Source organism: Eumetopias jubatus, unplaced genomic scaffold (assembly GCF_037043125.1).
Source record: "Eumetopias jubatus isolate StellerSeaLion01/CBP00866 unplaced genomic scaffold, mEumJub1_p1.0 scaffold_3, whole genome shotgun sequence".
Taxonomy (NCBI): Eukaryota; Metazoa; Chordata; class Mammalia; order Carnivora; family Otariidae; genus Eumetopias; species Eumetopias jubatus.
In genome coordinates, this window is record NW_028274809.1 from 141,755,010 (window position 1) to 141,988,963 (window position 233,954).

The following is a 233,954-nucleotide window of genomic DNA, read 5'->3' on the forward strand; positions in this document are numbered from 1 at the left end:
AGGCCGTCGATTGAGCAGTGATGATGACAAATGAGTCTAGGTTCTAGGGTGCTAATGGGGGAGGAGGGGAGAAAGAAAAAATGTCCGTGGGCGTCAAGCTCAATGCAAAGAAAATACAGTAAATGATGTGATGGTGATTGTGATTGGGTGGCTGCTTGAGGGGCGGTCCTTTGGGGGAGACGCTTAAGCAGTGATTTGCATAACAGGCGTGCAAACATCAGAGGAAAGAGCATTCCAGGCAAAGGAAACAGCTAATTCGGAGGCCTTAAGTTGGGTTTGAGGGGGAAAATATGAGAAAGTATGAAGAAATAAGCTTGGAGAAGTAGACAAACATGGGCCACATCCTGCAAGACTTTGTAAGCTAAGACAGTAATTGAGAATTTAAATGCAATGGAAATCATTGGAGAATTCTAAAGAGGGGAGAAACACCTGTGCTTTACCCTTTTTTGTCTTTAAAGCTCTTCCCTGTAGAGATTGATTTTAAGGAGGTCACTGAGGAAGCAGGGAGATTGAGACTTGTAGTCCAAGACAGACACAATCCTGAAAGGCTTAATTTCCAATGACCTTGACATTACTTTTCTAGACTCCATTAGGTCAGAGCCCTGGTGTTGTTTGCTGCCTTTTGTGAAAAACATCTGGATACATCTTCATTTACTGCTATTTAATTACAATAAAAGAAATTAATGGAAATTTTTTTGTAACTTGGGAAAATGAATATCCCAAAAGGAAAGTCACATTTGATTTTTTTCCCTCCACGTACACCACACAGATAACCACCTCTTCTGTCTATTCCTAAAGTCAGTTCTAAGAAAAAAACAACATAAAGTGATGTTCAGTCCTGATATTTATTCCTAAGTATAAGATTTGAAAAGACAGAGGTTAAAGGCTAGAAAATGAAAATGTTTCACTAAAAGAAACAGACATCAGGGGACAAATTCCAACCGGAAGACCTCTCATTAACCGGTAAAGCAACTAAATCAAGGTTCCTTATCATTCCTGAGTGTCAGCTTCCTCCTACATAAAACAAGACAATTTAGCCTACGCACAGAGTGGTTAAGCCTGAATTACACTCTGGCATGCATGCACCAGTAAGACGGAAGCTGGAAAGGGAAATGAAATTTTTGTAAACTCTACGAGTCAGCAGCACAAGCCAAATGAAATTGGATGCGCCTGCGCTTCCACACACACACACACACACACACACACAGGCACACACACACAGCTGAGGAAGTATGAAACTGGTTAATACAGATACCAGGAATGCTTCCCTAAGAAACCTTGACCTTCTCAGAGTGTGAAAACGGAAGCATTGCCACCTGCTCAACCTCGTATTCCCTGTAGCTATTTTGAACTTGAGTAGTATTTAATAAATAATGGTTCACATGTTCCTGATCAAGATTTAAGAAATAGAAAATATTTAAAAGATTAGGAGCAACATTTTAAAGTTAAGCTAAGACTTTAATTTTAATGAAAATAAGATTTCAAGAAACATTTTGGGGTTACTTTTTTAAAAGGAGAACTGCTAAAAAGAGAAAAGGCTTTATTTTAGCAATTTAAGACCATTCTTTTAAAATGCTGAAAAAAATGGAGTGCTGTTTTGAGTGCTGTTTGCTGTCCTCATAATGATTAACTGAAACAGCTGCTTGGTACTGCTAATTTAGATGAACAATGGGCTCAACTCCATCATTCAAATATGTATTAATAGAGCCATAGATCCTCCCAACTCACCCTAGCAAGACAGTCATTGTGGTCTCTTTTGCTCTACAATTATTTGGAATACAACGAATATGAAGTGAGAAGAAATTTAAGATTGAGATCCATTTCTTTTTTTTTTTTTTTTTGTAAAGATTTTATTTATTTCACAGAGACACAGCAAGAGAGGGAACACAAGCAGGGGGAGTGGGGGAGGGAGAAGCAGGCCTCCAGCGGAGCAGGACCCTGGGATCATGACCCGAGCCAAAGGCAGAGGCTCAACGACTGAGCCACCCAGGCGCCCCAAAGATTTTATTTATTTATTTATTTGAGAGAGAGAGAGAATGAGAGAGAGCACGAGAGGGAAGAGGGTCAGAGGGAGAAGCAGACTCCCTGCCGAGCAGGGAGCCCGATGCGGGACTCGATCCCAGGACTCCAGGATCATGACCTGAGCCACAGGCAGTCGCTCAACCAACTGAGCCACCCAGGCGAGATCCATTTCTTTAGATATCCCTAGTTCCTGGATTCTTTTTAAAATTATTTTCTGTTTTAACAGCTTTATTGAGATATAATCCACATACCATACAATTCACCCTTTTTAAAGTGTACAATTCAGTATGTTTTGGTATATTCCCGGAGTTGTGCAATCATCACCAAAATTTAATTTTAGAACAGTTCTGTTCCCCCTCAAAGAAACTCTGTAGCCATTGGCAGTCAAACCCCACCTCACCCCAGCCCTAAGCAACCACTAATCTACTTTATGTCTGTATATTCGCCTATTGTAGACATCTCATATAAATGGAATTATACAATACGTGGTCATTGGTGTCTCCATTCACTTAGCATGATGTTTTCAAGGGTCATCCATGTAGCTTATGTCAGTATTTCATTTCTTTTTATTGCCAAATGATGATTCCATCGTATAGATATAGCACATTTTATTTATCCTTTTATCCTTTAATAGACATGTGGATTGTGTCCACTTTTTGGCTATTATGAATAATGCTGCGTTAAGCATTTGTATACCAGCTTTGTGTGGATGTTGATCATTCTTTTTTAATACTTGAAAAATAAAATGTATCCAGTTTACAAAGTCCATATTTCCTTTCCTAGCACAGTTACTTCGCTCCTAGCTTGGTCTCTCTTGCCTGCTATTTGAAGTATGTGCTCTCTCCCCACAGGACTGGCATTTCTACTCGGGCAGCTCCTATCTGACGGTGTCACTCCTGCTTAAAAGCCTTCAGTGGCCTCTTATGATTCCACCCATGATCTACCTTACTCCCTTCTGCTATTATTTCTCCCTCTCAGAAAGTCTTTCTTTCAGTTCCTCACAATAGGGCCAGACCCTCCCTGCTTTGGAGGCTTCCCAGGAGGTTTTCCTTCAGTATCAGGTGTCTTCCTCTGTTCACTCCTGAGCCTCTGAATGCCTGCGAATCCCTCAGCATTCAGCTGTATTCTCATTTCCTTAAGAACTCTTGTCCTAACTACCCAGACTAGGTAAGCTCCTCCCTATCTGGACTCTACTTTTTCTTCAATGCATTTATCAACTTACAATGATTATTATTTGATTGATTATTTTTTGGTCTTTCTCCTGTACTAGACTGTAGGATTCATGAGCAGGAACCACAACTGTTTTTACTTACACATGCCTGGCACATAGTGTTAATTACTCAATATCTATTCATAGAAAGGAAGGAAGAAGGAAGGAAGGAAGGAAGGAAAGGGAAGGGAGGGAGGGAAGGAAAGAAAGGAAAGGAAAGGAAAAAGAGGAAAGGAAAGGAAAAAAGGAAGAAGGGGAGCAAGGAAGGGAGGTATGTTCACAGCTTATTATGTGCTCTATTTTTCTCTCCCATGCTAGTGTTCAAGTAAATCTCTAGGCCCAAGATGGCACTGCTCCTGCCCAGGGTACCACCTCAGCAAACCAAAACTTAACTTTCCTGTCTATGTAAATGCTCTACTAAACCAAAATTACAGTATATCTAGTCAGCCAATCCCCCAAAACCAAGCCAACTCTGGGCTCTATGCTCTTTCTTTGTTCATTCTCAACTCTGAACAAAGTTGACTGTGTGGCCCCAGCCAATAAGATATTTTCTTTTTCTTTTCCTTGTTCTTTTTTCTTTATTCTATAAAAGCTTCCTGACTTCTGCCCCATTTTGCTGTTCTCCGAAAAAGACTGTCCATTTAATGAAGTATGAAATAAAGTTTCTTTGTTATCACCTAAATTGTTTTTTTTTAATTTAAAGATTTTATTTATTTATTTGACAGAGAGAGAAAAACACACACAGTGAGAGAGGGAACACAAGCAGGGAGAGTGAGAGAGGGAGAAGCAGGCTTCCCACCGAGCAGGGAGCCCGATGCGGGACTCGATCCCAGGAACCTGGGATCACAACCTGAGCCGAAGGCAACCGTTTAACGACTGAGCCACTCAGGCGCCCTAAATTGTTTTCTTTAATCATTTTTTTTAACCCTAGGAATCTTCAGTAAAGTCTTGATAAATGTTATAAACCAAATCTGCCCTGTGGTCAGGGGAATTAATGGAAGGCCTGTTCTATGCCTGGGATGGTGTAGAAGGGTACACAAGTATCGCCTGCCCGTGCTCCCTATTGAAGGGGGTGTGGAGACGGAAAGACCAATGGTGTCCTAAGGAGCCAAGGCAGCAGTGTGACAAGTCAGAGAACACAGGCTCTGTCTAAGTGCACCTAAAATTGCACTGGGGAATGTCTCACATGTCCCCAGGGAACATTTTAGCGAGCTAATTTCTAGTAATCAAGTTGGTAGTGTCTCCTCCAAAGTAATTTTGCTATTTAATGGAAATGTTACTTTCATTGGAGGAACATTTGGAGCCAAGACATTTGGGTTATATGCACATGAAAGAATTATGGCCCAGCAAGTTTGAATGATTCGTTCTAGATCACATAGGGGCACTAAATGTCATAGTTTAGACTAAAATTAGCTGGTTGTCTGGTTCTATTGGAGTAACATAATGGAGCCAAGACATTTGGGTTATATGCACATGAAAGAATTATGGCCCAGCAAGTTTGAATGATTCGTTCTAGATCACATAGGGGCACTAAATGTCATAGTTTAGACTAAAATTAGCTGGTTGTCTGGTTCTATCAGTGGAACTAAGCAGACTACACAAAGCCAGCCTCTGGGCTTAATCCCCCTAATGACCTTTCGAGTACAAAAGCAGGCATCATCTTTCCCCAGGAGCTTTACACTAGCAATCCCTGACAGCCAGAAGCGGATTCCATGTCGCTTCCTGTTGGAAAACTTGAGGCTCCCTTTGGCCCACTCGCTGAATTCCTGTTTCCTGCCTGAGTGATGGCTCCAGCTGGCGGTTCTTGTAAGAGAGGGAAGTCCAGTCCTTTTTTTCACAATGCTCAGTTTTTGGATTTTGTTTTCTTTTTTGTGAGGATAAATTCATACACACTCATTATGTAGAACACTGGAAAATACGGGAGAAGACAATGGAGCAGACCACCTTTTTTGGAGGATGCTTTACATTCATTATTTAATAAACCAATGTAAAACATTCTGGAAGTGGAAAAATGTGGACATTATCATTTAATTAGCCATTTAAACATGTAAAAATGCTTTTTAAATTTAAAAGATAAAGTATCTCAGGGCGCCTGGGTGGCTCAGTCCTTAAGCGTCTGCCTTGGCTCGGGTCATGATCCCAGGATCCTGGGATTGAGCCCCTGTATCAGGCTCCCTTCTTGCCGGGAGGTCTGCTTCTCCCTCTCCCACTCCCCCTGCTTGTGTTCCCTCTCTCTCTGTGTCTCTCTCTGTCAAATAAATAAATAAAATCTTTCAAAAAAAAGATAAAATATCTTATCATGTCTTTGTCTCAAAATATGTATATTATACCTCGGTCTGATGTACTTCCTAACTTACATACTTTACCAAATTCTTTTGTAGTGAATTTCTTGAAGGACAGAAACATATCTCAGCCATTATAACATGATACCAAGTGATGGCTTCATATATTGCAGGTCTTAATTAAATGCTCAGTGACTTCTAAAATCACAACTATAATTATTAGCAAATAGCACAGATGATAATTCAAAAACACCACTCCAAATTAAAGACTTCTGAATTAGCAAAATAAATTTGAGTGCTATTATATCTCATACTCAAATAGAATGAGCCTTCTGATTTAAATCATCATAGTCATAGCTAAAATTATTGACTTAACTTCCAATAAGTAAAATACAGATGTACTGTCTTTTAGTAAAATATAATATATTATTTCTGAAATTCAAAAACAATCATGCATAAATGTAATTACTTCGTTAAGAGAGTCTTACTGATATTGACCTACTGATTTTAAATGGTTGGTACAGAGTTAATTATAAAATAGAAGTAAAAAGTTTTATAAAAAGCTTATGTTATAGGGGTGCCTGGCTGGGTCAGCTGGAGGGGCATGTGACGCTTGATCTCTAGGTCATGAGTTCAAGCCCCACACTGAGTGTAGAGATCACTTAAATAAACAAAAAAAAACTTATGTTACAGACATTTCTAATTCAATGAAGCACAAATGTAATTGAACATTTCAAAAGCATTTAGTATAACTAAATGGAAAATGCTTTAGTTTACAAAAAAAATACATAACTTCACAGAAATGTCTTTTGCAAAGGTGAAATATACTTCCTTTTTGTGTGAGCCAATGGCATACATGCTTACTACTTTAAAAAAGATATTAGATAACTTCCCCTGGATTAGGTATCTAAAGGGCAAGGGAAGTCCTTTGAATATTGTCATAAACTTATGACAAGATAAGACAGATCCTAGAACATGTTGTTCCCAGGCCTATCATTCCTCATTGCTTGGCTGCTTTGCTTTTCAAATGAATCATTAACATGAAGATAAGAACATCTTTATTTATAAGTTAACTCACATGAAATTCAACAGAAAGGTCCTTCTGTGTTTAGATCTTTAAAAGGAGGTAATATTCAACGCCTATGAAGCATGAATATTGCATGCCTACTTATGGTCCAGGAAGCATTAAACACTGAGGTAAAAATCTAGGCTGCAAAGTAGCAGAACTTTTAAGATACCTTGAATTCTTCCTAGGCTTTAGGGAATCCGTCTTCTATTCAGGCTTTTAAGCCCTTAAACTATGCTAGAGATGTCTAGTTTAGCCCCATACTAATGTAGATTCCTATTTGTTTTGTATTTCCTGGGATCATCCTGGAACAAATTGGCTCCCCTTGGCCACAGTGGAACTTGTGACATCAGCACACAACCTTCTGCACGACAGACTCAGTTTCCTCAGAGCCAATCCTCATGAGCTCAGAAGTAGCTGACTAGCTCTGGTTGCTGCTTCACTGGCCTACATCATTTCATGGTTGGGACAATCTCCTTCCTCCGAAGGATGTGGCTACCAAAGTAGAGTAAACGCAACCTGAGGCCACATGAAAGCTAGGATGCTGTGCAGAACAGAAGAGGCAGCGGCCCCTCCCCTAAGCCTGTTGGGTACACATCTGCATTCATCGACTGAAATGTGACCCAAGGGGAGGGGACTAGAAAATACAATAGGTAAAATTTAACCTGTCCAGATTTCACCTGGAGAAGGAAAAACTTACAAGGATATAATAAACTCAAGTTGAAAGGCTACAAAAAATGTCTTAGGCTTCTGCTATTCCAGAGGGAAGGGTGTGAATTTGGGTTCAAGTATCAAGGGGGGAAATAATCAGCACTGCCTTAAAATGGAAAAAGTTATCTTTATAAACAGTGGGTATCAAATTTCTTAGCATCTATACAATATTTTTAAGAACTTGAATCTTTTTTTTTTTAAGATTTTATTTATTCATTTGACAGAGACACAGCGAAAGAGGGAACACAAGCAGGGGGAGTGGGAGAGGGAGAAGCAGGCTTCCCGCCAAGCAGGGAGCCCGATGCGGGGCTCGATCCCAGGACCCTGGGATCATGACCTGAGCCGAAGGCAGATGCTTAACAACTGAGCCACCCAGGCACCCCTATGCAATTTATTTTTTAAAATACCCTTTTGAGAGCCCAAATGTATAAGGTCCTAATCTCTTACTTTTTCATATTCTGCTCCTACACCTAAATTGATTTTAAATTCTTTCTTTTGAAAGTGTGTCCTTATCTCACATTTGATTATACGAGGTTGCTATCCTTATCAGTTGCTGTAATAAGATTCTTACAAAGATCTTGTTATCTTGAAACATCATGCCTATGGGCAGGGTATGATGGGTGTAGCAAGATTCCTACAGAACTCCTGTTTAACAGTTTAATGGCCTATAATTTTCTCTTTCAGCTGCTCAGCAGCTATTTTGAAATTGCCATATAAACTCTCGATGAAAATAGGTGTGCAATAAAATAAAGTCTGATAAATTTTTGTGTCTGGTTTGAGGAAATGTCATTCTTTTATGGGAAACAGAAGTCAACATTTTACAAGGCGCTGCTTGGGTTTTAGTTTCAAATCCGGTGCCATTCAAACTTTAATATTTGCCTACATTTTTTCATAACTTTTAAAATTATCATGAACGTTTCTTGTTCCATTGTACTCTTTATGTAATTCTAAGAATTCTCAATTAAGTTCCAGAAGGAACTAAAGACCTCAATTGAAGGCTGCTGAAATGTACATTGTGTTATCTGATTTTTTCAGTTTAGTTAGTGATAGCAGCAGTGGTAGTAGTAGTCTCTGCAGCCAACATGGGACTCAAACTCATGACCTCAAGATCAAGAGTTCCATGCTCTTCCAACTGAGCCAGGCAGGCGCCCCTATCCTATCTGATTCTTAATCATTATTACCTCTCCACACCAGATCCACTGAAATGCCTGAAATTTGCCTGGTCTCTATAAGGTCAATGCTGCTTCCTACTACAGCATCCTCTCATTAAAACATGACTGGACAAGGCCATTTTGCAAACAGACAACACTTTCTGCAGAAATAACACTTGCTTCTTAGATACTGTACAGAATCCATATATCAATCCCTTCTGCCAGAACATCGCAAATGCTACCCCTCCATGTATTCAATAACCTGATTGCCCACCTCCCTTGGGGACAGGGTTCTGTGATACCACAGTGTTCCATCCTCTGTTCCGGTTTGTATTGGACCTCTTGTCCCTCATATGAAAAGACCAAGTAAACCCTCTACTTGTCCTCAGAGAGAGGTCTCTCTCAAATCACCTGCATTTCATAGAACATTATCTTGAATTTTGCCCTCTGTTCACTTGTTCACTTTGACCAACTTAAGAGTCTATTTTCCTTGACTCATGACTTTTTTTTTAAGATTTAATTATTTATTTTAGAGAGAGAAAGAGAGAGAGAGAGTGAGAGCGTGGGTGGGGGAAGAGGCAAAGGGAGAGAGAGAATCCCAAGCAAATGCCCCACTGAGCATGGAGGCCCACATGGGGCTTGATCCTTCAACCCCGAGACCATGACCTGAGCTGAAATCAAGAGTCGGAGGTTCAACCAGCTGAACCACCGAGGTGTCCTATTCCTTGACTCATGACTTTTGATAACTGCAGGTCAAAATTGAAAGTAATAGAGTGTAATGATGTACAACTATACGCAAGAACAAATACCGGCTGGGAGACCCTCTGTGCCCCCTGCCAAGCATTCAGTTTCCCTGGGCCACTTTCATAATGGATTTCTTCACTAAGCTCCCTGCCCTTCAGTAATACAAAACCAACTTTACGGCAGTTCCAACAAGTGGCTGGCTTTTACTTCCACCTATGCCAGGAGCCACTGGGATATTCATGTTGGTCATCTTTTGCCTCCAAAATGGCATCAACAAGATTCCTCTGGTCGGGAGACTCCCCTGTATTTATATTCAGGATGACTTTATATCCTATTTTTACCTGGTATAATCACACGCAATCCGGTATACTACGGTTTTTGCCCATTGTTAGCACCTCTTTTCTTTATCAAAAATATCTGTTTGGAAAATAAGTTATAACGACATTTATATCCTGCCTTAGACAGAATCTCTTCTTTACCTGCCAGGTCAAAATAGGCCTGGGCTGGGATACCACCCAGATGCTAGCTGGACAGAAAAAAACCAGCCAAACCCTAAAGCTATATCTTCAGCTCCACTCTTCCCACTACCAAGATAACTGGTTGTTTCTCCTTCCTAACTCATTTCTTTAAATGTCACCCACCTCTATCTCAGAATACCAAATGTGCATGAGCTACATTTTCTAAGGAACTTCTTGAGCTTTCTTCTCTTCATCAGTGTTTGTGGTCATAGAATATGTGAAGAAATTCTAAGCCACAAAGGATAGCTGACGGGCTTTCTCAAGGAAGCCAGAGTGACCTCGAAAGGATATGTCAGCAGTGGACCCTGGCAACCCTATAGACTGTTACTAGTCTCAGTAACGTCTTAGGAACTTCTCCCCCTACAGACTTTCCCCAAGCTGCAGAGCACCCTTCTTACCTTCTCAGCATTAGGGCTATTGTACCGGTGACCTAGAACTTTAGCTCTTACATGCTCTCAGATTCTACAGCTCTCAGATTCATCAGCCTCTCCTTCATTTTGCCCAATTCTCAATTCAATTCAATCTCCTACTAACAAAGGATATTTAGAAATATATAATTCATGTCATACTAAAGTCATGGATGCACTGGAAAAAAGCCAGCAACAGTACTTCAGAAAATGAAATACAATCAGAAGAGCCTGCCACCTCATCTCCACCTGACATCTGGAGACCATGGCCACTGCCCTGCAGAGATGATGCAGAGACTTGTAATGCTGGGATTTCTACTGCCATCTGGTCCCCTAGAAGAGTTCAGTCCCCTTAAAGGAGGTGGCATCACCTCCTATCCCCAAGGATCTGACTCCCCCTGAGCATTCTTGAAAAAACATGTGGCAGGAAACCTTCATGGGATAAATTTCTCTAGACTGACTCTGCCTGGCTTCACCTATCATTTTGGCTTCTATACAGTCAATTTGACAGCTGTGCCCCTTGAAGGCAGGCAGGGACTATGTCTTGTATATCGCTGATTTTTCCTGTCTGTCACAGATTTGGGCAATTAGCATCAATTGGGCAACAAACACATCTCTGCTGCTCCACTCTATCTTTTAATCCTCTTTTCATTTTCTTGCCTGAGGAATGCGGACAAAATAGCAGTGAATGTCTGGGATCAGAGTCCATAGATTTGACGATAATGGGGTTTCAGGTTGGGTGTGGTCCATTTGCTAAAGAAGCAAAATCAGACATGAGCTGTAGTAGTCTCTAAAAGGACAATAAACAGAGGGGTCCTGGGGAGAAGCAAGAAGCCCTCCTAAGTAGAGCCAGAGAGAAGTCTTCAGATAGCAGAAGGGTCAAGCTGTTCAAAGGCAGAGCTATCCAGGAGACCTAAGGCAAAGCATTGCTTACAGATGTTGTATTTCACAAAGCAAGTAGCTTGGGAGTATGCCTTGGTGCACACTTAAAGGACTCACGATGCCCTAGTCATCTCTAAGACAGAGGGTTATATTTCCAAGAAGTACTTTATCTCTAAGCTGAGGAGAGAAGGAAAATAAAGAGAGACAGCTGTGTTCTAATAAATGGGTTTCTATTTTGAGGGTCTGGATCTCAAGGGTGTTTAATTTGATCAGTCTGACACAGGTTAGGAAGGAAGTCTGAAAGCTTAGCAAGTGCTGAGAGCTTTAAATTTTCATCACCCTTAGCTGGGCTATCTATTACACTCATCCACTAGATTGGGACAGGTTTTAGGCAACAGAGCTGGGTGGAAATCCAGCCTGGAGCTCAGAGTCTCATATCCAAAAAATAGTTCATGAATGCAGCAGGTGTCCAAAAATCCAATACCAAGTATAAGAGTGATCCAAAAGGCAGACAAAATACAGCATCAGGGAATCTAGGCTCAAGAGACACTCAATAATCCAGGCTGACAACTGACAAGCACTAAGAAAGTATATCAACAAATGAAATGGCCTCTATCCATATGGATGTAAGAGTTGCGAGGACGTCAGTTGGGGAAGAAAAATGGCAAAAACAAGGGAGGCCTCCAATCCCCAGTCCATACCTTAGTTACCAAGGACCTCAGGTTCAATGAAAGGAGAAGAATTATATCATATGAATAAGGAAACCAAATTATGAGATTTGGGCATAAGATCAGAGTCAACACAAGGATATTTTGTGTGCCTTAAAGAAATTTTGAAGTAAGGACAAATCCTAAAGCCTGGTTGAGTTGTTCTGCAGAGAGAAGATGGAGACACAATATGGAAACTAGGTGGAATATAGTTTTAAATTATGAAACATTTAAAACAAACTGAAAATAATATAACAGATTGCTTTGAAGAAGCAAAATGTTCCAGCTAAAGCTTTATTCTCAGTATCTTTTCTCCTTCCTTTCTCTCCATAGGAAACCACCATCCTGAAATTGATGCATGTGATTACAATTAATGTTTTCATACTTTTACTATATATGTATGAATCCATAAACAATACATATATATTTGAGTGTTCAAAATGTTTACACAAATGGTATCATGTAGTATATATATTCAGCAACTTGCTTATTCTTTCATTCAACAACAGTTTAAAGAAATCTAATGCAAGCCATGTACATAATTTAAAATTTTTAGTAACAATATTAAGAGTCAGGAGGAACATGCAAAATTAATTCCATAATATATTTTCTTTAACTCAATATATCAAAAATATTATCATTTCAACATTTAACTAATGTAAGAATTGTTATTGAGACATTTTACATTTTTTTCATATTAAGTTGTAAAACCTGATGTGTATATCTAAATTCAGACTAGCCCCATTTCAAGTGTTCAATAGCTACACGTAGCTAGTGGCCACCATATTGGGTAGTGCAGATTTGGTTCAACCTTCCCTTTGTAAATAACTAAAAGTGCTGGATAAAATCTAAGTGAAGGCAAGAACCTAGAGAGTTAAGCTTACCACTGAATCAGATTTTATTTGAGGCCATTTGCCAAAATGGCTAAATTGAGCAGCTATTTTCATGGCTCATAGGATCTCAGGAGGAAGACAGTCAAACTAGAACCCACCCTAGGTGGGGAGTCTAATAGGAAATCCTCCCTCCTTCATTAGGCTAAATGCCTTTTTGGCTTACTGGGAGAGAATGTAAGAGTGAGTTAATGTAAGAGTGAATCAAAAATGAATCCATCCCATGTGCTATGACTAGACCACCTCCAAGGTGGAAAGCTGCCTTTAAAACACTTATTAAAATCTTGTGAATCAAATAAAAAATCATAAACTATTAAATGCTTGAAATTGGGTAATAATGAAGCTAACATATTAAAAGTTATGGGATGCATGAGACCTCCTCCAGCAAGCCCAATCTTGCCCATTCACTCCTGAGCAGGTCATGGGCCTCTGCCCACTGGAGGGCTTATCACATGGAATTAGTATGCAATCGTAAGTGGGAATTTTGGGGGATCTGCTCTCTAGTCTGAGCATGCACAGGATTTCTCCACTGAACTCCAGCTCTCTTGTTTCTATCACACTGAGTTGGTGGTCTGATTGGGATTTTGCCTCTGTTTCCTAACTGGGGCTGGAGTGCTGTCCTGAGTTTCAGCCCACTGACTTCCCTAATGTGATTGAACTTGTTCCTTGGATTTTGAGACAAACAGATGGCCATCTTGAACCTATACAAGATCCCTTTAAAAAGAAGAAGAAGAAGAAGAAGAAGAAGAAGAAGAAGAAGAAGAAGAAGAAGAAGAAGAAGAAGAAGCAGAAACAGAAGCAGGAGCAGGAGCAGGAGAAGAAGGAGCAGGAGAAGGAGAAGAAGGAGGAGGAGGAGGAGAAAAAAATTCTTTGTGGGATGTGGCTAAAATAGTACCTAGAGAAAAACTGATAATTTTACAAGCTTTTATTAAAAATAAAGAGGATATACTAAGCATCCAACCCAAGAAGTCAGAAAATGAAAATGGAACAACCCCCTCCCCCAAAATAGGAAGAAGTAATAAAGCTATGCCTATACAGTTTTAAAGATAATTCCCTCATACATTCAAAGGACAACTCTATTCTTACACAAATTCTTTCACAGAATAGAAAAGAAGAAATACTCCCTCAACTCATTTTATGAGTTACTGTAAACTTGAATCCAAAACTAAACAAGGACAGTGAAATGTCACTTAAGAACATAGATGTAAGAGTTTTTAAATAAAATATTGCGAGTAAGATACTCTCTTCACTCATTCAATAGACATTTTTTGAAGACCAGCTAGGAGCCAAGCTTTGTGCAATGCAATGGAGACAAGATGAATAGTATATAGCCTCTTGTTCTTAAGAAACAGTTAATCTAGTGGGAAGAGAACTGCATTAATAATTATGATGCAATAACATTGCTCTAGTCTAGGTATGCAATGGGAACAAAGTGTAATAGGGACAGAGACTAGAATTCGCCTTGGCAAATTTTAGAAGGTTCCACTGGGAGATTTCTTGAGCTGAGAATTTATGGATAAGCAGGAGCTTGACAGGTAGAGAAGACGTGGTGTTGGTAGTAGAGGTAGGGAGGAGAGTAAGGATGTAATTTAGTGTGTGTGGGGGGTGTGGGTGTGGGGTGTGTGGCGGTGTGTGTGGGGGTGTCGGGGTGTGTGTGTGTGTGTGTGTGTGTGTGTGTGTGTGTGTGTGTGTGTATTGTATGTGCAGACAGTAAAGACTAGAATGGAGAAGGATGAAAAAAACCCAGCAATGGAGAGGAGGGCTTGGAAATTTTCCTTTAATTTATACTTGATATACAGCAGAAAGACATGACTTTAGTTAATATCTAAAATACTCTGTAATTAATGTTATCAGAGATTGCAGAACAAATACAAGCAGGTATAAAAATGAATATAGGTTAGGGTTCACAGAGTAGTGAATTAATCCACTAATCTTAGCATTTAACTTTCAATTTTTACTTGTGCTTATTTTTACTCATATTGTTTTTATTCATAGTGTTTCAGTATATTGAAGTCCAAATAGTAAGTCTATATCAAGATAGTTTATCCTGATGAAAATAGAAACTGAATTTTACTTTTAAATTTAAAAATTACATGGGGCGCCTGGGTGGCTCAGTCGTTAAGCATCTGCCTTCAGCTCAGGTCATGATCCCAGGGTCCTGGGATCAAGCCCCGCATCGGGCTCCCTGCTCCGTGGGAAGCCTGCTTCTCCCTCTCCCACTCCCCCTGCTTGTGTTCCCTCTCTCACTGTTCTGTCTGTCAAATAAATAAATAAAATCTTTAAAAAATAAAAAAATTTAAAAAATAAATTTAAAAATTACTTCAGGCCAAAAAAAAAAAGTAAAACATATTGCCAGCATGCTAGAATCACTTTCAAATCAGCTGATGTGCTTTAATAATTTGATTTCCAGTTGAAATTGCACAGCTCATCAAATTATAATTAGGCTAATTAGAGTGTTACATGTTAGCATTTCTTATTGGTTGAAAAATTGTCATCATGGAGTAATGGGCTTTTAGCCATTTATGCCTTTGGGCTGAACAGACTTTTATAGCAGCCTTGAGATGTCTAATATTCTTATTATCAGTTTAATGGGCATTGGCTTCTGTCCTCTAATTCGTTATCAGTGTGGTTGAATTTCTGTAAGGATATGTATTGCACAAATTACAAGAGATAAATTTTACGTCCTGTTTCAGATTTATTAATTTCCAACTTAACTGCACATGGTGAGTCCCCGTTTCACAGGGCCTGGGTTCTTGAAACTTGTTGACAATTGCTTGGAGCCCAGAACTTGGCCTGTCAAGCTTCAGTTTATTTTTGTTAGATGGACGCTGTGGTGAACAGAGAGGTTGGATCAGCTCAGTGATTCCTAAACTGGCTGCAGGTAAGAGTCACCCAGGGAGGGTGTTCAGAGGGGTACCCCGCCCCCCGCTCAGAGATTGTAGGTCTGTAGGGCTGGGGTAGGTCCTGGACATTGTTTAACATGCTTTCCAGATGATTCTCAGGCAGTCAGCTGAGCACTGGAAATTGTTGAACTGGAGCTGCATTTTAATACTTTGGAACTGTGGGCTCTGCTCTATTATAGCAGGGGTTGGGCTACTGTCTGTTTCTGTAAGTAACATTTTATTGGAACACAGTCATGTTAATCATTTATGCTTTCCCGCTACAGGGGCAGACTTGAGGGCACCTGACAGAGGCCACATGGCTCACAAAGTGAAAAATACTTACTGTTTGACCCTTTACAGAAAAAGTTTGCTTACCCTTTCATTAAGGGCTCCAACACATCATTTCAATAGGTGGCGAACAGTATTTTAAAAAACAAAACAAAATATTAAAGTACATTGCATGTAAATAAGTGCTGTTATGTTAAATCTGCTAATGTATATACATATGTTTATATGTAAAAGTTAGGTGTATATATGTGTGTGTGTTTACAGATATTTATGTGTAATGGGGAATATGTATTTCTTACTGTGGGTAGCAGCCAAAAAATTTGAAAAAAATCAAACTGTATTATCTGAGGTTGCTTTCATTTGTGGACTTTCTCTCCGTTTCCACGGCAACATGGATGTGGGTGGCAGGGAGGTCTGGGTGGGACGGGAGATATGCAGTGAACATGCTTTACCTGACTCACTATGCTTCTTGGGGCTGTTTCTTACTTGGTAAGTCAGAGTCACTCCTTTAAGGAAGGGTAATGCTCAATGTCCATATTTGTCCAAAATGTCATTGCTAGAAGAACCAACTGGAGTTGTATGCAGCATGTGAGGACATTCAAATGGGCTGAATACTAAATTGATGGGGTTGTTATGAGGAGTAAGTGTACATAGAGTCCCTCAAACCAGGAGGTACTATCCAGTGCTAGGATGCTAGTGTTTTTTATCTGCAGCCTCTCATTCTTGTGGTTGGTACCCACATCCCAGCCATAAGCCTAGCTCCTGCACGTCACCAACCATAGCACTGATGGCCACATTTTGTGACCGTATCAGTGGTGGCACAGGGACCGAGGGAGACACACACCAGGGCCAGAGTTAGGGAAGGAGGCATGGGGTTCCAATTCTTGGACTACTGGGACAACTCTTATTTCTAAAATTAATAATAATAATACAGAAAAATATACTGTGTTTAGATTTCCTGGTGAAAATTAGAAAAATGTCTAATTTGCTAGCACCATGCCATGGTCTGAATGTTTGTGGAAATCCTAACCCCTAATGGTATTAGGAGGTGGGGGACTTTTGGAGGTGACTAGGTCATGAGAGAACAGCCCTCATGAATGGGGATTAGTGCTCTTATAAGAGACACCAGAGAGCTCTCTGGTCCTTCCTGCCAAGTGAGGACACAGAAGGTGGTTGTCTATGGCCAGAAAGTGGGCTCTCACCAGACACCGAATTTCCCAGTGCCCAGTCCCAATCTTGGGACTTCCTGACCTCCAGAACAGTAAGAAATAAATGTCTGTTGTTAAAAATCCATGCATCCTGTTATAGCAGCCCAAAGGGACCAAGACGGACTATAAACCGTTGGCTGCCAAGATTAAGAAATGGGCTTTCTGATGAATCAAGAAGTATGGTCGTGTAAAACACATTACTTCTTTGAAAAGAATTAGTACAAAGTAAAATATAATTTGCATTTTAAAGTGAAAGTAATTTAATACGATGATTCAGAAAACCCTTCAGAATCAAGCTATGCCTGAGGGTCACCATGGAGATGCATAAAATTTTGGTTGCTTTGAAAGGGGTGCTAGATGACAAGCTTTTGCAGAGTTTAAACTCTGGTTCCTTTGTTTCCTAATTTGGTTAGGACCCTGCATATTTTTCATTTATGTATAATTAATTGCAGGATTGAAAGGGACCCCAAGGTGTTCTGGTCTTCTGATCTGATGTTTGAATTACTTCTGACTTAGTCAACAAATAGATATTGTGCACATACCATGTGCCGAGTACTGTTCCATACACTGGGTCACACTAATGAAAACATTTTCTTCCTAAGTGGAGTTCACATTCTCGCAGCCTGTGTTTGAACTCTTCCCTCAAAAGGGAACACATTCTCTGAGACAGTTCAGTGCATCTCTAGACATTGCAGTTTTTCTTGTCAATCTCGCTTCTCTCATTTAGGACGAATGCAAACCCAATCTTTCTTGACAGTCCTTCAGAGATTTGAAGACAGTTCTTACGTCCAACCTCTAATCCTCCCACATCTACCCCCCCATTCCCCACCCCTGAATTTTCTTTTTCAAACTAAGAATCCTCCAGCTTCTTGCCCCACTTTTCACCGAATGCGATGGGTTGTTCTTTTTTTTTTTTTAAGATTTTATCAGTTCATTTGAGAGAGAGTGAGCAAGAGAGAGAGCACGAGCAGGAGGAGGGGCAGAGGAAGAAGGAGAAGTCTCCCCACCGAGCAGGAAGCCCCATGTGGGACTCAATCCTGGGACTCGGGGATCATAACTTGAGCCAAGGGCAGATGCTTAACCCACTGAGCCACCCAGGCTTCCCACGAGTGTTGTTCTTAAAGAAGAGTGCTTTATTAGCTTTGGTGGCCACTTACTGGACTGTGAGCGCTCAGCTCCAAATATACCCTTTGTTGTTATGCCCTGTGGGTGTTTTAAAAAACAAAACAAAAAAAGTACATTGCATGTAAATAAGTGCTGTTATGTTAAATCTGCTAATGTATATACATATGTTTATATGTATATGTTAGGTGTGTGTGTGTGTGTATTTACATATATTTATGCGTAATGGGGAATGTGTATTTCCCCATACCCCATGGGTTTGCGGCTCCACAATGCAAACGGCACTCCACATTTGTCAGCTGGCTTCCTGCCCATTCTGCCAATGGGGGCCCAAGCGGGAAACAGAAGGTAGGAGGAAGGACTCACTCTTCCTGTTTTACTCATCGTTGCTGCCGATGTGACCTGGATGCTAGCTGTCTCTGTGGCAGAGGTGGCCGGTCCTTTTCTCCAGCTTCTTCTTCTGGCACTCCCAGACCCGGTCCCACCGAACCCATCTTCGAGAGGCACCATCTGACGGACAGTGCTCCCTCCTCCGAGGTCTGAGTCCCACACCGCGGGCCTCTATTCGGAGTTCCTGAGGATCTTTTAGGACACCTTCATCGTCTCTAGTGCCTTCAACCCACCTGACAAGGGCTCCCAGATCTGTATTTCCTTCCCATACCTCTCTCCAACATTGTCATGTATCTTAATAGACATCTTCCAGTCATCTCAAACCCATGATATCTGAATCCGAATTTGACCTCGGAGCTTTCCCTTCCATTTGGTAGAAACCTGGGTTCCTTCCGTCTCCTTCCTTCATCCACAGCCAGTCTCCCAGGGCAGGCCGTTTACACAGTAGTCTTTCTCAGATCTGTTCCCTCCTTTCCAGCTCCACGAAAACAACCCTAAAGGAGTCCCTCACCACCTCTTGCCTAGACCTTTCCTACAACCTCAAGCTCTTCTCCTTTCTCAGCCCTTGGCAAGTCAATCCCACCCACAGAGGGTGCTGATCTCTCCCGGGCTCAAATCCAATAGCATTGTTCCCCCCGGCTTCACTGCTCAAGTTCCATCTTGTCCTTTGCTGTACTACCTTTACACTTCAACACCCAGCTGGCCCTGCCATGTCATTTTGCTGTCTCCCCTTGATTGTCACCTCCGTCTTCCTTACACACATACTTTGCTGACTGCTTTAAAATCCACCTCAATGTCCCCTATTCAGGAAGGTGCCCCGAAGCCTCCACTACACATTCCTTTCCTCCGTGCTCCCCACATACTTGGTGGTGTATTTTTGTTTTATCAGTGCACATCACTCTGTTACAATGATCTTTCTTCCTCACTAGTCATAGATCATTACCACTGGAGACAACACCTGCCATGCACTTGGTTAACAAGTGCTTATTGTTGAGCTTCAAGGACTCATGTGCTATAGGGGTAAATTAAATTATGTTTTATCATTAAGAATTCCCCCGCCACATGGATATTACTCAGCAACAAAAGAAGTGAACTATTGTTCCATGCAACAATTTGGATGAATCTCCAGGGAATTAGGCTGAGTGAAAAAAAAAAAGTCATATACTGTATGATTCCATTAATATAAAATGACAAGTGGAGAGAGATGAATGGTTGCTAGGGTTAAGGAGAGGACAGAGGCAGGAGGGAAGTAGGTGTGGCTATAAAGGGCAACCCAAGGGATCCTTGTGTGGCTTTGGAGTGAGAGAACTGTCCAGCATCTGGACTCTGTCAATGTCAACATCCTGGTTGTGATATTGTACTATCGGTTTGCCAGATGCTTTCATGGGGAGGAAATGGGTAAAAGGGACACATGATCTCTCTCTGTATTTTTTTTGTACAACTGTATGTGAATCTACAATGATCTCAAAATAAAAAGTTTAATTAAAAAAATAAGATTTCCCACCACAAAGAAAGTAGGCTTCACACATTTTCCAAACGCATTCTTTTTATTTGAGAAGGACGATCTCAAGGCAGTGCCCTTTGGGAAAGGCATCTCTCATCATCATGTACATTGAGATCAACCATTACTCTCAGCAAAGTACAAAAATACACACTCAGTGACTTCCGTACAATAAATACATAATCATGCATCCCACAATAAAAGGCACGGAAAACTGGTCACTTAGTAGTCATAAAAATTACTAGCTACATTAACAAAGCCACCCAAATTATCTGTATAAGTAACTGTAACAATATATTCCAAAGGTGAAAACACATAAAACATCTTTAAAATAGTATGCAATAAATATCTCAGTTGTATATATTTAAAAAATTATGCCATTGTAAACAGCATGTAAACAAACAAAACACATTTTCTTACCATTATTAAAAGTAATTAGAGCCAAAGTTATAACCTCTGCTCTGTCAGGTATATTTCACTGGCAAGTGTGCTAAGCAGTTAAAAGTTTCACTCTTTTCTGCAGCAAACAGAGCCCATTGTGTAATAAATAGACATGATCTGCATCTTTCCGATACAAGTAAAAGTTTCAAAACAGACTACCAAAATGTAGTAAATTCTTAACTATAAATAATATGGCAAAAGGCTAGGTTAAAACTATCTTGAAATGTAAGGGACAAAAGGAGCTATAATGTGAGGTTTTCAACATGATGGTTAAGTAGGGAGGCAAATAATTATTGATTATCTTCATTGAAAGGTGAGATAAGTGCCCGGCCTTCTGAGCCTCTTTCTTTTGTGGACCTTTTACAATATCGAACAAAGAGTAAAGTTGTATCAAAATAAGAATTTCCTTTTGCTAGAGAACAAATAAATGGTTGATACTTTATATTGATGGGCAAGAATGACTTCAAAATACCCCTATCAAAATGTAAATATACATATAAGTAAGGTTTTTTTCCATAATTACTGACAATAAAGATAATTTTTTCCTTCCCATAAAGGAACCCTATTGCCTAACCATCAATAAATATTCAGAGCAGTTAATTTTTTTATAACTCAAATGTTTTTGTTTTCTTTCATCTATATCAGTGCACCGTGGCATACAAATACTAGTAGTATATTTGCTATGTGCTCAGATAAGTATGCTACCCGTTAAATATTATTACTCCTTACTCCCCATTAAAAATAATCGAGGAGGAAATACCAACCCATAACTTCAAACGGAGTCTCTGAAGTATACCAGAAAGCATAACTTTATAATTTTTTCCCTCTGCTGTGGGTTTACAATGCATACTTCATATATTTTGGTGTATGTGACATTAATAGGGATATATGCCTTCCTAAAATGGACTTGAAATTTAACCCTTGTTTGACAAATCTATTCATCTCTTGGACCACACATACCACATATGGTTGTGGAAATGGGTTCTATAGATTGATGAAAGATGTCCTTGGCAAGTGATGGTCAAACATTATTTGTGGTTGTATAAAAACTGGACATATAAATGGGAATAATTCTTTATGTCCTAGAATTTGATTAACTTTGGGGGTGGAACAAGACTACTCTGAAATCACCTGAGAAATATTTGGTTTAAAACCTGTCCACCTAATTTCTTAGGCTGTAGAAAATAATTCCGAAGACAAACTATTTTATTGTATTCCCAGCATCGAATTAAGTGTCAAGTATAAAGCAGGTAGAAAAAGGTCTCTCAAGTGAGAAAATAAAGAGGGCATTTAATTTAATGACATGCATTTTTTATTACTATTTAATTTTAGAAATTATTAATTACGAAGAATTTTTTGTGTTGACCTTTATCATGATTTGGGAACATGGTAGGAAGGTTTTATAGAATCATAAAAGAAAAACAAACTGTTAGGTATTAGATTTTAGTCTTTATGTTCTGTAAGGGGTGGTAACAGTACAGAAAAGCTGTCCTACATTTGCATCATAAAAAAAATGAGATAATCATTAGCTACAAATGACCTGAAATCACACAAATTCAGTCTATATCTCTGGCTATTACTTTTGAGAAAATTTCACCTTCACTATTGGTTTTGATTCTTTCTTAAATCTTATTTTGTGTAGGTGATCAATGTATGTGTTTTCAATAATTGTATACAGTGAATGTGTCTTCAAAGGAGAAAGGTAATCTTTAGGGCATATTTGTGAATTATAAACAAGAATTTGACAGGTGAAAATTTTGTAAGCCTCATTTTTAAGAAACAAGAATTCAGATTTGGTAAATATTTCTGATTTAAAGCTAACAAATGACTCCCCTTTTCCAAACAATCTCTCTCCCTTGATGTTCACCCTCTGGTGGCTTGCCCAGAGTGCATGCGTGCTTACCTGCTCATGAATATACACACCCCTCGTGTGACTCACGGGAGTCTAAGCTTGCATTTGTGAAAGTATAAAAATATAAAGAAGTTCGGGTGGTCTATTACCTTCAATCCTTCAAAAACATTTATTGAAGTCCTATTATATGCTAACCCCACACTGAGACTACAAAGATAGAGAAATTCAGAGGGCGGGGGGGAAAGGCAGGCATACATATATTATTGAAATGTGATGTTATTTTAACAGAGAAAGTTTCAAGATGCTATGGAGCATGGACGAAATACTAAGCTCTGGCTGGGAAAGTCAGGTAGAGCTTCACAGAAAGTTAAATCTGAACTGAATTTTGAAAGCGTAGATCTCTGGCAAGTGATTATGCCAAGGCAATGAATTGGGAGTAGCTCCAAATCCTGAATTACAAAAGGTCTCTAGAGGAAATGGCAGCTGAGCATGCTAAAGAGCGTGGGACGAGGCCACGCCAGGGCGCCCCTCATCTGTCACACTAAGGAGTTAGGCTGCTCCACAAAAAGGAGAACTTATGTAAAAATTTTTAGCAAAGGATAGACAACGCAAACGTGTGTTTTAGAAAGACCACTCCGCCGACCTCGTGGAAGATGAACTAGAGGTAGGAGAGAATGTATGCAGGAAAACTGGTTGTGGAAAAACTGTGGCGAAAGCACGGGAGAGAAAGATCACAAAGGTCTGTACCGAGAGAGGGCTGACTAAGGCAAGGGGACTATCGGTTTACTTACAATTACAAATAGAACATAAAATGCCAATTCAACTTTTGAGATGGACAAAAAATGAAGTATGCAACTGCATAAACACTGAGAAAACTTTAATATAAAAAAATGCTTTTGCTTATACAATCCAAAACCAAGACTGGGGTTAAGCAATGGTTTTGTTCCATATCTTAGTTTATGAGTTTGGCAGAGGCACATAATCACGTCATGTGCCATGAAAACTGTGTCATCTCTCAAAAGCTTTCTGATAGCTTTTCCAAGTAAAAGGAGGTGAGGAAACAAAAGAGCTGCTCAAGTTTAAAATTCTTCCATCCTCCTCATCATGTGTACTAAAGCTGATACCCAACTGAGATTTGTAAACCCTGTAGGTTCCAATCAAAGTTATAATTACTTGAATTATATTAGGGTCATCTGTATGCCAGGTCATCATGAGAAGTAAATACCCAGAAAAATAATTTCTTCCTGGCCCTGTACCAAATCATTCTGGAATCACCATTTAGAGACCTGTCTTCTTGAAAACTAGGTTGTATCGTTAAGACACATCAAAATCCCACGCAGACGAGTTCTGATTCGGGCTTTTCCCTCTATCATGCAGCTTACACTCTCTCATCATTTCAACATTTTTAGGGGGAGGGGATGTGACAGGAGCTCCAAGTTATCATAGTATGCCATAATAAATACCAGGTTTAGGAATAAAATTTTTAAGTATCAGTCAGTGACTGAATTCAAATGTCAGGTAAAAATAAAAGTCAATATTCACTTACCGTCACCTATATTTAATGATTTTAACAAGGCTATTCTAATTTTTCCCCTTTAACTGTACTCAGATTTCCATTGTGATAACAATGAAAACAACCTCTAGTTTCTTTACAGAAAGTTGCGAAGGTACTTTGCATGAGGGAGCACCATTCCACAGCCAGAGAATGTAAGCTGGAGATCCAGCTTCAGATCAAACAGCAGGGGAAACATTCCGTATTCACTTGGTAGAGAGAGTAAGTGACATCACAGGATAAAACAAGTTAAGAAAGTCCCATATTTCATTTTTGTAACCACTGATTTAAGGAGACATTTTCCTCCTTGGGGAGTTTATCTAAGAAAAGACATGAAGATCTGAATTTAAAAAAAAAATGTGTCTATATGCTACCATAAAATGGTTGTTTGGGGTGAGTGTAGAAAAAACAAAATTACTCTAAATTTCTGAAGATTTTAGAAGTGGGAGCGAATGAATAATATGAACCTGTAGTACACAGATGAAAATTCCCATAACCTACTCTGGTGCAGAGAGTATTAATGTAACCTCACTCTCCTTTCAAACTGAACATCAGGGATATTAGTTTGGACTTTCAGTTTTCGTACTATAATTTTGGGAAGTCTTTCTTTGTCTATCAAATGACAGTGGGAAAGAATTGGTAAATTTAAGTATGATTCACACTTACATAATTTCTGCTGTAAAAGAAAAATTACCAAGTACTTAGAATTGATAATATTGTGTGTCCTTTCTAATTGGGACAGTTGAAACACCAACACATGCACAGTTTGTAGAAAAGACACAATGAGCCAGTGCCAGAGTGAGTTACAGAACCAAATAAATCTAAACCATATTTCCAACTCCAGAGTCATGTAATTCAGCTATTTACAATATTGTAAATTTTGACAATCTTTCAATGAAAGGAAACTCTATCGCTGCTAACAAATCTCAAGGCTTAGCAAGTTCATGAGAATCTCTTTAGTCTGCATGGTACCGTCTGATCCACATTTACAAATATTCTTCTACAGGAACTAGCTAAATCCTGACTCGATCTTCCTCTGTCAGTCACGAAGTTGACAAAGCATAGACATTTGCGTCATGTGATAAACACAAACGATGAGGTCATCCAAACTACCTGCTTCACTGACTTCTAAACGGCAACCGTAGAATGAGCTCCCTGAATTCATTGGCTATTTTGATACCACATGGATCCAGTCTCAGACTTGACCAGTGTGACTTTTTTGATTTTTGTGGTATTGTGCCTACCATACATCTCACACATGTACTGCGTTTCTATAAGATAAGGTGGAAGATATCTATGTTCCTACTATTCATTTCTAAATCTTTGCCAAATTACCAGCTCGAGCTCCCTTTTCTTTATAATGTTTCCATATTTCAATATAATGTTTATCATATATATTTCTTGCCTTTAATAATTGCTTGTGCAACAGTAAAATTAACACAAAACTCTTTAAAGTTATAGTAAATTAATTCTTAATCTCCTACTATAGTTCTTAAACAGTTCACAATTCACCTATTGTTCACACTGTAAAACAATACAATGGTTGAATTTAGGGCTTGTTAAATTGGGTTCTTTGGTGTACAACATTGCCTCATATTGTCAGGACATTTTTTTTTCCTTCCTCAAAAACACATAATTCTATTCTCTGTGGTAGGTTATGCCATTATGTTCTAAATTTCTATTTTTTTAAGAGTTGAACAAAGAATACTTTTTTAAACAAAAGTAACTCAAAACTCGATTAAAATCCCACTGACTTAATTGACAGAAACAAACAAAGCGTTATCCATCAAGGTTACTATTTGTAAAGTAGGCCAAACATGCGTTAAAAATACACGCCCTGGAATCTACAGCTGGCCCCTAGAAGTCGGTGAAATTTTTTGGGTTCAAGAATCTCAGTGGTCAGTTGAGTGTTATAATGGCATACAATCGCTGAGATCTCTTTTACAAGAAAAACAAAGTTTATCATAGAAAAGATGTTCTGACTTGAAGATAAAATATATATTGAGAAAATACAGCACAGTGAATCCCTTGGTTACATTAAATTCTTAATATTGGTAATTTCATTTTGGCTTTATGCCTTTTTCCATATTTATTTTAAATATGCAAGTTACTTTTTAACAAATCCCTATTACTATTTAGTTATCGATGATGGTAAAAAAGATACCATTTTTTTAACAAGGAAAAAAATTGGGCATCTGTTTGACAGAAATGAGTACTTCAAGTACATAAGTAAATCATTGACAGACCTATTACACTCTAAGCAACAGCAGTAACAAAGAGCTAGAATATGCATTTTGTATAAAGATTAAATTTCACAACATAATAAATAAATGCACTGATTTATACAACTTGAGAAAACCTTCTACTGATGATCACAAGTAATACTGTCTTATCATTGACTTTGTTAATATCAGCACTGCCTCGCATAGAGATTCAAAGGTAAAATTCTTGCCCCCGAAGCCATAAAATATACAAAGCTGGTTTGTTATTAAATATTTTGTCTGCCAAAATTCCTGCAAACTAAAATACATCTTGGCAGTTTGAATAACCAGCATGATAATTATTTTGGTATCAAAAGATAAGAAAAATTTTAATATGAAAATTAATAAAACCAGTAAAAGGAGAAACCTGTTGTATAAATAGACATTTTAACATAAAAGTGAGACTTTTATCTCACTTGAGAGGAAGAAACAAATTCCATACAACTTACTTGAAGATCTGAAAATAATTATCATATTTCCCCAGCTCTAGATAAATATATTACTCCAATTTATTAGTCATCTTCAATATACAATATATAACTCACAAAACTGGGACGGTTACAATACCAAAATCTTTCACAGCACTAGTTACCAGTTACCAGAACTGTAAGAAATCTTAGCTACATATCAGCTTAATACTTAGAATATACAAATAGATATGGCTAAGCTGCGGTAAACAATAGTGCAAACAGTAAGGACCACAAAATATATTCTTTTTTCTCTTCAGCTTGTTTATGTAACTGCATTATCCTACTTCAACGGCATCATCAACTGAATATGGAACTTATCTTAATGCATTTTAAAAGTATCCCTATGTTCTTTTAGTTATGGTAAATTTACTCTTGAAATGCAGTTCCTATGACATACCCAGACTATTTATAAAGTCCTATGCAATGAATAACTTGTAGCTAAAATGAAATGTTTTATGTGAACTTTTCTAGCTTTTAAGTAGTGGCTTGGTTTCTGTTTTTCCAACTTAAGCTTGGATGTGCATCAAAAATTAAGAGAGAAGATATAAATATGTGTAAATAGAATATCTTAGTTACATAAGGGGAATCAGTCTGTTCATCTACAGTAGTAATATAGGTTTTTATCTTAAACATTGTTACTGAGTTTAGTGCAGTTTCAGTTACTGTTAAACTTATTTTCCTGAAAATAATGGAAAGAAGTATACAAATAGGTACAGTCCAGCTGTCTTTTATCTCTCTGTTCTCTGTAATGATAAACCTTCATAGTTTTTCTGCTAGCAGACATGTCTCTAAACGAAATTTGGAGACATTAGTAAGAAGAAGCAATAATAAAGGTAAAGAATGCCTTGGGTATTAAAAAACTAATAATCATTGCCTTTTTAAAGTTTTGGTTGTTTCTTTAGGAAGGCATCCTACTGCAAAGGCATCATATTACCATCTGACACAGAGATCACTGCACAAAAGTCAAGGGGAGATGCCTAGCAGAGACGAACAAGTCCCAGGCCCCATGGCTCTCGGCAAGGGCAAGCCAAAGAGGGAGACGCATGGCTGCCAAGCACCATGAGAACCGCCAGGAAGGTTATTCCATTGACCAATAGTTAGTATTTGAAGAATCTTCACTGTTCACTCTTTCCAACTGATTTTAAAAACTTGGTGTTTTAAAACTGCCACTTGTATTGTTATCAAACTCTGAACCCATTGTTTTACCCAACTTGCATCTGAAAAATGCAGGATGAGTTCATTCTGTGGGGAGAGGGCAGGGGAGATCCTAAACGTCAGGCTGAGAGATGTAATGTTTACGGAGCTTAGTGAAAAACTATATCCTTGAAGAATTCGCATCTGTATAACATGAAAGTCCATTGTGTTGGACTAAATAGATAATTTACTTCAGAAATGATGTGTATAGAGGTTTCCACTGTAATTTTCTAAGTCATAGCTTTGCATGAATATTTTCTTTCTCAAATCCTGTTAAAAATAACTTCTCTTAGGACTAAAATAGTGCCCTCTTTATTCCTTAAAATTAGCTAAAGAATCTCTAGGCAGTAATGTCTGGTAAATGATATCAGTATGTAAAAATGATTAAGTATTGACAATAAATCATTGGGAAAGATCATATTATAGAATTAAATAATTTGTATTTTAAGGATCAAAACTATGATACTTTGCAGGCACTACTTTAAGCAATTATTAAGTCTCTGAAAAATCAAGATAAGTTGGCATAATAAGAAAAACGAAGTCCAGCAAAACATGCCTTCTTTGGGGGTTTTAATGACACATTCAGTTTACTTGGAGTCATTTTGCTTCTGTCTTTTTTTTCCCATGCCTAGCGATTCATTTCATGTGCGTGTGCTGTTTGTATCCTCAGGCATGAACTATGTCAACAAGATAATCTAGTGATAAGAGAAAGTGAAATGTACAAGTTGTAGGAGACTGACCCCGTCTTTACTTATCTCAGTACATAGTCTTCTGAAATGTTCCCTGTGACTTAAGTTGTGAACAAATAAGAATGCCATGTGAGCAAGAAACTGAGCAAATGTGGATTGTTAGTGACTTAGATGTGAGGTGGGGAGCTGGAAAAAGGCCAGCTATGTTGGTCAGCCAATCTCCTGTTTTATCTTAGCTACCAAAATATAACCCCTGAGTAGGCAGGGTTTATCTAGAACCAGAATCAGGAATAAGCATTGAGAAGAAAACTCAGTGAGGATGATGAGTGAGTTAAAGCTCATTTCTGGGGTTTCTAGGAAGTAGTGGGTTGGGGAATAAGGGAATATTCTGAGGGCTTTTTGAAGAACTTGAATCCCTAATAGCTGGGAGGGATGAAAAGTGACTAGGCCAGTGCTGATCACTGACAAATCTTGTTTAAAAGGAAGATTGAGATTTGGTAGGTTTGGAGTGGACCTGAGATTCCGCATTTCTATAAGCTCCCAGGTGGTACAGATGCTGCTGGTCCGTGGACCACATTTGAGAAGCGATGATCTAGACCAGTGCTGTCCAGTAGAATTTTTGCAATGATGGAAATGTTCAACATCTGTACCATCTACTATAGTTACTGAGCACTTGGAACGTGGCTAGTGCACTTGAGAAACTTTCTAATTAGATCAATGTAAATTTAAATAGCCACATGTGGCTAGTCCCTACAATATTGGACAGCATGGGTCTAGACATTCACAGGTCATATCTTCTCAGCCAGAGCAATCTATATCACAGTCCCCAAAGTATCTAACTCACCAGTTTATTTAGATTAGCAGGTTTCCTTTTATACAATGCAAACTGTAAAATTAGTTTTTTTTTAAAAGATTTTATTTATTTGACAGAGAGGGACACAGCGAGAGAGGGAACACAAGCAGGAGGAGAGGGAGAGGGAGAAGCCAGTCTCCTGCCAAGCAGGGAGCCCGATGTGTGGCTCGATCCCAGAATCCCAGGATCACGACCCAAGCCGAAGGCAGAGGCCCAATGACTGAGCCACCCAGGAGCCCCTCAAATTAGTTTCTTTAAATTGTTTTCTTCCTAACACTTTGCTTAGATGACCCATAATGGGCACTTAAGTAGGGAGAGGTGAAAGGAGTCCTTTTGCGGTGGGAGAGTTGCTGAAGAAAGGGTCACACATGGCAGTGAGGATCTGAGCAACCATCACAGTATTGGGCATGTGGGAGATGGGAAGCCAGGAGGTGGGAAGGGAACTCACAAAGGGAGGTGGAATAACACTGAAGGGAAAAATGGAATACTTTAAAATTTTACTTAGGTCTGACCCTGTCCCTTTCCTCCTTGAAATGCAAGTTCTGGGGCACCTGGCTGGCTCAGTTAGCAGAGCGTGGGACTCCTGGTCTTGGGGTTGTGAATTCAAGCCCCACGTCAGGTGTGGACATTACTGAAAAATAAAATGTTAAGAGTGCCTGGGTGGCTCAGTCGTTAAGCGTCTGCCTTCGGCTCAGGTCGTGATCCCAGGGTCCTGGGATCGAGCCCTGCATCTGGGCTCCCTGCTCCGCGGGAAGCCTGCTTCTCCCTCTCCCGCTCCCCCTGCTTGTGTTCCCTCTCTCGCTGTGTCTCTCTCTGTCAAATGAATAAGTAAAATCTTTTTTAAAAAAATCTTAAAAAATATATATATATAAAGCAAATTCTTCCTCAGGAGAGTAAGACTGTAGGGGAATGGATGTCGGCTGGGCTCTGATTCCCCTTCACCCTCCCAAATTATCCAGGTGTGGGAGAGCCTAGCGGCAGGACGGTGCAATTAAAGCTGGCAATCCGGAGCAGGTTTAAGCTTCTCACCTCAGTTTAGGAATGGATCAAGGTACAAAGGCCCCATCTGCACTCCCCTGAGCTGCGATCAGATTCCAGAGAGCAGCTCTTCCTACTTTTTATTCGTGGCCCCATTAACTCTAAGAAGCTGCTCCTCTGTGACGCTGACAGGAGCCTGAGGAGGCTCTGAGGACGCCATCTTGGCAAACAGACGTGAGTAAGGTCACCTGGGTCCACACCGGCCACGCACAGACAAAGCATACAGGAAAAATCGCTCTTATTTAACAACAAAAAAGAGAGCAAAACTGTCATTTTAAAGGATTTCCCTCATCCAAAAGGCATCTGCAAGAAAATGCTAGTTAACCAAAGAGTCCATTAATGGAGGTGTTACAACACAGATAAAAGTTATTACCTAGGAGTAAAAAGACCAACATCAAACAAAAAATTTAATCATTTACATCTTACTCAAATTCTGAACATGTAATAGCTTAGATCTTTTCTAGTGGCAAAGGGGTATTTTGGGCGAATGGAAATCAATAAAGATTTTTATATTAGCTACTTCTTCTCTAGAGTTCCTTGCCTCTTTGCCCCTACCTTTCTTTTTTTGGCCGAGCTGGTCAGGGATCTGTGATCTCATAGCTGAGTTCCAAAGAGAGGCTGGCATCTGTCTTTTAATTCTACAGGGAAATGCCTGGAAAAGCAGGACCCCTTGCAGGGGATGGGCAGATGGGGGCTATAAAGGGACTGGAAAAGAAGCCCTTTGATTTCATAAAGTGTAGATAACATTCCAATATAAAGTGAGTAGCTTTTGACTCTTTCACGCTACTTGATATAATTCCCTTTGGAAAATTTCTATTTATTCACAACTTAAACAGGTAAAATATATAGTCAGACATATTTGGTCAGGAACTGATCAGGCTTTTATTTTTAAGATATCCAAATTTTGTGATTTTTTTTCTTAGTAGTTAAATACCCAATTTATGAATAAGAATAAAGTGTCAAATATTTAAACTCCTTTGCTATAATTAAATTATATGTCCGACAATGTCCATTTTAAATGCTTTCCCACTAATATTTCTCATTAAGCATTTGGCAAATAATTGTCTAGAAAATATCAATGAGTATATTTCAAGATTATGCATATGTAAGTGTGAATGTACATGTATATGCATATGTGTGTATGTGTATCTATTGAGCACCTACTTAGAAGGCTACTTCATGAAAATTGTCACCACTGGGTCAATACCCTGTTTTCTTCTCTTATATAATAGATTTTTAAATATTATAATTAATTTTTGGTACATATGTCTAAAGAAATATTGTTTAAGGATATTTTTGTGACTTTTTGACACGTGCCTTTGGCTTTCAAAGATTTGGTAATTGTAATGTTGACTCCTCATAAGCTTACACTGAAGTATAGTGGTTTAGAAAAAGGAAAATAATATCTACCTGATATAAGAATTAAGTGAGATAATAATAATAATAATAATATAAAGCCCTTAAGAAAAAATTTAAAAATTTAAATTTCTTGTTGAGAAGTTGTGTCAGTAGTCACTCCAGCTAGTGGGTAAGTCTGGGTGACCAATCAGTATACAAATCCCAGTTGAGACCTTGGGGAAACTCCTGGATGTCAACAGCCCACTATATTATAAATGCTAACAGAGTATTAAATAAATACTAAATTAAAGCAAAAAAACCCCACAAAATGTGGGAATTTTGGTTTGGGAAGCTATAATAAGTTTTGTTCGGCAACAGAACATGTAATTTTATAAAAATATCCAGAGATTTTCTTCATGTGCATGTCTACTGTTGATGATATAGAGTGACATCAAATTGACTTGCATAAAATGTGTATCATTTGTTGATGATGGCACAGACACCTGGTCACAAATTCTTAGATACAGCATCTATCCAAAATCCCACATCAAAGAACAGACAAGTGCCTTGAACCAACAAAAGGGTACTTCGGTAGTAATAAATTAAATTCCATTAAAACTGACATGAAAGCTAAGTTTTACGAGATTACATGTGACATGCAAGAAAAAGAAAGACCATTCAGGCAGGAATGTCGTGCATTAAGATTTGCATTCATTCATAATATTTGAGGGGTTTCAACCATTTTCTATGACCACTGAATGCTAGGAATCTGAGGTGACACCCAATCTAACATTCAAAACACAACCTAATTTATATCTTAGTCTCCTAACCAATGATTTTAAGGAAGAAGCCAATGCCTCCAATAATGAAACCTAAGAAGTTTTAGCCACATATTGTTATGCAGTCACGTAGTAAGAACATTCCATCTGACCAGGTTTAAGGAAAGTCAAACGTAAGTAAACGTTTCCACCTTTCAGACAATGCAATTGTCTCGGATTCTTCCTACCTTCTTACTAATATGAGCATATTTGAACACGTCAAGTTTGCACAATAAGAAAATGGCTTTGTGGAATGTATTATTTGGCACAAAAATATTTTCTAATACCTCAAATGAAAATTTTCACCCACAGCAAAATATCAAGCCATAGAGGTGCTTCCCTGGTGCTTGCTTTTCTAGGCAGAAAAGGACAGAAACAGACAATTGCTTCTAAGAGCTTTGATTAAGTAGCAATTACTTCCCTTCCAAGGAATAGCACCAGCATGATTACACCTCAGACTGGGGAGTGCTCCTTCCAAGCTCTTTAATTCCCTGGAGAATTCGCTTCATATGACCCACTTTCGTTATCCCCAGGTCCTAAAAAAAAAGAAAGAAAGAAAAGAAAAGAAAAAGAAGAAAAGGTAGGGGGGGAAAAGGAGAAGGAAAAGAAAGAAGTTTATTGACAAGAGAAAACTGGGGATTAAATATTTCACTAGCAAATAGTATAATTAGCATTCAGTTCGCTTAGTTTAGTTTCTATTCAATGACTTAGGAAGTATAAGCTACGAAAATCAGTTTATAAAGCGAAACTAACCTGCTACTGAGACATTACCAACCAGTAAAAAAAAAAAAAAAAAAACACATCCTATACAAACTCTTAAATGTAACATTCTCAGAAATTATACACAATGGCGGTTCTTCAAGAGTCAAAACCTCCTTTTTACTTCTGCTTCTTCTTTTTAAAAACACAAGTCCTTTGGGATCTCCAAGAAAAGTGACAAGGAGACATCAGGGCAGCCGCAAGTAGTCTGAAGGCACTTCCTTCCTAAAATAGTAAACTTAAAAGTAAAGCCTAATCCTAATGACAGAGATCAGTGGCCACCAGCTAAAAATGTCAATGCATTTCTGGTTACATTTAGAGCTTTCAATTTGAGCGGACTGTTTAAATATTCGTTCTATTTTGTAAGGCAGAAGTATAAAAAATTATTTCAACCTAGCTATCTGTGGGTTGATGCTTTTCCACAGAACCCTCCTTGTTTCTTACGGGGCCATCTTCCTTTAAAGGGCCAAGAATTCAATATTTAGCTTTCAGCATGGAGGAGGATTCCAGACTGTAGAGCGCACATCAGGCACTCGGCAAATAAATCCTTGTTGCAGGAATGAAGGAGATGCATACAAGAAAGCCATGACATTCACTACCTGAAAAACTAAAAGAAAGGGTGAAGGCCTCTGAACCCTATAGTTTCTCTAAGTGTAATGGGCACAATCAATTGGCTAATACATGAAGTCAAACCAATTCTGTATAAAAAAGAGAGGGCTTGGAATATCTGAAAATTAGCAAAAAGATGGCTTCCAAAGCAGCCTCGAAAACAGGATTATAAGGTACCATAAAACTATGTGTCTGAGATGATAAAGATTCCAAATATCCGTTCTATTTCATAAGCTAAGAGCATTATTTATTTTTAAGCTTTAAGTGAAATAGATCAGACGACTGTAAGCACACTCTCACACCCGTGCTCTCTCTTCCATATACTTTACGGGCTCTTTAAATTCTATAGCAGCGATGATACTGACAATTCTTTTTTTCTACTGACAATTTTGAATCTTTCTGGAAAATACTCTTTCTACAGCAAGTGCTCTCGTCAAGCTTGAAATAATTTCTGGGTCACATTTTTACAATATGCAACAGACTCTGAAAAATATTTGCTCATAGGACACCAGGCTATTCATAACCAGTTTTAAGGCAACTATATATTTCCTGAGTGTATGCTGACATAGCAAACTTAAAAGCAAGGCCAAATCCTAAAGAAAGATAACCCGCGCCTGCTACCGAACTCTGAAATATAAATGCATTTACAGTTGCATTTAGATTCTTTGATTTGAGTGGGATATTTTAACATTCTTTCTGCTTTGTGATAACATAATTATCTGATTAAGAAACACAGTTAATATTAAATATTTTATTTCAGGCCATATACACGTTATATTTTCAAGAATAAAAACTTCTTCAGGAGAAGCAGACTCTACTCAGAATTACCGTTTTGGTGTAATGAGATGAATATTTTCCACAGAATTACACTAACTTCTAGCTATATTTTCTCTATCTTGAGTTCAATACCTTCATGTCTTCTAGGAGTTAGGCTGTGATAAAGTTATGCCATGACATCTGTTATATCTTTCTTAATTTATTTTTATCATATTCTTTATTATGGGCCTTTTCTTTCTTTGGACGGCCAGGTCTAATTTTGCAGAGACATGCTTTGTAGATACTCCGTTATCTTACTAGCCATGCATATGCAACTTTCCAAATGAAAAAAAAAAAAAAACCAACTACACAAACAAAACCATTGCGTCTCTGCCATTGTCTCTTGTGCCCCTCACATTTGCCTATGGTCTTCCTGGAAGGAGAATAATGCAGTCAGTTTATTTATTTCCTAAAGCACCTCAGAAATATTTTTCCTTTCTCACCTTAACACTGTCACATTGCTATCTCGAGTTGTCTTGCTGATAAGAAAGTAACACCTGAGCCAAGATCTGATCAGGAGTAGGCCAGGTGCCGGGTAGTGGGAGATATATACCGTAGGAAGGTGCACCTCTAAAGGTGAGGAAAAGTCTCGTATTTTTAAGCAAATGGACTATGGCCAGGGTGGATGGGGTACAGCCCAGCGAGGGGCCAGTGATTCCACAGCAGGTTCCATAAATGGGCAGAATCTTGAAGACCTCCCCAAAATGCGAGTCTTTATTCCAGTAAAGTGGGAAGTAACTGAAAAGTGATCTATCTGATGTTAAGAGATCACTCTGGTTGCCGTGTGGGTAATGGGCTAGAGAGAGCAAGGGTAGCAGTGGAAAGGCCAGTTAGGAACTCTGGTCTCACACGGGCGAGCGGTGCCCTAGCACCCAGTAGGAGTGTGGAAAGCAGAAAGAGAAATGGATGGAGTTTAGAAAGCTGGCTCAGTGATGGGCTTAATGAGTTAGGGGACCAGGATAAGGGAGAGGAAGGCGCTGAGTATGACCGTGGGCTTCTCTGGCTTGAGTGCCTGGAAGGAGAGAAGGTTGATTTTACGAAGATATCCCCAGAACAGAGGTTTGGGTGTTGACATGTTAAGACTGACTCCCCCTGTGTGATAGGCAACTATCAAGTAGCATTGGTAATAAAATCCTAAAGCTCCCAAATGAGGTCAGGGCTGGAGGTACAAACCTGTGAACCACGGACATCTTTACGGACCGTATTTGCAGCAATGGGAGTGGACAGGGTTACCCAGGGAATAGGTGATCCTTTAGCAACACTTAAAGACTTTATTCTGAAGAGTCTGCTCCCTCTTATAGCTACAACCAGAGATCCAGGGGAGCTCTTTTACTACCTTCATGGCTTTGTTCTATAGCAGGCTCTTTCCGAAAAATTATCTTCCTTTTTTTCATTCCCCCATGCCCCATTTTAGAACGAAAAAAGTTAAAAAGGACTATGTCAATGCAAATTTCTGAAAGAAAAGTTTTAAGGGAAAGGATGTAATATGCATTAAAAATAAAAACAAAGGAGAACAAAAAGTCCCATGATAAAGCTAAAGAGAAAGTTTACGAAAATAATTCTTAACCATTTCCTTTTTACTCGTACTCTTTCTTCCAGCCAAGTCCTATCACTCTAACTCTCCTATGTGTATGAGCTTTGTTTTTCCATTCTGCAGATATTTGCTTTACTCATTGTGTATGTGTGTGTGTGTATTTGTATGTTTATGGTTGCATGTACATATATAACATATACATATATAATTATATATACACACACGTTCAGTCTTTTCTTGAATTCATGCTTATTCATGGCAAGTAAGCTCCTAGAGAGGCTGGCATAATATATCTGTCAGTAGCTATTCAATAAATATTGCTGCCTGCCAAGGATGTAAGAAGCTACATAAATATGTTGGATATAATGATCCCTTACATTTATTTTTTCGTGCACTCATTCCAAGTTTTGAAGTCAACCTTTACTCTAGGAACTCTAGCCCTGTATATTTTGCTATTTTCCAGATTTAGGACTCTCAACTGCGGTAATTAATTAATCTATTGTTTTATTATCCTGGTTAAAAATATTTAGGTAGATGTGGTGTCCACTTTTAATGTGCCAGAACTGTATGACTCTGCTTTATAAAATCCTATATATTACTCACTAATTGTCCAAAGATCTCTGCTAACACATTTGTAGATAAAGGCACAACAGTTCATGAATTTGTTAGGAATTCACTGTATCATAATTCTGTGCAATTCAGAATTTGGTCTACAGGAAAGAGATCACTCCAACATATGTTAAAGGCTTTGTCACTTGCTCATTACTCAATCTTGGAATTTTAAAATGGCGGTGTTTGGTAAGAAAATCCAACATGACAAAATCATACTTGTAACCTTGGGATAGAATAGTCTACTTTGGCCATGTTGAGTCTCCACCCCCCAAAATAAAAGGGAATTGCTTCAGACCATGAATTAATGATTTTCTTTCTCTGAAATAAATGCCAAATAGGCTCTAAGCTGCATTCTAGCAAAAGCGAAGCATAATTTTTACTTCATTTACTAAAGAAAATAATAAATTTTTTGAGAATAATACAATCATAACAGTAAGTCACAGAGAGGTCTAGTTGTTCACGTGAGCTCTGAAAGGGCAGTCAGAAACACAACAAACTCATAGGACCCTCAGTTGCCACTGCTGTAAGTTTTTAATCTAGTTCCACATATTAGGAAAACTTTGTTATTGGTATTTTGAATCAATTTTTAGTTGTTAACGTTTTATTAGATTTTTTTAGTCATTTTCAGCAACAGTGATCCCCTTTCACGCTGATCCAATCAAATGAGCCGATGGAAACATGAGCTATTTGGAAGTATTAGCACAGGGACAGCCATACCGATGGATGCAGAGAAAAAAAATTACTAACTTCATGCTAAGCTTTAGCCATAATAATCAGAGAATGATACTTCATAGGACAATATTGCTGACATTCTTGTTTAAAAAGCATACAAGGAACTCCGACCACAGGACAATGCATATTAGATCACTGCATGTTTGCCAAGCTATAAGCATGTAACAAAAGAGGTGCAGGAGAAAGGATTCTGTTTTGCTGGGAAATTTTAAAAAGCAGAAGAGTAGCACAAAGGAAATACCTTAAGATCTCGCCTTTCCAGATGCAAAAGTTCAGCCCCTCTGATGTCATGACGGATGAAGATTTCTTTGTACTCTCCCAAATTGAGCAGATCCAGCCAAGCAGCAACTTCCTCTGTGCCCCATTTTTGAACTACCAAAGTTAAGAGCAAAACCCCCTTAATTTCTACATGCTCAATGCATTACAAAGCAAAGGTTGGCCAAAGAAGATGCAAAACAGAGTACAGCGGCAGTGCTAGCAAAGGGAAAGGTTAAAGGTGTTGTTTTGACAAAACTCCAATTTCGCTTTTTCCCCCATGCAGGTTACAGACTCTCAATCAACACAGAGATCTGACTATGCAGGGACGTTCACTGCTGTGCACCCGTACCTTCAGCTTTAGCTCCATTTCCTCTCCAAGCCGCCCAAACTACACAATCTAAATAGTCCAAGATCGAAATAAGCTCTGATGATTTCCTTAAGACCATATATGATACTAGTTCTAACTGAATTAGCTCCAAGTGCTGATGAAAATTGAAAATCTGACATGGGCTTCTGAATATTACACAGACGTTGGCTCCAGGTCTGGCTGAATTCAAGGGATGCCTTTATTGATTCTGTTACGATTCGTAATTATAATTATTGACAATGATAGTACTAAATGTGTTGTTAGCTCACCTTCATGTCTTCTGGAAACTGTCAGGACTGCTAAGATGAGTTGGACCGTTACTTTTCAATATGTATCATCAGTGTTTTATACATTTTATTCGCCATTGATTAGCTTAATTCAAATTTATTTATTTGCTATATTTGGTTTTCAAATGCCCTTCAGTGGCTGCTCTACAATTGTCAAAAATCAGGTCATATATCACTTTTTAAAAGGAGACAGCTCACTTGGAAGGATTATAAAATGATTTGATCGCACCTATTGCCATCTACACAGAACTTGGAAGGTGCCTCAGCACCACTGCAGCATTAAAATTAATTCCTAGGGGAAGGGGGAAAGGGAACCAGACCAACAACACCACAGACAGTTTAATCTTCGCTTGAGAATGCAAGTGTCCCTGGGGGCTGTCACGACTGAAGAGCTGAAATGGTGTAGGAAGTCCTTGAAACAGGAGAAAGACAATGCGTAACTTTAGGTGGAAAAATCAATTATTTAGCAAGTTAAAGGAGTAAATGGAAGTTTCAACATGCCATTCATCAAAATGAGCTAGATTTTGAACTTTGAAGGAGAAAAACAAGTTACACACCACCGATGCCTTGAATTGTTGTTACGCAGGACACAGGACCATCCTAAACAGATGCACTGACGTCCGCTGAACAGAACAGAAGCACATCAGCGACCACCTCGTTTTCTTGTGTGCTTTGTTGCTAAAGACTCCTACTGGTTGGGGGACTTACTTTAGGTGTGATATGATTTGCTTTATTGTGGTAAAATGAACATAAAATAAAATCCACCATTTTAACCATTCTATGGTGTTTAGTAAATAATTCCAGAGCATTTTTACCGCCTAGATGACATCACTTTAATGAGTCATCTTTTCCACAGGGTTTTACTTTCCCTTCCAGTGCAGATCACCTACCAGGCTGTGAACTTGTCTTCTGCTTCTGAACCTTTTCCTTTTTAAATTTTGGCACGATACGAAAGACTGTGCTTCTGCTGTTTCTCTTGGTGCAATCCATGGGGGGCTCCTGTTCGAGTGGGGCAAGAAAAGGAATTTGCTCAGGACGTTAGGAGAAGAAAAGCTCACCCCGATCTTAAAGCCAACACAGGAACAGGTTATAAGCACAACACACCGTTGAAGCCGTGGCTTGTTAAAAATTAAAGTGCATGAATCTATGTACTCCTTGAAAATGTACTGATTCCCGTGAGGTACCTTTGTTCACAGAAAAGCCTTTGCTCGCTTGTTCAAGAGCAGCACATTTGAAAGTGGTATTCAAAATGCATTCTCCCTTGAATATCTCTTGTTCAAATTTGATTGTCATAACGTCTGCATTTATAAAGAAACAGGCCACATTTCACATACCGCATCTTCGTTTGGGTGTAAGATATAATAAAGCCAAGGGATCTCCGTTAACTTCTGCAGCTCCACCTCCACAGAATGTAAGGCATTAGATACACGTTCCTCATGCGGGGATTCTAACTGCTATTCACCAGCAAATTTTAAAACACAAAATGAAACAAGGCTCAGTGACCAATCTCAAAACAGGAGAAATTCATTTTATTTTGACAATGAACATCCTCATCTCTTATTAGGCAAGGCTAGGTTACTGTTGTTGGTAAGATACAGGAATATAGGAAAAAAAGAAAAGATTATTTTCTATTGAGCTTATTTAAAAAAAAAGAAACACCTGGAGAGATTTATCCGTACTTCCCAAAGATAATATAAGGAGCTAGTGTGACTTTAATAATGTCACAGAAAAAAAGTATCACTTTTGGTGGTTTTCTTTCTCTCTTTTTTCTCTTTCTTTCTTCCTTTCTCACTTTTTTTTTTGTAAATTCTTTCCTCTCTCCCTCCCTTCCAATCCATACGTCCATCCACCCAGTCTGCCTGCTTGCTAGTAAGTAATCTCACTATTCTACTTCTGTGGCAAAAATCCTTCCGATTTCCATGGGCCGCTATGTAAGCAAATAATACTATTTTAAAAATTGGTCAAAAACATGTCACATCATAAGAACTGCTTGGCACAGAAATCTCCTGGAGAATTAAAATAATAAGTTTAAGGGGGAAAAAAACCCCACGAATCTCAGAAAAATTTGTGACGAAAAGCTGTTGTAAAAATCAGGGCAAAAAAGCAAAATGCTGAATGGTTTGAAATCTGGAAGAGGGTTTGGAAACTTTAAGGAGAATTTAACCGGTCACTTATTATCCACTCATTTGAGGCAGCTATTAAAAAGCACTTAGAAATTCAATAGTAAAGGTGAAATAAACACTGTTACATGTAGAACAGGAAGGGAGGCGACTGCCTTCTGGTCCTGGCTTTGTTACTAACTATGCAACCAAGGGAAGGCTGACTGATGGTAGGAGTCTTAGTTTCTTCCTTAATAAATAGTAGAAAGTGACCAGATTATTTCTAAGGTCTATTCCAGAGAAATCAATCCTTTCATAAATTACTTTAAGATTGTAAAGGATCTATATACAGGTTTGAGAATTTTGAACTGAAAGTTCAGCGAAATTGTTCCTGTTATTTATTATGGTGTTGTTTTTCTCCTTGGTTATTCAAGGTATTTACCATTTCTAGTAGTTAATAAAAATATGGAGATTCTCCACCTTGTCATGTAAAATTTACTACTTTCCTTTGAGTCTAAGAATATACGTCTTATAAAATTGATAAAATGGTATTGCATATTCATTCTAGAAGCAAAATAAAGTGTAAGCCTTAGTTGATCTCGAATATGACTGACACTTGCATTTTGACATCAATATGGTCAAAGGTTTTGAAAAAATTCACTGGTATACATTTTAAACCATACACCCATTTTAGACAATGACAGAAGTAGATCGAAATGATTAAGAGTCTGTGTGGGTTGTTCTATATGAACATAATATAATTGATAAATACTAACCAACTAACACTCAATGGGTGCTTTCAGCGTAGAGAGCTAAAATACAGAACAAGTTATGCTTCTAGTTGTCAGTCAGGAGTTATCTTTTGTATTTCAAATAAGACAAAAAATACATGTCCTTCACATAAAAATTGGGACTAAAACCACAGCTCACTGGATTTCACTGGACTAATTTTAGAAGAGCAACAAGAAGACTCTAGTTAATAACAAAAGTGCCAAGAATTGGCAAAATGTTCCATTGGTTTTATCAAAAAAAGGTAATCAATGTGTCTTCCTAAAAGTTTTTCTTCAGGGCCATAGCATAGGCAGCCACATCCTGCCCCAAGGAAGTTGTACTTCAGCTTCCTCTGGAGATGGGTAAGAGCCACGGATGTCATTCATCCTTGAAGCTTCTCTTCGCAGAGTAAAAGATGCTCCATGGATGGTACGCTTCCGGATCCCAATGAAACAGAAACTCCAAGCACAGTCAAGCTAGACTGTGACACACCTCCCATTTTCCCACTATGCCAGATACTATGACTTTTACTACCACTTTATTTTCCAAAGCAAGAAATAAAATTAGAGTCAAGAGGAATGTTGTAAGATCATCACGGATCAGTGACAAGGAAGAATCGTGACAAGGAAGAAAAAATAGCTAATGCATCATAATCCATCAGGCTTTCTACACAGTTATAGCAGCGTGTGTGAATAACCCACAATCGAACACTAGATGGCGAGAAGACCCAATATTCTAGAACGTTTGAAACTGGTGAGAATAAAAGGCTGACAAGGCAGACTCCAGGCAAACCAAACAGGACATCTGTGGACTTCTAGCACTTGAGGTCCACTGACTGTGGTCAAATTCAGGCCTGCCCGAAACTTCATTTCCAGCACCAATCTGAGTTAATCTAGAGATAGGGCTAGCTCTTGAATTTAGTTCTTGAAACATCGAGTCTAGAAAGTACTACCCTTTAAGCGAATCTAAAAACCATACCAATCATATTTCACATGTTAATTTCAGGAACAAAACCGATGATTTCCTCTACCTCTCTGCAATTAGGAAGTAATGAGCTCCTGAGGAATGCCTGCTATACTTCATAAGGCTCAAGTCTCTCAAAGCTGACTGAGGATAACAGTACTGCATAAAAACCTGATGGCATCTATGAGGGGAAACCTCTACTCCTGTTAGCCCGCACCATATCTCCCCGGTATAGCCATGCATTTTCTCGAAGGCAAAAGCCAGGTAAAAGGGAAGCCCTAAGGGTGGAGGCCAGGAGGCTGCTTCTGCATTAGAATCTGATGAATGAATGCATGCTCCCTAATAAAGCTGAGGCCCACACATGGATCATCATTCTTGTGTTACCAGGCATCTCTTCCTTACCAAAGGAACCCTGCCCACTAGTAAAGATTCTGTTTCATTATATAGTGCCTTCACATTGATGGCTATTTCAGTGGCAGTGTCTCTCGTAAGACTCTAGAAAAAAAAAACAACACATCAAAGACAAGTAGTTCTGTATTAAGTTGGGATTCAATCATCAGCAAATACTTTACATTTTATTCTTCCCATAAATTCACATCACACATATTTTTACAACTCCACCCCAATTCCTATTATAATTGAACAATTTCACACCCATGCCCTGACTATAGTCACACACTTAAGGACATCTCCTGCATACAAACATGTGGATGCTTGCAACAACATATACATGTTCCCATAAAACAGTTCAGTCAAAGAAAATTATGCCTTATCAGATAATGGGGCATTATCAGATCATAATCAGTTCTATCCACTGACTTTCACTCCCAGAAGTTCCAACCAGGCTGTTTTTTAGACTTTCACCTTGAGGAAGCAGCACTTATCTATCAATTTAGGTAACTTCCACTGAATAATTAAAAGAATGAAATAATGCTATCAGTTTTCTCTACGCTACAGCCTTGTACTATGTATCACATTTCAAGAGACCTGTATCCTTTCCCTTCTTTTTTTAACACTTATATTAAAAAAATTATAGATGTTACAAAATTGCAGCATCTACATTAAAAAGTTTACCCACTTTACCAGTTTTGTAGAACAAAATGAAGTGAGAATAACTTCTGTACACAGCTTTGACATTGAACATTTCTAATAAAATGCACGGCATGTAGTTTGCCCTACATCAAGGTGCAGGAGAGAAGGTGAAAGAAAGAACAAGAAGGGATGGTGGTAGCTTAAAGGAGAAGGAGTGCAAGGAAGATGGCACGGCGACCAGTGACTGAAAGAGAAATGGGGAAAAAATGAAGAGATTTTAAAGGAATGGAATGGAATGGAAAAAGGGCAGGAAAAGAAAAATGAAAATGTGACCACTAATTCATCATAAGCTTCTGGCAGGCACTCCTACAGACTGTCTAATGCTGTTTCAAAGGGCATGGCACATATTATAGCATTGAAATATATGTGTAATACATAACAGTCTGTGGAATGAGAATTTACCATTAGCTCCTCACCTCTGGGAAGCGTGGGTTGGCTTTATTCAGTGCGTGGGAGCATGCATTCACAGCATGGGCCAGTTCTTGCTCCAAGAGACAATGGATCGTGGCTGCATCACAGATCCTGAAAGCAAAAATGGGGCAGGTGAACAAAAAAAATTTGAGCATCGCTGATTTTTCTGAAGTGTAGAAATGGTAGAATCAGACAGGTCAAAAAAAAAGATTAGGGGATATTTTTAAATGAGTTCAACTCAATTGTGAATAACAAAGGGTAGATTTACAAAATTCAAACCCCACTGTAACAAAGAATGAGAAACCAAAAATCTTTATAGGAAAAGTTAGGCTTAGAATCATGGATAAACACAGTGAGGTACTATTTGGAAGAACAAAATATAGTAACACTTCATTTTAAAGTATCATTGGCAAGTGAGATGGGGCCCAAATGTAGAGAGCAGAAACTTAATCTTTTATTCATTGAAACTTCAATCAGGAACAAATAGAGTAGGAGAAGAACATTGCCATCTTTAGCATCTATACACTAAGTGCTTTACATACATTACCTAGTTTAATATTCACAACTTAAAAGGTAACGGTGATTAATTTTCTCCACTTTATAGACGAAGACCGGGAGGGCTGGAGAGATTCGGTAAGTATACAAAACTAATAAGTAATAGAGCCAGGATTTGAATCTATGTCTATCAGCTCCAAAGTCTGTTGTGCCACAGTCCTCTGGAATCTAAACATTTAAGAATATCCTGAACAAACAGGATCCTGGAGGGCACTAAAGGCCAAAGAAGAAAAAAGAGGAAAAGTTCCACCAATTGCTAGAAGATGATGTAAAGTTTGTGGATGAGCAAGAAGGCAAAACTATGCAAATCCTTTTTTGCTTCTGACATCTACAAGGAGAATGATCTTCACACTAGAAAGGGTAAAACAAGAAAAGAGACTAGGGCTGTACTGTTGAATGAAGAGTAAAGGAAGAGAGCTTAATTCTTAAAGATCATACAATTGATATCCAAGCCACAAAGGAATTTGCAAATGTCATCTCAATATTTCTACAAATAACCTTGAGAAATCATGAAGAATGGGTTATTTATCAGAAGAACAGAGGTGGGTAAATGTTATTCTAATTTTCAAAAAGAGGAAAAGAAATCAATTTCAGATCAATATTTCCAATTGCCTACTAAAATTTCCTCCCAGATATTTCTTTCTTTTTTTTTTAAGATGTATTTATTTATTTGAGAGAAAGAGAGAGCATGTGAGCATGAAGGGGGGGGGTTGCAGAGGCGGACTCCTGGCTGAGTGCAGAGCCTGATATGGGGCTCTATCTCACGACCCTGAAATCATGATGTGAACCGAAACCGAGAGTCGGATGCTTAACTGACTGAGCCACCTAGGCACCCCTCCTCCTAGATATTTCTAATGTAGTTTAAATTCTGGAAGTCCAACACGGACCCTGTCATTTTCCCTCTCAAACCTACTTTCCCTCCTGAATCCTATGGTTCCATCAAAGGTTCCACAATCCATCCAGCCATTCACTAGAACCTGAGGGTCGTCCTGTCTCCTAATTCAGGCCATTCAGCAATTTTAGATAATAATCAATCTTAAGTCTCTCTTCTTCTCTCCATCTCTCCTACCTCAATCGGTTGTTCCCTATCAGGACCAGTCCAAGAATGTTCACCCTAACCTTGCTTTGCTGTCTTGCAAACAATGCTACACATTGCTTCCAGAAACGTCCTGGTAGGACCTGGCCCCTCTTCCCTTCTCCATCCACATTTCCTACTCTCTCACATATACCATGCCATCCCCAGTTCCCTGAGATTTCCTAAAAGTACTATTCACTCACACTCCTCTGGGCCTCTGCCCAGGCTTCTTCCCATGTTTAGAATGTTCCTTCCCTTACTCTCCCATCAAGACTTGGCTGAGAGATCACCTTTTCCAGGCAGCCCTCCCTTACTTTCTTGGCCTCCTGCGTGTATCCACAGCACCCCACTGAGCCCTGTGATAGCACTCTGGCCACACTTTTCCCTTCTGCTATCCTGCCAGTAAATTAAGGAAAGGGACTACAACCCAGCCATTTTGGCAGCCCCACTGCTTAATATGGTGGTTGGCATGCAGAAAAGACTCAGAATTATTTGTTGACTACTGAATGAATAAGTTCTGAAAATAGATGAGTGAGCCTGATTTTCATCTTTTGCAAAATTTAAAAAAACACATATGGGGAACCAAATTAGGTTGACCAAAAGCAAGTCTGGCCAGTCTTCACTTCCCTTTTTTTGGTAAGGTTATTTGGTTAGTTGACAGGAAGTTAATTTAGGAAGTATATTTGATTTCAAGGGAGATAATACAGAAAGTATATTTTGGTTTCAAGAAAATGCTGCAGTTCTATTTTTAATTCTCTGAAAAACCTCCATACTATTTTCCATAATTTGTTAATTAGCTTGATTATGGTCATTGTTTTACAATGTGTACATATATCAAATTATCATGTGTACACCTTGTACATATATTTAAGTGATTTTATTTGTCAATTATTCCTCAATAAAGGTGGAAAAGAAGCAAAAAAAAAAAAAACAGAAGTTGTTTATAGTACCCTAAAATGAATCTCTCTGTGGATAAGTTCTTGCACTTAGCTAACTACTCATTTTCTCTTACCTTGCTTCTAAGCTTCTCTGTATCTTGCAGTTATCATACGTTATTCTAATTCTGAATGTTGGCCTCCAGCTGTAGGGAGTTCATATCTTTTCTCTTACATCTCTAACATTTAGTACATTCTAGGTTTCCAATAATATTTCAAGAGCATTGTTTTCCTTCTTTTCTTTTTCCAACATTTTTATCAGTGACCACATGAAGGTGTGGTAGGAATAGCTACCATTCACAGAACACTAAATATGCCAGACGTGATGTGCTAATAAGTTTCTTACATGGTGGGTCTCATTTAGCCTTCACAATGACCTACAGAGTTATCTCTTATTATCTCCATTTGGTAGAGAAGATTTAGGTGAAGAGGGGATAATAAACTTGTCCATGGTTGTCCTCCCTTCCCCCAACAAAGTTTACTCCTGGTCATAGTGATTTCTATCTGTTTCACACTCCCAGAACTTGTGTTTTCATCTCTTCCCTTTCTGTCTACTAAAATGATTTCCTATATGGTTTCCCAATCTCTGGATATGTCTTTGGAAACTGATTCTCAGACTTTTCCCACCCAAATTTCCTTGGGAGCAGGGTTAATATTTATATTTCCTTCTACATTCCAGAAGAATTTAATTAATAATTATAAGGTAACATATACACAAGTAGTAGAGTGTAAAGACTGTGTAGAACTGGGGAAATAAGCAATAACAGAAAGAGCACCCTGTGGTAGGGTGTTAGGCAAGCTCTCCACTGTGTTTCAGGAAGTCCAAGGTCTGTTCTGCAGAGAACACAGGTGTGTGTGTGTGTGTGTGTGTGTGTGTGTGTGTGTGTGTGTGTGTGTTGGAAAGGGTTTAACTGAGGCATAAATGAAGCAACAAATGAGGAAGGAAAGTAAATGCATCTCTTTTAGATACCCCCAAACAACTGACATTATGTATCAAAACTAAAAAACAAAATTGGCCAAGACCAGAGTTCTCCTCCCCTAAAGCAAGCAGGGCCACCATACCTAGTAATGAGCTCCTCTGCAGCCTGGGAGCATAACTGCATTTGGGACACCTCTTCTGTTGCCAAGTCAACGGCATGCTGGATGTACAAATGGGTTCGAAGAACTGGTTTACCAGAATCACACTTCTGTTTATCTTCCCAAGATTTCAGAGTGCTTTCAAAAGCCTATTTAACATCAATATTGCAAGGAATTGTTAGTTTGGAACTCTGAGACCCACATAAGAGAGCATTTAAATGTTACATGAATGACTTTGAAACAATTGCTTTTTTCCTAATCTGAAGCTTCATTAAAGAAATCATAAGATACAAAAAAAGCTATTTTAAAGTTTTCCAGTGTTATCATAACACGTAAGTAATGTAATCAGTGATGAGGAGTGAATCACTGAAAAGTTTTAAAAAAGACAGCTTCAATCTGTACTTTAAATGCATCATAGACAAGATGGGTATTGGCAGTCTTGTTTGTTGTAAGTGTGACCTTAAATAAAACATATTCTGGAAAAGGCAAAACTATGGAGACAGGCGTTGAGGTAAGAGAGGGAGTGATGGACAGATGGAGCACAAGGAACTTTTAGGGTAGTGAAACTATCCTGTATGATGCTATAATGGTGGATATAAGTGATTAGATATTTCTAAAAAAACATAAAATGTACAACATGAAGAGTAAACTACGACCTTTAATTAATAATTATCAATATTGGCTCATCAACTATAATAAATGTACCACAGTAATACAAGATGTTAATAATAAGGGACTGTATGTCAGTGAGGTATGGAGGTATGTGGAAATAGAATTAGAATTCTCTGTATTTTCTACTCAATTTCTCTGTAAACATAAAAAAATAATAAAAATATAGTCTATTAAGTTTTTTTTTTTCTTTTTAGAGAGATGGGCGCACTATGAGCCAGGGTAGGGGAAGGGGAAGAGGTAGAGAAAGAGAGAGAATCCCAAGCAGGCTCCATGCTCCGTGTGGACCCCTATGCAGGCCTCGGATCTCACAACCTTGAGATCATGACCTGAGCAGAAATCAAAGAGTTGGCACTTAACCGAGTGAGCCACCCAGGTGCCCGTAGTCTATTAACTTTTTAAAAAACTAAATGCTTGTTCATATTTAAAACCACAAGGACCTAAATGTCAGATTTAAGAGACAATTTAAATATCTTTCCTTGGTTTCTATTTTTCATAACAAATGAATTTTTTTTAAAAGTAGGCTCCACCCCCAGCAGGGCTTGAACTCACCACTCTGAGAAAAAGACCTGAGCTGAGATCAAGAGTTAGACACTTAACCGACCGAGCCACCCAGGTGCCCCCACAATAGTTTAATGTTTTTAAAAGGCTTGATAAAAATCTAGAAGAATTTTTTTTTTTTACATACCCTGTCCCTTGTTAGCATCTGAGCTCTGTTTTTGTGCACAATTTTGATAATTCCTGGAGGCTGAACCCATGCTTCACCATCCACCTGCACTGGGACTCCCTCATCGCCAAATATAGTGATTTTTACCGTACGGCACTGAAATAAAACAAGTCATTTTAGAGAACAAATCGTCCCGAGAAACTGACAATCTGCATTCAAGCCTGACTTTTAGTGCATTCAGTGGAATGGAATGCATCTTTTTCCACTTGTCATGACACAGTAACAACTGACATGACAAGAAAGTTAACATTTTTTTTTAAAGATTTTATTTATTTATTTGACAGAGAGATAGAGAGAGAGCACAAGTAGGCAGAGCGGCAGGCAGAGGGAGAGGGAGAAGCAGGCTCCCCGCTGAACAGGGAGCCCGATGCAGGGCTCGATCCCAGGACTCTGGGATCATGAGCCGAGCCGAAGGCAGTCGCTTAACTGACTGAGCCACCCAGGCGCCCCGAAAGTTAACATTTTTAGATGAATAGACAGCATAGGAGTCCTTTGGAATAGCTTCCCCAGTGGCCCAAGTCGTGAGGTCAGGTTTGATCAGAGAAAACAAACCTGGGCTATTCGATGATGCTGCAGTTTAATGACCCTTGAAACTGCCATTTGCATGCTATCAAATATTGCAACAACTTCCAGGATCTTGTCATCAAATGATGGTGCAGCAAATATCTGAAAGGAAAAACTACATTACATTTCCCCTGATAAGGTTAAGGTTTAGATCAAGTGGCACATCAGCAATGTAAACTTTGCAATATACATATTAAAAAAAACTTAGGAAAATAGTAAACAGAAAAGTAAGTAAATGTTATTAGGAAATGATAACCCAAGGACAAAAAGAAAAACCCACTGAAGATGATTTAACGTAAACAAACTTAATAAAAAAAGTTTAAAACCCACATGGATAAAATGCCAATGTCTCTCATAAAGCACTCTTTGAACCAGTGAATTACTATATTGCTAAATAATCCATCTTGGTATAAAAGGTGTTAAATTCTGTTCACACATAACTTTGATGTCTTGATAAAATGGTGCATGTGATTTTAGGAAACCTAAAATACCCAGTTCCCACATCTTTCAATGTGTTACAAACAATATGTATGTATAATGTGCTTTACATCTTAATACAACAACTTTTTAGGGCATTTGAGATGGCAATAGACACCTTGGAGAATAAAAATCATGCAGAATTACTTTAAATGCATTTTCACAAAACTAATTTAATCAAACAAATTAAATTCTGGCTGTATTGCTTTGTTCCTTTTATTCTCTCTTTGACTATATGACAAACAATTATGCCTCTGAAAAAAATTATTCAGCATCAAATAATATCCTAATTAAAACTTTCATTGAAAATATTAGGATGTGAATTTGCAAACACTGATGATTTCTTATCATTTTTGTTAGCAGAATACGTGGTTTTAAATCCTGTCTCTGCTACTTCCTGTGTGAACTTAGTCTCAGTTTCTTCATTGGTCAAATTTAGATAAAAATTGTGGTCGTTCCTCTGGAAAACAGTATGGAGGTTCCTCAAACAGTTGAAAATAGAGCTACCATACGATCCAGCAATTGCACTACTGGGTATATACCACAAAGATACAAATGTAGGGATCCGAAGGGGTACGTGCACCCCAATGTTTATAGCAGCAATGTCCACAATAGCCAAACTGTGGAAACAGCCAAGATGTCCATCGACAGATGAATGGATAAAGAAGATGTGGTATATATATACAATGGAATATTATGCAGCCATCAAAAGGAATGAGATCTTGCCATTTGCAACGACGTGGATGGAACTGGAGGGTGTTATGCTGAGTGAAATAAGTCAATCAGAGAAAGACATGTATCATATGACCTCACTGATATGAGGAATTCTTAATCTCAGGAAACAAACTGAGTGTTGCTGGAGTGGTGGGGGGTAGGAGGGATGGGGTGGCTGGGTGATCGACATTGGGTAGGGTATGTGCTATGGTGAGCGCTGTGAATTGTGCAAGACTGTTGAATCACAGATCTGTACTTCTGAAACAAATAATGCAACATATGTTAAGAAAAAAGAGAAAGAAGAAGATAGCAGGAGGGAAGAATGAAGGGGAGTAAGTCAGAGGGGGAGACGAACCATGAGAGACGATGGACTCTGAAAAACAAACTGAGGGTTCTAGAGGGGAGGGCGATGGGGGGATGGGTTAGCCTGGTGATGGGTATTAAAGAGGGCACATTCTGCGTGGAGCACTGGGTGTTATGCACAAACAATGAATCATGGAACCCTACATCAAAAACTAATGATGTAATGTATGGTGATTAACATAACAATAAAAAATTTTAAAAAATTGTGGTTGTTAATAATGAATGTGAAATTCTGAGAACACTACCTGATTACCTAGTAGGTGCTGTTAGCTTTGTTTACCTCACTGATTTCTTCCCTTTAAAATATTTAAGAGTAGTTACAGGCTGACAGAAAATTAACAGCTAATATAAGTTTTATAGTTCATTAAGATTGGAATGTATTCATATAATGAAAATTACAAATATATTCCAATTTATTTTATACTTTAATCTCTGTCTGCCCATTCAAAAGCCCTGAAAAAATGGGTCAGTGGGAACTCCTATAAGCCTCAAATAAAAGGGGCTATCATTCCTCACATGTGATTCTTCAAAGACTGTAATAATCCTTTTTTATTGTTATGTATATCTTAATAATTGTTCCTTCTCTTTCATTTTATTATTTTTAAAACATTTATTACATTTGCTAGGTTGTGTTTTTTTTCAGACTTTCCTGTCTAAACATAGCTCTAAATTTCAAAGGCCAGGTGAGCCCTCTTAACATTCCTAAAGATAAAAATAATAATAACGGACACATAAATTTAGAAAGTTAAAAGTACAGAAGGCATTTTGGTAAGCAGGATAATGTCCCCCTTCCCACCTCCACAGTGTCCATGTCCTAATCTGCTGAGGTTGTGAATGTTACTTTACATGGCAAAACAGACTTTGCACATGTCATTACTAGAAGGAGCTTGAGAAGGGGAGATTATCCTGGATGATGCAGTGGGCCCAGGGTAACCACAAAAGTCACTGAAAGTGGAAGAGAAGGGCAGTTGGGGTGATCAGAATGATGCGATGGGAGATTCTGCCTGCCTTTGTTGGCTTTGGAGATGGAGGAAAGGGCCATGGGCCAAGGAATGTGGGCAGTCCCTAGCATCTGGAAGGTGCAAGAAGATACTTACATCATCCTCTTTAGTTCCGCCCCAAAAGTTAGTGCCTCCCGCATAGCTGGGAATGTTCAACACTGCTATTCCTTGCAGACTGGGGAGAGGAATATACTGCCCATCACACTGTAAGGTAAAAAGCTTAGAGGTTAGACAAAAAGAGCAAAACTGCTAGTTGGGAAGCCACTCGAATACCCAAGACAAAGGATGATGGTGGGAAGTGTATTGGTAATGTTTGCTTCTCCTGTAAATATATTCCTACACGTTACCTTTCTCTCTCTTTTTTTTAATTAAAAAAATTTAAAGTGTATATTCCTATGGCAGAAGTTGTAACAGAACACCGACTTAAAATAATGTTTTACCTCTTCTTTCTGTCAAAATCAGGCAGTACTTTTCCGGAGTTTTTTTCAGATCACTTACGATATTCTCACTTGCATTATGGTCACCTTTGTGCTTATGTCCAGTGTTCTTTTGGAAGCAGGTTCAGTGAGGGCTTCTGGGTCCCAACCACCTCATCTAGCACCTTTCTCAACTCCTGGTACCCTGCGCCTGCTCTGTAACTACCTGGCGGCTGGCCAGACTCAAAGCTGAGTTTCTCAAGCAGTCAGAACCACAACCAAGGAAAGAAACACCATGCATGCCGGGAAGTATCTTAAACTCTGTGTCTTCTAATTAATCACTTAAATGAAAATTAAAATTACCACTTAAGTACGGAAAAATTTTCCTCTGGCTGGTGAGTAAATTATACATGACAGGTAAGCAAATTCTTACTGAATTGAAGGTTTAATCCTTCATTTTAAAAGAGGAGAGCTTGCAGATGTCATACTTACAATAGATGCTATGGTTTCATTAATTCTTACAATAAAAAGTAATTAACATAACTTTATAAAACTTGCATTTTAATGCCCCATCGAAATGATCTCCGAACTTCAGAACAAATGAAAATCCAGTTTCAATCCATTTTTCAACCATTTTAAATAACTAAGAATATCTTCTACTTGATTGTACTCCTTCATGCATTTTTTACATTTTCTTTTCTTTTTCCTAAAAATACATTCAAAGGTTTATACTCTATCCCAGCACCTAGGGCCATTCCTGGCACACAGCTAATGCTCAATGTGTATTTATTAAAGTGAACAAACATTAAGTATTGAGTAGAATAATAAACTTTTTCTGAATCCAATAAATTGAACAGGTATCTTTGTGTGCTTTAGAACAAGCTGTTTAAATCATATAACTAACTTAAAGGAAATGGAAGAAATGCCAGTAACATCCATCTTAATTTCATAGCGATGATAGATCAAACCAGCTGATCATGTGCTTGTGCTCTAGAAGGGAAGGTATAATGAGTTTATCTTTACTAGGACATTGAGTTGATAATGAATGAGCCAGGCACTTCCGTAGTCCACATTCCAGTGTAAAGATAACACCTAAAAAATTAATGCTCCTGTTTAATTTAATGAGCTGTAGACAAGATTTGCACACTTTTCTGTACCTAGGCTATACCTTAACTAAAAATATCTGGTTATAAAAAGATACAAGATAGGAAAGACGTGTATCAGCATCACCTATGAATCCTGGACCAACAGTGAAAGAAAATAAAATTCACAGAAGTTAATAGACTTTTCAGAGCCATGTCCCCAGTCTTCTTTTCCCTGTTAGTGAAGGAGAGTAAATAACTTTTGCTGTCCTTAATTTCCTCTTTAAATTAGTAAAACATACTAAAAAATTTAAATGCTCAAAATCTCTTTTTATTTTACTATTGTTAGAATTAGAACAAATGCACATTTAAATTAAAAGAGTCTTTATACTATGAATGTTTTTTCAGGGATTTGTGAAATGTCAGGCATTATAAAATTGGGCCAGAATTTGTAAACTTAAATGAAAAAATCTGTGGGCATTCGTTAGAAATGCTCTCCTATAGGGGCGCCTGGGTGGCTCAGTTGTTAAGCGTCTGCCTTCGGCTCAGGTCATGGTCCCAGGGTCCTGTGATCGAGCCCCACATCAGGCTCCCTGCTCCACAGGAAGCCTGCTTCTCCCTCTCCCACTCCCCTTGCTTGTGTTCCCTCTCACGCTCTCTCTCTCTGTCAATTAAATAAATAAAAACTTAAAAAAAAAAAAGAAATGCTCCCCTATAAATGTCCTCATCATAGCCCCACCTTCTCACGGAGCACCATGACTCCACAGAACCACCCACATTTCAGGAGCTAATGATAATGATAATTAAGTGTGTCATTCATATCCAGTGTCTATACCTCCTTTAGTATGAAGTTGATAATCACCTCCATTGAGTGTTTAAACACTTGAAGAGGCATGTAGGCCAAATTAGCTCTGCAAATATAATTATTTTTCTAAGTAAGATAATCTGAACTATCTTTACTTCAAGATAAACTTACCTCAAGTTGAACCCTCTGTTCTAAATTCTTATACGATCTCTGTAATAACTCCCGGGTTCCAAGGACTCCATACCACATCAAGTTTTTAGTTCGGCTCCTGAAATAAATATTGGCAGACAATTTAATAGCTATTATTGATTTACTCTTTAAAGGCAGAGCGAGCAAAAGAGCTAATAAATGAAATTACCTTCATGTAATAACATTACTACTATTACCAAAATTACCTGCATTTTTCAGGGTGCTCCTCTCTCTTGTTATTAAATTCTAATGAAATTTTTGCATCTAATCCAATCCCAAAGTAATTGTTCATGACACATTTTTCTGAATATCCATCTCTGTGATAATAAGGAAACGTACATAAAAGTCAACTTCAGATTCATAACAATTATAATTTGCACACAAAATAGCACTTAAAAGCATTTAAGCTTCCATGCCTTATAGATGAGAGTAAAACTTAGCAGGAATTATCTCCTAGTCATAGGTCATGTGCACAAGCCCAGAACATATATGTCATTTTTGGTACATATGATATAAAGGGATAGTGAACAAGGCAAAGCAGAGACAGAGTCATGGTAATGCTTTTCTATTCATTGTAATAAAACCTTAGTTCTGCTTCCTGTGTAAGACCCTCACCAAACACACAAATGGGAGGGCCTTGCAGTCAGGTGCCAATGCTCTTTTTTTGATCACTAGAAATTTTTCTCCACTTGTACTCTTATCAATGGACAAATATTTACTGAGCAGTAAAATGACTAGCTCCAGTCCATCTTCTGGGTGCTTTGGAAAGTACAAAGAAGTTTAAAATATGGTACTGTCTTTGAGGAGTGTCATTAGAGAAATGAGGTATAACAAAAGCAAAATTTAATACGGAAGTAAAAGCTCATATTGAACTGCCAAAAAAAAACCCTGTAGTTTTAAGAAGGGAAGAGATCAATGTGGGCCAGAAGCTTCTTGAAATAAATCACCCTAGAAGCTGGATGGGGAAAGATGAGAGATTTGGCAACACTGAGAAGAAAGGAGGAAAAAGGAATAGCAAAAAAAATGGTTATGAAGGTGCCGATGAATACAATATTCTAGGGTAAAGTGAATACAGCTGTGCCTCATTTTGCCATAGGGTTGTGATCCTACACATGGGTCCTGTCTAGCCCATGAGACAATCGGCCGGACAGGACCTACCTCAGGAAGAAATCATGAAAACAAATGTGTTTCAAATGCATCAATGTACTCATCATTATCAACTTTTGGAATTTTCTAATGAGCCTCTTTGTATGGGGAGCCAAATTTCTTGTAATGCATTGACAATGTTACCATCAGTATAAAGGAGAAACAAGAAAAGCCAAAACAAGATATTTACAAAAATATTTTCTTACACTGAATCTGGATCTGGGTCAATAAATGGCGTTGCACCAAAAGGATCAATATTTGCTAGTAACATTTTGTTGATTATAGAACTCCCAGCAATCGAGGCAGCTAATCCTGCTCTTAAACCTGGCCAGAAAAATAAAGACATACAAGATCACATGTTAAGTAAAAAGACAGAGAAAGAGCCAGTGCATTGTTTTCAGGCCTAATCTCAGACACCTTGCCCCAAAGCATGGTTTTCAGTGTCTGCTCTTCTCATTAGTCAAAACTAAGAACTATGACATTGGTAATTACAAGATTTTTGAGGCTTCTTAGGATCTAAATACAGCATTTATCTTGCCTCCAAATATGTAAAACTTCAAGTTTATTTCAACAACTAGTTAGTTTTCTACAAGGTAGTTACAATGTTCAAAGCTAATTAATTTTATGATCTACATAACTAATTGTTGATGCTAGAAGCATTAAACTCTGAAAAGAAGACAAAGTAATAGGGGCCTAAGAGAACAAACAAAAAGGAAAGAAGAGGGAGGAAAAATATGTCATGGAATACAGAAACACTGGGCTATTAGAAGAAAAAGTCCTTGAGCAAACATTCTTTTCCTCAGCTGTGTGCTCGTCTTAGAAGATTATTATTCCTTATTTTAGCTACAAAGTTGAACTGATTATCAAATAATCAAGATGAATTTTATTCTGTCATTTAATTTCATAGTTTTGAACGGGCTATAGCATACTTAGTTATGCCAGTTTCTTTTATCTCTAAATAAGTGAATAAATGAACAAAACAACCATTCTGGTGAGGAAAATAAGAACAGTTTGGAGATGTGAAGAGTCAAACTCCAGCTGCCCCAAAGAAAAGTATATTTTCTTTTTTTAAAAAAAAGCTTTTATTTTTCATTTATTTTAGGAGAGAGAGCAAGAACAAGCACTGGGGGGTGGGGCAGAGGGAGAGAGATTTTCTGCACTAAGCGTGGAGCTGAAACCAGGAGTGGGAGACCTAACTCACTATGTTGCCCAGGCGCCCCTAATAGTATAATATTTTAAGGTTAGCCATATTCACAGCTTTAGCCCAGAAAGGTCATCCCACGGTTCCAGGTTTAAATAGAGATATAACCTCTAGACAAGGAGGCCTTTCCAGAATCAAACATGTTCTGCATTTATCTTTTTTTATTTTAATGTTTCATTGAGATATAATTCACATACCACAAAATTCACCTTTTAAGTAAGTGTATGATTCAGCCGTTTGTATTATATACACAAAGTTGTGTAATGATCAGTACCACCTAATTTAGAATATATTTTTTAAAGATTTATTTATTTGAGGGAGAGAGAGCGCGCGCACATGCGAACAAGCAGGGGGAGGGGCAGAGGGAGAAGGAAAAGCAGACTACCCACTGAGCAGGGAGCCCGATGCAGGGCTTGATCTCAGGACCCTGGGATCATGACCTGAGCCAAAGGCAGACGCTTAACCTACTGAGCCACCCAGGCATCCCTAGAACATTTTTTTATTACCCTCAAAGAAACCCCATACCTGTTGGTAGTCATTTTCCTTTCCCTCCACTCCCTACATCCCCAGACCCTGGAAACCACTAACATACTTTCTTTCCCTGTGGATTTGACTATTCTGAACATATTGTACAAATGTAATCACATAATGTGTGGCTTTTTGTGTCAAGCTTCTTTCACTTGGCATAACATGTTAGGAGGTAAGCATGTTGTGGCATTTACCAGTGCTTTGTTCTTTTTGAAGGCTGAATAATAGTCCACTGTATGGATACTGCACATTTTGTTTCTCCATCAACTGATGATTACTTGAGTTGTTTCTTCTATTTGGCTATTATGAATAATGTTGCTCTAAAACAATCATGTGCAAGGTTTTGTGTAGACATATATTTTTAATTCTCATGGGTCTATAACAAGGAGTTGTTTTCTGGGTTATATGTTAACTCTGTGTTTAATTCTTTGAAGAACTGCCAAACTGTTTTTCCAAATGGCTGTACCATTTCATATTCTAACCAGCAATGTATGGAAGTTCCAATTTTTCCATGCCTTTGCCAATATTTGTTATTATCTGTCCTTTTTGATCATAGCCATCCCAGTAAGGTAAAGTGGTATCTCATTGTGGTTTTGATTTGCATTACCCTGATGACTAATAATAGTGAGCATCTTTTCATGTGCATATTGGCCATTTGTGTATCTCTTTGGAAGTGTCTACTCAGATCCTTCGCCTATTTTTAAATTGAGGTATTTGTCTTTTCATTGTTGAATTTTAAGAGTTCTTTATATATTCTGAGTACTAGTCCCTTATCAGGTATGCCATTTACAACTATTTTCTCCTGTCCTATGGATTGTCTCCTTCCTTCCTTCCCTCTTTCTTTCCTTCCTTCCTTCCTTCCATCCATTCATTTGTTCTTTTTGATTTATGAGAGAAAATAGTTTTTGTTTTTTGTTTTGTTTTGTTTTTAGACAGAGCATGCAGTGGGGAGGGGCAGAGGGAGAGGGAGAGAAGAGAGAATCCATGTTGGGCGTGGAGCCCGATGCAGGGCTCAATCTCACAACACTGAGATCACGACCTAAGCTAAAATCGAGAGTTGGACACTTAACCGATTGAGCCACCCAGGCACCCTGAGAGAACAAAGTCTTATGGAAAGCCACAACAACCCAGAATTTGCAAAAACTAAAAGTAAATGTACCATTTTGATGATGGCAGGTTATCAGTTGATCAGACCAACTACCCCTCCTCACTATGAGGGCAAATAGAAAAGCTGAGCAAAATGTAAAATGAATTCATTTGAAGATCCTAAAGAGGGAGACCAATGATGAGGGCTTACCAGCTAACCATTAGAAAAGGAAAATGACTTAGTCAGGTAAGCCCAGGACTTAGGCATAGATTTTTTTTTTGTTTTATTTTGTTTTTGGTTTTGTTTTTACTTTTTATTTTATTGTGAACATGTAACATGAGATCTATCCTCTTAACAAATTTTTAAGTGTACAAGGCAGTATTGTTAACTATAGGTACAATGTTGTACACAGCAGATCTCTAGAACTTATTCACCTTCCTTAACTGAAACTTTATGCATGCTGGCCTGTTCTTTGTAGGAAGTTTTGTTATAGGTCTAGTTGGATTTTCTATTCTTTTATTTTTTTTAAGATTATTTATTTATTTGACAAAGAGACAGAGAGAGAGAGCACAAGCAGGGGGAGTGGGAGAGGGAGAAACAGGCTCCCCGCTGAGCAGGGAGCCCAAAGCGGGGCTCGATCCCAGGACCCTGGGATCATGATGTGAGCCAAAGGCAGCTGCCCAACCAACTGAGCCACCCAGGCACCCTGGATTTTCTATTCTTGAATCAGTTTTGGTAGTTTGCACGTCTCCAGGAGTTGGTCCATTTCAACGACGTTATCTAATTTGCTGGCACATAATATTTGATAATTTTCCCTTATAATCCTTTCTATTTCTGTAAGGTTGTTAGTGATGTCTCTCCTCTATCATTCCTGATTTCAGTAATTCAAATCTTCTCTTTTTATTTCCTTGGTCTCTCTAGCAAAGGCTTATCAGTTTGTTAAGCTGATCACAGAATCAACTTTTGGTTTCATTGATTTTCTGTATTGATTTCTATTCTCTATGTCATTTATTTCCACACCAAACTGTATTATTTCTTTCCTGCTCATTGCTTTGGGTATGTTTGTTCTTCCTTTTCCAGTTTATTAAGGTGGAGAATTAGATTTTGAGATCTTTCTACCTTTTAATATAGGCATTTACAGCTATAAATTTCACTCTAAGCACTTCTTTAGCTGTATCAAGTAAGTTCTGGTGTGGTGTATTTTTGTTTTCCTTCATATCAAAGTATTTAAAAATTTTTCTTGTGATTTTTTTTTCTTTGACCCACATATTTCCATGTATTTGTACATTTCCAAAATTTCCTTCTGTTATGGATTTCTAAATTCATTCCACTGTGGTAAAAAATCGTCCTTTGTGTAATTTCAATCCTTTTAAATTTACTGAGAATTGTTTGATGGCCTAATATACGATCCATCCTGGAAAACGTTCCATGAGCATTAGACAAGAATGTATATTCTGCTGTTATTAGGTGGAGTGTTCTGTAGGACACCTGTTAGGTCTGCTTGTTTTATACATTTTTCAAATCTTCTATTTCCTTGTTGATTTTTGTTTAGTTGTTCTATCCACTATCGAAAGTGTGGTAATAAAATCTCCAACTATTATTATTGAATTGTGATTCACCTTGTAGGACAGACTGATTTTCAGGGTGTAATTTGGGATCCAATCGACTCTGGAATAAATCTGGAGCATTTTCACTAAGTCAAACAACTGGTACTTAAGGAGACATCAGAGGCATCTGTATTTTCCTCCTCCCCGGCTGCACACGTTCTTTGCTTTCCACTAGTACTAACCCAATCCCAAGGTCAATTCATCTCATCAGAGCTGGAATAGCAGTCTCAGATGTTCTGAAAGGAAGCAATGTTACTAGTCTAAAAATGACGGAGAGACTTGTGGCTTACAACAGAGAGGAAAGCTGTGGAGATACCTAAGAGGTAGTGGAATATAGGATCAGATTTACCCTGGGTGCTTAATAAATGCAGATTCCTGGGCTGCATTCTAGTATAACTCAATTAAAATTTCTCAGGGCAGGGCCCCAAAACATATATTTTAGTACTTCACAGACAATTCTTACACACACACACACACACACACACACACACACACACAAGTCTAAGATCTGGAGTCTGGTTGATAAGAGTGACAAGAACATTCTCCTCAAGGGACATTCGTCTCTAAGAACACATTTCTGTAGTGCATGGAAATGAGTACTTAATACATTTTCACAGAAATACTTAAAAATACGCCATGTTTCAGAATCTATACTACCTGGGCAGATTATTCTGGTGTTGAGCACAGGGAGGTTTTCTTTGCTGGCTGCCACAGCTGGACCAGAGCCAGAGTCAGTTTGGGAACGACTTGCCCGGCCATCTGGAGACCGAGGTGCAGGTGCAGTTTTAACTGTTGGCAAAAGGTCCCGATTATAAAAAAAAAAAAAAAAAGGGAATAATAAAGTTATAAGAATAAGAAAGCCCTGATAAATGCAGGACATAAAATAATTCAATGCACGTTTAAATCAATTAGCAGAACTGAAAATATTACATTGTGTTTACCTATTCTTCTACCCTTGTTTTCACTTCTTTGAGATTCGGCCACAGGTAGATGTCCTGATAGCTCATTTCAAACAGATGGAGATTAGTAGAAAATACAGGCCTACTATAATTAAAGGTCAGTAATACTCATAATTTGAATGTGGCCAACCCATACTTAAAGATAAAAAGAAATTTTGAAGACTGATGATTTTTGAAAATGCTACATATGTGTTATAACGTATACTATCAGTGTAATCCTTTTGTCATAAACGTTGGGTGAATAATCAAATTTAATTAATGTAATCCCAGAGCTAAGATGTGAAACATGAGTTAACATTGTCTTCCATACAGGAAAGGAAAAATGGTATTTTTTTTCAAATGAAACCAATGTATGTTTTCCTGCACTTCTCAACTAACAATATATTCAAAACAAAATTTTGCCCAAAACAGGTCTATCATATTCTTTCAAATGTTCAATACATTTAAAAAATTATTCCAAAACAGAATTATTCTTAAAGTCAACAAAAAAAGAGATTTAATTCTGTCTAAACTAGGGCAATTTAATGGAGAACAAATAGTATCTTTAACTAATTTAGGAGCTATTGGCAGGTGTTTAAAAAAAACAGTATTCCTCAAACTCAATTTAAAAATACTCAAAAATTTAATTATCTTTACTCTCCCTAAGACTAATTACAAACTAACCATATCAATCTTACACTCTCTTTTTCTTCGAAAACAGTCCAGTTGCACTAAAGAAAAGTAGCAGACAGACACTTTTTTTTGGACAGATGCGAGACCTGGAGCTAATTTCTAATAAAAACAACCTTTTGATATTCGTCTTTGATAAAAACCAGAGAGCATCTTAGTGACTAAGATTGATGTAACATTGCAGGTAACTAAATTAATGTTTCATGGTTCTTCTTAAACATAACATCTCATTGATCATATTAATATACTGTATTGTACATCTCAGGCATATGAATCATTGCATAATTTAATAATACAATGAATGCTCTTCAAAAAGTAATGATTATTTAATACAGAAATACTTCCATTACTACTGATTCCCACTAAATTGGATTACTAGTTAGAAAATAAGATCAAATATTGCAACATTAAGGTATCCAATGTTGCAATATGTGTAAGTTTATGTCTATTTCAATATCAATATTTATAGCTGCATAACTTTATTTTTTAGTTTTCTTTGCAGACTACAATGGAAGTGTTCAGTTCATGAGAATATAGTAAGATGTGATGGTAGCCGGTTGGAAAATCATTAGCAATGAGCGTTGGAAAGCCAATCCTCCAAAGAAACCATGCCTTATCTTAAGGGAAATGATCAAGCAGCATACTTTAAGAATGCCATTGTCAGCTCTGCTTAAGTCAGCTTTATTAATGGATGAAGACATACAAGTCCTGCTAATTAAACTCTAGATGAAGTAAGTTTGAGATGATACAATCAAGCTTCAAAAGATTTTGACAGGGTGTGTGTGTGTGTGTGTGTGTGTGTGTGTGGTGAGAGACAGGAGGGAGGCTGTGCTCTGGGTGGAGGCTTCAGCTGCCTAAACTTTCAGGGTCACCGAGCAGGCAGAATTGAAGTTAGAGCTGCAGCAGGACTTCCCAACGGTGACTTCTCATCAAAATGGGGAAGAAAAGAAGGAAGGTCAATTAGGTTGGGAGAAGGAAACCCAAAAAGTCTATGGCCTGAAATCTGGGCCCTGAGTGTCTGGCACTCAGTCGTGGTTGCATGAATGGTGCCTATGAGTGTTGTCAACATGTGGAGGAGGGCACATTAAAGGCCGGGAGAGCAGTGTGCGCAGCAGTCCAAGCAAGAGGGATCTATTCTTACATCTGGAAATCTGGAATGTTTGTCTTTTGCTGGAAAGGGTACAGATTTGGGCATGGATACGATATGGGACAGAGCATTGGAAAAGCTGAAGGCTCCACACCCAATGTGGGGCTCAAACTCATGACCCCGAGGATCAAGAGTCTCATGCTCTACTGACTGAGCCAGCCAGATGCCCTGAAAAGAAATATTTGAAATTGTAAAGTTCTGGAGAATCTAGGATACAAAGTCACCATAGAGCGATAAGGAAATATGATAATAATCATACAAAGAACCAAAACTAATCAGCCTGACCAAAAGTCACTGTGTTCTTTCCCTGGTCTTTTTGCCCAGTCAGAAGGCATAGTCTCCACTTTCTCAAGCTCACCTGGCAAAAGCAAGAGAGGGAACACAAGCAGAGGGAGCGGGAGAGGGAGAAGCAGGCTTCCCACTGAGCAGGGAGCCTGATGCGGGGCTCGATCCCAGGACCCAGGAACCACGACCTGAGCCGAAGACAGACGCTTAACTACTGAGTCACCCAGGCGCCCCGTAAAAACATTTTTTAAATAAAAAAAAAAAAAAGATTTTGACAGGATGCAATGATAGATCCAAATCGAAAAGATAAACGTTCATAGGGATGAGCATGTACTGCTCTAATTAGGTTCTAATTAGGTTTAAAAAAAATCACTTGCACAAAAATAGGAGGAGACCAGGTTTATAGAGTATTACAATATAATACTTCATGCCAAGAAAAAATCTTGGGTAGTCCTTAGAACATAAAAAAATGTCCAGAATGAGTAGTGTATGGCTATCAGTGTGATATTATACTACAGAAATATCAGGGGGATTGTGTTCAAAATGGGGGCATCATATTGACCAATTGAGTGCAACCAGAAAAACTAAAAGTTTGAAATCGAGTTAAAAATTGGTAAAATAATTGAGGAGATAATGTGGAAAAGAAGATATAAGGTGTGGGAAGAGGCCATGAGGCCATGAAAGCTGTTTTCAGTATCATTTAAGGGCCACTACATGGTGGAGTTATCTTCAGTACTGTGAAGAAATATATATGAACTTCCTTTTAAGCGACCCATAAAGCACCACACCAAAAGTCGGCAGTTGTTCCTGTTACCATTATCGTACATAAAACTTTAATAATTAGTGTGCCCATGGGTATAAATTTAAGGAAGAAAATATAAAGCTGAATATAAAGAAAAACTTTCTAACAATTAAAAGCTGATCTTAAGAATGGGATGTATTGAAAGTGAGTGGTGGGGCGCCTGGCTGGCTCAGTATGCAGAGCTTGCGACTCTTGGTCCTGGGTTCGTGAGTTCAAGCTTCACATTGGATGTAGAGATTACTTAAAAATATAAAATAAAATATCTAAAACGAACCGAAAAAAGAAAGTGAGTGGTCCAAAGGCTCAATGGCCATCTGTCAAGAGGGCTCTAAAGTATGCCTGTATTGGATTATATGCTGCAACAGGGATCTTTAAGGTCTATAGGGTGTAAGGTTGTAGAGTTGAGTTGTGTGCTGGAATACGTACATTTCAAATCTAAAAGGGCTACGGGTGTAGAATATGTATGCATTGGCTGTATGTCAGACATGTGAAGCCTATAAGGTCTACTTTCAAAGTTTCTGAGAGTTTTACATTCAAGTAAGGAGCATTCTTTCGAAGCTGATGTAATTAGCAGCCAAAGCAGTGGAAGGAGTAGCACTGGTAATAGAATGACAGAATTTTCTAGGCACTCCCCATATATCAACGTCTCCAACCCTCACAGCTAGCAGGCACATCATTATCCCCATGTTACAAATGAGGAAACTGCCAAGAAATTAAGCAATGTGCCCAAGTGTATATGTCATGAAAGTAAAGCAGAAACTTAACGATTGCAGTTCTGAGTTAATAGTGTTGACTCTTCATTAGTACCATGCAATTATTTTCATATTATCTTCTCAGACTCATTAATACTTTAATTTCTGCTTCGCTTTATTCTAGTAAATGAATAATTATTCCCTTATACAATCTGAAATATTAAAAGTATAAATTCATCTTCAAACTTAAAAAGTAGAGGAATAATTACTTTTCTTCAAGTGATTACATATTAATTTCCTGGCAAATATGATTTCAGTAGAGATAGGGGTGTAACTAGATGTCCAGTGATTTTGAAGATTAATTTGGCAATAAGAATTAGCAAACCGTCCAGGCTGATCAATGGAATTCAGGGGACTGCTCAATTATTTAAATGGCAAGATTTGTGCATATGTGACATGCAGATTTCACATAATTCTCAAAGGCATCTATGGGCTAAAGACAGGTTAAAATCTGCCGATTTAGGTGTTTCTTCCCTTTTTCCTCAGGAAAATTAAGATATTTAGCTATGTTTGGTTCCATAATCCTTAGTTTATTATGATAATCTCCAAACTACATGACAAAAAGGGATGTGGGAATACTTGACAATCATCTAAATGTTCCCTTTATTATTTTAGTATTCATAAATATCTAATCTTTAACTTCTGAAAAGCCTTGTTAAAAATAAAAATACAAAGTTTATTTCAAACTGATAAGCCTTTTGAAAACTAAAAGCAGAATTGTATTCTATTTAATTCCAAAATAATTAGTTTTCTTACCAGTTAATGACTCTTTTGCATCATCGTCTTTAGATTCTTCTTTAGATTCATCTGTTTCTGTACTATCATTATCGAATGACTGGTTAACTGGTTCACAGGGATGAACACTCTGGTCATCCATAACTTTAAGTAGTAAGTAGAGAAATATGTTTGGACAAGTAAAAATAAAATCCATAGATATTAATATATGTGTAAAAAGAAAAATGAAACATAAAGCAAAAGAAATTCCATATTTACAAATAAATAGTAACTGGTAATAAGTTTGGGGGTAATATCTATAAGTACTAGAGATTATAAAACTAAATATTTAAAATTGTAAAAATCATATTTTTATTAGAAGAAAAAATAAAAGAATTCGAGAATGAAATACAAGTCCAACTACAAGTTACAACCTATAAAGTGCTTTCGAATATTAATTTTTTATGTTAAAGTTAACTTTAGTCCACTCCTAAAATTTTAAGAGAAGTATATACATTATATTCACACAAAAAACTAAAATACAGGCAGAACCTTTATAGACTCTTTAAAAAGCAACACAAACATTTAGGAAATGAATTTAAGGAAGTATTTTCAAAGTAGTTTACAGGTTTGATTTTCTTTAAGAACTCAACAGATTCCAATTAGGTAAAAGATATTTAAAATTTTATAATTGTAACTTAAAGTAATTTTCAATGTTTCAAGTGTATTTTTATCTTTGAGATGGATCATTAATATGCTGATCCTCACGTTAGTATCATACGCAGATCCTACTAAAACAACAAATAAGACTTAGTACAAATTTCATTCTAATGGCCTTATCTTCTGTCCTGCCTGAAAATTTTTTGTGTGTGTACAGTCTGACCAATATTAAAATGCCACTGTGCTTACAAGATAGGACTGCGGCTAACTTCTTCAAAAGCTAACTTTGTTCACGTGTACCTTTGCCGGCTTCTTCAATGACTTGTCTCACTGCTTTCTTTAAACTGTTTGCCCGCAACATTATTTCCTTTGGTTTGACAGCTTTCTGGGAGGGAGGTTTTGCAGGGTTATCCGCGAGCTGTTCTTTGCTTTCACACAAGGATTCTTCACTGGAAGATTCCACGGTATCTTCTTCTACAATGAGAGAGTGGATGCCTGGGAGAACGGGGGCAGCCTGGGAATCCGTGTGCAGAGCTTGAAGCAGTTGTTCAAGCTTTTCATTTAGGACCGAACACTAAGAAAACAAAAATACAGCAATGAATCTCCATTGGATGGAAATGGAAAAGGACAATTTGAGTGAATCACTTCTGATTTTGGAGGAAAAGATGCCTATATTTCCTTTCACTCAATTAAACCACCAACTACAGCATAAATCTGGAGGAGATCATTCCTTTGCAAGCCCAAGAAAGCCAAACCTTTTGTAGGAATGCCCTGTCATGAACAAATGAAAGCAAAGAGAATAGCTTTTAAGGTTCTTACTTTAGCCTCAGAAAGTTCATAAAGGGGAAAAAAATCTATAAAGAAAAAGGCAAAACAAGAAACAGAACCCTGAAAGGGGCCAAGGACCATAATGCCTGGGGAACCCAAAGAACCAGGAGGGGGGGAGCCTGATGACCAGTTTGCCTGGAAATGGAAAGCCATTCCTCTCCCCACTGGAACACCAGCCGCCCAGCCTTTTCCCCCACGTGACCCTGCTGCTGAGCATTTCTCCTTGGAGATGTCAATCTGTGGGAAAAGGGAGTTGATATAAAATTCAGGTTGTCGAATGGTCTTCAGCAATGCAGTTTTCCTACATATTCCAGGGTAACTGTAAAATAGAATATATTTTAATCCCTTACATCTGATTCCAAAGTAGTTTTTCTCTTGATTTAAGATGTTTTGGCAAGAAAGTCACTTAATCAATTTAGCTGTGAAACAGTACAATGTTAAGGTTGCCAGTAAAAAACTTGCATGCCCTGAAGGTGACCCCCTTACTTTACTGGCCACGGCGTCGGCTGCAACGGCGTTTTCCAACGTTTTTTCATAGGCCTTCTCTACTTTGGCAACAAAGTCCTTTACAGTTTCACAGAGTATCCTTGGAGGAAAAGAAATTGTGCAATTCAGTAAACCCCGTAGACTGGGTTGGTTTGATTTACAAACATATTTAAAAACAAGCACAATTAGGTAAACTCTCAAAGCATAGGGACCATTTGTATATAAAACCCATACTTCTACGTGCTGTGTAACACGTACTAGAAGTTCCAGACATTCTGAATTACAAATGGAAATGCACACGAATAAACTTTGCTCTGTGTAAAGTAACTGATCGTCATTTTAAGGTCATAACAAGCCTTTCTTAAATATTTAAATTAAATTCTTGAGAAGAGTATTTGTAGATCTCATTAAAAAAATAAGCATTATGTTCAGTTAGCCAACATATAGTACATCATTAGTTTTTGATGTAGTGTTCAACAATTTATTAGTTGCGTATAACATCCCGTGCTCTGATAAAAAAAAATTAAAAATTTTTAAAAACCACACAAGATATCACTAAAAAAATAAGCATTATCTCCAGCACCTTACATATTTTCATAACAGAACTTGCAATGTTAAAAAAAAAAGGATAAATTTGTCACTTAATGTTGTCACTGTCACTCTACTATTCATGATCCAGGTATCCTGAAAGTATATTGTTCCTGAAGAGGAAAGAGATTGTGTAAACAACCTGCCACTTGAATTGAGTTATATTCTCCATAAATCCATTCGTTTTTTTCCTTAAGGTAACCAGTACAGTCATATGCAAGACTAACTTAATTTAGATCTTGTTAGTGTCAACAATATATGGTTTACTTGTTTGTTGCTTTTAATTACATTTGGTTTCTTTGCAATAGAAATAGATCAAAAGAAAAAATAATCTGAAACCCTAACACTAACTAAAATCTATCTTTCAAAAGTCTTTGGGAGTGGTGCCGGATTACAAACAACCCAACAGAATGGTATGTGACCAGTTTTTTGCAGCAAGGGCTAACAGTGATTCTGAAAACAAAATCAGATGATATTAAAATAATAGTATTTCTCTTTTTATGGATACAGACTGAGAAATTTGAAGGAAAAAAACCCAGGTTCCAGCAATTATTTTTTTCTATTAAACTCACAATTTTCTGTTATGTGAGTGACATAATGATTATATTTCCAGATATTCAAATATTATGACATCAAGCCATTCAATAGATACAGTACACACACACACACACACACACACACACTCCAAACCTTCACATTTATCAACTAAAAAATGAATTATTCCTAAGAATTTTTGTTTGTTGTTTTTTGGTAACCATTTCTAGATTTTTACTTGGACAAAAAGTAGTATTTCCTAACCTTCAGACTCTGTTGGCTTTTTAAATTCACATTTCTCCAGAGGCTCTAGCTTACTATTAGAGATGCATTCATGTGCTTTACCCCAAGTTTTGTCTTCTTTGTTCATGTATACTACTTTTATGGACCTTCTTGAAATATTAAGTCAAGCTGTCATGAAATTTTTTCTATGAACTTTACTGAAAGTTTCTCTAAGATGTCCCACCTCTGAGGAGAGGAGACACTGACCGTCCTCCCACTTTATATAACTCTAAAATAGAGGTTTTCCTTGCTATTATTACAACATTTTGTTGATAAAATTTTCTCCTGTGAAATTCATGAAACTGCATATGCCATAAAATTACCATAGCTACTTTTGCTGGTATTTTACTAAGTCCTAGGAACAGAGCCTGTTTGTCCATCAGCCTAGGAATGAAAGGGGCAACAAAGGTGCCATGATGCTCAGGCAGATGGAGGCTGAAGGAGTAGAGTATGATTCTGTGTTAGAGATTACTTGCCATGTAAATTGTGGGAAGGATCAGAAGAAATGGTCTACCTTAGGATCCAATAAGTTTCATATTCCAGAAGACATAAAATATTACACTCTGGAGAAATGAACTAACTTTTTATTATACCAAAATAGTGAATGTAGAATTCTTAAAATTGAAATAAAATGTACACCTAAAAATAGCATGATTTCAAAGTCATACCACCTGGGAACTTGCAAATTGGAGAAAAACAATTTTAAGACGTATTTGCTATGATAACATGGAAAACATTCTTCTACTGATACAGTTTTCTATTTTAATGCATAAGGACATCTGGAAAAGACGTGCAAAAATCAAATAAATGAAAGTGGAATGTGGATTTTCCCACAGGGCTATAAAAAATTTTAATCCCTAATTATATCTTAAATCCATGTTACTCATAATTTTGACAAGATATTTCCAAGCATTTTATTTCTTTAATTTTGTTCTCTTCCTTCCAAGTTGAGCACAAATATGCAGTTGATATTGCACCAAATATTCAGTTGAAGCTAACAAAAGTCCATATTTAGCAAGCTTGATGATTTCCACTATCACTGCAATTATATTGTATTCATGAGATCTATACTTTTTATCCCTAGTAGCAGTATCTTCATTTGTCATTCATTTATCTTCATTTTCCACGTATTTTTTAATAGGGGCAAACACTACACTAAGAAAAATATGGCGATGGTGCCCAAATGGATGCACATATTGGCAGGCAGGGGTCATCCTATAAGAATCTGAAAAATTCATTTTCCATCTGATATAATAATGTTCCAATCAGAAATTAAAGATGATTTACAAGTATCAATGCATAATCTATAAAAATCCTTAGTTATCTCTGTGCTCTGAGGAAACATTCTAACAACTACGTATGGGGGTGGGGGTTGCCTAAATTATCTCTAAGATAGATACCAAATCTGAAATTCTGCGGTTCTATGACAATAGTTCCAATCTTATTTTTCCTGGCGGATGATCTCATTTTCTAAGTTCTGTCTACTGAACAAATTGCATTTATTTAATAACTTTGCTTTGTATTTTTATTAATAAGTGACACCTGTAATTGCTGACTAATGCTTCTGATTCTCAGAAGGTAACTCATGTTACCATACCAAACTGACAAAATTTCAAAATCAAAGAAATGCTGACATTATGTTGGTTTAACCCATAGTAACTACATTAGTTAACCTACATATTAGCTATGCTAATGGAATATAGCTTTTCCATCAGTATTTTCAGCATTTTAAAAATAGTTAAAACACCTTAAGCTACTGGGAATTACTATTTTATAAAACAAATATAAACATGCACCAAGAGGGTTAAAACATTCTGCCTTAATAGTGTATCATTTAACAAGTAAATGGCATTATCAAAGGAAGGGAATTCTTTGTTATCTAGGTGGTGGTTACAAGAATATGTATGTGAACACGTATATGTGTACTCTTCTTTCTCATCACTAAGTTGTACCCTTATGATTTGGGCACTTTATTGTGTATATATCATGCCTCGATAACAAAAAAAAAAAATTTTTAAGCAGGGAGAGCTATTATAGACTTTACAAGTCTTTAAAATATATATAACCCAAATGCAGTATCTGCACCTTGTTTGGATTTTGATTTGAACAACTCAACTGTTAACAAAAACTTTGAGATAATTAGGGAAAATGGAACATGGATTGAGAAATATAGATAGTCTTAGAGAATTGTTACTAATTTTATTAAACTTTTTAATAAGATTACTAGGTATATACACTGAAAGAACAAAATGATTTCTGGGATTTGCTTAGAGATACTATAGCAAAAGAAAGTGGGAGTGGATGACAAAATTTTGATAAATAATGAAACCGTGTGATGGGTATGGTGGGAAACCATTATACCAGTCTCTCTACTTTTATGTATGTTTGAAAATGTTAATAACAAAAATTAAATTTAAAATAATACCATATTACTGGTACAAATTTACTACATTTTGTCCTTTCTTTTCTCTTGAACCTCTTTATGGCAAATCCCCTAAAATTTTAATCTGGGGTTATAAAGACAGGACAGCTGGGCAGACTGGGAGCACAGATGAGTGACAAGAGGGGACCAGGGGTGGAATAGAATCTGTTTCAAGGCAAATGGGCTCGTCAGAGAGAAATCCAAAGCTAAAGCTAATAGTAGAGCCTAGACAAAGAGCCAGGCAAAGGTTGGGGCACCTGGGTGGCTCAGCCGTTAGGCGTCTGCCTTCGGCTCAGGTCATGATCCCAGGGTCCTGGGATCGAGCCCCGCGTTGGGCTCCCTGCTCAGCAGGAAGCCTGCTTCTCCCTCTCCCACTCCCCCTGCTTGTGTTCCCTCTTTCACTGTCTCTCTCTGTCAAATAAATAAATAAAATCTTAAAAAAAAAAAAAGAGCCAGGCCAAGGTCAAACAAAAAATTCGAATGTAATTGATTAAAACATGAGATGATGATACCATAATTTAATATAGCACTCTGTTTATAAGCTCTATGTTTATTTCAAAAATCAACTTAATTCTCTCAACAGTTCCATGAGGGAGAAAGGACAGGCATGCTTTCCATTCTTACACTTGATAAAACAGACACAGGCCACAAAGCTACCAAATGGTTGTATCTCAGCTAGGACCTCAGATTTACTCCTACTTGGTGCAACATTGTGATTTACTCCAGTGGTTTTCAAGCTGTTTTCCAGAAACACTTCAAAGATTCTGCAAATACTTGATTCAAATTTCATTTAGAAATATAGGATACAATTTTTTTACATGCTCAAATAATCATTAGAGATGTTAGAGACAAATAATATACTAGCTTCTACTTTAGAATTCACATTTTTTGTGCAAATCTTAGACCATATCTGATGCAGTTTCCAGTTATTTCTGTATTTTATTTCAGTTACATGGCAGTAAGGAAATTATAAGATACAGAAATAACTAGAAACTAGAAACATCAAATATAAAATTATAACTGTCATCTATAATTATAGCTTAATTTTTCTCATAAATGACTAATAATTTAATCCTGTCCCACTTATTAATGACAACAAAATAGATTTTTAATCTTTTAAATATTGGAATTCTACATAAGATTTAACAAAAGACAATGTTAAAAGTCAATTATATCTCAATTAAAAATATGTAAAAATGTATAGAAGGCAGTAATCAAACACATGAAGGCCAATATTAAGGATTCACTAACATCCAAACTATGAAAGGGGCCAGATAAAATATTTACTTAACTGCATCAAAGAATAATTCTTTTATAACTTGTTATACTTTAAAAAAGTTTCCAATTCAGCTTTCCATCTTTTCTAGCAAGATCTTCTAAATGTCCTATAAAAAAAGCATTTGATTCATAGGGCAAGGGTGGCAAATGCAAATGTTTTCCTTGTAGAAGTAACTTAGGAAGTATCTAAGGAATGACTTTGGTATATAAATTTGGCCCAAGATGAGGAAGACAATAGGGAGTGCTGAGGCCTGGGACAAACTGGAGATTTCCATATTTCACCATAAGGCAATACAATTCGTCAGAAAACGCCCAACCGAACAACAGCAACAGAAAACCAGCAGCAGCACTACGCATCAAACACCGTGTCTGCAGCCCACCTCTCTGGGGAACCAGGGTGTGGTTTAAGCTCAACTCCTCCTATTGCTCAGCCCTGTTTCCTATTCCTGGGGCTTATGGCATCAAAAGCAATTGTCCCTACATTTATACTCTGTCACAAGCAAATCTGTTTATGATTTACTTGTCTTCCCTTGATTCTTTGCAAAGTAAGTATATAATATACTAAAGTTGGTGTATTTTGCCCCCACCACTTCCCTAATCCCTCACTCCCTTTCTTTACTTTTTCTTTTTCTCCTCTTTCCGTATAAGAGTAATATTTCCTTGCTAAGCCAGAATCCCAAAGCATACTTTTACCCTTGCTTATCAGTTGACAATGTCAGTGGGTTTCACCCTTTCCTCTAGTTGCCCTTCTAGGTCTCAGGACATCAGTATGGGATGCTTCAAAACTAAATTCTAAATTCCAGGCAGGCAACATTTGGGATAATAAAATCAAGTAGCTCAGGCTCTGTGTACAGAATCAATTTAACTAAAATCTGATAACTTTGAATTAAAATATAATTATGTAATTTAAAAATGCTGATAAATGTCATTTGGAAAAATCTCTTCAATATTTTCCCTTTCCTGATGTCAACAGTTCCTAAAGAGTAGTGTTTATGGAAATAATAAATTATAGTGAAATGTGTTTTCATATTATAATTAATCATAAATGCTTCTTTATTTTATTTTTTATTTTTTTAATTTTTTATTTAAATTCAATTTAGTTAACATATGAATGCTTCTTTAAATAGGAGCTTAGATTAATTAAATTCTAAACACTTACCAAACCATTCTGATAAAAATGTTTCAGATTAAGCATCCAAAAAAAACCCCTCTAAATATATACTCCACTGCAAATAAGATGCTAAAGTGATTAAAAAAAAATGCAAGTTTAGTATATCTAATTCTGTAAGCTACTTCACAGATTTTTGGGGAGGAAAAAAATCACAAAAAAGTGACATAAGTGGTAGGAACGAGCATTTTCACCATATAACTATTTCATGGCTTCAACTCCATCACTCACTTGGCAGATGATATGACCACTGCATGTTCATCAGAATTGAGGATTTTTGTAAGATGAGCTGCGACGGAGTCCTCATAAATTGTCATCTGAAAACAACAACAACAAAAAACCCTATACTGTATTATTGTTGCTGGCATTTATACCGCTCAGTTATTACTGCTTCTAAAATGGGACTGCTGAGGACACATGTGACACAGGGCAATGAATATAATGACATATACAAAAGTCATCATATGAAATAAATAAAACTTCCTTTCTGTAAAAAGCTTTTCGCTTCTGAAATTCCTTAATCTACAGTCTTCAAAAAAATCCATAAAATTCATTAAATTAAAAAAATGTTGAATAGCTGAATAGATAAAGAAAAAGCACCAGACGACCTAATGAAAAATGAGCAGAAGACTAGAAATTTAAAGAGGAAGATATACCAATGGACTACCACCAATGACAGGTGATCAACCTCATCAGCCATCAGGCAAACACAAACTAAAACCACAATGTGGTTCTACCGTATCTGTCAGAAGAGCTACAATGAAAACAGAAGCAGCAACTACGCCTGGGAAGTGCCAAACATTGGTGAGGTTGTGGAGCAACAGAACTCTCATTCGCTGCCACTACCGGTAGGAGAGCAGGAGTTGATACACATACTCCAGAAAACTGCTGGGTGTCTATCAAAGCTGAGCATATGCATATACCATAGGACCCAGCAATCCCATTCCTACATATGTATATACCCCCAAAGAAATGCGATGTGCGTTCACCAAAAGACACGTGCTAGAAAACGTTCACAGCAGCCTTCATTCAATAGTAGCATGGATAGAGGTGCCTGAGTGGCTCAGTTGGTTAAGCGTCTGCCATCAGCTCAGGTCATGATCCTGGGGTTCTGGGATTGATCCCCGCCTCGGGCTCCCCGCTCAGCAAGGGAGCCTTCTTCTCCCTCTCCCTCTGCCTGCCGCTCCCCTTGCTTGTGCTCTCGCTCTCTCTCTCTCTCTGTGTCAAATAAATAAATAAAATCTCTAAAAAAAAAATAGCAGCATGGATAACAGATTGTAGCCTATCTGTGCAAGGGGGTACTATGGGGCAATGAGAATGCTGTGATTTACAGCTGTGCCACAGGATGGATGAATCTCACAGACGTCATGTTGAATGAAAGGATTCAGAGAAGGGCTGCTTACAAAATGATTCATTTCATAAATACAGAAACAGACAAAAATAATCTCTGCTTTTAGAAGCCAAGAGAGTGGTTCTTGGGGTGGGAGGTGGGGTGGTGAATGGAAGGGGTAATCAGGGGGCTCGTGGGGTGCTGGTAATGTTGCCTTGTGATTTGGGTATTGATGACATGGGTTCATTTTGCTTGTGGAAACTTACCAACTGTACATTTGTGATCTGTGCACTTTTTTGTATGTATAATTCAATAAAAAGTTTTTTTAGAATGCTGAATGCACTGTTCTACAACCATGTAAATAAATATCTCTCTCAGAGAAGGAAGGAATCAAAATGCTCAGGGAGTCCTATGTCCCCTTTTCTGTGTGACTCAAAATTTAACATTCTGTTGAAAGAATATATCTTCCTAATAAGTAAAAATGTGCACAATATCTAAACAGCCTCAATTCGGAGCCTTCCATCAAATGTCTGCCTCAAATATATACCATGTCCTACAGCTCAAAAATTTCCAGTGTAAACCATCTGCTCTATTCAAGCTGCCTCCTGTGCTCTTCTATCCTACTCAGATGTTCTTTCATTGCTTCTTACCCATTAGCATCAGTTTATTCACACTTAAGTGAAGATCCAATGACCAACCCCCCTCCTTTAAAAGCCTTCCTGACAAGCGTCTTCCCAAAGAGATCTCATTCCCGATTTCCATCCAGTTCCACCAGTGGCTAATCAGTATGTTAGTCTCTTGAATTTCAATCTTACTTTCTTCATAGGCAGAAAGACAAGAGGGGAGGAGCCTCAAAGCCTCACACAATATTGTGTTCACTTGCAAATCCATTTCACTCATTTTCTAGTCTAAACATTAAAAGCTACATCTTTATAGTCAAGATCAGAAAAATGAAAATATGCCTTTTTAAAAAGCAATGAAGGGAAATATTTTTCAAAAAGATAGTTTTATTTCTTTTCCCTACAGGACAGATTGTCATAAAGCCTAAGAAGGTAGGGAAAAATATCTTACCTTTTTTTTTTTTTAAAGATTTTATTTATTTATTTGACAGAGAGAGACCCAGAGAGAGAGAGGGAACACAAGCAGGGGGAGTGGGAGAGGGAGAAGCAGGCTTCCCGCTGAGCAGGGAGCCCGATGCGGGTCTTGATCCCAGGACCCTGGGATCATGACCTCTGAGCCGAAGGCAGATGCTTAACGACTGAGCCACCCAGGTGCCCCAGGGAAAAATATTTTAAACTCTCATTAATTCCATGTGAAGGTACATGTAAAAATTCAAGTTTTTTTCCTTTAAAAATAACCAAAGGCAAAGAATACAACCTCTTCCAGAGGTAAAAGAAATAACCTCTCTGTCCAAAGATAAAATTATTGATGTCATTTATTAACCTATTATGTAGTCACGTAGAGTCAGGAAGTTAAGGTAATAATAATAATTATTTTTATTGTGTATCAGGCACTGTGATTAAGCATTCTGCATGTATTTATCCCATTAATTGTCCTGTTTTACAGCCAAGGAGCGTTAGGCTCAGGAGAGTTGAGCGATTTGCCCAAGACCCACAGCTAATGAAGAAAAGACAAACTAGGGGGCCGGGTCTGTGGCTTATCCCACCATACTGCCTCCACCACCCCGGCCCACAGAAAGTCTCGGTCTTTGGTTAACAGTATTTGTCAAATATAAATTTTGTCATTTCTCAAGTATATCATTATAAAAGCCTGGTAGCTGGGATCCCTATCTCTCTCCTCCGCCTTTCAAACCATTCTCCACTTCATGACACAGTGATTTTTTTTCTAAAACAGAAATCAGATCATGACACATCTCTGCTTAACATGTCTGAGGGGATTTCCGCCCCCCCTTACATTTCAGATAAAGTCAAAACTCCTCAGCTAGCAAGCAAGACCTTCCATAATTCCCAGGATTCTCCATGATCCAAACCCTTCTTCTCTCCCATCACGTCTTTTGATGCTTTTCCCTTGCACGACCCGCTCTAACATGACAGTATTACCTGCAGTGACCCGAATGTACCAAGGTCCTTACTATCAGGTTCTACGCTATGCTCTTTCTCAACTGGCTAATTCTGACTTCTCTTTTTTTGTGCTGAAAACGCAGCTTAGGTACAACCTCTTCTGTAAAGACGTCACTGAACTTGCCTGACAAAGAATCCTCTCTTCTGTGCAACCATTATACCCTGGAGAGAACTTAAACATAACTGATCATTTATTGTCTGTCCCTCCCAATAGAACAGAGATTCTCCAACTTTCTGGCCTCATCGCATCCTTAATGTCTGAATGATTTTGTCACAATACCCGTAGGCCAAAAGGAATACCTAACAGTAGTCAAGTACAAACAACTTAATAAATATTTATGTCCTAACAACTTAAGAGCCCTTTGAAAAAATAATAAATATAATTTAAAAGAAAAAACAGTATCTTATTTCATTCTTAAATAACTAGCTGTGAGCCTGTGAGCACTGTATACATCTCAAGCCTTGAAATCGGATTGGACGATAACAACCTGAATTCTTATTCAACACTAATCTTTGTGTGGTGTTTGCTTTTTATCACAGTGACTACTGAAAACCCAAGCTTCACAAAAATATGATGTCATCAAAAGGAATGTAGTGCAACCTAATGTTTAAGCTGTCCTTTAAGCTAGTAGTCTGTATGGTGTCCAATACATTTGGACAAGCTAGTAGTCTGTATGGTGTACAATACAAGCTGAGTGTTACAATTAAATTTTCTTTGAAATTTAAAAATATCTCATGGTAGCCCTTGGGGCTCACCATGATGTCCTGAGACCTCTGCACACAGCTTAGGAACCACTACTCTAAGATGACTGAAGTGGGAGGGCAAGGCCTTTATGTCCACTCCCAGATACCAACAGGCATTTAATATTCTTAAATTTATGAACAAATAAAGTTATAACATCTTAGCATGCTGTAACCAAGCAGCTAGGAAACAGAAAGAACTGGGGGGAGAGAAGCTTTGATAAGAGTAAATTTAACAACAAATTAATAGGAAGAATTTCATTTCCAGAGATTTGAGGCCATTCTCTCCCATTTTCGGGGAGTTGGTGGAGATACAGCAGCTCACACCTTCTTTTTGATGACCTTACCATTAATAAATAAGCAGCTATTGACTCACTAGGCTGGTGTGATTGGGGTATCATACAAAAGAGACTAAAACTATGACTCTTGCATCAAAAAAGCTTTTAATCCAGTCTGAAAGCAATGGGAATCTGGCTTCCCAGAAATACACAAGGCCAGAGGGCTTCGATGCCAAGATGCCCATAATTCCAAAAGCGTTTGGTATTTAGAACAAAAATTAACAATAAGAATTTTTTATTAACTGTCCACTTTGTGCCAGTCCCAACACCAGATGACAACACAATGGTGAATGAATAACACATTGCCTGGTCTTGACAGTACAATAGCGCCAAGATAATGGAAGGTGATAATGGAAGGGGGCCATGGAACTCGTGAGGAAGGAGATGGTACTAGGGCTTGGGGGATGAGGGATGGCTTCTTGGAGCAAGTGATACCTGAGGTGAGGACAGGTGTGAACTGAGCATGATGTCACTGGGGGTACACATATTCATTTGCAAAGGGGTAGAGGCGAAAAGAACGTGATGGCAAGGGGATTTCAGGTTAAATGTAAGCAATATGTTTTCTAATATTGAGTATTAACAGAACCATTGTTACTGAAGGAAATCATGAAATCCTTGTTTTTGCTATGTTTAAAAAGTACAACAGCAAATAGAATTACTTAATTATGGCCACAAGGATTTAATCAATAAAACTGTCACAATTCTTTAAGCTCTGCAACTCTACGATGCCAGTGGAATGGCAAGTTAAGATAATTAGGAAGTGTGACCACATTTGTGCCCTTTTAAGGAAAACTGGAAAAATAATAATTTCACAATCATGCATAAAGGAATTTAAAATAAATACTTAAAAAAATACAAGCTGGGAAACTAGGTTGAGCCTAAGAAGGAAGGTTCAGCTTACTTTTATTACAGTTTTAAAGGCAAAAAAGTCACATGGCAACCAGTCGGAGTGATGTAGAACACTCATTTAACTCGTAATCTTAAGGCATGCCATTCCTTTGTTATGAAATATTTTAATAAAAAACAAATTAAATTAGGTTTCATTCAAAACCTTTTTATACTAAAAGATTTTTTTCCATGTAGTTACAACTGTTTCTAATATTTAGCGACTATATGTACATAATAAAAGTAAGTTGTTTACCTTTATTACTACGTGCTAGGAAATAGACATCTCTAAAGTAAATAGAACAAGAGAATTCCCCCTTTTGTCCTTTTGGGGAGAAAATTAATAACATTTACAAAAATACTATTAAGAGAAAAGACTGGTTTCTATAAGAACAAGTACTATATTTATAGTTGGATAAAATAATACTATAAAAAAGTGCTGCTGAAGATAAAATAGTAAACATATCAATCTTTAACAGTAATTATCTTTGGGTGTCAGGGCTATAGTAAGATCATTTTTTCACATATATTTGTATTTTCCATATTTTTTAGAAGCAGTTTTTGCTACTTTTAGAGCAAAAAAAATGTGTCAAATTACGACTAGCTTCTTTAAGGAATAGCCCTGTTTCTAGTTATCATTCCTTTCCTTAGTTTTGACAAGTTCATAATTTTCTTAATTAAAAACAAAGATTTCAACTGTCAAATAAACAGATGAATTTTCCTACAGGGAAAAATAAGTTATTACAGATCAAACGGTTTGTCAGTCAGAGAATAATCCTTTGAAAATTAGGATCTGTTTCAATTCTCCAGTGCTTGGAGGTTTAATCAGAACACTCAATCTTTAAAAACATCTAAAAACTATAGTTATCACTGGTCTGTAGCAGGGATGGAATGAAGTGAGCTTTCTTCCTCTGTTTTATCTTGATCAATAGACTTCACCTGGAAACTTGTAATGGTGAACCCTCAACGAAGAGGCAAAGTAGGAAGAGAGAAATTATATAATACTCTACCCACAAGTACTGGTGTGTTTGGAAATTGCTGAGCTAACACCTACTAGTCAGACAGGTGCCGATGGCCCAAGCAGAAGATGAGTAAAAGCTAACAGGCACCTTTCAGCAGCTGGCCTCCCCTGGAGCCCTGTGGGTAAAAGGAAGCAGGCAGGTGGAAGAGTCAGGGAGAAGTATCAGGGGTGCAGAAAGGGAACTTGCATGCCTAGTGCTTTACACACTTTCATTACTGTTTACTCCTCCCAACATTGAGACCTTGCTCTACAGATAAAGTAATGGAGGCCCGTGACAGTGAGTGATATGGCCAAGTTCACACTTCCAGGATGGTGGTCGTAGAAGGACTCTAACCTAGATCGTAAGGATTCTTTCTTCTGGGGCAGAGGACTAGAAGTAGCCAATGAGCCCATACCCAAAATAATAAAAAATAAAATTAAGTAAACATGCTACCATATCTTATAAAGTGTTCATATTTGTTCAAGATATTCACCCCTATTTCCAAATGATAAATAGGCAAATGTTAAAGGCTTACATAAAATTCTTCCGATGTTTCTGGAGGTTCTGGAAGTAGAGAAGCCTTTGGTGGCAATTTGAGTTCATAGGTCATTATGCTCCACCTGAAGGGAGAAAAACCTTTGGTCTAAAATTCCTTTAAAATTTAATAAACTGACTTTGTTCTCACCTCACGTATATACATGTGCACATATATGCATGAACTATGGTTTATTGTATCTAAAACAACCAAATATTGGGAAAGAGATGGAATTTTGGTAATCTCATAAAATGCTGAAGCCAGCCATACTTTATGATGTCCATATCTTACCAATTCTCTGATTAGGGACTTCCAAACTTTTTAAAGGCCATGCCCCATAGTAAGAAATGCACATATATAACAAAACTTTTCCTTCTTTACTAGTGCAATGCATTCTGATTTTTCTATTCTTTTCTGTTTCCCTTCTTAAATAATGTTCACTGCAACTTACTAACTAGATTACACAGGTTACTAATGGATCACAACCCAAAGTTCTAAAACAATGTCCCAGATTAAACAAATGCATAGTGTCATTGAAAGATAAATCATTGGCTGTGTACCAACCAGTCTTGCCAAGTCAGCTTATACATACATGAAATGAAAATTAACTAAATATCCCTTCTTAAATTAAGAAAGTAAGCATGGGGTTGAGGAGAAAATATTAACAGAAATAATTAATTTCTTAATACTTGAAGCAAATTTATTTCAATTAGCTGTAAATATTAATTTCAAACCAAACACTGAATCACTTAGTGTTAAAGAAAAGCAATCAATTCCAGATAAATCCAGTCTTCATCCAAAATAATTTCAAAATTTGGGAAGAATAGTTGGGTAGGGACATTACTGTTGTCATTAACAGGATGTGAAATCAAGATTTTACAAAGACACAAAGCATAATAAAAGCAGTACCGTAACACATGAATTTTAAGAAAAGCATATCACAGCTGAAGCCAGTGATAGAACCTAGGGGAAAATCCCAAGATTGGCATCAGTATTTAAAAAGAGCCGAGTGTATCATTCAAACTAATAAGTCTTTGCATAAAAAATCAAATTCCCAGAAAATCTCCCCCAAAGACAGAGGTTGTATGTTAGGATGCATAAACGGAATACTTATAGCTACTCTTCAACTCTTGACATGAATATACTATCAAGGAATATATATTTGGGCACAAAAAGCCATTCACCCATTCATCCATGCAATAGACATTTATTGAACATCTCAAAATGGCAGACAGCATTCCATGGTCTGGAAACACAAGGCTGATTAAGACTTTCCAAATGAAGTTTATATCCTGGTGCAGAAAACACATAAAATAATTAAACTCTGTAGATATCCAAAGAGGGAAAACCACAATGGGAAACCTGAAAGTCAAGTTCCTTAGCTGGAAATACTCCTCTGGTCAAAGGACAGTTAAAGAAATGGGAAAGAAATCCACCCAGATATTTTAAGTTTGCTGCACCTTCCATGCTGTACCTCCTCCCTTGATAGAAAATGGCTGGAGCTGAAGAAAGAGGAGAAAGTGGCGGAACAAGTCAAGAAAGGACGCACACTGGGACCAGCTAAGCAGAGTCAGAGGCCAGAAGGTTGGGCCCTCTCTGGTGCATATGTGCATTAAGGACAGGACGCACCATGTTGAGGAAAGATCTTGAGAACTAGAGTCTGGATTCCAGTTGACGGTGCCAGTTAGTTCTACCACTTACTAGCTATGTGACACTGATAATATGAAAACCTCCTGAGCCGTTTTACCTGTAAGATGGAGATTACAATATTAGTCAGCTTAGGTGTGTAGTGATGATTAAATGAGATAATACTTTATCAAGTAAAGCAACTAGAAGTACCAGGCAGATGAAAAAATATTCTTCTTCTCATTGTCTCCACAACTTTCCACAAACTCCTCAACTTTCATCTTTGTAAAATAGTCGTAATAATGTTGTTCTTAGCCACATGACAGTGTTGTTTTGAGGATCAAATCAATTGATAAAAGCAAAAAGCTTCTGTAATTCGAATAATATTAAACAGTGACTTTTTCCACCTGTTCTTTACCAACAGTATTCTTAAATTAGTAAACAAAACACAGGAACGAAATATTCTTGTGTTTCTAATGGTCGTAGGTTCTTGAGCCTCTTTTGATGTTTCTCTTCTTTTGTTGTGTGCAGGTGTGTATCAAAGACTTTCACCACAGGGTCACTGTTTCTCTGCCAGCCACCTGGAGAAGTTAATTTTTCTAACATACAAAGGAAAGCACACACCCAGGGTGGAGGAAATGTCTAGCAGCATTTCCTGGGATGCAGCGAGAATGGTGTTTAAATTTGCAGGAAAAAGCCATTTAAAACACCTTGTGTGGTTTGGTAAGCACAGAATTGGGAAATCACCTCCAGGTTCTTTTAAAGACTGCAGACGGAATCCACTTTACGTACCCAAACGATGGGGGTATCACTCTCATGAATAGTTTTGGATAACCACAGACAAATGCTCTACAGCCCAGCTCTTTTTAAATATCCTGTCAGCAAAAGAACCAACCATTGCATAACCTTATGACGGGCAAGGTTACAATTAATTAGGTTATAGTTCATTTTAGAGTAATTACATTTTAGATTGGTATCTCCCTGATGAGATTTTGTTATTTTCGGGAACAGTTCCACAGATGGCTAATCCTATCAAAGTTGTTTTGATTCATGCTAGCTTAAGTTTAAAACGATATTTTGACATTTGTCTTCTACTTATGGTGGGGAGGGGTGGTTACTGCTTACTGAGTCCTGTTGTTCCTAAATAACCCCCAATCCTACCCACCTTCTCTGTAACACTCAGGGTACACACACTGTGATTTTTTTTTTTTTTTTATACACGGGGCATTTAGAGAGAAAGAAGTTGAGATGTGATCAAGGATACCATAAACACAGTAATAATTCCTTGATATGGCATTCTTAATATTTCCCAGTCACTGGGAAAGGATTATCTTTTTTAGTATTTAGTTCTTTGTTGGTTCAATTCATTCTTAATATGCATAATTAAGAAGAGATATTCTAACAAATCTCAAGTTTATATGCCTTCCTTAGCTTTAATGAAGCCACAGGACGATGGGGCCATACCCATTACAGCCATCGAAAGCCCCCACACAAAATGAACTGCTTAAGCTTTCTGACCTGAACAACAATGAAAAGTAATTGCTCTACCAGCATAGCATTCTATTTTTAAAATAGTGGGTTCATCAGACTACTTTTCTCAGTTTTTGTTACAACTCATTCATTCACCCCAAAAATATATTTACTGAGTGTCTCCCCTATGCTGGGCTCTGTCTAGACCTCAGGCGTGACAAGGGTGGGTAAGACCAGGAAATCTCTGTCCTCATTGGGCTTACAGTTGGTAAAATTTCAACTGCCAAAAATGTCAGTACGCCATTTTCAGTCTAGTGTTAAAAGAAAATTCACTTTTACCTGTCTAGCATTTTGGTACTGGCTCGTTCCAGCTTCTCTAGTATCTGAGGAAGTTGGGTGTCATCATCATAGGAACCACCCCAGCCTAGAACCCGGGCAAGGTCATTTCCTGTACCCAAAGGCAATACGCCCAGCTGACACTGAAAGAGAGCACAACAGGGAGACCTCAGGAAGCTGAGAAACCGGAGCTATGATACTTCTGTGCTCCGCTGGTCAGCAGGTTAGTACACATTCATGTCAACGAGTCATGAAAAGATTTAGTACTTGCCTGTTTATTCAAGTTGAGCTTATCAATTTCTGACAAAACCCAACCCACACTTCCATCTCCTCCACAAACAAGAATTCGGAAGTTGTCGAACTTTTGGAATAATCTTAAACTGAAAGCAAAAAGTATTTTATTTTAATATAAATAAATAAAAATCACTTTCCCCAATTCTTTGTTATTCTGTATAAATTGGTATGCATGTTCAGATCAAATATAAGAACCCTTACTTACATATTAATTATACTATAAAAATTGAAGTGCAATTTTTAACTCAAGAAAATGTCTTAATCATAAAGAGGAAAGGGGATTATAAGTAGAAATGGAGATAAAATGAGGAGGGAAGGGGAGTGAGAAATGAGAAAACAAAGAAGCAGAACCCAGGAAAGAGAATGAAAGGTAAGTGATAAAACATGGTAAAAGTAGTGATTTTTTTCTTCCCATTACAAGGATATGTTATTTCCTTAAGAATAGCATATTACAAACCAGGGGTGGAGAATCTAGGGCACTGATATTATTGATACTCAAGCCAGTTCCTAAAGGGACCCACCAAACCTTGCCGACATACCACTTTTCGGACACCCACCTTGCTTTTTCTCCCCCTCATCCCCTAGTCTGGATTAGTCTTTTTACCTCTGTCTTCCTTCGTCTTAACTTTGGACACATCCCACCACCTCCTGAATGTACCTTTGTGCACCTCGAGTACTGTGGAAACTCTATAAAATATGTTATAGAGACAATCTCAAGAAGTTTCACAACGGGCCTGCCTTGGGATCATAAAGGACGCGTGGGAAAAGTAAATGTAAAGAATACAAGATATAGGAACTATGAAGGATTATGAAACAGATGTGCTAGAAAGGGAGATACAGCTGACCAGCAGTGCAAGAGACACAGGTGAGTGGAGAGGCCAGGTGAGGAAATGCCAGGACCCAAACAGGGGGAAGGCATGAACAAGGAGCCATAGGGGGCGTTGGGAAAGGATGAAGAAGACCAACATCCATGGAACCAGAGGGCCTGAGACTTGGCAAGAAGGCAATAGAAACAAGAAGAAAGAAACCTAAAGAGCAAAAGTGAACAGAGGCACAAAGTGAGGCAAGCGAGAGAAAAGGCGGGAAAGTGTTAAATTAAAAACCCAGGGCCTCTTCGGGGTATCTAAAATCCCCATTTTTACATCTGTGTTCATGCTTTAAGGTGACCATGGAACCCAAGAGAAAAGTGGAGTTGGCAGAAGTAGATCATGAAGAGGTTGCAGGAAGCCGGGTTCAGGTAATCCAATATCACCTCTTCAACAAAGTCATATATACACACTAAAAATGTATTAAAAGTACCTCAAGGCATTTTTTCCCTCACTGAAAATCGTTTAACTTTTTTCAGATTGTAAGTTAGAGGACATTCCAGAAAGCTGAAAAGAACAATCAACACCAGTGTTTTTTGTCGTTCATATAGGAATTGAGTCTCAAATCATTGAGGAGCTGTCCTTGAAACCCACAGTAGTGTCTATGCTTTGGTTAAATAATTGATTATTTGTATTACATAAAAATCAATGCTAGCCTTCCATGCAGATCATTTTCTAAAGTTACTGAGTATTTCTGTATTTACCCCCAAGTTGATTTTTCGTAGAGCTAAGCAAACCGTTAGTATTGTCTGATAGAGAATATATTCTAAAACATTTTCTCAACAAATTTTGGGATTTTCAGCACATAAGGAAGTTATAGAAATATCAAAAGGTGAAGTTAAAATTTAGAATTAGAGCTTTAAAAAAAGAAAGAGTGGGACGATCGATACAGAGACGTCTAGATGGATCGACAGTCTTCACAAACTGAAAAATCAAACACATTTCATGCTTAGTACTCTTTCATTCTAATGAGATTTATCAGTAATTAATTACCCTAAATGAGGACCTCCGTTCATTAAATCAAACACCTGAGCTGGATTTAGCAACTGTTTAAATCGACGAAGGAACTTTACTCCCTGATTATCTCCACTCTTCGAATTGACAAAAACCAACAGAGGACTAACACAGAATGAAAAGGTCGCTCTACAGAAACCTGTAAAAAAACACAGTACAGGATCAATATGAACAGCTGTCTCGTTTAAACTATTGATAAAACTTCAGAGAAAAGAACATAAATTCACAAAGAACCTTGTTTATTACTTGAACAATAAATTATAATTTAGCCCCCCAAATGGAGATAGGTTTTATTTACATACTAAGACTATAGAACTTATCTTTTAAATATGCTCTACAATGAAAAATCCTACTAAAGATGGTAAAAGTATTAATCATAGATAATTGAAGATACACCACCTACCTTAACAACACCAATGACGTCCATAAATTCACATTTGTCAAAGAACTCATGTTCATATTCAGTATTATAAAATGTTTTAACTTCTTCTTCATGAGGCTTTAGAAAATACTTTAAAATTTATCATAAATAATAGAACCTTGATTTATCGGGGATTGGGGGCAGGGCTGTTAACAGCACAGGTTAAAAAATCACATCTTTTGCAGCCTATATCCTTGTATTTATAATATGTATTGGCATAATTTACATAAAAAGTTTGAAAATCATAAAGCACTTTATGAAAAACTTTAATAACAGTATATGGTGAAAGCCTTTTGTAATTTGGTTTTCTTAGAAGGAAGACAAGTTGTTTAGCACTTAGAACCAAGTTGTAAGATTCTCGAAAAAGTGATGGAATTTATAGGAATATAAGTTCCTCCAAGGAAATTATAGGAAAACATTTCAATAAAAGCCATGCTGATAGGCAATTTCAATTATAGAGGGGGAAAAAAAGCACATAAAAATTAATCTTTTTGGATTGCGTTTTGTTATAGAATAATGATCTTATTTTGTTTGCTGAAATATAAAATCTGTAAGTCTTATATGTAGTAATTTCACCAGTGTATTAATAGCTATGGTAAGTTTTAATTCTAAAATGTTCTTTTAAAAGTTAAATGTACTGTTCAGCAATTTGAATGGACTTAAATAAAAGCTGACCAGAATAACTGATTACAGTTCAATTTATTCTAGGAAAGTAAATGTACAAATCAACATTTAATATACCAGGAATATACATATTTACACTACTGATACATACCATCAGAATCAGTGCTATTCAGTGCAATTGGAGGTATGATGGACACTTTACATTGGCCAAGGGGACACACAGGATGGTATAAATCTTTGCAGGCAGTGTGTACCTAATAACAAACAAATAAACCTTCAAGAATCATAAAAACACACCAATGTTTTATTATGGCATAAATTACATCTAAGGAACTGATCATTGAGGATCAACTATATCACAAAATATTCAGTAATTCATAAATTACTTTCATGGCACAATATTTACAATGCTAAAGAATGGGTTAATTATTTTAGAGATGGGAATTTGAGTTGGTCTGTGCAGCCTACTTTTATGATTGTCTCAGGCAAGTAGTGTATATCAAGGAATGCCTTCTGAGTGGAATCTGGCGGGCTCAGCCGGTAGAACATGAGACTCTTCATCTTGGGGTTGGAAGTTCAAGCCCTACACTGGGTGTAGATATTACTTAAAAAAAAAAGAGAAATGCCTAGTGAAGACAAGGAGGGAAGAAGGGAAGAGACCAGAGTGCAGAGGAAGAGAGGGGAAAGAGGAAGGCCGGAATGAATGGAAGGAGGGAGGGAGAGGAAGAGAAAGGAGGGAAGCTAACTAGTCCTTACCAATACCATCGCCCATAAAAAAAACTGATGACCTCTCCTTTATAACATTCTCATAGAATTTAATGAAAATAAAATTTGTAATGTGTCTGCTCTTTCTGCAGTGGTCCTATAACTTTCTATTCACACCTTTTTTTAATATATAACATTTTCATGTTACTATAGGTACAAATACATGCGTGCCTATTTTTCAGCTAGACTTCTGGCTCTGTAAAGAAAAGGAAAAGCTCCTATTATTGCCTAAGTGATATATATCATAGGCACTCAGCAAAGGTGTGAACTTCATAGAAACAAAAAGTCTCAAGGTCAGTCAAGATACTCTTGTGAACAAGAGCAGGGCTAACTTGTTACATAGAATCCAGGGAATTTACAATACTTTAGGTACTTACCTAAAGAGCCTTGAAATGTTTTAAGCAGTAAAAGCAGACATTTCATAAAGAACTTATTTAATACGGCTTTATTTCACTAGTCCTTTTAGAAAACTGGCATATTAATTAAACACCTATTTATCAAAACTTTTGAGAAAATAACTGAAATTAAATAGTGATTCTTGTTTGCTGGTGACCTAATTTTGGATAGTTCTCTATAGTCATTTATAATAATTAACATCCTCAATGGATTTCAAAAAAAAAAAAAAAACCCACAAGCATGCCCAGATAGTTTTAAAAGGAATTTTATGAAAGGTATGAGAATTACAGAGCAAAACAGAAAAATATTTATATCAGTGTTGAATGAAAAAAATTGTATCTTCACTATTTTTTACAAAAAAGGTAAAACTGTATCCACAGACTGGACAACAACTGGAAAAATGGACTCATTAGAGTTGTGGAACTATGGTCTTACTTTATTCTGTTTCAACTACATGACTGTTTTACAAACTAGATATTCTGTCAGAAACTCATTATTTTAAAGACAAAATAATATGTAAAGAGGTAAGTGATAGTGTATCGGAAGTGCAAGAACAAGAGAGAGGTGACAAGGTGTTGGTGGCCTGCAAACCTGAACGTCCAACGGACATAGTGTAGGGCAGGAACAACTTCATGATAAGGTGATATCTAAGTTTGCCAGAAAAAAGAGGGAGAAGACATTCCAGAATGCCCCCTTCCACATCCTGTATTCATCTTTCTATACCGTTCATGAAATTTTTAAAAGGTGGGAGAGAGTAGAGTGAGCAAGTACATATCTAATGAACTCCTATTGTGAACGTTAGCAAAGCGAAAAACGACTGAGCAAATACAAGTAGAGACCTATATACTGCAGGTAGAGACAACTTCTATAAAACCTTTCTAAAGTAACTGATCACACACATAACCTGCTTTCTTTCTTTCTTTCTAAAATAACTGATCACACACATAATCTGCTTTCTTTCTAAAGTAACTGATCACACACATAATCTGCTTTCTTTTTAAAAAGTTAGAAGAGAACAGCTGAAGTTCTAGAGGTAGAGAAACCGATGTACATGTAGACTAATGAAATTAGCAGTAGACGCACACATCAGTGGATGCCCCCCCTGAAAAGAAATCTTAGGTGGGATGAAGTTTTAAAATGTTGTTTATGGGAGCACTTTCCTTCCTTATTTATTTATAACATTTTTATCTTATAGGTCTTTTGGGAGCACTCTTAAAATAAGGAATGCCAGGAGGCCACCTGGGTGGCTCAGTCGGTTGACTCTTAATTTCAGCTCAGGTCATGATCTCGAGAGTCCAGAAATCGAGCCCCATGTCAGGATCCGTGCTCAGTGGGAAGTCTGCTTGAGCCTCTCTCTCTTCCTCTCCCTCTGCCCCTCCCCCAACTCATGCACACACTCTTTAAATAAATAAATAAATAAATAAAATCTTTAAAAATAAATAAATAAAATAAAATAAAGAATGCTGGGACACCTGGCTGGCTCTGTCGGGAAAGCATGTGACTCTTGATCTTGGGGTTGTGCCCTAAGAGGGTTTTAGGGGTTACAGTTTCACCAAAACTCCAAAGACATATCTAATACAGTCTATATATTATATTACAGGGCATCAGAGAAATTAGAAGTAACGCCTATGGCTGATAAAAGGGGCAACTGACGAAGAATAACAAAAGCATGAGGTTAAAGAGAATCACATTTGATTTAAAAATAAGAAGGAGAGTGCCTGGAGGGCTCCTTAACCAGCTGGTAAGCGTCTGCCAAGACGCTTATCCCGGGGTCCTGGGATCAAGGCTCCGCGGGAGGCCTGCTTCTCCCTCTCCCACTCCCCCTGCTGTGTTCCCTCTCTCGCTGTGTCTCTCCCTGCCAAATAAATAAATAAAATCTTTAAAGAAAAGTACAAAGGAAACAGATTACCTATCAGGCCCAACTAAAAAACTGCAGGCCTTACTGTTTCCAGTGGAAAAAATGGAATTAATCTCACCAATTATGAAATCAAAACAGCATACTCACATCATTTCCATTTGATGATCTGCATCATACTTACTGAAAGAAATGAGTTTTCCACCTTTTTTGGGGGGTGAGGAGTGACTTCCAAGATGCAACACAAGACCAAACAAATCAGCCCAAGGCAAGGCGATTGCTGTCACTGTTGGACGGCATCGCCCACTGCTGAGGTGAGTACCACAGCTGTTACCTACCCCCCTCCAGGACGGTGAGCACCGTGCCACCTTCTGAGCGGCCTGAGTTCACCCTTGGAGTTCCTGCTCTGACGGCCCTCATGAAGCCTCGGGCCCGGTGCTCACGCAGTCTGGCACGGACAGGACCATCCCTTGCCATCGGCTCTATGTCATGCTGTGCGTACTTCTCATTGCTTTCTTACATGTGTGAGAAAGTTTTAAAATACTTATCTATATAATATAAATGTATCTAATTTCAATTATACCAGTGCGTGGCTGACTGAACATGGCATTCTGTCAGAGAACGTGCACAGCGTTGTGCTAAAATTATACTTCACACGTCAATCAAAATTTGGTGGCTTTCTGGGTTTAATAGGTGGTAAAACAGGGCTGAAAACAGTAAACCATTGAATGTGGTTACAGCATAATGAAAAACAACAACAGGGCATTATAAAAAGGATATTTAAAAAGTAACAAGACTGGAAGGAATACACTTTGAAAAAGATGAATGTTGCAATGGGTACGTATGCTACCCTGCTCTGTCAGACCCTAAATTCTTTGCCCCTAAATTATGTAGATTAAAACAAACATGTGAAAAGAATTAGAAAGGACTCTCACCATTGTTTTACACCAAAGGCATTTCCAATCTTGTAGGCGCAGGACACTCCCACATGTTCTGTCACACACGGCGCATTTGGCACTGACAGGCAGGTTACCCTCGAGCCATTGGTGGGGCATAGCTACCTACGCAGCCAGAATAAAGAGCAGGCAAATTGAAGAGTGGAGGACGCCATTCTTACCCTGGGGAAGAGCTACCATTAGGTCTCACTCTATGGAATCAAGAGATGTATCTAGCACTCATGGCATCCATTTGGTTAGTCCACATTTATTGACCATCTATTGTGCTCTGAGCACCGTAGGGATACAAAAATAAGTAAGACTAAATCCCTGACCTTCAGGATGTGTAGTCTAATTGAGGAGCAATGAAGGCAAAGGCATTAACGTAAAGTGATTACAAAGTGCTATCAGAGATGCGTATGCAAGGTGCAATGGAGACAAGGTTTTGAAGGTGGGGGGACACTGTTGAAAGGAGGTCCCAACGTCTAAGGAGTGAACATCTGAATAGACACCCGAGCTAAGCCTTGAAGAGTATCTTACTTGTCAGGTAAGGGTCTCCAACACCAGCCCAGCACAGCAACCATTGCTAAGCCCTATTCACATTTCCCTCAAAATTTATGATCTAAAGGAAACTATGAAGGCTCTAACTAGAAAGAGAAACTCATAATTAACCAAAGCCTTCCATTTAATCCTACTAGTAAATACTCCCACTTAACTTTGTCTTTTTCCACAGGGCAAGCAATAAAAGGGAGGTGGTACTGGGAAGAAACCAAAGACAGAACTGAGCTTACTCCATCTTCATCCTCTATGATGTCCTTCCCGATGGAGGCCAGAGTCGTCCATTTGCAATTATTTGTTGCCCTCACTGCACATCTTTTGTGAGCCTTGAATTTACACACTAAAAAAAAAAAGTCAACCATTTCTAAATGAATATGTACTTTTGGAATAATGATTAGGGGAAATCACAGCATGAAATTTCAAGAGGGAGGTAGAAGAAAAACAGTAACTTAAAAAGTTTAAATTACTCTTCAACAATAATAAAGGTATTCTGAAAATACCTTTTCAGAAGATATTCATGTATTTATGTTACATGTGGCTATGTATTTATGAAACACTTTTATCAATCTATAGATTGCTACCTAGATTCCACCTGCTCACAAATAAAACAGAAAGGAAATAAATACAAAAGAACTAGTTCTTTAGGAGAAAGGAGAAAACACACACACACAAACACAGAACTAAATAAAATTCAGTAATACAGAGCTGCTGGGAACATCCTATTTCTTAATCTGGGTGTTGATTACATAAATGTTAAATTTGTGAAAAATCCCACGAGTTGTACTCCTCTGATATTTGTATTTTTCTGTACATATATTTAAAATAAAAAGTTTGAAAATATCAGTAAGATAAAGAACAGGATAATCTGGAAGTGTTTTAAAATGCAACTATGTCAAGAAAATATCCAGTCGTGGGAAATAGGTTGATAAAGGTCACAAATGGCACTGTTTTTTAAAAGTATTACTGCTGGGATCACTACATTTTAATGTAGAAGAAAATAATAATGAAGAAGTACATTACATCCATCACTAACCCTGCCCAGCCATATTATCAAAAAGGAGCCTCTGAAAGAGACATAAGAGACACTGAAACTTATAAGACATTAAGGAAAAAAAATTGAAGACACAAATAAATGGCAAAAATATCTCATGCTCATGAATTGGAAGAATTAATATTGTGAAAATGTCCAGAGTACCCAAAACAATATACAGATTCAGTGCAATCCCTGTCAAAATTCCAATGGCATTTTTCAACGAACTAAAACAAATAATTCTAAAATTTTTATGGAACCACAAAAGACTCTGAATAGCCAAGGCAGTCTTCAGAAAGAAGAACAAAGTGGAAGGTATCATACTCCATGATTTGAAACTGTATTACAAAGCTATAGTAATCAAAAGAGTATGGTACTGGCATAAAAACCAGACACATAGATCAATGGAACAGAAGAGAGAGCCCAGAAATAAATCCACACATATATGGCCAACTAATTTATGACAAAGGGGCCAAGAACATATAATGAAGAAAGAACAGTCTCTTCAGTAGGTGGTGCTGGGAAAATTGGACAGTTATGTGTAAAAAGATAAAACTGGACCACTACCTTACACCATACATAAGAGTTAACTCAAAATGGATTTAAGACCTGAAACCATAAAACTCGTAGAAGAAAACTCCCTGACAGCTAGCTCCTTGACATCAGTCTTCGCAATGAATTTTTTGGGTCTGACACCAAAAGCAAAGGCAACTAAACAAAAATAAACAAACAGGACTACATTGAATTAAAAAGTTATGACACAGCAAAGGACGCCATCAACAAACTGAATGGGAGAAGATATTTGCAAATCACATATCTGATAAGGGGCTAACATTCAAATTTTACAAAGAACTCATATAAGTCAATGGCAAAAACCAAGCAATCCACTTAAAAAATGGGCAGTGGACCTGAATAGACATTTTTCTAAATAAGACATACAGATGGCCAACAGACACATGACAAGATACTCAATATCACTAACCATCAGGGAAATGCAAATCAAAACCACAATGAGATAGCTCCTCACACCTGTTAGGATGGCTATTAGCTAAAAGACAAGAAATTACAAGTGTTGGCAAGAGTTTGAAGAAAAGGGAACCCGTGTGCACTGTTGGTGAGAATGCAAATCGGTGCAGCCACTCTGGAAAACGGTATCGAGTATCCTCAAGAAATTAAAAATAGAACTATCATATGAGCCAGCAATTCCACTTCTGGGTATTAATCCAAAGAAAATGAAATCACTAATTTGAAAAGATATTTGTACCCTCATGTTCATTATAGCATTATCCATAATATCCAAGATATAGAAACAATCTAAGTGTTCCTCAATGGTAAATGGATAAAGAAAATGTGGTATCCATATGTATATCTACACAATGGACTATTATTCAGCCATATAAATGAATCACTTGAGACAACATGAATGGACCTAGAGGATATTTTGTTAAATTGAAATAAGTCAGAGAAAGACAGATACCTTATGATCTTCTATGTGGCCTGTAAAAACAACAACAAACCCACAAAAAAACCCAGCTCATAGAAACAGAGAACACATTGGTGGTTGCCAGAGGCAGGGGGAGGGAGGTGGGCCAAATGGGAGAAGGGAGTCCAGAGGTCCAAACTTCTGGTTATAAAATAAGTAAGTCATGGGGATGTAATGCACAGCATAGTGAGTATAGTTAATTACACTGTACTGAATATTTGAAAGTTGTTATGAGAGTAAATATTAAAAGTTCTCATCAAAGGAAAAATATCTGTAACTACAGATTGATGACAGACGTTCACTAGACCTATTTGGGCAATCATTTTACAATATATACAAATATCAAATCAAAAACACAAGAGAGAGGGAGCAATAAGAGGAAACAACCAGGAAAGAAGCAGCTCATATATGAAAAACAAGTAAACCACAGATTTTTTGAGAAACGAACTCTTACTTATGAAAATCGGAACTTGACTACCGCTAAACTTCTTTATCCTTTTAAGGATACAAATTATCCAAGCATTGGTGGATAAAGATGTTAAACCAATTTCTGACTTTTCAGATAAATACTTAAAAGTAGAGATCACTTCAGTGGAAATATAAGAAGGTAACTGCTCCTAAATCTTACATGTAAGGTGACTCCTTTTCACATGATTTTTGCATTTCTAACTGTAAACCGTTAACAGGTTTGAAATGATGGGTTGCATTCCATTGTTTTAAAAAGTCCTAATTTGGGGTGCTTGGGTGGCTCAATCGTCAAGCGTCTGCCTTCAGCTCAGGTCATGATCCCAGGGTCCTGGGATTGAATCCCGCATCGGGCTCCCTGCTCTGCGGGAAGCCTGCTTCTCCCTCTCCCACTCCCGCTGCCTGTACTCCTGCTCTCGCTAAGTCTCTATCTCTTAAATAAATAAATAAAATCTTTAAAAAGTCCTAATTTAACATAGCATGCAAATGAAAGGGTCGGGTAAAATCACTGAGTGCCTATAGCTAAATATTCAAAATGCTTCAGGATGTCACGGAGAGCCGATATGCAAAAGGTCACTTAAGCTGAGTAGTTTTTCTTTGAAAAGTATTAGTCTAGACATTGGAAAATTTTCATTTAACTGGTCTTTTGTGTACACTGACAAATTCTTTTGGAAATCCTACTATTTTTGTTATAAATGACTTTGGGACTCGAGCACAGACTTCATAGAGAATAAACCGGTTTTTCAATGGACTCTCATTACTGATAGACAAATGTATAAAGAGCAAGCACCGTAGGAAGTAAGCTTAGTCTGAAAAACAATTTTAGCATGACCTGCTCCCTTTTGCTCCCATACAAGTGACTATTTTAAAATTGAGGTTAATTAGTAACTCTAGGTTTTTCGTCTCTTATGGTATTTCTCAAAAGTGTGGTCCTAGTTTTAGTTTTATCGGCAACATAATTCCCAGGCTGCTTTTTAAGTACAAGGAAGTATTTGAATTAACAGTCAATATCTGTTTTTTAAGAGGCAAAGGAGGAAGTAAAAGAGAGCAACAGGGAATGATTTTATGGCTTTTTGAAATTTTGCCATTAAAAATCAAACAGCTCATTAAAAATAAAAATCATACTTGTAATAATAAAGTGTTTCATGCAACGAGTCTTGAAAATTATGAAGTTGCTTAATGTAGCATACAATAATAATAAAATAAACCAAACTGTGATTATAGTCACTAAGGAATGGAAATGATTAATACGCACCTTAATTTTGTTAGGCGACAATTAGATTTCTCCAAATAAGTTATTCTGAAATAAAGCACTTTTCCCTGACCTATAAAGCCATTATTTTAAAACCCAGAACTTAAAAAAAATATACTGACATGTAACAAAGTTATTTTTAATTGCAATTTTCAGTCCACCACATTGAATCTTTGTAAGTATTCAACAGTGGCTAAGAGAAAAATTCATAGGTACCTATGTTAACATATTTGATGCTGTTGATTAAAAAAGAAAAAAATCACCATTTAACTTTTTTTGTTCAGTTACTGTTTAAATAACTGTGAAGAACAATTATGCTCTGAAATTATAATTAACATTCTTAGGGAATTATTTATGAAAAGTATTTTCCATCTCCTATTTTTCATTCATATATTTTACACATGCAAGGCTTTAAAATAACAATTTTAGTAGTTATTCAACACAAGCCCGGAAGCCAAATCAGTACAGGCTTGTTGGAAGGGCAGAAAGATTAAGTAAATTTAGTGATGGCTTCACACATTGGAAACTGAATTCCATTCCAATACAAAGTTATTCATTGTCACTGTGGGAACGAATTTTTCTTGTATTTGCATCTCTGTTATATCTTCTAAAGCCTCTTGTATCCTATGTCTTTTGCTTTTATCAAGCAAGCAGTTTATTCAGATTTGGGGGGAGTTTCTAAAGTTTAAGTATAACTTGGATTACAAGAAAATGATCCTAAATAACCACATTCTCATAAAGTAAAAAGGTAGCTTCATTACACATTCATAAAACCCTTGGGATTTTTAAAACCTTCTGCTACAGTCCTAACAATACCAATGGGCAAGACACCATAGATTTAAAATTTTTATCAGCAGAGAAAATGAGTAACAGCATATATTCTTCTAAAACTCTAATTTAAAAATACAATAACTGAGACATTAAAAAGTCAGGAAGAGTTCATTATTAAACAGAATAATAACAAAGTTATTTAAAGACTTTAAGTTTCTTATTCTCATTGGCTAATGTGATTTTCATTTTTCTTCTAAAAGGTTAGGAAAAATACTTAGTCGTCCCAGTTTAAACTCAAGACACAAACAACTAAATATATTTAATAATGCATAACTCTCAAATCAGAAGAGTACCACAGAGTATCTCAGATCTGATATTTTTTTGAGCACTTTTGGAAGGAGAGACTAGGAGGCAGCTAAAAAGACCTTCAAAATAACATCTCAGAGTATTACACACTTGGCAAGAGTAACTCAGAGCTTCAGGAACCCCTGTAGATTACTAAAGTCATAAAGAGCAATTACACCTTGTTTGCAACCACTCTTAAAATCTATTAAAAAAATGTGTAATGCCTCTTCCAAATGTTCGTTTTCACGAATTTTAATGCCTCAGGCAATGATGCAATCTGCAATTATTTACTTGATGGATTTCTTACAGGGCACAGTTACAAACTTCCACAATTTCTTTGACTAGAAAAGTAGTTTCCTTGTATATATTCTCCCATTTCATTTTCATAGTGTCTGTGAGATATAAATGACTATTATCCCCATTTTGCCGATGAGGAAACAAATCAAAAAGAGTGGAGCTACTTCTTCTCCTGGTCACCGTTTGTAATGCTGGGAGTGGGACCAGAGCCTGGAGGGTGAAACTGAGGAGCTCTGTTCTTCACCTCTGTGCTCTGTCATGCTAAATCACTGAAATTATGATATATCTCAGATTTGATACCTTAAAATGAATGAAAACTGGGCCTCTATTACTAGTTTATTATCGAAGTGTTATAAAGTTATATTCAAAATTAAGATTCTTTTGTATTAAGAGAAAAAAGCTAGTATTGGTATGAGCTCTAGTTCAGTAGTGTGGTCGTGGAGGTATGGAATTAAATAAATCTGAAGACGTTATGAGTTTCCCTTTGGTAATTACTAGTATATTTGCTTCTACTGGTCACTGCTTTTTTATTTAAAAAAAAAACCCCACAAATCCTATAATGAAAACAACAGCCTTGGGCTTATTTTTAGACAACTTTATAAAGAATTAAAAAGGATGGTATCCATTTAAATTAAACATAAAGTGAAGTAAAAGAAAACATTTAAAATAATGAAATAGAAATAACAAACGGAAATTCTGTCAAAGAGCCTGTACTGTCCTCACTGAAAGTTTTAATCAGTCAGAACAGAAAAAGAAGACTAGAAAACCAGAAAGACTGATAAAGTCTAAAGATGTTTTTTAAGCAGTAGGTGCTAGTTCCTCAAGAGTGAAATGCTACGTCTAGATTTATACTTTCCTCCCAATGATTTGTATCATCCTTCCCTCAGCAAAAATATTTCCCAAGTTAGTCCCATGTGTGCAGACCTCCACTCGAAGCTACGGTAAAACAGAAACGCTATGTTCCCACTGAGGTGCTCCCACCTCCTGCTTCCACCCGTGCTGATGTTTCCCTGTTCGGATGGCAGCGTGTTCCCAGTGTGGTCAGTGCTGAAGGAGAATGCGGGCCACGGGTACTTACCTTCACAGGACAGGCCATGGGAGGTGACTCCAGAAAGACTCTCTCTGCACACGTTACAGAAAGTGGGTCGTGCATGGGAGCAGGCGTACCAGTTATGCATCCCTGAGAAATGTTCCACGTTAAACTGGGCCACCTAGAAACGAGACGTTAGCACAGATTTGCCAAGCAAGAGAACAAGACAACAGACAGTGAACCTCTGGGATGCATTTAGTTAGGATTAAAATTTCAAATCCGTAATTTTTAAAATGAAAACACGTTAAGTAAAAAAAAAAAAGTCAATATCAGATGGAAGCAAGTTGCTTAATGAATCTACACATACTTTTCTTTGCAGAATAGAGCTTTAGCTCTTCGGATGACATTCCTTCTCTAGGAACAGGAGGCGCCGGAAGAAGATGTTACTTTACCTCGTAAGGTTCTCTGGTCTGTACAGACTTCAGTGAGCTCATCCAATCCTCCATCTCCTTCCTGTTCTCAGCGCACAGCATTAGTCTTCTGAATGGAGTGATTATCTGAAAGGGGTAATTCAATCTAATGATTGTTAATAATCAACAAGACAGATTATTGCCAAACCCAGCAATCAATCGTAAAAGGAAATTCCATTTCTAATCTCGGAGTCCTTATTTCCTTGATGAAGACAGTAAGAGTCTCTGTAATGTAAATGAGTTTAGTTCTCTGAGTATGATATAAGGGGGTCTAGTAAAGAAAAATTCTAAGGAGGCGTTTCTTGTCTTTAATCTCGTTGCTCCTTACTTAGGCTTTTTTTAGCCCAGTACCAAAGGCTATGAACCCAAATAAACAATGTACTCCTATTTCATGGAATGTATCTTGAAAATTGATTTTAAATATAGTTCAGAATAATTCACAGTAAGCTTAGAATTCATGCACAGTTTTCAATATGGAAATTTTAAAAATTGAAAACCAAAGGAATGCAATATGGAATGACTCATAATCCGTTCATGATAATATCACAAATATTCTGTTATTAAATAATGTTGAATTTACATAACCTTTCCATTGTCTATTTTAATATGATTTAAATATGAAGGATATTTTTCTCATTGTATAGAATGAGAATCAGATTTATTCAGTCAGTCCAGTGAAACTGGGAGGTTTCTGGAGTGCCAGGACTACTACTACTTTTTAGTGAGAGCAGGGCAGAAGAATTAACATAAAAGTCCTTCAGTTGGCTTTAAGGGAAGAAAATAATTGTGACTTTTATCTTTTCATCATGTCACTAAAGAATGCAAATTAATTGTATTAAGAGACTTATGGCAAGTGAAATGAAGACTGTGCTGTTACAGCACCAAAAGTACTTCAAAGTGAGATTCTGAAATGACTTGAAAGAAGCCCCCATTTATGTGTGAATACAGCATTCTCATTGTAATCTTGAACTGCAAAGAAGGGGCCTTTTATTTACTTGTGTAAGAAAAATGAACTTTACACACATACCTCAAAACTACCTCTAAATAATAAGTCATATACTTACTTACATAGCCAATAAGAAATTTTCCCAAGTTAGAAGCCATTTGATCAAGTGATAATCTACATATTGCATTATGGAGCAGATTTCTGAAGTCATGAAAAAGCAATAATCATCTAAAAACAAAAGAAACCCTTCCCCTAATGAGTTAACCTGCAAGCCTCAATCACTACTGTCCATCTTAGGAAATAACCCCATTATTCAAAACTACAGAGATCAGCCCAATCTTAGCTACTCACCGCTCATTGCCTCCTTTTGTCTTTAGTTTAGACCGCACAATCCTTCCTTAAACCCAGGGTCCTTTCAGGCATCCGACAGGCAGTCACACTTAAATACAGCCAGCCAGAAGTCACATGGAGGAGGAGCACCAACCGCTCAGCTTTGGGCATTTGTTAATTGCATATGAAATTGAACAGAACCTCACTTCTGCATTTTTTTCTGTTTTCCACCACCCTCTTTGGATAAAGCTTATTAGCAGTTGGTCACTTCTCTTCCTGAATAAATAGTTAATGAAAGAGCACTGCCTCCCTCATTACTTAGGAGCCAAATGGATGCTTTATCACTTCAAAATGTTTTTCTAGGACAGCTCATCAAGTGCAGAAGAAAAGATACCATTAAATAATAATACTCCCCTGGCTCTGATGACCAGCCTGGCACTCCAGAAACCACCCAGTTTCACTGGACTGACTGAATAAATCTGATATTTATTTGAATAAATATCACTGCTAGCATTTCTTTTATTTATTTATTTATTTATTTATTTGCTATACTGTGTGATGATAATGACAATGAGCTGCTCCTTAGAAGATACTGGAAAAATATCCACAAACAGATGAGGGAAAAAACTGCCCCCCCCCCTTAACTGCACTGCATCTCATCTCACCCACAGCAGGAATATAAGATGGCAAAAGTGAAGTGCATCAGACCCCTGTACAATACTGAAAGAGTTTGGCACGCCATCTCTAGTATGGTACCATGCTTAAACTATTCCAACAGAGAGTTTCTTCCTTTAACTCAGATTTTTGATTCTGCAATGAAGGAAACTCTGAAAACTTCTGTGGTAATTTTAAATGTTCAACAACTTTTTCCATTAGGAAATTCTTATTTCTAATCTAAAGTTCTTTACAACAAACTGATCATATTTGCCCTATTGCAGTCCTTCCTTTTTTAAACTATATACATTTTACTTTACTTTCTTGCTTTTTAAGACCAGCTTTATTGAAATATAATTCACAATACCATTCAATTCATCTGCTTAAATGGTACAATTCGATGGTTCTTAGTGTATTTACAGCACTATAGAACCATCACCATCATCTATTTTAGAACGTTTTCACAACCCCAAAAAGGAACTAACTCCCCATTTTCCTCCAAAGTTGGCCCCCACCCTCAGCCCGAGGCAACAACGTCTTAAGTGACTCATATGAGAGTAGAGATACTTACTCCTATATTTCAGACTGTAACCTGGGAACCTCTACATCCAAGAACATGGGTCCTCAACTACGAGTGTGCACCTGAATCAAACCAAGAGTTTTTCCAAAATATAGCCAACCATGCTCCAAACCACACTTGGTGTATCGAAATCTTATTTTGGAGGGAGGCATGGATAATTTCAGATGCAATCCGTAGTTTGGCAAAGCTATACAGGTGATTCTGATGCACATCTCTGTTTATCAGCCATGAAGGGTAGCACAAGCATCCAACTTTGCCATTAGTCAAGTCAGGACCTGGTCTAAGGAATGTAAAGAAAGTACTCTTAATCTTTACGGCTCCTCATCTCCCTTTTCAGCGCTTTTCTGCTCCCAAATTTCCAGTGTTCTCATCTGTCCCTAACAGTATTCCTTTATATGGGATCCATCGGAAAGAGCCTACCACCTACAGCACGCTTGTGATATAACTGAGGTCCCAAAATGATGATCTCTGATGTTTTCGTTTGGCCATTCTGTTTGAACACTGCAGTGCTGTGTTGTAAAACCACAACAATGACAAGAAGTTAAAATCCATCATTTTGGACACGTACTTTGCTCTTCAGGGTACAAGCAGCTTAACCTTACTTTCTTCAGCTCACCACTTCATACACTTATGTTACCAAGTGGCCCCTGGAGGCATTTGAGTTTGAAAGTCCTTCATAGACTGACTCCTTTCCCTTCTGGGGTCAATACTTCCCTATTTTCTCATCCAGTTGCCACAAGTCCCATCTATTTTCTAAGATGACAACCTGCTGACCTAAAAGTAATTTTTTCTGAGGTGTTATAGATGATAAAGGTTCAGTGCATATTTTCTCCTAGTGGTGCTTGAATTTTAATGGAAGACTAAGAAGAGTACCATGTCACAATAAATGCATTTTTGGCACCAAGACCAAAGAAAGAGCCAGATAGTAAAATTCAAATCAACCAAATAACAGAATTTTAGATTAAAAAGAGACCCTATCATACTGACATAATACCATAAACATTCATTATATAGCTGTAAACACCGTGGAATCTGCATTAAGTGCCCATGAAGAGAGTAGTTCCATAAAATCTGGGAGCACAAACTTAATATCTCAAATGATGTAAAATAACATATAAAGATGTAATGGACTAACGATAAGACTGAGGTTGACAAGTAATTCATATACACTCAAGAGCCTCATTATTAATCTACTGCTGGAATTTATAAAGAAATCCTGCTATGCAGGCAGTGCACTATGTCAACAGGATCCTAAATCATATTGCTTGGAAGTTGAACTAAGGTCTTCCTATTCCCTTTCAGAAAGATCTACAAATCTTTTCAGATGTCTATTTCAAGCCATGTTTAGATTTATACACAAACACACACGTACACCCTTCACTGAGAGTTAAAGAGGATCTTTGAAAGTCATTCCACCCTTCTGGTTTTGGCTGACTGATCATCTTTCCAATGGATGAGTCATTCTAGCTGAATAACAACTTACTGATCTTTGTGGGCATTCCCGTAATGTAGACTAGGGAGTATCAAACATGTACATAGGCTCTCAGAATAAAGAGGGAGGCATTAGTCATGACACAGGGAAGTCTACCGCATGCTGCTTATTTTCCGATCTAAGGAGAAGTTATTTATCATCTGTATATATAATATTAATTTCAAAAACTCAAACTATAAATCAAGGAACTACCTAAACTTTGGTATAAATAATTGATGGAGAATTCTGTAGCATATGAAACATTACTCATTTGTGACAAGATTCCACAAAAAAGTATTGACAAAATAGATTCTGATGGAAGTTTTTTGGTCGATATGTAAAACTATTATTCGGAGAAATGTACTAATTATAGAAAGGAAAAAGATCTCTGGACAAGAGCAGAACATCTTTGCCAAGAAAATGTCTGTCTTCTTACCTACAGGAATACCTGACTACAAACTTATGGCAAAAAGGCAGTATCTCATTGATTCTTCAATCATCTTTGTAAATTAAGCACAGAATTAATTTTGTTACAACACATTGAAGGGAAAAAACAAATGTGAAAGCTAAATGAGTTGTCTACAGTAAGTTAATATACTTCTTATATGAGGAGTTAATAAAACAGCGCTGTTATAGCAAGTAAAATAAAATAAAAATAAAATAAAAGATTATTCCTTCATTGTAAAATACTGAATTGAGTAACTACAGGCAATTCAATAAATCTCTCTCTTTCACAGGCTTTATTTGAGAAGAACAATGAAAAAGAAGTAGAGTTAAAAACTGGCAATGATATTTTTAGGGATGCCCATTGAAGAATGAGGGGTCAAGTAGAATGATGTGAAAGATTTGCTTTAAAATACTCCAGATAAACTAGGGAAAAGACAGACTAGATGAAACAAGTGTTGGCAACATCAAGATAGTAGTAGGAGCTGGGCAATGGGGATGTGGGGCTTCACAGTTACCCTGAGTTTGTGTATATTTGAAATTTTTCACAATTAAAAAAAAAAAACAAAACTGTACCCAAGCATTGGAGAACAAGCAAAACCCTTCAAGGAACTAAGGATGTAGGTGAAGGACCTGTGTGTCTTAGTCTTCTCTTATGTATATAGACCCTATTTAACCCTTGGCCCAAACTCAGCTTACAGACCACACCTACCAGCACCCAAGTTTCTGACCTTTAACTGCCCGCTCCCGTATCAAATTCACATTAGAAGGGTAATGTGGTCCCTTTGCTCAAATGACCTAAAATGTACACAGAAGTTAATGAAGCAAGTCTTCTGATCACTGGGTGAGATCAGGTGGGATGGTCTGAGCAGAAGAGAGCTATGCAAATCTTACTTCCATAATTCTTGAGCTTCGATGACTCTGCTTAAGATTAGGTTGGCAGGCCACAAAATCTACTTCTTGACTAAGGAATAATGGCTTCACAACAAAGTCATTTTCCATGTTAATTTGATTTCCCTCTATAACCTAATGTTGGTTTTTTACTGCCTTAGAGTATTAAGTATAAATAAAACATAAATTCTGATATATTTCCATGAAAAAAAGAACCACAGATTTCAATGCGGTCAAATACCAATGTTCTCACTACATACACAGTATTTCCATAGGATCTCACATTCTAAAAAGTAAATTTTTCCTTTATTTCATTGTAAAAATCCAAAATCCTCTAAAATCAAAATTTTACTGAAAAGCACTTAATAAAATGTTAACACAATAAAATAGAGGCGTGTAAGCTGGCAGAATCCATAAGCAACTGAATTCAACATTGTATAAAGTGTTAAATAAAGCAATCTCTTTAACATCTTCTGGGACTATCTTGTCTTTAAGACTTTGTTTCAGAGTAATGGGCCTAATTGTGACTTCTCAGAATCTTTGGTTCACTGGCGAACCAAAGGTAGAAGGATATAGCGAAACCACAGAAGGTAAAGACAGCCCCTCTGCAGGCTGTGCTCCCCAGGCCTGCTCTCCCTGGAAAAAGGACCTGGCAAAGCCCTCAGCGAGTCTACCAAGAAAGGCTTTCCATGTTTCTATTCTATCACTTGTATACATAAATTACATGTATAATAATAAGCCACTGTTTCTTTGAAGACTAATTAGGTTTGGATTCAAGTCAGTATTGAAAGTGTCTTACAATTCAAACAAACTGTAGTTATTAATGTTTGGTCAATCCCTCTCCTATTAGTTTCCTATTGCTGCATTAACAAATTATTCTCTTACAGTTGTGGCAGTCAGAAGTTTAGGGTCAAGGTGTCCAAAGGGCTATTTTCCTTTTGGAGACTACAGGGGAGAATCTATTTGCTTGCTTTTTTCCCCTTCTAGATGCTGCCTGCATTCCTGGGGGCTCATGGACCCTTCCTGGCATCAATCTAGCCTCTTGCTTCCATGGTCAAATCTTCCCTGATTCCTCCTACCTCCCTCTCATAAGGGCCCCTGTGATTATACTGGGCCCACTCAATAACCCTGGATAATCTCATCTCAAGATCCTTAACACAATCAAAACTATAAGATCCCTTTTGCCATGTAAAGTGACATTTACAGCTTACAGACTTTAGGATGTAAATATCTTTATGGTCCATTATTCAGCCTACCAGCCCCCTATCATAGATATAATACATAATTATAACTTTTGATATTGTAATAGTGAACTGGTAAATCAATGACACTGTCCTCTATTTTCTTATTATATTCATAATTTCAATGAATATCCATGAATACAAACAACGTTTCTTCCAAATAATTAATAGTTAAGTTCTCAAAAAATAGGACATTTAGGGGGCTCTAAGGTTGATAATTAAGCAGAATGATTACTCCTGCGGCATCTCACACTTTCAAAGTGCTTTGCTGTCAGCAAGATGACATATATTATCTCATTTAATCTTCCATATAACTGGCCCACTTGATAAGTAAAAAGAAATTTAACTTGTTTAGAACTGCAAACTCGGTAAGTAGGAGAATCAGAATAGACAGTCAGGTCTTCTGGTTTCAAAGCACTCTCCCTTTCCCTGTTACAAAAGACAAGTAGGGCCTGTTTCTCTGCTGCCTTTATGTGGACCACAGAACCCTGTCAAAAAATGAAATCTATTGTGCTATCATTTGATATGTGTAGCTCTAAGAAATCAACTGCCAGCAAAACAATTCTGTCAAGATAAAAACAAAAGCATTAAGATATAGAAGGTTTCAGATTAGCAATAACAAAGTAATATTGCCAGTAAAAAATTTTAAAATAATTAAGCTATAACTTCAATTCACTATATACGTAATAATAGCTGTAACTATGCCCTATTGCTAAAAACATACTTGGTTCACCAAAATTGGTATTTTTTTAAAGATTTTATTTACTTACTTGAGAGGGAGAGAGAGAGAGAAAGAGAGCAAGAGCACAAAAACAGTGGAGGGAGAAGCAGGTTCTCCGCTGAGCAAGGAGCCCGATGTGGGACTCGATCCCGGGACCGTGGGATCACGACCTGAGCTGAAGGCAGATGCTTAACCGACTAAGCCACCCAGGTGCCCCCAAAATTCGTATCTAAAAAAAAGCCTAAAAATTACTGATCAGCACTTTAAGAGCAGACCAAAATCCATGAATATTTAGACTGCCAATATAAAGCAAGTATATTTTACAACTACCGAAGGTACATAAAAGAATTCAAAACTGAAAGGCAGACTACACAAACCAGGTGCATTACTCTATGCAGTTCACTTAGTGTTAGCAAGTTTGCAAGCTTTTCTTCAAGTTCAGCGCCCAAGTGTTTGAAAAACAGTTTGCTAACTTTCCCTGATAACCTCCTCTAAGAAGTTTTCCACTTTGACTTTCCACCACAACATGCTATTCTTACCTCGACAGCACTTTTATTCACTTATATATTAGCATTTGATCCTTTTCTGAGTCTACGCACTTCCTGTCTGCTTCACAACTGTATTGTAAAGGGCAAGCACAATCCTAGCACAGAGCATGTTAATCTTAAGTGATGGGCAAAGATGATGGGGTAGGTGAGCTACAACATCATGAGGAAAGTGCTGAAGTATACCTATTGTGATAGTTTAAAACTTACACTCTTTATTTCACTCCAACACCAAATGTTCATTCATTCACTAGAAATCATAGAGTGCCTTATTTTATGCCAAGCAACGTGGCAGCTCAGGGACAGAGAGATGCTCCTTGTACTCACGGAGCTTGCAGTTCAATGAGGAGCACAGATAAGTAAACCTAATTCCAATCTTCCAAACCACTCCACTTAACTTCCAAGATCCTTCAAGATCTGGACCCTTATCTTCTTGTCAGCACCCAGGGTGCACCTAGAATACAGTGAAAGGCAGCTAACCAAGACCAAAGGCTCAGGGAAAGCTTTCTGTGAAAGCTTTCATCCAAGTAAGGGTGAGAGGCAAGTGAGACTTGGAGCATATTTCTGTAGGGAGGGAGCCAGGGGGAAGGCACAGAAAGAAGGGATGCTGCAAACCAAGGCGCACACAAACACATAAGGAAGAAAGGTCAAGGTAAGGGCTGGGTATTGTGAGTAGTATAAGATGGCCCCCATGGGTGGAAGAACAAGGCGAAGCCAGGGAGGTAATCACAGAAAACCTTCTACCATGCTAAGGGGTATGGATTTGAAGCTTAAAGTGACAGAGCACGCACTAACGGGCTTTCAGCCAGGAAGAGCCAGCAATGGTTCTAGAGAGATGGTTGGCAGCCTTACAGAGGGTCAGCTTGGTGGTCGGGTCACAGGGTAGAAGACTGTTTTTTTTTTTTTAGATTTATTTATTTATTTAAGAGAGAGGGAGGGAGGAGGGGCAGAGGGAGAGGCAGAAGGTGAGGGACAGAATGCCCTAGCAGACTCCCCACTGAGCCCGTTGAAGGGCTCGATCCCAGGCCCAGAGATCATGGCCTGGTCTGAAATCAAGAGTCCAACTGATGCCCTGGAGAAGACTCATTAACCTTTGGAAAAGGCCTGACAGGACGTGAGGTCAGGGTGGCAGCAGGCTGCTGTGTATGGGAGCATGCCATGAAGATTTGAGCAGATAGGAGACAGGAAAAAGAGTGAACAGCTTTCTCAGAGAGAGAATTAATGGTACTTGGTGACTATCCAGTTGCAAGGCGTGACAATGAGGGAGCAGTTTAGATGACTCTAGCTTTCACATCTGCAATGGAAATAGCTTACAAGTCCAAAATAGTAAGAATTACCACTTACGAAGTAACTGTAACAGGCCAGGACCTGTGTGTGCTAAATATAAAATACATTATTTATATAAGATAAATAAGATTTATCTAAGCTACAAGATCTTACGGCATCTACACAACCCCAAAAGTAGCGATCCATTTTACATCTGAGGAACCTAAGACTCAGGAATGTTTGTCACTTGCCCGAGGTCACAAAGCACACGTAGGATTTGAAACTAAATTCTGTCTGCCTTCCTAGCCATCTACTAGAGAATGAAGGAATAGCAAAGATTTTACTGACATTACCCTAGAAGAATAGGCAGAAAAGGCTTCACGTGCTGCTCACTTTTTCTCATCTTAAAAATAATCAGGGCAGGGGCACCTGGGCGGCTCAGTCGGTTAGGCGTCTGCCTTCAGCTCAGGTCATGATCCCAGGGTCCTGGGATCGAGCCCCACGTCGGGCTTCCTGCTCGGTGGGAGCCTGCTTCTCCCTCTCCCACTCCCCCTGCTTGTGTTCCCTCTCTCGCTGTCTCTGTCTGTCCCTCTCTCTCAAATAAATGAATGAAATCTTTAAAAAAAAAATAATTAGGGCCACTGTACAGTTGTATTTCAATCCTATATATACTTGTATATTCTTTAAAGATGAGCAAGAAAAGGTGCTGGTAAATTAATAAATAACAACAACAATAATAATAATAAATATGCTAACATAGGTCTCTGCAAACCAGGCACCTTTATAAAACAAAATATTGACAGGATATATAATCATATATATAATCATATATAGTATGATATACATATACATATATATACATAATCATATATAGTATCTTATTTGTACATTGTACATTGGAAACTGAGAGGGGTTTTTTTAGTATTAATTGTAATGACAAGGATCACAGTGATTTTACAAATTATTTATGTAGGCTGTCACATACACTTCTACTATAAATTAGCGGTAGTAGTTAATGGACACAGTAAAAGTTTTACCACTCATTTAATATTTTCAGAATGTACCAGAGATTGGAACAAAGCATTAGCCTCATTCCCTTGGCACAGGCTCTATTGGTTTATAACCGTAAATTGCTTTGTACGGAACACATATGTAATGGGAAAGTTCAAAACAAAACAATTATCTTGTTTGTACCAGTCATCGCAAAACTAAAACATTTCTAAAACCTAAATTTTCCATTACACCATGATCATACTTAAGGAATAGAGAAGACATCTGAATATGCTAGAAACTTAAAAAAGAGGCATGAAAATGATACCAAAGGAGTCCTTTAAGACATTTTAATAGTTTTTAAAGCATCTCTCAATTGCCTACTAGACATCATCAGGATATCTTATCATCGTTTCAAATTCATAGTGTCTAATTCACAATGTCTTCTTTTCACTACCGATAAACCTACTTGTATTCTCGTTTTCTACCCTTAATTAAAGGCATCATTTATATAGCAATCTTCCCAAATTCAACAACTCTATGTTAGCTTCCTTCTCTCTCTTCTACCTTCCTGTTGGCCACAGCTCTCCAGTCTTTCCCACAAGATCTCTCATGCATTGCTTCCTTCCCTCCCATTACAGATGGCCTGATATGTACCTTTATCATGGTTCCCTTGGACACTGTAGCAGTGTCCAACTTGGGCTTCCTGCTAAGTCTATCACTCTTGTCAAATGCATCTAATAGGAAGTTGCCGGAAAAGGCTCCCATGTAGAATTTAGAATTTTCTTTGAATAAGTAACAAGCATTTGTGACACAAACAAAAAAAAAATTCAAAATGTATTTAGAATGAAAAGTACATCTCCCTCCCAAGTCTGCCCCTAGCTACTAAGTCTCCCTCCTGAAGGCAAATATCTATCAGCTTCTATGTATCTCTCCAGAGGTATTCTCTGCATATACAACAAATACGTGATCTTTCAAGGTTTAAATGCATGGCTGTGGGCCCATACACACATCTCCCCCCCCCCTCACCCTCGCACAGAGTAACAAACACAGAGTAACATTTTATACATGCACATTGTTCCACATCTGGTTTATCACACTGAATACAACTCGGAGTTCAGTGTGTCTTATTATATACAGAGCTGATTCCTTCTTTTTCACGGTTGCATAATATTGTACTATGTGAAATAGTTCATAATTCATTTCAACAAGTCTTTAACTTACACATTTGGGTGATTTCCAATCTCGTGCTATTATAATGGGTAAGTAGCCTTGTATGTATGTCTTGGCACACATAAACAGTACTTTTCACTTCCTCTGTGAATTCTGGATAATGTGGGCAGTGAAGGCTTGACAAACCCAAGGACTTAAAAAACAAAACAAAACCTCTCTTTACAACCTATCCTGTAAAGTGTCTATCTTGGTCATACTGTATTTAACCTCAGGTTAAAATCTTTCAGAAGTTTTTCTGCAGCACTTTGGAGTATAGTTCCGTCAGTCCTTGCTGATAGGTCTGCTTTTATCCATCCTGAAAAGGCATGTACAACCTAAAACATTTTCACATGAACAACACTTTGCTTGTACAAAATAGCAACTCTAAATTCCTACAAAGATCCCAAAGGGAGAAGGATTAGCCAATCTGTCCTGATAGTTTTTCTTACATTTTGAGCCTAGCAAATAGAGCTCCGTAAGATTTTAGTCTAGCCACAAAAGGACCAATGGGTTCTTGCTTCCTAGAACTTTGGTCTGAGGAAGCTCATAATAACATTAAGAAGTATTTCTCTGGGTTGTACTCTTGGAAGAAATGCTATATCATTAAATGAAAAGATAAACAGGATATACCTACGGAAGCAATGTATTTCATTGCTAAAAGCCTGATGTCCAAGTTAGAGAAAAAAGAATGTAAATTTCAAACTCCACTTATAAATTATCAGCTTTCATAGAATAAAGCCGCCTAAACTGCATATAAGTCAATTTTAAGAGGCAAAACAACCACTCAAATTGCATTAATGTGGTATGATTTTAGAGTGCCATAAAACAGTTGAGCCAACATAGACATAAGAAATCCGTGGTTTGCCATGATCAGGCATCGAATAATTAGGAGACCACCGCAATCATTAATCACAGCAAGAATTGTGTTTGTAAGACTTATTGTTGATAAAAAATGATCTGAGTCACAACGTAAAGAGTTCAACTAGAATACAAATATTTATGGGTATGTTATAATCCAACCTCACTGGGGGAAATTAGGAAACTCTGCTCTCTAGCTAAATCTTGAAATGACACATTTCTCCCAAAGGAAAACTAGAGTTTACAAGTGTCATTCATTCATTCAACAAGACACATTCTTTCATGCAGGTGACAAATATTTATTGTCTTTCCCCTCTGTGCCAGGTCTCATGTTAGCCCTGGGGATCCAGTGGTGAGGAAGACAGTCTTTGTGTCTGCAAGGAAATTTCAGTCTCCACAACCTCCCCTCACTCCCTCCCACATACACACGCCATGCAAAGATTTCTCCGACAGCATTCTTAAAGGACAGTCACTTAGCTCTTGCTGTGTGGTATAATGAGACAGTGTGTGTAAAGTGCCCGGCAATCTCTAAATCCACTCCTCCTTGCCTACTCTCAACAAACTCCAAGAGCTGGGAACCCTGAATTCCCCACCAGCTGTGCATAGCTATTAGCCATCCAACCTTGAGAAATTCATTTCAGCATTCTGAGCCCAAGTCCTCTGTTCTTGAAGGCCCCTTCCAGTTCACAGGGAATGAGAGGACTAGAGATTTCTAATAATGGACAGAGCCATTACATCACAAGAGGCCTGTTCTATCAGATGACTCAAGTTAGAAAGTTCTCTTTTAAGTAGAGCTAAAATTGTCCCTCTGTGAATTCAGCTGTGAATCTTTGTCCTGCACACTGCAGTAACACAAAACCTGTCGACTGCCTCTTATGCATGATAATCCCTCAAATATTAAAAAGATGTCACATTTCCCCAAATCTTTAAGAATAAAAAGTGGCCTCTTGTGTCAATCCCATGATTTCCCAGACCTTTGTATAATATATTTATTGGTTACCTTCCTCTGTGAGCTCTTTATCAACATTTTTAGTTAAAATACAGTGCCCAAAATAAAATGCAGTATTCTAAATTGGCAGTAGGACCAGCCAGTGCTAGCTACATACCTGGTAATGCAACACAAGACTCTGTGATTGACTTGGAGGAGAAAAGACAACTGAAACATAACAAACAATTAGAGGAACACTATCTGGACCATACTCATTTAAAGCTCCACAACAAAGAGGTAGGATAGCTGAGGGGTCAAGAGCACAGATTGAGGTCAAATGACCCAGGTGGGTTCAGATTCTAGTTATTACATGTGTTAGGTGTTAACTTCTCTGTTTCGGATCTCTCATCTATACAAATGGAGAGCAGGACAGAACCTACCTTATAGGACTGACATAAAGAATTAAATGAATTACTGGCATTTAGAAGAGGCACAGAATAATTATAATAAATATTATCATCAGAAGAGGCAACTTATTTATCTAAAGGATTATTTATTTGGATGATTATCTAAACACCTGTTTTGTGATGTGTATTCACAAATGAGGTGAAAATAACGTTTCATCCCTTCCTTTGTAACTAAGATTGAGATACTAATGGATAAAAGTAAACTGACACTTGGGTTCAAAGGATGTGGTATCTCTCTTAAGAGAGAAGATGAACTGAATTATAATAACAGAGAGGAAGCTAAGGGAAAAACAAAATAAACAGAAAGTACACATGAAAGAAAGGAGTTCTTAAGAACATCTTCTCCCTCCCATTATAACACAGCCTGCTCATTTCAACTATACCATGAATGTATAATTTTTGGCATTTTATGCACCGGATGTTCTCTTTATTGGCTTGTTTTTATGTATACTTTTTGAAACTTCATTGGAGGAATCAACTCGAATGCTAATCAACTTTCGGTCGTGTGTGCTGTGGCCAGTGACCCTGAACTAAAATGATTCTGTTCCAGTGCTTAGTTAGCTCTAAAAATAAGTGCTACCACGTGGTGTCCGTGTTTCACACAACCGAGTAAGCAGCGAGGGTGTGCAGTCACCGTGAGATTCCAAGCACACTCGAAGATCACTCACTAAAAATGGTAAGGGTAGTTAAATAAACCAAATAAATTACCTCTGTATTTCTCTCTAGTTAAAAAATATGCTTTCTTTACAAACTTCCATAAAAAGTTTTAACAATGTCAATACAATACTTTCTTTAAAAATGATGACTCATGCAATCAGAGAAAGACATGTATCATATGACCTCACTGATATGAGGAATTCTTAATCTCAGAAACAAACTGAGGGTTGCTGGAGTGGTGGGGGGTGGGAGGGATGGGGTGGCTGGGTGATAGACACTGGGGAGGGTATGTGCTATGGTGAGTGCTGTGAATTGTGTAAGACTGTTGAATCACAGATCTGTACCTCTGAAGCGAATAATACATTATATGTTAAAAAAAAAAAAGAAGAAGATAGCAGGAGGGGAAGAATGAAGGGGGGGAAATCAGAGGGGGAGACGAACTATGAGAGACTGTGGACTCTGAAAAACAAACTGAGTGTTCTAGAGGGGAGGGGCTCTGGGGGGATAGGTTAGCCTGGTGATGGGTATTAAAGAGGGCACGTTCTGCATGGAGCACTGGGTGTTATACGCAAACAATGAATCATGGAACACTACATCAAAAACTAATGATGTAATGTATGGTGATTAACATAAAATAATAAAAAATAAATAAATAAAAATAAAAATGATGACTTATGTACTTAAGATTTAGCCTACTCGTCATTAAAATTTAAAGAAAACAGTCATTTGAACAGCACATTTTGAAAGTCTAATGTATACCACGTGATTGTGATGATTCTCGATTCATTAAAAAGCTCTTCGTTAGCATGTACAAATAGCTAACAAGGTAAGTACGATCGACATTTCATTTATTACAGAAGGGCTGCTTTTCCCAATAACATCTATTCACATGCGATAAAAGTGGAAAGAAATCTTCACCACACCTCTGAAAGAGAGGCAGGGTGGAACATTTTCTCAAGATGAAGTTCATCCATATTCTCCTTCAAAATCCCCCAACTTGTTAGGAATTGACAACAGATTATCACTTGTGAAGGGAGCAGGTGGGACAATAACTTCAGGATGATAACAGCCACTAGCCCTTAGTAAACTCTATGTGCTCATCACGGTGCAAGGGATTGTAGTGCCTTATCCCATTCCGTTTAATCCTCACAACCCCATGGGACAGGTTCCACTGCTATCCTCCGTTACAGGTGAGGACACAGATTCACAGGGGCTAACTAATTTGTCCAAAGGCACGTAGCTAGAGAGGGCCAAGTCAGGGCACAAACCCATGTTGTTTGACTTCATGGTCTAAGGTCTGCAACTGAGTAAGTCACAAAAAGCTGGGATATACACATCACGATGAGTGAGAAAGAGACAAAGAGAGCAGCGAATGCGAGAAGAGAGAGAGGACAGGCAAAGACTAACCAGACGGTTTCACTGTGTGAAAAGGAAGAGCCCTGGATTAAGCATCAGGAGGGCTGGGACCCTTCCCCGGGATGCACCAGTGTGACCGAGGGGAAACTAATATGTACCCGAAGTGATTTAGACAACCAAAACAACAAGACAATTATTAACTCCAGGAATGGGAGCACAGGACTGTGCAAGGAAGGAAAAGTAACCGTCGAGTAGGTAGGATTTGTCCACAAATCCTTTGATGCCACTCTCACGGTGTCTCGATCCCCTCCCCTGAAGCTCAGCCAACCTTAGTGACTCATTCAGAACCGACAGAATGCGGCAGAGACGATGCTGAGTAACGTCACAGGGGAAGTCAGTTTCTGCCGAGCTCTCTCGAACCCGTTTTACTAGAGAGTTTGGCATTGGGTTTTCAGGCAAAGCACAGCTTTTCCACTTTCCATTTGCTAATCACAGATTTTCCACTTACTATTGTCCCCTGTCAATGTATCATCCTTAGGGACTTCAAGGCATGACTGTAGCGAAGCTGAATTTAGCCATTCCTGTATCTTCCAGCCATAATACCACTAAACTACACCATTAACCTTTGACATGAACTAGCCAAAACAACAGTATCAATAGCAGTCAATGCAATCCAGAAAGGTAGGATATTTAAATATTTAAAGATAGGGAAGATTGTCAATTACTGGTTGAAAACCTCTCCCTTATTCTATTTTATGCCCTAGAAAGTTCCACCAAATTCATTTGCTGTAAAACTCTAAGCATCTGCCTAATATTTTAGTCTCCACATTTCTAGTCCAACAAACTTCAGAAATAACATTTGGTTGAGTGGATAAATCTCTTGAAAATACTTCACCAAGAAGTCTTCTCATGTGTAAAATAAACTTTCATCTTATTAATTAAATCAGCAAATATTTACAGATAAGGTACTCTGAGGTAAAATGATATGACAGAGTCTCTGTCCTCAAGGAGATTATAATAAATGTAAGTACCTAATTAAATATAAGGCAGACTACAGTGAGTTCTATAATAAGAAAGGCACTAGAGGAGAGATTGAATGTACTTGGAGGTCCAAGAAAGAGTTATACAAAGGATTTGAATACCCTCTCTCAAATCTAAGCTCTCCACTTTCTTTTACCTTTATCTACACCAATACCCTAGACCTTGTCTTTATCTGAAATTGTTCCATCCTTCAAATCTTAAATTTTGGAACCCTCTTTTAGACTAAATTCTAGATCCCTGTTGAGGGGAAACCCTTATTGCCCACTTCCCCATGAGTCTCCACAGAGGAGAGAGGACTTCGGTTCGCTCCCTAGGGAAGGCAAGCAGTTCATCACCCTACCACACCTTCATTTGGGAGGAAGGAAAAAGAAGCAACAATGTATCAGAAGCTCTGATTAGGCCTTCAATAATTTATCAGAAGCTCTGAATCTAGTGGTTGTTGGATCCTGTTCAGTGATAAATAAGCTGTCCCTCACTCCCTATGTTTTATTCTCAAGAACTGAGAACACAGAGGGGAAGATGGATGACTTATTATCCCTCGAACATCCAACAATGTCTTTATCTTTTATAAGCCCTGGATCAATTTAGCTGTTATTCTCTCTCCTCATCTTAAAAAAAAAAATGTGAAAGGCATAGGAATTAGGTACATTACTAAACTTGATCTCCATCTTTGCTAGACACTATTTACTACCTCATAATCTTCTCCAGGTCCCTGTTCAGTTTCAACTTTCATTTTCTTTCTTTCTTTTTTTTTCGTAATTTTATTTATTTATTGGACAGAGAGTACACACAGGGGAAGGGGCAGGGAGAGGGAGAAGCAGGCTCCCTCTGAGCACAAAGCCCGACGTGGGGCTCAATCCCAGGACCCTGGGATCAGGACCTGAGCTGAAGGCAGACACAACTGACTGAGCCCCTCAGGCACCCCTCAACTCTCATTTTCTACAGAAGCTAACCCAAACCTAAGTAAACTCTGACTCATAGCAGATGACCTTGGCTTCAATTTCATTGAGAGAACAGTAGTATCTGGGTTTGGAATAAACGAACTTCCTGCACACACCCACCTCCATAAACTTTGTCTCCTGGTCAATGCTAATCTCTAAATGGGCTCTGGCTCCCATGCTCCATCCATTCTCCCCTGTCTCTCCTGACACTTCAACTTTCGAGTCCAACAATTCTTTCCTCTCTTCATATAGACACACTAAAAACCCATTTTAAAAACAAAGCCAAAGAACAACAACAACAACAAAACTCTTTTGAAGCCTGAATATTATACTTGTTCTCCTTCTTCTAACAGCCAAGCTTTTCAAAAAAGCAATCCACCCCGGCTTCTCTGCCTTCCCACCTGTTTGGCAAGGCAGCCTAACACACGCCAACCCCTCCCCAAAGTCATTCCCGTCAATGTGACCCAATGACCTCCATGTTAACAAATTCCACAGACGCTTCTCATTTCTTCTTTGACTTGATCTCTCTACAGTATTTGATGTTTAACAACTTCCGTCCTAAAACTATCTTCCACAGGCTTTTCCTAACATCATCACCTCCCAAGGCTTCACCTCCCATACTTCAGAATGCTCTGTCTTTATTGGTCAAACTTTAAATTTTAACATTTTCCCAGGATTCTATTCTTGGCTTTCCTCTCCTCCAACTAAAGGTTCCCTGGGGCAGTGGAAGGGGCAGGAACATTTACACCATGGATTATCCCACATGCTGTAAGTCCATATGGCTAAATCTGAATGCATTTGCTTCCTCCCCCCCACCGGCCCCACCCCCACCAGCGCTTACCTCTATCATGGCACTGCTCTGTATTTGTATAAACAAATCTGTCTGTCTTCCCTGCCCTGGCAAGCCCAGGAGATGGACACAGCACACCACTGTCAGCAGTGCTAGCTTCTTGAACAGGGGCTGGGAGTGTGGATGGGGGCAACAACATAGCGAGAGCAAGGCATCTTAGAGGACCTAGGAATACGTAGCTATAAAAACTACCTGGGAAGAACTTCACTGAACTCTATTGTGAATATTTTGAGGGAAGTAATCTTCCCTCAAGATGAATCTATTTATTCATCTCTGAATCTCTTGTGCTTAGCACAAGTGCCCAGCACATCGTGGGTATTCAAATCATATTTTTTGAATGAGGGAAGTAGAAAAAGAATGAGATATCTGAGATTAGCTTTGAAGAACTGATAGAATTTCAACAGCCTTAGATGGAGGAGAAATCAGTGAAGCCAGGGGGAATGGGAAAAGTCCAGGCACAAACAGAAATGCTGGACTGGTGGGGTGCATAAGGACGAACAGTCTCAGTAATTCTAGAATGCCAAGGTATGGTTTTACAAGACTTGAGGATGGAATTGCAGATGAACTTGACAGGCAACAGTGAGCCAGTGAAGTCTTTCCAGCAATGTGATTTGTAATTGGAAAAGAATTAACTGGAACAGAGGATACCTCTTTAAGTAGCTATCAAATGAATTACTTAAGTGAGAATAAATGAAGACCTGAACCATAGCAGCTGCCTGAACCACAGCAATAGAGTAAAAGTAGAGGAGAAGGGAAAACATTATTTTAAGAATAAAGGTAAGAAATAGACTTTTTGAGTATTCCAAAACAATGGAAATTAATTGAAGTATCAAACTTAAAAGAGGTGACAATTTTAAAGCACTAAAATTAAAAGGCCTAAAATGGAAAATGTTGTGAATACTTTTAAAAAAATACATTTAATACATTGGTTTCTTGACAGTACTTGGTATACAGCATGCTTATCAAGTTTATTGTGTTGGCAGGAACTCCAACATGCTTAAGTTGACATGTGGTTGGTAACGGAAGAGAACATTCTGTACATGCTTAGGAAAGGTCATTCTATAACTTTTGAGAAGGATGTCAGCAGAATATAACCATACCGTGAAACTGTTGTTTGCATTTTTTGTGCTTGCTTCGGCTACACTGGCATCTGAGAGGTCAACTTCGTCGAATATCAGAGACTGTTAATGAAAAAGAACACAAACACATTAAATGAAAACCTAACTCAGTGTTCGTCAATAATTTTTTTTTTTTTTTTTTTTGCTATCAGGTCATGACTATGAAGCTGTGTCAGTAATTAGGAATAGAAAGTGAATAAAAAGTCATTCGTGATTCTTTGCAATATCTTCTTAGGAAGAGTAAAACCATAAAGTACAACTAACTCATAAATCCCAAACCGAAAAGGTCTTTAAAGAACCCTGTGGCACAGAGTTTCCATATAAAATGCTCTGTGCTCTCTAGAAGCATAATTTATGGGGAGCCTACTCAGTGTGGTGCGTGTGCACGCACGCACACACACACACACACACACACACACTCTCACACACACACAGAGTAATACCTCTGGACAGGCAACAGCCTGTAACAACGTTGCCAGGAAGGCAGAGGCAACATCATCATTCCCACATTTACTAAGTGAGAAATGAGACCTTGTCCTGGCTCGAATCATGGTGTTACTAAACTTTCTGAAACTTATTTTCCTCATCGATAAATGGGTTTGAATGAGAAGGTGAATCTGCTCTGCAAATATAAAATGGTGTTTCTTTTGTACTCTTAAAAGTGGTTTCAATCAAAAAGTTTCAGTGATAAAAACTCCACAGAAATGGAATCTTTAATAATGTTCAATTTAGAGATTAGGAAACTCTACTAAATAAACATATCCTTCCCACTCTCAGTCATTTGGTCATTGTTTGCACTCATTCAATGTTCTTGCAGCACGGCAGCTATAAAAAAGCACCTCAAATGGGCCCCTTCCACATGCACCCCAATGTTTACAGCTGCAGTGTCCACAATAGCCAAACTATGGAAAGAGCCTAGATGTCCATCAACAGATGAATGGATAAAGAAGATGTGGTGTGTATACACACACACACACACACACATACACACACACACACACACACAATGGAATATTACTCAGCCATCAAAAAGAATGAAATCTTGCCATTTGCAATGACGTGGATGGAACTAGAGGGTATTATGCTAAGTGAAATAAGTCAGAGAAAGACAAATACCATATGATTCCACGCATATGTGGAATTTAAGAAGCAAAACAGATGAACATAGGGGAAGCGAAGGAAAAATAAAATAAGATGAAAACAGAGAGGAAGACAAACCACAGAGACTCTTTTTTTTTTAAGATTTATTTATTTGAGAGAGAGAATGAGAGAGAGAGCATGAGTGGGGGGAGGGTCAGAGGGAGAAGCAGACTCCCCATGGAGCAAGGAGCCGGATGGGGGACTCAATCCCAGGACTCCAGGATCATGACCTGAGCCGAAGGCAGTTGCTCAACCAACTGAGCCACCCAGGCACCCAAACCATAGAGACTCTTAACCATAGAAAACAAAACAGGGTTGCTGGAGGGGAAGAGAGTGGGGGGATGGGTTAATTGGGTGATGGGCATTAAGGAGGGCACGTGATGTAATGACCAGTGGGTGTTATATGCAACGGATGAATCACTAAATTCTACCTCTGAAACTGATTAACACAGCATACGTTAACTACATTGAATTTAAATAAAATTTAATAAAAATTAAATTAAATTTACCAAAAAAAAAAAGAAAGAAAGAAAAGGGGCCCCTTGTCTGATAGCTTCTACCAACACCCCCAAGATCCCCAGGGGGTGTGCAAATCCACTTCACTCCAACCAATCGGACTATTAGACTTGTTCCCCGACCAGAAAGAATTTTTAATCTCGCACAGGAGAAGAAACAGATAACGACTAATTGTAATATAAGATGGTCTATTGAAAAAATGCAAGAAAAGAAATACTACAGAATGATATGGAAGGTCACAGATAATTTCCCCCGCAGAAAACATTTAAACTCTTGCTCTTGTGAATGATGGAATAAAGACTCTTTGAGGGGATCTTAAAGAAAACAGGGAATTTCATCAAGTGCAGACAGAGGGAAAGATCATCTGTGGATGGCAAACACGGGCCAGGGCCAAGGTTATCAAGTGGTCAGTGCTGCCTAGAGATGAATGTGGAAAGGCAGCATGGAGCCAGATCAGGGACAACCTTGAACATAACGACTTTTAAAATGAGATTACTTTATTTGGTTATTGTACAGCTACATAAACTAAGAATTACGTTTGTTTGCATATTTGATTTTACCTCCCGGTGTATAACTTTATTAATTATATCAGAAACATACGTTTTTTTAATATGGAAATTATCAATTATTCAACTGACACAGTAGCCAGAAATCTTAACGTTTACTTTTGAAGGAACACTAAGGTATCAGTTTAAATGGAAGCTCATCATTACTAGTTTTTTCTTCCCAAACCACATCATTCTTATTTTCTTCAACTGTTATATAAAAATTATTTAAAGTCTTGATTTTATTTCACTTGGTTTTTATTCTTAACTGCTAGCATAATTGAGTGATTGTTTTGTGTCAGGCACCTTGTGTATTATCTCATTTAAGCCTCCTCAATACAACACGAGCTGCCTGCAGCCACTCTTGTGGAATGTGCTGGAAGTGGGATACAAACCCTTGTCTGAAACCAGAGGACAGATTCTTAGCAACTATAGCAATTCTCTCTCTCATGGTCAGGGAAAGATGTATAAGATAAAAGGTAGCAAGAAAAGGGGGGAAACCCAAAATTTTCAGCTTATTACATTTAATAAGGTTACATTTAATGTTTTACTTTAATTGTAAGGAAAGCGGAAAGGAAGAAAGAAAACTATACTAGAACCTTTCCATAAGATCGTCCTCCATGGACACGCCATGAAACTGACTTAAATAGACTCCCTTGGGATTTGGTCCAAGACGGATCACACGCATACCGAATTTACAGAAGAATGGTAAGGCTCTAGTGAGCACCAAGACAAAAAGTTCATAGAACTAAAATTTTTAATCCATCCACAACCTCAAGTGCTTGCAAGTCATATCCTTCCAAATTACCTTTGAGTCCTTTGCATAATAAAGTGTACGGCCTCGAAGTTTGAAGTAACGCTTTTTCCATCTTTGGAAGGAACTGGTTTGCTTCAATAGTTGTCCCTCTTTAATACTGGTCTGGGGAGAAACAGAAGCACAACAACATGATTAAAATGAAATTCAGAACCAAATAAAATTCAGAATTAATGACACACTATCAGTGACATTTTAAATATCATTTCCCAGGTCCTAGAAATTACATGAGAGAATATCTTCTTCTTTCTGTCCAACCAAGGGAGGACATGTGCAAAGCCTCATGAACAAAGGTAAATCTGACATGGTCCCCTGCCCTCCAAGTAGTCACAAATAATATGGGAGACACATGCACCAAACTAATTCTTACGATTCAGTGTGATGGTAACACTGCCTTGTGTAGAGGAAGTATTTTACCTCCCAGGGTATAACTCTACTAATTATATCAGGAACATATGTTTTTTCAATATGGAAATTATCAATTATTCAACTGACACAGTAGCCAGAAATCTTAACGTTTACTTTTGAAGGAACACTAAGGTATCAGTTTAAATGGAAGCTCATCATTACTAATTTTTTTCTTCCCAAACCACATCATTCTTATTTTCTTCAACTGTTACATAAAAATTATTTAAAGCCTTGATTTTATTTCACTTGGTTTTTATTCTTAACTCCTAGCATAAATGAGTGATTGTTTTGTGTTAGGCACCTTTACTATTCATCTGGAAAATGCGGATGACACCGCGACATACCTTATAGGGTCGTTGTAAGGAATACATTAAAAACATAGAAAGGACTTATTGCACGGCATATAGTAAGTGCTCATTAAATGTTATCATTAGCTACGTGTTAGTTTAACAAATGTAGTCAAAGCACTATGCATGGTGGTCCAGAAAAGGAAGCATCAGCTCCTTTAGAGGGAGGCAAAGAAGTCTTCCCAGAGGATAGCCCGGGGTGGGTCTGAAAGGAGTTTATCAGAATGACAAGGGATGGCAAAGCCTATTTTAGGTGGGTGCAAAAGTAGAAAGGTTTAAAACAGCATGCATATTTGGGGAATCTTCAAAGAACTTTCAGTTATAAATGCAGGGTAGGGTTTGCAGTGTGGGAGCAGCAGGGGATGTGGCTGGAGAAGGTAGGCAGGGGCTCTGTGATTCTGGGCCAGACTCTGTGCTGAGTGCTTCATGTATGAAGTTCATTTCATTATCACCAACAAGATACTTAGAACCCCCGGCCTCATCTAGTATCTCTCCCTCGCTTTGGCCCCCTGTCCACAATGGTGCTTTGCTTTTAAGTGGCCATGCATGCTCCTCTTAGGTCTGGATGCCACCTAATCTCTCCTCCTGGGCTGCTCTTCCTTCAGATATCTGTCTGACCAACTCCTTCACATACTTCAAGTCTTTGACCTTCTCAGTGAGACGCACCTCACTGACTTATTTAATACCACAACGTGATCCCCAATTTCATCTTATTTACTCCCTCACACAAAGTACTTACTTTCCTCTTCTATGTATAATGTAATTTGCATATTTGTTATGTTTATTGTGCTACCCCTATTAGAATAGAATTTACCTGAGTTTATTACGTCTAATAAAGTTAAATTCAGTGTTTCATTAGGGAGAAGGAAACTACACTTATAGCAAACTAAACTTACAGTCTGCCTCTGAGACTGTCCTTAGGAGACATGTCATGGGACTGACTCAAATAGATCCCCTTGGGATGCGGTCCAAGAGGGGTCAGTCACATTTATACCGAATTCATAAAGGAGCAGTAATGTGATGGTGAGTCTCCAGGACAAAAACAGCTCATAGAACCAAAATTTTAAATCCATCCCACCGGATTGCCCCCTGATGTATCTCAAGTACCAAAAAATTATCCAGCACACACGAAATTCAGATCTATATGAATGAATAGCAGGTACTGAGGTAAAACTCATGTCTGCTTGACTCCAGGGTTTATTCTCAATTTCTACACTATACTGTCTTTTATTATCAACAAGACATAAAATATTGAGAAAAATATGTTGTCACCAGTAAGGTAGTCAAGTTATTTATAGTGTCAATGAGAGATTTTCCCCATCGCTTGCTCTGAGACTGTCTTCCAGGAATTGTAAATTTTTAACGATAACAAAATATTTTTGCAATTTTGTACCAAAGAGCTTGATTTGGAGTCAGACAGACAGACTTCAAGCCAGGCTCCACCACACACTGAAAATAGGAAGCTGGGCAAGTTGCTTCAACAATCTGTCCCAGTTTCCCCTCCTGAAATACAGGAATAATAATACCAACTTCACAAGCTTGTTGCATCTAATTTAATTATACGATAATGGCTGGAGAGCACTTAGCACACTGTCTGGGTTACAGAAAACATTCAATAAATGGCAGAAAGTGTTATTATTATGATATCACTATGCTATTAAGTTCAGGGAGTATTTGCCAGGCACCAAATTCGAAGAGCTTCTTGGAAGAAGAGAGTAAGTGTTTGCAGGCCACTCTGAGGGCAAATAACAGCTGGAGCAGAAGGAGAGTGTCAAGAAATGAGGTCAAGGGATATTAGAGCCAGGAGAGGCGGCCACCATGGGAAGCTTGCTTTTTATTGTAAGTGCAAAAAGCTAGTGAAATGTTTGAAGCAGGAGAGTGAGAATGGGGAAATGTCCAAGGGAGAGATGCTAGGGTCTCGAGTGCAGGTTGTCGCATCACTGAGACGCAGAGAAGTAGAACAATTTGGAGGCAGAATCCACTGGACTTACTGATAGGCATCAAGGGCAAGAGAGAGGAGAAGGACCAAGGAAAAGTCTAAGCTGCTGGCTTGGGCAACTAGATGCGAGAGACCAAGAGAAAGGGGTATAGGAGGAGTGACTGGTGAGTGGCGTTGCTGGTGTTGCTGGACCATCTGGTGTCACCCCGGGGAGACAGTCATCATTCTTAAACACAAAGTACTGAAATACTGTAAAAATATAACTTAACCAAAGAACAAACCATTCGTTCTAGAAGTGAATGTGTTGGGATTTTTGTAAAGTTTTGTTTAGGGCAACGAGGAAGAGAACTTCATGTTTGGTCTATTTATGTTCTATAAGCATTGTCTAAGCGAAGCACCAATAACTTACTTCATTCCCCACATGGTTATCAGAGTGATTTTCCAAAATGAAAACCCGATTATGTTATACCACAGCTTAATTCCCTTTCGCCTGCAGCAGGAAGCCCAAACTTCCGTATGTACCATTGAAGACCCTGCATCATCTCTCCAACCTCATCGCCCACCCCTGCCCACGCTTCTCCCTCGGCCCTAAATGGCCTTTCCTCAACTGGTCCGTCTTGAAAACTCCTCTTCATCTCAACTCGGATCCTCTTCATCTCAACTCGGAAGCCCCTGGCTTCCCTGACCCTAAGGAAGAAGTAACTCACCCTACCTTTGTCCCTCTGAGGTGCCTTACCCCCTCTGTATAACAGCATCTATGACACCAGATAGCATCGGTTTACACGTGCATGGTCCAGCCACGCTGTGAGCTTCCTCTGAGCAAAGACAGCATCCCACACCATCTAACACACTGGCCGACACCTTAGGGCCTCTGTAAATGCCACACTGAACAACTTTTAGCTAAATGTAAAATAGTATGTCAGATAACTTTGTATTTTAAAAGAATGAAAGAATGAGAAAACCGGGCCCCCTGGCCGGATATGATCTTACGTTTTCCAGCATTCAGCAGGTCTGAGCCTGCTTCTTCTCATGCATATAAAAACAGCAGATACTATGCACAAAGGTGTATGTACCCTGGGGTGCACTCCCTGGGTGAGGGGTTGGGGAGGGATGGAAAGAGGACAGGAAAATGTCAATCTATCCTGATTGCTAATTTAGAGATGATCCTTACATAGTCACTTTCAAAGCAATAGTTCATATAGTTTTTTTTTCTATATCACTTTATGTTCTTTAAATCTTGCATAAGCACGGATTAATCTGCAATGTGTGAGGCTGTGGGGGAACACAAAGATGTGTAAGATATAGTCCTTATCTTCATGCATTTACAAACTTCTTTATGTTACACGGTTAATTTTAAATTTTAAAAAAAAGAAAAAACTTTCTGAGGCTAGCTTACTTTCTTCTAAGAGATGGGATTTAAAATATTTAACTAGAAGGCAGTTATTCACATGAAAGTCAATCCTCAAAATAAACTTGTTTATATATGGCTAGTTAAACAAACACTTCTTATAAAAGTAGGAGCATAACAAAAAAATGATTAATTTGCAACAGCTCTAGAAAATATAATCATATTATCAAAGTATGGGTCAGAGAAAAACATGTGTGGGTCCAAAAATCTCAAAATACTGCATATACTAAGTGAATAAACAAGCAATCGTTCTTTAAAATCATAATATTTATTATGTTCAATGTTGATGTTCAACTAGAATAACAATTTGAAGTTGGGAACAGATATAAGAAAGTTATGATAAGAGAGTTATGATTCAGAACCTGTTAAAATTAAGTACAAAATTTTAGTTTTAATTTCCTCACAATCTCCTGGATAAGGGATAAATTCTCCTCTCCATCAAAAAAGGGCTTAGAACGTTTACATTTAACTGACATTTAGTCATATAACCTTGCACATATTAGTTCAGTACTACCCAACACTTAGGAAAAATCAGTAAAGCCATGGAGACCTAACTCTAATCCAATAACCCAGTTTCCAGATGTTAAAAACACAAAGTTCAATGAACTTGGCTTTGAAAAAAGATTATTTCAATCAAATAAACTTTAAGTTGAAAAATTTCTTATCTAGCTGGCTTTCAAAGGAGGTCTGTAGTCTAATGTCTTAAGGCTGTGGAATTGTTCATTTCATGTTCCCTGTGTAGCTCAAACAAAAGTCATTTCTCTTTTAAAAATCATACACACACACACACACACACACACACACACACACAGGTGCTCTATGATTTCACCGACAATTTCAGAAACACTTGTGTGCCACAAGTTGAAGCTACTTGGATGGAATACTACTTGAACGTCCCAAGGAGAGCACAATTTTAATAATCACTCAATGAGCCACTTTGCAAAGCTAAGAATTTTTGAAAAATCAGTTACTGCCTGATTTATCTGATAAATGCACATTTTCGCATGCTGACTTTTTTTGGCCATCGAAATAGGTGTGGTGAAAAGCTTGATATAGTGAAATGGAAATGTCAGTGATGACTCATCTTTTACAGATGTCTTCAAAAATTCCAGAAGAATCTCTAGCTTCTCCTCCTCTTGTCCCAACATGACCCCTTAACTTCTCTTCTAAGGAATGGGAATGAAATTTGTTGTTATGGACTGAATGTTTGTGTGTCCTCCTGAAATTGAAATCCTAACCCCCAATTTGTTGGTATGAGGAGGTAGGGCCTTTAGGATTTGTGCCCTTATAAAACAGACCCCAGAGAGTTCCTTCTGCCACAGCCATGGATGAACCAGGAAGCAAGCCCTCACCAGACACTAGATCAGCCAGCGCCCTGATTGGGACTTCCCAGCCTCCAGAACTATGAGAAATGAATTTGTCGTTTAAAACCCTCTAGTGTATGGTGTTTTTCTTATAGGATCCTGAACAGACTAAGACGTGGGTCGAGAGAGTTTTCACACCACTTTGTTCTCATCTCTCTCTCTTTTTTGAAAGATTTTATTTTTAAGTAATCTCTAAACCCAACGTGGGACTCGAACCTACAACCCTGAGACCAAGAGTCGCAGGCTCCACTGACTGAGCCAGTCAGGTGTCCCCCCACCACCGCACTGCATCTCTCTTAACTTCTGTCCACTCTACCCCCCAAATAGAAAATTTTTCTTTGACACATACATTTCCTTAACCATTTTGTTATACAAGCTCTGGGAAAGCTGTCTATGCCTTCCTGGGCATCTGTACAGAACCTATTACATCGTGAGTCTATTTGACTTTCTTTAATGGTAAGCCTCTTTAGTTTTATAGACTTTAAATTGGAAATAACACCTGTATATCACCATGTGTTATGATGACATATGAGACAGTGGATACAAAAGTATACACAATTCTTTAAAAATGTAATATGAAAAAATAAAAAAATAAAAATGTAGTATGACAAGATATTATCTTGACTAATATTAGCCCCCATCATAAGTATTATTTATTATAGAAAGGTTTCATTTCTTCAGTCCATCCCTTTCCAATCTTCCTGCCATCGCCTTAGTTCAAGCTCCTCTAACTCCCTTGAGTTCAACAGTTCCCTAAACGTCCTCCATGCTATCAATTTTTCCCACCGCTGGTTCATTCTTCCCACTCTGGACAGAATTATCCCTGAAAAACAAATCTGATCCTGCCAAACTCTGGCTTAATATGTTCGGTGGTTTCCTATCACCCACAGTATAATTCCAGCCTTGTGAGCTAAGCACACAGACTCCTCCTTCCACAAGTGACCCACCTTCTTTTACGGCTTCATCTTCAAGTCCTCCTAAATTCACCTAACAGCAGAGTAGAAGAGAAGCACTTGCTAATCCTCAAACCCTCTATGCTTCCCTATGTCCAGCCTCTTTCACGAGCTCCTCCTTCTACTCACAGTATTGTCTTCTGCTTCTTGTAAACCCCCATCCCCATCCCATCATCCTTCAAGGCTCAGGCCACCATCACAGCCTAGCTGCATCCACAGCACTTTGCTCATACATAATTTATACCATTAATCATGTGGTAAGGGAACTTTTAAAAATTTGTATCTTATTTATTTTTCCACCCTCCATATAGCCATACTTTTATATGGCCATACAGCCATATACCCTGACATTAAGAAAATAATTAATACATGTGAATCAATTTATTGAGTAATCGGGAAACGACAGTAAGAAATTAAAGTAACAACACCTACGAACCGAAGTTTCCCATCTATAAAGTGAGGATAAAGATCACCTGCCCTGTATTCCTCAGAGCTGTGGGGATGAAACAGAATGATGTGTAAATATCTTTTCTAAACTCCCAAATTCTACATAAATATAAAGTATTGTAAATAAGGTCATACTGGTGGGAAAAGGTGTTTTAAGTGGAACTGACACAAGGTAAATAGAGATATAACACTCTTGAACAAGGGCCTGATGCCTATATAAAGAGAAATCATCACACAAAGACTGTGTGTGTGTGTGCACACTGTCCACTTATTTTATTCTATTTTGTGGTAGACATAGAAAATTATGTTTGAGTTTTATATTTTGTGAAAACCTTAATGAAATGAATTCTAAAGATGGTAAAAAAATTAATATAAATTTCTAAGTATAATATAAATGAGACATTTTAAAAGAGTAACATACAATAAGATAATGGATACTTCAATATGCCAATGACTACTATGGTGGACATAACGAAGGAAAGAGTTGAGTGCATCTAACATAAAATCTCCATTAATGCACCAACCTCAAATGCCAGATGATACAGGAGTGAATAGTATGGCCACTAGTGACATATTTTCTTTTCTTTTTTTTTTTTAAAGATTTTATTTATTTATTTGACAGAGACACAGCGAGAGAGGGAACACAAGCAAGGGGAGCAGGAGAGGGAGAAGCAGGCTTCCTGCAGAGCAGAGAGCCTGATGTGGGGCTTGATCCCAGGACCCTGCCAAAGGCCTAAGCCAAAGGCAGACGCCTAACCAACTGAGCCACCCAGGCACCCCGTGACATATTTTCTGAAGTTGTAAATAGCACCTGGTAAAGTTCTAATCAAAAACCAAAATATAGAGGCACCTGGGTGGCTCAGTCAGTTAAGCATCTGACTCTTGATTTTGGCTCAGGTCACGATCTCAGGATTGTGAGATGGAGCCCCACATTGGGCTCCACTCTGGGCATGGAGGCTGCTTAAGATTCTCTCTCCCTCTCCCTCTGCCCCCCTCTCAAAACAAACACACAAACTAAAACCTCCCTTTTTACACACAGTAGTTATATACCTGGAAAATGAATACCTTATCATAATACTTTAAGATTTTGTGTTACATGAAGTTAGGTTTTAAGCTCAGGTGATTATAAATCATGTTTGCCCATAATAATATCCTGTAGGACATTTGAAGGTCATAAATTATAAAGGACAATTCTTTGAAGTTTTGACCTGCCTGGTATGTTGTAAGATTGCTGGCTAGGAGGGCTCACTATGCCAAAAGCACTGGGATGATGTAAAAAACAAAAACAAAAACAAAAAAACACAGATTTCCAAAACACCTCTCCTGAGAATCACTGTTTTAAGGGCTCCAAATCTATCCTGTACTCCTAATCTTAATCTGAGCCATTTTTTTTTTAAGATTTTATTTCTTTGAGAGGGAGAGAATGAGAGATAGAGAGCACGAGAGGGAAGAGGGTCAGAGGGAGAAGCAGACTCTCCGCCGAGCAGGGAGCCCGATGCGGGACTCGATCCCGGGACTCCAGGATCATGCCCTGAGCCGAAGGCAGTCGCTTAACCGACTGAGCCACCCAGGCGCCCAAATCTGAGCCATTTTTTAGGAGCAACTATAGTGTCACTTTGGTGACGTATCTGGCAAGTTGTGGATTTGGAACCACTTCCATGAAGACCATGTTTAACCACATAAATTATACAGTCCCAAAATGTATAAGTTTTCTAAACATTAAACATAAGAACACAGCTCAATCATGAACTAGTATTTAATAATGGAGCAGAGTTTACAGCTACTATAAATTACTATTTTACATCTTAGAACATCAGTCTAAAGTATGCTAGTCCAGTAAGGCCAGAAAGTGCGTTGGATGCCACTGGCACTTCGAAATTCAGTTAGCTGAACTAATTGAACTGATGTATCTATCTTCCCAACTAGCCTGCAAGAGCAGGGCCGGACCCACCGTATTCACCGCTGCAGCCCTGGCACTTATCACAGTTCCTTGCACAGAGAAGAGCCCCTAATCCTTACTCACGGAACACATGAATGAATGAAGTAAGGAAACTTGAATGGTATGTTATCTTAAGAGCTCTTAAGGGAAAGCCTAGGCAGGAGCCTTGCCAGCATTCTGCAAGCTGTATCCAAAGGAGCTTCTTTCATGGCCATGTCTTTCTCCTTGGCAAATGTCCTTGCAGCAAATATAAGCATTTAGTTGTTGATTATTCTACCTTTTTTTTTCCCCAAATTGAAAGTCATTCTGTTTTTATCCACTACCATTTTTTCTTCATTCTTAAGGGAGGCCATCTTTCTTATCACCATTAACATTGTCTGTGGGTGGCAGAAAAGGCAGATATACCTGGAGAATGTATAAATCAGCTATTGTTTAGAATAGATTTTCTATCCTTTCATATTTTACCCAACAGTTGAACTTAAATAATTTGGCTTGAAAGGTGGTCAAACCCATCACTCATTTGATCTAACATCTCTGAAACTACAAGTCTATCTTTATCACAAGTCTCAATGAATTGTGTCTCATATCACAACATTGTTTCTTTTATTTTATTAGCCCTTCTAAATATTCTCCGTGTGATTATAAAACAAGAACTATTTTTCCCCACAAACATGCCAGAAGCTATACTGAATGATTACTGCTTCTCTTCTCAAGGCTTTGGAAGGTTGGCCATTGGATCTTGTTCTGATTCAGTCTGTCTCTCTCTTTTTATCAGTCCTGGGTTAAAATACTTCAAGCCTGGCTTTTCTATCAGCCTCCAAAATTTCCCTCAGTTCCTCTTGATTCCAGGCCCTTTTGGGTTTCGTGCCTTGTGTCCTTTCCCCTTCTGAATTTTATCCAACCAGAGATTTCTTACTTCCTTAAAAACAAATTTGAGCCTCTTTATGAAAAGGGCCATACATATGGGGCGCCTGTGTGGTGCAGTCTGCCAAGTATCCGACCCTTGTCGACTCTTGGTTTCCACTCAGGCTGTGATCTCAGGATCGTCGGATCAAGCCTCGCGTTGGAAGCCCGCTTCAGATTCTCTCTCCCTCTCCCTCTGCCCCCCCACCCCCGCTCATGCATGCTCTCTCTCTAAAATAAATAAATAAATAAATAAATCTTTTTTTTTTTTTTTAAAAGGACCATACATGTATTACACGAAGCTCTATTAAATACACCAGTTCTAAAATCTGGCTGGTCATCTGAATGACATAGAAAACTTTACGGACATTCAGAATCTCTGTTCACCTAGGAGGTTTTGATGCAATCGATCTGGGATAGGGCAGACAAACTTACACATCTTAAAAGCTCTCTTGGCGATTGTAATCATCAGTCAGGCTTAATAAACACTCGCATGAACAATATTTAAGTAATAATGTGTAGACACTCTACACTTAAAATATATCTTTCTCTTTGTGTGTGGAGCCCCGTTCACATGCCACCCCTGCCTCTCGGCACCCCCCGGCTCTGCTCCAGCGGAGGTGGGGGGGGTAATGTTAATAACAGAGCATGTCCACTCCAACTCTCCCCTTCAGCCTCCTGAGAGCCATCTGCCCACAAGAAACCAGGTTCTACTCTACTATCATTCAGAGAAAAAAACAGATTGGATTTGCAGGAGAAGGTAAGGAATGAAAAGCTGGGATCTGCCCTGGACACTGCCAAGTGCTGGGTAATGGTGGGAGAGAGAGAAGAGTCGTCCAGGTACTTACCCTCCCCTTTCCCTAATGTGTCTCCAGCCCGCACCACCACCCAAGGCCTGTGCCGGCACCAGCCCGACCCTGCCAAGAAAGCAAATGCCAGCAGAGGAACTGCGGTGGTCACAATGAGAGGAAGTTTCAGTGAGGAGCCAGAGGATAATGCCGTAGAGAGAGGTATCTCAGCTTACAGAACAATGGACACAGGCTGGGCTTCTGGAACCCGTGCTTAATGATAATGGAATAGGATGATGCAGGTGCTTTGGCATTTACATCACAAAACAACACCCTTTTTATTTTTTTATTTTTAAAGATTTTATTTATTTGACAGAGAGAGACACAGCAAAAGAGGGAACACAAGCAGGGGGAGTGGGAGAGGGAGAAGCAGGCTTCCCGCGGAGCAGGGAGCCCGATGCGGGGCTCGATCCCAGGACCCTGGGATCATGACCTGAGCCAAAGGCAGACGCCCAATGACTGAGCCAGGCACCCCAACAACACCCTTTTTACAAACTGCCACTTGGAGCAATTGTCCTCAAGCAGTTTGGGTGCCAGAATGATCTAAGGATATGAGCAGGTACTTTAAAGAAGTAACCCAGAACCTGACCAGCTAGCTCAGCCTCCTCATTCTGGGGTACCTCAGAGGGACTCTACAGCTCCATGAAATCCAGTTCAAAAATGGTGAAGCGAGATGATTACGTGTGCTTAAATACAATGATATTTAATGTTCATACAACAAAACCTTGACGTTTAATATTCTAGAAGTTTGTGAAATAGTTTCATTCATTTGTATTCTCTGAAAAATATGCAACCTCTATTGGTTCCTTTTAATTTTACCAGAATTGTTACTTTTACATGGACAACACACACACACATTCTGACTCAGGTTGCCTGAGACGTACGGGCTGAGAGGAAAATGTAATGTGGTCACCCGTCCTACACGGGGAGCTTACACCCTCTAGCGCTGTGCATACAAGGGGCTGTCAAGTCAAGTGAGGCATAGAACTCTAAAATGGGTCTCTGGCTCTGCAGTTTTTCATCCTGCCACGTCCAGTCCAATGATGAGACAGGCTTTCCATCACAACTGTCTAAAAAGGAAAAAAATCCAATGTGGCAAACAAAAGCCAGCAATGCTGCAGCATGCACAAACCCTGAGAAGCGATGAGGTCTGCTCCTCAAGGCGTCGAGAGAACACATGCACCGGGGAGCATAAGGAGGAAGCTATAGTTTCCTCGTGCCTACTGATCCTGCTGAAAACTTTTAATATAGTCACAATATCTTCATTATTTTATTTGAAATATAAATATATACCCTTTATATAAATATAAACGCTAATATTTCGGACACTTATATTTAAATGTAAATTAATGCATTCTAAAGCAAAATCATGGAGGTTACCCAACATAACCTAATTACCCTCTTTAGGGGCACCTGGGTGGCCCAGTCAGTCAAGCATCTGCCTTCGGCTCAGGGTCATGATCCCAGGGTCCATGATGGAGCCTCACATCGGGATCCCGGCTCAGTGGGGAGTCTGCTTCCTCCCCCCACCCCACCGCTTGTGCTCTCCCTCTTTCTGCTCTGCTTTCTCTCTCAAATAAATAAATAAATAAATCTTAAAAAAATAATTACCCTCTTTACCAATAAACCATCTAGTTCTTACAAAAGTACTTTGTCCCTTATATTGGTTTGTAATTTTCTTGAGAAGACCTATCGATATAAATTACCTTCCTGAGACTGTAGTTCTTTTGTGAGGTTTTATTTGTTCATTCCTAAAATGAAGTTCTATCTCTACTTTCAAAATGTTCCTTCTTAAGGAGTTTCTAAGTGTATTTTTCTAAATACTGTTAAAGAAATAAAAGTATATGATTTTATAAAGTGCGTATTACACTTTATTTAAAGGAGAACATACAAAATGCGCATGCCATATCAACATCAGACCTACTTGCTTCATAAAATACAGTGAATTACAACAGATTACCACTGGGTGGTAGTGGTGTCATGCCTAATACTCAGGTTTCCTTTCAGAGATAGAAACATGAATAGGCTTCTTGTCAGAGTTAGATGAGTCCTTGCCTATACCTGTGAGTGGCACATAATAACTGTGTTGTAAAGAGGTAAAAAAAAAAACAAAACAAAAAAAAAAACTACTTTTCCAATTCTGAATTTACTTCTTCCCTTATCAAACAACTCTACTCACTTCCAAGAATAATCCCTTTGCCCACACATGATGTTCTGATGTAACCACTTTCCCACAAGGCCACAATGACACAACTATTTTGATGTACAGGCATTTTGATGTAGCCTAAAATAAACCACTAAACGCTATGTTAATTTTTTAAACTAGTAACTAATGTGTAAAACAGACAACCTCATGCTAGGCTTGAGTCTCACAAAACTGTTGCTCTCCCTGTTGTTCCCAATCTAAGACTGCCGTTTGGCTGAGGTAGAAGCTGGGGGTCAGCGGTATGGCCAACAATGGGATGGGAAGTGGGGTGAAGCTCAGGTCTGGCAGACTAACCACATATAACCAGGAGTCATATATTTACTACATATACTTATCTCAGAAAGGACTATTAACCATTCTCTGCAAAATATCTGCTTATTTTCGGGAGTTTCAATGATATCTTCGATAATCTGCCTCTCAGATACTCTGGTTCTTCTCCAGAGATAATATGGGTCCCCAATGCATAGGAAATTCTCAGATTTCTGCCAGTTCTCTGAACTCATAGATAAATAGGTAGGTAGGTAGGTAGACAGACAGATATGTGTATGTTATATTCAAATCATAAACTATTTTAATGATGGTTTTGATGAGCAGGACTGATACCGCTAAAAGAATAACCCAGTTCTATCAGATTTTTTAAAAGATTTATTTCTTTGAGAGAGAGAGAGCAGGGGAGGGGCAGAGGGAGAGAGAGAGAGAGAATCTCAAGCAGACTCCTCACTGAGAGCGGAGCCCAATGATAGGGTCATTCTCACAACCCTGAGATCATGACCTGAGTCGAAACCAAGAGTCTGGCGCTCAACCGACTGAGCCACTCAGGCGCCCCTCAGTTCCACCAGATTTTTTTTTTAAATCTTAATTTTTCACAGAAATGGATAAAATCAAATGTGAGTGTCTTCTGTGATTAGGATGGGGCAGAAAAAAAATCAGAGGTGAAGGCTGTGTAAATTACTAGGTGAAACAGTAAGACATACATACACACCTCATACCACCATGGGTTCTACACTTCGGTCATGACAATGGGTTCCTTCATCAGGATCCATCCCCCTCTGAGATCTTCCCTGACCTACTCTATCCCTTGCCAGAAAAATATAACCCCTCCCTCCTCTGTGCTACTTTAGTACATCGTTCTTCCGTCTCTGTTTACATTATACTGTAATAATCTGTTCACATGATGCGTAGAGGTGCAGTGCTATGGCCTGGGCGCACATCATGGCTCCATGGCTGACTAGTTGTTAAAGATGTTGGGCAAATTACTGCGCCTGAGCTTCCTCTCCTTCACAAGGTGGATGATGACGATGATAACTAACTCACGGGGGTGTCGTTGGGACTACATGATTCCATGCATGTAAAGTACATTTCCTGGCACGTAGCACTTGGTAGATGAGTTGTTCTTGTGTCATTCCTGCTCCTGTCCTTCAGTAGCAGTAGACTTCCCAAAGGGAGGACCACATTTACTTCTTCTTTGTATGGCTAGTAGCCAGCCCCATGCCCATCACCCCAGTGCTACTCATTCATGATCAGTTAGTTTGTTGATCTAAGTTCAACTATTCTCTGTCTCCATATCTAATTGTTCCTTCTCCATCCATTGTTCCCTGGGCATGTCTGATCTTAAAAAGTAAAAACTTTGTTCACTTGTTCATTACATCCTAGCTCACGATCTATGCCTTCCCTTCCATTACTACAAACCTTCTTTAAAAAAAAAAAAAAATTGAATATTCTTGCTGCCTCTTTCCATTTCTTCAGCCTTACTGGATAATTTCCCTTTTTCTTCAAGAAAACATCCCTATGGCTATTTCCAATAATATCCTATGTGACAAATCTCTCTGGGTGAACTTACCCTTCACATAGCTCCAATTATGTCCTCTAAATATATATATAACTCCCAAAACAAATCTCTACATTTATTCTCAGTTTTTCACTCCAGCTCCTTTTACAGCTGCCTATTGACATCCGCACATGGAGATGTTACCACCATCTGAAATTCAACAAGCACATTTTATTTCTTAGAACGTATGTCTTAGTATAATGGAAAAAAACACTGCTCGGGTTCAGGAAACCTAGATTCTAATTCTGAAACTTCCAGGTAATAGCTACACAACACTGGGTAAAAGTCACCCATCCGGAATTCAAACTGAACGCAGCACCTTCCCACGGCAACTCTGTTCCTCTTCCTGTGACCCCATCTGCTAGCAGCAGCATCGTTTCCCTAAGCACACAATCCCCAGACCGCCAAACTCTCATCTCTTCTCCCTAGCTCCTAAATGCTTTAGCGTGCCATCGAAATGTTTGTGAGATCTGGTCTTCCTTTCCACTCCTACCACCACTGCCCCAATTGCAGTAACTTCGTTCTTTCTCAGCCAGGCGTGAACAATGACCTCCTAGGAAGTGACCAGGACCAGCACTGGAGGAAGAACTGTGGAGACAAGAGCCAGATCAGCAGGCCTGACCACCACCGGCGCGAACCCTTCATTGAGAAGTTCCTGCCGGTCCAGTGTGAGTTTGGCCCGCGTGTGGAAAAGAACTCTCCTCTTAATAGCTCATAAGAGAGGCAAGACAGATCACTCAAACAAGTCTTTGCTGAAGGTTGGCAGGAACAAAGGGGACAGAGCACAGAGGATCTTGGTATACAGTATGAACAAAGCACCTCTTGTTCTCCACGTCTGTGAGCCCAAACAGGGACCCCGGGACCTCTCTGCCGTGGCTCCCCCAGCAAGTGCAGACCAGGTGTTCCCCCACCATCAAGAAACACAAGCTGAGAGAACCACCACACTCAAGATCTCCAAACCCAAACCGAGGAGGGCTCACCCTCCTGCTGGCCTGGCCAGGGCCCGTCCTCACGGCTCTTGCACAGGGGAAGCTAGCTAACTGGGGCAGGCCTCCACTGGACACTGCAATCCAACCCATGTGTCCTACTGTTCATCAAAGAAAATCATATGCACATTAAACTGCTCTCTCCTTCTAATTAATTACCCATACTCCTTCCCCCCAGAATTGTTTCCTTAACGCACAGCTCTCATCCTATCACTTCCCCGTCCAAAGTCTTTTTTGGTTGCCGCTAAACCACAGAATAAAACAAAAACTCTGCCTCTAGGGCCCTTGACTGTCCACATCTTCCCTGCGTTTGTAGGCCTCCCATCTAGGTGCAATTTCCCTTCTTATTGCCCTGCCGCTTTTAGTCCCGGCATACTGGTCTACCTGCCACTGTCTGAACAAAACACACATCCTCCTCTCCTGCGGCCTTTATGTACATGTCTTTCCACAGACCCGGAATGCTTTTCACCAGGATCCTGCCTCTCATCAACTCACCCTTAAATGTGGGGCTTCACACTCTCCTTTCCAAATGTGTCACCCAAGTAGAGTTCACTCATTTGCAATACCATGTGCTCAGTCCTCACAGAGCCCTATTTGTAAACGGTAATGGATTCACAGAGGAGAGCAATGTGCTAAGATGATGTTTACTCTAAAACGCTTATCTCTCCCATTTTCAATATTGTCAGTGGCACATGAATTCTGAAAAATATATTACAGTATGAAAAGAAAATAAATCATAAAACAGGTCAAGTTACCCACTCAGTCTTTAGAAGACTGTTTAACCCTATCTCCCTAACCCTGAAAAATCCTTCTACGATCCAAATTATTTTATTTCTTCTTCATCCTACTCACACTCCAATCCACTTGAGGAAACTATTGGAAAAAAGGGAATGCTTTTGTTGTTGTTGGGATGGAAGGAAACATTTCCTTTCCTTCTCTCCAATTCACATATGCCAACATCTTGGACGCCCATGTTAGGCCATATTACATGTGTTACCTTTATTATATACGATTCTCTGAATACACATAGAATCCGTCTGCTGAGGTTATAGAGAGTCAGGGGAGACTCTACCCCTTGCTGCCCTTTCCCCTTGGAAGGTGAGGCAAATAAAGATCACCTCACTCGGATGCCTAAGAAATACAAATTCCTGGAGTACAGAGGCAAAAATCAGATTTGATGGAATATACTGTATTTTACATATCTTTTCATTCATTAGTACACGTTTATTGTCTACTGCATGCCAGGAACTAGTCTAGGCACTGGAGATAGAACAGTAAACAAAAAGGTAACGATGCCTGCCTTCATGGAGCTAAAAATATACTGAAGATCATGCTTAAGATTGATTCTACAAAGGATTTTTAACAACATCTAATTTCATTTTAATTTGTCTACATCTAAAAGGTGTGTATGATCTATTTATTCATCAACTTATAAACCTTACTAAACTAGTTCATAAGTATGGCCCCCAAAAATCTAAAGATAGCATGTAAAAGGGTGACCATAAAAGTTTAGGACGACAGCCAAAGAATTGTCAAAGAATAGTTTTCTACATGAAAAAGCAAGCAGCCACCTCAGGGTGGCATAATCAAAGTACAAATGAGCTTCAAAAAAAAGAAAAGAGAAGAAAAACTTATCACTCACTTCCAAAGAAATGACCGTTGTTTTCTTTTTTATTTTATATATCAAATGTACAATCTTAGGTTATTGAGTTTAAAACTACATGCATATGCATACACTCACACACAGCTACACAAATTGTTTTAGAAGGCCAAGATCATGCATATTTTTTTTTAAAGATTTTATTTATTTGACAGAAAGAGACACAGTGAGAGAGGGAACACAAGCAGGGGGAGTGGCAGAGGGAGGAGCAGGCTTCCCGCGGAGCAGGGAGCCCGATGCGGGACTCGATCCCAGGACCCTGGGATCATGACCTGAGCTGAAGGCAGACGCTTAACGACTGAGCCACCCAGGCACCCGGATTATGCATATTTTTAATAAAAAGCACCTCTGGAAATTTTTCTATTCACAATGACTGCACTAATACTGCTTTACTACTAATACTGGTTTTTTCCTGTAGTGGAAGAATGGCAAGTAACCAACCTCAGAAATGTTATGACTATTGGCCTTGGGCACTAAATGGAACTTTGTTTAGTAAATCAAGTCTCCGGATGGAAAGATCCCATGCAGAACAGAGAGAAACCTTTCTGTGAGAGAAACCACTAGTAGCTAGCTCACCGTGACCAATTTTTCCCCTGTCCCGATACTTGGCCTTCCAGCAGCACTCCATTTCCTGGCCTCCCTGGCACGTGGCCATGAGACTGAGTTTAGGCTAATAGGGTGTGAGCAGAAGCGATGGGTGCAACTTGTCACCCCCTTACAGACACTTCGCCTGGGTTTGAACTCACTTTCTGCTGGCTGGCAATGGTGATGCCATGAGCAACCTTGGAAGCTGCCTGGTAACACTACATTTCTCGGATGTGATAGGATGAATATTTGTGTTCCCCCCCAAATTCCTTTGTTGAAGCCTAATCCCCAACGGGACAGTATTTGAAGGTGGAGACTTTGGGAGGTGATTGGGTCATGAAGGTGGAGCCCTCATGAATGGGATTAGTGTCCTCATGAAAGAGACTCCAGAGAGCTCCGTCACCCCCTCTACCCTGTGAGGACAGAGGGAGATGGGCCAGCTGTGAACTAGGAAACCGGCCCTCACTAGACAGTGACTCTGCCAGCGCCCTGATCTTGGACTTCCCAGCCTCCAGAAATGTGAGAAGTAAATGTGTAAATAAGCCATCCGGTCTATGGTATTTTGTTATAGCAGCCCGAATGCACAGAGACATGAGGCTTTTTGCAACTGCATGTCCCCCTGTGGTTAAGATCTTGCCAATGGAATGTGAACAGAAGTAACGGGTGTCACTTTGGTCTAGGCCTTTATATAGGGCCTACCTCCTCTATGTTCTCTTTTGCCATTTTCTGGCCAGAACCTGGAAATGGGGACATAGCTTTGACCATGCAGGCAATGACAGTCCCCTGGGGAGACATCAAAGAAACAACATGGAAGGAACAAGGATCCTAAATGGCCCAGTGCAGCGATCTCCTCACCTCAGAAGCTCGCCTCACACTGTGATGTAAGAGCAAAACCTCTTTGTTTTCCCCACCTCTGAATTTGGGGGGTTTCTTTGCCATCACAACTTGACAGCTCTAATAGTCAAACTATGTTAGAGCCACCCCACCAGTTCTGGACCACGTGCCTCTGTACTATTAATGGTGAGAGAAAATTTGGGGGTTTTGTCACAGCAGATTTGCTAGTCTACATACACTATGTTTCTAGCATCTAATCTATAATTAGTCATTATATATAATTCTAGGAATAGATACAAGTCTCTACGCAACATCCATTTCTCTTTTCCTTCTTCCTAACAGAACCCTGATTTGGTTTAGACATCCACTCTTTCTCTGCAAGTCATATGCTTAGGGGATGCTGACCCTATTCCTAGTTTTAGCAAGTACCTATTAAATAGTTTAATAAATTGCTAGGAGGATTCCTTTTCCCTTACCAGCAGTAATTAGTTCAGAGGTAGGATGTGACCCAATTCTGGCCAATGAGATGTGAGTGGGGATCTCCTGGGAGCTGGGGAGGGCAGCCTTTGGTATACCTGAAGAGAAATTCTGTTGACACCTGGAACTGATTCAGGCATTTATTAAGGATACAGCCAGCACAGAGAGCAGTATCACAGAGAGAAGGGAGTCAGACAGAGCCAGCCCCTCCACCAGATGCTTAGGCTAATATGGTTTAGGATTTTTTGTTACCTGCAGCTGATGGCATCCTGACCGGTAAAATACAGCAAGAGTCCCCACTGAATATACATAATAAATGAACCAATCCTAAAAATAAAGTAGAGATAATACACCACCACAGCCCAATCACGAACTGAAAAAAACATTTAATTACTCTCATGCTAATAGCATCAAAGGGCACAGGAACCACCACAAACAGAAGGAAACTCAGCTATGGTAAATAGCTTTCTCCATTTACTTTCCTCCGATTTCAAAATGACAATCCACAAAACCACAAGGCTTAAAATTATCAAAACTATAAACCCAAAATAAATATATAACAATCTCCTCCTTATCCCAAACTAAGGAGTGCTCCTGGAAACAGAACCAAAAACTTCATTTGCCTGATCCAGTAAATTCCTGTTGTTTCTCTTCAACCAGTCATTTTGCAGGTTATAATTCTGACACTTACTCCTTACTCATTCTCAACACAATCTCCTAAAAGCTTTTCTAAACATTCTGTACCCTCTTCAAACTCCAAATTAGTACAGCCCTTGCCCCAAACAGGCAGGGCTCTCTTGAGTGCAAGAGCAAAAACGACATTCTTTCTCCTCTGTGCCTTTAATCCATTCAGAAGCCTGTTAATTGTCATGATGAAACCTATTCCAAAGCTGTCCCAGTCATTTATAAAAATTAAAAGTCCTCTGGTAACCTTTAGTCACAAAACAACTATATTTCAGTGAGTAAAATGTCCAGCCCAAACTCCAAACGTTATTCAAAGTTAAAGTTTCTCCCCGACCCCAGCCCAGGCTGCTGTAGACACAGCATGCTTCTCTTGAATCTGTCTGCTCCTTTCTTCAATTCACTACCCACACTATCTGACTCCTCAAATGGGGATTCTCTGTGGGTTCTGCAGAGATTTTCCCTCTGGAAACCTTCTTCTGCAGCTCCCAAGGATCAAGCCTTGATCACTCTGAAAGCCTGTGCACCCTCCAGCCTCTACTGTGGGGGTCACACTGTCCCTGGCATGAAAGGCTCTTGGATGGCACCACTCTTTAAAAGGCCACCAGGGCGTCTCCTGGTCCATGGAAGACAGACCCTCTACGTTGTTATTAGTAAAAGCACCACGGGCTCCCAGTGTAGCCCTCTCCCTGTTCTGAGGCCAGGCAGGCAGGTATAGCCTCAGCATCTGATCTCTAAACTTTTCTAGTCCAGGTTCGGGTCTTCACAGCCTCAGGAGAGTACAGATCATGTCACAAGAGCCAAGTGGTCTCCTTTCAACCCATTCACTCAGCTTGAGGAGTGATGCAGGGATTCCTTTCCTTCCGCTCTCTCAGTCCATCTTGGCCTCTTCAACCTCAAGCACACCTTCAAGGTGTTGAGCTAAGGGGTGTAAACCTTCCTTAGGAATGTGGATATCTTTGCCACCTATTGTTTTGTATGCAACCTTTTGGGGTTTCAGCCAAAATTGAAACAGAGTGAAACTTATGTCAACATCCTGTTTCAATTGTTTTTCACAATATCCAATATATCTGCCTCTTCCTACTTATTCTTCCTCCAATGTCTGGAACAGATTCAGTCCTTCTGTTTCTAAATAATGTTTTTCCACACACCTCCTTTCACTTGGCCATTACCTTGTCCCCTATGTCTCTCCCTCTTGCCACTGTCAAATCTCTAGAACCAACTGTCTAAACTCACCACTTTTATTTCTTCACCAAACATTTCCTCTGACCACCTCCTCCAGAAGTCCCTGAAACAACTTTCAAGTCATCTGTGAGCCTTTTAGACCAGTGCTGCCCAATAGAACTTTCTGCAGTGATGGAAATGTTCTAAATCCACACTATCCAACAGAGTAGCCATTAGCCACATAAGGCTATTAAGCACTTTGAAATGCATCGAAAGATAAAAGTTTTTTATTGTGTTTAATTTTAGTTGATTTTAATTGAAATAGCCACACACGGATAGTGGCTATTGTATTGGACAGCACAGTTCTAGACAAATCAAAATGTTTGTTACCAATTCTCAATCTATGTTAAAGCTGCATCATTTGGTACTACCAGTGTTCTTCCAGGAATTGTGCTTTGACCATCAGTTCTAGAAAACTATTTTTAAAGAATGTGCAGAATTTAATTCAGTGGGCTAAAGAAAGAGCCCAGTCTGACTTGGGGAAATAGCATGAATATATGCAAAGAGTAATTAATCAGCAAATGGTGTATACACTGGGGAAGGGAAAAGACAGGAGTGAAAAGGAAGAGCATGCTAGAGCAGAGGATGAAGGCAGGACGGGGACTGGGTAGGTAAGCGAGAGATGGATCATAAAGACCACTGACAGCCAGGGGAAAAAATCATGGCGGTAATATTTAGAGCAGAGAAGATACTTACAGATGAGAACACAAAGATTTGCTTAAGGTCACAGAGCATTTTGCGGCAGAGCTACAGCTAATTATCTGGGTTTGCTTTCCCCCACAACAGGGTTTAGTTTCAAGCATTTAATTAAGAACTTCAGTGTTTTAAGAAAACTAATTCTGGCAATGGTATGCAAGAGTGATTAGAAAGAGAAAGTCTGAAGGTGCTGAAGGCGACTATGATAATGCAAGAGTAAGGCAAATTGAAGGTCTACAAAGTGGTTTTCAAATAGTATTAGCAGTGGATTCTCAATATATGAAATACGTAAGTGAGATGTTTTACTAAAGTAAATTCATCCTTAGGTTTAAGTGGGTAAAAATATATACTATGAAGATAATTGATCTGAACAGAACTGTTTTAAAGTCAAGGCTTTTTCCAAGCAGGAGCTATTGCAGTGGCATGAGTGTGTGTGTTGGTGGAATCTAACATGTAACATGTAACAATGTCAATGCTGACTGACCCCCAGAAGCACCTCTGCAGCCCCCAGGGTTCTCTAAAGTACAGTGTGAAAATTACTCAACCACAGGTTAGGGTTCAAGATCCCCATCTCCATCATCCTGCTTTGCTGGTTTCCGCCACAGGGATCCCCTTCAAATAGACTACACAGTCTACTTATTTATTATACTTGTATTTTATAGGATTATATAATTTATATTTCTATCTGATTTTTGTATGTTTTGTTCACTGCTGCATCCAGTTGCAAAACAATTGCCTGGCACATGGTTGGTGCTCAAAAAATATCTGTTGAAAGAATGAGTAAAGTAACTTTTGGGGGGGTGTTATGCAGAGGGAGAGAGAGAATCTTAAGCAGGCTCCATGCCCAGCGCAGAGCACAACGCAGGGCTCAGTCTCACAACCCTAAGATCATGACCTGAGCCAAAATCAAGAGTCAGATGCTTAACTGACTGAGCCACCCAGGCGTCCCTGAGTAAAATATATTTTGAGACTTCATCTTTGTTTCTGGAGCTGTTTTACCTGATGTGAAAATGGCCGCAGCCCCACCACCTTCTACTCCAGCAAAACTACCCTACACCCAATCCCCTGTGCGGGGTCAGGCCTTCTCCCCTGTGGATTCAGCATAACCCCCATGCTGCCTGTAGAATCCTCTGTAAAACACTTTCCTAACATGTCTGCTTTTCTCCTGAAATTTTCAATCCATGTCTACTGCGCCCATGAGGGGGTCCCAGCTCCTTGAGGGGCCTTTATGCAACCCCAGCACTTTGCCACTCCCTGGCACATATTAGGTGCTTAAATAAACATGTTGAGACACTAGAATGGAATAGATGAACTGGAGACATATGGCAAAGGAAGAATCAACAAGGCTTGATAATGTGAAATAAAGAGTAGAGACAAAGAGGAGAATGGAACAATCGGTACTGCCATCAGCACAAGGAGAGACATGAGTGGGCTTCCCAGGCACTGTGACGTGCATGCAGAGGCAGGGCAAGTGCTTAGTGGGGAAGCTGTGGGTTGGAATCAGCCAGGAAAGAACTGGTGAACTGGGCACCTTTATGGTTACTCACAAATCTGTGGCTACGTGAATCAGTGTGGACGAGAAGATGAAGAGTTTTAAACAAGCATTTGTTACAGAAGGATATCCAGAGATGAAGCATCCCTACGTTGGATTTCGGCCAAGATGGATTTCCTTCTATGGTGACCTTCCACAGCATTTAAGTCCATTATAAAATGTGGCGTTGAATTATGTGTATATGTGTCTGCCCATCTATCTATCTACCTAAGGAAAAAGAAAATTCTGTGGAAGAGTTGGAAAATGGAGTTGAGAAAATCTCCCAGAAAGCAAGAGGAAAAGATGAAAAGATGGGAAATGGGGCAGGTGAGGGGAAGAGGAAAATGGGATGAATGGAGAAGGTCTAGCATCAGCTTGATAATAATTCCAAAAAAAAAAAAAAAAGAACAGAGAAAACAAAAGAGAAGAGATAATTCAAGCCAATTTCTCAGAACTGAAAGGGCATACAAAAAGCCCACACAATGGATGAAAATAAACCCGTGTGAATATCGCTGTGAAGTTTCAGATTCCTGAGGAAAAGTGAACTTCCCAGAAGCTTCCAAAAATAAAGGGGATGAAAGGCATACAAAGCATCAAAGATCCAAGTTGTAAAGAATTTCTCATTTCTGGAAACTACAAGATATGGGAACAATGTCTTCAATGTCCTGGGGGAAAAACGGCTTCCAAAGTAGAATTCGAAACCCAGCCAAACCACCCACCTATGTGATAGAAAAACAGAACCATCTTCAGACATGGAAATCCACCTGCCCAGGACCCTCTCCTCCTATGTACTCAGACTCATCATGAGTCCCTAAATAATCTTTGCAGGCTCCTTTGCCATGTAGTTCCCTCCACCCCACCCCAAATGACACCTCTCCTTTCATTTTTTTTATTATTTTTTAAAGATTTTATTTATTTATTTATCTGACAGAGAGAGAGAGCACAAGCAGGGGGAGCAGCAGGCAGAGGGAGAGTGGGGAGCCCAATGAGGGACTCGATCCCAGAACCCTGGGATCATGACCTCAGCTGAAGGCACTTAACCGACTGAGCCACCCAGGTGCCGCTTTCAAACAGTCCTCTGTCAGGTACCAGGAACATTGTCTCCCAGCAGGGCAGCAATTTTATGCATCCTGCAAATCCCCCCAAGCACCACAGAATATGCAATGCATTACTTATTGAATAAAAACTATTGAAAGTCATTGATGGAATAAAGTAGGCCAGTCTGGAATGATTGTAAAAAGTTTACCACATAAATGAGATCTAAGCTGAATTTGAAGTCTCTCAAAAATTACTTATGACCTAAAGCTACTGGATTCACACAAGCCAAAACAAAATTATTCATAAAACAAAAAATTTTAAATTCTATTAAGGAAATAACAACAACAGGGAAATGACATAATTTCTAAATGGACATTTGCAAATACTCTGCTCTCTAAATTTAGACAGAAATTTGGGTAAACCAAACATAACATTTTCAAGCCAAAATACCAACAATGCATAGTTACCAATCAATTAACTAAACTGTATTAATTATGACAATATTAGCTCAATGGTTATTTACAGGGATCAAATCAAATAATGTTTTATGGAAGTGCAATATATAAACATAAATACATACACATTTGTATATAGATAATCAGAAATACAGTGAAATTTTAAATTCACTCTAAGAAAAATAGAAAAAGTCTTTAACTTTTTCTCTGAAGTGAGAGAATATGGAAGAAAATTGGAGGTAATAAAAAAATGACTAGTCATCAGTGTTTTTTTTTTAAAGATTTATTTATTTATTTGAGAGAGTGAGAATGAGAGAGAGAGAGAGAGAGAGTACATGAGAGAGGGGAGGCTTAGGGGGAGAAACAGGCTCCTCGCTGAGCAGGTAGCCCAATGCAGGACTCAATCCCGGGACTCCAGGATCATGACCTGAGCCGAAGGCAGTCGCTTAACCAACTGAGCCATCCAGGTGCCCTAGTCATCAGTGTTCTAATAATGCAAGTGAAAAAGCTACTGAGTGTTGCTAAAAACAACAATTCCTAACTCCAACACTGAATCTGTTCTTCCCATAGGTATGACGCACTCAGTAAAAGTAGTCAGCATTTATTGAGCAGCTGCTGTATGTAAGAAAGTACCATACTAACATCTTCCACAGTCGAAAGAGGAAACAACTGTGAAGGAGGCGACGCGTTTTAGGAGAACGGCTTATCCTTCCATGGCCCCCTTCTATCATTTAGTGATGTCCCGCTCCCCAGACTTTCCTCCCTCTCCCCGCTTTGCCGTGTATTATACCTATATGTCAAGGGCTTTTGCAAGTCAGAGGCCAACTGGCACACGTCACACTACCTCTTTGCTTTCTGCTACCTTTCTAGGGTTTTCTGTTAAAACACAATTGCTAACTTCATCAAGATAAAAAGCTTCTGCACAGCAAAGGAAACAGTCAACAAAACAAAGAGGCAACCCACGGAATAGGAGAAGATATTTGCAAACGATATTACAGATAAAGGGCTGGTATGCAAGACCTGTAAAGAACTTCTGAAACTCACACCCAAAAAACAAATAATCAAGTCAAAACATGGGCTGAAGATGAGAACAAACACGTCTCCAAAGAAGACATACGAATGGCTAACAGACACATGAAAAAATGTTCAACATCTTTAGTATCAGGGAAATTCAAATCAAAACCACACTGAGATACCACCTTACACCAGTCAGAATGGCAAAAATTGACAAGGCAAGAAACAACAAATGTCGGAGAGGTTGTGGAGAAAGGGGAACCCTCTTACACTGTTGGTGGGAATGCAAGTTGGGACAGCCACTTTGGAAAACAGTGTGGAGGTTTCTCAAAAAGGTAAAAATAGAGCTACCCTATGACCTAGCAATTGCACTACGGGGTATTTACCCCAAAGATACAGATGTAGTGAAAAGAAGGGCCACATGCACCCCAATGTTCATAGCAGCAATGTCCACAATGGCCAAACCATGGAAGGAGTCAAGATGCCCTTCAACAAATGAATTGATAAAGAAGATGTGGTCCATATATACAATGGAATATTACTCAGCCATCAGAAAGGATGAATACCCAACTTTTGCATCAACATGGATGGAACTGGAGGGGATTATGCTAAGTGAAATAAGTCAAGCAGAGAAAGACAATTATCATATGGTTTCACTTTTATGTGGAACATAAGGAATAGTATGGAGGACATTAGGAGAAGGAAGGGAAAAATGAAGAGGGGGAAATCAGAGGGAGAGATGAACCATGAGAGACTATGGACTCTGAGAAACAAACAGGATTTTAGAGGGGAGGGGGTGGGGGAATGGGTTAGCCCGGTGATGGGTATTAAGGAGGGCACGTACTGCACGGAGCCCTGGGTGTTATACGCAAACAATGAACCATGGAACACTACATCAAAAACTAATGATGTACTGTATGGTGACTAATGTAACATAATAAAATAATAAAAAAACATAATTTCTAAAAACCTATAAGGAAACAAAGGAGTGGTAGGGATAATACATGAGATACAGAGGTAGGAATCTGTCCATCAGTCTGTCTTTCTGACACTGTGTGGGCTTCACATAAACAAAAGTTAATTCTGAACTTGAAATTTGACAGCCATTTGTGCAAACATTTAAATCTCCTTTTTCAAGAAAATTCTGACATGGTACAATGTTGTACATGCGTCGCTTAACTCTGTCCAGCTGAGAGTACTCAGCTCATTACACAGATCCGGGCCTGTGAGAACTATGAAGGAAAAATATAAACCCTTCATGAACCATGAAAATTGGAAAGAACAATTACTAGAGAGATACCAGGACAAATCCCTGTAACCTTTGTGGTGCTTTTCAGACTCACACTAAATTCTACATCCCCAAACCCAACTCTATTTTATAATTAGGAAATGTATACATAAAGATGAATATGGTATTCATATTTTGAGTATTTTTGAGTCAAATTTTTATTTTTAAAGCTGCTTAAAATCTATAAGTACAACCAAATCAGAGCAGTTGTTTCTGAGCACTATTTTAACAATCACCTTTACGCAATTTCTGTAAGCTTTTCTAAAAAATTATGGTAAAATACACATACCACAAAACTTACCATGTTAGTCATTTTCAAGTGTACAGTTTGGTCATGTGAACTACACTCACATTGTCATACAGCCGATCTCCAGAATTCCTTTCAAGCTTGCAAAACTGAAATTCTGTATCCTTTAAGCAACTCCCCATCCTCTTCTACCCCCAGGCCCTGGCGACCATTTTATTTTCTGTGTCTAGAAATTTAACTGCTCCAGGTAGCTCATGTGAGCAAAACCATAAAATTTTTTTCTCTCTCTTTTTAAAAAGATTTTGTTTATTTATTTGAGAGAGAGAGTGAGAGAGAGCAGAGAGCACAAGCGGGGAGTGGGGAGGGGAAGAGCAGCAGAGGGAGAGGGAGAAGCAGACCTCCTGCTGAGCAGGGAGCCCCATGTGGGGCTCAATCCCAGGACCCTGAGATCATGACCTGAGCCGAAGGCAGATGCTTAACCAACTGAGTCACCCAGGCACCCCAAAATTTTTCTCTTTTTGTGATTGGCTTATTTCACTAAACATACTGTCCTTGGGGTTTATCCATGTTGTCACATGTGTCAGAATTTCCTTCCTTATTATGGTTGGATAATATTCCATTGTATATATACACACCACATTTTGTTTATCCATTCATCTATTGGCTGACATGTGGAATGTTTCCATTTTTTGGCTAGTATGAATAATACCGCTATGAATATTCTTAAGACCCTGTTTTGATTTCTTTTGGGTATATACACAGAAATGAAATTACTGGATCACGTGGTAATTCTATTTTAATTTTTTGAGGAACTATATACTGTTTTCCGTAATGGCTGCACCATCTTACATTCCCACCATCAGTGCACAAGGATTCCAATTTCTCCATATCCTCACCAACACTCATTATCTCTTTTTTATAATCGTCATCCTAACAGGTGCGAGGCAATATCTCACTGTGGTTTTCATTTGCATTTCGTGATGATGAGTGATAGTGAGTGCCTATTCATGCACCTGTTGGCCATTTCTATGTATTCTTTGGGAAGATCTATTCAATTTCTCTGCCCATCTTTTATAAAGATTTATTTATTTATTTATTTTAAAGAGAGAGAGAAGGTGTGTGTGATCAGGGGGAGGGGCAGAGGGAGAGAAACAGACTCACTGCTGAGCGCAGAGCTTGACCCAAAGCTCCATTTCACGGCTCTGAGATCATGACCTGAGCCAAAACCAAGAGTCAGATGCTCAACCTACTGAGCCACCTAGGCGCCATTCCTCTGTCCATTTTTTAACCGGATTGTTTGGGCTTTTTTTCTACTGAGTTGTATGAGTTCTATATATGTTTTGGGTATTAACCCCTTATCAGATATATGATTTGCAAATATTTTCTCTCATTTGGTAGACATTTTCATTATGTTGATGGTTTCCTTTGCTATACAGAGCTTTTTAAGTTTGATGTATTTCATTTATTTATTTTTGCTTTTGTTGCCTTTGCTTTCAGTGTCAAATTAAAATAAAATTACAGCCAAGACTGACGTCAAGGAGCTTACCACCTAGGTTTTCTTCTAGGAGTTTTATGGTTTCACATCTTATATTCAAGTCTTTATTCCATTTTGAGTTGATTTCATGTATCTAGGTACTTTTAAAATCATTTTATAACTGAAGTTTACTGAATGCTTTCTTCATGTCACCTTTAATTCTTAAAATTTATGAGGTAGGTATAATTCTTTGTGGGGCAGGTATTACTTATTCAGGTCAGAAGAGTGAAGTCACCTGCCCAAGATCAAACAATTGATAACTGGAGGAGAGAAAATTTCAACTCCAGTGCTTTTTCACCACAAAACATTAATTTATAATTATGATTCAAGAAATGTACCGATATCCTACTATGTCTTTTAGGTACTTTCCTGTACCTTCCTTTAGTGGCCACATTACAAAGTAGGCATTATTGGCCTATTTTACAAATGAGCAAAATGAAGTCTGACAGCTTAAGGGATGTGCGCACATACGAAGTGACAGAATTCAAAACAAGCCCACTCTCTTCCCACTGTGCCACATTGTCTAGGGAAAGAAGCAGAGAAAAACTGACACTAATCAGAAAAAAACTTTAATTGCAGTTTTACAGCATTTTGCAACATCATGAACCACATGTGGAAATGTGGGAAGATAGAGATTATACGAGAATGTAACAATCCTGCAGCTTTTTTCTAAATGTAAGAGAAACAGTTGAGTCAGGTGACCTTCATTTATTGAACCTGTGCTGCTCATATTTTTCCCATGAGACTCTATGAAATGGAAATTAAGGACTTAATGCTGGGCGTTTTGCTTAACGGCATATATGCTAAAGTTCAGCAATGTACATGGAACTTCTTTCTGAAAATGTTCATCTTTTTCCATACCAAGTTTGCAAATAAAGTGTATTTGTTTATAAAATCTTTAAAGACTGCTCTGAATTATTTTTTAAAAATATTTCTCTTTAATGACGGGGGGGCGGAATTGGAGGGGGAGACAAACCATGAGAGACTATGGACTCTGAGAAACAAACTGAGGGTTCTAGAGGGGAGGGGGGTGGAGGGATGGGTTAGCCTGGTGAGGGGTATTAAGGAGGGCACGTTCTGCATGGAGCACTGGGTATTATATGCAAACAATGAATCATGGAACACTACATCAAAACCTAATGACATAATGTATAGTGATTAACATAATAATAAAAAATATTTGACTTAGTCACATGATTTAAAACAGATATTTTTTTTAGGGGTGCTTGTGGTTCAGTCGGTTCAGCATCTGACTCTTGATTTTGGCTCAGGTCATGATGGAGCCCCGCGTTGGGCTTTGCACTCCGTTGTAAAGTCTGCTGTCCCTCTCCGTTTGCTTCTCCCCCCAACTCGTGCTCTTTAAAAAAATAAAACAGATTTTTTTCTAAAGCACACAAAGATATCTGTTCAATGTATTAGGTTCAGGAAAAGTTTATTATCTTACTAAGTACTTAATATTCATTCATTTAACAAATACATGTTGAACTCCAGCTTTGTGCCAGAAATGGCCTTAGCTGCCAGGATACAGTGTGGACCTTCGAATGTGTTTTCATGAAAAAGAAAAGAAAGAAATGTAAAAGAAACTCCTGTGGGGGTAAATCAAGTATAAAGTATTCTCAGCTTTTTAAAATGGTTAAAAAATGGATTCAGGGGCACCTGGGTGGCTCAGTCGTTTAAGCGTCTACCTTCAGCTCAGGTCATGATCCCAGGGTCCTGGAATCAAGCCCCGCGTCGGGCTCCCTGCTCAGCAGGGAGCCTGCTTCTCCCTCTCCCTCTGCCTGTTGCTCTGCCTATTTGTGCTCTCTCTCTTTGTGTCAAATAAATAAATAAAATCTTAAAAAAAATAAAAATTAAAAAAATTTTAAAAATGGATTCAAACTGAATTCTCATTTGATCTAAGAGTTGAAGATAATTTTTATTGGGAGTAAAATACAATTTTTATAAAGTTATATTAGTTATTTTTTAATATAAGAATTATTCAACATAAATATGGTATGTATGTTAAGCATGACATCTGCAAGTTCATCTCTTTTAAAATAACGGCTTAAACCTTCCACTTAAAAATTTATTCACATAGCATAAATAATTATTTCATTAGCTATATGATTTCTTTTTTATTTGAATTTACTCTCATTATTTCTATGCAACATCATATTGGAGGTGCTATCCAATGTAATGAGTCAAGAAAAAGAAATAAAAGGAATACAGTTTGGAAAGAAAGAATAAAATGATCTTTCTCCAGAAACACAATTATCTATAATGAAAATGTGAAGGAATCTACAAAATAGTTACTAGAACTAGCAAATATGTTTAAAAATATCATAGACTACAAGATCAATATACAGAAACCAATTTAATTCTGAATGTTAGAAATAACATATAGTTTGAGATTTGTTGCTCAACTTGATATGGATCACCATTACCTTGATTTGTTTAAGCCACACAACCTGCCCACATGGGAAGTTCTAGCCTCAACGGCCATACAAGGCATAGCAGGAAACCCAAGGCTCCCGGGCCATAGGAGAAGCAAATTCTTATCAGTCAGATGGAGACAAAAGTCATGCCAGACTGTGTGCTTATAAATGTATCAGGAGATCCAAGCTCTAGAGCTCCTGTTGAGGGCATCAAGCACAGCAGAATAATTCTACACTGTCTGCATCCACATGAGTCTAATTTCACAGGACACGAATGGGAATGAGCAACCTACCAGCAGCTCAGATTGCCGGGGCAGATCCTACTTGATTCAGATGGATCATATGATTGTTTCTCAGGCTGTGGTGGAGAAAAAAGAATTAATTGCCCCTCTCCTTCCCTTAACCTCCTGGAGTCTAAAGATTTCCCTCCCCAGGTGCCACAACTGTTGCTCCACAAAAGCAGTGTGTCCCATTCCAGTTATATCTTTATCTTTTTTCCAATAAACTCCTCCAGGATTTTTCCTGGCAGTTCCAAGTATCTTGAAATTAGGCTTACGATTCTTCTTTGACTCATGCATTATTTAGATGTGTGTTTTTTAGTTTCCAAATATTTGGGGATTTTCCCCAAATATCATCTTGTTGTTTTTTTTTTATAATTTAATTTCCTTGTGGCCAGAGAATAACATGATCTCAATCATTTTAAATGTAGTAGGCAGAATAATGCTCCCCTTTAATAATTTCCACATACTAATTCCCAGCCAGAACCTGGGAATATGTTACCTTACATGGCAAAGGGGAATTAAGATTTCAGATGGAATTAAATTTATTTACCAGCTGACCTTAAGTTGGAGAGAGTATCCCAGATTATCCAGGTAGGCCTATAATCAGAAGAGTCCTTCCAAGTGGAAGAGGGTAGAAGAAAACAGAACCAAAGAGATGGCGGTATGAGTAAAAACTCACCCAAACATTGCTGCCATTGTGGATGGCCTCTAGAAGTTGGAAAAGGCAAGGAAACAGATTCTCCCTTAGAGCCTCCAGAAGGAGCACAGCCTTGCCAACAGTTTTAGTTTTAACCCAGTGAAACCCATTCTGGACTTAAGACCTCCAGAACTGTAAGGGAATAAAATTGTGCTGTTTTAAGCTACTACATTTTTGGTAATTTCTTACAGCAGTCAAAAACCAAGACATTACATTTATCATGACTTGACTATTACACAGAATATAGTCTATCTTGGGATATACATTTGAAAGAATGTGTATTCTGCTGTTGTTGGATTGAGCGCTCTGCAAATTTCAGTTAGATCAGGTTGATTAATAGTGGTAGTCAAGTCTTAATAGCCTTAATGATTTTCTATTTGTTCCAGCAGTTATTGGGAAAGGGGTGTTGAAATTTCTAAATAGAATTGTAAATTTGGCCATTTCTCCATTCAGATCAGTTTTTGCTTCGTATGTTTTAAAGCTGTTATTAGCTGCATACACATTTAGGATTTTTAGGTCTTCTTGATGAATGGACCACTTTATTACATGTAATGTATCTTTTACCCCTTCAATAGTCCCTGTTCTGAAGTCTATTTTGTCTGATATTAATATAACAACTCTAGCTTTCTTTTGATTAATATTTACATGGTTTATCTTTTCCCATTCTTTTACATTTAACATATTTGTATCTTTACATTTAAAGCAGGTTTCTCAGAGACAGTAAATAATTGGGTTGTGCTTATTTATCCAGTCTAACAACTCATTCAAAAGAGAGTATTTTGAACATTTACATTTAATGTCATTATCAATATAATTAGGTTTAAATCTACCATCTTGCTATTTGTTTTAATTGGTCTCACCAGTCCTTTGTCACTTTCCTCCTTTTTTCTTGCCTTCTTTGAAATTAAATGTATATTTGTTTTTTAGGATTCAATTTAATCTCCATTATTGGCTTACTGGTTATGTGTCTGTTTCTTAGTGCTCTGTATTTTTTAAAGTAGCTTCTCTATTGTTTACCATATACATCTTTATCACAGTGTACACTCAGATGTTACTTTCTTTTCATGCACAGTGTAAGAATCTCACAATGGTTTGGGGCACCTGGGTGGGTCAGTCAGTTGAGCATTCAACTCGTGGTTTCGGCTCAGGTCATGATCTCAGGGTCTCCTGGAATCAGGCCTGTGGTGGGCTCTCCACTCATCAGGGAGTCTGCCTGTCTCCCTCTCCCTCTGCCCCTACCCCCACTCTCTCTCTCTCTCAGATAAATAAATAAAAATCTTTAATTAAAAAAAAAGAATCTCATAATGGTAAGCATCCAGTTGCCTCTAAACCCCTCTCCTTTCTGCTACTGCTGTCTTACATTTTATTTCCACATATGTTATAAGTTCCAAAACACACTGTTAGTTTTGCTTTTAAGGGCTCACTATCCTTTAAGCTTGTAAAAAATAATATGAAAACAGAAGTCTTCTATATTTAGCCACATACCATTTCTGATGCTCTTCATTCCTTTCTGTGCTTCTAAATTTTCATCTGGTCCTATTTTTCTTTTGCTTCCTTTATTTTATTTTTTTTTTAAGATTTTAAGATTTTTTTTAAGATTTTATTTACTTATTTGAAAGAGAGAGAGAGTGAAAGTGAGCATGAGCAGGGGTGAAGGGGGCAGAGGGAGAAGCAGACTCCCTGCCAAGCAGGGAACCCAATGCAGGGCTCAATCCCAGGATCCTGGGCTCATGACCTGGGCCAAAGGTAGCTGCTTAGCTGACTGAGCCACCCAGGCACTGCGAGAGCTTCCTTTAATATTTCTTTCAGTGTAGGTCTCTTTGTGATGAATTTTCTCAGCATTTGTTTGTCTGAGAGTCTTCATTTTACTGTCATTTTTGAAAAATATTTTTGCTGGGCACACAATTCTAGATTAACAGGTTTTTCCTTTCAGCAATTTAAAGATGTCACTCTATTGTCTTCTGGATAGCATGGTTTCTGTTGAGGTCTGCTGTGATACTTATCTTTGTTCCACATATAATTTGTCTTTTTTCTCTGGCTGCTTTTAGGATTTTCTCTATGCCACTGGTTTTTAGCAAGTTGATTTTGATGTCTCTTGGTGCCATTTTCTTTATGCTTCTTCTGCTTGGGGTTGATTGAGCTTCCTGGATCTGTACATTTAGTTTTCATCAAATTTGGAAAAATTGTGGCCATTGTTTCTTCAAATACTTTCTCTGTTTCTCTTCTTCTATTGGAATTCTAATTATACATATGTTTTAAGTGTGATATTGTCCCCCAGCTCATTGAAAAAAAATTAGCAAATCATCAACTTTTTACTCTGATTTATATGAGATATTTAAGTCCATGTCTTCAAATTCACTAATCTTTTCTTCTACAGTATCTAATTGTTGTTAAGCCCACTCAGGGTATTTTTTTTCATTTCAGATATGGTATTTCTCATACCAGAAGTTACATTTGAGTCCTTTTTTGTATTTTCCATCCCTCCTCTTATCATGTTCATGTTTTCTTCTACCTCCTTAAACAAATGGAGTATACTTGTAATAATTGTTTTAATGACTATTGGCCAACTCTATCATCTCTTCCATATGTAATTCGGTTTCTTTACTTTTTCTCCTGTTTAAAGGTACAATTTTCCTGCTTTTGTAAGCCTGGTAATTTTTTATTAGATGTTGGAGATTATGAATTTTGTCACTGGGATCTGGAATCCATTGTATTCCTTTAACTATTGTTGGGCTTTATAGTGGAATGCAATTAAATTAATTTGAGGCTGACTTGTAAGCTTTATTATGCATGACCAGAATAACCTCAAGCCTCAGGCTAATTAGTTTCCATTACTGAGGCAATATCCTTCTGAGGATTCTACCTGATGTCCTGTGTATTATAACATCTTTCCACTCTCTCCAGTGAGAAAATAAACTATTCCCAATTCTGTATGAGCTCTGAAGATTGTTTTGCCTACTCCTTTCTGGTATTTCTTTCCTTAGATAGTATTCTCCTATAGAGGTACTGACTAGTTCTTAGCCAAAGACTCAAGAGGATTCGACAGATCTCTACAGCTTTCTCTCTGTGCAGCTCCCACCTCTTCAGTATTTTGCCCCACAAATTCTAACCCCGACTTGAACTCAGAACTCTACTTCATCAACTCCACAAGAACAAAGAACATTCTTATGGTTTTCCCCCCAGCACTGTGGCCTGGAAACTCTCTTTAGGCATTAAGTTGGGGCAATCACATCTTGATTTCCACACAGCCTGTCCTCCCCCTTTCTCTAAGGCATCACTCTCATGTGCTGTCTGTTGTCTGAAAACCATTGTTTAGTATGGTTATTTAAGGCAGATAGTCTCTGTTACTCCATCATGGCAGAAGGTAAACTGTTTTCTCACTATTGTCTAATTTTTCAAGTCCTTAAACATCTATTTGTATCAAATCAATTTTAAGAAACTACCATAGGGGCACCTGGGTGGCTCAGTCAGTAAAGCACCTGACTCTTGATTTTGGCTCAGGTCATGGTCTCAGGGTCCTGGGATGGAGCTTCTCATCGGGCTCCATGCTCAGTGAGGAGTCTGTCTCCCTCTCCCTCTACTCCTCCCCCCTGCTTGCTCTCTCTCTCTTGCTCAAATAAATACATCTTAAAAAAAAAAAAAAAGGACCACACTATAACTAATGGTTGTTTGAGGAAGAAAACTCTAGTTAGGAAGATATATACTAGAGCTTCAACAATCTTCTGGTTGACTGTGTAACAACAAAGTTATTGTAGTTTTCAGGCCTATCCTTGTATTTCAATACCGTGGAGATTGTAAAGTAAGAGAAATGGCAGGAGAGATTTTTCCACTTATTCATTCATTAATAAACATTTCTTGATTATCTGACTATATCTAAGGCCATTGCCTTAGTGCTTTAGGCACTAAGTTGATACAAAGATGGACAAACCATTCTTGTTCTTATTGTTCTTATAAGAAGCTGAAAGTCTAATAGGTGGGATAAAGATATAGACATCACACATACATCCAGTGTGTAGTCAATGTCTTTGGAAAGGTATTTCTTAAGTGTCACAGAAATTCATACAGGAAAGGCATAACTCGGCTATGGACTTTAGATATATCTAGATTTTTCAAGAGTTGAAACAATCTCAAAAAGCCATTATTTCAATTTAAAAACTCTGCCTATGCTAGCCTCAAAAAAAAAAAAAAGCATACAGCTATGTTTCACAATCTTAAATCCTGGCACTGTTTTATTTTCTTTGAAAATGTTGGTTTTACTTTACATTTTTTTCACCCAAACATCTATTCCATCCATATAAAAGACTGCTCTGCTACAAAACTTCCATCTTTGATCTTCTTTGAACATTTCAAGATGTTTGCTGTATCATAACAGCCTCATTGCATCTATTTTGAGAACAGTCAGAACTTTCAAACTACCTATTGTCACAAGCAATATCACAATCACTGTACTTTCCCCTGCATCAATATACCTCAAAGTGTACTCCATGGAGCCATGGCCATCCTGAGAAGTTTATGGAGGCAGGATGTCCATTATTTTGTGGGAGCAGAGGATGGAAGAAGGAAATTCTTGAGACTATTTTGCTCATATATGTTTTATAAATATGAAATGTAATATAGATTTACAAATAGTTGGTATAGTCTCGAAGGTTCCACATGCCCTATAAATATAATGTTGGTCAGTACACCCCAGTTATTATTCAGTTTGTGACAGAGCCAGTCTCAGCTAACACTTTCATCATTTTATCCTACCACTTCCATTAATATAACCTAAATTTGTATTTTTCTCTTATGCTGCATCATATGTGAAATTCATAAAATGGATCACTAGCTCAAAATGGATGACTGCTGGATATTTAAAAGTAGGGATAAAAATAGCAGCATAAAGTACCATGAGCAAAAATAGTAAACAAAAGTCCAGGGTGCATACACAATATCCATTTATGAGATTAAAGGTTATTTTATATTATTTTATATTAACAAAGAGCAAGCATTATGAAAATTTTCACTGGGTTAATAACACAGGATTACTCTGACCACTAACATCTGTTTTCCAAATTTGCTACACTTCTCTGTTATACTCAGAACCTAGGCAAATATAAAGTCCTTGTCATTTTGCTAGCACATTGCCAACCCAAATTATTATAGGTATATTGCAGGAAACAGAAATCTAGCATGTTTAAACTACTAGTCTGAAAAAAAAAAATCAAATCCTTAGCTATCCTTCCACAGCCTACACAGGATATTGTGAACTGTAAAACTGTATTCTAAGAATACATTGGTTGGGGTCAAATATAACCATAAAGGTTATTTTAATGTTTGTTCAAAGTGAAAAGAATATAGGCAATGCCCCACTATGCTAAAACTCAAATACAGTAACATACATTTTTCAAGGTAACAACATCTTATTATGCTTATATAAAGTTAACCTTGGTATCAATTTTTTTTAAATAGTAAAACTCTTTAAGATGAATGAGGCTATTGTGAATAACTTCCTGAAAAAATCCTGGTAGTTTTAAATATTTACACCTAAACTAAAAACATACAAGCACTCTTCTATACAACACTGAATAGCAGATGGGATCATTTCCTACAATGTGGCAGCAAAGAAAAAGAGAACAGATTGTACTATTTCTGTTTGGACAGCAATAAAATGAACAGCAAAGAACTTCTAAGATATACCTGTGAATAAATAATCCAAAAATTTTTTTTTCTTATTTCTTAAATCACTTTTTGGTCCAAACATTTATAAACATATAAAGTACACATATGTATAAATGTCTGTTTTTTATATTAAATTTTAAATATATTTACATAAATATGGGTAACAAGGAGATCTATCACTATGTAAAGATCATTGTTAAAATCTGGGTATCAGTTTCTTTTTTTTTTAAGATTTTATTTATTTATTTGACAGAGAGAGACACAGCGAGAGAGGGAACACAAGCAGGGGGAGAGGGAGAGGGAGAAGTAGGCTTCCCACTGAGCAGGGAGCCCAACGCAGGGCTTGATCGCAGGATCATGACCCCAGCCCAAGGCAGATGCTTAACAACTGAGCCACCCAGGCGCCCCTGGGTATCAGTTTCTAACATGGCTTCACCTTAATCTGTTCTTGCATTTGGCCTTCTGCTGTTGTCACTGCATTTATCTGGAATGCCCAGGCTGTTCCTCTCTGTGTCCTTGACGCTCCCTAAAGCTGGGTGTAACACTAACTCTGGTTTTATTTCTTACTTGATACAATTCTTGAGAAAACATAATGGGTTTCTGGTTTGTTTTTAATTTCTTTTACTCTCCTGCTCTCTCTTTTCTCTCTCTCTCTCTTTTTTATTTCTTGCTGTTTTCAGTATTTTCCTTAGCTTTTAAAGACAGAGAAAGCTGTCTATCCTAGCTCAGGCGCCCCAGAAAACAGTGAGCCCAAGGCAGCAAGAGTAAAGGATTAAGTGAGGAAAGGAAATGGGGTCTACAAAAAGAAGAGGGTATGTTAATGTGCCAGCCATGGATTCTTAATCTTACTCCGGGCAGCCATAGAGACCACAGAGCAGCCTACAGGGGAGAGGGCTGGGCACTATCTGTACCCCTGGCCACTCAGGCAAGGGCGTTAACCACCCTGTCTAACCTCTCCCAGGGAGTCCCCGGGCTGGCCAATGCCCACTCCCAATCCCTTCCCACAGGGCGCCCCTGCCGGGCAGCAGCAAAAACACTAGGGAAGTGGTACTATGAATATGGGGAGACTAGTGTCTTAAAAAGGTTACTAATCTGTTAAGTAAATATATTTAGGATAATGAGAGCCAGGTTTCTCATTCTCCAAAAAGGGAGAAGACCTAAACAAAACTTGTGCTTGTTGGACCAAAATGAAGAATACCAGTGTGAAACTATGGTTTTCAATAGGAAGAGATAGAGAAATAAATATGATGTAAATGTGTCCGTAACTCTGGCCCCGGAGGGATGCTGGGAACACCGCCACTGCAACACTAATGAGCACTCTGGATACTCAAATCTTGATTCCTAAATTCTATGATCCTTTTAAAGGAACTTAGGCCTTCTTGCAGAAAGGGCTTATCTTAAGGCTAGGGAAAGGAAAGAACATATCTCTGGGATAGCTCGTTATGCCAGAAAGTAGAGAAATGCTTAAGAATGATGGGGACATATCAGAAGAACAGAGAAAGTAACCTGAGAGGGCTCCTATTGGGTGATCTAAGAATTCAGGCATGGAAATAAATAATGATAATAGCTTGGAACCCATTGAGTACAACAGGAAGTCATGAGTCCATACTGACATACACAAAAACAAATTTTAAAATAGATGGAAAGAAGAGAAAGCATTTCCTTAGTAGAATGGCAACTAATAAATACAGAAAGAATGATTAAATTAGAAAATCCATTTAGCAAATACCATAGTCATTATTTAAAAAAAATTACCTCTAGCATTTAAAGTTACATATATAAAATGAAAAAATTTTAATGAAGAATGACCTGAGCTTTTGTTTCCCAGTACTGTGTGGCTTAAGAAGCATAAAAATTAGGAGTTAGGCTCTGACTCCCAGGCTGTGCCTAATCCTTAGCTACTTCTCTGATTCTTAGTTTCCTCATGGTAAAGGGATATGAACTAGATTCATGGTTCTAAGCTGTTAAATTCAAGAAAGCCTTTTTTTTTCCAAATAAAATCTTACATGAAGCTATAATATGTAAAATACAGATAAATAGCTTGGGAATAAAATTTTCTGAGGGAAATTTAAGTAAAAACCAAAATGGGTACACTTAATAGAAAATGCTCAGAAATCTAGAGCTTTCAGACTTCAAAAAACAATGTAGGGTGGGGAAAATAGTCATAAAAATTCTGTTACAACTTAATATTGCAGATCTGACATTAACAATAGTCAAGTTTAGTAGTCTTCCCAGAATCTAAAACTCTTAGAGGAAATTTCTGAAAGATGAGTTGATCCAGAAATTCGTTTTTAAAAGATTATCAAGAACTGGAAATAGTTCATTCATTTTTATTACATCAAACATAATTACCAAAGATTTCACTAGAATACTGCCAGTTATGGGCTGATACTGGAAGTCACAAAGTACTAATTAAGGAATAACCAGGCTGGGAAGGAACTTAAGGGTCACCCATTCCAACCTCCTATTCCAGAGCACAGAAGCTCATGTCATTTAACAACTGCTCATCCACCTATATGGTGGGAAACCCCAGCACCTCATGAGGTAGAGAATAAATCTGGAACTGAAAAGTTAAATGCCTTCCCTAATCGTCTTACATTTGATCTGAAAAATATTAACTATTATATGAGATGCACTATGTCAAAAAACATAAAGACAGAGGGCACCAATAGGTGAGGATAAAGAAATCTAAATTACAGTGTTAAACAGAAACTGTTCTATTTGGGTATAGGGAAAACTAAGCCATTATTTAACTTCAAGGATAAAGAAAGAATTACTAAGGCATCCAGATAGAAAAGGCAATGTGGGAAAAATCAGTCTGTTCTCAGATTTTTCTGCAATAAAAAAGTCAGAAGACAATGGAACAAAATTTGGAGGGGAGGAAAATGGGACTCAAGAATATGATATTCAGCCAAATTATTCATGTATAAAGACAACAGACAGACATTCTCAAACCTAAAATAATGGGGAAAAAAATACCCATGAGCCAGTCTTGAAAGTATTCGCCGGTATGAGACAGCAACAGAGGTGTTTCCAGGAACAGCATCAGCCTCCTGACCCTTGGATGGCATCAGAACACTGGCAGTCCAGGGGTGGCCTCTGATCTGTACTCCCCCAACCTCTTGGGGACTTGGTGAGGACCCAATACCCAGAATTAAAATCCTTCCTGCTTAAAATACCTAGAATGTTCTGTTTACTGCATTGAAACCTTGCTGATACAGCACTTTACTGCATTCATTTTGATTCTTTACAATTGCATGTACCATATTTATTTTTGCAAAAGCAATCCAGCAATTTTCATTCGAGCAAATAAAAAATACGGAAGCAAACATGACAAGACGTTCATGGTGTTGAACTCTGGATGGTAGCATAGGAAAGGCTATTTATTCCCTCTTACTTTTTAAATTCTTTTTTCCAAAAATAGGACTCCTTTAAAGAAATAAATAGCTCATTTTAGCTGTAGAGTAGAAATAGGATTATAGGGAAGCAAGGCAGGAATCAGGAAAACCACTTAGGATGCTGATGCAATAATCCCAAACTACCCTTGCAGCCCACACTATAGCTAGATATTTTTATCCTAATTGTATCTGGTTGAAATAGAAGTAAATAACATTTAAATCTGGATGGTCAGCAGGCCTTTCTATTTCCTTTAGCCACAACAGCAGATGAGTGCCTTGAATCGAAAGTCAAAGTACCCTAAGATATTTCTAAATAGGTTGACTTAAACCACCATAACATTTCCATTAGTCAGATAAAAGTTCAAGGATAGGGCCAAGGACAGTGAAAAGTTGCTTTCCAATTTCAATTCTGTTGCGAATAAATAATCTCCAGAAACTTGTATTTGTCATTCCTTGTATGAATATTAAAATACCTTTTTATTTCTTGAGTAAATGACTTTATTCTTTTAGTATTGCAACATTAAGCCAAATGCCACCAGTAATAATCAATAGTAAAGTTCCACGCAAACTTTTAAAGGCCCTAGCCATAGACTTTCCCTAATGATGTATTTCTATGCTGAAGTCTGTAACATCATCTTTTCAAGTATTAATAAAATGGTTATCTAAACTACATCAGAAAAAAATAGTCTATTATTTTTAGAAGTGTTCAATTCATAATATGGGCAGAATATTGAAGCAGCTAGTCTCTCTATACACTATCTGGTTTCTCAAGGGCTATGTTACCGAATTTATTAAATGGTCAAGTGGAGGGATTATTACAAATATAAGCAATTTAAAAGCACCAAGAAGAATGTCTGAAATGAGTTGCCAAAGGGAGCAAATAAACATTGTGGAGAAAGAGAAAGTGGTACATAATTCTATATTGTATAAAAGTTAAGGACGAAAAAAGTTAGAGGACTTTTAACAGAAAAAAGTCTTAAATTACAAACCACCAAAAGAAAAACCTACACATACACACATATACAGAAAACAATCTGATAACCAATAACTTTTTTGTCAATACTACAGAAACTGGAGCTATTATCAACTTATTTTAATTAGCAGGCTTTACCCATTTCCCTTGGATGAACTGTATTGTCACGTCCAAATGGCACATTCTTTAAACCAATATTCTGTTGCTTACATATTCTTGGAAAAGATCCATAACTTACTTATGAGAAAATAATCAAATTCTCAACATTCTATGTTAAAATTTTAGGGTCCCAGAAAATAGAAACAGAGTCACCATCAGAGAAAGCATGAATAACAGTAAGGTTTCTTTTTTTTTTTTTTTAAGATTTTATTTATTTATTTGAGAGAGAGAGAATGAGAGATAGAGAGCACGAGAGGGAAGAGGGTCAGAGGGAGAAGCAGACTCCCTGCTGAGCAGGGAGCCTGATGCGGGACTCGATCCTGGGACTCCAGGAGCATGACCTGAGCCGAAGGCAGTCGCTTAACCAACTGAGCCACCCAGGCGCCCTAACAGTAAGATTTCTAGAAAAGGAACAGTAAAAAAAAGTTATGTTTTCCTACAAAACACTTTACTGATATAAATACGTCTTTCGCTTTCCAGCTTTATGTTGGAGGTGGATTTTTCTCTTCTTTCTCCAGGTGGTCATTGTCCAAAAGGCCAGTGCAGAAAGTTTCCATGACAGGGAATAGAAAATAAATGACTACGTTAGCCCAGATTATACATCCAAATATACACATGGAATTCTTTTTGCTTTTTGCTATATAGTAATTGTCTTAGTCCATTCATGCCACTCTAACAAAATACCACAAACTGGGGGGCTTACAAACAACAGAAATTTATTTCTCCCAGTTCCAGAGGCTGGGAAGTCTAACATCAAAGCACTGGCAGATTCAGTGTCTAGTGAGGGCCGGCTTCCTGGTTCATACATCACTATCTTTTCACCCTGTGGGGGGGGGGAGGAAGGGTGAGGAGCTCTCCGCAGTCCCTTTTATAAAGGCACTAATCCCATTCATGAGGGCTCCACCCTCCCTACCTAAGCACCTTCCAAAGGCCCCATCTCCAAATACCATCACACTGGGTATTAGGTTTTAACATATGAACTTTGGGGAGACACATTCGGTCTACAGCAATAATTCTTTTATTATACAGACCACTAAAGAATTGAACTATTTCCTCTCCACCATAGCAGTATGAATAACAATTTTACCAGTCAAGTAATCATTTTAAGTTATGTCTTGGAGGCTAGGGACTTGGGTGGTTTTTTTTTTTAAATCACAGACTAAATTTTGAGAAGTTTATTTATAAAAACCATTTGTACAATATTTACAAACACCATCTGCAATTGCCAGAGAAAGGTTATAAGAGGATTACGTGCAACGATCCAAAATGAAAAGTGGAATCACGCTGAATGTGGGCTCGTGTTAAAAGGAAAAAGCTATTATTGTAGAAGATTCAAAGCTGACTATATTATACGTTGTTTAAAATTGTTCAAGAGATTGAGAGCCTTCAAAAAGAAAAATAGGGAGTTTCAATTAGGAGTCTAGAAATCCAAGGATGGAAATAGCTAACATTGGAGGATCTGAGGTGACAAAGAGTAAAATGTATACAGCAGCCTGAAAATAGAAAAGAGTAGAAAGAAGCTGCAGAGACAGGTAGCAGCAAGTGCTCTTGTGGTAACCAGAGTAATCAAATTAGCACCGCGAGAGGCTGAGGACAGTCCCCACCTCCCCCACCACAAATTTCAGTTAGTGGCTCCCGCAACCCACAGACACTAATAAATAACATCTAAGTAGTCTAAACAACAGGCAGAAGCAATGCAGACTAGTGGACAGATGTGTTAAGGGCCCAATTTCCAAGGGACTTCTGAAAGATTTGCAAATGAAGGGATGAGAATGACAGGATTTTATTTATAGATTAACAAGCGTGCAAAAACAATGAGAGTGGAAGGTCAGCCAAGTACTTACTGCACTTTTACATTTAGATCTCATGTTCATTGATGTCCTTCACCCCAAGAGATGCACTTTTCATGATCAAGTAAATATTTTAGTTATAAAGTTCTTTTGCTTTAGAACAGTGAGAAACAATGCAGCGGCATAACCACCACACAAACCTGCCAGCCCGAAAATGAATATTCTAAATGTATTGCCAAACTGGAGGGATTCTTACACTTTCAAACACCACTAGTAAATATAATGTCAGCATAACAAATTGCAGAAATCAGATCTAACATAGGAAAGAGTTCAAAAGAAACAGACGAGCGAGTTAAAGCTCACTTTTGCATCTTATTCCATTTAATCCTCATAACAACCCCACGAACAGTGATCTACTCATCTCAATTTTAAAATGAGAAAACCGAGGCTCGAAGATGTTCACTAACTCACTTACTATCATACCATTGGTATGTGTAAGAGGCAGAGGGGTCCATATGCCTTAAAAACCCAGGCAACATCCATTACAACGCATCACTGCTCTACTGCTAGATATGAAAAGAGCACCAGGTACTACTCCTTTCCGGTGTGGCATCTACTTTCTGATAGTCTATCTCGTTTTTCCACAACTTGTTCTGTTAAATCAAACCATGCATGTATTAGAAGTTTTGAGGTATTATTCAACATGAGAAAGCTACACCAGATAGTGAATAGTTAAAATGTAGTTAAAATGTTACCTTTGTAATCCCAGTGCATAAATAGTATCTATATTCAAGGTGTTAGGGGAAGAGCGGATGGATGGGTACTGGAGGCAGCCTGTTTTGAAACTTGATCTGAGTTAGCAGATACACAGTTATGTTATAGTCTGTATGCCAAGGTAGGGCAGAGACGCCTTTTTTTTCCCCCTTTCCATAATGTGGATTGCTTCAAGTGTCATCTTCATAGTTATTTTAATATGTCACGATAAATAAAGAGTTTACAAATATTTCCTTTAATTTACTCAAAGAAGAAAGGGAAGATAAAATCTAGTGCTTTTCACAGCTGATTTTTGAGTGAGAAACCTGAACTTTAATCATCCTCAGGAGAGAGTCTTGGTAAATGTGGTGACCTTATCGAAGACATGAAACTGTAAGAATAGTAGTGTTTAATTGTGGCAAAAATCAGATTCTGAAGAACTACTTAATACGCCTTCATTACTCTTTAAGGAACACACTTAACTCAGTAATAATTTCCTATGTCCAAAACACAAAAAAGCAAATAAATCAGCACGCTTCAACTGTGATTGTTTTCTATGTACCTTAAAACCATAATGACTATAATGAAAAGAAAAATAATCGTTACTTTCAAAACATGTATTAGACCATAATAAAAGCATAAACAGAACTTTCTAAATTTTCTGATTAGTCTTTCCTATCTAACAAAAACATCGCGGTAATTTCTATGAGAACTCCTGAAAAAAGTTCAACGAATTCAGTGGACGCACACACAAAAATGTGTTTTAAAGCAAGGGTAGCGAAGGACTCATATAGCAGAGGACCAGGAGAAAAAGTCATTGCACACTTGAAGCTTGCTAGGATGCACTTCTTCCTTGGGGCCTGACTTCCATTACTCATTCTTCAATACAATGGAAAATCGCTCAGCCATCAGAAAGGATGAATACCCATCATTTGCATCGACATGGATGGAACTGGAGGAGATTATGCTAAGTGAAATAAGTGAAGCAGAGAAAGTCAATTATCATATGATTTCACTCATATGTGGAACATAAGGAATAGAGCAGAAGACCACAGGGGAAGGGAGGGAAAACTGGGAAGAAATCAGAGAGGGAGACAAACCATGAAAGACTCTGCACACTGGGAAACAAACTGAGATTTACAGAAGGGAGGGGGGTGGAGGGATGGGTATTAAGGAGGGCACTGTGGTGATGAGCACTGGGTGTTATATGCAACTAATGAATCGTTGAACACTACATCAGAAATTAAAGATGTATTATATGTTGGCTAATTGAACATAATAAAAAAACAGACTCAGTTCAATATGGCCTCCTCTGGAAGTCTTCCCATCTGCCTGCGAGCGCCCTCTATGCTTGCCTTGTTATAGCATGCATCCGTTACTGTATATATTTGTATACAGGCTGTCTGCCCACCCATTCCCTACAAGAAGGGACTGTGTTCTACTAGTTTTGTATTTCCAGCACAGAATGAACCCTTAATAAATAGCAAAGAAAAAAGGTATTAATATGCTGCATACCTTGCTATATAAAATACTGAGTGTCTATTGGGCAGGATACTAGTCTAAAACTAAGTTACCTCTACCACACAGATACCAAAGGGAAGGCTGAATATTACCACCACAACTAAAATATATAAAAGAATTTCTCAAAACTAGAACTGTTCCCTTATTCATTCAACAAAGATGTTTTAAGCAACAACTTTGTAACAGGCAGTGTTCTAGGTACCAGAGATAGAGCAGGGAAAAAAACAAATATTCCTGCCCCTGTGGAGTTTTTATTCTAGTGTTAGAAGACAGACAATAGAGAAATAAACATACTATATAGGTATCGGATGGTGATCAGTGATGAGGGGAAAGTAAAGAGGGAAAGAAACTGAAGCCTGCCAGGCTGGGGGTGGGGAGTTGCAATTTTGGAGAGCATTGCCCAGTCAGGTCTCACTGAGGGGACATCTGAGGGAAGGGAGGGAATCTTACTAATTAAAGAGACCTTTTCCTTTATTTAAAATTTCATTGGTTAAAAGCACTACGTTCTATAAGCTGTTGAAATAAACAAAACTCCAAAAAGACACTGCCCTATCTACGCTTTCATAATGAGATTTCACAATCCAGTAAATTTAGAAATTACTCTAAAACGGAACTAATGAGTTGCCATTGCCTGATGACAATGAGCAGATCTATGTTTCCTTGCAAGGGAAACTTTTTTTTCCTTGACCATCACAGAGTAAATTTTGTTTTAGATGCTGATTTTATTTTAATCATCAAACTTGCTATGGTACATTATCTATTTGCTTTAATATTAATATAACTGACCTCCATTGAGTACTAATTATGTTCCAACCCCTATTCTCAATACTCCTATTATCTCATTTAAATCCTCACAACTCTATGAGGTAGGTACTACTATTTTCCCAATTCTACAGGTGAGTCTGCTTTAGAGAGATTAAGTAACTTCCCGAAGTCACTTAGACAGTTAAGCCAGACAAATGGGATTTAAGACCAGGCCTTTCTCAAAAAACAAAGTCCATGTTCTTAACCACAACATTCTACTGCTTCAAAGGTAAGAGCAATTGTGTTGCATCAGCATTTCAACATACCCGCTCATTAATTCTTCAAATATGAACTTCATATGGAAAGAGACCTCATAACAAAGGAGTTTCTTATAATTCAGACATTAAGCAATATGAACTCCTAGGAGCAAAGCACAGCCCCTATTTTTAAAGACCGCTTTGGGAATCTTATTTCATACACACAGTGAATGGTGATCATAGAAGAGTCATTATGACAGGGAAAAAGAAATAAATGTAACTGATAAAAACAAAAGTAAACCACATCTTCTGTCTCGAAGAATATCTCTAGTCTCAGAGTTGTTCCTTTTAAATTAAATCAACACAGAAGCAAGAAATGTATTATTAATTGTTGGATCAATTGTAGCAGTAATTAATAATTAAACCCAAAGATTAAGAACTAATGTAAAGTGTTGGTGTTCACACACACAATGGTATCTATTTGTTGTTTCAAGCTTTTATGGTCTTTCTGGGACAAAAGCCATTTTTCTATCACATGAACAGATTATCTCAAAGTCAAATATGTGCTTGGTGTAAAGAAAAATGGGTCATCTTAATGAAATGAGTAATTCTGTGTTCTACCATCAAAATTCTTTTTTTGAAGTGATTTGAAAATTAAAACATAAACTAGTTTCTCTTCTGACAGAACAGATTTCGGGATATACTCTTCTGATTTGATGGGTTCTGAAGTGATTGGTTTCAACTCAAATATTGACTCTGCTTTCATAAATAATAAAAAGTATTTAAAAGTCTCTGATAGGGGTGCCTGGGTGGCTCAGTTGTTAAGCGTCTGCCTTTGGCTCAGGTCATGATCCCAGGGTCCTGGGATCAAGCCCCACATCGGGCTCCCTGCTCAGCGGGAAGCCTGCTTCTCCCTCTCCCACTCCCCCTGCTTGTGTTCCCTCTCTCGCTGTGTCTCTCTCTGTCAAATAAATAAAATCTTTAAAAAAAAAAAGGCTCTGATAACTCTTTTCTCATGAGGAATAAAAATAAGAAACTCAACAAAGTTAAGCTTTTTAATAGATGTTTTCTTGTAGAAACATTTTCTAAACTGGATTCCATAGACCATTTTAGTCTCCTTTGAAAAGAAAAACTTAGAAATGAATGTTACTTTTCCTTTGAAATAGTTTAATCTACAGTTAATTATTGTTAGTTGCAGTAGTTATGCTCTATAAACTTGCTGTGGCAGCAACAAATGATACCAATAAGCCAAAGCAATCTCAAGAAAGAACAAACCTGGAGGCATCATGCGCCTGATTCCAAAGCTATAGCAAGCCAAACAGTATGGTACTGGCATAAAAGCAGACACATAAATCAGTGGAACAGAATAGAGAGCCCAGAAGTAAACCCACATACTGTGGTCAATTAATTTATAACAAAGGAGTCATGAATATCCACAGAGGAAAGGACAGTCTCTTCAATAAACGATGTTGGAAAAACTGAAAAACCACATGTGAAAAAATGAAACTGGACCATTTTCTTACAACATACATAAAAATTAACTCAAAATGGATTAAAGACCTGAATGTAAGACCTAAAACCATAAAATTCTTAAAAGAAAATTCCCTGACAGTAAGCTCCTTGACATTGGTCTTGGCAATGAGTTTTTTGGAGTCTGACACCAAAAACAAAGGCAACAGGAGCAAAAATAACCAAGTGGGACTATATCAAACTAAAAAGCTTCTGAACAGCAAAGGAAATCACTAAAAAGATGAAAAGGCAGAAAAATGAAAAATGAAAAGGGGAAAACATTTGCAAATCATATATCTGATAAGGACTTCATATCCAAAATATATAAAGAACTCATGAACCTCAATAGCAAAACAAACAAATAAAATAGATATTTTTCCAAATAAGACATACACATGGCCAACTGGTATGTGAAAAGGTACGCAACATCACAAATCATCAGGAAAATGCAAATCAAAAGCACAATGAGATATTATCTCATATCTGTTAGAACAGATATTCTTAAAAAAAAAACAAGAAATAAATAACATTTTTTTGGTGAAGTTGTGATGGGAACGTAGCATGGTGCAGTCACTATGTAAAACACAGAGGTTCCTCAAAAAATAAAAATAGAACTGCCATATGAACCAGCAATTTCACTTCTTGGTGTTTAATCTGAAGAAAATGAAAACACTAACTCAAAAAGATACATACACCCCCATGTTCACCACAGCATGACTTACAATAGCCAAAACATGGAAACAACCTAAAGGGTCCATCAATGGATGAATAAAGACAATGTGGTACACATACATACAATGCAATATTATTCAGCTATTAAAAAAAAGAAAGAAATCTTGCCATTTGTGACAACACAGATGGAACTTCAGGGCATTATGCTAAATGAAATGTCAGACAGAGAAAAAAAAATACCATATGATTTCATTTATGTGTGAAATCTAAAAAAAAAAACAACAACAACAAAAACCCAAGCTAGTAGACACAGAGAACAGACAGATGGGTGCCAAAGGCTACGGGGTGGGGGGGCATTATAAAATGGGTAAAAGGGGTCAAAAGGTACAAACTTCCAGTTATAAAATAAGTAAGTCATGGGGATATAACATACAGCATGGTGATTGTAGTTAATAATACTATATTGCATATTTGAAAATTGCTAAGACAGTGTATCTTAAAAGTCCTCATCACAAGAATAAAGTATTTGTGACTATGTATGGTGATGGATGCCAACTAGACTTATTGTGATCATTTTGCAATATATACAAATATTCAATACAAAATATTGAACCATTATGTTGTATATCTAAAATTAACATAATATTTTATGCATTATACCGAAAATTTAATAATTAATTATTTAATTAATAGTAATAATTTTTTAATAAAAAATACTGAATAGAACAACAACAAAAAGATACCTCAAAACTCAAGAAACTAAAAATTACAGTCTCTGTGAACACCGAATTAGTGAATACTGAACCAAAGCTCCTAGGGGAAATGAAGGGCTAAGTTCCTGTGAGCCATTCCATCAACTGATCAATTCTTAGCCCTGTTTTATGCCCTGTTTAATATTTAGTTTTGATCCATTAACAATGAACCCATGGTCAATAGCACTTTAACTCACACTTCAAGGAAGCTTAGATAACACACCTATTTTTGCCTTAAGGCATGTGCAACCTTCTTGATTTTAGGAACTCTAGACAGCATCTCAGGACTAGGCTTGGGGCCAGTTTTAAACAACAAGTGCACAAAAATGTGAAAAACGTCTCACTAAATAGATCACAAAAAGGTCACTTGTTTGCTCTCTGGGAAAGCAGACTGTCACCTGGATCAACCCCAGCTGGTGATATGTTCATGCAGCAGCTCAAATTTCTCCCGACTCTACACATGTCCACCAATGACCACAAAAGCTTGGCAAGTATTGATTTTGGAGTTACAAATAAGTTTTAGTGAGTAGGCAAATTAGCAAATATGGAATCCATAAAGAAGTAGGATCCACCAAATACAATGTTAAGTACATGTATGTAGTGTTATTTATTGTGTGAAAAGCTGTACTAAATGTTGTGCTGTGTTACACAGTAGCACCAGCAAAGCTGCACTAAAGATTGCTGGACGTGGGAAGGTATGACTTCTAACCTCACAGTGATGCAAAAGCAGCATCTCACTATTGGTCATTGGCTGTATGTCATCACTGGCCTGGGCCATATGTTTTGTCTTATCGTGTCAAAATACATTCCAATGGTTTTTGCATACAAAAAATTTCTAGTAGATGTGCTTATACTATTTCAGGGGCTGAAAGAACAGAATTTTTCACAAAAGAGGTACATTTTATCAAACAAGTTCCTATTAGTATTCTGTCAATACAACACAGTTTACTAAAAATTTTTGTTCAATTAAGTTTTACAAATGCTACCAATAGCCAAGGCTTTTTATTATCAAGTTTTTTAAATTAATATTTAAGGTAAGTTCAGCCATATTATTCTATTTACAAATCTGGCAAATTTCAACAATCTGTCTGACGGACTACTGGTTTTATTATCAATATTTAACCTTTTGCTTATTATAAAAATTAGGTTATGCAGACTTTCAGCTTCTAATATCTCAATAACATCTTTATAATAATCATATCAATAAATACAGAGCATACCAGTAGGGGTTTTGTTTTTGTTTTTGCTTTTACACAAATAATAAATTACTGAATTATTATTTAATTATTCCTTTATATAGAATCAGAAAAATTAATGCATACTGCTAGGTGGGTAATACCATCTATCTTTGATTATTCCTACAGAAATGTTGAATCCACCTCCATTAATAGGAAGTATTACACCACCTAATTATCAGATGTTTTATTAATACAAAGTGAGTGGTATTTGAATTCCTTTGGTGTATAAAAATTCAAAATTTATCTTTTCATCTTTCTGTAATGAGATACCTCCAAATTTAAAAGCTAAAGGTTTTTCTTATTGCAAAAGCAAATGTGTAACCTGTAAAATAGAATTGAAAATAGAAATAAACAATAAAAACCCTCAACAAAGTATGTTTAGAGGGAACATACATCAACATAACAGAGGCCATCTATGAAAAATCCACAGCTTACATCCTTAATGAGGAAAAACTGAGAGCTTTCCCTCTAAGGTCAGGATGTCAAGATGTCCACTCTCGCCACTTTTATTCAACATAGCACTGGAAGTCCTAGCCACACCAATCAGACAACAAAAAGAAATAAAAGGCATCCAAATTGGCAAGGAAGGAGTAAAAATTTCACAATTTGCAGATGACATGATAGTCTATATCATGGAAACCTGATAGACTCCACAAAAAAACTGCTAGAACTGATAAATGAATTCAGTAAAGTTGCAGGATACAAAATCAACATACAGCAATCTGTTGCATTTCTATACACCAATAATGAAGCAGCAGAAAGAGAAATTAAGAAAACAATCCCATTTAATAATACCACCAAAAATAATAAGATACCTAGGAATAAACCTAACCAATGAGGTGAAAGATCTGTACACTGAAATCCATAAAACACCAATGAAAGAAATTGAAGATGACACAAAGAAATAGAAAGACATTCCATGTTCATGGATTGGAAGAACAAATACTGATAAAATGTCTGTACTAACCAAAGCAGTCTATACATTAAATGCAATCCCTACCAAAATACCAACAGCATTTTTCACAGATTTAGAACAAACAATCCTAAAATTTGTATGGAACCACAAAAGACCCCAAATAGCCAAATCAATCTAGAAAAAGAAAAGCAAAGCTGGAGGCATCACAACTCTGGACTTAAAGTTACACTACAAAGTTGTAGTCATCAAAACAGTATGGTATTGGCACAAAAATAGACACCTAGAGCAACAGAATAGAATAGAAAACCCAGAAATGAACCTACAATTACATGGTTAATTAATCTTTGACAATGCAGGAAAGAATACCCAATGAGAAAAAGACAGTCTCTTTAACACATGGTGCTGGGAAAACTGGATAGCAACATACAAAAGAATGAAACTGTACCGCTTTCTTCTACCATACACAAAAATAAATTCAAAATGCATTAAAGACCTAAGTGTGAGACCTGAAACCATAAAAATCTTAGAAGAGAACATAGGCAGCAACTTCTTTGACAATGGCCATAGCAACTTCTTTCTAGATATGTCTCATGAGGCAAAGGAAACAAAAGCAAAAATAACCTATTGGACTGCATCAAAATAAAAACCTTCTGCACAGCAAAGGAAACAATCAATAAAACTAAAAGGCAACCTACGGAATGGGAGAAGATATTTGCAAATGATATATCTGATAAAGTGTTAGTATCCAATAAAAAAACTTATACAACTCAACACCAAACAAAACAAATACTCCAACTTAAAAATGGGCAGAAGACGTGAACAGACATTTCTACAAAGAAGACATACAGATGGCCCGCAGACACATGAAAAGATGCTCATCATCACTCATCATCAGGGAAATGGAAATCAAAACTACAATGAGATTATCATCTCACACCTGTCAGAATGGCTAAAATCAACAACATAAGAAGCAACAGGTGTTGGCGAGGATGTGGAGAAAAAGGAACCCTCATGCACTGTTGGTAGGAATGCAAACTGGTGCAGCCACTGTGGAAAACAGCATGGATGTTCCTCAAAAAGTTAAAAATAGAAGTGCCTTATGATCCAGCAATCACACTACTGAGTATTTACCCAAAGAATACAAGAACACTAAAGGGATATAGGCACCCCTATATTTATCGTGGTGTTATTTATAATAGCCAAGATATGGAAGTAGCCCAAGTGTCCATCAATTGATAATGGATAAAGAAGATGTGATGTGTGTGTGTGTCTGTGTGTGTGTGTGTGTGTGTGTATGTATATATATATCAAGAACATATATATATATATAATGGAATATTATTCAGCCATAAAAAGATTGAGATCTTGCCATTTGCAATAATATGGATGAAGCTACAGAGTACAATGCTAAGCAAAATCAGAGAAAGATAAATATCATATGATTTCACTCATATGTGGAATTTAAGAAACAAACAGGCAAAGGAAAAAAAATAAGAGAGAAAGAGAAAAATCAAGAAACAGACTTAATTACATCAAACAAACCCATGAGTTAAATAGGTGATGGGGATTAAGGAGTATACTTGTTGAGATGAGCACAGGGTAACTAATGTAGGGAAGTGCTGAATTACTATATTGTATACCTGAAACTAACATAACACTGTATGTTAACTAACTAGAATTAAAATAAAAACAAAAAAGAAAAAAAAAGAAATAAGAAAAGAGCAAATACCCATAATTCCACAATACAATGAGAAATCACTATATCTCTGTTATGTCCTTTCCTGGGGCCCAGAGTCTATACATATTACAATCTCTTTTTTCTGCCCTATATATTGTGAGTACCTTCCACGTCAAGATGATGCTTTTGTTCATTTATCTACTCTCTTAGTACCTACTGAACATCAAATGCCTGCCAGATACTGTGTACTTGATGGAATTTTTTTTTTAATTTTATTTATTTATTTGAGAGAGAGAGAATGAGAGATAGAGGGCAGGAGAGGGAAGAGGGTCAGAGGGAGAAGCAGACTCCCCGCCAAGCAGGGAGCCCGATGCGGGACTCGATTCCGGGACTCCAGGATCATGACCTGAGCCAAAGGCAGTTGCCCAACCAACTGAGCCACCCAGGCGCCCCGGAATTTTTTGATATAGATACAGCATATTAATGTAACCAGTTCTTTATTATTGGACATTTGTATCATAAACAAAGAATGAGAAATAATCTTTCTGGCTAAACACCGAAGAGGTCTGAGAAATTATTTGCCTTGTCACTTAGTATATGGTGAGTTTCAATATGTCAGGATTCCACAAGCTTTTACTTTCTATTTTCTTCCTTAGTGTCACATTTTAAAATTCTTTCCAACCCTGAAACTATGCAATTACTTACCTCTATTTATTCTAGTACTTTTATGATTTGTTTATTATAAATTTGATCTTTATCAAATCTGGAAAGTTTGTAGTCCATACTGCGAGGTAATGATTGGGCTTCCAATTTTTTTAACTAAATGGTGAGCCAGTTGCCTCAAGAGGAATTATTGAGTAATCCATTTTTCCCCACTTGAAATATTATCATTATTGTAAAGTATATTCTTATATATTTATGGGCAAGTTTCTGAACTTTTAATTCTGTTCCATTTATCTTTCAATTTATTCCCTTATCAAAGCCACATTCATTGTTTTTGTAGCTTTGGGCTAAATTAATTACATCTGATTGGCTAAGGCCCCCTTGTTACTCTTTCTTTTCAATATGTATTATTTTATGACCTTACATATCATTTTAGTAAGTTAGCCCAAATTCAAATAGCAAATGTATTTGTAATTGTGTAAAATTTAGAGGTAAACCCAATAAAACTTACAGCATTCATCCAGATTCTTTTTGTACCTCAGCAAAGTTTCATAGTTTTCTTGATGTTTTCATGATATTCTGTACATTTCTTAAACTTATTTTTCATTTTTATCTCACTAAAAAAATCTTGTAATACCATTTGAGTTTACAGTGGGCCAATCCTATGAAGCCTACTTTATCATTGGTTTTAATTATGGCAAAATGCACTTAACATAAAACTTACCATCTTAACCATATTTAAGTGTACAGGTTAGTGGCATTGAGTATAATCACATGGTTGTGCAACCATCACCACCATCCATCCACAGAACTCTTTTCATCTTGCAAAAATGAAGCTCTGAACCCATTAAACACTAACTCCCCATTCCCTAATTTCCCGCAGCCTCTGGCAACCACCACCCTTTCTGTCTTTCTGAAACTGACTACTCTTAGGTAATTCATCTAAGTTGGATTTTATGTCCTTTTGTAGCTGGTTTATTTCACTTAGCATAATGTTCTCAAAGTTCATCCACGTTGTAGCATGTGTCAGAATTCTTTCCTTTTTTAAGACGATTGCATGTATATACTAAGTTTTGGTTTTTTATTCATTCGTCAATGGACATTTGAGTTGCCTCTACTTTTCGGCTCTTGTGAATAATGCTGCTATGAATATGAGTGTATGACTGCTTTATAATTTAAATGTTTTATGTATCATGTGCTCATATTGTATAGATGGTTAATTAAACTATATCTCAGCCTATAGGTATAAATGGGGTCACGGTGAAGACAATAATCCATACTTTACTTGCTCATGTAGGACCCTAGTCCTCTCCCTTCACTAAAAATTTTCCAGGGAACGTCTCATGTATGTTCACAGTTTGCCTTGACAGGAATGTCAGCACATGTGACTTCCCCTATTCATTCCAGCTTCTCAATTACACCACACACACTGGGGCCCTGAAGGTAATAATGCCATAGAATGAGTATTTTCCTGTCCCCTCCTTATATCCACCATTGTACTCTGTAACAAAGGAGAATGAAGGAGCTGATAGAACATATTAGAAGCCTTCCTCATTAAGAAAAGGAGGGGAGGGGAGTCTGGCTGGCTCAGTCGGTAGAGCATGCAACTCTTGATCTTGGGGTTGTGAGTTCAAATCCCATATTGAGTGTTGAGATTACTTAAAAATAAAATCATTTTTAAAAAAGAAGAAGAAGAAGGGAAAGACCATGAATGCTTGAATGGTAATAATTTAGCACTGTTGTGATATGTATGGATGATGATAACATGGGAAAGTTGAATCTCCTTCAACATTCTTCCCTTCCTACTGTGGAATCTTAGCTAGATCTATGAGCACATCTCCATCCCCTTATCAACCTACCAAAAGGTTTACAATTACACAGCTTAGACTCTGGCCTGCCAAAGGCTGGATACATACAGGGATTTTCACTATGACCAAAGATTTCACTAGCACCTCACTCCCTTGCATCCTTCTAAGTGCAAAAGCACCCTCTGGAAAGAGTGCCCTTCACCTCAAGCTTCTGTTTGTGTGGTTTTTTTTTTTAAGATTTTATTTATTTATTTATTTGAGAGAGAGCATGAGCAGAGGAGAAGCAGGCTCCCTGCTGAGCAGGTAGCCCGACATGGGGCTCAATACCAGGACTCTGGGATCTGGACCTGAGCTGAAGGCAGATGCTTAACCGACTGAGCCACCCAGGTGCCCCTCAAGATTCTTGAATATGTGGTAACATTTACTAGCACTTACTGTGTGCCAGGCACTGAGCTAAGGACTTTATCTCTTCAATCCTCACAAGAACCTTATGAAAATTTAAATATGAGGAAACTAAAACTTGGAGAGGTTCTTGACTTAATCAATAAGAACTAGAACTAGGGCTCATGGGTTACTTAATGCATGTTAAGGTTTCATTTGTATGTTATTGTTTTTTTTAAATTCCAACCCAGATCCATTTATTTCTTTGAGGAACTATTTTCATGTTCTAAGTAAAATATTCTTTGTATTTTACTAATGAAGAGACCCCAGCTATGCATACATGATCCAGAGATTTCCCCAGCAAAACCTATTTTTAATGCATATTTATTTTTAAAGCATTTAAAGCATTCCCCAGCAAAACCTATTTTTAAAGCATATTTAAAATAATTAATACTGGGGGCACCTAGGTGGCTAAGTCAATTAAGCATCCGACTCTTGATTTTGGCTCAGCTCGTGATCTCAGGTTTGTGAGACCAAGCCCCTAGTCCCGCTCTGCAGTGGGCATGGAGCCTGCCTAAGATTCTCTCTCTCCATCTCCCTCTGCCTCTCCACCTCTTAAAAATTTTTAAATAAAATAATTAGAACTCTATAGCTTTTTTTAGTAGACTTTCTTTTCTTTCTCTCTTCTTCTTTGAGTGGCTAAAATTTAATTCTTTGCAATGATTTTCTCTTCTACCCTTCCTTAGCTACTTGGTCCCATAGTCATTTCCTAAGACGTCTCGAGTGCTCATTCTTTACCCAACATAAATTCCAGAGCTTGTCATTGTAATCTCTCCCTTGCATCCACCTTCAATCTTCCTGTCCCCTCTTGCTCTGCCATACTTATTTAACCAAACCACAACCCTGGCTTAACTCAGTTCTCTATTTATTCTGTGCCTACAGCCACGCAGTTGAACATGGTCCCACAGCCAGGCTGATGGCGCTTACCTTCAATTCATGGTCACTTGCCTCAGGTGTGCCCGAAATGCCACCTGATATTCACACTGCATGTCTCTACTCCATCCCCTTTCCCATTCTCCTATTCAAGTATTTCACACCTTTTCTTCTTTCCTAGATCTCTAAGATCCTCTCCCCCATCTTATTCTCAGCTGATGATCTAACTTCTTATTCCACGAAGAAAACTGAAACGATCAGAAAAGAACTTCCAAAAGCGCCTACTCTTGAATCTACTGCATCCTCTGGATTAACAATCCTGCTCTCAGAAAAGACCAGGCCTGCACGAGATCCCATCCTGCCCCAGATATTGGTGAGGGGAGCATCTACTTCATCCCTCAGTGACTCCCACATGGAAGACTAACAGACACATTTCCTTGGGACCTAGAAAAAAAATTTTTTCCCTGACAATAAAATTTTGTAAATGATCTTGTTGCTTTGGCTACCAGGAAGCTTGGGGCCAAATTTACAACTCATCTTTAACAATAGATAGATGATAGATAGATAGATAGATAGGACACAAACACCCTGCTTTATAGACTAACCTACTAACATTCTTGGTCTCATAGTCCTATCTATATTTTACCTAAGCTTGATACACAATATTGAACATAAGCCACTTCAAATATTTTCAGAAATATTGGGAAATAATAGTACATAAAAATAAATCAGACAGGGATGCCTGGGTGGCTCAGTCAATTAAGCATCAGCCTTCGTTCGGCTCAGGTCATGACCCTGGGGTCCTGGGATCGAGTCCCACATCGGGCTCCCTGCTCAGCAGGGGGTCTGCTTCTCCTTCTGCCTCTCCCCATGCTCTTGCTTTCTCTCTCTTTCTCTCAAATAAATAAAAGCTTTTTAAAAATAAAATAAATAAATCAGGCAGAGAAATAGGGAAAAGGGAGCATTTCAGGTAGAACGAATATCACGTGAAAACACTTGGAGGTACCACAGTATCTGCCTTATTTTAGGAACAGAGAAGAGTTTGTCATGATCAGCCACAGGATGACAGTGACAGAAAACACAACTGGAGTACCATGGCTCTGACTCTGCCTGGTATGTTCCAACACCAGATATCTGCATGGCTCACGTCACTTCATTCAGATCTCTGTTCAAAATCACTTCACCGAAGAGAGTCCTTCTTTGGACCTAGTCAACCCAAATACCTTCCACACACACATACACCACCCCATCACTCCCTCCCCTTTTACCCTGTCTTATTTTCCTTCATTATGCTTATGAACATCTGATACACATTTGTATATGTGTATTAACTTCTCCTTCGATAGAATGTAAGATCTAGTACGCAGGATTTTTTTATGTTATTTTACTATTCCAGCACCGACAACAGTACGCAGTAAATACTGGCTAAACGAATAGAAAGGTAAGTTTACTATCAAACTGAGAAAGACCTACTAAGACATGCTAAGAAATTTCAACTTTATTCCACTAGTAATGGGCAATGTCTAAGATTCATGCGAAATGTGTTATGATCATACTTCCCTCTCACAGAGATAACTCTGGCAGCAGACCAGAGAGGAAATCCATTGCAAACATCGAAATGATAAATTTTGCAGGTTAAATGAAGTTAGGGTAAGTAGCAATAGAAATAAAAGTAAAGGGATGAATTCACAACAAACACACATAGTAGACAAAGGGATAGTATATCATCTTAGTTTTAAACCAGGCATCAAGCCGGTCACTGGAGAGCCGTGTGACCTTAGGCAAGTTAGTTACTTTCTAATTCTTAGTTTCCTCATTTCTAAAATGAATATAATAGTTGTACCTACCTACTTAACAGCTTTGTTATGAAGATTAAATGAGATAATGTATGACAAAACAGAATTGACCACATTTGGTGACTGCTGACTGAGCTCCATGAAGAAGCTCCATGTGTCTGCTTCACACAGGGCTCGGTCCACCGGGCCTAGCACTCTGCCCAGCCAGAGTAGGCTCTGAATGCATATATGCTGACAGCAAATGAGTTAATGAAGATGATTAGCAAGATAAAGAGTCAAAGTTAACTAGGAGGCAAATCCTGTAAGATATAAAAGTAGTGAAGCAAAATGTGCCCAGTAGGTGAGGAGATTGTGAACATACCTGTTGGGTTTGAGAATGTCAAGGCTGATTTGGCTAGAGGACCCACTAGAGTCAGCACTGGTAGGCAAAGGAAATACAGGTCCAGGTCTCAGGAAAGAGCACAGGCTAAGGAAAGACTGGTACAGCTGCTCATGGAAGTCTAATCTAATCGATCACATTAACTAAGACAGAGGCAAACAGAATAAGAATCTTAGGAAACAAAAACATTTAGCATTAGCCAAAGGAGTCAGGGCTAGAGATGGACAGGCAGTAAAAAGCTAATAAGAAAGATAAGAGAAATTCAAACCTTGAAAACAAAAGGGAAAGATGTGAGAAAAATGGTCAACAGCATCAAAATTGGCACGAAATACAGTTGAGTGAAAACTAAAAGAGACCACTGGATTTTAGCATTTAGATGGTAGTGACCTTTGCAAAAGACGTTTTCATGAAGTGGTTGGGGCAAAAGCCAGATAGTGTGGACTGAGGAGTAAATAGGACTTGAGGAGACAGGGAAGATGTCAGGAAGATTATTCCAGGGTAAAGTAGATTTGCCACAAAAGCACCTAAAAACCTACCTGGCCAATTATTTCCACTACCACCTCTAAAGTGGTAACTCGTTCCTATTAAAGTACTCTTCCATAAGACATGTGTAACATACATTACTCTAGAAACAAGGCTGACCCTAGCTAAAATCATCAAGTAGAGTAAGCCTATCCTCATCGCTCTTGCAGTGTGAGTTTTCACAAGTCCAAAGGGCCCTTCATGGTAGCAAAGACATTTTATTTTTAATGACAAAATAATGGTCTATAAAACCATAATAATCTTATCAAGTCTTTTATTTTTTTATTTTTTTTAAGATTTTATTTATTTATTGGACAGAGAGAGACACAGCGAGAGAGGGAAAACAAGCAGGGGGAGTGGGAGAGGGAAGCAGACTCCCTGCCCAGCAGGGAGCCCGATGTGGGACTCGATCCCAGGACCCTGAGATCATGACCTGAGCCGAAGGCAGACGCTTAACAACTGAGCCACCCAGGCACCCCAGGTTTTTTAAAAAGTCAACAAAGAACAGTAGTCTATATACCCTACTGATTAAGTATTTAGAAAATACATGTATTGTGAATAATTGAGTTATCCAGATTTTATACCAATTTTAAAAAAATAATTATCAAGGATACCGAAGCATATGGTATATTTCTTTATCATTCATTACTTACCTACCCTATGAGGCAGAAATCACTATATCCATTTTACAAATGAGAAAGCTGGCGTTCACAGAAATGAAGTGTATTGGTCACAGTATGCTAACTGATACAGCAAACAATGCCCAAATCTCAGAGGTTTAACACAATAAAGGTCTATTTCCTTCTAGTGTCACAATCCAGTGTGACCCATGAGGTTTAGGGGCAGGAGGCTCTGCTCCATGAAGTCATTCAAGGATCCAAGCTCCTCTCACTAGATAATCTACATCTAGCTGGCAGGTGAGAGAAGAGACAAAACACAGAGTCCCATAAAAGGCTTTAGAAGCCAAATGACAAACATCACTCCCTCCCACCCATATTCCCCTGGCCTGAACTCAGTTACATAACCCCACCTATCTGCAAGGGGGGAATGAAATCCAAGGGTGGGCCAGGAAGAAGAGGAGGAACAGAAACTGATGAGCACAGCATTCTCTGTCACATTAAGTCACATGACCAAGGTCACCTAATAGTACCCAAAAGAGCCGAGATGCAAACCCAATACTACTAACTCCCAAAAGGAACCTTGCTATTCTATGCCACTGAACACGATTCATTTCATTGAACCCACCCCCCATTTTAGCATTTCTCCAAATGACCATGACAGCAGTTGGTTATAGTATGTGTGTATTTTATTCATCTATCATTTATTGTCCGTCCTGCAATTCCCCTTTACAAATCAATGGTTTTAGTCTTCTGAGGGATGTACACACAGATATAAAATTTGGGGAGCCCTCCAAAGCCCATCCATGCTATGGAATGCATGAACCCCAGGCTACGAACTCTTCTCTATAGTACCACCTTACTTCTGACATTGTTAACCTACTTCCAACTTTCTACCTGCTTCCCCCTGACTCCCACCACCCCCAACTTCAGACCCACTGACCCCCTCCTTATCACAGCTTCTGCCTCTTGATCTTTGCATCTGCTGTTCCTTCTGCCTACTTTGCTTTTCCCTCAGAAGTCCATGGCTCATTCCCTCAAGATCTTTGCTCAGATGTCACCTTCTCAGGAAGAACTTTCCCCTTTCTACCCATCCACCACTCATGTTTTTTCTCTACAGCACTTCTCACCTTCTAATATGCTACACATTTTACATATTTATAAATTCATAACTTCTCCCTGCATTAAAATGTGAACTCCATGAAGGCAGAGGTTTTTGTCTATTTTGTTTATTGCTCAATCCCTGGCACATATGAGGGTGCTTGGAACACTGTAAATATCTTTTTGAATGAATTGAGGGGCAACAAAGGAGTAAAAAAGAAAAGGAGCACACAGGTGGATGTATGGTACTGAAAGTATTCTAGTTCCTACACTGGATTCAGGGCTGCTCATTTTACCATTCTGCTTCACAAACTACAGAGATATGTTCATATATGTAACATGTATATAACATATTCATAAAACATTATATTATAATTATATATTTTGTTCATATAGCATGTATAACACACATTACATGTATTTATATATGTAAGCATATATAAAATTTATATTTATTATATATTAATGATATCTAACTTTACATTATAACATTATTTTAATGTTATAATTTTTTTTTTTAGCGAGAGAGCAAGAACGTGGCGGGGGTTGGAGAGGGAGAGAGAGAATCTTAAGCAGGCTCCACACTCAGGGCTGAGCCCAAAGCGTAGCTCAATCTCATGACCCTGAGACCATGACCTGAGTCAGTCGCTTAACTGACTGAGCCACCCAGGCACCCCGGTTGTAATTTTAAAGTACTATATGAGTTTGTACAAACAATCCAAGTCAAAACAGTATGCCTGCTCAGGTATACAGCCCGGCAAAATTTCTCATTTAAATAAAATAGAGAAAATGGCACCCCAAATGTCATTCCCATCCCTTAAGTAGTTAAAAATAAATTTTACGCATACTTTTTCCTCAACTATGTTTTAATAGGCCACATGGAAAATTACCCTATATAATTCTTTTTAACGCTATATCATGACCTTTTAAAAATAGCATCTTACCTTATGGAAGTGAAACTAACAGTTTTCTTTGAAAACCTATTTGCAGAGTTAGCTACCTAAAAGGATTTCTTCAAAATTAGTCCTTCTAAAGATGTTTTTCAAAGTGGTTCTATGATTTTGCTCACAGTAATTAAAATCAGGAGAAATTTCAGCTGAAATTTTTTATTCAGAAATTCACTTTGCAAACACACACTCTTAAACGTGTCACTAAAAACATGGGATTCAAATGCAAAAAGACATTATAAAATCCATAACACTGGTGAGAGATATGCTTAAAGACTAAACAAATTGATAAAGGGCAGGACAGGAAGGAAGAGGAAGGGGTTGGGACTGGAGAAGGAAAGGGAGGGGGAGGGGGAAGGGCGAGGAGGGGAGAGAGGTGGAGACTGCCTGCCTCCGTCTGGGTCTGTACCCTGTAGAGGTAAGGCTTCAAAACCCAAGAAGCGGGCACCTGGGTGGCTCAGACGGTTAAGCGTCTGCCTTCGGCTCAGGTCATGATCCCAGGGTCCTGGGATCGAGTCCTGCATCAGGCTCCCTGCTCCTTGGGAGCCTGCTTCTCCCTCTGCTTCTCTCTCTCTCTCTCTCTCTCCCCCTCTGTCTCTCATGAATGGATAAATAAAATCTTTAAAAAATAATAATAAAAAGAAATAATAAAAAAAAAACAAGAAGCTTATGGAACTCCTGAAAAAAAGGAATCTAGAACCTACCATTGGGTCCACTGTGCCAGGGAATAATGGTACAGTAGTTAGAAGTCTTGCTTTTGAGTTCCAGCCTGCCATTTACTCAGCAGATATTAAAGTGAGTCTCAGATTTAGCATTTGTAAAATTTAGGCAATTTCGCACAACTGTTAAATTAGCTCATGCATATTCAGTTTATTCAGTTACGACAACCGCTCTGTAAACAATAAAATGCTAAGTAGAGAGGACTTTTAAAATTTCTGACATAAATGCCCCAAGCCTATACAAAAAGATTTATTATAGTAAATCACATGCTGGTGGTTTGAAAAAGTCGTAGGATTCAAATGGCACAGAGAGAAGGTTAGAAATTCCAGCTCCAAACATGATAAAGTTAATCATATTTCTTTGGTATAAAACAAGAGCCTGATAGTCTTCCAAATATCCTCATAACAAAGAGCAAGGTGGAGGGAATTATTACTATATATGTTCATTTGAAAAAAATAAATAAATAAACGACTACCTAAAACAGAAACAACGTGAATTGAATCCTAAATTAAGGCTATTATCAATAATGATTATTGACCATTTTAAGCCACTTAACCAAATCAAAAATACAAGCGTGTTTCAAGTGACTAAATATTCACAGAGAAATATACTCGATACCCAGCAAAACCACACAAATTTGCCAAGGGAAAATAATGTACTAACATGTTATGGCCTTTTTCAAAGGTCTATTCTTAGATATAAAACAAACTCTCTTTAATTAAAACCTTTGCTTATAAACACATTTCCTGAGTAAGTAAAGCCTAACAAATCCAATATGAGTGAAACCCCGTACCCTGGAAACAGGAGCCCTGGGTGGTTGACAATGGTCGTGTCATATAACCTTTTGTCACTCCTACCACAACAGCAAACATGCAACCTTAAACTAAGCAAAAGCTTTCTAAATTTAGATACTTTCAAATAAGGCATCTTAAGTTATATGTAAAGGTTTAGTAAATTATTTATTATGTCTCTTATCTTTAATAACGGAATATCATGTTTAACTTGTAATCAAAATGGAAAGAAAGCTGTTATACCATGTATTACTGTACCAGGACTCAGATTTTCCAGTCTATATTTAGTTCACATTAAAATGGAAGCAAAGACGCAAACCAAGCTAAAAATAAAATGTTCTACGAAGATGAGATTTTTAAATGGATTGAAATCTAGCTTTATTTGGTCCCTTAAATGCTGATTGCATCGAGCAGCACCTTAAGTTTGCAGTGCTTGGCAAACCGAACTGTACCATTTTCCACCACCTAGAAGAGGGGTCAAAAAACTATGGCCCACCAGCCAAATCTATGGGCCATTTTCTTCTGGCCACCTGATTTTGTACAGCCCATCAGTGAAGAAGGTTTTTACATGTTTAAATGGCTTTTTTAAAAAAGAAGATGAAGAATATTTCTGAATACCTGAAAACTGTATGAAATTCAAATTCCAGTGTCCTTAAAGTTTTATCTCCCCACTTATTCATTTAAGTATTGTCTATGACTGCTTTCACAGAACAACAGTAGATTTGAGTAATTTTGACACAGACTTTATGGCCCACAAAGCTTAAAACTACTATCTGAACCCCTACGGAAAAAGCTCACCAAGTTCTGCCCTAGATGAATGTTAATTATTCTTGTTATTCAAAATATCTGCCGGCTCATCACCTAGCAAAATGTTAAAATTCCTACTTGCTTCTCATATCCTATTGAGCTCCTGAACAATAAACCTGTCGATATTACTTTATTCTCATTTCTTAACAGTCTTCTAGCCATGTTTCTGTTTCTCCTCATACTTGGATCATCACCCAATCCAACAATTCCACTCAGAACTGTGGTTAAAAGTTTTAAGTAATATTTTCTAATCTATTCTGTCTCTGTTTCAAATGTTATATGTAAACCATCATGGCCCACTAAGGGGCTGCCACTTACAATTTGAAAAATTCTGAGCAAGTCTTCCCTAGACTACTCTAACTACAGTTATAGTGAAAGATAATGTTTCAATTGCACAAACTGCATCTCATTAGGCAGTGAAAAATACAAATCAATATTTCCATATACTGCCTCACCATAAAGGTACAAGAATTTATTTATACATCCTTCATGTTAAAGTAAAACCAAGGTACTAATTGAAGATTGTGGTGACGATTTTCTTAATGTGCTTAAAGAGATATCTTAATCCAGATATAATGTTGCAAAGTTCTGAATATCTTTCCAGGGGTTAGGTATGTTTCACCTAAATTTAAAGACCCATTAAAAGAAAGACCCATCAATATTCCAAATTAACTGTAAGAAGACATAGAAATGCCAGATCAATGAGAGCACAATAAACCTAATTAGGAGACATTTTTGACACATGAAGCTTTAAGACCTTTGCCGAGATGAGTCATTTTTTTTGTCTGAAAAAGTCACCGAGATGGTTCACTTGTTGATACCATGTGGCTTACGATGGTTGAACAATCTTAGTCTACAAATCTGACCGAGGTTCCTCCAGCCAGTCCCTGTATTCATGGGCCCCAGTATTCATCAGCCAACAAAAAGCAAACAAAGCTTCTTTCACATTCATGTTCAAAACCAAGGTGGTCTGAGTTTATACTAGTGCTGTTTCAGAATGTCTCGTTCTCAATAAATACCTGTGAAATTCTCTGTAACAGTAAATCTGAATGTAAAATCAACCTTCTCCTTAAGACAGAACTAAGAATTAGGAATAAGAGCCAAGGATAAAGAGAGAGGAAGACAAGGGATGAATTACAGCTCCCATTGGCTTTCTCACATCAGCACCATTTCCACTTTTTTAAGTAAGGGATTTTTTTTTCCTTTGGGGAAACAGAGGCAGCTGTAAAATTATCTTCTGTTTAGCACCTGGCTAGCTAGCTGAGACTACCCAAAATTCTACTTAGCTGATACAGAGAAAGGAAAAAAGTGAAAAACAGAGAGATAGAAAAATAGTACACAGCAAGGACAAAGAAACAGGAAAAAAAAATGAAAAGGAGAACAAAGAGTATACAAAATGGGGGTGTGAGGAGGGTACTAAAACGTCCAGGAGAATTTTATTATTAAATCACACTAATTTTAAAAGCATGCCAGTCTTACTTTTTACTTTAAAAGTCATCATATCCACTGCAAAACAAAACAAAACAAAACAAATCTGAGATTAGTGTTGTCCTAAAATAACCCATATTTCCTACCATAGAGAACTGGGTAATTAAATAATGATATATCATGTTATGAAATTTCCCACATTCAACCATTTTTTCCAGCTTTATTGAGATATAACTGACAAACAAAATTATATATAAAGTATACAACGTGATAATTTGATAGACATACATATTGTGAAATAATTGCCACAATCAGGTTAATTGACATAACCAGTGTCTCACATAATTAACGTGTGTGTGTGTGCTTGTGTTTAAGGATGCTTAAAATCTAGGGATGCCTGGGTGGCTCAGTCAGTTGAGCATCTGACTCTCGATTTTGGCTCAGGTCATGATCTCAGAGTCATGAGATCAACCCCCAAGTCAGGCTCTGCGCTCAGGGGGAAGTCTGCTTGAGAAGCTCTCTCCTTCTCCTTCTGCCCCTCCCCCTGCTCTCTCTCTCTCAAATAAATAAATAAAATCTTTAAAAAGTGAGAATGCTGGGGCACCTGGGTGGCTCAGTCTGTTCAGCGGCTGCCTTCAGCTCAGGTCATGATACCAGGGTTCTGGGATCGAGTCCCACATGGGGCTCCTTGCTCAGCGAGGAGCCTACTTCTCCCTCTGCCTGGCTCTCCCTCTCTCTCTCTCTCTGTCTCAAATAAAAATAAAAAATAAATTAAATAAATAAGATAAAATAAAATAAAAAGTAAGAATGCTGAAGATACATTCTCAGCAAATTTCAAGGGTACAATACAGGATTATTAACCATAGTCACTATGCTGCACATTAGATCCCCAGAACTTATTCACTCTGTAACTGAAAGTTTGTACCCTTTCACCAACATCTTTCCAGTTTCCGGACCTCCCAGGGCCTTGACGATTTTTGACCTACCCTTGACCATTTTTGACCTACTGACCTAGCAAATTCATTTAGTTCAACCTAACATAATGGAATACTTTCCCACCATTAAAAAGAATGAGGTAGATGTGCACATGCCATTAGGAAAATGATAGTATTAGAACTCCAAACAAGACACAGCATTGTGTACAGAATGTTCCCATTTGTACTTTTTAAAGAAACATATGTATGTTCATAGACATTTTCTGGAAGCATACCAAGAAATATGTCAACAGTTGCCTCTGTGATGAAGATTAGAAAGTCTGGAGTGAGAGGGAGATTACTTTTCACTGAATACCCTCCCATCACTGAATATCCTCTCACACTCTTGAATAGCCTATTATATGCATGCATTACTTATTTCAAGTAAGAAAAAACCCGGATACTTTCCAAATGCCACAATTAATTTGAGATTATTCAAATTATTTAAAACATTAACCAGTATTTACAACAAAGAACATTTTATCTATTTTTTTAAGATTTTATTCATTTATTTGACAGAGAGAGACACAGCGAGAGAGGGAACACGAGCAGGGGGAGTGGGAGAGGGAGAAGCAGGCTTCCCGCGGAGCAGGGAGCCCGATGCGGGACTCGATCCCAGGACCCCGGGATCATGACCTGAGCCGAAGGCAGACGCCCAACGACTGAGCCACCCAGGCGCCCATACAACAAAGAACAATTTTAAATAAGGTCATTACTTTGGTGGCCTTTTTTACCCCAAACCTAAACTCACCAAACAACTTCATGACCATAAGGCTCTTCAAGGAAACTAAAGTAAGTACCATGTTTTCATAATAATAATATCCATATATATGAAGTATTACATATAAGTGTATAATATATAGATTATTCATTTAAGTTATTCATTTAAGAAATATTTTGATTTCTTTTTCTAAGATATATTTATTTATTTTGAGAGAGAGAGAGAGCATGAGCAGAGGAGGAGCAGAGGGAGAGGGAGAGACAGAATCTCAAGCAGACTCCATGCTGAGTGCTGAGCCCAACACAGGGCTCGATCTCATGACCCTGAGATCATGACCTGAGATCAAAACCTGAGCCGAAATCAAGAGCCAGAGGCTTAACCAACTGAGCCACCCAAGCGCCCCAGAACTGCTTTCTGTCTCAAAAACCACTAGGCCTCGGGCTAGTCCTGGCCTCATTCTCTTCCAGACTCTCCCATCTTGCCTGTGGAGATGATCGAGCAAGTATAGTCTTTTTCTAAAAGATCTTTTCTCTTAACTCTTCCCTGGATCAAATTTAGCAGCTCTCACTCTATGAATCCCCCTTCCTACCCTAGCTCTCTTCCCTGAGAATCAGTATGTGTGATAAAAAGATATAACTGATGAAATCTGTAGCATATATGAACAGTCTGGATTGAGGTGGGGGGTCAGGCGGAGAGTTGGAGGCTCACCAGTCTCAGGAGATTTAGGTCTGGATCTCAGGTGTTCGTATATGAAAATGCTGATGAACTTGAGTTAGTATAAAATGCAGAATTTCTGAAATTCAGTACATCTTGGGAAATTTAAGAAATATTTCATTTAATGATCCCTCTCTAATCATGGAAAAAATCATGCACTAAATATTTTTATTAGAAAGTTAAATGGAAAACCAATAACAAATGTGCTTTTTGAATTTATTCTTAGTCTCGAAAACATGCTTTACCCCAAACCATAGATAATATAAAATTTAAAGAATATAAACTTAGTTATTACCATGAATTCATGAGACCTACAAATTTTAATTGTATCCCCCAATTTGTTGTTTAACTTAACTCAAATTAGAGCCATCTCTAAATTTTCTTTCAAGTAGTATAAATGTACTGGTAAATTCTGATATGTTTGCCTGGAATTTTAACCACTTCATAAGAACCTATAAAATATGCCATTTTTTAAACCTGCCATTTTGCCCATTAGTAACACAGTTTTATTAACTTTTTTAAAATTAAGATTTCAAATGTTAAAGGCACTGTTAGAAAGTCCCTATCTTGTTTAGCCTTTATCTTCTCAAAATATATTAAACCCATATCCTTAACTTATCATAGATTCTATTAAATGAAGAAATGTCACTATTAAATGAGTTACAGGATGGGCAGTTAAAAAAAAAAATGACCGAGGCAATCTTTGACTCTTTGCTAAGTGCATCTTGTTAACACTTGCATGTGCTTACATGTATTTATTTTACAAAATAAGGAGGCAGGCTAATAAAAGCATGATTTCAGAAACACATAATAAAAGTTCTACTCTCATATAGGAGTCCACTGACCTTAAAAAAACAAATTCTCATAAAAGTAACTATAGAATTAACTTTTGCAAGTTTATTTTTAAAGAGAGCACACAAACCCAATAATTTCATTGGTTCTCTTCAAATAACTCATTAAAGTACCCCAGTGATAACAGACTTTTAAGGTATGATGATTTTTAAAGTATGATGAAAACTGAAAAATATGAATAATCCTTCAGTGTGGTAAGCATTTCCTATGTATATGCTCAAGATCTGTTTAAAACTCCCAACTTTGAGCCCTCAGGGGTCAAAAGCACCTGCTACATAAATAAAAGTAACACAGCTTGCTAATGTCCATATAACACAAAGAGGTTAATCTTCATTAAGATAACCATGGCTGGTAAGATCTGAACCCTGCACTCAGCAGGAACCCACGACTCAATAGCCTGGCTTGCTGATGTGTCACGCAGGGTATGTTTAACCGCCAGCATCATTTACACAGGCGTCGCGCCTTCGCTTCTGCGGGAGGTAAGGGGGCTGTTTGCTGTCACCTCCCCACCCACCCTTTTGGAGTGGTCCTGGGGAGGAGACAGCTGCTGCCCGCGGGAAGGGAAGGTGGGGGGCTTCTTGCATCTTTGGGTGGTCGGCCTGCACTCGGCTCTCTGCGCAAGGCACATACTCCACCAAACCACTGCACTCAGGGAGGACAAAAAAAACAGTCCTTCTAAGTTCCCTGAGTGGGAACTCTCAAGAGCGCTTCAGCATTTTCCCACGCTCCCGCCGAGCCGCTGGTTCCCTTCTCCTCCAAGTCGGCCGCCGAGCTCCCCGGGAGCCCACCCTGACGGCCTCCGGCCCCGGGCCGGGAATCCCTTCCTGCCGCGCGGCGGTCCAGCTCCGCCGGCCCCGCCCCCGGGCCAGGCCCCGCCCTCACCTTGTGCCCCACGTTCCTGGGATCGCCAGCGCGCTCCTAGAGCCCCAGGCGCCCTAGCTCCTCTTCCCCACCCCGAAGCCGCCCGCCTTCCACGCCGCGCTTAGGCCCGCCTCACCTTGGTCCGGATCTGCCCCGAGGTGGACACTTTGCGGATCAGTTTCTGGGGTCCCTCTTGCTCCGCTTCGCTGTCAGACGAATCGTCTCCGGGCCCCGCCGAGGCAGCGGCGGGGGTGACCGCGGCGCCGGCCGTGGCGGTCTCTCCTCCCGCGGCGCCCGGAGGGTGGTGCTGGCCGCCGGCCCCGGCCATCCTCTCCGACTCCTGCGGGGACACAGCACCGCCCGGCGGGGGCGGCGGCGGCGGTCAGTGGGTGCGCTCGGTCCGAGCCGGGCCCAGAGCCCCGCGCCCGGCCGCAGCCGCCATCTTCCGCTCTCCCAGCCGCCCCCGCAGGCGAAGGGGCGCGGGGGATCAGACCCCCTCCCGGCAGCGGCCCTCCAGGCCCCTCCGCCCGGTTCCGGCCAGAGCGGCGAGCTCAGTGGGGCACAGGGGACGCGGACCCTGGCCCGCTTAGGGACCCCCTGCGCACCCAGCCTCGGGATGTTACAGGGTTCCTGACCCAGAATACGACCTGCACGGGTAGAGAGGGTGGGAGTGACAGAGTGACAGGGGCAACCTACCACTTCCCCCTGGGGCCTGGGGTCCCCAGGATGGACGGGAGTGGGGGGCGGGGGAGGGACAGGAAACCTCCGCAGCCCAGCCCCGCAAGCCGGGCAGTGGCTATGCTCCCTCCCTCGGCTCACGGGCACCTGGGGCAAGAACGGCCCCTGGAGTAGAAAGGGAACCTAGAGCTTCCTCCCGACTCCCTTGGGTACACCCTGCCACCCCCTAGACCTAGAATCTCTCCAGAGCCTTGGGCCTCGCCGCACAGTTCCCGCTGAATAAAAGTCCCTTCCGCCCCCCAGATGGATGGGCGCTGCCCCTTGTCCCCCGTCTCACGACCCCTCAGCGCATCTCCGATGAACCATACCTCTCCCGCCTCTGCCTCGGGGTACGGGTCCTTTCAGCTCTCCCGACCGCGGTATTTAGTTCCTGGCCCACCCCCACCTCCATCCGGCGCACACGGAAGAGAAGAGCATTTTCCGGGAGGTTCCACTCCGCTCTGAGAACTTTTCGTTCAGAAAAAGCGATCCCTTTGGCTAACAGGAAACTGGGAAGGGCGTGGAGAGAGCGCAGAAACAAGAGAGTACACGCAGCCCAAGACCACAGAGTGCAAAATAAATGTCTAAACCGAAGCGCTAACCGAGACTGCCTGGAAGAAAACAATGCACTGAAACCATGTGAACACCAGTGCCCGAGCACGAAAACATTGGAGGTCCTGGGAGAGCCACTCCCTAACCCGGACCAGAGCCGGAGGAAATGGGATCAACAGGCTGCCGCCACCCGCTCACAGCTCGTCCCAAGCGAGCTGGCTAAGCGGGCACTTGGGAATAGCAGCCTCGCGGCGGGTGTGCACGCTCAGCGTCGAAGAACCCTTGGTGTGGGAGGGCTTGGGGGAGAAGACACTAAAATGACAGATTGCTCTTGTCATCCACAGAGAACTCTAAACTTAGCTGTATTTTTAAATAGGGCAAAAAGTCCCCGCCAGGCTGTAGGGACTCTTCACACTTCAGTAAAGCACTGAATCTCTTCAGCGTGTTCATGTCCTTCAGTACCCATTCCTATTTTTTCAGTTATGACCTTCTACTTTTTCAGTTGACATGACCTTTAAGGGTCCTCCAAACTAGCATTCTATTGAAGTTTTGTTTTGTTTGTTTTTAGTTGCAATCTTACTCTCAACAATAATTTGATTGCTCTGTCAAAACTAACAGTTCTAAGGGGTTATAAGAAACAATATTCAATCCCAATTCTATACATCCGCATTGCTGATTAAAATGTAAAATGTGCTGCTTTGAATCTTCAGAGACAGGAGATTGCTGCCTTGAAATACGAACTGATGGAAGCTACTTCTCCAGCTTCTGTTGTCTTCTTTAGGAAGGGAAGGAGCCAGGCAAAATAAACTTAAAGAGCCGTTATGGCTCTGTAAATATGTAATTCTAGATCTACACAGAACATATTGTTGTGAAGGGAATTCTTTAAGAGAAAAATAATCAAAATAATGGCCTTTAGCCCAACCTGTTTGGTCACTGATGAGTCCAAGGTTTGTCAGCGTAGACATGAGCACCTAGCAAAGGGCATTTTGAAAGAATAAACCTAGTTCAGACTCCTCCTGTAATGAAAGTGAGACCCAAAATCATGAGCTAGGGCCAAAGTCAAAATCGTATGATTATTATGCTAATGTTCTATTCACTTTAGCACACCACATAACAAAATTTAGTTTGTCAATTATTATGTTTGTATTCACACTTTAGGCTTTCAAGTTTTATACAGTACCATGTTCCTAAGTCCAGGCAGAGTGATTAAACTGAAACACACTGTTGAACACCCATGCCCATTGGGTGATCTGAAGAGGGCTGAATAGAGTTCTCATTCTGATTCAGACACTGATTGCTTAAAGATACCTTAAAACAGATTCATGTGCAAGAGCTGGGCAATAAATGCCTCAAAGTGAAGGTATTTATTACTCCATAAAAATTTAACCTCAGTTGTACCTGCTCTTCAAAGACTCCTGTAACAAGTTCTGAAACTTGGTTGTGACTTTGAAAGCATAGCCAGTCTTACACTACTCATGCTAAATAAATTATCCCTGCTCTACAGTTTCCCTAGCACATAGAACACTGAGTGAAAATAGTGTGTAGGCAAATGAAGGAATGTCACTTCATTTCCCACAAAAAGCAGTTCATGAAAACCCTCTTTTCTTCAATCACCTCTTCTGAGGAGATTGTTTCAAGTAATCCCTAATGGAAGGTACCTGATCCATTAGATTCTTCTCAGTTCTTATCCGTAAACTAGAAGTTTCCAGAATGAATATCCAATCTGGATAACGGTATACCTGCAAGGCACTTCACTTCCCTTAAAAATATAATAGCAATGTCAAGAGCTCCATACTTTCAACGATTTTAATGTAGCTCAGAATGGCAACTGAAACAAATTTCAAATATGTGGTATATTACATTATTTCTTCGATTTACAAGATTCCCTTGACTTTTTCCTTACTTGGTGTTTTTAGATTTTCAAATAATTTCTTAGATGTGTATTACATATTTCTTTTATTATTGTTACTTTGAAATCTTTGTTTGGCACATAACATATCACAAACACACTATTAAAAACTTGGACATAAGCCATGTAGACACTGCATTTGGGATGAAATGGAAACAGAAGCTACCACTAAATCAGTTTTCTACTTTATAGGGCTTCCTGCCCCGTTTAAAAAAAGAAAAATCATTACACTGAAGATGTATAAATCACAGCCAATTCTCATTGTGATACCAATTTTGTGAATATTAGCATATTCTTACTGATAGATATTTTAAATTATATTCTTATTGACCATTACCTTTAACAAAAGAGGTTTAATATCCATTTGCAACTTTTAAATCCCTTATGTTCTATGCTTTTATGTTAAACACCATATCACAAATATGTAGAACTCTACACTTATATACTGAAGAACCCAAGTTGGACTTTCAAACAGTAACATTCTAGGACTCATATTCCTAATCAATGGGAACCATGCAAAGAACACTGCAGGCTGAATAAGTACAGGCCTGCTTTCATTCAAACTTTATAACTACTTCCATAATATACTATCTGTTGTATATTTGAAATTTAGCATTCAAAACTTTACTCCATTAAAATTTCCTTGGTTGTTACCTGAATGAAAAAAGATTTTAGATTCATCATGCTAGCAACTGCATGTACCTATGGTCATCCCTGCACCTAAGGCAAAAACCTTTTGTCATCTAGACCTAATGCACAAATATGTTTATAACTTCTTATCTATATTCTGGCCCTTTTTCCTTTGAAACTCTTCCCTTTCTAATTTTCCATTAGTTTATTGAATCATTTCATCAGAGCCAAAGTAGACAAAAATCACATGGAAATAAAAACAAATTTTAGTAAGTAAAATGTATCCTAGTATCCTAGTATCACTGTCTGAGGTCTGCTGTGTAAATACGCCCACAGTTTCTGAGTTTTGGCTGGAATTCAAGCTATCCATCTCCCCACCCCCACCCCAGGATATCATCTATGAGTAAGGGTTGTTTGGCTAAATATCTTCCCTCCCACCACCAAAATATTTTCATATTGATTAGAAATCTAGGTAATGCCTCTATTTCCACTGATCTGATTACATTCCAAAGCTAGCATTAAAGAAAATACACAGAAACCTGAATGCTAACATTTATCTTCTTTTAGGCCTGATGCCATAGCTGGAGTAATGATAAGGCTGTTTATTTAAATGCCCTCACTTAACTAAATAACTTCATTTTATCTCCAAATACAAAGAATTTCTTGAAGTCCAGTAGCTGACTCTCAGCTCGACATGGGTATGTTGCAAGCCAGAAGTTCTGTTCTCTTTACTGTTATTCAGCATCAATTCCTGAGATTACTCTTCTGTCTGAATAGTTCCATGTAGAATCATATCATCATGTTTTAGGTTTCATCAAAAAAGAACAAGGAGAGTAAATCCTTATAGGTATGCTATTATACGCAATAAGGAGTAATTCAGGGTCATTGTAATGTGAATATTTCCTACTCAATATTAAATATTCTTATTATAAACATTTTTAATGAGTATTCTTTTATGGTAAAGTATTAATCAGACAGCAGATTTTCAAGACTCCTAGTCAAAGCAGATGTTCCTTAGCCCAGGGTCTTTGAGGGTCCACAGATTGGGCTTCAGGAATTCTGATTCACCTGAAATTTTATTATTATTTTTATATGCATATTGCATAGATACATTGTGAGGAGAGACTCCATAGCTTTGGTTAGACTCTTAAAGGGATCATTGACCCAAGATAAGTTCAAGAATCCCTGATTTTGATGAATTTTGTGTCCTTTCAAAACATATTTAAACTAAGCCAATATTTCCTCCCTGAAATAATTAACATTTAAGCAATCGTCCCCCCCAATTTATCTCCCCATTTCTTGTATATGCCACTTTTCAGTAATTTGGGTAACATTTTTTTAAGGAACTTAAATGAGAATTCTTAGACTTTGTGGTCATACACATATGACCACAGGTTTTCAAATAAAATCACTTTGTCAAAGTATCATTTCGTGCCACATATGTGAGCTCTCTGAAGATTTTTTTTTAACTATCTGAATGTCAACTCCTAACATATATGAAACAAGACATTCTGTTAAGAATGTATGCTCTGTGAGGATGTAAGGATTTGTGTCTGTGTTAACTGCTATATACAACAATCCTGGAACACAGTAGATGCCAGAGAAAATATCTGTTGAGTGAATAAAAAGGCCTTCAGTGTTTAAAGAATATAAACTCAATTTTTTAAGGAGAGTTCTGCAGTCTGGGTAAAGTGTCACAGTTCATTCACACATCTCTGTTAGGGCTCTAGTTTTAAAGGCAAATAAAGAAGCATTTTCATTTTTGTCACTTAAAGTAAAGCAACATTAAACTTTTTCTCTATTTTCCTAGGTATGAAGTAGTTCTGCCATCGGTCCCCTAAAGTAAAATACATATAACAAGGTATTTTTCACTGTGATTGGTGTTGGCTTAAAGCATCTAGGTTCAAAAGGGACTTCATATAGGAAAGTTGAAAAGTAAAAAAGTAACAAAACCAGGTCAATGAATTTAGTTCTCCATGATCTTTGATTTAAACTTCAAAACCGGATTGTATTTTTAGTTTCAAGAACAATTTAATCCCCAGTGATAACCACAATAGAAGAAGTAAGAACAGATGGGCAACCTAACAACATGTTCAAATTTACAAAAGCAGAGACAGCTGCAGATACAGATGGATCAGAGTCCAAGGACACCTCTGAAAGGTTGGGAAACAAGAGGCAGAGAAATGTATTTGGGCAAAGGAGCTGAGAATGTACATACTAGCAAAGAAAAAGGAGAACCAAGCCTGGCACCTGACCTAGACGCTCTTAACAGGCAGGGGGCCAGCCTGAGCAGACACGCAGAGTCCCTGGGAAAAGAGCATCCGAACACGTTGAACAGAACACGGGTGAGGCCAGAAATTTCAGACGAGGGTTTCCAGATAGGTTCAAGAATTTCAACCAAGACGGAGGAGCAAACATCGAGGCAGGGCGTGGAGAGCCAAAATTCGATGCCAGGGAAAAGGCAGCCCACAGAGAATTACAGGGCTCTGAGTGAGACGGGGATTCCAGGGTAGAATCCCTGGAGGGATGTGAGGTGGCTCTGACTGTCTGAGTTGAAAGAAGGAAGGAAGTTGGAGGAGTTTGAGGGAACAAATCCAAAGCCCCCCGGTCTCCTCCTCCTTATCCTCACACACACAAAACACCCGCACACGCTCCTCTCGGTCCCTAAAATTACCCAACCTCTGGGCGGCATGTGCAGTGAGATCGAGGTTAGCTTCCCGCTTCATCCCGGGCAAAACCCTAGTACCCTGGAAACCCCAGGGCCGGAGCGGCTAGCAGGAGGCGTGGCTCCAGGCTTCCAGCCGCGAGCAGCCGGCGCCCGCCGCGGTCCTTCGGAACCTGCGCGCCCAGGTGACGGCCAGGGCGCGGTCTCAGGAGGGAAGAGCGGTCTCCTCCGAGCCCGCACGCTGCCCCCACAGTCTGGCGTTCTCCTCTCCCTCCTCCTGCCCCCCGTGCTCTAAAATCGAGTCAAAAGTTGAGGAGTCGATGAAGCAACGGAAACGGTCCTCCGAGGGCCGTCATCAGCGGTTCGCCAGCGGCCCCTCGCAGAGAGCCTCGGCTGGCCGGACAAAGGCGCTCCGGGCGGCGCGCGAGGAGGAGCCCGGGCGGCGGAGGAAGCGCTGCCCCGGCTGGGAAGCAGCTGGGGACCTCATCCCGGGCCATTTCCTGAACGGAACCCGGCCCGGGCGGGGGGGAGCAGAGGAGAAGTGGGAGGGGGTGGGCGCGGGCGCTGTACCCACCGGTTCCTCCCAGGCCGGGCTGCGGGCGCCGGGCGCGGGGCGCACGTGCTGTGGTTCCATAGCGCCGCCCGCGCCCGCCGGCCGCCCGTGCGCAGGGACCCAGGCCCCCGCCGCCGCCGCCGCCGCCGCCGCCGCCGCCGGGGCCGCTGGATGCGCTTCCCTCGCCGCGGTCCTCTCGGCCGCCGCCGCCGCCGCCCCGGCTCCTGCCCGGGGCCAGCCACCGGCCCTCCCGCCGTCTCCGGCTTCCGCCGCGCTGCGCTCTCCCGCCCCCGCGCCGGTCCCTTCCTCCTCCTCCTCCTCCTCCTCCTCCTCCTCCTCCTCCTCCTCCTCGGTCCAGCTCCGAGCGGTCCGCTCCCCGCCGCCGCTGCCACCGCCTCCCACGGCCACGGAATCCTCCCCTCGCTCCTGCCTCCGCCCCCGGCTCCCTCCCCTTTTCCTCCCCGCCCGCCCCTCCCCCCCCGCCGCCCCCTCCTCCCAGCGGGCGGCCCGGGACGCACGTGACCCCCCTGTCAGGCCTTATAAGGCGCGGAACCGAAAGCGACCGCCGGGTGGTCACGGGCACCGGGCGGCCCGGCGGACACGAGCAGCCGTCCCCGGGGCCGGGCGCCGAGCCGCCGCCGGGCGCGCCGGGAGCGGCGCGGAGAGCCGGAGCTGGGCGGGTCGACGCGCTGGCCACCCGAGCGGCGGTGGCTGAGAGTCCCGGGGGACGCTTCCCGGCGCCCCTCTCCCTCTCTCCCGCTCCCGATGCCTGCAGCCCGCGCCCGCCTCCCTCCAAACGCCGGCTGCCCGGGGCTGCGGGCACCTCCCCTCCTTCGGGCGCTGAGGCTCGAAGGAAATCACACTGGACAGTTACCGACTTCAACAGAGCAAGGGAGATAACTGCACTCCAGCGCCGCTCGCCAACCAGCTGTGCCAGGGTTGGTTTATTCTTTGTGATGTTAAAAAGATTGCAGATGGGTTAGCATCTGCAGGAGGGTTTAAGCTTGAGAGAGAGTGCTTCTTTGATTCATTTTTAATGATTAACGGTTTCGTGGAAGGAAATCCGGCCACGGAGTCGATCTGCCTTCCAGTTGCAGCAGTACATTCAAATTGGAGAAAGGGACTGGCTCCCAGTGAGTGCTCAATAAATGGCAAGTCACCTCCTCCAGCCCTTTGAAAACGACGTTACAAATGGCGCTTCCGATTATCATTCTGGCGTGGAAATCGGTTTCCATCTAGTTCCAAGCCAAGAATGGCTTTTCACGGGCTAAACCCTCTCCTGGACTTTCAGGCTCCCTCTATCAGCACCTTCCCACGGCTCTTAATCATGTCAAACACATTCACACATTTTATAAACAAACTGAAAAATTAAAAACACTTACTTGATCCAGTCTGCCTCCAGTCCTCACCTCCTCACAGCCAAGCTTTTTGGGAGATCAACGCCTGTTCTCATTATTCTCGCGTACATTTCTTAATCTACTACTCATTCTTCCCTGCAGAGGGACTTCCACCGAGGTGACCCTGACAAAGGCCATTTGTGGCTTTAAAAATGCCCTAAACAATGAGATTGTTGTTGTTGTTATTTTCAGTTCTCTTTTTACTTAACCCATCTGCAGCATTTGTCATTGGGGACCTGACTTTTGTCCTTGAAACTATCCCTTCCGTTGGCCCCTTGGACACTTCGGTCTCCAAGTTCTCCAGCCGTTTCTTGTTCAGCCCTCTTGCCACCTCTTACATGTTGAAGTGCCTAAATAATCTGCCCTTGATCTGTTTCTAATGCTGCCTGGTCTATGCACACCCACTCATGAATGACTTCAACTACCAACCATGTGCCGATAACTCATAAACAGCCATCCCTACCCCAGATCTCCAGTTCTGTAAAGCTGATGTCTTACCAGAAATTTCTACCCTGACATCCCATGGGCCTTAAACTCAGCTTGATTAAAACAGAAGGTAATTTTCCTGCCAGCTGGCTTTTCTCTTTTGTCTCATGCTCTCGGTAAAAGTCTTCATAATCCACCTAGTCACCCAAAGGAGAAATCTGAAAATTGTCCCAGGTTCTTTCTTCTCTCTCCCATTTGCCCCCTCCACACACCAGAACATTCCTATCACCTTCCCTCCATTTCACTGTTCTTGCCTGGTTTCAGGTCCTTTGTTTCAAGCCCCAGAAATATTTCATTTCTTTCCTTATTAGTCTCACTGTCTCAAAGCTGGTGGGACCTCCACCACTGCCATCTCTCACATTGTGGCCAAAGTAAGCCGTCTAAAATACAAAATGGAGTGAGTCATCCCCTGAATAAGCCCTTTGAATGGTCCCCCATTACCTGTAGGATGAAGTCCCAGTATCTTAGCCCGTATCTATTTCTCCAATCTCATCAAACAACTCTGAGCTCCTCACATGCAGTTTCCTGTAAGGCCACTTAATTTTATGCTGTGCTGTCTCATGGGATGTCCTTCTTCTTACTCAGCCTGTCCAAACACCTGCTCATCTTTCAGGATTCAATCTAAGAGTCGCTTCGTTATTAAATCTTTCGACCCTGCTGCAGGTTAGAACTGGCCACTCACTCGAAATGAAATGCACACCCCCCTACCCCATCACAATGCCTTGGAAGACTTTATTAAACTCATTTTTTAACATAGTATCCCCGACGACAAGTATTATGACAGACTTAATCTCCATTTTCCTAGTTCTCAGTAGTTTCTGACGTATCATAGGTGCTCAGTAAATGTTAAATGAATGAATTATGTGATAGAATTTGAATTACCATATTTTATGGCTATAGAAAACCAGTTTCCCGTGTATTATCTCATTTAATTCTCACAATTCTGCAAATAAAATATTATCATCTTTTATGGTGATGGAAATTGAAACTAGAAAAGAATGAAGCAATCTGCCCAAGGTGCCACTGTATAAATCGCAAAGCCAGGACTATAATCCAGTTGCCTAGGTAAATTCACTACATGTTTATCCGTCCATTGTTTTTTCACCTTAAATTCTATTTTGCACGCTACCATGGCTTTCTTTTTGTTAGTGGTTGCCTGGTATATATCTTTTCATCTCTTTATTTCCAACCATTCTGAGTCATTATGTTTTAAGTGTGTCTTGTAAACAACAGTTGAATTTTGGTAGTATTAACTCATTCTGAGAGTCTGCCTTTTAGTAGTCTATTTTAATCAGTTTTCATTTATCATGGGTGTTAATTAGGGTAAACGGTGATTGTAAGAAACAGATCCTTCCTCTCTGGCTCCTCCCAAGCACAATGTTTATTTCCCTCTCCTGAAACAGTCTTAGGATAAGTGGTCCAGGTTGTTAGGGCCGCTCCTTTGCTCCATATTGCTATTCCATCCCCTAGGGCATTGCCTTTATCTATGAGGGAGAAGATGGTTAGGGGAGTTCTAGCTCAAGGAAGGAAGAAAAGAGTATAAAGGAGCACAAGCCTAACTTCTTAAGGCTTAGATCCAGAAGTGATACGCTTCTCATCTGCGCATATGGCATTGGCCAGAACTTAGTTACATGGTCATACCTAGCAGCAAGGAGGCAGGAAAATGAAGCCATTGGCTGGGCAGCCATGTTCCAACCACAACTCTATTACTATGGAAGACAGAAAACAGGTTTTGGTGAAAACTAGCATTCTCTGTTACACCAGGAATACCGTCTTTGGATTAATTACCACCACCTTCTCATGTCATATTTATTTAACTTTCTTTTTCTTTGCTTCTTTTTTGCCCTTTTCTTGCTTTCTATTCCATTAATTGAATTTTCTTTCATTTGCTCTTTTTCTAAACACTCCTACTGTTTTGGAATTTTTACCTTTGATTTCAATTCTCAGTGGTTACCCTTAAAATATTAACGTTTATACTTAACATCCAAGATTCCATCAATATCTTCAACCCCTTCCTTTAAAGATGATCTTAAACAAACAAAAATAAATAGAACACCTTAGTTCGCAATTCCTTTCCTATAAACTCTGTATTGCTATCTAGTATTTTTTAATTCCCCATGTATTTTTTAGTTCTTCACTAAATTAGTCATCACCATTACTATTTTTATAATTATTTAATTAATTTTCCCAACATAGTTTATCAGTGTTTTTCTTACTATTCGCTTTTTGTATCTCATCCTTTCCTTCTGGGCTCAATTTATGTTTTGGTGAAATATGTTCTTCAGTATTTTTCTTCATCATATTTGCGAGTAAAATTCTCTGTTTCATCTCTCACTCTCATTTTATTTTCTCTCACATTCTTGAATCAGAATTTCGTTAGCTGAGGGATTCTAAGTTGACAACCATGGACTCCAACACCTCGATGTTACTGTTTCATTACCTTCTGGCATCTACTGTTTGGTGATAGAAGTCTGGTCAGTCTCAATATTATTCCTTTATAGATTTTTTTTCACCAGAGTAACTTAATATTTTCTCTTTTTTTTTTTTTTCCCTAGTTGATGCTTACATTAGTGATTTGTGTCTAGGTAGATTTTGTTTTTTAGATAGCTTCTTCAGGGCTCAATATTCATCTTCAGCCTGAAGACTCAGGTCCTTCTTCAGTTTTGGACAATTTTCAGCCTTTGGGTACTTCAAATATTCCTCGCCCCCCACCCCCACTCCCACCCCATGCATTTTTTTCCTCTATTTTATCTTTCTGGAACTCCTATTAGGTAAGAGTTTCTCTTTTTCTTCCACATTTCCGCTCTTTTTCTCTGTGCTGCTCTTGGGTAATTTTCTCAGATCCCTTTGATTCTCTCTCTCAGATTCTCTTTGCAGCTGTATTATATACTCTTTAATATGGACATTGAATTTTAATTTATTTACATTTCCAAAACTTTCATTTCTTTTGTTTTCAAATCTACCTGCTCTTTTTTTTCATAATATCTTACTTTTGTCCTAGAGTCTATTCTTTCCTTTATCCTTTGAACATTTTAAACACATTTATTTAAAGTCTTTCAAATTGCTCTAATAGAGCACACTTACCACGATGCACACTGAGTACTGTATAGAATTATTGAATCACTATATTGTACACCCGAAACTAATATAACACTGTATGTTAACTATACTAGAATTAAAATTAAAAACCTAATTTAAAAATTGTTCTAATATCTATAGTTAACAGAGTGTAAATTCTCCCATTTGTTGCACTAGCTGAGTCACAGCTGTGGTGGCATGTTTCCTTGTGTGCTTTATTATGTTTTACTGTGAGCTTCTCTTCAATGGGACTTGTTTTCCATGATGGTTGTGCATCCTCTGTGAGGTATTACATTTGACTCAGAGACCTCCAGGTTTTCCTGGCTCACTTAATGTCTGGCAGTGGATGCTGGAAAGCTCAAACAGATGAAGGCTGCACAGCCCAGGGCTCCTTAGGTCTCTCTCTGTTTCTAAGAGGCTTCTCCACAACCCCTCGGTATGGTGGCTTCCAGATATCTGGATTGACTTCTTATATATAGGATTAGGGCTCCTAATGCGTATGTCAAGAAAGAGTAAGCCAGATGGGTGCTGTATTCTATTATGAACTCACCTCCGAAATCACATAGTATCATTTTCACCAAGTGAATTGAATAGAGTTGTCACAAAACCCTGCTCAGTTGCAAGGATATGGAACATACGGACCTCAAACGTGTCAGTGGGAGGAGTATCCGAAACATTTTATGAGGAACGTTTGGGATGAGATGTATACATTTGTGCAGTCCTCTTGGGAACATCCAATCTACCACAGGGGTATATCTCAGTAAATTTCAGTGTCATGTTTCCGGGCAACCAGAGGTTCATTCTCAGATTAGATTATATTCATAGAGGGATATTCCTTCTCTCTGACCTAGCACCTGGAGAACATGAGTTATCATCCATGAAGAAGCCAGCCAACTAAAATGCGGGCATAGAGTCTTCTTCACACTGAAGAAGCACAGAGCTGCACGATCCCACTGCCCCGGCAGAATCTTTTATGGAGCATATTGGAGTCTAACAACACCTCCCACAGAAATCACCTGACAAAGACCCTCTACTTCAGGTCTGTACTTGAAGCAAGTTTACAAACAGATTACATCTTAGTAATAATGTACCTGCCTGAAGCAGGAAATAGAAATCACAGCCTTTGTTCCACTTTGTCAGAGTAATGTGGGGCACACAAAAAGAAGAGCAATAGCAAACCCAACTCTGTGGCTCACATTAGCCGTTATCCCTGCTGCCGTCATAAAGAGACCCTTTGTGGCTTTTCATGCAGCAGGGCGCTGGGGGTGTTCTCTACTTATTACAGATCACAACTTAGGCGTACGAATTCTACAGATGATTTTATCTCACCCTTCGTCCCCATCCCGCACAACTGCAAGAGAAAAACACTGAAAAAAACCAAACATTTGTTGACTAAATATAAGGATATAAAATATAAGGATACTAAAAATAGAATTAAGTGAAAAGGCATACTAAAGGATACTAAAAATACTAAAAATATAAGGATACAAGAAATACAATTAAGTGAAAAGGCAGGTTTTAAAACGTACCATATAAAACATGTAAATATTATGTCACTATGTATTATAGAAGTTTGGCAGGATATACCTCAAAGAGGTTAGTGATTATTCGTGGGCAGGTGGGTTCCATAATCTCATGTATTTGTCCTTTCCTGTTTTGTTTGATGTCTGGTAGGATTATGCATATACTTTGATTTTCTTATCTTCCCACAATAAGTACTTATTGCTTTGAGAGAAAATTATGAATAAATGATCATAACTAAATTAATAAAAATCAACATATTTAGGGAAATTTGAATCCTTAAATGCATAAGAGAGAGACATATATAGGGACTGGGGAATAAGGCAGAGGAAAAGTGAAAATAACCGGGGCTAGGGCTATGTCTTCTAGGCCGGATGAGGGTGAAGAATTGGGTCTGGAGTTAAAATAAAATGTGACAAATTTCATGGTGATTCAAATTGGCAAATTGTGAGATTCCCACCGAGTGAGCAGAGCCAAGGATGGGGCATTTGTGATCCCTGAGAATACAGTCAGTGGACTTCTTCTGGGCGGTGGCAGGTGCCCAGCCACTTCAGATTCAAGGGCAGAGTTCTAGATCCTGGGAAGAGGGCTGTCAAGAACCAAGTGGCAGGAATTGAGCCAAAGCAAAATGCTGGAAACTGGGACAAGGGACATGAAGGGAGCTCCAACCGGGTGGCCCAGCACCCAGTTCAGTGGTCCTCAGGGAGATGGGGGCAGGGGCCAAGAGGCTAGAGGGCAACGGGGGCCAATGGTCAGCGGTGGCCTTCCACATTGGGTGATAGGGCAGTGAATTTGAATAAAACTACCCCAGATTAAGGGACTGATGTTTCTACAGTGGTTTTCTCAGAGAGGGTTAAGAGGAATTTCTTTTGGAAAGCTATGCAAGGAAGAGATGAAGGCAAAAAGAGTGAGGTTTGGCACCTTGTTTTTGAGGAACACTAACACTGAGTGAAAAGCACATGGGATTTGCTGGGAAAGAGAACTGTGCTCCAACTTCTGCACTTCTATTTATTCACCTTGAGACCTTGGGTGAGTCGCTTCCTTCATTGTAAAATGAGCGTAACGATACTAATTTCTCAGTACTGTGTGAGGGATAAGGGAAATGCTGTACTAAAAATGTCTGGCATAATATACGTGTTTTTTTACAAACACCACTGAAAAGGAAAAGAAATGAGGGGAATATGACTTTTATGTCCCACATATTAGATGAGGAACACCACCCCACATCCCCTCATGGGGATGTCATATAGTCTTTGAAACTAGCAGCTACTGGAATTAGAAAACCATCCATTTTTTTTTAAAGCTTCAACACCACAGGTTTTTAAAACTTTTTAGATAAGTGACACTTTAGTTTTAATCATCACAACAACCCTATGAGATAATTATTATTATCCCCATTTTACAGATGAGGAGACTAAGGTTCAGGGATTAAGCAAATTGCCTGTGGTCACAGAATTCGTCAGAGATCGAGAGCCAGCATGGGGAGTTCTCACCACATAAGAGTCCCATCAAAGAGGTGGAAGAAGAATCAGGAAATTGAGAGACCAGTAAGGAAAACGGACCACATACACTTCAAGACTTTTGTGGGGGGGATTATTAGTTAGTGTCGTTTCATAGCATAGGGAAGCGAACGTATGTTCAGGCAAGTGGGAAGGCACGAGCGGAGGGGTCATGACAAATGCCAAAGAGAGAGAGACTAATTCCTGGGGAGAGGTCTGATGCACAGGTTGAGGAATAAGGCTTATAGAACTCTGTTTCTTCAGAGCCAAGAATAAAGGAGCCAAGGAAGAGGAACACACCTTACAGGTTAACTGTTGTTATGACCTGACTGGCGTCTAGGTCTAAAGTGTGTTTTCTTTCCTGTTACCCCAGGATACAGCAATTGCCCTCAGGAAAAATGTCGTAGACTGGGGCGCCTGGGTGGCTCAGATGGTTGGGCGTCTGCCTTTGGCTCAGGTCATGATCCCAGGGTCCTGGGATCGAGTCCCGCATCGGGCTCCCTGCTCCTTGGGAGCATGCTTCTCCCTCTGCCTCTCTCTCTCTCTCATGAATAAATAAATGAATTAAAAAAAAGGGGGACTGTTTAAAAAAAAATGTCATAGACTGGCCGGGGCCGTTCTTGGTCCTCCCTTTTCCCAGACTCTTGCACGTGATGCCCACTTTCCTGGACACTTTCTTTTGTTTGCTTTCCTTGGACTCTGCTTCCGGCTCCACCACCTTCCCACCCAGCCAGGGGCCTGGGCCAGTCTACCTAGGAACCCCTTCCTCTCCTTTACCTTTCCTACTCTAGCTTTGTTAGCCCAGATAGGGACCTGGAGGATCACAGGCAGAGAAGGGGACGGCACCTCAAGAGTCTTTCCTGACCCCGCTGACATGCCTCACGCCTGTTGCAAGTGGGTCCCAGTTGTACCCAAGCCCAGAGCAAAGTGCATGCCATTCTGTCTGTCCGCTCCTGCTTCTCTCCCTTACATCCCCCCGCTCCTACGGACACTCACGGGAGTGCACCTAGTCAGGCTGGTGGCCGTCTGGGGTCACAAGGTTGGTGGCCAAAGAGGATGGTGGGGGCGGGGGGGAAGCGCTTGGGGAGTGGGGCTGTTTGCATTTAGTCTTCATGGGGGTGGGGGGGTGCCCTGTAGCAAGTCAGAGAGGATATCTATCATAGGGCCACTAACTTCGATGTGAAAATCATTGAATGATACCTCTGCTTTTTGTGTCACTAAGAGAGTGCGTCAGTACCTTACCTTTTAAGTTCTCCACCAGGAAGAGTTTATTGGACACCTATCCTGTGCAAATCATTAACATTGGCTCGTTCAGGAATCACGTTACACAGTTCTCACTAGCTAAGTGTCTCTGGTCACAAGATGTGGAACTTTTAGAACTTTACAAACTGTTAGGCTGAAGTTAAAGTCGTTCGTTTAATGTCGTATTTATCATTTTAACGTTTTTGAATGTGTTAAAGGGAAATATTTTTAAAATGTATCACTTACAAAGTCATAGTTATTCAGTTCATTCGTTCACTCAACCCATATGTGTTGAGCACTTACTACCCCTAAGGCTTGGCACCAGGGAGACATCTGTACCTTTTTAAAAGAGTCTGGTAAGTGCCAAGACGTAGGGATCACCTGAGCACATAGAAGTGATGCCTCAAAGGATCCTGCGTCATTCAGGGAGGCTTCCTGGAGGAAGAGACATCTACAGTGAGACTTAACTCTCAGGAATTAGCTAGACCACGTTGGGTAGGGAGGGGCTGGGAGAAAGGGAAGCAGTCCTAGGGGAAAAAAATGAATTCTTTATAAAAACCAAGAGGCACAAGAGGGCTCTACTGGTTCTTTCAAGTTCTGAAAAGAATGTTGATATTATTAACTACAGCGTGAGGGAGTGAATATGAGATGAGACTAAAGAAGCGAACAGATAATGGATTCTGAAGGGCTTAGGACAGCAGCAGAGACTTTCTGTGTTCACATCTTTAACATAATAATAATAGCAAGCCAGTGAGCACATCATTTGATTGATTAATTAGTCCTTACAACTCCTAGAAGGCAACTGAGTTTCGATTTTAACAACTTGCTATCTTCCATCCTGAATACCCTGGTATTATGTCTTCAAAACTAGAGAGCACAGGTACCATTTTAAAATATCGACTTCTCTTTTCTAAATTTTTTTTTTTAAATAGAGGCTGAAGGAGTCGAGAATCACAGGAATGATGATTGAAGGGGGAAGGAGCCATGTTGAACAGGCTTAGAAATCATCTGACTAACCAGTCTGGCATCTTGAAAGATCTAAAAATTAACAATTCCTCTAGGGTGGAGTAAGAAATACAAGCTGGGACAGGTTTTACCCTTTGGAGAGCGGGTGGAGGGTGAGGTTGGAAACCTATTTCAAACACAAGATTCTTATAATTTGGCTTTTTAAAGCATAGCTTTGAATAAAGAAATCAAAGTGAATAAACAATCTCAGGTTCAATTGGCCTATTATTAGAATATGATATTCTTGCCTCACAGTCTGAAAAACACCTTATCTATGACTAGACATCAGATGAATGTACCTTCAGAATGAACTTTTCTAAAGAGAAATTTCCTGTTGGAATCAGTCAGTGACTAGGCCACAGAATTAGTCATGTTGTTTAATTTGTTGAAGCATATCATTAACAAGATTAAAAGCTTTCCAAAAGCTGGATTGAAGGTAAAGGGTCATTAGCATTAAACACATAGACTCTAAAATAGTTTCATATTAATGAAATTAATATTCTAATGTTTTCTTGTCGGTATTAAAGATAACCGTAGGTTGGGTTTCTCAGTGAATAGAGAGAAAAACAGACCAATTATCCTGCTCTCCCTACAATGGCCAGTCCCCCCAAAGATTCTTCAGAGATAAAGTGTGGAAAGGGACAGTGTGCCTCCAAATTACTATGAAACTTTATCCCAAACCATGATGCAGTCCCTTGCTGAGCTAAGGTGGGCTAAGGTGCATCAAGAGTCAAAAGCTTTCTTTCCTTACTACTCTCACGGTGAGGAAAGAGCAGTCCATAGACAATAGTCCCCATTTCCCAACCTCTCCTTAACTCATTTATAATCCAGCTCTGCCCCTCCCCCACCACAGAAGCTACTGTTGTCAAGCTCACTGGCATCCTCCTTGTTGCCAAATCCAATTGGTACTTTTCAGTCCTCCCCTAACTTAGGTTTTCAACAATACTTGACCTTTCAACGCACTTGATTACTCCCTACCTTTTGAAATACTTCCTTCTCTTGACTTCTATGTTTACAAAGAACCATGATATTACACTCATTTCATTTTCTTCCCACTAATTGGGCACTCCTTCTCAATCTCCTTTGCTGTCTCCTCCCTTTTGGCTCAAACTCTGAATGTGGATGAGTTCCAAGGCTCAGTTTTAGGGCCCTTTCCCTTCACTATCTACAACTTCTTCCCAGGTGCTCTTGTTGGGTCTCATGCTTTTCCATTTCAACTATATGCAAAGAACATCTATATTTATATTTCCAACCCTGACTCTCCCCCGAGCTCCATTCCCATATACCCACCTGCACACTTGACATCTCCAATTAGATATCTAATACGTGTGTTAAACATAACATATCCAAAATAGCTTTCACCTATAATCTGCTTCTCTTTCCGTTCCCCCATACCGATAAAAAAAAATAACAATATTCACACAGAAGCTCAAGGGAAAGATTTAAAATGAGTCCTTCCCCCTCCCCAACTCCCATATCCAATCTATCAGCAAGTTCTGTCAACTTTTCTTCCACAATGAACCTATCCATTTCTAGCTCTCCCTACTTCCCCTTGTGTGAGCTGCCATGATCTCTTACTGATTATCACACTGGTCTCCTAACTGGTCTCCCTGCTTCCACTATCGCCCCTCCTGTACAATCCATGTTCTACGTGGGCAGACAAACAGAATGGTTTTGTAAAAGTATAGATCAGAGGCACCTGGGTGGCAAAGTCAGTTAAGCCTCTGACTCTTGGTTTTGGCTCAGGTTGTGATCTCAGGGTCATGAAATTGAGCCCCATGCCAGGTTTCATGCTTCATGTGGAATCTGCTTGAGATTCTCTCTCTCCCTCTGCCCCTGCTCCTCGTTCCCCTGTCTTAAAGTAAGTAAGTAAAATTTTTTTAAAACGCATAGATCAAATCATGTCAGTTATTTGCTTAGTATTTACTAATGGTTATGAACACTACTCTGAAAATATTTGAAATTCTAAAATTCTCAAGGTCCTTTCACTGTCTGCTGCCTACATCTCTGATCTCATGCCATACCACTCTGTTAATTCTCTGTCCTTTTTGCTCCCCAAATGTGTACCTTTTCGTCATTTTTTTATTGAACTATAATTGACATAAAATATCCTTTTAGTTTCAGGTTTATATCTTAGGGATTTGATATTTTTATACATTATGAAAGTCCCCACAAGAAGTCTAGTTACCATCTGTCACCACACAAAGTTATTACAATATTATTGACTATATTCCCTCTGCTGTACATTACATCCCCATGACTCATTTATTTTATGACTGGAAGTTTATACCTCTCAATCCCCTTCACCTATTTCACCCATCCCCCAACATCTCTTATATCTGGTAACTGATAGTTTGTCTCCTGTATCTATGAGTCTGCTTGTGTTTTGTTTGTTCATTTGTTTTATCTTTTATATTTCACTTTGTGAAATCATATGGTATTTGTCTTTCTCTGTCTGACTTTTTTACTTAGCGTAATATACTCTAGGTCCATCCATATTGTTGCAAATGGCAAGAGTTCATTCTTTTTATGGCTGAGTAATATTTCATTATATATATCTCACATCTTCTTTATCTATTCATCTATCAATGGACAGTTAGGATGTTTCCATATCTTGGCTATTGTAAATAATGTTGCAATGAACATAAGGGTATATATACCTCTTTGAATTGATGTTTTTGTTTTCTTTGGATAAATACCCAAAAGTGGAATTGCTGGATCATATGGTAGTTCTTTTTTTTTTTTGAGGAAGCTCCATGCTCCATACCCAGAATGGCCACATCAATTTACATTCCCACCAACAGTGCATAAGGGTTTCCTTTTCCTCACATCTGTGTTATTTTTTTTTTTTTTGTCTTTTTAGTAATAGCCAATCTGACAGATATGAGGTGGATATCTCATTGTGGTTTGGTTTGTATTTTCCTGATAATTAGTGATGTTGAGCATCTTTTCATGTTCCTGATGACCATTTGTATGTCTTCTTTGGAAAAAATATCTGTTCAAGTCTTCTGCCCATTTTTAGTAGGGTTGCTCTTTTAAATATTAAGTTGCATAAATTCTTTATATATTTTGCATATTAACCCCCTATTGGAGGTATTGGAGACTTTGCACAAGCTATTCCTTTTGGGTTGCTCCTTCCCCAATTTTCCCACGGTTGGTTTCTTTTCATTTAGTGTCATCTCCGCTAAGAGGCTATCCCTACCACTCAAACTAAAGTAGTTTCTCACTCTCTCTCAATCATTCCCCCGGTTTTATAGTTTTCATAGCACTTTTCACTGCCAAATATGTTACTTGTTCCTTTGTTTACTAACTGCCTCCCTAATGTAAGCATTGTATAAGTACATACCTGGTCTTGTTCACTGCTTTATTCCCAGGCCTGACACATAGTTGATGCTCCGTGAATTATTGAATGAATACTTTATCCCAATGTCTACAAGCCAACACTTGTGTAACAGCTGCTGTGAGCCAGAGACTGTTATAAAAGTTTTATACACCTGCCCTCATTTCCACCCCAGAGGAACCCTAGAGCTAGGTACTACGATTTCTGTACTTTCCAGGTGAGGAACATGCCTAACCAAGAGGTCGGCATGTTCCTCACCTAGAAAGTACTGTAAGGAGCAGAGCTGGGATTTCACCCAAGCAGCCTCGCTCCACAGTCCATGCTTGGCGATACTATATGACATTGTTTGGCTTAGGTTGCCCACCTGTGGCATTTCCAGGTCAGGAAACGACCCTCTGGCTTGTCAACCCTAACAACCCTGATGGAGAGAGAATCCTAAGGGAAAGCAGTAGGAGCTGAATGCTGTGTTAAAGAAAGAACATGCCACCCTGGGCTTAGACTGTATGCCTTTTCTTGTCAGAGTGGAATGCTCTAACTACTCTGTGCTTCGATACAACGTGCAGAGTGTATATGGGTATGGGTATTCACCCCCACCACACATGGAGGGAAAGGAGAGCAAGGGCCAACATTCCTCTGATTTTCGTTAAGTCAGAGGGGAGGAGATCAGTACAACAGCAGAAGAAACTTTTTTATAACCTCAAGAAGCTGCCGCCCATGAGTTATTCACCTGGGATCCATGAAATGGGGGGACTCAGATTCTCGAGGTCCCCACATGATCTTACTCTAACTCTCTAGCCACAGTGCTCAGAGGCCACCTCTTATCCTTGGAAGGACCTGAGGTGCCTCTTCAGCAGGGATTTCAGTTTCCTCTCTGAGATCTTCCCTCTGCCTCTATAAATCTTGTTGAGTCCGGTCACCAGCCCCGACGGCAAAACAGTTAAATGCCCCTGCTTCTTCCAGGCATCATCTTTTTTTTTTTTTAGATTTTATTTATTTATTTGAGAGAGAGAATGAGAGACAGAAAGCACGAGAGGGAAGAGGGTCAGAGGGAGAAGCAGACCCCCCGCTGAGCAGGGAGCCCGATGTGGGACTCAATCCTGGGACTCCAGGATCATGACCTGAGCCGAAGGCAGTCGCTTAACCAACTGAGCCACCCAGGCACCCCTCAGGCATCACCTTGAAAGGCAGTTAGAACCAGATATGCACTCTTCCCCCTTTCACACAGGGACAGACTGACCACTAAGATCTCGAGTCATCACCTCTCTAGGTCTTTGTCTTCGTCAGGTCCTGTGGTTACGTCTAAAGCTAAGACTGTCTCCTGGGCAACAGGATTCATCCCTCTCTTTTTAACACCCCAGTGCCACTCTGCCAAAGACAGCTCACTGTTTCTTTACCAACCTGGCTACCCCTAGCCAAGACTTTCAAATACAGGGAGTTTTTTTAGTAATACTGTTGATACTTCATTTTTTCATGGTCTAATTTAGTCTTGCCTCTGTCCAAGAAGAAATTACTTTTGCTATGTGGCAAGTCTGCCTATTTTTTGTATATTTTTTTGTATCTGCATATTGTTTTGTATCTATTCTTTTGTATCTGCCTATTCTTTTGTATATGATCACTTTTTATCACTCTGGGACCCTGAAATCCATACCCGCCATCTAGGCTTATCTAACATCCATGGGGGACCTCATGAGTCCTGATGTCAAATCACATGGACAACCAAGACTGGCCTTGTTGCTTACTTCTCTGCCTGCCTCCCCACATAATTATAGAGAGCAGAGGTCTGAAACTAGCACCACCCTGAGAGCTTATAGGTTCAGAGAGACCAGTGATAAGGCCCAGGTATTCCCATAGTTGAATACTACCCTGGCTCCTTCCTCGATCCTGGATTGGCCCTATGATATTGGCAAAGATAAGAAATACAGTAAGAAGTATTTATAACAAGGAGCATGACCCAGAGCAACCAATCCAGAAGCATTTGGAATGACAATTAAGAGGTCAAAATTCTCACACACCCAAGACTTTGTTTATCTGAGGGCGGCCAACAGTGACCATATAGAATTTTACTACTATTGCAGATGACCAGCAGTAGGTAACATGCAAGCAAGACAGACAAAATTAGATAAAGGGAAAAACCAACTAGAAGACAGAACTTTAATTTAACTTTGTCCATGGAAATACATAACATCCTCAAAAGGGAAGAGTTCTAGGCATACATAAATTTTCCAGCGATGTTCCTCTGCTCCTTCAGTGACACACTAACGCCTACCAAATCAAGTTCAAACTCTTTCATGTGGCGTCCAAGATCTTCAGTAACTGAGCTTCACTCATGGCCCCCTTTTTAGATTATTATTTGCTCACTAGAGTTCCCAGACTCTAAATAATTTCCTAAAGGAGAGAAATTTTTAGTTGAGAGACCAAGAGGAGGATGCTGCCCTCATTCATAGCTGCCCCCAAATCTTTTGAATAACCTTTCCACAGTGTGATAATTCTCCATATTGCATACCTTCCTTTTCAAAGCCCATAAAGTTCCAATTCCCAGCCCTCTCTGGTCTCTAGGCTTCAGACCTGGGACTGAGGGTGTGCCAGTAAGACATATCCACAGGAGACTTTGATCCAGGCTCGTGCCGAGGGATGGGTCCAGCCATAGGCAGTATGGTCCGTGTTAGCAGCTTGTATTGTGGCTTCTAACTGGATCCCTGATCCTGAGAGAAGCAGCAGCTCATTTGGGAGGCCAGTTCTGCAATGTGGTTCTGGGAGTTCTACCTAGAGTTCATCACTTTAGACTTTAGGACAAACTATCTGTATAACTTAATAAATCCCTTTATACCTTGACTAGCTAGAGTAGATATTTTTGTTTGCAACCAGGGACCTGCCCAAGAGGTCCCTTATTATGTTAGTTTGGCAAATGAAAGTATTTTAAGAACAAACCGATTTCCCTTCCGTTCAGATGGCATCATAGATTCATGCCTGCTTCCGACTTTTCTTCTCCGGGGATAAAAAGGCCAAATGGCAATTATCATTCAGAAATATGTAAGTTAGAGGATGCACTGAAGTGAGATGTGGTTCCACATCAGTCCAGGGAGAGTTAATGAACGTGGCACCAGAGAACAAGATTAGGTTCCTTTAGACAGGGTCAGTAAAGGCAAACAGCACAGCCATCTCGCTTCCTCTGCCTTTCCCTTACTGCTGTCCTCTGAACAATACCCAGCCTGACTTCTGTAGTTGAGCTCCCAAAGAGGAGATCTCCACGATGAAGACAAGTTGTCACCACCAAGTGTCTACATAGTCTGTTCAACTGCTACAGTTTATCGTCACAAGATTCTGAATTCATTCATAAATTCATTCATTTCCCATTAATGTCTTTTCCTCTAAGATCCTTGTCTTAGGTAAAGCAAGAAAAATGAAGAAAGAAGCAGAGAGATCGTAAGGAGAAGACAGAACTAGGGAGATAAGGAGAGAAAAACGCCAAGACAGAGAAGGAAAGAACATATTTCAAGTCTAGGGAACATCCCAGACCAAATTCTCCTTTCTCTTTGCAGAGCTAACTTATATTTTCATGTTTGCCTCCAGCTTCTGGGGGCCTTGGACCCTCCATTCACTACCTGGGAAGGGAAACTAGCAAAAATACTGCTTACGGGGTACTAGGTTGAAATACTTAATTCTAATAGCCATCATTTAGGTGGTAAATAGACTGATTTCACAGATCCCACCTGAATGAGGCTAGTGGATGTGCCATTTCCTTGAGACTGCCTTCCCTGGCCCCTGAACTCAGGTTGATCCTCTTTACAAGCTCACATGGCACCTTTTTGTCTTCATTTTAATACTGATCATTACTTTAATAAATAATTGTGCAGAAAGATACTATCTACTATTGCCATCACTTCATAACAGAAAGGTCTTTTTATATAAAAATATTTAGAAAGAGACAACCTTTGAGAACAGACAAATGTTTTCAAATGTAGGAAAATCATACCTTAATTTAAAATATACATTTTATGTGATTGTTTTTTGATACAAGTTTGTTGGCTTTGGCATTTTATTGGACACTGCAGTAAGGAAGAAGAGCTCAATGTTCACCTTGTTTTAGTAGTGTGGTTTTTAATAGGTTTACCAAAGGATTTCGATCAAATGGATGCCATAGTCTCACATGATCCAAAAATATTCTGGGTGAACTGAGAAAGGCTATGGAACAACTGCCCTCATGATTTCACTGCTGCGCTTCTCTTGTCCTCAGAGCATTAAGCCAGACACTGGCCAGGGCGGCAAGAAAAACGTTGCCGAAGACTTTCCACCTGGGGCTGCCTAGCTCAAGCTTCCCAAAGCCCCAGAGAGTCAGAAATCTGTCTCAGAGGGATGCTGTGGGCCAGAAGACAAGGGGATGGGTTGGCATTAGTATGGGACAAGTGTTTGAAGACCACCTTGTTCAGTCCCCCTAACTATTCTCTACACACGCTCCTTTCACTCCATTCTCCCTGGGTGTTGAGTTAGGAGCTTGTACTTTATTCATATCTAGTGTAGAAGTTTTAAACATGTTTAGCGATTTTTTTTCATCTTCATCAGCCATAGTGCATAACTATGATATTTTCCGATATAATTGCAAAGTTTAACTGAGGTATTTATAATTTACTTTGGCAGATGCTCTGTAAAGATCATAAGGCTGTTCTTAGTTTGTGTATGAATTTATAAATGGCTTTACCATTTGTTGGAAGAAACATAAAAACAATCTCTCTTAATTCCATATTACTATGCTTTCTATTCTAAGCTTGACTTCTGTAAGACTCAATTGACTTCCATACATCAATTCAATAGAATTAATTCAAATAGTATGCACAGTTTACGAATCAGGTATCACTAGTACATAACTAGCTCTAATCTTAAGATTTGGCAAAATGATTTGAAAGGTCTTTTTCAATAAATATAACAATTTTACAATTGGCAATTGCACACCAATATAAAGATCTAAAAGATAATGATTGAATTGGGTGTTAGACTTTTCACAATCAAATTTCCTGAGAGAAATATTCAAAAATTATCCCAAAATAGATGCCCTTAAAAACTATTTGATAAAATTCAACACCCATTCCCAGCAACACTCTATAAACTAAGAAAAGAGGGAAACTCTCCAACTTGTAAAAGGGCATCAATCAGAAATAATGGCAAACATCACATTTAACATTTATCCATTAAAACCAAGAGAGCAAGACAAAAATGTTCACTATTACCATTACAGACTTTTTTTTTTTACAAAAATCAGTAGTAATAATCCGTTGTTCTCTTTAAAAATCCTGTTCATAATGGTAACAAAAGATATAAAATACCTAGGGTAAATAGAAATGTGGAAGATTTATGTGAAGAAAACTATAAAATTTAGCTAAAGGGCATTTAAGAAGACATGACCATATCTTGTTCATGCATGGCAAGGCTTAAATATTGTATATTTAAATGTTTATGTTATTATAAATTATTTATATTAATGTTACATAATAATGTTAATCTCCTTAAGTTGATTTCTAAAATCAATTCCTAAAACCATTTGGTTACATCCAGACATAGACATTAACATGCAAAGGTGTCTCCAATACATTTAGAAGCAACTTATGGGACAATATATACAGTATGATGCCACATTTAAAACAAACAACCAAAAAAAGTGCTTGTCCATATATACATGCATACAAAAGAGCTTGGAAGGTTGCACAGTAAACTATTAGCAGGATTTTATTAACTGAAGGAAAAAATTTTAAATATCAATATCAATACAATCAATTAATATAACCAATCTATTTATATATAAAGTCATATATGTTATATCACATGTAATCAATCAACATAACCAATTTCAATTTACCCAACTAAAATTTTATATTTATCAAATATCCATTTCATAATATACTAAAAAGTTGAGGCTCTTTTTAAGAATTTTTTGTTTTAAAGGTTTTTCTTTTGAATACTTTGAGGATTACTTAGCCAATTCAATACATTTTAGGCAAACAAGTAGATTCTGAATTACTAATTGGAACAAGGACCAACAATCTCATAATAATGAAATCAATCAAAGCATTTCACATTTCTTTGTCGTCTTTTTTGTTTTGTTTTTTGACGGTTGACCAAGAGGAAACAAAGACAGTATAAATGAGGTCATTTTCTCTGATAAACTGTAAATGAGCAATTAGAATGGTACTTTATGACATATAACAAAATGAACTTGGATTGATTAGGGAGTTGCATGAAAATAATCAATTTAGCAATTGCTTCTGACTGAAGAACTAATTTCATAGCAAAAAGAGTGGTGCAGTGGCCTCATGTCTATGGAATTCACTGATCTTCCCAAGTCCCCATCATCTAGAGGCCTCTAGGGAATGCTGACATGGTACAAGGCTGAAGTGCTGCCTTATAGGATGAAGTACGTGCTTTGAATCCATGATCGAAGTGATCAATATATAGTGGTGTTTCTCCCATAGCCAGAATGCCCAGTCCGGGAACCAAGGTGTGGGGCTGGGGATCTATCCTCTCACTGGTACATGCAGGAACCCACAAATGTTTGCTTCCCATCCCTGCAACTTAAGGTTTTGCTGGCTTAAGGTCATCGTTCTCAAGGAAGTAATATTTCCTTCAGAACCTACAATGTTGTTTTTTTTTTAATTGAACCAGAAGTTGAGACTGTCACCTGGCCATTGGGAGTTTCACTGAATTAACCTGCAAGGAAGAAATGAACAACACAGGCCTCCTCCAGCCTAAGCCCGCTAAGAGAGCAATAGGTATCTTTAAAAGTTCAGCAGTAATAGAAAATCAAATCCTAAGACAATTGATTTAAAATTTAAAGCAATTCAAAGAAACCTATTGACCCAAAGAAACATCTCTCCGATTTACTCTGTGAATAGTGTTGCCAAAGAAAAAGAGAAGAAAATTATCACAGGGATCATACTGAAAGAAATCACTGAAACTAACTTGTCCTCAGTTATGAAAGAACAAGAAACCTCTCTTGAGTATCTGGAGAATTATTCCTGGATATCTACTTGTCAAATTCTTGAACTATAGAGACGTGATATTTAATGGAAATAGATAAAAAGGAGACAGCTATCATTCAAAGATTCTGAGTAAAAGATGTTTAAATTTATATAACAAAACATAAGCAGGTCCTAAGATTAAAATTACCATAGATCTCTTAAAAACACTTGATTCTCAACTACAAACCCATCATAATGCCATCATGCTATTTTTTTTTATATATTAGTTGCTTTGTTTGGGCTTTTGGTTGTTGTTTGTTTTTGTTTAAGGCAGGAGAAATCTTTTGCAAATGTAGAGCCTAAAGGCCTATTTTAACACAATCTGCATCTACAAAATAAACTACAAAAGATTGGGGTTATAGGAAGGGACAATAAACTTCAGTGATTTAGATGACTATCACAAAAACAGTAATTATCTTAAGTATTATTGCTACAAAATCTAAGACACAAAAAGAGAACAGTGTGAAAATTGTTTCTGAACCAAATTTAAAGTTTGAAAACAATACTAAAAGATAAACATAATCTTGATCTATATACTCAAACTTCATATAGAGGGCACTCAATAAATGTTAAATTCCTTCTTTTCTTATATCAAAAGAATTTGGGAAAACACAGAAACAAAGGAGAGGTGGGGGGAGAAAAGCTTGATTTTTATAAAAAAATAAAAACAAAACATATTGGGAACTTCAGAAAGCAATTTTACTGTTAAGTTGAAGCAAGAGTTGGTTTTTTGTGTTACCAAATTATTTAACCACGGGCATAACTTGACCAAATGAGAGAGAAACCAAATTTAAAAATCTAAAATAAGGAAAGATCTACAACAACTAATGTGAAAAGTGATTAGAGACTATCATCTGCAATGTGTACACTAATTTTTAAATCTAGGTGAAAATTCCAAATGTAAAACTTCCATGATATAAAATAGAGAATTCTTCCATTGTTTCAGGTCTCAAAAATCTTTCCCTCCCTAGAAGTGAGATATGTTGTCTTCCCTTTGTAACCTAAATTACATTGATTCTGGCTTCTTGTAAGATACTGCTTGGCTCTCCCAAAGTTTTGGGGGGTCCCCAGATGGTACTTCTAGGCAGGTGCGATCAGTCCAAGTTGTTGTCACCTTTGCTTATTATCAGGCTCTGCGGATGACATTGTCCTTGCCCTTCCAAGGTGCATATCTTCTCAAAGTTCATGGTGTTAGAAATTGGCATATTTGAGTGAATGGCAGCTCTCTTCCACCTGAGTGAGGTCTGAAAAGGGATCATACAGTAAATTATCTGGGGGTAAGAGGCATTCCAGAGTTTGTTAAGGTCCCTCTTTTGGTTTACATACAGCTTTTTTCCTTCAGGGCACAAACTCTCTGGCTCGGTTGAGACTCATTCATGTTGTGAATGAGTCTCACTCATTCTCCTGCCTTAAAAACAAACAACAACCAAAAGCCCACTACTCTCTTTTGACTCTCGAACTCTCTTCCTCATGGCACCTGACTCCTTTTATGATGGGCTCTCTGCCCCAGGGTCCATGTTCTTCTAGTCATTTATCACCTCTTGTCACAGCCCCTACCCTCGTGACTCACTCACACGTCAGTTCTCCACGTGTCAACATCTGTGTCTACAACTCAGCAAGAATTAATTTCTCCCCAGGAGGCTCCTGGCTTCCAATCAAGTCAGTGATGCACACAGAGGTGAGCAGGGATGGGAAGTACCACCCATCTCCACCTACCCAGTGAATTCAGACTTCAGCCAGGACCTAGCTGACGTGCCCTGCGTATTCACGAGAGGCCAGGTAGGAGCACAGAAATCACTCTAGGTATGTCAACAGACAAAGATCAGTAGAACGATAAAATGCATGTCAGAGTGTTTACAAACACCACACTCAACAGAACCATTCTTAATAAATGAACTCTTTCACCAATGACCTCTTAAATGCCAATCCATCAGAAGTTTCTAGCATTAACATACTTGATCTCTTTGTAATAGCTGCCAGACATCTGCTTCCTCCTGAAACTCTCCTCTTGCTTTGTTTCTCTGATACTTCTCTGTTCCCTTACCTGTCTCCCCACTCTCTCAGGCTCTTCACAATGTCTTCTACTTCCACTTACCTTATCGCCTGATAGCTATTTGCTGAATAAATTAAATCAGCATTAATCATCAGAAAGATTTATACTTTGATAGAAATAAACTTTTTTCTTAATTTTTTCAAATCTTTCACCAAAAAAATTTTAGGCTATCAATGTTTAAGAACTGTGTCCCAGAGAGTTATTTAGTTAGTTAGTTAGTTAGTTAGTTATTTTACTTTGCCGGAGAGGAAACCCAGGCCTGGAAGGGAAGTCATGCACTTACATCTACCAAGTGATCCAGCAGCACTTACACAAGCCTGATCCCTAGTTCTGAGCTCTGGTCAGAGACAGTGGTGCCTCTTCAAATAATAAGCAAATAGATGTTCCCAAGGAAGTGACAAAATGCCATCAGCTATTTTTTTCTTGTCATTTTCTTCTTTCTGTTTTAATTTACTTTTTGTTTATTTGTTTGGTGAGAAAGAAGAAAAAGCCATATACAACAGGCAGAGTTCTATCTTGCCCATTTCTTTTTCTCTTCCACCCCTAATAATATTTTTAGTTTCGAACAGTAGTTTTCATTTAAATAGGTTTAATTTAGTGAGGTTATAACACGCTTATTCATCTGAACATGTTTAGCTTACTCAATAGTATACTTACTTATATTATAGTATAACATTTGATTCTTTCACTGTAAATATCCATTCTATTTTGTATTGGAAAACATGAATTCCCAATTTAATTGACTCTCCGTACATTACTTGAATTATTTTAGTGCTAGATGGATGGGTTTTTAAGTCTTTTGGACTATGAAAAAAAAATAATAATAAAAATGAGTTGTGATGGCTCCCTAATTTGAAAGTAGGCCTTCAAGGCCCACCTGATCTTCATCCACCCCCACTCCTTACCTCTCTGGCCTTTTCTCCCTGTGCCTTCCCCTCATTCATGCTACTTTTCATTGCTATACTTTCAATGCCCAGGCATTTCCCACCTGAGGACCTTCACGAGGGCTGCTCCCTCTATCTGGAATGTTCTTTACTCAAAAGTCCTCATGACTCACAACCTTGCCTCTTATAAACTTTTGCTCAAATGTCACTTTTCAAGGAAGCCTACTCTGACTGCCCTATTTAGAATTGCAACCTCCTCTTCCCTCCCCAGGCACGTGGGATCTCCCACATTCCCGATTCTGCTTTGCTTTTTTCCATAGCACTTGTCATCTTCATACATTCCATGTAACATTTACATTCATGCTAATTTCGTGGATTTTACCGTCACTGTACAGGAATTTGGAGCTGAGCTCGAGGCCCAGTCCCACTCTTGAGAAAGGCGAGAGGGTATCGCCACTTGCTTATTCTGCTCAGGAAGTGTCAGCCAAGGAAGAAGGAAGGTGTGTTAGGCTCAGGACTCCAATCGTCCAAAGGGGTGGATTTTCTGCATGTTCAGAGCAAGCATTTTGGCTATAACTTGCTCAGCGTTGCAACACCGTGGAAGTCTTGCAACCTTCCAACAGAACAGCCTGCTAAGTTACTAGGAACACCTTTAGCAACAAACCTGACACTGCTAACAGAAATTGTGAGCCCTTAACAAGCAAGATCTCCCTCTCTTGGGGAGCATCTGTCTGTGTCCATTCACAGGAGCTCTGGTCCTTTGGGAGGAAGGTGAGGCAAGTGGTGTCATTTGCTTTGGTCTCCTCTCCTTGCCAGACACACATAAAAGCAAATACTACTTCTGCCTACTCCCTGGAAGAAATTATAATCAGAAATATTGGGAAAGAGGAAGAAGAGAAGACCCTGACCCGGATTATTTTAGATAGTCCAAAAATTATTAAGAATAGATTATATAGCCAAGTTTAGTGCTTCTTCCTGAAAAGTACACAATAGAAGATATATGATATTCAATAAATGGTACTGAAACGTTTGAAAAAAGATCACATTATATCCCCACCTTATACCTTACACCTGAATAAATTCCAATAAAGTCTAAAATAGAGAAACAAAAAAGGAATATAGTGATGTATAAATTAATATTCATTTATTATTAGAGTGGAGTAAGCTGTTCCTTGATGTCATGAAAGGTAGAAAAGTACAGATTTGAGAGATTTCATAGATTTTACTCTAACAAATATAAGCTTATTTACAGAAAAAAAAAAGACTTAAGCAGAGTTAAAAACAAAGCAAATCACGAAAACTATTCAAAGGCCTAATTTCTTTCACGTAAAAGATCTTGTACAAATAAATAAGAAAAAAGAATGTTTAATAGAAATTAGATAGTCTCAGGAAATTAATGAGCGATTTACACAAAAAAGAATCCAAAAAGAAACTAAGTTCTAGCTTGACAAATGCTTAGTGCTGATGAATGTTGTAGGAAATTGATGTTCTTAAATGCTTTTGGTGGGAGTGTAAATTGGCACACATTTTTAGAGACAGTGTGGCAATAAGAACCAAACTGTAAAATGGATATGCTCTGTGATATAGCAATTCTATTTCTAGCAAAGTACACTATGGGTATCTCATAGAAATAATCAAATATGTACTTGTTAAGTATTCTCACTGTTGCTTTGTTTGGAAAGCTGAAACTTGGAACTCCTTAAATATCCATCAACAGTGGACTAATTAAGTAAACAACAGCAAATATTGAGACAATGACATATTATGCAAATATGAAAAAGTATGAGGTAAACATACATATCCTGATTTGGAAAAATATCCCTGACTGGAAAAAGCAAGTCATAGGGCAATGAGGATGGAGGGATTGCACTTGTGGGCAAAAAAGGGATACCTATAGATGTGGTGGGATAATCCTTCAAAGTATTTCTGATTCGTACCCTGTCCCCCCATCCCTACCAGGGCCATTCCCCTCCACCCATGACAGGCAGCACCCGGGCAGTCCAGGCCACAGGGGAGCAAGGTCACATGGAACAGAGAACAAAAGAATCAATTCTCAGCTGTTTAGTTTCAAAATAGACCTTCCGAAACTCTTGGCAGAGACAATAGGTTAAACAATAGCTTTGAAAAAATGAATGTTGATATAAGAGCCAGTTTTCCTGCTTGAAACTGGATAAAATATTCCAAGAGAGAAAGGAGAAACGGAGAGGAGAGCTGGTGGGAACCATACAGTGAGGAGGGTCCGTCCAGCAAGCTGCCCACCTGGGGCTGAGCCCCAGAGCGTGGGGGTCCAGTTTCCTGTCTAGGGCTCCAACAGAATTTTCTTTGCTGTCACGACGGCACAGGATAGAGGAGAGACGGGAATAAGTTGTGCCAGGCAGATGGGCCTGGGCCACCTTCACTCACTGGCTGTGCCCAGGGAGCAGCCTCTGGTTTCCCGTAAAGAATCAACAGCCAGTTGAGACCTCTGGGCCAGCAAGAGACAACCCCATCAGCAGATGCAACTTCAGCTACCTGGCTTGTGCCAGATGCCAATATGGAGGACTGACTAGTGGTAGCAGCTCAGGGCCAGGTGTGGTGGTGGGCACCATGATAGATGCCTGCGTGTCCACAGCTGATGGATGGCTGGCCATCTCCTGTGCCAGATGCCAATATGGAGGACTGACAAGCGGTAGCAGCTCAGGGCCAGGTGTGGTGGTGGGCACCATGATAGATGCCTGCGTGTCCACAGCTGATGGATGGCTGGCCATCTCCTCGGCAAAGCCTCTGTCCCATCCCCCTGGCATCTAGCACAACAATCCAGGGAAGACAGGCAAAGAGGAAGCTCCTCACTTGACTGAGAAAACCTTGAAATGCATTTCTGCATTTCTCTTGCATTGACAAATATTTTCTGCCACTTGACAGAACTGGGACTCAAAGTAAAGATTAAGATATTATTTTTTGTTGTTGTCGTTGTTCCTGTTTAAGATTTTTTTTTAAGTTATATTTTTGCACTCCTAAAGGTGGTGTCCTCAAAACAAGCACGCCTGCTATGCATAAATATCTGCTTGTTTATAAATTCAGGAAGGTATTTCAGAAATTTAACAGGGGACACCCCCGGGTAGTAGACGTGAAGGGATGGGGACATCAGGGACTTTTCAATTCTGCACTATTTGAGTTTCTGAGCATGTATTAATTTTATAATAAATCTTAAAGACGCCATCCTTAAAGTGCTCAGGGTATATGAAGTCAAGCAGACAGATAAAGACATACTTGCAGTAAAGCATGACACATGCTCCATTCCAATGCCCACAGAAACACAAATGAGATGGGGCACATGTTCCTTAGAGGTAACTATGCAAGGTTCAGAGGAATCTTTGAGGACACCAAGACATGTAGTAGGTGCAGCATCCACTGAGAACAACCTCCATTAGGACCATCTCAGGTGTTCCCTGAGGACCTGGTCTGTGGGAAGAGGGTGAATGAAGAATTACATTTTTGACCTAAATCTAGGCAGAAAAGAAAAGAATACTTGAGCAATCCAGGTGTTATCAGTTCATTCATTCCTTTATATTGATCCACGCAAAAGCCTGCAAATGTAACTCTTTTTTAAAGAAAGAATTTTTTAGAGTGAGTGTTAGGGGGAAAAAACTTGAGGGGAAGGTAGAGAGATTTCCCATACACCCACTGCCCCCACACATGCATAGTCTCCCCCATGATCAACCTCCCCCATGGGTGGTTAATTGGTTACAACTGATGAACCTATAGAGACACGTCATCATCACCCAAAGTCCATAGTTTGCCTAGGATTTATTCTTGCTCTTGTATATCCTATGGGTTTGGACAACTGTATAATAACAGGTACCCATCATTATAGTATCATACAGAGTACTTTCACCAAATGTAACTTTATTTAAAAAATTTTTTTAAGGATTTTATTTATTTATCAGAGAGAGAGCACAAGCAGGGAGAGTGGCAGAGGGAGAAGCAGGCTCCCCGCTGAGCAGGGAACCCGATGCGGGACTCGATTCCAGAACCCTGGGATCATGACCTGAGCCGAAGGCAGACGCTTAACTGACTGAGCCACCCAGGCGTCCACCAAATGTAACTTTTAAAAAAATATCTGATTCGAACCAGTTTTGCAAATAAGTGTCCCTCAAATTGATCTGTATCTTTGAAATAGTTTTCATCAGGTGAGTTCCCCCAGGGTGGTATATGTGAGAGAGTGGAGAATATATGTCCTTAACTACTGCACTTTGTTGGTTTAAAAGATTTTATTTATTTTTTTGAGAGAGAAAGGGAGAGAGCAGGGGTGGGGGGAGGGGCGGGGGGGAGGGAGGAAGAATCTCAAGCAGACTCCCTACTAAGCATGGAGGCTGGAGCCGTTGCTCCATCTCATGACCCTGAGATCATGACCTGAGCCGAAATCAGGAGTCAGACGCTCAACTGACTGAGCCACCCGGGCGTCCTGCACTTACATAGTTTAAATTGTGCCTCTTCAGAGAGTGCTGAGTGGAGATACCGTTTGTAAAACTTTCAACAATGGCAGGAAAGACTGTGTTGTTACTACTATCACTATTGTTATTATCATCAATATTCTTCTTACTGGTGGAACTGGGAAGGGTGAAAAAATGAAAAGTATCATCTGAGCAAAATTCAGACAGATCACCTGGGAGAAGTGACTTCCAAGCTGAGGGAATAACAAGAACAAATGCCACAAAGTGGGAGCCTGAGGCATCTGAAGAGCGCCGGAGGCTACCCTGGTCACAGAGTTCATGGGGAGCCAGGCAGGAGGGCGCCATTTCACGGACTCAGGTTTCACCCTGAGTGAGATGGGGGGAGATGGCTGTGCAAATACAATCAGAATTTAAGATCATCGCCAGGCTGCTGCGATCTGAGTGGACCATCAGTGGCAGGGGCAGAAACAGTCTTTTAGAGGTTAGGGGAAAACACAAATCCTGGGTGAGGCAAAGCATTTGTCGTTCCCATCTGGTGCTCCTAAACTGTCTCTAGGTGTCTTACTTCTCTCTTTAAGGCAGGCTTCATTATTCATCATCATTTCATCTCACCAAATAAAAATGGTCAAGGGGGTAGTAAGTGGGTGATCAGGCCACACAGAGTTTTTTTACTCCTCAATGTTCACAAAATAACCTCCTGCAGTTATGACGGAAAGCTACAGGCAGGAAGACCAGCAAGATGGTGGTCAAGGCAGCATAGAATGAGAGAACTAGGAAGGGACCAGCAGCCTTAATGCTGTGGAGACAGAGGAGTTTGGGTTCACCAACTAAGTCTGTATAGATGGTTAGAGTTCGGAGGCACTCCCTGACAATTCAAACGCTTAAGGCCATTTTTAATCAATTTATTGTAATTGTATTTCGAAAGCACTGGGTTTCTGTGGAGATTTGGGGTAGCCCTTTGTGCATCATGATGTTGTTTCAGGCAGTAGAATTATTGCAGGAAATCATAATTACTCAGAAGAGGAGGTAATACTTTCCCCAAGGGTTGCCCTAAATAGAATAAGTAGTGAAGAGTGATACCTTCCCTGACACTGAAGAGCTTCAGGCCAAAGCTACAGTCACCACTTGGAATCCATGTGTGCTCATCAGCTCGGGCCGCCATAACAGAATACCACAGCCTGTGCAGCTTACACAATAGAAATGTCTTTTCTCACAGTTATGGAGGTTGGAAGTCCATGATCCAAGCAGGTTTGGTTTCCTCTGTGGCTTCTCCACTGGGCTTGCAGAGAGATGGCTGCCTCCCTGCCATGTCCTCACATGGTCTTTTCTCTGGGTGTGAGCATTCCTCGTGTCTCGGTGTGTGTCCGCATTTCCTCTTCTTGTAAGGGCACCAGTCAGATGGGATTAGGGCCCATCTGTATGACCTCAGATAACTTCGTCACCCCTTGAAACACCCTACATCTGAATACAGTCACATTCTGAGGTACTGGAGGTTACAGCTTCGACATATGAATTGTCCGGGCCGGGGGGGGGGGTAGTGGGGGACAGGGGAACTGTCACACAATTCGGCCCATAACACGATTCTGTATGATTTGAAGAACCACAGACACACACAACTAAAAATGGATTTGTACGACAAAGGATAAGCGTAGAAGAACAGAGATGAAATTTAGATGCGCTAAAATACATTGAAAAGCAAAGCGAAGCAAAAAAAAAAAAAAAAAGTTTAGTAGTAAGTGAAAGCGAACCATTTCCACAAAGAGTTAAATCACTGTCAAATCATTTCAAGCCAGTGGTAAGCTGGGTTAATTGTCAAATACTTCAACAAGATCTAGTGGGGGAGTTAACAGCAGTTATTATCTTAAAAAGAACACATTCTTTTGAAATGCTATTATGTTTTAGAAGCACATAAAAGGTTTCCAAGGAGAGTCCCTTTTGTGTAATGATGCAAATTGAGCTGAGTGGTATGCATCATTTCTGGGGTGACATCTGTGGGTAAAGTCAGAAAAATCCAAAGGCTCCATACTCTGTGAAGGTAAATTTGCTTGAAGGGGAAGAATCGAGATAGCTTCCCAAGATGGGCCACACAAAGCTTTGTAAAACAGAGATAACACGGGGGAAATGGCAGGTGTTAGAGCCTTACAGGTTTCCTGCTGTTTAGAGATCACAGATCCAAATATAGATGTATTTAAAGTTTTTAAAACATTCATTTTGTGCGAAAATCCTTCTCTACAGATAGTCTGCCTCGGTGAAATCAGCTAGGAAAGGGGTATCTGTTAACTGATCTGTTAGATCAGTTTAAAAGGAAATGATTTGTGCCAAAGAGCCCCAGCTACCTAGATTTTCTGAATAGAAACAAAAGAACTTCTGGAGAAAGAATAGCGGAATGAAAAACATGAAAACGGAAGAAAGGAAAATTAAGTTACAAATTATTAAAAATTAAAAGGCAAAAGGAAATAAATCAAAAGAGAAATATAAGCATGTGCTATGACTAATTCTTACTTCTCTTAAATTAGCATTTTGTTTCCTGGCACTAATCCCCTGCAGAGACCAAGAACTTAAAGCCCACTTATTTATGCTCTATTACTATCATTTCTCTTGAGATTGGTATTGGGGTAGTATAAAACTACTGAACATTTGCAAGTGCCTTGGCAGTGAGTTACTTTTTTAAAAATGTGACTCCATTAAACATCTGCCTTTATTACATTTGTAAATGCACCCTGAGTCTGATAAAGCTCTGGATGCATCCCGGCCATCCACCAATATCTCTGAAGTGTCTAGGTGCCACTGTGAGAACTTCATAAATAATTATATGTTAGGTTATCCCATTATTCACTAGTGAAGCTTGCTCTCTTTAAAGTTGTTTTGAAGAAATCATCTGTGAAATTCCAGGAAAGGATTCATGGGCAGGGGGATGTTAATACCCCCTGAACCCAGCCGACTTCGGCTTCTGTCACCCATACTCCATCTTGCTCACAAACATCCCGAGGAAGTTGAAAACCGTTCAGTGGTGGCACCTCTGTGGATTCCATCTTCATCAGTGTCTCACAGGTACTTTATTTTAACTGTAGCTCCCAAAGAACCATTGTTCTGTTTTGTTCACAGCAAGTCTGAGACAGTGTATCACAGTGCCAAGGAGGGGCTTAGTCTCATCACCTCAACAGGAATGGAAAAAACAAGCAAAAAACCCACCCTGGGTCTGTGTCTTACTCTGCAGATGATTTTTCAATAATATTCTACATTTGCAACGTGCTCTTCAAATGTTGTACTTGCACAAAATGAAATGTGCCACAGTAGGAAAAGCCAGCTACAAGAAAAGCAATGGTGGCCAAAGGTCTGTCTTCCTCCCTTTCTTCCATATTCTTTCTCCTCTGTCTCTCTCTCTCGCCCCTCTTTATTTGTCCGAGAGAGAGAGAGAGAGAGAGAGAGAGAGAGAGAGAGCGCGCAAGCAGGGGAAGCAGCAGATAGAGGGAGAAGCAGGCTCCCCGCCGAGCAGGAAGCCGGAAGCGATGCAGGACTCCATCCCAGGACCCTAGGATTGGGACCTAAGCTGAAGGCAGACACTGAACAGACTGTGCCACCCAGGCGTCCCCCACCCTATCTGCTTTTACATATTTTACTTAATGTCTGTTTTAATCCAGGCCCTATGTCGGGGCACTGGCATTAAAGATGCAAAGATGATTAAGGTAAAGCAGCAATAATAATTCAATATAATAACTGTGATGGCAGAGGTAGACACTGGATACTCTTAGAGCATGTCTGAATTTAGGTACCCCCCACCCTCCTAAACCAGAGCCTAAGGGAAATATCTGGGACAGGTCATTTATTTGGTGATCTCGCCAGGAAGCAGGGATGAGAAAGCGTGGAGAGTGAGCAAGAAGGAGAAAAGCTAATAAAGGACAGCAGTGAGCTATGATAACTCAGGCTACAGTCCCACTGGAGACCCTCTGAAAAACTATGGAGAAAGGACCTTGGATCACCCCTTGGAGGATCTAACGGTTCCCGTCCCTTATTAATTAGAAGCCGACTCGGCGGGCATTAGCTTCTGCCACACTTCCACGTTGCTCCTGCAACCAGGCTGAACAGTTTCCTGTGGATTCAGAGAAAGCTCCAAGGCGGCGAAGTGCAGAGACACTTCAGAGGGGAGCGGGCGCAGCCATGGAGCCGTCCCCAAGGAGGCCAAGGGGATGTGGCACAGTGTGCCACAGGTTATCTGCCACAGAGAGCATCAAGGGGGCTCCTAATTTGATCTTGGGGGAGGAATAGGAGGCTTCCTAGTGGAAATGAGGTCTCAGCTAAATCTCAAAGAAAGAGTAGGAGCAAGCAAAAGAGAAAAGGTTGTTCTAATATACAGAGGAGCTTGAACTAAAGAGGGAGATAGCACACGTGGAGAGGTACAAGTGTTTTGGTTGGCTGGGATAAGGTGAAGGAATAGAAAGAGATAAATCCAAGGGGCTCCTGGGTGGCTCGGTTGGTTAAGCGTCTGCCTTCGGCTCAGTTCATGATCCCAGGGTCCTGAGATCAAATCCTGTGTCGGGCTCCCTGCTCCGCGGGGAATCTACCTCTTTCTCTCTCCCTGCCCCTGCCACTCCCTCTGCTTATTCTCTCTCTCTGTCTGTCTGTCAAATAAATAAATAAATCTTAAAAAAAAAAAGAAGAAGAAGAAAGAGAGAAATCCAATGAGTTTTAAGCAGTAGACGGACAAGACTTGTTAAGGACAAACAGTGTCTTAATTGAAGTAAAAGGGAGAAAGAAGTTTCTGGTTAGGGTGACAAAGTAGGTGGTACAGGGGGAAGGATAGAGAACCCACTTGTATGGTGAGGAATACGATAAATTTGCTTTGTACGTGAAATGTCTAAGGTGTCTGTAGAACATACAGGCAGAGGTAGCTGGATGTTTAAAAATATAAGTCCATTAGACACTTGCCTTATTGCATTTATAAAAGCACTCTTGAGTCTAAGCGCTGGGTACATCTGCCCATACGTTAAAGGTCTCTGAGCTCAGGGGAGAGGTGAGGGCTAGAAATACAGATTTACACACACTCACCCTCAGGGGTTACCCAAGAATGTGGGTATAAGTGAGATCATGAAGGGATAGTATGTGAAATAGCGAAAGAAGAGGGTCACGGGCAGAGCCTTGATGTTTAAATAGCAGGCATAGAGAAAGAACTCTATGATGGATTGAGAGCCTGTGGTTAGAGGTATGGAGTGAAAGCCATGAGACAGTGGTAGAGTGGACGTCAACAGAAGAGAGACAGTTAGAGAGAGGCCAACAACGTCAGACACCTCAGGCAGGTTAAAGAAGATAAAGGCGAAACGTAGCCTTTGAATTAGTGACAGGGAAGTTTATTGGTGGTCATAACGTGGTGAGAAACTGCTATTCCTATTTCACACCAGGCTCAGGGGAAGGTGCTCTGTGTCCATTCTTTCATTTAATCTTCAACTCCACCCTCTGAGTTGTTACTACTATTTTTGGCTGAGTTTGACAGATGAGGTGTGAGGGGCACAGAAAAATAATGTCATAATGCTAGGAAATGGTGGAGCCCAGATTGACATCTAGGGCATTTGATTCTCAAGCCCAACATTACACTGTCACACCGCCTAGATGGGATGGCCTGGAGGAAGGACACCTTTCCCGTGGAGACAGGAGGGAAGAAGGTAGGGGATGGGTAGAAGCAGATGTTTGTTGTGTGGAAGCAGAGTAAACTTTTGTAATTCACATCAGCCTCTGTTCTTTCTATTAAGATGTCCTGAGCAAAGAAGGGCAACATGAAGATACGGTGGGGAGACAGGACAGAGACAAAACGTTGGGATAACTCGTTGAGGAAGAGCAGACATCTCTAAATCTGGGACCTCAAAGCCCTTCTGCTTTTGAGAACTGTCTCATCTCCCATGCCATCTTTCTGGCTGCAATTGGATCAGCCATGTTACAATTTTTACCCTACACAACCTAACTGCCTTAATAGTCACAGGTCAGCCTCTTAGACCAATGGGTCAAGCTATTCAGGATCCAGCTCCAGGTTCAGTGCTGACTCCGATAGGGGAAGCTGTTGCCCTCACACACTGGGCGATGCACCTTTCCGATGATGGAGCGGTAACGTCGTCTATGAATTCCACGCACACCTGTATACCCTGTCCCTGCTAGCCAGTCCTGCCCAGAACCTTGGCGACACTTGATGGAGTCTACATGGCTATGTCCACTCTGGCGGTGAGGCTGTGGTGGGATGGAGATGCCGCGTCACAATTCGACTTAACCTTCTGAAACCATCTCTCTCTGAGTGTAAATATTGTAAAATGTAAAAGCCTGAGGGATGTTGGTGGCTGTGGGGTTTCAAGAGAATCAATATATAAAACATATCCACCCAAGCTCAGAACCATTTGGGAAATAGAT

At 39.0% G+C, this 233,954-nt stretch overlaps 1 protein-coding gene across 2 annotated transcripts; it reads right to left on the reverse strand.

Moving 5' to 3' along the window:
* Positions 1 to 31,334: 31,334 nt before the first annotated feature.
* On the reverse strand, positions 31,335 to 199,700 carry DGKH (diacylglycerol kinase eta). Of its 2 annotated transcripts, XM_028107216.2 has the most exons (31): positions 199,641 to 199,700; positions 192,730 to 192,933; positions 121,320 to 121,430; positions 118,293 to 118,373; positions 98,786 to 98,890; positions 98,382 to 98,514; positions 91,894 to 92,000; positions 91,103 to 91,228; positions 87,303 to 87,405; positions 86,086 to 86,245; positions 84,204 to 84,312; positions 83,936 to 84,075; positions 80,501 to 80,585; positions 73,821 to 73,906; positions 67,318 to 67,417; positions 66,304 to 66,577; positions 65,386 to 65,508; positions 60,673 to 60,804; positions 55,799 to 55,916; positions 54,653 to 54,763; positions 54,429 to 54,525; positions 52,051 to 52,158; positions 49,388 to 49,501; positions 48,797 to 48,931; positions 47,425 to 47,588; positions 43,803 to 43,908; positions 42,697 to 42,789; positions 39,796 to 39,915; positions 39,352 to 39,460; positions 37,791 to 37,921; positions 31,335 to 33,023 (listed from the first exon to the last, which is right to left on the reverse strand). In XM_028107216.2, the coding sequence occupies exons 1-31, from the start codon at positions 199,698 to 199,700 to the stop codon at positions 32,934 to 32,936; spliced, it is 3,735 nt and encodes a 1,244-aa protein (XP_027963017.1). In that variant the 3' UTR covers positions 31,335 to 32,933. The 2 variants fall into 2 exon arrangements, with proteins under 2 accessions (XP_027963017.1, XP_087877978.1); XM_088021852.1 differs by lacking the exons at positions 37,791 to 37,921; positions 199,641 to 199,700 and having other exon boundaries at positions 192,730 to 192,921.
* Positions 199,701 to 233,954: the final 34,254 nt, after the last annotated feature.

Excerpts from the sequence above, each read along its gene's own strand:
- DGKH (XM_028107216.2), bottom strand. The coding sequence starts at position 199,700 with ATGGAACCACAGCACGTGCGCCCCGCGCCCGGCGCCCGCAGCCCGGCC. Across the intron at positions 73,907-80,500 it reads AAACATCGGAAGAATTTTAT|ATGACAATTTATGAGGACTC; the intron begins GTAAGCCTTTAA and ends TGTTGTTTTCAG. Across the intron at positions 54,764-55,798 it reads GACCCAGATCCAGATTCAGT|AGATGGATATTCAGAAAAAT; the intron begins GTAAGAAAATAT and ends TTATTATCACAG.